The 268,815-nt window shown below is 45.2% G+C and overlaps 4 protein-coding genes across 10 annotated transcripts; 2 read left to right on the forward strand and 2 right to left on the reverse strand.

Moving 5' to 3' along the window:
* Positions 1–5,377: 5,377 nt before the first annotated feature.
* SSUH2 (ssu-2 homolog) lies at positions 5,378–55,550 on the forward strand. 5 transcript variants are annotated; one of them, XM_061551881.1, is made up of 13 exons: positions 5,378–5,468; positions 18,622–18,674; positions 29,330–29,443; positions 32,147–32,222; positions 37,938–38,067; positions 39,600–39,660; positions 40,348–40,472; positions 43,734–43,796; positions 45,439–45,521; positions 47,709–47,801; positions 48,880–48,985; positions 50,295–50,399; positions 52,226–55,550. In XM_061551881.1, the coding sequence occupies exons 1-13, from the start codon at positions 5,443–5,445 to the stop codon at positions 52,367–52,369; spliced, it is 1,179 nt and encodes a 392-aa protein (XP_061407865.1). In that variant the 5' UTR covers positions 5,378–5,442; the 3' UTR covers positions 52,370–55,550. The 5 variants fall into 5 exon arrangements, with proteins under 5 accessions (XP_061407865.1, XP_061407866.1, XP_061407869.1 ...); XM_061551882.1 differs by lacking the exon at positions 5,378–5,468 and adding an exon at positions 14,364–14,565; XM_061551885.1 differs by lacking the exons at positions 5,378–5,468; positions 18,622–18,674 and adding an exon at positions 22,164–22,260.
* A 26,001-nt stretch (positions 55,551–81,551) lies between these two features.
* Positions 81,552–119,912, reverse strand: LMCD1 (LIM and cysteine rich domains 1). The gene is made up of 7 exons (XM_061551892.1): positions 119,664–119,912; positions 116,714–116,796; positions 112,773–113,049; positions 110,065–110,310; positions 105,158–105,244; positions 88,665–88,880; positions 81,552–87,060 (listed from the first exon to the last, which is right to left on the reverse strand). Exons 1-7 carry the CDS (start codon positions 119,688–119,690, stop codon positions 86,878–86,880), a joined length of 1,119 nt encoding a protein of 372 aa, XP_061407876.1. The 5' UTR covers positions 119,691–119,912; the 3' UTR covers positions 81,552–86,877.
* Positions 119,913–132,526: 12,614 nt separating this feature from the next.
* On the forward strand, positions 132,527–213,473 carry LOC133342620 (microphthalmia-associated transcription factor-like). 3 transcript variants are annotated; one of them, XM_061551886.1, is made up of 8 exons: positions 132,527–132,685; positions 165,130–165,409; positions 195,212–195,307; positions 198,599–198,725; positions 201,065–201,121; positions 202,685–202,760; positions 207,760–207,907; positions 210,108–213,473. In XM_061551886.1, exons 1-8 carry the CDS (start codon positions 132,657–132,659, stop codon positions 210,567–210,569), a joined length of 1,275 nt encoding a protein of 424 aa, XP_061407870.1. In that variant the 5' UTR covers positions 132,527–132,656; the 3' UTR covers positions 210,570–213,473. The 3 variants fall into 3 exon arrangements, with proteins under 3 accessions (XP_061407870.1, XP_061407871.1, XP_061407872.1); XM_061551887.1 differs by lacking the exons at positions 132,527–132,685; positions 165,130–165,409 and adding exons at positions 178,264–178,385; positions 184,967–185,200 and having other exon boundaries at positions 207,742–207,907; XM_061551888.1 differs by lacking the exons at positions 132,527–132,685; positions 165,130–165,409 and adding exons at positions 178,264–178,385; positions 184,967–185,200.
* A 3,980-nt stretch (positions 213,474–217,453) lies between these two features.
* Positions 217,454–257,133, reverse strand: LOC133342621 (semaphorin-3G-like). The gene is given in 21 exon segments (XM_061551890.1): positions 217,454–217,717; positions 218,877–219,223; positions 220,287–220,426; positions 221,635–221,711; positions 223,850–223,927; positions 225,283–225,395; positions 225,397–225,441; positions 227,486–227,527; positions 227,669–227,760; positions 228,686–228,917; positions 230,572–230,673; positions 230,675–230,717; positions 231,162–231,231; positions 231,834–231,948; positions 232,622–232,764; positions 234,700–234,822; positions 238,261–238,354; positions 242,039–242,158; positions 246,135–246,197; positions 249,702–249,865; positions 256,895–257,133. Coding segments are annotated over 21 exon segments (2,508 nt in total). The 5' UTR covers positions 257,016–257,133; the 3' UTR covers positions 217,454–217,533.
* Between the last annotated feature and the right edge of the window lie 11,682 nt (positions 257,134–268,815).

The following is a 268,815-nucleotide window of genomic DNA, read 5'->3' on the forward strand; positions in this document are numbered from 1 at the left end:
TGGGTATTGATAGCTTGGACATGGAGCAAACTTGTGTTGCTTCCTCTTTGCTATAATTTTCTCGGTATTTAGAACGAGAGCGAACCCAATTTCATACGCTTCTTTGTGAAAATAGAAAACAAGTATAACCCGTAAAAAAAAGTTTTTCACTATAAAGCCTTTATATGCGTGGCGGCTAGAGTCCTCTCGTCCTCTGGCTTGAGATGGCTGGCACCTATGGGTCAGATGATTGCATGGCAGCATTAAGAAATTGGTAATTAAATATAATATTTTTGTCCTAAAAAGTGTAACATTTTCGAATTTTTTTTCACGAACATTAATTGTCACGCACAACGAGTCTGTGTGGAAAATGTCAGCTCGATTGGATCACGGGAAGTAGGTTAAAAAACGACCGAAAGATTTGAACGGTCCTAATCAATCAAGCAAGTGAACTTAATATAAAGGATTTAAAAAATAACGCATTCGACGCGTAGTAAAATGTCAGAGCAGCCGTCTCCTATTGTCCAATGCTCTGAACTTCACAAACGATTAGTGTCCATCTCTAATCAGGTTTAGTTTCGGGAGATTCCTGGCCAGGCTCAGACTGTGGGACAGTGAGCTCACAAGCTCTCCCATCGCTTTCGATTTTCACGACCCTGCCGGCTCGTGCCTCCGCACGGTGGACTTCGGTTCACGAGGGCCGTGGTTCCGAAACGTCGCTAGACGACGCTATCTTCTGAGCCCGCGCGTGTGACTGCAAGTCATGTTGAACACACACACACATTGTCTTAAAGGTTCACTTTACTGTGGTGTAACCGGGTCCATATCGAAAACGAGCATGTATTGTCCAATGGGTTTTTACCTGTGCCAAAATAAAACCTAATGACATATCCAGCCCAAGCCGACTGCATTTTCTCAACAGTCAATATGTTTCGATTTAAAGCTTTCGTGACTGCAGGGATTCATCTTATTGGTTCTTTCGGTAAAGTCACATAGAAGGTGAAGAACAGGGCTGTCTTTCCGACAGCCCTGTTCTTCACCTGAGGATGGCTGCTTGCGTTGTGGCCGAAACGTCGTGAGAATTGTATTTTATTGTTTTATTTTTATTATTTCCCTTCTACGTGACTTTACCGAAAGAACCAAGAAGAAGTCAATTTGTTATCTCCAACTTGCGTATCAGTTATCCTTATTTTATGACCACCACAACTATGATTGTATTTACAAACACTATAAACACACTAACCATTTGCTGCCACATATGGATACGGGGACATTTTCGCTGCGGCAGTTATTCAACATTCCCAGGCAATCACCTCCCCCTGGTGAAAAGCTTGCGTATTGAACACTGCAGACTTTGCACCCGGCATCATTGGTAAAGAGAGCAGAAAGGAATACTTGGATAGTTACGAGTGGTCATAAAGTTTTAAGAAAGAAGACGACCAAGTTAGGCAATGACTTTTTACTGCACTGCAGTTGTGTGTTCGTAGCTTTGTAAAAAAATAATCTGCAAGGCTAAAAAAGATTAACTTAATGGCAAAAAATATATTTTTCACGTTACATTGTGCACGACTGCTTTTGAAAAATCACAATTTAAACTGTAACTTACGCAACAGGGTAATGCAGTTTAACACGTAGGCTTGTACTTATATGCACTTATATACTGTACAATATTTACCTAGAGACCTCAGGAGCTACAATAGTTTGAGGAAGTAAATACTGTAAATGCCAACTCGTGTTTGCCAATATCAGGTGACAAGCGCAGGTGATTGATTCATGTATCCTAACTTCTGCCATCACATGCCAGTCATTAAATAAATCCATTAATGTATCGAAACCTCTGCCAACATATGCCAGTCGTTCAATAAATCCATTTATGTATCGTAACCTTTTCCATCACATGCCAGTCATTCAATGAATCCACTTTCAATTAAAAAAAAAACTGTCCCCCTTACAGATGCAATGTATCGTTACAATCCGTGATTACAATTCATGTACCAATTATATTTGTATCATTGCGGTGAATGGTAGCGTCTCTATTGGCTGAATGAGTGACCAGAACAATTAACAAACATTTGTTTTATTACGTGTACCTGTACAGTAACGTATATATTATCTCGACCACCCTGGAGACAGAGCGATTATGTAGGTTCGGGCAGGAGCGAGATGGATTGCAGGAGCGATAATGATTAACTCAGAGTAATGTTCCTTTAAGGACAGTCAGTTAACCCGTTGTTTTTGATTCCCATAGCTGGAATTTAGTTATTTATATTTAGTGCAGAACCAACTCTAATAAGGTGTTCTTTTTTGCAATCATCACAGCAGTGACCCGCCGAGAACCATCAACTAAATACAGTTGAGAATGCAGTTTAAAATCACAGGTGAGAAATGTGAAATTTGTACCCAGGATCTCAACTGGTAATGTGAAATTTGTACCCAGGATCTCAACTGGTAATGTGAAATTTGTACCCAGGATCTCAACTGACAATGTGAGGTTTTTTTGTACCCAGGATATCAGCGGGCAATGTGAAATTTGTACCCAGGATCACAACTGGTAATGTGAAATTTGTACCCAGGATCTCAACTGGTAATGTGAAATTTGTACCCAGGATCTCAACTGGTAATGTGAAATTTGTACCCAGGATCACAACTGGTAATGTGAAATTTGTACCCAGGATCACAACTGGTAATGTGAAATTTGTACCCAGGATCTCAACTGGTAATGTGAAATTTGTACCCAGGATCACAACTGGTAATGTGAAATTTGTACCCAGGATCTCAACTGGTAATGTGAAATTTGTACCCAGGATCTCAACTGGTAATGTGAAATTTGTACCCAGGATCTCAACTGACAATGTGAGGTTTTTTTGAACCCAGGATATCAGCGGGCAATGTGAAATTTGTACCCAGGATCTCAACTGGTAATGTGAAATTTGTACCCAGGATCACAACTGGTAATGTGAAATTTGTACCCAGGATCACAACTGGTAATGTGAAATTTGTACCCAGGATCTCAACTGGTAATGTGAAATTTGTACCCAGGATCTCAACTGGTAATGTGAAATTTGTACCCAGGATCACAACTGGTAATGTGAAATTTGTACCCAGGATCTCAACTGGTAATGTGAAATTTGTACCCAGGATCACAACTGGTAATGTGAAATTTGTACCCAGGATCTCAACTGGCAATGTGAAATTTGTACCCAGGATCACAACTGGTAATGTGAAATTTGTACCCAGGATCACAACTGGTAATGTGAAATTTGTACCCAGGATCTCAACTGGTAATGTGGGATTTGTACCCTGGGTCTCAACTGGTAATGTGAAATTTGTACCCAGGATCACAACTGGTAATGTGAAATTTGTACCCAGGATCTCAACTGGTAATGTGAAATTTGTACCCAGGATCACAACTGGTAATGTGAAATTTGTACCCAGGATCACAACTGGTAATGTGAAATGTGTACCCAGGATCTCAACTGGTAATGTGGGATTTGTACCCAGGATCACAACTGGTAATGTGAAATTTATACCCAGGATCACAACTGGTAATGTGAAATTTGTACCCAGGATCTCAACTGGTAATGTGAAATTTGTACCCAGGATCTCAACTGGTAATGTGAAATTTGTACCCAGGATCACAACTGGTAATGTGAAATTTGTACCCAGGATCTCAACTGGTAATGCGAAATTTGTACCCAGGATCTCAACTGGTAATGTGAAATTTGTACCCAGGATCACAACTGGTAATGTGGGATTTGTACCCAGGATCTCAACTGGTAATGTGAAATTTGTACCCAGGATCACAACTGGTAATGTGAAATTTGTACCCAGGATCTCAACTGGTAATGTGGGATTTGTACCCAGGATCTCAACTGGTAATGTGAAATTTGTACCCAGGATCTCAACTGGTAATGTGAAATTTGTACCCAGGATCTCAACTGACAATGTGAGGTTTTTTTGTACCCAGGATATCAGCGGGCAATGTGAAATTTGTACCCAGGATCTCAACTGGTAATGTGAAATTTGTACCCAGGATCACAACTGGTAATGTGAAATTTGTACCCAGGATCACAACTGGTAATGTGAAATTTGTACCCAGGATCTCAACTGGTAATGTGAAATTTGTACCCAGGATCTCAACTGGTAATGTGAAATTTGTACCCAGGATCACAACTGGTAATGTGAAATTTGTACCCAGGATCTCAACTGGTAATGTGAAATTTGTACCCAGGATCACAACTGGTAATGTGAAATTTGTACCCAGGATCTCAACTGGCAATGTGAAATTTGTACCCAGGATCACAACTGGTAATGTGAAATTTGTACCCAGGATCACAACTGGTAATGTGAAATTTGTACCCAGGATCTCAACTGGTAATGTGGGATTTGTACCCTGGGTCTCAACTGGTAATGTGAAATTTGTACCCAGGATCACAACTGGTAATGTGAAATTTGTACCCAGGATCTCAACTGGTAATGTGAAATTTGTACCCAGGATCACAACTGGTAATGTGAAATTTGTACCCAGGATCACAACTGGTAATGTGAAATGTGTACCCAGGATCTCAACTGGTAATGTGGGATTTGTACCCAGGATCACAACTGGTAATGTGAAATTTGTACCCAGGATCACAACTGGTAATGTGAAATTTGTACCCAGGATCTCAACTGGTAATGTGAAATTTGTACCCAGGATCTCAACTGGTAATGTGAAATTTGTACCCAGGATCACAACTGGTAATGTGGGATTTGTACCCAGGATCTCAACTGGTAATGTGACATTTGTACCCAGGATCACAACTGGTAATGTGAAATTTGTACCCTGGATCTCAACTGGTAATGTGAAATTTGTACCCAGGATCTCAACTGGTAATGTGACATTTGTACCCAGGATCACAACTGGTAATGTGAAATTTGTACCCTGGATCTCAACTGGTAATGTGAAATTTGTACCCAGGATCACAACTGGTAATGTGAAATTTGTACCCTGGATCTCAACTGGTAATGTGGGATTTGTACCCAGGATCTCAGCGGGCAATTTGGGATATGTACCCAGGATCTAAGCGGGAATGTAGGATTTGTACCCAGGCTCTCAGCAGGCAATGTGAAATTTGTATCCACAGATCTCAGCGGAAATGTGGGATTTGTACCGAGGCTCTCAGCGGTGCCAAGCTCAGCACTCTGAAGTTTGGCCAGGAAATGTACTTCCGAGGTGCTTTGAGGACAAAAATGAAAGTGGCTGCAGCTGAAACGCCCCAGTCTTGTGCATCATCACTCGTACTGGGGACCCGTGAATAAACGCGAGTCCATGTTAGAGCAATTGATTGCAATGGTCATGGGCCCTCCCAGCCGTGACATCAGTGCTCTTGATGCCTGTGATTAGAGGGGCTAGCAATACAGGAAGTCGTAGGTGAACATTGCTCTCTCACTTTGACTGTTGGGGTTTCCATTGCAGAGGCAACCATGGAAAGAGAACCCTTGCTCAAGAGGTATGTCTTGGAAAGTAAATGTTGGGCATTATTGTGCTTAGCACGTAAAAAAGTGGAACTTTAAAACATATATATTAATACACGTTTCGTTTTAACGTTGAGACACTGTGTTAGTACTGTACTTGTACAGCATAAGTTTCGGTTGTTACATACATAAAAATTGAATATACATGAGAAATATATACAGCATTTGAACAGAAAAAAACATTATTACAGTTCCAATAAAGCAACTGTATCACTTGTTTATAGAAAACTAGTTAGCAGAGGTATATGCTGTTTGCTGAGAAGCGAATACTCATCCTTGAAGGATTAGCTGTATACACAACATTTCATTCGCCCTACGAACAAATAAGGCACTCAATAGTGCGTGTATAAAGTAGCAAACAGTGAGGTTTATTGTGTTGTTGTGACTTTACGGACATTCTAAAAGCCTTGCATGGCATAGCGATTTCCTCTGCGTTGTAGAGTTACATGTAGACTGTCAAAACTTCCGTAATACTTTAAAGATGCACATTTGCAGTCCGTATCGGTGTTGTGGCTATTATTGTTTATATATATTTAAAAAAACCCTAGTTATAATATTTGCATTCAGTTCGTTGTCATTGTGTATATCGGCACACATCCGATATCTTTATTACGACACACTCCGTGAGATGTGAAGTGCTCGGTTCGACTTAAAAGTCCCTTAAGAACTTTAGTCGGACGGCTGATACGAATCAAAACTCTGCGCTGTGATGATATTTGGGAGAACAAAACTCCACACAATTGGAAAAGTACACGTTTACATACTCGTCTAGGTACGACCATGAGCTTTTGCATTGTTTGGGCCACGTTTAAGCTCCCTAGCCCTTCCAGAACACCATTTATATTTCAAACAACTCAAAACGCTCACATTTATTTGTGCAGTACTGTGTTTTTAACACAGTATCGGGCACCACGGTGGCTAGGACATGTTAACTACCTCGCCAGGTATACAGGAAGTCGTGGTTTCGAACCCGACCCTGACCCCTGCTGCTGTATATTTGGAGTTTGTGTGTCTCATCATCATCATCACAATGGCTAGGAGATGTTAACTACCTCGCTTGGTATACAGGAGGTCGTAGCTTCAATCCCTACCCTGACCCCAGCTGCTGCATATTTGGAGTTTTGTGTCTCTCTCTCTCATCATCATCACGGTGGCTAGGAGATGTTAACTACCTCGCCAGGTATACAGGAGGTCGTGGTTTCGATCCCTACCCTGACCCCTGCTGCTGTATAGTTGGAGTTTGTATCTCTCATCATCATCATCACAATGGCTAGGAGATGTTAACTACCTCGCCAGGTATACAGGATGTCGTGATTTCGATCCCGACCCTGACGCCTACTGCTGTATATTTGGAGTTTGCGTGTCTCTCTCTCATCATCATCATCACGGTGGCTAGGAGATGTTAACTACCTCGCCTGGTACACAGGAGGTCGTAGCTTCGATCCCGACCCTGACGCCTGCTGCTGCATATTTGGAGTTTGCGTGTCTCTCTCTCCCCGTGGTCCCGTGGATTTTTCTCCGGGTCCTCCGGGTTTTCACCCTCCACATTTATAATCAACATCACGCGTTTCGAGTACTGTATTTGACTGCTATTAATTTGCACGTGATAAGCCACTTCGTTGAGCTATCATTTGTGGCCAGGTCTTCTGAAAAAAAGCGAAACAGCCCAGTGGGCTTTAGACTTAAAACTTTCGTGACTGCAGGAATTCATATTCTCGGTTCTTTCGGTAAAGTCACGTAGATAAAAAACAAAAATCGAAATAAAAGCAAAAAACCCACGACGTTTCGATCGCTACACAAGCGGTCTTTTTCTCTCCACCTGAAGAAGACCGCTTGTGTTGCGATCGAAACGTCGTGGGTCTTTTGCTTTAATTTTGATTTTTGTTTTATATCTACGTGACTTTACCGAAAAAACCAAGAATATGAAGCCCAGGTGGACCTTACCTGGTAAAATAAAAAGTGTTTGACCATATTTTCAAATTTATATCGTGTCATTGTTATAGATGAACGGGCGGTGGCGCTGTAGTCAACTAATGGTGCTCTTCTTACGATTCATGTGACCGGTTTCAATTCCTGTTCATGGCTTAACATTAATGTTGAGTGACATCTCAACCGGCTCAATCCTTCAGCACCCCCAACCCTTCCCCCGCCCTCCCTTCACTATCTCGCCCTGACAAACGTGGTGAAGTATGGTCAGACAACTCACATGTCTGACACTGGGTGAGGGTGACCTTCACCTAACCAACAGTGGATTGATTGACAAAAGCTGGAAATCATTAGATAGTTAATGGACACGTGCGGTGTTGCAAGACTGTAATTCTCATGACATTTTCTTGGTTCTTTCGGTAAAGTCACGTAGAAGGGAAGTAATAAAATAATAAAAATAAAACATAATAAAACAATTCTCACGACGTTTCGGCCACAACGCAAGCAGCCGTCCTCAGGTGAAAACCAGGTCCGTCGAGGCGAATTGTTTTATTATGTTTTATTTTTATTATTTTATTACTTCCCTTCTACGTGACTTTACCGAAAGAACCAAGAAGATGAATCCCTGCAGTCACGAAAGCTTTAAATCGAAAAAAAAAATCTCATGACATTATTCCATAATAAGGTATAGATTAAATATCCCCTGAGAGGCTAAGGCATACAGGAAGTTTCTGATCACGTAACGTCCTGCTGTGTTATTACACGGACTGTAGCTGCCAGCTGTGTCCATTATGTGCCCCTTTCACACTGGCGCATCCAAGTCGAGCCAGTGCAGGGTCATCACCGCGCAGGTGGTTTTCCACTGGATGTTTGCCGAGCTGAGCCAGAATCAAGTCTTGATATGCTCTGGTTAGCTCTGATTCAGAGCTAAGCAGAGTGGGGTGATTCACGCGTTAATTAGGTGTCACTTTGATCAGTAATTCTAAGAGGACACGGCTTAACCATGTCATTTATTTAATTGCGCGTGACGTCGGTTACACGGCACGGCTTCTGCAGTGGAAAAAGATGTGCCACCTGAGGTGTGCTGAGCTGACTGGGCACTGCCCCAGGATGGTTTTGTTGTACGGTGGAAAAGATATCAAACATTGCTTTTCCATGAGCCACAGGTGTGCTGAGCTGACTGGGCACGGCCCCAGGATGGCTCTGTTGTGTGGTGGAAAAGATATCAAACATTGCTTTTCCATGAGCCACAGGTGTGCTGAGCTGACTGGGCACTGCCCCAGGATGGCTCTGTTGTGTGGTGGAAAAGATATCAAACATTGCTTTTCCATGAGCCACAGAATTCGGTCCGTACCCGAATTGACTCGCTGGTGCCGCATTTCCATGTTTTTAGTTAACTCTACTTGTTTGACATTTCGTACCGTGCTGAATCACTAAGCATGATGTTCTGAATTCCTTGTCAGAATTATAGCCTTGCAGAAATATATCACCAAATAAGTCAATAATTGTTTTTCGAGTGGATGCAGGGGTCACGTGAACTACAGTCCATCCAACATATTAATACATTTCTAGAATAGATTCTTATGTTCACGATTCAATGCATGTGTCATGAGCGTGAGAATCCATTCTAAACGAATAATCGACGCATTATTACGTGGCCAGAACAAGACGGGGTTCTACGGAGCCAACACTAAACCAGCGCACCAAAGCCAACAACAGCTCCCCCCACTGTGGAAACAAGGCATTGGGGGACTGCACAATTACACGTGAATCTCTTTTAGGTTTTTTCGGTAAAGTCACGTAGGTAAAAAATAAAATTAAAAGTTAATAAAAGTAATAATGGAAAAAAAAGTAATTAATAAATCACGACGTTTCGGAGGCAACACAAGTCTCTGTCATCAGGTGGGACCGTCACAGCTAAAATTACCTCCACCTTAACTTGTATTTAAGGGCTGGTCTTTTGGAATTTTCCTCACTTGATGCAGTAATTTTAGCTGTGACAGTCCCACCTGATGACGGAGACTTGTGTTGCCTCCGAAACGTCGTGATTTATTATTTTATTTTATTTCCATTATTACTTTTAATTGTATTTTTTACCTACGTGACTTTACCGAAAAAACCTAAGAGTATGAATCCTTGCAGTCACGAAAGCTTCAAATCTAGAAGTGAATATCTTTGTTAATCTACTGCTGGATGAGAGCCTCTCCACACCGCGTAGGTTGTGAGGGTTATTTGACCATACTCTACTCTATATTGCGAGTTTGGGTTGGTGAAGGCAGCGAGCATAGACGTGGGGGCATAGAAGTGCAGTACAACAACGGATATTGCGGCACTGCCCTTTGCTTCCCATCACGTATGCTATAACACCTGTTATCAGAATGTTTAGACTGGAAGAATCCGATGAGCTATGAAGCTCTTTTCACAGATGCTCAGTAGGGGCGGATCGGAAAGTTTAAATCACAATGCAAAAAAACCGATAGGAGTGCAAAATAGATCAAAGGTAAGCAAGTTAATACATTTGGTAGATAATGTAAACGGGATGTAAATGGGATTAAAAGACGGTATTTGTTTCAGACGAGAGTGCGCTTTAGTGAAGGTACAATGCCAATGTTGCGACATAAAAGTAGAACGGAAGTAGGGGGGGGTTGCATCATTTTTGAGGCACCGTGCCAGGCACGTGATGGGAATGACTCATAAAGTAGTCAATGTTAAAACTTTAAAGGGCCACCTCAGGCCAAATAAAAAAAATGGCCAACAGCAAGAGTAGCATGAGTACATTTGCTTATGCTCCACCGCATTTTGGGAAATTAACTTGAATTTCCAAATTTGGCAAATATATGTACGATTTTTGTTAAATTGTTGCCATCAGGAAGCATGTCTTGTACCATTTATTGTAAGACTACATTTCAGTAGATGTATTACGTGAATTTTTTTAGTAATACAGTAATATACGTGTTACGTGTTATTACAATTTTTTTCATGAGAATGAAACATCGGTATAATGATGGTTACAGGTGTTGCGTTCTCAAAGACAAAGTGATGATGCAATCTGCTGTACGGAATGGTTCCAGCCATTTGCTTCCAAAAATCACGAAAACAATACCGTGCCATCTTTTATATCCTTCCTTGAAATTATTTAAAAGTACAATGTGTATTGTGATTTAGAAAACACATTCCTGCGGAGGGAGCTGGTAGGAACGTTGGGTTGCTCGGTCAATGGCCAGGGTCAACGGCGGCGTGGTGTATTCCGCAAATATGCCCGACTGTGAGGGCGGGCACAAGCCGGCGTGAGTAGGTTAAACGTAGAGTTTTATAAGGGCACCACGAGGTGACCAGCCCCTCCCCACCCAGCCCCTCCCCACCCTCCCCACCCAGCCCCTCCCTCCCCACCCAGCCCCTCCTTGCACGACGGACGGATGGACACAATAACCCCCTGTTTAACCAGGAGCTTCCTACCAGTAATAATTTAATTACTTGTTAGGAAACCGCACAGTTGACAGTATTGAATTAGGACTGTGGCAGCTGACTGGATAGCAGGGAGAAATGTTTGCAAATTTGCACAGTTGTGTTTACCCTGCATCCCAAAGGTTTACGCAAGATTATTAATTTGACCAGTTTTCAATAGAACTCAACGCACTCGTCATCAATGAGAAAACGGGCGAATTTGTGTCTTTTCGTTCACATATGAATCAAAATTAACATGTATTTATTCTAAAGTAATACAAAAATTACTACAAAAGATTTAGAAGTGAGTAGTTTTTCGAGATTTACGATTATACTGTAAATCACTTTCACGAATCAGCTCCCAAATGTAATCTCCCATCATGTTCTTATGATACTGTCCTTGGTAGAGGCGTTCAAAGTCCAGTATGTCCTGGTGGAAGCGCTCACCTTGCTCCTCCGAGTACGCTCCTACGTTCTCCTTGAATTTATCAAGATGAGCATCAAGGATATGGACTTTGAGGGACATCCTACAGCCCATTGTGCCGTAGTTCTTTACCAGAGTCTCAACCAGCTCCACATAGTTTTCGACCTTGTGATTGCCCAGAAAGCCACGAACCACTGCGACAAAGCTGTTCCAAGCCACTTTCTCCTTACTAGTGAGCTTCTTGGGGAATTCATTTCACTCCAGGATCTTCTTTATCTGTGGTCCGACGAAGACACCAGCTTTGACCTTTGTCTCAGACAGCATAGCGAAGAAGTCTTGAAGGTACTTGAAGGCTGCCGACTCCTTATCTAGAGCTCTGACAAATAGATTCATAAGGTTCAATCTTAATTTTAGGACTTTCGTGAGTGCAGGAATTATTATTTGGTTCTTTCGGTTAAGTCACGTCTAAAGATAAAATAACAAATTAAATAATAGCATATTACGACGTTTCGATTGCAACACAAGCAATCATCATCAGGTATAATGAAATTTTATGTCGCTATTTCATTATACCTGATGATGATTGCTTGTGTTGCAATCGAAACGTCGTAATATGCTATTATTTAATTTATTAATTTATCTTTAGACGTGACTTAACCGAAAGAACCAAATAATAATAAAAGATTCATAAGGCCCAATTCGATGTGCAGTGGTGACATCAGCACCTTCCGGGGTTCATCAGTGGCTCCCAATTGACGTTGTTTCTCCCCACAGAGAACTCGGTCCGCTGTGGCCAGTCCCGCCTGTGGTAGTGCGCCTTGGTGTCCCTGCTGTCTCAAAGGCAGAGATAGTAGGGAAACTTGGTAAAACCGCCTTGGAGACCCATCAGGAATGCCACCATATTGAAATCCCCGATGACCTCCCAGCCGTACTCATCATACTTCAAGGCGTCCAGCAAGGTCTTGATGCTGTTGTAATCCTATTTGAGGTGCACCGAGCGAGCCAGGGGAAGAGACGGGCACTTGTTACCATTATCGAGCAGCACGGCTTTGAGGCTCCTGGATGAGCTGTCAATGAAGAGGCACCACTCATTCTGGTTACAGGCAATTCCGATTGCCTCGAACAGACTGGTCACATTGTGGCGGAAGCAGAGCCCATCTTGACGGGTGAAGAAGCTGCAAAAAGGTTCGTGACGCTTTCTCTGATCTGTGACTTGCACACTTTCATCCAACAAATTACACTGCTTGAGCCTAGATGTCAAAAGCTCGGCATTGAATTTGGTGAGACCAATATATCTGATCAAGTCGTTGAGGTCTAAAGGTTGGGGTAGTATGGGTTTCTCTCCTCATTTTCACCTGAAATTGTCATTTGGATCTATGACGTCTTCCTCGCTCTCTGACTTGCTGCTCTCTTCTAAAGACGGCTGCTCTCTCTCCAGAAGAGTGGTTACAGGGAGCTCATGGCAGTGTGGCAACGGGGCGATGGATGAAGGAAGGTCCGGATACGTGATGGCAGGTGCATTCTTGCCAGTCCGACGTTTGGTCGGGTCCACCATGCAGAAGTAGCAGTTGCTTGAGTGGTCAGTGGGTTCCCGCAAAATTCTTGGGATAGCGAACTTCATGGCTCTCTTTTCCCATCTGTACCATCCTAAAAAAATACATTTATTTCACCCATGACTAATGTGTAAGAGATTCTCGCAACATTTTTCATGTATGATATTTTTTCAATAACATTGAAAATTGTAAAACATTTTAAATAAAAAAACTTTTACAATTAATAATGTTTCAACATTTTATAACATAAAATTCTGAGCAACAATTGCATATCTTACCGTCCAGAGTATTTCTGCATTGCTCGCAGGTGAAATGAGGTGCCCAGGGTTTGTATTGATCCCCGACAGGCATGCCAAAATATGCCTTGTAGGCCTCACACATCTTAGCAGATGCTTCCACAGAGTACTTTTTCGCTCTTGTCTTGATAAATTGGCTACAGACATAGAAAAAGCGTCTGCTGGATGCTTGCAGCCTCTTGATTCCATCTCAGAAAAATGCAGATATGTATCCACTTAGGCAGCTGGAACTAAACTGAACTGGTGGGCTTAAGGCCCCTGTATTTATACTTCTATTTATATCACTGGAAAGTTTTAGAATGTTCTAGAAGTTACTCCAAGTTTACTCAGCACTCAATCTATATGGAATGTTTTGGAAAATAGGTAAATTTCAAAATATCACTGTCCTGGTCACAAAAGCAAAGTTTGTGGGGAATAATAGCAATTTTCTGTACGTTTGAGGCATAAGCAATTAGGAATTAACACTTACTACCCAGGTACAAAAAAATAAAAATAAATTGTTACAGTGTTATTTGAAGCACCTTCAAAAATTCAGTCGGGTCTTCCGCCATCCAACGTGATTTGAACCGTTGGAACCAACGTTGGCCCATCATCATTGACACTAAAACGTTGACGCAACATTTCATGTTCTTTTGGGGAGTGGTTTTAGTACACCAGATGCCCCCCCCCCCGCCAATGTGTGCAGATAGTCCATTCCTATTAACCCATACAGTTTCCCCATATTATAGTGCAGGGGAATTGAGTTTGCAGGTCCATATGGCGTACAGCTGTTTCAATGCGGGCAAAAAAATAATTTATGTTTGTTTGTGTTTCTCCCTTGTAATGGGACTTTGAGGATGAACCTTGGGATTAATAAATATTGACCAATATGGTCTGAATTGTTTGTAATAAGGTAGGCACTGATAAGGGGTTGACATGTATGAGATACTCTTGAACCTCTTGCATGTAGGGTGTGTAGGCATATATGCTGACAAAATCAATGCATTTTTTTGGTGGGAGAGGGGGTCAACAATTTTTGGAAACCTGTTGAATCGACTTTTTACCCCTACATCTGGATGGGGGGGGGGTTCACTTTCTATAACTTTTTGATTCAGGCCTTCTGAAAGGTTCTTATAATGTGGTTGACTGGACACGAGTCACTTGGGAGATGGGGTTACACAACAGAGCCACTCCCCACACCACTCAAATGTCACCACCCCCTCCCACGCATGCCTGGCTTGCAAGCTCTCTTTAAACGAGCATGGGATGGTGCCTTGAGATCGCATTCCTGCACGTGAGCCTCGAGTCGAGAAGCAAAACGTGCTTAGGCTGCTGTCTGTTGTCGCTAGCTTGTTAAAGACTTAAGGTCGCTTTTTAGTTGCTCCGAATATTTTGCTGCTGCTGCTGCTTTGTCCGATCAGAGCAACATGGAGCACGACAAATTAGTTGGGTACGTTTTGCATGCTTTTTTAAGACGCTGTCACGGGTTCGTTGTTCTTTTTGAGCAAGTGAGATTAACATAGAAGGTGGTCGTACAATCTAGTGTCGGGGGGCACGCGTGCATTTTACCAAGTCTTTGTGTTTTAACGTAACGCCGTGTCTTTAACACGTGTTGTTTTTCATCTCTGTTCCCTGGAGAGGATGTGTAACAGCGTGCATTAGGTCATACACTGTACTTGATCATGGTCCTGTACTGCTTGTTGGTGCTGAATACATTGCCAAATACATTAGACAGCTGTGCGCACATACACGATTGTATACTCTAATTGCGCTCTCGAGGTGTGTTTTGTTATTTACTATATATATGACATGTGCTTTTAAGTCATAGCCTGTGAATAAGGCAGCACTTGGGATTGCAAATGCAAGTGTGAACTGGTTTGAGCCGGACATTTGGGAGTGAGGTCAGGGAGGGCCAGTGGGCGGCACTCCATCATTGAGACCGAGGGCTTAGACAATTGATACACAGGAACGCCCTGATTTGAATTCACATATTACGCTTAACGCCCCATCTTTTAAAGCAAAACATTACAACATCTGTTCCACAGAGACCCTTTAATGAATGTCAATACCCCCAGCTTTAAAACGGTTCCCAACATCTCACGATTGGCCACAGTGAAATGTTTTTGTGCTTGGGCCACAGATGTTTTTAGTTAGGCAAGGCATTTTAGTGTACTGTATTGTACCGTATTTGCTGCAGTAGACAGTGTAGCAGTCCTTACGCATGTTCGTCTGTGTCTAACGCCCCCAAAGTTCTATGTTTCCTACCTTGACGAAACTTACATTGACCAAGTTGGTGAGGTTTGGTCAACCATTCCCCCATGTCCAAAATTGTGTGCAGTGGTGTTCATCCAAAAGTGGATTAATGGACTGAAATATTGATAATACACGTGTTGTGTTGCAAGACTGAAACACCAATACAGTTTCTGTGTAAACATTTAGACACTATCGTAGATGTTTCCTAGTTGGCTCTGGCACAGGGGAAGTTTTCGGTCATAGGTTCTGTGCTCTGTTGAGTTACGCCCTGAACATGAAAAACAACATTCTTAGCTGTACATGAAAAGGCATGAATGCATATTTTAAATACAGAACATGTGGATTTTGCAGGGGTTTGGGGGAAATAAACATTACCTTAACAAGTTTCAGCTATTACCAAAAAAATCCTTTTCCAGCAGATAGGATTAATTTATTTTATTTGTATTACTGTTTCATGCTGGATGTAACAATTGAGTATATCTCTTATCCACACATTTTGTGGATAAGCAGAGGTCAGAGACATGCATCCTTTTACATTATCCGTAGGTTTTGAATCGGGCATGTTTCCCAGCATGCACTTTGGGAAATCACATTATTACTCTTATTATCTGCAAGCTTTTGTTATCTCCCCAACCCCCCCAGATAAATGGAGTTCATCCACAAATTCACCCTAATGAGCCGTGACTCTCCATATTTGCGGTCACGGATAAGTGGAGTAAATTCCTGGAAAGCCTCGTTGACAATAGAATCCAGGATGTCTCAAAACACGTTCCTTCGGAGTGGGCAGGTAGGAACTTGGTTGGACAGCGCATTCGTGCACGACAGACAAATAAACACGACAGACAAATAATCCCTGGTGGGCAGTGTGGAACATATTGTTCCTACCTGTATAAAATAAAACTTGACTTGAGGTAGCCAGGCAGCCAGCCAGGTAGCCAGCCCTCTTAACTATCGGCACCTCCCCCTTGCTTAGGCACCTCCCCTTACCCCCCCTCCCTTAGGCCTCTCCCCTGACCCCCCCTCCCCTGACCCCCCTTCCCTCAGGCCCCTCCGCTGGCCACCCCCCCATATCCTTAGGCCCTCCCCTGACCCACTTCCCTTAGGCCCCTCCCTTCTCCGTACCCGGCAGTAGGTCTCCACCAATCAACGAGCTGTTTATATTATATATATTGATGCACGACAGACAGACAAATAATCCCTGGTAGGCAGTGTGGAACATATTGTTCCTACCTGTGTAGTGTTGTACAGACGGACTCTTCAACGTCTTTTGTAGCACACACTTTTATTCGTCTTATGAACACAGTCCCTATGCACTGAGGGGTATACAGTCCCCTCACCCGTTACACTCAGAACGTACAAGCCTCCGCGCCCTACAGGCTACTTAATATCCCGCTCTTTCAATGTCCTCTGACTGGACCTAGGGGAGGTCTCCCCGACCACTGATTACTCTGAACCCTAGCCCTTATAAGGGCTTGAGGGCTTGGTCCAGGGTCCTAGGCTTCTTCCGCCGTCTTGGGTCTTCGTGTAGTCGAACTCTCCCAGAGCTCTGAGCGCTCTGGCTTTATACTTGTTCGTGGCCGGGTTGTCCAATCCCCGGCCACCTTGTGGAACCCTGTGATTGGTCGTTCCCAATCTGCTTTTCGATCCCAATTCACCCTATCTGACCCTGACCGTTTGGTCGAGCGGGAAAACCTTGCTCTCACAGCTTGTGAGACCCTGACCGTTAGTTTGAGCGGGAAAACCTTGTTAACGATTTGCTCTCCCAGTTTGTGAACATCGAGTAGTTAACTCTACTACACCTGTATAAGAGCAGTTCTACTCTGTATGTACACACATTGCATACATATTAACGCAAGAACATATAAATCACCAGACATAAGGTACCTTCAGGATTTTCACGTTTGCCTGTTATTCTGAGATACAAATAAGTAAAACTTTCACATCTAGAATCCTTATGATAAAACCAATGCCCCAAATTCAGAAAGCCTGGCACAGTCATGAAAAACCACGATAGTTGGTGGATAAAAAGCAACAATCTCCAATGCACGTATATATGTGAATCGGCTTGGTAATTGCAAAATTGTACATACATTATTAACTGGTCCAAAGTCTAGCACTTTTGGCATGGATAGATTTTACAACGCACGGCTGATGTAGCAGAGTAAACACACTACTTGTTTTCGACATGCCTTGCTTGCGCTGTATATCCTTTCCAAGGGCAGTGCATCTCAAATAAGTGTGGCAGGTCCATAGGCCCATCTGGCGCCATGTGTAACATACATTACAAAAAGTTGTTCAATTTAGCTCTCATTGGAGACATGAAATGTTGGATCATCTCGGGTGTTAAGTGTTTAAGAATGAATGTGCAGTATCAACTTAATAATTCACTGTATTTAGATCTTGTAATTTTTGCCTATTCCTGGTGTATTGCATAAACACACATTTACATCATAAATTAGTGCTATGTAATACGTAATATCTTATATAATCTGGGATAATGCCACAAAGGTATGCCAGGTCTGTGGATGGAGAAATGTGAATCGTGTTTGGGAAATTCCAATGCAGGAGTGAGCTTGTGTGGTATGGATTGCACATACGTTCTTGTGAAACATCCAAAGCTGTCCACCTTTATGGTAAATTAAGTGTTTGCTCTAGAACCCGTTTTATCCTAACCTGGCAAAATGTGCTGGTGTGTGTCATGTAGGTTGTAGATGAGGGTTGCGCAATTGTTGTATTGACCACCAAATATCTGTGGTAATTCCATTAAACTCACAGTTGTAAATCCAGTTAACTGTATGCATATTACATTATTGCTGTTATGTAGGCGTACAATTTCACAATCCACATTTTCAGGTCGTCCTACTTTACAACATTGGCTTAAGAGTATATACTGCATAAAATAGTCCCTCTTAGAAGGTAATTTTACAAAGTCACTTAAACAATGACTCTTCATTCAATGCACAGTTCTAAGTACTGCACTGCTGTAAATCGGCACCAGACATAAGTGATCTTTACAAAGAAGGTGAGAGAATTACATGATGGAACGTTACCAATTCGAATGGAAAAGCACATTTTATTTGCGTGATCTAACCACAAAAAACCTTTGTTATGGATATTTGTCGTGAAAGCCTACGTGTTAAACTGAAAAGCATAGACTGGGATGTTGAAATGTCGATCAGTTGTCAGTTGGTATGCAACAGATTAGCAAGTCTTCAATCTCAGCTGTTTATTTTTGGGCTGTGTCTTTTTTTAGGCAAGGCTACAACTATGGGGCTCCATCCATGGCTGCCTATCCACCAACATTTGGTAAGAGGTTTTATGTGAATGTCTTCATGCAAATGTAAAAAAATAATGATACAGTGTGTAAATTTTAACTCCTAATCCTCGATTGTTCGGTGTTCTTATCAAGTGCTTGTGGATACCTGAGTTTGATTCCTGGTTAACATCAGTGGCGAGAGGTAACAACTGTATTTGTTTCGATTTAAAGCTTTCGTGACTGCAGGGATTCATCTTCTTGGTTCTTTCGGTAAAGTCACGTAGAAGGGAAATAATAAAATAATAAAAATTACATACAAATAATAAAATAAGTAACATTATGTTTTATTTTTATTATTTTATTATTTCCCTTCTACGTGACTTTACCGAAAGAACCAAGAAAACTTGTATTTGTCTTGGATTCCCCTCTTTCTTCACCACCCATGCTGACCAGCATGGTGAAGAATGGTCAAGTAACTCCAAAGACCGACAGTGTGGGAAGGTCTTCATCTAGCGGCGGATTGCATAGACTTTTAAGTCAAGTTACAATTCCAGTCAATTGCGTGCATAATCTTCTTGGTTCTTTCGGTAAAGTCACGTAGAAGGGAAATAATAAAATAATACAAATAAATAATAATAAAATAAAATTCTCAAGACGTTTCGGCCACAACACAATTCTGTCTTTCAGACAGCTCTGTCTTCACCTGAGGACGGCTGCTTGTGTTGTGGCCGAAACGTCGTGAGAATTTTATTTTATTATGTTTACTTTTTTATTTTTTTATTTCCCTTCTACGTGACTTTGCCGAAAGAACCAAGAAGATGAATCCCTGCAGTCACGAAAGCTTTAAATCGAAATGCGTGCATAATATTTATCCATCAATATTAATGTGTTCAAAGAGATGTATCAGAGTGACATGCTTAAATAGAACCTCCAAGAATAATCACAAAAAAGGTAAGTAAGATTATACACTATTGTGCAAAAAATGTAACATGGCATACAACATGCTTGACATATTAAGGAGCAAGAGCGATTTATGTGCAATTGTGATAACGCAAAAAAGTTGTCGAATATTTCATAAGCATAGTGAGACATTGTATTCTCATGTACTGTAGTTTGTGTCATGGTTCCAAGTTGGTTGCTGATGATGCATATATTAAAATATGTTTGTATTGACCATTTACCCTTGGCTCATGGTTCTCAATCTTTTTGGCATGGCAGCCCCCCAACGCCACACGTGTTTCATGTCTTGTACTCGTGGATTTTGTCACCCTAACGTGCAGTTGACATTCCCAACACACATGAGACATCTCTCCTGCACAGTATCCATTCCGTAGCCTTTTATACCCTTCCTATGAAAAACCGCGGGGGTGAGCACGACCCCTATGGATTGAGCGAACTGCTGCCCCCTAGGCTTGACAAAAGAAAGTGGTACGGACACAGAGACACAGTTCCTTACCCTTGTCACCAGGGAGTGGGCCACCTGCCTTTCCAGTGTACCATTGGAAAATTGAGTCAAAGTGAAAGAGGCCACTTTTGGGGCCATCCATTTAGTACGTACGCATGGAGGGGGGAGGGGGGTTAACCCAAACGCGTACGCTTGCGTATGGAATGGTCCACTGACAAGGGTTTTGATAGATTTTTGCGTACCTACTAAATGGATGGCTCCTTACTGGGCAACATTGTGCCTCGAAGGGGAAAAAAAAACGCAAGCATGACATTACACGGCAGCTAAGCAGGATTGATCTTGGATAGTGGATACGTAAAAATGGGGAGTTGTTGGTATGCTGCTACATTGCGACGTTAGCAAAAACTATTAATGTAGTGTGCCTTACTTCCAACGGCTATGCTCGGCCACGTTTAAACCACCCCGATCGATGTGAAGTATGGTCAAAACAAACCCATGACCAATTGGACATGGGGGAGGCCTTCATATGGTAGTGGATTGACAAAGGGGATTTAAAAATCTTTTTTTACATGAGCCACTGCTGCTCAGCCATTTCTGTCTGCATGACAGACATGACTGAACAGTGAGTGGATCTGTGTAGCTCGGTTTAACAGTGAAATACATGGTACAGTACAATGTCCATGAAATACTATTTCACAACGCCAAACATTTTTTTCATGAATTCAAAGAAGGGTTTAAAATATAGCCTGTGACCAAATCATTCAGAATGTGCTCATTTTCGTCAGACCTCGGATACTAAGCTGGGTTGATTCTGGATAGTGCCGAATAAGTGACTTTAATGCACTAACAAGATAAGAAAAATAATACGTTTCACCCTTATTTTTCATCCTTTGATACTGGCAAAAAGATCCCATGATATAGCTGCTCACCCCATACAATAGATGCTACGTGCATTGTCTTTGTGCTGTTCGCCTTTTGGAGTTGTTCTCTGCTCTGACACTGGTGGTGAGACTAGGCCATGAAGAAGGCTGTCTCTGGTGTAGGCCAAACATTTTCAAAGACAATGCTCATCTATTGTCAGAGCATTCTTGATTTGAAGCTTTCGTGACTGCAGGGTAAAGTCACGTGGGTAGAAATAATAATAGATCACGACCGAAACGTCATGATCTAATATTATTTCAGCCTACGTGACTTTACCGAAAGAACCAAAGAGTATTGTCAGAGCATTTTTGTTTGCATGTTCACCACAAGTATATGTGGTTAATGCAGACTTCATTCCTTTGCGAAAGGTATCTATTTTGGGTTTGAACACCTTAACACCTGTTTTCTTGCCAGAAAGAGTGATACTTATTCTTATTTTTAATACTTTTATACTGGCGAAAAGATCCCACGGTTTGAAACAAGCTCTTTCTGTCATAAGCTGCTGCTACCTGGTGGGCAAAGAGGGTTTGGCGCAGCAATGTGCATTGTTGAATTGTACTTCTATGCCCTCACATCAACCTGTACTGGATCAGTGTGGTGAGCAGCAAGTATGGTCAAATAAACACATTCCTGCGGAGGGAGCTGGTAGGAACGTTGGGTTGCTCGGTCAATGGCCAGGGTCAACGGCGGCGTGGTGTATTCCGCAAATATGCCCGACTGCGAGGGCGGGCACAAGCCGGCGTGAGTAGGTTAAACGTTGAGTTTTATAAGGGCACCACGGGGTGACCAGCCCCTCCCCACCCAGCCCCACCCCCCACCCAGCCCCACCCTCCCCACCCAGCCCCTCCCCACCCACCCCGACCCAGCCCCTCCCTCCCCACCCAGCCCCTCCCCACCCAGCCCCTCCCCACCCTTCCCACCCAGCCCCTCCCCACGATCCCCACCCAGCCCCTCCCCACCCTCCCCACCCAGCCCCTCGCTCCCACCCAGCCCCCACCCTCCCCTCCCCACCCAGCCCCTCCCCACCCTCCCCACCCAGCCCCTCGCTCCCACCCAGCCCCCACCCTCCCCTCCCCACCCAGCCCCACCCTCCCTCCCCACCCTTCCCACCCAGCCCCTCCCCACCCTCCCCACCCATCCCCTCCCTGCACGACGGACGGACGGACACACTAATCCCTGTGGGCTGGTGTAGCCAGGAGGTTCCTACCAGTACAACCACCTGCACTGCCCGAGGAAGCCCTCATCCAGCAGTGGATTGGCAGAGGGCTGCTGTACGCGTGCTGCAATGCAACAAAGTTGATTAATTTCAGGTTTTTTTTCCACCACCGTGGCTGTATATCTCCATCAAGCCGCCTGTGTGTTTCACAAGGGGATTCCGTAATGAGCACGTAATGTGTTCTCGAGATATGACTTAATCTGTGAAGGAAACGCGACGTTGACTGGATTTCATCACCATCATCACCATCATCGTCGTCGTCGATATTGCGTCAAACTCCCCGAGTGCAGACCGCACCGATTTAAACCGCAGTTGCGTGCACCCCCCCATTGCAAGTAGTTTATGTAGATTTTTAAAAGAAATAAAGAAAGCAACACATTGCGCTCTGGTAACATTTGCTTGTAAAGAGAAACGCCAAATTATCGGGGCTTGTGTTAAAACAACAACAACAACGACAACAGCGGGAAAACGAGAAGGCGTGGGTGATGACCACCGGCTCACGTTAAAACTTTAAGTTCCTCATTCCACACACACACACATTTATATAAAAACATTTAGAAGTTAACATCGCGAAAGGAAGTGGCTTTGGGCTTCTGCTCTAAGAGAGTAAAGAGCCCCGGGCCCGGCGAGAAATGAAGTGGGGGGCTGGTGGTGCTGCTGGTATTGGGGGACCTCTGGTGGTGACTTTGTGGCTGTTGTTGAGCAGATAACGAAACCCCCCAAAAAAGCACCTTCCAACACGGAAGGCAAATTCAACAATTGCAATTGTTTTAGTGTTCCCTCGAGGAAGAGAGGAGTTCGGCTGTACGTTGTTAGGGTTGGTGGTGGTTGTTGTTGTTTCAAGTATTACTGTTCAAGGACGTCTTCACGGCCGTCTTCGGGAAAGAGAAATAAACTTAACGAAACATGGAGAACCCGGCGTTCATGGGTGAGAAAGTTGATGTTGCTGCTTGCTTTATGCTCCACGCTGGTTATTTTATTGTACAATTGACTAAGTGATTTGAAAACGTGGCCGCCGCTTGCACTAAAACAGTGTAATTGTTTGACAGGGTACTTTAACGTGTGTGTGTGTGCGTATAATGTTGTAGAATAACAACGATGCTTTTACAAGTTGCTACATTGCTTTGTCTTGCTATTAGAATTCAATGCGGAACGCACTGTAACCGTGTACGTTGGCGGTGTTTGTTTTAAACTTACTGGGCAATTTTATAACGGTTTCTATTTGGTGTCTGAACGTCTTAACAACCCGTTTTATTTCATAATATTAATGGTATTGAACGCGTATTGTGGCCTTACAATTTAATTAAATGTTATTCATTTTGTTGCGTTACTCTCATAAGTGCACGTACTTTGACGTATTCATAGGCAGCGATTCGTATATATACTGTATTGCTGTTCTCTCGTTACAGTATAAGTTATATTGTTTATCTTTTTATTCTGCATGTTTGTGCATGTTAAAGAACCATAGGATGCCATTAAGTAAATAGCGAGTATTGCAGGTTTCCGATGGGTGAGCCGTTTTAAAGATAGACGCTAAATGTACAAGTTTGTTATTTCGTTTTCGAAGGCTAAACACACTTCACATGTTTAATTACTCAGACAGACCAGCATAGGCCTCTAAAACGACTTTATTTTCATAAACGTCATGCAATCACCGCCAATGATGTTGCAATAACAATGCTACGATTAACAAATGGCCAATTAATAAAGTATTCACTTGCATGTTGGCTGCTATACTACGCAGGATAATGTAAGTCGTGTGCAGTTCAGTGGAAGAGCCGAGCCAAAGTAGAAAAGCTGTCAAACCCATACGGTTCACCCTGTATTCTTGTATAGGGGAATTTTACTTTCAGGTCTGTACGACGTACAGCCGTTTCAATAGGGGCAAAACAAGATTTTGTGTGTGTGTATATTTGTGTTTCTCCCATGTGATGTTATAAGGGCACGGGGTGACCAATGAGGTCTGAATTTGTCTGTAATAAGGTAGGGCACTGATAAGGCTTTGACAGGTATGTGAGTGTGTGCGTCCACATATCAAGCAAGCAGCAGCAGCATGCAAGATCACAGACGAGTAGTATGATGAGTAGCATCATTGACACCGGTGATCAAACTTAATACAAAAATCTGTTTTTGTATAGTATTTTATTTTTTGTATATTTGTTTGTGATTCTCCCTTGTGATGGGACTTTGTAGGGTGAACGGTGAGATTTATAGGGGCACGGGGTGACCAATAAGGTCTGAATTTGTCTGTAGTAAGGCAGGCACTGATAAGGCTTTGACAGGTATGTGAGTATCTTAATTTGGAGCTTTCGTGACTGCAGGAATTACTCTTTGGTTCTTTCGGTAAAGTCACGTATAAAGATAAAATGTATTATTAATTTATTATTTTATCTTTATACGTGACTTTACCGAAAGAACCAAAGAGGTATGTGAGTGTGTGCGTTCACATATCAAGCAAGCAACAGCAGCATGCAAGATCACAGACGAGTAGTATGATGAGTAGCATTATTGACACCAGTTATCAAACTTAATACAAAAAACAGTTTTGTATAGTATTTTATTTTTTGTATATTTGTTTGTGATTCTCCCTTGTGATGGGACTTTGTAGGATGAACGGTGATATTTATAGGGGCACGGGGTGACCAATAAGGTCTGAATTTGTCTGTAAGTAAGGTAGAGCACTGATAAGGCTTTGACAGGTATGTGAGTGTGTGCGTCCACATATCAAGCAAGCAACAGCAGCATGCAAGAGCACAGACGAGTAGTATGATGAGTAGCATCATTGACACCGGTTATCAAACTTAATACAAAAAACAGTTTTTGTATAGTATTTCATTTTTTGTATATTTGTTTGTGATTCTCCCTTCTGATGGGACTTTGTAGGATGAACGGTGAGATTTATAGGGGCACGGGGTGACCAATAAGGTCTGAATTTGTCGGTAGTAAGGCAGGCACTGATAAGGCTTTGACAGGTATGTGAGTATCTTAATTTGGAGCATTCGTGACTGCAGGAATTACTCTTTGGTTCTTTCGGTAAAGTCACGTATAAAGATAAAATGTATTATTAATTTATTATTTTATCTTTATATACGTGACTTTACCGAAAGAACCAAAGAGGTATGTGAGTGTGTGCGTTCACATATCAAGCAAGCAACAACAGCATGCAAGATCACAGACGAGTAGTATGATGAGTAGCATCATTGACACCGGTTATCAAACTTAATACAAAAAACTGTTTTTGTATAGTATTTTATTTTTTGTATATTTGTTTGTGATTCTCCCTTCTGATGGGACTTTGTAGGATGAACGGTGAGATTTATAGGACAACGGGGTGACCAATAATGTATGAATTTGTCTGTAATAAGGTAGGCAATGATAATGGTTTGACAGGTATGAGATAGTCTCATCTCCCACTGACAGTCACAGCCCATGTCGGGTTAACTCCACGTCTCTGGCGAGGGCAACGCCTATTGAGGCATGCATTGAGTTCATACAACCTGATCGCCATGCTGATTTCATTCATCGCTTGTGTGACTTCTTTGTATTTCTAGAGCACACACCAACCAACCCGCGCGCTTAGCTCTTAATATGCCATTTACACTCACAACTGATTTCTAGGCCCCATCTATGTTCTTCCTTGTCTACGCTGACTAATAATGAACTTGTTTATATTAAATAATTGTCGTGAAAACCCCGTGGATCAGTCCACCGATGCTTGATGGTGGCCTCCCCCATGCCTTTTCGTCATGCGGGTTGTTTGGCTATATTCTTAGGTTTTTTCGGTAAAGTCACGTAGGTAAAAAACATAAAAAAGTAAAATAAAATATTAATAAAAAGTATGCGGACCTTGCCCCACCACCTTTTCCAACCATTATATAAACGGATTGGTAGCTCCTGCAATCTCTCATTTACTTGATACAGCTTTCGTGGCTGTGACGGTACCACCTGAAGACGGAAGCTTGTGTTGCCTCCGAAACGTCGTGATTTTTATTTTATTTAACTTTTACGTGACTTTACCGAAAAAACCTAAGAATATGAATCCTTGCAGTCACGAAAGCTTCAAATCTAGAATTGTTTGGCCATACTTTACCATGCCGGTCAGTGTGGGCTGGTAAGGGAGGGCAATGCCCGTTCATATATTTCTCACCACCGCTGTTAACCCATGGCCAGGAATTGAACTCGGATCGCCAGGGTCACAAGTGCAATGCGCTAACCTTTGTGCCACCACTCCACCCGATAGTGTCAACATGGGCTTGTAAATAATCAGTTGTGAAACTCCCAATGGAGAGAGTAAACATCAAGTTTGACGTGTTAGGAGAAAGCAGAGAAAGATGAGTTTTTTTAGGGGTGCAGCGATTGTAACCCAGATCTTGGATACATTTTTGTTATTTATACCCCTGGTTCTGTTCGTATGTTTCACTCTCTCCTTTGTACTTTGTCTCTCATGTTTTCCCCGTGTGTTTCTACACGTTTGTTCGATCCATCGGCCTAAATGTACATTAATTTTAAAACATCAATTCTTACACGTGTTATTTGATGCACGTATGATGAGCATTAAGACAATGTAAATCGTTTGATGAATCGATGCATCTTTTACACCCCCTATATACACACACACTTCTTCCCAGAAGCACACGTGATATATACGCGAGAAGCTGTTGACATTATGATAGTGGCCGTAACAAATCTGCTCACAGTGGCTGTTTAACGATCACATTGTAAAGAACAGTACAGTACTGAAACAGTGGCCACAATGGGTTATACAGTACAGCTGAAAAGTGCATCCTCTCCTATTAAATCTGGGAGACTTGCCCGGCTGAGAGAGTTTCCGCCCACAAGTTCCTCTTCTGAATGTCTGCCTCTCTTATTTTCAAATCCTGCAAGAGTTTTGCTTCATAAACATATAACTGAATACAATTATTAGCATTGTTGTGGAGAATACGAATAACAGAAAGGTATATATTTGTTTCCACATACAAATTAAAGCGTTTTATACACATTCCAAACGCCCCACAGGCTTCTGGGAGTGCTTGAATAGCATTTAGATAAAAAATTAGGACGGGTTTTGACACAATGTATCATCAGCAGTCAGGCTCCCTTGAGTTATTACTGGTGAACTGGCCATATGTTATAGGCAGGGACCCTTTCTTTAAATATATCGGTCCTGGTTTGATGTAAAGTTATATCCGAGAAAACTCAAAATAATCATGAGGTTTTTTGTGGAGAATCTTAACAGATAAGCAGACTATTTGTCTCCTTCGCATATATCTGTCTCTCCATATAGGTTACTTGACCAAGTTTTGCAGAAATAGTACGAGGCAAATTCAAGGCCTACATAAGCAGCACAGTTTTATCCTATCCTGGTAAACGATGTGAAATTCCTTGCTTTGAGCACCTATGTTATAGCACGGCCTATATTATGAGTGTGTAATCTATCCAGCAAAGCCTTGAGGATAAATACTTTTTTTCAGGAAGGTCCTGCATTGGCATATTTGGCACCGTCTATTAAATGGAGTGTTTGAATTTGGGAGGTATCCAGTATATCCAGAGAAAACATTTGTCGACTAAGGGGTAACACGCAAATGCCTGCAAAAATGGATGCGCCAACCCCACTTGTTTATCCAGAAAAGCCTCACTGATTCTCAATATTTTTTCAGGACAATCCTTTTTCATTAGTGGGCAACGTTGTTACAGTATTTGAGTAAGTTTCAGGTATTTTTTTTTCATCATTGGGATGTTTGGCCAATAACAGTTATATTGTACTTTTTTTTATTTATGGGAGGGAATTGGAGAATCCAGTGGAAGCTCATGCAGAACAGGGAAGTACACACTCTGCACACAAAGGTTCCCGAGTGGGGAATCGAACCCATGTCCTTCTTGCTCTGAGGCACAAATGTTACCACTATTGAACCAATGTAATCATATAGTGGTAACCTCCCATCTGAGTATGGGTTCTGTTTATCCACCGACTCTTGCCTTCAAAACCCTGGATATTATAACGATGTTCCATCATGCCCTGCTAGAGCCCAATGAGACATTAACTCTCCAGTAGGTATGCAATAACCGTAATTCATCACAGTGGAGATCTCCTGCTGGCCGAACGTTGGGAAAGGCTAGTGTATTGTGCGTGAAGTTACTCGATTGACCTTTGGGAGCGAGCATTGGAACGTGCGTTGAACAGCTGCCGCCATGGAAGCAACGCTGTAGTCGACAGGAAACAAGTGTGGTGTTCGATAGCACTTCCCCGACTTTGTTCCTGACTGCGCAGTTCGAATGTTGTACGCTCGTGGAAACTTTATTTTGAGCCAGAATGTGTAAAGCTGAATACTGGAGTGACATTTATAACTGTGTGCATGTGCAGATATGTACACAATTCTGGATTTATTTTAAGCATACACCCTGTTGATCCTGTGCAATGTTTAACACTTTAGATCACTTTGGCTTCTTGTAGATTAATGACATCTTACTTTGGAAACCATTCATCAGTGGGCACAAGCTGATAACTGATTAACCCATGTGATGATAAGTTGGCAGACAATTATAAAGATTACATTGATATATACGTTCATACATGGTTGCTAGATACTTAACATTATAATGTAATATTTGTTTCATATCCATGTTGAAGCTGTCCAATGTTAGAAGCACTAAAATGTCCCCTGCATTTATTCCCGCTTCTGTATGACACACCACTTTATGGTAAAGTGGTGAATAAAACCAAACAAATAATGTTTGCACTTGGACTGCCCTTGCATCAATCCACTGCTGGACGAGGGCCTCCCTACACCATGCTGGTCTGGTGGTTGTTCGATCATACTTCACCATCCTGGTCAGTGCTAGTTGGTGAAGGCGGTGAGCATTGAACATGGAAGCATAGACGTGCTAACAATGGCATTTTCTGCACTGTCCTCTGCTGTTTACAAGTGTTGTTTACATATAATTTATCTGTTAGTTGTCGACACACACTGGCCTGCATTATTCCTGGATCTGATGAGATTTCTATCATTTGTAAATGGGTAGGACATCGGTTCTTAACTTTCTCGCTAGCTTAAATTGCTCAGCCGAGAGATTTTAGTTTCTGGCACCGAGCACTGCAGCAGTTGCTGCTAGCTGTGAAGTCGGGTGACTCTTTGCTTTTGTTGTTGTATCGGATCGTATCGCAGGCTCGCAAGACCCGATGACAGGAGGAGAAGCGGGAGCTCTTCCATCCATGCCTTCGGCGCCGTCGGCACCCCCGCCAAACATGCCCGGCTACGAGGGGACACCCATGGGCCCTGGTGAGTCACCGCCTCTGCTCCCCTTCAGAACCACACGGCGGCGCATGGAGCTGTTGTATGGCTTCCTCGACATGTCCGTGATGGGGCTTTCCAAACTCTGGTATTCGCCACTCCCATCCACAGAATGTTCCACAAGAAAGGTAGATATGTCTATGACAACTTTAGCAGTGCTATACTCTTAGGTTTTTTTCGATAAAGTCACGTAGGTAAAAAATAAAATTAATAAAAGTAAAATAAAAATCACGACGTTTCGGAGGCAACACAAGCTTCCGTCTTCAGGTGGAACCATCACAGCAGGATTGCTGTATCAAGTACTTGATACAGCAAGCGTGCTGTGACGGTTCAGCTATCGTGCTGTGACGGTTCCACCTGAAGACGGAAGCTTGTGTTGCCTCCGAAACGTCGTGATTTTTATTTTACTTTTATTAATATTAATTTTATTTTTTACCTACGTGACTTTACCGAAAAAACCTAAGAGTATGAATCCTTGCAGTCACGAAAGCTTCAAATCTAGAATTTAGCAGTGCTATTTGTTGCTGGTCGCTTGAGTGTAACGGCATTTCCGAGTATTCTAAAATAGCGGTGTGGTCATTGTTGCAATATTCATAGAAGCGCTCGGGTGGCCTGTGCACATCAGATTCGCATGGTTGGCTACGTACGATGCAAAAGAAGCTCAACATACACATATAGCTATAAACATATCTTCATGTTTTCCTCGTATGTCGATCCCAACAGAAATATTTTCAGTCTTCTTGAGTAATGTTATCATTTCCTGTAATTCATTTCTATTGGTTTGCTATCATGAAAATGTTATCAGCAAATGTGAAATAGTTAATATTTTCTCGTTTTACATTTCACTCGTTGAAATTGGCCATTGAAATGTTGTATACGGTATCATCTTAACTATATGTTTAGGTATATTTAAAAATTAATTTTGACATTATATATGCTGTAAAACAATTCAGCGAGCATGTTTAATAAATATTTATGAATATATTAACGTAAACAATCTGGCCTGGCCATGGCGAGCACCAGTGGTGAGTGATATCTAAACTTTTCTTGAACACCCCTCCCAATCCTGACTCCTGCTTCACCAGCGTGCACTAACCAGCATGGCGAAGTACAGTATGGCCAGTTCGCAATGCGGGCTAACTTCCTGAAGTGCTTGTGAATATCAAATTTCACGGATAACGATATTGGCCTACGAAAACCTATCTTTGGAATAAGTTGCCTTAAATAAATACGTAAATAGGCTATTAAATACATTAACATCATAATAACACAAACATTACAATACATTTAAAAAGGGCAGTAAATTACATAACAAATGTGTTTGATTCAAATATATTTCTCTTCCACGTGGAAATTTTCCATTGTAAACCATAAAAACATGTACTTCATGTAATGACTCAATTGCCATTTCGATGGGAGAGATTGGTGAATGTGAAAAGTTGTACTGTGGTGGGTTTGTGACGACCGGCGTTTGCAAGGCTTGTTCACTTGTGAGAAAGTGCAGACGCAGCCATTTGTATAACCCATATGGCAGAGCTTGTGCCACGGTGAAACGGCTATATGTGTACATCCACAATGTTTTTATTTTTCCTTTCACGAAACTTTTAGCACCTTGATGGACTGTTTGCATGTCACGAAACCCAGTTTTTTGGATAAAGCCAACTGCTTTGGCCTATGACCAAATAACTCAGAGTGTGCGTCTGATCTCATCACGTCTCAGAAGCTAAGCATAATTGAGCCTGGATAGTGATTGTCTGTGTGACTACTATGTATTAAACAGGTGTTATAGGCTGTGGGGGCGGGCGGGGGGTGACAATGTGGTGTGCAGAAGAGAGAAGTGCAGCAAAATCCATGGTTGTATGCTGCCATATCTACGTTCCATGCCTTCACCAACCCCCACTTCCCTGCATAGTGTAGTTATGGTCTAGCAACCCCCATGACCCACACAGTGCAGGGATGACAAAAGACTTGTACATGCTTCTAGATTTGAAGCTTTCGTGACTGCAAGGATTCATACTCTTAGGTTTTTTCGGTAAAGTCACGTAGGTAAAAAAGAATAAAAAACAATAAAGTTAAAATAATAATAAATGAAAATATATCAATTAAATCACGACGTTTCGGAGGCAACACAAGCTTCCTTCATCAGGTGTAAAAAGGCACAGAAAAATAACTGTTCTCTCTACAGTTATTTTCTCACTACAGTTATTTTGCTGTGCCTTTTTACACCGGATGAAGGAAGCTTGTGTTGCCTCCGAAACGTCGTGATTTAAATGAGTTATCTTTCATTTATTATTATTTTATCATTATATATATTTTTTGTACATGCTTATGTACAAATCCTGTACACATGCATGGCTTTTGCCTGGCTATCAAACAATGCATCACCTGCTTGCAGATGCGCTTCAGCGGGTGTCTGGAACGCCCTTCTTTACGATATTAGGAAGCAGCTGGAGCTATGCACTTTTAAGTTCTAGATTTAAAACTTTTCATTAGAACTACTTTTTGTGTTTAGTATGTTGTCATTCCAACGCACCTCCGATTAACACTGTTGGCTACGTACGGTACGATAGAAGTTCAACGTGCGTGACCTGCTTTGACTGAACTCCACAGGTAAGTGTTGTTACCCGGTCACCCGGTCCAATGAAGGAACACAACTGAGAATGGTGTTATTATTGTCTTGTTTTCTCCTAGACCACAATGTGCCACCACCTGATGGGATGTTGCCACAGCCGGGTCCACGGCCCAATGGCCCTCCGCAGACCTACAGGTATTTAAGTTCCCAGAGGACAACGCACACTACCGCACCGCGGGTCAAAACACTTTGTGTTCCTACTTCTTCCCTTGCACCTCTTGACTTTGGAATTCCCTCCTATCAGGTTTTTTTTTAAGTTCTCAAAACCTTGCTGAGCTCAAAAAACATTACCTCCCCCCCTCGCTTTAAACCCAGATGTGTAGTGTTTGGGACTGAGGTCCACGGCTTTTCTATACCCATCCCCACTCTCACGTCTCCGTACCGGGCTCCTGTTGAAATATAATAAAGAAACAGCAGTAATGTTTGTTGCTTTGGACCTGTGCTTAGCAACGGTGATTAAAAAAAACGCACAGATGGAATGGCAATGTATTTTGGCAGCTTATGAAGGCTGTTCATTGCTTGTTTTCATTTATCTATATGCTCTAAAAAAGGGCTTCTCCTTGAAATGTTAATATATTGTATGACAATAAGTGTGGACACAACAGCTGATTGGCCTATCTCTCCCCTCAAATATCACTCTACTCCCCTTAATTTGCTCTCTGATCCTGCAACCAAACCTTCCTATTAAAACACTGAAGTCGGCCTTCACTCGCTTGGATGTCGCTCCTTCTCTGCCGTTGCCCTCACTGTCTGGAATTCTCTCCTGCTGTCATATATGCAACGAACTTCCTGCCCCAGTTCAAGTTCATGCTCAAGCCTTTCTCTTTTTTTACCTTAACCCATTGCTGACTGTCTCTTCTCTACGAATTCTGTTCAATCACACCTTGTCATGAAGTATATTATCTATATACCCCCCTTTTCAGAGGGTTCGCTAAAGCACACGTTCAACTTTTGTCCAGCTTCTTGAACATTTAAAATCTCAACGTGGCAACGTTCCTTCAAACATCAAGCTACAAGTGGGAAAGGCTGCCATTCACATATGGGTCCACGCAGACACAGATGCACGTGCAAGACATGAGACCTGTCGGCAGCATCATCTACATGCAAGAAGGACAATGCCGACAACAGCAGCATTTTAAAATCCAGTTGCCTTTAGGCACAATGTAAATCCAAATTGTATTTATTTAATGCTTCACAGGCTTCAGCTGTGGCAAGGCAATCAAGGTTGGTTATCATAAATTTGTAGCTACTCATTATCGTGATTGGCTTAAGTAGGCATAGAACCTACCAAGGGGAGGAGGGGGGGGGGGGAACAAGGTGGACACATACGTACACAGCCCAATTTACACAGTCCAGCACAATAATCAGCAATATTGCAAATGCTGAGATCGAGATACCTGTCAAATTCCCCATCCTCCTTGTGCCCAATCACGAGTCCATTCGTTTTTGCTTCTGGCCCCCTTACACTGGAGCAAGCTGCCCCGACACGTCAAACAATCAGCTTCACTGACCATTTTTCGTTCTTCCCTTAAAACTGACAAATTTTCCCTCCGTTACCCAAACTCCTCTTCCCCCTCCATCATTAACACCACCATCCCCTTTCCCAACTTCCCTACACATTCATCACACTCACTCACTCACTCATCAACCACTCATTGTCTCTTCCATCATTGTTTATTTCATGAAAAACATCTTCATGTACGACCATCCTTCTCATTAACACATCTCATCATACTTTTGCTGTACAAATATCAAATTATTTATTCAGCGCCTTGGTCAAGGCACTTTATAAATTAAGACAAGATCTGTATGACATTTGCGAGGCCCAGGTGGAGAGGAGTGTGATGAAGTCCATGATGTATACTTGTGTGTGGAGGAATCAGTGGGGAGCAGTAGTGCAACGGTCCGCGCTGCGCTACAAACCCGGCCAACCGAGTTCAATTCCCGCTCACGGCCAACGCCAGTGACGATTATCTGAACTGGTCCTGAACCTCCCCTAGGTCGATTCAGCCTCAAATGAGTACCTGGTGCGGTGTGTAAACATCACCGCCGAGGAGACAAAGGCATGGTCCTGACCAACCACCCCTAGTGTGACGTACTGGCCTTCATAGGTGCTCGCTAACAGCACTTGCCCAAACAGATAAACGGGGTGATCTTTGTCTTTGGACCAGTGGCGCAATGGTTAGCTCATTACGATATGCACCTGTCGACCTGAGTATATTTGCTTGCCACGTGATATCTGAACTGGTGCAGGGCCTCCTGTAGGGTTGGCTTATCTGTTAATGAGTGCTTTGTACAGCTCTGGGGAGACAAAGGCAACTGGGCATTGTTACTAAGCCACATCTCCCCCACATTCGGGCCTTCCTTAGCAGTTGCTCATGCTTGCAAATAGCAAAAGATTCGGCTGTCTACAAGGCTATACAGGGGATATTTGTCTTTGCACACTTTGTGTGTGTTGATGGGCAGCACATGGTTTAAACGAACTATGTAATTTTTAGTAATAAGGCAGTGTATGTAAATAAGAATGGTGGTGCCCTATTTTAAGGCTATAATTCCTGAGCGTAGTGCTGCTCCATCATATGCCATTCATTTTCAAAGTGCATAAGTGCCAAGATGTCTTTATGGCAACAAATATATTCATGAGCAGCACAATTGCCATTCTAGCTCTCTGCAGCCAGAGGGCACTGGATCTCCACACATAAGTAAAAAGTGTCCAATTTTACTATTTGAATTCATGCCACACATCTCAAGAAGCTGCACAAAACCGAGTGCATGGTCACAGGCAAGCACTAGATAATCTGGATTATTTAGTACTTGAAGATTTTGTTGTATATATTCGTTTTATAAATTCAAATTGTATATAATTAGCATACAATCGTGTACATAATTGCCAAACTTATCTCAGCTAGTGAAAGTGGTCCAGATCAACCTATTAAAATATTTAGTTCATAATTACCATGCATTAGGAACATTCAGTGGCATCTTATGGAGCATACTTAATGTATACATGGTGTAAAATGATCTTGCGATCTCCATGCAGTCATTTAGACCAGTAGTCTTTGCAACATGTAAACTAAACGCAGCAAAGGCACCTAAGTTGGGAATTAAACCTAAGGCTTCTAGATTTGAAGCTTTCGTGACTGCAAGGATTCATATTCTTGGGTTTTTTTGGTAAAGTCACGTAGGTAAAAAATAAAAATTAATAAAAGTAAAATAAAAATAAAATAAAAATCACGACGTTTCGGAGGCAACACAAGCTTCCGTCTTCAGGTGGAACCGTCACAGCACGCTTGCTGTATAAGGCCTTATCGCCGTGAGGCACGAGTGGTTCCACTGTGACACCCTGCCAGCCAAGGCTTCATGTTATAACAACATACTCTGTGTTTAGAATGCATGGTAGGACACACCTGTTCAGTCTAGCACTTTGGATGTGAGTGTTGGTGGATCGCACAAAGATGCGCAACTTCCAAACTCTGACCAAGAGATGGCAGTGTAGAGCTTCACTGTTGCAGTACGCACGGTTTTATCCATATATTCCAGTTTCCTCCCAGAAGCCAAACAATCGTGTGGAATGCGGGATCCTCCTGAAAAAGTATTTTGTCGATCAGTGAATAAATAAAGGGCATTTATGTATTATTTAATGACTCATTGTCTATTATTTATGAACGACAATCCAGTTTGCCAATTAACTCATGAACAAAAAAAACTTAACTTTAAAATCTAGCCAAGTGGCATCTGGAAGAAGAGGAAGACCTCCACTAAAACATCTTCCAGGAGAAGCAATAAAAAGTTTCCTTTGTGCACAATAATTTTATGCAAGACGAAGTGGGAAAACAAATTAGAGGAAGTTAACCTCTGAAGGAAGGACAATTCTGGAAGTATCTATATATATAAAATCGTAGATGTCTGTCTGTCCGTCTGTGTGTGTGTGTGTGGATTTCGGACCATACGCACTTTCATTGGACGGCGGTTACCCCTGGCAACGGCTAGCGACGCCTTCGCCGCTTTCATTGGACCTGGCAACGGCTAGCGACGCCTTCGCCAAGGGCTGCAGTTTCATTGGACGGCGGTTGCCCCTGCCAACGGCTAGCCACGCCTTCGCCACTTTCATAGGCTCCGTAAATAATTAAATAATAGCCATTACACAGTATTGTTGGAGCGCTGAGGGGGGGGGGGGGGGGAAGGCACGCCACCCGTACCCTGCCTCTGCCGGCTGGACAATTTTGGCTAGGCCGCAGGCTCTGCACGCTACTAGGCCTCCACACCCACCACGCCACTCTGAGGTAAATTCATCAAAGTTTTTCCTACTCTTCACTCCACCCCCACCACAATGTGTGCAATTAATATTACTTTTAAACCCAACGCGCCAACAATCGATTACTTAAATGTTCACTGTACAAATAGTCATTAAGCTGGGTCAGCGTACTGCCAGTCTATCATGTAGACTGTAGCCTGCTTATTAATCTCGGTGAGCGTACTGCCACTCTATCATGTACACTCTAGCCTGCTTATGAAGCTGACTGCGTGTACTGCCAGTCTGTAATGTGGACTGTAGCCTGGTTATTAGAATCGATTCTTTATATGTTCTTTGTACAAATAGTCATTAAGCTGTTTGAGCGACCCCAGTTCGATTCCAACTCACGCCCACCACTGCTGACGATTATTTGAAACGGACCTGGCCCTCCCCTAGGTCCACTCAGCCTCAAACGCGTAACTGCTGTCGTGTGTGAACATCGTCACTGGGGAGACAAAGGCGGCCGGGCATCGTGGATCCAAGTCCCGGGCGAAGCCGGGTCATGTGTATGTGTGTATGTGTTTATGTGTATGTCTGTGTGTCTGTATGTATGTGTATGTGTTTGTGTGTGTGTGTGCATGTATGTGGGTTTTTTTCTATGTCTTTATGTGTATGTCTGCGTGTCTGTATGTATGTATGTACGTGTGTGCATGTGTTTGTGTGTATGTATGTGTGTGTCTATGTATGTGTGTGTATGTGTTTCTGTGTATGTATGTGTGTGTATGTATGTGTGTTATGTGTCTGTCTGTGTGTCTGCATGTTTGTGTGTGTGTATTGTGTATGTGTTTGTATGTGTTTGTGTGTTTACGCTCGCATTACACAAATGTGTTGCAGGTCTAAGGAGTTCCTTGCGCAGCATTGCCGCTTTATTATTTCAGTCGTTTACTGCCGTACGCACCCTGAAAGTCGTGTGTGTCTGCAGCAAGCGCGTGTATGTGTACCTATGGACGCGCGCGCGTGTGTTGTGTAGGGGGAACGTTAGTGTAGTGCTTAGCGTGCTGCCTGTGTCTGTGTGTGTGTGTCTGTGTGTGTGTCTGTGTGTGTGTCTGTGTGTGTGCGTGTGTGGTGTGTGGGGAGCGGTAGTGTAGTGGTTAGCGTGCTGTCTGTGTGTGTGTGTCTCTGTCTGTGTGTGTCTGTGTGTGTGTCTGTGCGTGTGGGGTGTGTGAGGAACGGTGGGTGTAGTGCTTAACGCTACGCTGCGCTACCAACCCGGCGAACCCAGTTCCATTCCCGCTCACGGCCACCACCGGTGACGATTATTTGAACCTCCCCTAGGTCGACTCTGCCTCAAACGAGTAACTGCTGTAGCGTATTAACATCGCCACTGGGGAGACAAAGGCGGCCGGCCGTGGTGGATACAAGTCCCGGGCGAAGCCGGGTAGTACAGCTAGTCTTTAATACAGGAAGGGTGGGTGACAGAGGGGAAGAGTGGGACAGGTGACAGAGATAAGAGGGGTCGAGAAGAGGGAAGAGAAGTGGGAGGGGTGGCTGCCCTCTGAATCACAGTTTTTCTGCTCGTGATTGATATCCATTAATCAATGTTTGTCACCACACAGCATCCCGGCCATCAGCGAGGAGGAGGCAAAGGAGGCGCTGATGCAGTTTGTCTCTTCGAAGTGCTGCTACAGCAAGGAGCCTGTGAATGGCATGGTCTTCACCGAGCTCCTCCCATACAACACCTACCGGGTGAGCGCGCCTTCATCGCTAGCAGTCCTAAATAACGTTCAGGTCTTCCTTAACGAGTGGCAGCGCATTTGCCGCTTGTCACAGAGGTTCGCAGTTCCAAGGTCGACGATTATGCGGGAGTATTAACGGGTGGACGTTAAAGAAGCCATTGACGTTCTTCGAAAAAAGAGTTGGCCCGTGTGTGCCGGCGTCATGGTCCAACTTTGCCAAATTTGAAAAACTACCGACAAATTACTTAAATTGGGAAAACCACATATCAACATCACCCCTTCCTGGCAGACTATACCCATTTGCAAGCTGGTGCTGCACACACCAAATGCTCCATAAGGAGAGCTGCCACTGGGGTCCCCTTGGCTTCATGGCTGTCGGGCGATGGGACAGTTGAGAACACGTTCCTTCGGAGTGGGCAGGTAGGAACTTGGTTGGACGGCGCATTCGTGCGATCCGTGTCACGCGGCGCAAGCTGCGTGGGGCAGCGCGTCACGTGGTGCTGAGCCCGCCCGAAGCACTCTATGAAATACAAATCGAGGGCGTGGCTATGCACGACAGACAGACAGACAAATAATCCCTGGTGGGCAGTGTGGAACTGTTGTTCCTTCCTGTATAATATCTGATCTGAGGCACTTTGAGATTCTGAAGCATTTGAGCAAACGGCCCATAAATAAAAAAAACATCCTTACAATCTCGCATGTCTCTGTTCCTCCTGCATGCACTGATTGATGAACTGAATGTATATGTACAGCCTTTTTGTTAATACTCTGCTGCTAGTCAGGGCAGGTCAGTGAAGGTGGGGAGCATTGACGTACAGTACAACAATGGATTTTACTATACCGCCCTGTGCTGCCCACTGCGTAACCACGCAAGACCTATGACGACCTGTCTGTGCATGGTGGTCGCCCATCCAAGCACTAGCCAAGCTCGGCCGTGCTTAGCTTCTGAGTTCTCATCACACTTGGAGTAAATGCAATTTTTTTTGAGTGAAAATGTGCTAATATCTCCATTACCAGTGATGGTGCAAATCGCCAAGGCGCGATGTGTTTCGGCTGTTCCGTCAAGATGCAAATTCCCCCCCAAAATGTACGCTCATTCTTACCGAGTGGTTCATCATCTTTGGCCATAATCAATCCCACTTCTGGATGAAGGCTGCCTCCCCAAGCGGGTTGCCATCACTCACGATCTTGCGATGCAACAATCCACTGAGCACTTGCCGGTCTCATCGATTAATCTCTGACGATGGATGCACCTTTTGGGTGCATTCTCTCCTTTGGTTGTCACCTGGTAGTTATTCTTGCCCACCTGCTCAAGCCCGCTCAATTTTTCTAAAAAGTTGGTCGGTTAAGTGACTGAAAGAAACTTTTTAAAGCACCCATATGGCCATCGGCCCATCGCGATGTAGATTTTAGCGTTCTCAAACACCAAAGCAGCTTTTAAAAGTATCATAGCTGCTGGAAATCTCAATGGGTTTACACGACTCAGATGCGGTTCATGAACAACTATCTATATATCTTGTTGGTGTTATTTTATTTGCGTAGTATCATCTGGAGACTTTCACCGAAGAGCGGACCACAGCCTGGGAACACGAGCCGTTCAGCGGTACCGTAACTCACTTTTATCGTTTAGTAAAAAAATTCATGAAGCATAAAAAAAATGCATTTGGATATATTTTTCTATATACGTCTCTCAGCATGCTAAATTTATTTTTTCTTAATATGTCATCCTAAGGCTTACCAGAGTTGTGTTTTATATCCAATCTGTGCTTTTACTTACACCCTATAAAGTTGGAAAATGTCAGAGATGCACTCGCCAAACTTTTCAGACATTGTCATACATCTGTTAGCTTATTTTTTTGTTTACGCATCCTTCAGATGTTTCACGTTGGCTTTGTGCTAAAGGAAGATAAACCAAATAATTAATATACTTTTATTTCGTAGCTACAAAATAGGGATATGGTGATGTCACTGCCTTCCAATGTCAATGCAATGCATCGCACCTACGATTATCACGGTTGACTACGTACGGTGCGGAATAAATTCATCGTACATACATCACGAGAGCGCTATATTGGCACACTGGACCATAGTGCGCCGTTAATAACGAAACTTCAAACTTGTGTCAGCTTGTCCGGAACACACAGCTTTGCTATTGTGTCAACAAAAAGAAGAGCTTTGTGTTGATTTACACTGTCTCTTTCACTGTGATATTAAAAGGCTAATATGAAGTGTTTGTAATATATGACATTTCAGTTTTAGTCGTTGTAATTAACATTTTGATGGCATACAGGGAACCCGTCGGAAGCTGTCCATTATGAACCAGCCCCTCTGCCGTGGGACATCTTGGTCAATACCCCGAGCATGTTCACTCCGGACAAGAAAAAAGTGCCTGTTCCCAACACATCTTCTATTCGGGTTGGTGGATTTCAAACGTATTATTAGCCGATCAGTTGATGTCTGAATGAGCAGCATGGGTAAAGTATTTCGCATGGTGTGGGAAGGAGCTTAATTTACGAGTAGATTGACAAACGGCTGTAAACGATGATCAAGACGGACCAATTGAGACGAATAGTATAAATGAGACAAAACAATACTTAATGCTCGAATTGAGCCACAACCCCAAGTCGTGACAATTCATAGAACCACGCTGGAAGGGTGACTTTTGTGTGCTTAGCACATGACACTGCTTGTCACACTAGTTGACACTGTAAATTATCACGTGGAGTAAGCGCTGCATTACTTTGATTGCGGGTGGCACATTTTGTTCCTCAGGAACGGAGACGAAATAGTTTTTGCTTTGCAAATCGCCAGTGTAACACTTGTCACAATACGGCCGCTCGTTTACCAGCTTAACCTGTGAGCACAAGGGATGGGAGGATATGGAAACACACATTGTCGTTTTTGTTTATTTCTCTATATTTTCGCTAAGCGGAATGGAGGGTGGGGGGGGGGCAGGCAGGGGATGAGATACCCTTGGATTGTGCCCCCTCCGCCGCCGCAAGCCACAAGTGCTACGTCTCATTCGAAACAGGCTTTCTTGCAGAAAAGTGACTGATTTTCGGCCAAATGATTAGGATTCCTGTTCAATTTCAACCGTAGCGCTAAATACAGCTGTGGGTGGCATGCAGAATAATACGGGGGCAGCAGCTTTGCGAAAACGTTACAAGATTTACTATTTGTTACATCACCACTGATTTGTGAACCCCCCCCAAACACAAAACATATGGTGGCTTGACTGTGTAAGGAGAGATAGGATTATAATGCATTATAAGATATTGCATTTAATCTGCGTAGTGGATAGCTCGCGAGTGTGAACACTTCTACCTGAATTTATAACTTAAATAAGATGCCATGGAATGAGATTAAGATGCAGATATTTTTCTTATAAATAAAAGAGTTTTATTTTAAACTCGCATAATAATATATTACCAGATATATCGCTGGGTATCTGAATCTATAAAATACATTATCTACTACCACAGGAATGTGGCATTTCACTCTTGGTTTATATTATCAGATAAACAGTGGAACACTTTAACAAGCCTATAAGATGTAGGAAATAATTCCAGCATACCTACTATAATCACCCAGGAATGTCTGTCCTTAACGCTCGGGACGTCACTCCACATTGACCAGCCCCCCTCATTAATATTCATGAGCAGGTGACGTCCTCCAAATGGACACACCCCCATTATTTATTATCTACTATAATGAGCCAAGAATGTCTGTGTGCAACGCTCGTGACGTAACTCCACATCGAACAGACCCCCTCATTAATAATCATGATAAGGTTACATCCTCCAAATGGACCCCCCCCCTCATTCATAATAATTAGCGGCTGACGTCATTCCACATGGGGGGTCGAGGCGCCCCCTCCTGGGCGTCAACTTACAACCCTCACTACAAAGGCAGAACCCTCACGTCATGCGATCTCCGTCACGCTATTAAGACATCAAAGTAAAAAGGACGTCATGATGAACAAGAGATTATAACCTTAAAATGGCATAGGTCTGCAACTATACATTACGACATATAATGATGAGAGAAGCCACTTCCATGAGCTATCATGCGTGGCCAGGTCACCTCTGAGAAAGAGCTAATAAACTCAGTGGGCTTTACCTGATAAATAAAATAGATTTATATTTTATGGTCCATCTTCATAGCACTTATATTTATATTGGTTCATTCCATTGTTTAATTTAAGTATAAAGACATGTAAATGCATATGCTATACATTTAGGCCACAATGTTATTGATAAATGTGAGTTCTATGTTGCGTCTGCTTGTGCACCATTGCCAGAATGCAGAATCACCAAATCGTGCGTTTGCTTATGATTTAAGATAGGCCAATTTGTTCTTGAAAACATTCAGCAGTGAATTCCTCTTAACTTATTTGTTTCATATATTGTACGGCATTCCTGCCCGTCAGCCCTGCGAAGGCAATTTAAGTTTGTCATTGGTGAACTCAGTTTTAAACACACACGTGTCCAGTTCTTTTTTTTGCCTCAAACTCTACATAATGAGGATTTTCCTGAGTTCCTAGTCAGCAGTTTTTTTTTTTTATCACGTCAGTGTTAAGAGCTGTTATTTAAATAGGCACCCAGCGTGTTTCAAATTCCTTTTACTCCCCTCTCAGTTCTCTTTGTGAAGTAGATGTGTGCCTCTAACATTTTTAAAAATGTATATCTTGCAAAACTCTGGAATGATTAAAATACATATTGTTTGGTTCTTTCGGTAAAGTCACGTGTCTAAAGTCACGTATCTACGTGACTTTACCGAAAGACCCAAAGAACATGAATTCCTGCAAGTTACGAAAGCTTTAAGTCAAGATTAAAATGCATTCATGCCAGATGCAGTATATATCCATATACATCTAAAAGGTTTTTGCGCTTGTGCTGCATAGCGCTCTGATGCATTTTGGATCTTACCGCACACTGTTCAACACGATGTCCAACGTTTTGCTTCACATGCCGGGAGCTGCTTCAGAAAACTGAAGGAAGCAGCTCACATTCTCCGTTGATTCTATAAAGTTTCTTGCTGCTGCCGTTTCATATAATAAATTAATAAATACATTGACTACCATAGCCCTACACAATAAATAAACATTAGATGGCCTACATCATATTATATAAACTATTTTTTTATTTTACCAGAAACGACCTGGCCACAAATGATAGCCCAACGAAGTGGCTTATTACGTGGAAATTTATAGGAGCCAAATACTCTTCTCGCATGTTTCTAAACGTGGAGGGAAATCCGGAGGATCCGGAGACAAATCCACGCTACCACGGGGAGAACACGCAAACTCCAAATTATACAGGCATCAGGGTCAGGATCGAACCCACAACCTCCTGAATACCAGGCGAGGTAGTTAACATCTTGCCACTGTGGCGCCCTCTGTACTGGCAGCAGCAGCTAGTAACTTCATGTAATCAAGAGAGCATGTGAGGTGCTTCATACAGTCGGACATCGTGCCGAACAGCACGCGGTACAACCGAAAAACACATCGGAGGTGCTACACCATCTCACAGTTTCCTTTGGATAACGCCACCAGCTACCATCGCGCCACTCGACTAAACGTTTGAGGAAACGCTTTGGGAATGCGCACATCAATCGACTTTGTTTTTGTGTTTTGGTTGTAGCATCGCTGACTCGCTTTGTTTTCTTCCGTTGCAGCCTTGCAACGACTGCCTTGGCATGGCACGCAAGCCGTGCTCAAAGTGTACAGCCCTTGGAAGAGTAAGTTGCATGCTCGGTCTTAAGCTTCTCATCTGTCCCAATTTGTTAGCATTTCTTGGTTTGGCCACAAATCTATGAAAAAAAATGTGCGGAAATCGCATTTTTAAGTTGTGATGCCCATCAGGCAGTATGTGTGAACGCAATTTGAAGTTGCACGAAGAAAAGTATTTGAACAAATATGGTGTGTTTGGATTTCATAATAGTGATGGAATACGTTGCTTCCGTTTACAAAAAAAAAAACATCTAGAAAAATATGTGAACAGTCATTGCATTGAGACGCTTGTGTGTGTGTATATATATCTAGTTCTATTTACATTCCCCATTAATTGGCTACGATTATTATTTTCAAATGGATGTGAGCGAAGTGTGATTTACACTAACTATAAATTTTGCAATTTTCTCTCTGGAATTTGTAGAAGGGCATTTACTCCGGCATTCCTTAACGTTAATTATTTTCTCAGTATTTTTGTTAACATTTGACTTATAGTTTAGCGTGAAGGAACAAAGCACATTTTTTATAAAGCATACATTAGAGTTTTACTTTGGAGTTTACGCTTAAAATCATTACTCCAGTCTTTGTACATTGGCACGACAGGCATTTCGAAGCATACGTCGAATGTGACTATCTCTTCACTAACGATACGTGCATCGTATAACGTTTGTGAGAATCGGTGTTTTCCAATTCATATGCTTTATAGAGCGGGTTCAGCTGACCGCTGCAGCTACGGGAGGCCGTTAAACTCGGCAGTGTTAACAAAAAAAATTAACCCGTAAAAACAAAGTTTTTCACTATAAATCCTTTACATGCGTGGCAGCTAGAGTTCTCTCGTCCTCTGGCTTGAGATGGCTACCACCTATGGGTCAGATGATTGCCTGGCAGCATTAAGCAATTGGTAATTAAATCTAATTTTTTTTTACCTAAAAAGTGTAACATTTTGCAAAAAAATTTTCACGAAAATTTATTGTCACGCACAACGAGTCTGTGTGGAAAATGTCAGCTCGATTGGATCACTGGAAGTGGGTTAAAAAACGATCGAAAGATTTGCACGGTCGTAAGCGCGCAAGCAAGTAAGCAAGCAAACTTAATATAAAGGATTTAAATAAATAAAAACCCACCGAAAGATTTGTACGGTCGTAAGCGCGCAAGCAAGCAAGCGAACTTAACATAAAGGATTTAAAAAGAGTCGAATCGTGACCCTGCAATGTGACAGTCATCAAATAACCAGGGAGGAGGAAGGTCGAGGCACAAATTATTAAACTCTGCAGAGACATCAATTAGATTCGTTTCCTTTGCCACCATTTAGATTCGGTTTGCCTGCACATATTTGCTAATTAAATATTGACATGAGCCAAAAGCAAATGTTTGCTCACAAACAGGACCTGTTTTAAATACTGATTAATCTAAATTCTAACAATACCATCCAAAATCTTTTTTAGAAATAAAAATTAACCTTGTGGCAGTTTTAATGGTTTGTGTATTACACTTGTGTTTTATTTTATGTTGCCATTGGGAATTATATAACATCGCCTAAAACAAAATTAGTTCCAACACTTTTTTTGGGTGCCTTTAAGGTCTCATTTTTCCCCTCTCCCTAAGTCCTCAGCACATGTGGTTGAAATAAACAAAATGTGTTCTCTTAAGGTGACTTGCTGGCATTGCAACGGGAGTGGGCGCAGAATGGGAGATGAGATGTGCACCCATTGCAGTGGGCAGGGCTTAACAAGGTGAGACTTGCCCGCAACTTCTTTGTGTACGCCTTGCTGAATTGCAACTTAGCTTGAGTCGATGTCCACAGTATTTGCTTCGGTTGATTCACAATGGATTGCTTTAAAGTCCTCTCCATATACGGAGCTCCCTGCGGCACATGGCAGCAGTGAACGATAACTGAACTGTGCTGATGAGTCCTATTGAGGACAAAACCTGATCTACGGTTGTATCTGTTGCATTGCTGCCTGTTGGCATGGTCTCTTTTCTGAACTCTGTGAGTTGGTGGTCTAAATGACAAAATAATGGGAATGTATTCAGTTCTTCTGAGCCGATGGTCTGGATAAGGCTAAGAGACCTTTGTACGTGCAATGCACGCTTATTGTGTGTCGTTCAATCTATTTGATGCCTCCATCGGATTTTTTTAGTTCACCAGTTTACTGCTATGCTGTTCGTGGTCCAGCCGCTGTTCCGTTAATCGCATGCTGGCCTTTAAATGTAGTGGGCAGATCTGCCATGAGATGTGCGGATTTGTTTACTGCTGGTGTGGCTTTGGAGAGGTCACTACTTTGTGTTACCATATCTATATGCTTTTCTTGTCCACTTCGCTATTTCCTCGGAGTGCAGTTCACAAACAAAGATACTCAAAGGTGAATTGGCCAAACGTCACCTTTACAAATAGGACATAACTGCAAAGAGTCTTGAGACTGTGTGCCTGCCGTGTTTAAATGAATAATAATACCGATAGGGGTTAGTACACTGCGCTATGATCCCAGATACCTCATTTTAATTAATTGCCACGGCTAACATCAATGCTGAGTAATATATGAACTGGTCCTGGGCCCCCTCCTTCACCAACCTGCACTGACCACCGTGGTGAAGCATCGTCCAATAACCCCAGTGACTAACAGGATGTTGGCAAGGCTTCATCCAGCAGTTGATAAAGGGCAGTAGAATAATGATGACTAAATGTAATGTTTAGGTAGAACCCAAATCTTTGTTGTAAGCCCAATGTAAAATTTGTTCATGATTTATACAATCTGATTTCCCATCAAAGTTTTTTTGTTGGCAGAGGGCTTTACTTTGTGCGTGTGTTTTTTTTCTATTTTATGGGCTGAATGTGCTTCAGATGTAATCGGTGCCAGCAAAGGGGAATTTGTTTGATCATCCTCTTGCCATAGACTTTTTTTGCAGCTAGAGGCCAGGTTAAAAGATAAATGGAAACTCATGGCTTAAAAAATGAAAACGCTTTGGGTTTTTGCAACGCGTTAATTTACAGCAGGTGGCTTGACAAGATTTAAAACATTCTGTGTGCAGATGCTGCACAAAATTCATTTGATGTACGGCCAATCTATAAACCACTGTTGCCACGGACCTCAAATATATTGCAGCACTGCCTTTTTTCTGTATTTACATTCTGTGATTCTCCCACTGTGGTTGCATTGTCAGGGGAAAAATGAGTGAATAGTACATTTGACACTTTCTGCAGACAACGTCTTGAGCATCTGTGATTAAAAATTCAGGTGGCTTCCATGGACATGTGAATCTAGAATGGACAATGGATGTAATTGTACAGGACTTTTGTCAGTCCACTGCTGGATGAAGCCATGCGGTCGTGGGAGTTAGTTCATAATACGTAACGTTGGTCAGTGTTTGTTGGTGAAGTTGGGGAGTAGAGATGTACCAACATAGTACAACAGTAGTATCTGCTGAACTATCTGCTGCTGCCCACAACAACCATGGATGAGTGACTACCATAATTAAAAACAGGTGTTGTAGGCTGTTGCGGGACAGTGATATAGGACAATAAATGCATTTCTATAGCGCTTAAATACTGGGCTCTCTCAAGGGTGGAGTGGCCCATTCTATACATTTTCCTAATCCGTTATTTCTGGGTAAAGCTCATGATGCTATTCATCTTAGTTTTATATTCTAAAGTTATTTTAAAAAATCACTATGAAAAAATTCAAACCATTGAAACCAGAGAAAGTAGCAAGCCAATTCTGGAGAGCACATTTTCAAGTAACAGGACACAAAGATCCAGAGTTAAGGACAACGATAACGGAAAAAACAACAGTCCCATGCATAACTCACACTGTCTACATAGAGACAGAAGCCCATGACTATAAAATCAAGGAAAAGCCAGATGATGATGATACGATGACGACCACGTTGAGATTGACGACAGTGATGATTATGGTCCACAGGTGCATGACTTGCAGCGGAAGTGGCCAGTGCTCCTGCCACACCTGCGTAGGGAAGGGCCAGCTCAAGTTCTTCATCTCGCTCACTGTCAAGTGGTAAGACCGCTAAACTCAACTCAACCTCTCATGTGTAACCCTCGGGCAGTTTCAAGGACTGGCCGAGAAACCGTTGGAACTAAATTAACAACATTGCATTCCTAGGCCTTGGCAGTGAAGGAGCGTGCAGAGAAGGCAGTGAGACCTCTTGCCAAGTAGTCGATGCAGTATGTTTAGTGTTTTTAACCACAATCGGACATCGGCCTGAGCGGGTCACTTCGTTGAAGCCAGATGATGCTGCTGTTTAAGTGATGGAACGATTAATCAATTGATGTCGATTCTTAAGCTCATAATACGTGCGTCAAATCGTGCAAGAATCCACTTTTTTTAGATGTGTGTATGTTGTGTGTAATAGGTTGATGTTGACGCTATAGCCAGTTGTAGGTGCTACCATTTACCGGAACATCAAATATGATTGTTCTTGAATCAGACCGTGACCCTGCATCGGAATAACTCGTTAAATAGCTAAGGAGGTGAGTCCTTAACCCCCTACAGCTTTGTATAAATGTCAATCTGATTATCATTTGAGCACCACTATTGCTGCTGGCGGGTAAACTTATTTTGTAAACCAAATAATGAAGTGTTCTACTTGCAGAAGTTAAATTCCAGGAAGGTAAAGCAGCATCTGCTTGACCTGTCGATTGGTGCCAGATGCCTGCTCAGCTTAGGTCAAGCAGAAAATAATAGTGAAGTGGTTTTGTCTCGGCATTGGCACCGCATATTTCCGCTCGACAACCAATTATTTTTGTTTGCACTCCAACGCTGCTGATTTATTGTTACCTACCATTAATTTAATTGCAAAGGAATGTTTTCAGTGGAGGGAAAAAAAACAATTCAATACCTGTAATTATTTAAATGTAAACATTATACATTGCATTTTTGTTCGTATGAAAATACAAGGACTGCTCTTGTGTTTTTTTTTTAAGTTTCTATTCTTTTAAATATATATTGCTAAGGAACACAAACCTGCTTTTGTGTAGTTTGTTTAGATTGGCTTTGGAGTTCAGTCATTTTCTGCGATGAATGGATTTGTGTTTTAATATCACCCCACTTCTCCCCTCCTGTTTGGCGTGAACAGGAAAAATGAGCTTTATGAATACGTGGCCGATGAGCAGACTGGGTTTCCAACAAAACTCTTCAAGGAAGCCAATGGGCAGCAACTCTTTGTGGACGAACAGCCGTTGGTGAGAGTCACTCCGCTCTGTTGCCACGTTTCCACAGCCACTGGGAACCAAGCTGTTAGCAGCCCAGTTCTGTGTCAGAGGAGCAGCACCAAGGCCCATGTCGCATTCTCCAGATTCCCTGAGCCACTAGGCTCCGCAAAAAGTGGTGTAGCACGGTTGGCATTGACTGTGGTGCAAGGATTGAAATGCCCACCATCTCAAATTCTTTTCTCCTTTTCTTAGCCCGTGTTTTACACCTCTCCTGCCCGTGCGACTCAAAGCAGTTAACTGCATGTGCGCTGAATAGCTACACCACTGTCTGTGGTGTAGCCCCATACCTTCCTCCCGTTTTCCCAACCCTCATTGGTGGGAAGTGCGTGTGGGGTCAGGAAGTGATAATTATTTTTACTTACCTAGAAAGTCCCCAATCGGTCTCAAGACGATTTTTTCAGAAGGGTCATCCTTTGGGATGTTTGGTGAATACCATTGATGCGTGATTGGTATGCGTGACTAAATCAGAGTGCTCGGAGAAAGTAAATGCGTACTAGCGGGTAACACTCATCATCACTGCTATCTTTTGGCCACCTCGCAGTCCTACACAAACCAGGCTCAACCATGCTTAGTTTTCAAAGTTCAAACAGAATTGGGCACATCTAGGGTGACTTGGTCAGATAGGTGATTTGATTGTAGACATTGAGTTGGTTTAGACTACTTCGAGAAGACAAGTTTGTCTAGGGAGCTGGTTATGAGACCCAAGCTAGCACAATTCCCAGTAGTCCTAGAAATAAATATAAATACAAATGCAGCGCATGTCACACCGTTTGCACCTTCACGGCCTGTTAATGGACAGACATAGATGCACCACAGCAAGACCTAGGCCCTGGCATTTCATAAAGCACTGCTGTATAACTACTGAGTGTCTCTTTATTCCTTGGTCATTACTCTCTAACCCTGTAACGCAGTCCATTCACCACTCTCGGCAGGGTTTTCCACCCATCGCTCAGAGCAGATGCACAAAGTTTCTTGTCACAAAGCACTATTTACATTTTGCCACATCAGTAGGCGTTCCCGACTGTCAACTGTGAGCACTTCCCATTTTCAGGCGTGAGAAATGATGCGTCTGTTTCAAGCTTTGAGTGTGTAGCTTGTGTCCCACGTATTAAATACCCTTATCTTCATGACTGCACAGGTGCGGATTGAAATGCCCTCGGAAATGAGAGCCAATCGAGGAATCGCAGCATAAACGCTGGATATCAAAACACGCGTAACCGTATATGTTGTTTTCACGAGCACACAATGTAATGTGGGCACGTTTGTGTTTTTTCGACAGCTGTGGCCCTTGATAGGATTCCCAGACCCTGGGATAACGCAGGCCTCGCAGAATGCCATTGCCGAGATGCAGACCAAGTTCCGCACCTGCCGCATCATCCGCCAGGTACCGCACTCCCCAACGACTGCGCTCGGGATTCCAGTTCTGTCGGGGGGGGGTGGGTGTTCAGAGTTGGTGGGGCTGGAGGTGGATGTGCAGCTTTGTCACACGACACGAAGGCCGTCACTCGGCTGAGCCCGAGTGACGATTCTCAGCCCATTGCTAGATGAGGGTTGATATTCTTAGGTTTTTTCGGTAAAGTCACGTAGATAAAAAATACAAATTTATATTTTTATTTTACTTTTTATTAATTTTAAATTCACGTATTAATTTTAAAGTCACGTAGATAAAAAAATTTAATTAATATTTTTATTTTACTTTTTATTAATTTAAATTTTTTACGTACGTGACTTTACCGAAAAAACTTAAGAATATGAATCCTTGCAGTCACGAAAGCTTCAAATATAGATGAGGGTCGCCTTACCGCTGACATGTCGGTCCTGGGGGGTTAATTATGCTCTTCATGACGTTGAAGAAGACAATTGATGGATCCGTTTGTGTTCATTTTGCCTGCAAACAAATCGCCCGGAATACACCCATCAGATCTTGGCAGCTAAGCAAGGGTTGAGCATCGGCTGGATGGGCGACCGCCATGCATATATATATAAAAAAACAGAAACAGTACGTATGATATTGCCACTTATATGTGCACATTTATAGGTTTTTTTTTCCTGTGACAGAGGAAAGCAACAAGTTATAGATTACCACCACAACCCGAGGAAAAAGTCATTGACAAAGACCACTCGTGTTGACCTGCTGAAAAAAATATACTGGACAATGTTATTTTTACGTTTACAAAATCTGCTGCACCTAAATTTTTTAACTCCCTAACGTTGCAAGACAGCTGCGTCGGGTTAATGGATTAAAAATAGCTGCCTGCGTTACGCGCAGGAACCACGTGTGACTTCTCGGCCATCGCTCACCAGAGGAGACCCACAGAACCACAGGAACTTTACAGCTGTGAGCAATCGGCCGCTGGTGGTTGCATGCGGGGGGGGGGGGGGGGGGGGGGAGCGATGGCCAATGCATGTAATTCGATTCAGTTTTGCGCCCGTAGCACTGAGTTGTTGTTTTTTTTGGAATCTGCGCATTTCAAAAATCAGCAGCAAGAAAAAGCCTCGGAGAAAACGCTGGCGCGGCCAATTTAAGCCTCCGAGACCCCGCATGCCGTAGCGATTTCTCTTTACCATGGGCACAGTGGGACCAGTCGGCAGAGCTCACAGATTCCAATGAATGCTTGGCCACAGTAAGGCTATTTGGCAAATGTCTACAGTGCAGCAGTTTTGCATGAGTGGAAGTTATTTTTGTTTACCATGGGGGCCGCGGGTTGGGAATCTGGCCAGGTGTGGCTTACAACCAAGAAGGGCTTGAGTTAAAATATTAGTCGTGGTTCCACTCGACCCATCCGTCCTTCAGGTTGGACTAAATATGTGCCACTTTTGTGGGAAGCCTGTAGTGGTTGTCGAGAACAATTTCCTTCAATCATTACCAAGCGGTTTAATTGTATACATCGTGACAGCAATGGCTCAATGCTCCAGCATGGTCGAAGGAGATGGCGATGGCTTGTGGAGGTCTTTCTGGTTGAAAATTATGGCACTGAGATTTTACCTTTTTAGAGGACTGGTTTGCTCCTGTATACTGAATTTTCACCATGCCTGTGAATGCCTGTGTCTGTTAAGGCTATACCACCATCGTGTTTTTGCATTGTTTCTTGTTGTAACGTTCTTACCCCGTGCCCCTACTGAACATCTGTGAAAAGAGCTTTATAGCTCATCGGATTCCTCCTACAGTATAAATACATTTTCTGATTCTGATTGTCTTTGTTCTGGCAGCGACACAGGGTGGACCTCATCCCACTGACGAAGGTCGTGTACGACTGGAAGGGGGTCAGCTACGACTACTTTGTGTATGGCACTGAGAAGAAGGTGTACGCACCAAACTACCCTGCCAAGTGCTGCTGTTGTGCCATCCTTTAATTCACACGGTAGCCAAGTGGCCATTGCGTATAGTTTGTTATCCTTCGTTTAACACGTTCACTTTCGTGACCAATATGCATGATAGAGATTGTTTTGGGTTAGATCGCGTAAATGTATAAATGGGTCGTTAAAACCCGCCACCACCCGACACAGCCAACTAGTAAGGGTTGTCACGTAAACAGAACGTGGCCAATTCGTCACTAGTACAGCACACCGGTGTGTTGGAGAGCCAATTGTAAATGTTGTGGCTTGGCCACGTTCTGTTTACGTGACAACCCTTACTAGTTGGCTGTGTCGGGTGGTGGTGGGTTTTAACGACACATTTATATATTTACACGACCTAACCCAAACGCAAACCTCTATTTTGTTGTCCTTCCCCCGTGCACCTTCTGAATCATAATCACTTGGAGAGGGATGGGAAGTCGTTACGTGTATACTGAATATAAAGGAACTGGTGGAAAGGTGGTAAATGCGCCATTATATATGTGAAAAATATCCACCTTTACTAGCATCGATTTACAATAATATAGAGCAAGTAAATACAAACTTACTGGAATGTCTTGCATATCTAATATAAATTTCACATAGTATCACTAACTACACTGCCCTCTAAATTGTGTTTATGTTTGGTAAAAGTTTCCTGATCACATTTTATTCTGTTAACCTACTTAGACTGGTTGTGAAGGAAGTCGTCGATCACATGTTAATGTGAACTTCCAAAGGAGTTACTCTAAAATTCCAGGGGCAGGGCTTGAGCTGTCTTGTTCTGCAAAAAGTTCACCACTGAATTTAACAAATCCTCCCATGAGCTGGATGATCCACTTCTAAAACTGTATAACTGACCTCTTAATAGAGTTTTTTTTTTGGGTTAGATCGCGTAAATATAAATGTGTTGTTAAACCCGCCACCACCCGACACAACCAACTCGTACGGTTTGTTACATAAACAAAACATGCCGATTAGTTACTCGTTCAGCACACCGGTATTTTGTAGATTAAACCCACAACATTTACAATTCCAGTACGACGTTTGGCCGGTAATTGCAACTAGCATTATCAGGTGACAGCCATAATTGTGGACAAATCCTGTTTCGGTCTTAAGTAGGAGGGGATAAATGTGATGTTAACACTTGGTGACGAAGAATCACAGCCTCTCAGCAGCAGTAGCTGGTGCTGCCAGGCAGCTTGGACTTCTAGTGTATGCGGGTTTAGCTTTGCATCCTCTCATCGATTGGATGCGCTTCTGCGGCCGTCTGGAACACTTCCTTCCAATATTAGGAAACCACTGGAGCTCTGCACTGTAAATATAAATTGAAAACTAATTTCTTCAGAACTGCTTTCTGTGTTTAGTTCGTTGTCCTTCCCCCCCGCACCTCCGATTAGCACGGTTGGCTACATATGGTGCAAAAGAAGTTCAACATACATACATAAAATAGATTCTCATGCTCACTATACGTGTATGGAATCGTGCTTTTCGGTCGACTTGTCAATCGTTATGCTCCGTGATCGATCACAACCACTAGAGGTGCTACAATGCACTGTAACGTAAACATAATATATTATGAATTCATCATACCAAAAGGATGGGAGGGGAATGATACTTTACACCCATTGTACATTAATGTTAACTTACGAATGATGACCGAATACAGTTATCTCGTAAGCATATAAAGATTAATTATCATCACTCATCGTGTGTAATTCACAACAGGTTCTGCACCCAAGGCAGATGCATCTGAAGTTGTGAAGTTGATTTTGTAGAAATACATGACAAATGTCAACATTTTTCACCACATTTCCACGCCATCTAAACCGGTGTCTCAGGAGATATGCCCCCTTGCATTTTGTTGCCAGAGGTGGTCTTGCGCAATTATTCTGCCACTTGCGGAGGGACCCATCACCCCACTGTGTGTTCAGTGTATGCTGCTGAATTCTCTGTTGGTTGCTCTCAATGTTGACGCTGTGGGGTGCACTTGCCAACGCCAAAGTACAACTGGCAAGTGGCAGCCAGTTCAACCTGTTGTGTCGTGTTCTCTGATAGTAAAGTTTTTCAGGCCACGCGTTTTCACGCAAGCGCTCATTTCTTTTTTTAGTATGGTACAGACTGGAGGGTATTGGCAGTGTGAGCAATGGCCCTCATCACGGCCAGCCTTGCATCGCGAGGCACGCGTCTGTTTTAACCTCTCTGGTTTGTAAAAACGCTTTCAATTTCGCAAGGTCGTCTTTGACCTCACAACCCACAGTCGCGTCCTGTAAGAGGGACGCGGTCATATTCAGCCACCCCATGGAATGAAAATATTTGTTATACCTGACCATAAATTTCATACATATGTTTTATACTACGGAGGTTTTCACGGTTGTGCTGTGTTGCCGCCGGATGTGTATTCGGGTTGTACCTTGTGTTTTTAAGCGTGTCCGACATTTCGCTCCATGTGCAAGGGAGCTTATTCCAGAATTCGGTTCCAGCAGATGGAGTAAAACATTGGACATTTGGCCATGAAACACAGAGTACAAACCAAAAACACTTTGGACAGCTATTGACCATCATAATCTGAATTGTTAACCCAGGAAAGCCTCACTACAAGGTTCATTCGGGTCTTGGATTTATTTGTTCGACCAATTACTCATATATGTTTTAAATGAATGGAAGACTTAGATGCACCTTGTGCAGATCTTAGAATATACTCAAACTCTGCAAGTTAACATCGGAAGAGTCAGTTGTGTATTCTAATAATGCCAATGATTTGCCCAGCAAGGTGTCCTTGAGTCTGAAAACTTTTTTTTCAGGAGGGGCCTGCACTGGGATGTTTGTCATTGCCATTTATAAGCGTTTTTTTAATAAGTGTGGAAGGAATCCTGAGGATTCTGCAACACTCAAGAGATGTGCGCAATTATCCATTGGTGTATCGCTGTCTTCCGTCCACCTTGCAGCCTCGAATGATCAGAAAATAGAGTTTGCACATGGAGTCAACAATTGAAGGCCAGATATGCCATTTATGCCTTTTTTGTTACCTGAAACGTGTGATAGCTTTTTTAGCGTCACCCACGAAGCCATTGCTATTGTGTAACACGTGTAATCTCAACACGGTATTAATCTGTTTAACACGTAGGTTTCGCGACCAATGTTATTCATAATCAACGTTTTTGGGTTTAGATTGCGTTATTTATAAATGTGTCGTAACCCTCCACCACCCGACACGGCCAATCAGTAAAAAAGTGTCACGTTGACAAAAGACAAATAGTTCACTGCTTTAGCCCACCGGTGTGTAAATGTTGTGGCTTCAACACACCGGTGGGCTAAAGCAGTGAACTATTTGTCTTTTGTCAACGTGACACTTTTTTACTGATTGGCCGTGTCGGGTGGTGGAGGGTTACGACACATTTATAAATAACGCGATCTAAACCCAAAAACGTTGATTATGAACGGTGTTAAACTGTATACAAACAAATCTCTGTGTGTTATGACTTGACATGTGATGATCTGATATTTGTCACACAGGTGTTAACGTGCCTAAGGATTTTAAGTGCATAGTGATCAGTTAATTCGTCTCAGCTATGAGATATACAAGTTTTGAAATAATACAGTACAACGGCAAATATCCGCCCGGAACAATTGCAACATTTCTGCTCTGTGTAACTGACATGTTATCGATGTTCACCAAGAATGTGATCTTAATATGCAGTAAAGCAATTTCCCCACGGTTAAAGCTGTTTGTTTCGTGAGTTTGTCAAGTAACCCATTTGTGCATGGTATAACTGTAACATTCTGTACACGGTCACATATCCGTCTATACCTCAGTCCACAGCGAGACTGATATGCGACGCATTGGCGTAGCAATAAGAGATATTGTACATACGTGTACAGTTAGGCCACTTAACTGCTGTTGGAGTACAGTTTCTCAGAAGATCAAGGCGACATGCGTGCAGTTAGAGTTCATGCAGTGTTGTATCATGCCTGGGATCGTTTTCATCGTCAGGAGCCAATGCGCTGTAATATCGTTTTATTGGGACTCAGATGACGTTCATCAAATACAATTTACGCTAGTGGAACTGAGATCCATATGTTTTTAATCTTCAAGACTCCACTTCTAAATTCAGCTCCATTTCACTTTATCTTGGTATATTAAAATTACAGTTCATTGTAATACTAGCTTGACTGTTGGCAATAATGCAATTTAGGTTTGAAGTTTAAACACAATGAATGTATTACCTGTGCATACTATTAAAGGATTATTAATTCAGGTTTTCTCTGCACCTCCGATTAGCATGGTTGGCTACGTACGGCGCGAAAGAAGTTCAACGTACATTTATGTGGTAGATGTGTTCCAAAAAATGGCGCACAAAACGAAAGCGCATGAAGACCGCTGCCTGCCGAGTAGCGCGTCCAATAACGCCCCAAGTCCAGCCGCATAGCGGTGAATTCAACCCGCATAGAGCAAAGTGTGAGTAGAAATATGTTTGGCGTATATACATATTCGCACAAACCGAACCCGTATAAAGTGAGGGAAACCTGTAGTTTGTTTTACTTGCCCATTATTTTGTGTTAAAATAACGTTGGTAAAATGGTATAAGCCAAGATTTTAAGTTTGAATGTTTATGGAACGTACATTATTTTATAAACTTGGATGTGGCTATTTATACATCTGTAGTCACGTAAATGGAGTCACTACGGTTTTTTAGTGCCAGCTAATATCACAAGAGTGTACGGCTTGAGCCTATCTCTGGCACCAGAGTGGGTATGGCATGGAAGCGGGCCCTAAGGGGCATGGTTCTGGTGAGGTCTGAGAGAAGGCAAGTAAGGACGTGACAGTCTGGGTGAACCCGAGTGGGCGCGTAACCGGGACAGGGCAGCGAGAGGGCCCAAAAGGGGGCTCAAGGGACACGTGATGCTTAGTCCAGAACCGTGCCTTCTTTTAGCCCCGCCCCCCCTCCCGATACGTTCCATTCATTGGCTACCACATTCTGATAATCTCCCCCCCCCCTCATCTTGTATTTAAGGGCTTGCATCTTGAGTCCCTGCCTCACTTGATGCAGCAAATCTGGCTGTGATGGTCCCACCTGAGACTTGTGTTGCCTCCGAAACGTCGTGATTTTTATTTCATTTTTTATAAATTTTAATTTCATTTTTTACCTACGTGACTTTACCGAAAGAACTAAGAGTATGAATCCTTGCAGTCACGAAAGCTTCAAATCTAGAACCTTCTGGCCGAAGGCGGAGTGATGCCACGCTCGGGAGCATAAAAGGGAAGTCCCGAGAGCGATCGCGGCTGTCTGTTGGAATGGAACCCGTCGGTGGCTACGTCTCTTCGATCTTCGGTCTTTGGTCTTTACACTCGGCATCGTGGGTCAGGCAGTGTGTTACTGACCGACCCGGTTATCTATTTACCCCGTTGTGGTTTAGTTAACCGAGTGGTACGTTTATGCAGTCACTCTGTTGGGGCGTTTTAATAAACGTGTGGCCTTTAAGTTCTAATGTGTTTCTCCGTGAAATACACTACACATCAATAAGTGCCGAATAAATACAAGGGACCATTTGCCTTTTCATCTTAGAATCTTATGAACATAGACTTGTATTTGGTAAAGCACTTTGACGTAGATGTTTCTGCATTTCAAGCGCAGCAATGTTCAATAAGCTCGTGATTCTGCAGAGCTTACAATTCCACGCAGGAGCGATCTAGATCGTCACATATAGCAACACAATTCACCAGGCACCTTCATAATTAAATCAAATTTTCCGCCAAAAATTGTGATTTTTGATTAAATACATTTTTGGGTTAAATAGCATAAGTAAAATGTGTGTTATATAAAGTCTGCGTGTTAAAGTTAAGCTCGATTGATATATATATTTTTAAATCTTGGAGATTAACATTAAGATATATGTTTTACGATGTAAAACGTGTTGAAAACTACATCGTCCAAGATCCTGGAGTGCTTGGATATACTTAATTCATAAAATACATTATATAAAAAAATATCTCATGCAATGTTTTATGAGTGCTCAATCTCAGCTCACGTATAACTTGGTCTCGTTATTGTGCGAATGCCTCGCATTACCGAAGGCGCACAATGATGTTTAGTGACCGCAGGAGTTACTTTCCTCCATCGGAACCAGGAGCCACATTTTGTCGAGTCCAGGCAAACAAAAGGCAGCGGATAGCTTCGACTGAGCGACCAAATTGTTTGTGGCCAGTCACCAAAGCTCTAAAACTGTCAGGGGTTGATTTCTGTTCTTGTTAAAATTTAACCTTTTGTATAGTTGAATAAATTGTGTCATAAAACATAATTTTAGTATTGGTTTTATGCCTTCAATTTTTGTGCTCTTTCTCACAGAGCCTTGCATTCGTTATGGCTTCAATTTGATATTTCAAATATGTTTATGTTTTTTTATTATAGATTAACCTACTGCATTTACATAATGTGATTTGGAGATGTAATCGGGACTAACAAAGTACTTTATGTACGCATTTTGAACTTCGTTTGCACCGTACGTAGCCAACCGTGATATTCGGAGGTGCGGGGGACTGACAACAAACAACGCAAAAAGCAGTTCTAAATAAATGACTTTTAAATCTATATTTAAAAGTGCATGGCTCCAGTGCCTTCCTAACATCGGAAGGAAGAGCGTTCTGGAATGCCACCGAAGCGCGCATCTGAAAGCGCGTGATGCGGTGACCGTCTTTGTTCGATGGCTTGCCAAACAATTGACCTTTGGTGCGATATTGTTGACCGACTGATTGTTGGAAAATACCTTGAAAGTCGAGTTGTCGATTACTAACAATGCTTGATCTGGAATCAGGAAGGAAGTGATATTCGGTGGACTTGAATGCAGTGCCCATGATGGACTCTTTATCTTGGTCTTATAATAAGTGCACGGTCAATATGAGTACCTGTGGGTTGCTGCTGCTGTGTGTGATGTTTAGCAATGGACTTGCTATCCCTGAGGTCATCAGCTCTCACCACGTGGCAGTTGATATAATGGGCATGGTTCCTAAATCGCCCACCGCTGTCCACCCAGCAGTACAAATGGGTCCACCACAGTTAGTCGTCAGGCCTGGTAAGGTGGTGTAAAGCAAGGCCGTAGCCATGGAGTCAACATTGGGGGAGACCAAATCTTCCAGGGGGTCTGGGGGTCCCCCACCTAGAAAAACATTTAAATTTGAAAACGAATTTCTTGCCTAAAATATAAAAAAATTCACTAACACATAGAATGGACTTTTAATGTATTTTTTTACAATAATGTCTAAAAGTGTACTGTATTACATTGCTCTGTTTTTTTCTTTTTTGTCTTTTCTTGTTTCATTGTATGTAATGGCAGAGATTAGGGATTAATAAAGTACAACCATAACCACAATCATATAAACATAAATCTATTTTATAGCAATATATTGGGGGGACATTTTGAGCATATTTGAATATTGGGGGGGGGGGGATGTGTGTGTCCCCCCCCCCAATATATATTATAATTATGGCCTTGGTGTAAAGTGTGGGGGCTTTCCACCTCTTCCAAGAGGCGTAGCCAGCGTGGAAGAGTAGGCCAAAACACCCTCGAGAAGGACGCTCGACCTCCCTGTAGTCGAGTCCCACCAGCATTGGTGCGATTGAGAAAATGTAGGGCTACGACTTTACATTTTTACTTTTAAATAATTAACATTTATTTGTAAGGTGACTTCCACTCATGTCTCAAGGCGCCGTTGCTCAATAAAAGCATCTACTTCTGTTTCACGTTGCAACACCAAATAAAATAATGTTTGTCTACCACCATATTGGCCAACGATACAAATATGAACTGTCAGTACTTTGGAAAAAACAAGGAAACTGGTAAAGCTAAATATATTTGTTTAATATACCTGACATCTGATGAGGCCAAGAAGGTCAGAACCGCTCCAGAGTGTGTGTGTATTCAACTCATGAAATATTTCAAAGGACTTTACTGGAAAAGTATGCTCAAAACTGAAAAGTGTCAACCGAGTGGCTTAAACGAAGTTTATTGCAAAGGGAACCTGAAGAAAGAATTTGGTCTGTGCTTACAATAATGTTTTATCCCGTTTGTGTGAACAGAAAGATTATTTTGAATGATGGGGCATGGAAATTCTGCGTAAGATTGTACCATGTTCCCCAAGGTACAGAATGAATTTGTGCCGAGGTGTTTTGAAGACAACTAGGAAAACAGTTGACTTGCATAACCCCAAAAGTGCGTGCATTCACATTTTTAGTATAATCACATTTACAATGAGGTTTGCAAAAATCCGATCGCACAAACTTAATATTCGGTAAATGTCGTCATCGTCTCGGTCACAGATTGTCTAAATAAAAGAAAGCTTAACGGCAGTATGTATACCAATTATGGGTGACAATTTAATATCCCAATAACAGAACACTCTTGCTGTCCCCCGCATGAATTGTGTCTACTGTCTATTGTATATATTAATTGCAAAATGCTTTGGCAGCACCCTCCATGGGCAAAAGGCGTATTTTTTTGCGTCTCCCCTCCGGCAAGGGAAGCAGACACTGGATAAACATTTAACCACGCCAAAGTATGTGCTTGCACAGGCATGCCACATGCTCCCAGCACACTCTCAGCCTCAACAGAAAGCAAACTGTTCGAGGGGTTCATTTTATACGAGCCATGGTATGTTGCACCAGGCTACAAAATTGTAACTTACGAAAGTCACAAAAATATATATATTTTTTTCTACTTTTAATTCCCCCGTGATCATTTGTTCGCAGTTGTGGCGATGCATGCGGCGCTTAAATTTGGCAATTTCTGGCAGGCGCTTGAGCACGAACGGTTCCAAATTGTCACCCTTTGGATTGTGCAACACATACAATGATGATTTTAAATGTGGGTTTTTCTTTCCGTTGATGTGATTGTTTCTTGTTTCATTGATTCGTTGACTTGAAGCGATCATTACACATCAATAACTGTGAAAAGTAAGCAAAACTTTCATAATGAAACAACTAAGAAGACTTTTGATTTAAAGCTTTCGTGACTGCACGGATTCATATTCTCTGTTCTTTCGGTAAAGTCACATAGAAGGGAAATAGTAAAATAATAAAAATATAAAACAATAGAGTTCTCACGACGTTTCGACTGCAATCCACACCTGATGATGATTGCTTGTGTTGCAGTCGAAACGTCGTGAGAATTTGATTGTTTTATATTTTTATTATTTTATTATTTCCCTTCTACGTGACTTTACCGAAAGAACCAAGAATATAACGAAGACGACGTTGCGTACGCGTGGGTTACGTGGTCCTTTCCCACATGCGTCTGTCCTAGGAAATATTTTATCGGCCACGTCGAGAAATTCGTCATCGTGGAGGTTGGCCCCTGCACCACCAAGCTATCTGTGGGCCGCGATGAGACCATGGGGCTCGGATAGCGGCTCTGCCTGGAACTGGGAGTGCACGCCTCGGCCGGCAGAGTCAGCTCACCGAGTCGAGACCTTTTAGCGCTGGTTTGTATGTATGTGGGTGTAAAAAAAAAAAGACAGCAAAATATTGCAGAAAAAGCACCGTACACCAACACTGTGTGCAAAAAAAAAATCCCCAGTGGGATGCAAGTCAAACAACAAATACAAAAAATACATACATACAAAGACAAAGATCCTACGGGGGATCTTTGTATGTATTTTATTTGCTGTTTGACTTGCATCCCACTGGGATTTTTGCACACAGTGTTGGTGTACGGTGCTTTTTCTGCAATATTTTGCTGTCTTTTCTTGAATTTTCTGTTTGCACATAGTCACTATAAGATGTATTCTTGTTCATGTTTTTGTTTTTTGTTTGTTGCGGTTGCACACGATTAAAGAGCCGAATGGCTCACAGGGCTATGCCTAATAAATGAACTTGAACTTGATTTTGAACTTCATTTGTACCGAACGTAGCCAACCGTGCTAATCGGAGGTTTGTATCTCCCAAGTTTAAGGTAACCCTTTGTACAACTTAGCCGATTGTCAACGGATACCTCCTTAAAAGCAACACAACTCTATACTAAAGTTTCAATTGCATGAAAACAAAAATCTTAAGCCAGTGTTATTGACGAATGTGAGTTTTATTGTCATTGTGCTTGAATGAAGCAAGTTATTGTGCCTATTTTTGATGGATGAATGCAAAGACGGACAGAGCTAAGTTGGGAAGTATTAAGTTGCTCTGACCCGTTGCTATATGGCATGATTCTCAAGAGCTTTTAACAGCCTCGTAGTTAATACGTGTTAAAACACCTGCAGGTTTGTATTTTTTGTGCAGTCTACAAGTCAGAAAGTTTTAATTCCTGCGTGTACAAATGAGTTGAAAGGAAAAATAAACAGCCATTATTAATTAGTACGTTACATTATTTTTGAAACTGGTATGCCAGACCAGTTTGTGCCTAGGTACCTAATTTTTTGTGTGGATAAGGAGGTTATTGAAGTGCCTACAGAAGTAGTTCTTGTGACTTTTTTTCTACTGGGGGCCAATTTATATCTCTGAATGACAATTAAAGTTGTTTCTGATGACTCGTACAATTGTAATGCAATTCAGAGGAATATTTTTTTTCTTTTACAAAAAATATGATTGATTTCAGATGTGGGTTGGGTTACGTTTGGCAAATGTTTTCTTAGTTAAAGGATGCTATTGTCTTCAATAGATCGTGGCAATAATTGATTTAATCTTTTTGGGAACACAGTATAAATGGTCCTAAAATATGCATGCCTGATCGTTCAAAATAATCTAGTTGCTTAATAGAAAATTAACACAAGAGCAAATATTGTGTCATACGTCTCCCTTTTTTACGATTACTTACAAAAACACAAAGTTAACTGTTTAACGAGGACCTCTTTTGCATTCCTTTAACTAAATATTATTTCGTGCCAATGTACACATTACAGTACCGAGGCTGGATATTGAATCTGATATTGCACACGTAGAAATGTGCAAGTTCTTTCCATGCTGGCGCTAGTGAAATGATTTCTACAGCGAGTGAACATCACTTGTTTAATAATATAAAAATGTTGCACCGCAGTCAGATAATGTTTGTAAATCGTATGCAAATGCCTCATGATAATAACACATATCGTATGCTTTTGGCTGTGTTGGCTGCTCAATTGTGTCGGCCTATCGAACAGCAGAAGAGTAACAATGCAAATTCGCATTTTATTTCAGGATGTGTGCATGCAGTATATTTTTACATTGAACAATGCTGCATTATTTTCATGTCTAATTGCAAAGCGTGGTCACTCGCAGTGCTCTTCAGCCTCCATGGAGCTGAAAACCATGAGTATCGGCGCGTTAAACGCTTTGTGTGCGTGATAGTTTAATTCGTTTGGCTGGGTCAGGTGGTGGTGGTGGACCTTACAAAGTGTAATTTGGCCGGATCATTACTTTGTCTATCCCAAAACATCGACCATGAATTTATTGTACCCCTTATATCATTGGGCCATCAAGTGTAGTTCATGCCAATATATGACGAGCAAAGACACATGCCTGTTTTAAAAAAAGGAGTGGGAGTGTGTAATGATATTGGGATGATTGTTATTACTACTGCACAATGGTGGTATAGTACTTTTTTTAAATCGCGGGTGCGGAGTTGAAGCTTTTTCTTGTTTTGTTACTGTGCTGCTAAAGCACATGCTGAAGAATGGTTTACACAGGTGTAAATGTAACCCAATAACTTTTCAAATGCTTATTTTAGTGTAAGTCAAATAGGGATGAAGACATAAACAAATCCACGACAGTTTGTTTTGAAATATTACAATTTAGTATGGAAATATTTTTACAAGGGGAAAAACTCTGCTGATTAATGACATAGAGTAGAATTACAAGGACAAAGACTCGGGTTTTAGTAGGGGTGTAAACCATGCATCGATTCATCAGTCAATATCGATCCTTGAGCTATAGATACATGCATTGAATCATGTGTGCAAGCATTTACGTGTGTTTTTAAATCCTTTATATTAAGTTCGCTTGCTTGCTTGCTTGCGCGCTTACGACCGTGCACATCTTTCGGTCGTTTTTTAACCCACTTCCCGTGATCCAATCGAGCTGACATTTTGCACACAGACTCGTTGTGCGTGACAATTTATTTTCGTGAAAATTTTTTCCAAAATTTTCCACTTTTTAGGAAAAAAAATTTTCATATTTAATTTAAAATACAAATGTGATAAAAATGAAACTCTTACTCAAGAAAAACAGAAATGAATAATAAAATAAAACCGATGCCACGCATATAAAGGATTTATAGTGAAAAACTTACGGATTAATTTTTTATTATCTGTGTATATGTCGTTTGTATAATGGGTTACTGAGAGCCCATATCTAGCCACTAGAGGCCGCTACGTTAACCACGGCGTTCAATGACCCGACATTTAATGCCGTGGACCATTGGGGTCGGTTGGGCAGGGCCATGAGAAGCGGTTTACAGAACTGTTGCGACTTCCATGGCTTAGAATACCCGAGTTTTTACCTTCAGAGAAAAATACGGCGCTCATGCATGTCGGTGCGCGCAAAGCTTTTTTTTACTTTGACTGGTCCACAGTTCCATCACATTTGGGGAACCTCTGCCCTGCATAGAGTATATTGTGACAGTTCATTCGATATATATTGTATGTTGCAGTGTTTCTTCTCTACTTTTCACTTTCGTCGATAAGACGTCGTCATACTCGTAGTTCTTTCGGTAAAGTCACGTAGGTAAAAAATTAAATTAAAATTTATAAAAATAAAATAATAAAATCACGACGTTTCGGAGGCAACACAAGTCTCCGTCATCAGGTGGGACCGTCACAGCCAGATTTGCTGCATCAAGTGAGGCAGGGATTCAAGATGCAAGCTCTTAAATACAACCTGGGGGGGGGGAGGAGCTTATCAGAATGTGGTAGCCAATGAATGGAACGTATCGGGAGGGGGGTGGGCGGGGCTAAAGAGGGCACGAGGTGCTCGTGGGCGTCGTCGACGTGGACGTGTCGTCAGTGTGAGGGCCGCCACACCCGCTGACGAGGCAGTGTGTTCACTGTTTGTTGTCGAAGGCCCCACGCCAGGGGCCACACTAAAGGCCACCGAGGGCCGCCAGTGTGGGCCTTGCGATGAAGAACGCTGCATGTTGTGACGCTTCATTGAATTGCAAACGGAGGGGGGGGGGGAGGTTGTTAGTGCGGTAATGTTAGCGTACTTGACTGTGACTGATACCAGCAATCTCCTAAGCACTTTAGCGCCCATCAATCATCTATAATTTGCGCAACCCCCAGAAGCACGTTCGCTCCTTTGCGTATTTGATGCAATTGAAAATACACCCCATGTCGCTCTCTTATGCCGATGAGATGGCAAGCAAGTGTCTGAATTTTGATGGACATCTCTTTATTGGTCTCGGTGGAAACGCGGCCGAAGTTGCGTTAAGTCGAATGAGGGAATAGTGCGAACACGGCCATCGCACCCCGCCTCTGAGATGCAACAGAATGCACACTTGTGAGTGGATAAAAGGAAGAAAAAAAACCCCCCAAAAAAACACCACTATTTGGTAAGAGAGAAAAAAAAGATTTGTGGGAAACAAAATCAGACACATTTGGAATGTGGAAAGCACGTTCTTGGCGACTTGTGTAAAGTGTAGCACTTCAAAGCCCCAAGGCCTCAGGCTCGTTGTTGGACTTCATTATGAATAAATGCTCCTCGTGCTTTTGAGTTTAGGCATCCAAACACAAACTCTGACCCTCATTTGAATTGAGTGGAAACAATTACAGATTGGCCACTTCTTTAAATAGTTCAAGGCTTGGCTTAAACTTGGAGCTGGAAGCAAAATTAAAAGCTGTGCTTACTGGTTAGGCACGGAATTTAAGTGCTGATGATTTAAGAGAGAGCTAAAATTAGCATTGTGCCTGGGATTAGGATATGCCTGGTTAATGTGTATTTCTAAAAGATTGGCTTAGACATGAGGTTAGGCTTATACTTTTGACTTGACTGTAAACTAATAGACTTAATAGTATAGTGATAAATTAGGTTAAGCACTCAGGAGGGGTTTGACTAGTGCAAAACTTAAATCCTGTGTTAATCCACTACTACTTGAAGGTCCCCCACACCTTAGTGACCATACTTCACCACACTGGTCAGTGTAGGTTGGTAACAGTAATGGTGTTGGGTAGGACCTTACTGGACAAGTGTGCCACCAAACGAGTTTCATGAGAGGACCGGCCACCCTCAGAACGAGTCGTGATGTCACGAGCTGTTTCAAGAGCACACGGCAACGTGCTCTGTGTGTACTCAACAATCTTTCCGGCCGTTTAAGCACTTTAATAAACCACCAGTTCCTGAAGAACTGCATTGTGGGACATCTTGTCTTAATCTTCTTGGTTCTTTCAGTAAACTCACGTAGAAGGGAAATAATAAAGTAATACAAATAAAACAATAATATTATGTTTAATGTTTATTATTTTATTATTATTATTATATTATTATGTTTAATTTTTATTATTATATTATTTCCCTTCTACGTGACTTTACCGAAAGAACCAAGAAGATCAATCCCTGCAGTCACGAAAGCTTTAAATCGAAAAATCTTGTCTTAAGTCACCATCAATACATTGAGCAATTTGACTAAGTAAGAGGCAGTAGTGAGACGGCGACAACTGTAGTCTGGTTTCATTATGATCAACACTCGTCACTACAGTCCAGCGCAGCAATGCTCACTGCTGCCAAGTCTGCCCCTGGGAACGTCGTGTGTAGATGTCTCATTTCTACACTGCGTAAATGGCGAGAAACATCAACCTGTTGTGATGGGTTCTATCTTTATTTACAGATGCAAATTGATGTCACGGGTTCAACGCAGAATCAAGTTGAGTGGCCATTAATGCCCCTCAACCCTCCCGCTTCGCCCGAGTTTAAAACGAGGGGTTTTCCCTTGCAACAGGCCAACCTGCAGTTCCTTTCCACTGGAAAGATTGTTTCCAATGAATTGTAAAGTCTGCCAGTGGCTTATAATGCAACGTTTAAACGAACGTGTGGAGGGTTTGCATAATAAAATGCATCGCGAGCACATGGCACCTGCCGAGCAGCAGTACTCTAGAACGGGGTGAAGCAATCGAGTGCGGTGAGAGTTGCGAAAGTGTGTCGTGAACAAGGCGACCCAAGTCTCTTATCTTAACGTAATCTATATATATCTAGCGCCATAACCAGAGACGCTTTACAGAGAATTAAGGACGGTACCAAATGCGTGTGATGAGGTGAATAGAATAGACGGGGGAGGAAGCAACGGGAGCGAATCTGATGATGATGCGTGAATTCCGCGACAGCGAAATTGATGAGAGTAAAATGATGAATGGATTGAATGGATGGGGAATGAGTGATAGCCATATAATGAGAATACAAAGAGGGAACAGTTTGGGTCCTGCCCACGGCTAACATCAGTGTACGAGTGATGACCAACGTGGTGAAGTATGGTCAAGCGATCCTCATGACCGAGGTGGCGTGGGGGAGGCCTTCATGCGGAAATCCATTGACAGAGGATCTGTAAACTAATCAAACTAACGTAATGTGTCCTCTTGGTTCTTTCGGTAAAGTCACGTAGAAGGGAAATAATAAAATAATAAAAATAAAACATAATAAAAGAATTTTCTTCCAACCCAGCTTATATACATGCTCCAAGCACGTGTGCTGTTTCATTCAGACGCTGTCGCCTCGACAGACCTGGTTTTCACCTGAGGACGGCTGCTTGCGTTGTGGCCGAAACGTCGTGAGAATTGTTTTATTATGTTTTATATTTATTATTTTATTACTTCCCTTCTACGTGACTTTACCGAAAGAACCAAGAAGATGAATCCCTGCAGTCACGAAAGCTTTAAATCGAGACGTTTATTATGTTTTATTTTTGTTATTTTATTATTTCCCTTCTACGTGACTTTACCGAAAGAACCAAGAAGATGAATCCCTGCAGTCACGAAAGCTTTAAATCGAAATTTAACGTAATGTGGTTAGATCGAGGTTGTGGCATGGAGTGACGGATGAGGCAGCAGTTGCTAAAATTGTTATTTGAGTTGCAGAGTCATGAATATCAGGGCTAAAAAGATGCCTTTAGGTAATGATCCGTGTCGTATGCATGGGAAATGCACACTTGCAGCTCGTTATTATTCCACTGCTGGATGAAGACCGCCCCATGCCGTACGGGGTTGTGGGGAGTTGTTCTTGTTTTGTTTAGCATGCTCGAACCACGCCGGTCAATGTGAGTCAGTGAAGACGGGCAGCATGGAAGTCAGTGGAAGCACAGAATTGACACTTCAACAATATGTTTCTGCACGTGCCATCTGCTTGCAGTTTCTCAGCCTATAGCACCTGTTGTGCACGGTAGGGTCAACCATGCCAAGCACTGTTCACGCTCAACCACGGCTTTGCTTCGGAGGCTGATTCCGTGTGATTTGATCTTAGGCACGACAAGCATCCTGCCCTCCCATCCTCCCCCCATTATATTCTCAGTTAATGATATTGTTTGTGCTTTCCCCACTTTAATAAGAAAAAAAAAACAGTTTCGTGCGTGTTGTGGCAGGTGCCAATGAGTGCTGCGTGTGGTTCGAATTACTTTGCGTTATATAACGTCCGAGACACACTCTGTGCTGGTGGTTTTCCTGTAAACAGGGAGGGGAGAGGGGCGCTATTAACGAATACGTGTGTAATGACGACTTGACACGCTTGTCTTGAGATGGTTGAGATGGTTTCATCTTCTTGGTTCTTTCGGTAAAGTCACGTAGAAGGGAAGTTATTACTTATTACTTCCCTTCCACGTGACTTTACCGAAAGAACCAAGATGATGAATCCCTGTAGTCACGAAAGCTTTAAATCGAAATTTGAGATGGTTTCTTTATTGTAGAGAGACACGTTCACTCGAACAAGCACCCCACTGCAACGGCCCCGAGTCTCCCGCGTATCTAACGAACCATCTCGTTGACTCTGGACGCTCGCTCCACCGGCAGACTCTACCATCCTCTTACGTCACCTGGCCACGCTCCTATTCTCGATCATTTCCGTAGCCACCAGTCCCTTCGTATTGCAAGCTGACACCCCTGTCATTACCTCCAGTAGCCACTAGTCCATTCGCACCGCAGGTTGACTCCCCTGTCGTTACCTCCCGTGGCCACTAGTCCATTCGCACAGTAGGCTGACTCCCCTGTCATTACCTCCCGTGGCCACCAGTCCATTCACACCGCAGGCTGACTCCCCTGTCATTACCTCCCGTGGCCACCAGTCCACTCGCACCACAGGCTGACTCCCCTGTCATTACCTCCCGTTGCCACCAGTCCATTCGCACCGCAGGCTGACTCCCCTGTCATTACCTCCCGTGGCCACCAGTCCATTCGCACCGCAGGCTGACTCCCCTGTCATTACCTCCCGTGGCCACCAGTCCATTCGCACCGCAGGCTGACTCCCTTGTCATTACCTCCGGTGGCCACCAGTCCATTCGCACCGCAGGCTGACTCCCCTGTCATTAACTCCCGTGGCCACCAGTCCACTCGCACCGCAGGCTGACTCCCCTGTCATTAACTCCCGTGGCCACCAGTCCATTCGCACCGCAGGCTGACTCCCCTGTCATTAACTCCCGTGGCCACCAGTCCACTCGCACCGCAGGCTGACTCCCCTGTCATTACCTCCCGTGGCCACTAGTCCATTCGCACCGCAGGCTGACTCCCCTGTCATTACCTCCCGTGGCCACTAGTCCATTCGCACCGCAGGCTGACTCCCCTGTCATTACTTCCCGTGACCACCAGTCCATTCGCACCGCAGGCTGACTCCCCTGTCATTACCTCCCGTGGCCACCAGTCCATTCGCACCGCAGGCTGACTCCCTTGTCATTACCTCCGGTGGCCACCAGTCCATTCGCACCGCAGGCTGACTCCCCTGTCATTACCTCCCGTGGCCACCAGTCCACTCGCACCGCAGGCTGACTCCCCTGTCATTACCTCCCGTGGCCACTAGTCCATTCGCACCGCAGGCTGACTCCCCTGTCATTACCTCCCGTGGCCACTAGTCCATTCGCACCGCAGGCTGACTCCCCTGTCATTACCTCCCGTGGCCACCAGTCCATTCGTAATGCAGGCTGACTCCCCTGTCATTACCTCCCGTGGCCACCAGTCCATTCGCACCACAGGCTGACTCCTCTGACATTATCTCCCGTGGCCATTAGTCCAGTCACACCGCAGGTTGACTCTACTGTCATTACACATGGACGAATGCACAAACATTAAGGGCCCTTCCTCAATCTTAATTCTCATGCCAGATGGGATGCTAAATGACTGGACATCTGATAAAAAAAGAGCTTCATAGCTCATCGGATTCCTCCAGTCTAAATTAAGATTCTGAGTCACAACAAACACCTGCTCGGGTTGGAGCGGTTCTTCTTGTTAATATTTCAAAATGTGAGGGGGTACGTCCATGTCGGGCAAATAGATGGGTATCACGGACAAAATAAGGCTCTGGGATGATGGCCATCGTTTTGAGGTGTTGTCTTTGTGGTTAAAAAGAACACTCATTGTAAGCAATGCATGTATGTGTGTGTGTGAACTTATTTCACACCGTACGTAGCCAACCGTTGGAGGTGCAGTAGAATTTGAAACTTAATTGGTTCCGGATTGTTAAGTGATTTACAGCAGGTGACTCGGCCAGAGAGCGAGTGGCTCAGAAACGGAAGGGGGATTGGTTGAATTAGGGGGGGGGGTGGGGCCGGAGAATCGGTTCCGACGTCGTGATGATCACATTGAACGTTATCCAGTCATCATTTCCCACAATACAGTTCGTGGACGGAACAGATCCTATATTCTTGGTTCTTTCGGTAAAGTCACGTAGAAGGGAAATAATAAAATAATACAAATATAAAACTAAAATTTGGAACAGATCCTCTTATCCTATATTCTTGGTTCTTTCGGTAAAGTCACGTAGAAGGGAAATAATACAATAATACAAATATAAAACTAAAATTTGGAACAGATCCTCTTATCCTATATTCTTGGTTCTTTCGGTAAAGTCACGTAGAAGGGAAATAATAAAATAATACAAATATAAAACTAAAATTTGGAACAGATCCTCTTATCCGCGCCGATATATTACGTGCAATAAACAAGGGTGATTCGGGATGAATTTTGCCGAAGCTTTCTGATCACTCCTCGTGTCCACGCTTTCGTGTGGAGTAATCGGAACACGTGAGATGCTTGCACGAGACCACCCCTGTTGCCGTTATATTTGTCAGTTGAAGTCTACACTAAAATAGGAATAATATCGGGAGAACTTGCTGGAAACTGTCCAGGGTGCTCAAGCACGCATGCTGGGTTGCAGTTAGTGGCTGTGGTGACCAATTTAGGTGACTCATCATCATCATCGTCGTCGTCATCATTGTCATCAGCGTCAATGTTCGTCCTGCTTTTAGGACAAATTGGCACTTCCAGGTGACTCGACTTATCCACTGGTAATGCGAGTAGATACCAGGAAGATCCATTATGGATTTGGGAACGTCGATCACAGGAATAGCGGGACATAGGAGGGCAGATAAATGTTTCCTACATTTAAATAGGGCCATAATGCATAGACTTCCATTGGACATGGGTTTATCTGTTTGAATGTCTTTTTGTAGTTATAAAATAACACGATTTCCCTTTGGGATTTGTATCACGTTTCGTTAAGTGCCTTTGTCTTAGTGACACACAAATTTTACTTCAATCAATCATCCGAGATCTTTATTTTAACTGCGACCAAAGCACACGCCACAGTTGTGGCTCTGTAAGATGTCACAATCACCTCCAAGGTTTGCCTTGGTGGGACAATACTGGCAGTTGGCCACTTCGAGACCTAGGGTCCAAGTAAAGCCAACACGCTCGAGCCATAGAATTGCACAATTGCAATCACTCGTTTGGGCTCGCTGACCAGTAGTGCCGCTACCCTTGTGACGTCTGAAGCACAGGAAAACATTTTTTTTTAGCACATCGCTGACCAGTGATTTCTGTCGGTCATAAGCAGTGAAGGTGTGTTTCAGAACGTGTGATACAATTGTGGACTTTTTTAGAGCAAATATCAATAGAAATCATCTTCTTGGTTCTTTCGGTAAAGTCACGTAGAATGGAAATAATGTTTTATTATTTCCATTCTACGTGACTTTACCGAAAGAACCAAGAAGATGAATCCCTGCAGTCACGAAAGCTTTAAATCGAAATAGAAATCATGTACATTGTTTTTAATTTCTCAATGTTCGAAACAAGACGCTCTCTACAATAGCAGTTTTTCGGGTAAGATTGCGTAAATATAAATGTGTCGTTAAACCCGCCATCACCCGACACATCCATTTAGTAAAGGTTTGTCACTTAAACAAAACATGCCAATTAGTTCCTCGTTCAGCACATCGGTGTGTTGGAGAGTAAACACACAACAACATGCAATTCGAGTGTGACGTTTGGCCGGTAATTGCAACCAGCTTCATCAGGCGACAGCCAGAACTGTGGACAAATCCTGTTTCGGTCTTAAGTAGAGGGGATAAAAGTGATGTCACTTGTGAGCTAATCAGGTGCGAAGGCCAGAGGGCCAGGGGGTTAACGAATGCATTATAAATGACAATCGATATCCGTTACCGGTTGGGTTATTATATGGATATTGGTCGCAAAAACCTGCGTGTTCAGGAAACGTATCTATGCTAGTTGAGGTTGATACACGAATTTGTGAAGCTGGCAAACCCGCTGGGCGAGCGAGGTGGCCAGCAGATGGCAGCACAGCGGGTAGATTGAATTGTCAGTGTGTGCGTCTATTCGTTTGTGTGCAAACTCTCTCTGAGCGCCCCACCTGCATCCGACATGCCACAACCATTCGTTCGTGGAATTGGCTAAACATCACAATGTAGCAGGGCCCTCCTGACAAAGGGTCTAAACAATGGGCAGTGTTTGAAATACTGTACTTGCAATCCATTCGCTAAGAGATTTCACATTGTGCTACAGTACATGGACTGCATTGGCAGTGGAATAAAAACAGCCTGAAAATATGTTTTGCCGTATTGCCATTCACATTCACCGTTGTACAGCTTAAACTGGTGCAGACATTATTTAAATGAACGGCATTGGGAAGGCAGGTCATGTTAATCTGTAGCTGGAGACGATACAGTTGCTCTCTGCATGCTGTGTGTTTGTGTGTTGTGGCTTGCGGCAAGCATGTATAGTGTTACAATCCCAGCAACCTAGGTTCCATTCCTGGCCATGCACATCACAGTTTGGTAATTGGTAACAACTGGCGCTTGTTGTTGAGTCAACAAACGCCAGCGCTAAGGAGACAGATCCCTCATTTCCACAATCCACCCAAGGGCCCACGCTGGCCATGAGCTGGCAATGGACTGGCCTGCACAGCCCCGTGTACCCACATAAAAAATATAAAAAGATGTTTGTTTTTGTAATACTGCATTAGCAGTGGTGCCCAAGCACAAATAACAACGATTGTGCACGGTCGTCAATTAAAATGTACTAAAGAGGAAAACGTGCACACAGTAATAGGTAACGTTTTGTTAGCCCTATTATATATTTTTCTTTGAAGGCCACAGTGTTATTGGCAAATGTGTTTGAATGTTATAAATATTGAGTAACGTTTTAGGCAATGGCCCTCGGGAAGGGCCAACCAAACGTTACCTATTACTGTGTGTGTATGTTTACTCTTTCGTACATTTTAATGGACCAATGCCCCTTCTTCAAGACGCATAAATCAAGAGGGACCATTGCTCAAGAATCAATGTCCGCTGTGAGCTCTGCATCACGATGTGGACCTAACAGGAGAGGGATGTAATCATACCTGTCAACCCACACGATTTACCCCGTATTCTTGTACAGGGTAATTGAGTTTGCAGCAGAGGTCGCAACCGGGTACCCGATACCCGTACCCTACCCGATACCCGGCTACCCGTATCCGGCCGGGTATGGGTACGGGTACCCGTTTGCGACCCTGGTGCGACCGGGTAGGCCGTGAGTCTTGTCTTGTCTCTTCTCAAAATTCAAGTTCCTAGAATCAACCCACCCGCGCCTGCAACATGGCTTCATCCCAGAGGTCGCAATCAGGTACCCGATACCCGTACCCTACCCGTACCCGGCCGGGTACGGGTAGGGTACGGGTTCGGCCGGGTACGGGTACCCGTTTGCGACCCTGGTGCGGCCGGGTACGGGTACGGGTAAGGAATCAAAACCCGTTTGCGACCTTTGGTTTGCAGATCCATACGGCGTACAGCCATTTCAATACGGGAACAATTTTTTTTAAATCTATTTGTTTGTGTTTCTTATGTTTTATTTTTATTATTTATTATTTTATTATTTCCATTCTACGTGACTTTACCGAAAGAGCCAAGAAGATGAATCTTGGTTCTTTCGGTAGCCGTCCTCAGGTGAAGAGGACGGCTGCTTGCGTTGTAGCCGAAACGTCGTGAGAATTATTTTATTATGTTTTATTTTTATTATTTATTATTTCCCTTCTACGTGACTTCACCGAAAGAACCAAGAAGCTTTCAAGATCCCACGATATTGGGCACATACCACGTGATTTGGTCATAGCCAGATGGATTTTATGAAGTTGAAAATGTATGGGCTGCCCTTTTTGACCGATGTGCCAGTCAAGTAGAGAGATGTAGGCCTTTTGAGCCGTCTGCATTTGCCACAGCAGATTCTAAACCTCCTCCTGCATTCCTCCCGACCCTGCCTGGGAAATGCCCACAAATTCTTTCATAATTGCATGCAGGCCAGACAGGGAAGGATAAATCTTAGATCTTTGATTGAGACTGCAGAAAGCAATCTGTTCTGTGTAAATTATGCGCTATGTTCTCCCTAATTTCCCTGCTATAATCTAACACATGGAGCGTATTAATACTGTACACGTGATATATTAATTATGATATATGCTACTGCACAGCATTCATAGTTTGTAGGCATATTTATTAAAGATCCGGCTAATGGTTTGAAACACATTGAATTGGATATGTATTTGATCAATTGCAAGGTATGCAGCATAATCGGTGGTATGCATTAAAGAAACGTGATTCTATTTTGATAAGGGCTAATGCGTTTAAATTTAATAGACCCTTGATATGATTGATTAATTATGGAAGGGCTGCAACAGGCCATGTGTGAGGACTAAGCAAACTAAGCAAATGTTTAGGGCCCCAATCGGCTAAAGGGGTCCCGAATTCATGAAAATATACATTTGGGCTAACCAAATATCAGCTCAAATTAAAATCCTATTGAACATACTTAGACATCTCTCTCCCCTCATATCATGACACCTCCATCTCTTGTCTACGTTATATCTCGTCTGTCGTCTCACAACGAGCCAGCACCACCACTGGATTACAATGATATTTGCATTGGTTGAGGAAGCCTTTTGGGAGGTTTATAGCTGCTTGAACCGAGCTATGAATGCTCTGATCCGTGCATTGTCTTTGTGCTGTTCGCCTTTGGCGTTGTTCTCTGCTTTGACACTGGTGGTGATACTCGGCCATGAAGAAGGCTGTCTCTGGTGTAGGCCAATCAGTTTCAAAGACAATGCTATCTATTGTCAAAGCATGTTTGTTTGCATGTTCACCACAAGTATGTGTGGTTAATGCAGACTTAATGCCTTGCAAAATGTATCTACTTGGTCTTTGAACATCTTAACTCCTGTTTTATTGCCAGAAAAGCGTAAAACCTATTCTTATTTTTCATCATTTGGGGAGGGTTTCACAGTGTTCCTTGCTTTCCCCTGTGGGCTTCTGAGATGAATTGTTGTTTAATTTTCACGCTGCTTAAAACGCCATAGTAGGTTGATGTAGTGCGGTTGGAAAACATCTCCGTCCTGAAAATGTTCAAGTGACGCTTTGGTATTCACTTTAACATTGTTTCCAATCATAAGTTGTATTTTTCAATCGCCGTTGCATTCAGGGCCTGTGAATCAAATTGCCCAACTTGCGCCGGATCTCATCAGATCTTGGGAAGCTCAACAGGGTTGAGCCTGGATAGTGGACGGGTGATCACCACCATGCAATTTAGATTTACATTTCGATTTAAAGCTTTCGTGGCTGCAGGGATTCATCTTCTTGGTTCTTTCGGTAAAGTCACGTAGAAGGGAAAAAAAATAATTATTTTATTATGGTTTATTTTTATTATTTTATTCTTTCCCTTAATTATTTTATTATGTTTATTATGTTGTTTATTATGTTTTATTTTTATTACTTTATTATTTCCCTTATACGTCACTTTAGAGAAAGAACCAAGAAGACACCACCATGCAGTTTTTCAAAAGGCTGCCGTGGCTACGTGATGTGCAGTGCAGAAAAAAGTGCAATGTTTGTCTGTACTCCTATGCTTCCACATCTATGTTCTCAACTTTCATGTACTCCACACTGACCAGCGTGGTGAGGTATGGACAAATAACCCCACAATGCATTGACTGGGGGAGGTAGGACGCCTCATCCAGCAGTGGACTGTCAAAAATGGACTCAACATGTCCACGCGTATGGTATAAAGGAGTTATATTTCAACGGACACAACATTTCGAAACGAAATAACGATAAAAGAGGTACATTTTTTGTTTGATTCAAGCGTGTGGGTTTCATTACGGATATATATTGTATTATGACAGTGTTCTCTATGGGAACGAATGCCAACCTCGGGCACAGAGAGAGTAAGTAGCCAGAGGGCGGCCCGCATATGTTTTGAATCCGTAATTCAGGTGACCCTTTTTTTTAGGGGGGGGGGGCACTGTTGCGAAAAAAAAATACATTGGTCCGGTTACAAAACAATACGTCTGCAAGCGTTCAAAGTCGGCGTGCCTTATTACCAGTGACACATACAAAAGGATACTTGGACAATTCGTTCTGAACCTTTTTTCCCCCGTGTCTTTATTGGCGCCACAAGCAAAAGCCGCCACCGCCGCCGCGCCCTCCGAGGTTCTGCGCAGGATCACATTTAATCGCGAGCTTTAAAACGCGCAGCGGATTGCTGACGCCCCTTCAAATGAAACGCGTTGCTTCCTAGGCCGCTGGCAGTGCTCTCGGGTGAAGGCCGCGATATTCTCGTAAAAACCAGAACCTACCGATACATCGGGAAATAAACCCAGCGCCACCCCTTCTGGATCACAGCAGCAGCAGCAGCCTCACACCACGGGCACAAATACAAATGAAGGTGAGAGACGGACGCAAGTCTGGACTTTGGCCGACGTCAAAAAATAAACATCTCATACAGGCACTCTTAGTTCTTTCGGTAAAATTAATAAGAATAAAAAAAATATTAATTTTATTAATTTTAATTTCATTTTTTTATTTTCGTGACTTTACCGAAAGAACTAAGAGTATGATTCCTTGCAGTCACGAAAGCTTCAAATCTAGAATCTCATACAGGGCCCGACCATCGAACCTCCCGGTTTCAACCTTCCACGCCGCCAATGGTCGACCGTGAACCGGGTCAGCACCGGGCCGTGTAGCTGATGGGGGCCACCTTATGCCACAAACGGCGCATCGATGATTCGGCGTGCTGCGAGTGCGGCCAAAAATCCCAAACCATCGACCAGGGGCGGTTTCTTCATTAGGGCGATTGGGCGACGCACCACCAATGTCATTCAACCACAGAGTTACGCTCGCCGTTACTGTGCCTCTGGATATAGTCCAATCAGCGTCATGTCACGTTCTGTGGAGTACCGCCTCTTTTTGGGCGATTTCACTCCGGCTGAGAATCGCCCCGAGTGGCCCCATAGACTTACATTCAAAGATGTTTTTTTTCGAACGGCGGGCGCTCCAATGCATTCTCTATGGCTTCCGGGAGGGCTCGCCCTAACGTGCTTACGTCATCATACGTAAGCACGTTTCATCCAACAATATAATTTGTCGCCACCTAGTGGAATCTTTAATAAAATAAACTTGAGTGGATTGTATTAATAGTGAGTATAGAAACAAACAAGATGTATTGTAAGAGTCACTTTATTTTTCATTAATATTAAAGAAGTGAAGTTGCCTTTACATGCTTAAGCTGTTAATTTATCCATTGCATGGGTGGACCTTATCCTTATCAATCATCCAGCCATTTGCCCCCCCTGAGAGATTTTGCAGGAGCCGCCACTGCCATCGACCGCATCCTGTTCACTCCTTTGGAGGAGGAATTGACGAGACCTACTCTGCTTCTGAACCAGACAATTGAGCGGAAAACAAATCTAACATTACATCTTTAATCTGCTATTAAACCGTGCAAAAGAGGAAGGCCCTAATCCCACGCAGGCAAATATAACATTCTGGAAGGGCCCTTTGTGCTTTGTTGTATATCACGTGCAAAGAGTATCGGTGTGTGTGTTTCACACTTGCGGTCGCCGATGCGTTTGTAGGTCGGACTAGGTGCTGTTCGGCACGATATCCGACGTTTTTCTCCACCTGCTGGGAGCTTCTCCAGGAGCTGAACTCTTTGGAAACTCCAAAATGTGGAGAGAAAAAAAAATCCTTTCTGTTCAACGGAGCGTATATTATTTACATATATACGGTGTCTATATATGTATTGTCCGTTGTTAAAGCATTGTCCTTTTCATTTGACACCAAATTTAACTGTAGGCTTGAATGTTGTGGTTATGTGAAAGTTAAAAGTTAAACTGTTTGCCAAAACAAATCGGTAATCTTTACCACCACCACCATATAGCAGGACACCACATGACAAGCGAATTAAAATATTCGCTGACCATTAAAGTGTAATCCATCACAAAATAATAAAAAGTCGACAGCAGGTGAAACTGTGTGGTTGACTGACAACAAATTGCTCACTTACTTATGAAGTCGTTTTTTTTTTACTGAAAACCTCGAGTGATCTTCTACAGAACTTAATAGAAGCGTTATAAAGAATCGCAGCCGAGACGTTGACAATCTCCTGGGACTCCCTGGCACCTCGCTGCGATGAGCGTCAGGGATGCAGGTCACGGCACACAGGTGGGAGGGTGGTGTATGGTGGGGAGCGGTGGTGCAGCGGTTAGCGCGCTGCACTATGAACCCGGCGATCTGAACCGGTCCTGGGCCTCCCCTAGGTCGACTCAGCCTCAAATGAGTACCTGGTGCGGTGTGTAAACATTGCCACGAGGGAGACAAAGGCGGTCGGGCGTGGTGCTGGGCACCCACCCCCTCGCGTGCCTGGTTGGCCTTCATAGGTGCTCGCTAACAGCACTTGCCCCAACAGTTTGTTAAGGCTACACGGGGGATCTTTGCCTTATTTATAGCTTTACCAAACGTCTAAATACGGCACTTTCTCATACTCTTTCCCATAGTTAATAGCTTTACGTACACTCCGTTTATCAAAAGCTTTTCCCCACAGCAGTTCAACTGCAGTTTCACAGAGCCAAAAATCGAATAATTGCTTGAAGAGACAGAAAGCAGCGCTTTCACACTGCCTTCGTTGAGCATAGTAAACCCCGCAGAATGCTACCGTACGTGTGTGGCATCGACTGTGACACGCTCAATCCACACACACAAATTGAGAAAATAAAAAAAATGTCTCGCTGGCAGCAAATGCCCCATTAGTCTTTTGGAGCCTATATACAATACTCACCTTTACAAAACCGAAGCAGTGTGCACTTTTGAGTCGATTGGCCGATCGCCAAGAGACCGGGCGGTTTGAATGGCGAATGCATGAACCCCTTGTATTCTCTCTCGGTATCCCCCATACACAGCCTCGCGACTACGCCAATAGCAAACAGTGCCGGAGTGTTTATCCCCTTGACTCGAGGTGAGGCCCCTCTCGTTGTGCCCCCTTTGCCCCTGCCTTGCCTTTGGAATCGCACCAGCCCTCTCCCCAATGAGGGAACGCGACCTTCCCAGAGATTTCACGCGTGGAAAGACGCATTGCTGGGTAGCGTGGGGGGGGGGGGTGTTTGCAGCAGAGTCGCGGGGTTAAGCGGATGGTGGGTAGGGTGAGCTGGGGTGAGGCAGGCGTTCAAGAAGGCCTGATAAGAAACAACAATAGCAGCCTTTTGCTGTGGCTGCTTAAAACCCAGGACAAACGGTGTCGATGTGACAGCGGTTTCACTGTGCCCGTGTTGAGTTGGTGTCCCGCAAATTCTCGAAGCTCTTCCGACAACTCCACATGCCACGGTGCTAAAACGATGAACACATTCCTGGATCCAGTCACCGCTTGCGTTCATACTGCCGAGATGACGAGTCAAAGGTCCATTGAAAGCCGAGACACAGGATGGTCGCAGAACTGCTGACTGTCGGAATTCCAAATGTAAAATCGTGCATGCTGCAATGTACAGGGTGGTCTAGGTGTCTTGCGACAACCAATGAATTGACCCCTACATTTTTTGCTTTGCATATTCATTTCTGTGTTAAATATACCTTACTTTAAAAAAAATAGATATTATGGTTTCGAGCTTTAAATTGATCTTCTTGGTTCTTTCGGTAAAGTCACGTAGAAGCGAAATAATACGAATAAAACATAATACAATATATTTAAGCTGGGTTAGAGGAGGAGAGCGCCTTGACACATGAGTTTACATATTAACAGAGGAATGTAGCATATTTATGGAAATTTTATTGCCATAAATATGCTCTCCTCCGTGACTACAAGGATTCATATTCTTTGGTGCAGTTTACTGATAGACAGCCAGTTTAGATTTATCTTCTTAAACATATCCATATTACCAGTCTGTTACCCCCAGCTCCACGCACCACCATCAACATCACCACACGTTGCTTATCATGTTTAGCTTCTTTTTTCACACGCTGGTGGCCTGCTTTGAATTTTACCCGCCCAGCAGCATAACAAAAGGCGGCTTAATCCTAGCTTGCTAATCTACTTCTGCCATTTACATTACAAAGGCTCAGTTCCAGCAGCAGTACTGACCATCTCACAACTCCTCCTCTCCCGCGGCCCATCCTGGCTCCTCCCCCCTTAACCAGTATATAAGGTCGTGGCTCTTGGGACTTCTCTTCACTTGATACAGCAATTTTGCTGTGACGGTTTCACCTGAAGACGGAAGCTTGTGTTGCCTCCGAAACGTCGTGATTTAATTTATGTGTTTTATTTTTTAACCTACGTGGCTTTACCGAAAAAACCAAAGAGTATTTACCGAAAGAACCAAAGAGAATGGATTCCTGCAGTCACGAAAGCTTCAAATCAAGACTGGCCTCTTGCTGTTTGGCAGCAGAGTGAAGGGAGTGCATCGCCCCTTTCAGTTGCTGCCGAGGGCACAGCGCGCCGCGCACAAACGGGTCGGACTCAATCGTGTGTAAATCACGAGCCCTTTATTGAATTGCAATCGGTAACTGCAGGGAGTAAAGCAAGCAAAGTGATCGCGATGAGCTTCGACGGGTACGCGTGCGACGTCGGTTGAACCGCTTTCGCGGCGTACGTAGGGAAGGACAACGAAACGAAACACAAAAAAGCAGTTGCAAAGATACGACAGGAGGTGCGCAGCGTGTCGCTGGCAGGAGTGCAACGATCACCGGGACTCACTTCAGGAATAGTTCTCGCATTGCGATCTTCCATCCAGCGGTGGATTAATCGTGTTTGATGATGTTGGCCGATGAACGTCACCTTTACAACGACGTTGTACAACGGCACGTCGTGTTGACGCCGAATGAAAATCCGTAGACGGTACGCAGTTACAAAAATGGCAGGGCATGCTTTTTATTATGCGTCTAGTTAATTTCGTGCGCTGCCACCGCAGGTGTAAGTTTATCCAGTATTGCGCGTGTGATGATGGTTATGATGTGGCCCGGTCTGTAGCCCTGGTGTGGTCCTCCAGGGTGCATGGATCCTCCAGGAGCCAACGGAGCAAAGAGCCGGAAGATCAAATGCATCTGAGGACGTATCCAGATTTCTGACACGTACCTTAAAAAAATATGCTTTAGTAATTCAACGAGTAAAATAATTCTAAATACAGACGAAAAATGAAAACTAGCTCCCCCCACCCCCTCTACCCCCAGTCTAAAAATCGGGGAAATATAAACCTCGTGCTAAATTACGACTGTTATATATTCAGGAAGCCAGAGTTTTCTTTGCACCCTTTGTTTATGTTTGATGAGTATAATAGAGGAAAAGCTGCACGCTAGAAGCCACGTGTCGTATGCAACGACTTGTTGTGGAAGGAAGTCGGCAGCTAAGGCTGTGGAAATGAATGTTTATGAGAAGATGTTGAGTTTTTCACCGTGTGGATATTTCATTGTCTCTGATATGAGACATTAATGCAAATTCGAATTTATCAACCATCTCACTAATACTGTACTTAGCTTTATGAATGTAGAAAAACACATTCAGCTCACATTCATAAATATTACTACGAGTGTATAACTGCATATGGACTTTTTAAACTAAACAGTTTAATAGTTTTCCAAATACCTTACATTTTTTTTTTACATTTCATTTAAAAACTCGAGAACTCAGAAACAATTTGATGACTCATTCCTTTAGGAATTTCACGGCATCCATAGGTGCCTCAGAGTACTCACTAGTCAGTATTAACACAGATTATCCTACAGCAATTAATTTTGAAGGCATAAGCAACGTTAAAATGACATTAATTATACCAAAGAAAGCAAATATATGGTTTTTGGCCAAAGAGCCACACTTGCATTTTTGTTACTTAAGCCCTGGCAGTGATTAACATACAATACTCACTCATTCATTGTCTATCTTGGCATGCACACTACAGCACCGGTGCCCGTTACACTTTACGTTACGTGACCCCCTTGACAACCCATGTTACGTAACATATGGTCATAGAACATACGTGCGATGGTGTTCACTCACTCGGTAATTGCTGGCTTTTGACATCGTGAAGGCGGTTTTTTTCATCTTGTTACCTCCCACTTTCCTGCCAGTTTCATAAACATACTCTAACTCTCGATTTAAAGCTTTCGTGACTGCAGGGATTCATCTTCTTGGTTCTTTCGGTAAAGTCACGTAGAATGGAAATAATAAAATAATATAAAAATATAAATAAAACATAATAAAATATTATATTATTGTATTATGTTTTATTTTTATTATTTTATTAGTTTCCATTCTACGTTAATTTACCAAAAGAACCAAGATACTCTAACTCCTTGCTGTCACACTGGACACAATCTGGCCATTTTCCCCAATTACATCATTGCCTGAGCCCCCTTACATTTGAAGCACGAAACACTTTGTTGAGGCTAACTGGGAGCGAATTTTCTAAAGAAGGGGATGTAGTCAACGTCGTGCGGAGTGGCATCATAAGCCTAGGGGGTTTCCTCTGAGGACTCTAAGACATTAAGGGGCCATCAATTGAGTACGTAGCATGGAGGGGGGAGGGGGGGTTAACCCAAATGCGTACGCGTGCGTATGGGGGGTCTACTGACAATGTACGTTCGCATCGGAAACGGGGGTGGGGTTGAAGCCTCGATAATAATTTGTCGACATTGGCCTTCAAATGAGCCACAGTTCAGTTTCTTCAGCTGTCAGATAAGTACTAACGGGAGAGGAAGGTCTGTGGGAGAGGTGTCACTTGTATGCCACCGTGCCCCTGACTGCAGCTGTTACGCAGCTCAGCAGCGAGTCTGACATCGTCTGGCGGCCTGCCCCATGGGTCACACATCCTGCAATCTGGCCTCGCTGCAGACTGCCGCTGGCTCAAGATTTTAGCTGCCGCCGGCCAGTGTACAACGACACCAGCGCAATTCACACGACTGAGTCTTCTGACAGTGAGAACAATCAAAAGCTGTACGATGATGATGACGACGTCAGCGACGCTGTGGATCTTGAGACGGCGGCCCAGCAGACCGCAGCTAACGCTGCTGTGCTGCAGCCTGACACTGCGCGTGTTGACGAAACCCCTACAATGCGTCACCTGTCCGACTGGGTTCAGTCGGCGTTAGAACCTAGCGGACACGAGACAAACCTTTTTAAACGTACGCAACTTAATTCTTTAATGCAGCCGGCGGTGGACTATGTTTGCTTAAACACGTTCATATTATTAATCCTTGATCGTTTCTGCGTGGATTAAATATCGGCCGTTCTATAGGATTCGGGGTGGGAGGGGGGTGCGTCAAGCGTACGTACGCAGGTGGGGGGGGGGGGGGTGTAAAAAGTACGCGTGCGTACAGGGAGGAGGGGAGGGGTCAAGTTTTGACAGATTTTTGCGTGCGCACTAAATGGATGGCCCCTAAGAAGCAACGTTCGGATCAGAACGTCTCGCCTGCTCCCGCTGTCGCCTGCCGGAGGAGCCGCATCGCATCTGGCGATATAAGCACCGGCGCCTTTGCGCCCACGAATGATTTGATTGATCGAAGTTGGTACGGCAGAACGGACACGAGATGAATGAATCGGCAGCAGCGATAACGGAATGAGAGAAGGCGAGAAACGTCTCGGCGGTGGCTGTGATCGAGACACTCCCTGCTAACATGATCTGACCCGGACATTAAACCCCTGCCACGGTCGCCGTGGGGGAAACTCACACTTTCCCAGGGCAGTCACGTAGCCCCGGAACAAAGATGAGCCCCGAGAACGTTAACCATCAAGGACCAATCGCTGCTACCCGCACACGCCGACGATCCGAATGCAAGTTCGCCACATTTCACAAGGGCGGATTCAAATAGTTTGCCGTAGTTTTTTTTTTAGATTAAGTCCAAAGGTCAGATTCACATCCTGAGCGAACAACTCAAACCCATGGCTCCGTTGACTTGCCACAAGTTTGGGAACACACACACGCACGCACATCGGCACGTTTTACAAACCCCCGACGACCAGCGCGGTGAAAGGTGTATAGTTATTGCAACGGTGATCACGTTCAGGCTAAAGTGGAATCTGTTGTGAACGGGACATGTTGTCGTCATGTAAGTGCTTCACAAACTACGCATCTCATGAACGCGGGCCAATGGCGATCCCTGTTTGGAGGGGTGAAACCGTTTTACATCGGTACACCATCAATCCCCATCCCGTGCAGCTGCGATCCATCTCACTCCCCCGTGCGCCTGATTTCATCTCCCTACACGCACTGCACACGCAACATGAAGGCACGCAACGTAGAAACGAACCACGCTGCATGATAAATACTGCTTTTCAGATGTTACCAAAATAGCCCCCAGCCACGGCACAGATTGATTAGTTGTGTTGCAGAGATTTTTTTCTTTGCTGTTGCTTTATATCAGCGGCTGTGGCTTGAAGTGAAACCAGCAGCTTGGTTTCTGTAGCTGGTTTCTGACGCTATAGTCCAAGACAATAGATTATAATGCTCTCTCTCTCATGCTGGTGACACATGTAAGTCTTGCACAGTGGTTTGAGAGAGTAGATTATAATGTTGGTCTTGCATACTGCATTCAGACCGGACATAAGCGTGTTGTTCTCGTATACTAATCCTATGTGTAGATCAGGCACACTATTTAGATTTAAAGCTTTCGTGACTGCATGGATTCATATTCTTGGTTCTTTCGGTAAAGTCACGTAGAAGGGAAATAATAAAATAATAATTTTTTTACATAATAAGATAAAATTCTCACGACGTTTCGGCCACAATGCAAGCAGCCGTCCTCAGGAGAAAACAGGGCTGTCGGGAAGACAGCGTCCTAATAAACACTGCTAAGCTTCACCTGAGGATGGCTGCTTGCGTTGTGGCCGAAACGTCGTGATAATTGTATCTTATAATGTGTTATTTTTATTATTTTATTATTTCCCTTCTACGTGACCTTACCTAAAGAACCAAGAATAGGTACACTATTTTTTGGGTCTTTCGATAAAGTCAAGTAGATAGGTTCAAAGAAAATAACAACCTATCTACGTGGCTTTACCGAAAGACCAAAAGAATATGAATTCCTGCAGTAAGTTGGTCTCACATGTAGGTAGGTGTTGTACTCCAGTCTCAGACAGTAGAATTTAGTGTTCGACTTGAAAGCTGGACTCTAATTTTGGTCATATACGCTGGTCTGGGACTAGATTATAACCGCCGGTCTCGTATGCTGATCAAGTAAGGTGATCTCAACGGCTTGGATTAAACTATTATCTCTTTTCCTGACCTCTTTTAATCTCGAGCAAGAGATTCCAATTCTGCTCTTGTACGCTGGCCTCATACGCTCGGCATGAATGGCGATCGTGCACACCGTTCTTGTCTTGCTATCTTGGACGTATCTTGGTCTCGTACACTGCTCTCGTAGGCTGCGTTTCACTGCTCATTCGTCATGCCGGTATCATAATCTCAACTCGGGTGTTAGGGTTCAATGCCGGTCATATAACACTGGCCATGCACGCTGTTATTTCATTTCAAGCATATGCAACTCATCATATACTTGGATCTCAGACAGTAGACTATAATGTTCGTCTTGTAAGCTGGTATCATATGTTGGTCCTACACGCTGCACTGGGACGATAGATTACAATATGACGCTTGCCATATTCTGGTCTTTAACACTGCTCTTTGTCGGCTGGGTATTCACCGCTGGTGTCATAAGCTGGTGTCTAGCCGCCGGGTCACAACGACGGTCGCGCGCGTACGCGCGTACGCACTAACGTGTGTTAACGTATGTTAGTTACGCGCGTACGCACTAACGTATGTTAACGTATGTTAGTTACGCGCGTACGTTCCAGACGCCGCCGCATGGACTCAGACACCGAGCCGGGGCCCGGTAGCGGCGCTGCCCTTGCACCGGCGGCACAGGAGCCGCCCCCCCCCGTCGTCAACGCTGCACGGCTCCTCGGGCAGCGTGGCGTCGCAAGCGGCGCAGCTGAAGTGCTTCCTGTGCCAGGCTCTCCCGCCGAGGCGCACGCAGTCCTGGGAGAAGATGAGCTGCGGGAAAGGAGGAGGATCAAGCGGGGGGCGGGGGGGGGCAACGGCGGAGTTGAACGCGAGCGGCGTGGGCGGCCTGGGCGGCCGGACTCACACACACACACAAGAAACTTGGCACCAATTCTCCGCGGGACTTTTGCCAAGGAAGAAGCTACTGTGCCGCTACTTTACTTGTTCTTGGAAGCAATTGGTGACGCTTCAACTCTTCAGAGATAATGTTTGTTGAACGTCTTTTGCACCGTACATAGCCAACAGTGCTAATCGGAGTTGCGGTGGGAAGGACAAAGGACAATAAACTAAACACAAAAAGCAGTTCTGAAGGAATTCGTTTTCAATCCAGATTTAAAAGCGCATAGCTCCTAATATCGCTCCAATGACTGCAGAAACGCATGAGAAAGTCCGCGATGCAGTGACTGTCTTAGTTTGATGGTTAGCTAAAAGCTCCCGCGAGGATGACCAGAGTTTGCGTGATGGTTTACGCTCCTTGATGAAATCACCGAGGCAATTGTCCACTGTAATTTTGCTTATAAAATAACGATGCCTGGTGTGATTTATGGTGTATGGGATGTTCATCAAGTTACTTTACACATTTGCTAATCCTAATGTGACGTGCCTTACATACATCGTAAATAAGATCGCGCTATATTTTAATGTGCATGAAGTTGAAACACTATATTACAGTTTCATGAACAACCTAATTCAACATGTTTAAGTGCATTGAGAGAGTATTGAAAATCAGGAGTGTGAAGGTTATTCGGGGAGTCCTCTTAATAAGTGAAATTTAGGCTGTTATCAATCGTGGAGGTATCTCTAGGGATCGAGGTTTATTGAAATTCTAGTAGTCTCATGTGTCTGCTCACAGCTGCACTATAACCACATAGCTACAAGTACAGCTGCCTACTTTTCACAAAATTCCCACATCTGGGCACATGATATTGAATACACTGAGCAGTAATAATGCCTGACATTTTCCACATTTGGTGAGTGCAGTTTGCCTGTACAACTAAACCATCTCGCCCCTGAAAGCACAATGCACCTCTGAGTGATGCGGATGGATGGGTGGCGCACTACACTACGAATCTTGGAGCTTGAGTTGGGAGGCTGGAAGGGGGGGAGTGGGAGGCTGTTAGAGGGGGGGGGGGTGGGAGGTGGGTAGGGGGGGGTGGGAGGTGGGTAGGGGGGGTGGGAGGTGGGTAGGGGGGTGGGAGGTGGGTAGGGGGGGTGGGAGGTGGGTAGGGGGGGGGGGTGGGAGGTGGGTAGGGGGGGTGGGAGGTGGGTAGGGGGGGGTGGGAGGTGGGTAGGGGGGGGTGGGAGGCTGGTAGGGGGGGGTGGGAGGTGGGTAGGGGGGGGTGGGAGGTGGGTAGGGGGGGGGGTGGGAGGTGGGTAGGGGGGGTGGGAGGCTGGTAGGGGAGGTGGGTAGGGGGGGGTGGGAGGCTGGTAGGGGAGGTGGGTGGGGGGGGTGGGAGGCTGGTAGGGGAGGTGGGTAGGGGGGGGTGGGAGGTGGGTAGGGGGGGTGGGAGGCTGGTAGGGGGGGGGTGGGAGGTGGGTAGGGGGGGGGCAGGGAGGGAAGCAGGAGTGGACCCCCCCCCCCCTTGCACCCCTACCTCGTCGCACGCCGGGCACCGTGGGAAGAGCGCCTCCCCGTAGTGGCGGCCACAGAGCGGGCGGTCCCCGTGCGGGAAGTAGATCAGGTCGACGAGCAGCTCGGAGCAGTCGCTGCAGGAGAAGCAGGCGGGGTGCCAGGCCAGGGGGTCGGCCCCGAGCCGAGCCAGCACCGCCGGCTCCTCCACGCCCACGCTCAGGCCACACGTGGGACACAGCTACACAAAAGACAAAGATTCCCCATGTGGCCTTTACTGAATGTTGGGGCAAGTGCTGTTGGCGAGCAGCACCTATGAAGGCCGGCACAACACACGAGGAAAGGGTGAAAAACACCACCCCCGAGCGCCTTTGTTTATCCCCAGTGGCGATGCTTTTAACACGCCGCACCGGGTACTCGTTCGAGGCTGAGTCGACCTAGAGGAGGCCCAGGACCGGTTCAGATAATCGTCACTGGTGTTGGTGGCCGTGAGCGGGAATCGAACTCGGGTCGCTGGGTTCGTAGCGCAGCGCGCTAACAACTACGCTACCGCTCCCCAGAGCTACCGGGGCACACACAGGCACAGAGAGGTTTTCATTATGAATAATATCACTAGCGAAACGTCATAATCAAATTGTAAATGTGGCTTTACTGTCCAACGTACCGGTGTGCTAAAGTAATGACACATTTATATTTACGCGATATAACCCATAAAACCTTTATTATGAATTTCGCGAAATGCACGAGTTACAATTGCCGCTATGGAATCCATTCGTCCGAGAAGGCAATGTTCACTGTCGTTTCTCCTCTGTGGAAAAATATCCCAGGAATAGTAACCGTTTTGAAAAGTACCAGTGGACAGGGTGGTCCCAGACGTCGTGTGACCCCCAATTAATTGACCCCCTGACATTTGTTTTCCTTTGCGTATTAATTTCTGTTTTAAATAAACCTTATTTTAAAAAAATATATTAAGTTTTAGAGAATTAAATGGTGGTCACAAGACAGCTGGACCATCCTGTCCATGCTTAGTGTTCCGTGACATACCGTCTAACACCGGCAAATTTCGACCACCAAAACCCACGACAATGACGAAACCCTGTCTCTGTTGAGTGTTCAAGTTTGCGCTGGACAGCTCTCCGTTGTGCTATCGGCTTGCGCCGCGTGTTTTCGGCACGATGTGCAACACGTAGCGCCCCTTGTGCTGGGATCTTCTTCACGAAGTGAAGACTTGGCCGGTAAGAAGCTCCTGAGTACGTGGAGCAAAATTGGGGATATGCCCCCCAAAAAAACCGCATTCGAGAGCGACACAGATCCCTCGTGTAGCCTACAGGGTCTGTTTGGAGCGGGTGCTGTTGGCGAGTAGCACAAGGAGGTTTGCGTTGCCAGCTACATGCCCGAGCCACAGTTGTCTACCCAGTACCGTACTGACGGGTACACCCCACACCAAAGACAAAGAAAACCTGTATAGCCTTAACAGACTGTTGGGGCAAGTGCTGTTAGCGAGCACCTATGAAGGCCGGCACGGCAAACGAGGTGGTGGGTGGCCAGCACCACGCCCGGCCACCTTTGTCTCCCTAGTGGCGATGTTTATGCACCATGCCAGGTACTCACTTGAGACTGAGTCGGCCTAGCAGAGGCCCAGGACCGGCTCAGATAATTGTCACCGGTGTTGGCCGTGAGCGGCAATCGAACTCAGGTCGCCGGGTTCGTAGCGCAGCGTAGCGCCAACCGCGACACAACCGCTCCCTAGGTACTCATGCACGTGCACACGTGTCTTGCCCCCTCCGCATAGTCACATCTTTTTAATTGTCACATTTTTATTGCTGTGCACCTTGGTAGTGGTGCTCGACTATAAGTTAGCATTTTGGAGGCAATGGCTGGTGGATTACGTCAAGGTCTGTGAGACTCCCAGGCCTGCTAAACAGTGAGGTGGCCAGGAGATAGCGATACAGTACAGCAAGTGGGATCATGACCCTTTCTGCGCAGGCCTTTTCAGTGCACACTACTATTGAGCGTGTAAGCTTTTGTCAAAGGACAGTACTTCATTTTCATTCCACGTGCAAAACAATCATTAAAAAAGCATCGGACAAACGTCACTCCTGCGAGACAGGAATTTGAGATAAAATGAGCCATGGCTGATAAAAAAACAACTCAACATACTCGTCAACACCACCACCACCACCACCAAAAATAGTGGGCCTTACCTGGTAAACTAATAACAGTTTTTGTTTTGTTTTATATGTGACGATTCAGGCAATGGACATTCAATATTGACGAGTGTGTTGACTTGTTTGTTAGTTGTGCCCAACTGCTAAGGCAGAATCAACCAAATGCTTTGCTGGTAAGGTACATGCCAATTTGCGTCAAATATGGAAATTCCCCATTACTATGACAGGGGCGAGTGTTTACACAAGATAATCTGGGATTTTTGGCCTTTGCGGTCCATAGTTGTGAGATCGTCGCAGGCGTATGAAAAAGAAGGCTTAAAATAATCCGCACAAGCAGTGGCCGGGAATCAACTTTGGCAAAGGCAATTGTGGATGTAATGAGCTGGGGGCAAAAAGACGCGATCTCCATCCAGACCGTGTCTTCTTAAACTCATAAATAGCCGCAGTAATGGCGGGATCGTGCGTTTTTATTCAACTGCTCATAAAAATGCAACTCTTAGAAAAAAAAACCATGGTTTTGCTGTCCTCCCACATTCAACTCCTGGATCCGTGTGGGTTTGCCGGTTAGCCCAACAAACGTAAACTGTTAAAGATGTATACCATGGTGGCTGATTGGAGCTCGCAGCTTCTCTGGGTCTTTTCTGATAAATGCGTAGGTGGTTTGAGCATACACGCACGTCGCGAACTTTAATGAACGAACGCACACATTTGCACGTGTGCCCCATACGAGAGGAAATCTCGCAGTTTTGCAGCTGGTTGATATTAAAGAGCAAGAGACTCACTGCAGCCGTTTATAAATGTTCACTCCAGTAAATCTCACATCTTATCTATATAACGGATGATTCATGTCTTTGTTTTCTCGTTTAACAAGGGAGGAGGATGTCTTTAAGAAGCATCAGATAAATACAGAGAACACTTCGTTTCGGGGGAAATGGCAGATTAGAACTGACACTGGTTTAATGTTTCCAGGAGGTGATCAGTGGAATGGGTTTGAGGAAAACCTCTCACCATCATCACCACCACCACCAATGAAACTTGCACAGGGAGTCGGACCTCAGATTCCCTCCGCTTGATTTCATACACGCCGCCTTCGCTTGACGGCTCTATGCCGCGCACCAAATGTCCATGAACGACTGGGCTCGGGACATTTCGCCCGCGCGCAACGCGGGGCCGTTTGGCCGTAATAATCGGAGTGGAAGGAATTCCACTGGCTCTTCTGCTGACCTCGAGCCGATTGGAACCCTCAGTCCCGGAAGTATTTGCTCCGATGCGCACGTGCCGAAACGCGACAAGCTAACCCCCCACTAATCGTGGAATGAATGCATTCGGTGCGCGATGACACGAACATTGGCTGTGCGTGGCACAGTGGCACGGGGAGTTTGGGGGGTTGACTCAGCCCGCTGTTGTCCTTCTGGGATGGATAAGATGTGCAGCACTTCATTGGATGCAAGGGCTTCATCTCCTCGTCGAATATATCCCGTAAGGGCTCAGCGTAGGATATCTGCGGCTGAGATTAAGCCCTGGTCGAATGTCACGGCAGTGATTGGGTGAAGCGCAACCATGGCATTCATGAATTGATTAAAACTGATTGATAAGTTCACGATACAGGCACAGAATGGCGTGTGTAAGAATTAAAGATGTTCAATTTGTATATATGTTGTACGTATAATGGTCTCACGTAATCCCTGCAGCCACTAGTGGCCGTTACAATCACCGTAATGTAAAAAAACTTGAATCTTGAGTTGAATCGCGACTCCCGAATCATGACGATTAATTGGATTGTCAGGAGGGAATAAATACTTGTTCGATTAAAATACCTGTCATAGGAATGTTGAATGTCCACCACTGGCTTAGGAATATAAATTTCAGTTAAGTGCATGTTTAAATGGGAAAAAAAACATTTTTGTTGACTAAATTATATCCAACTGTGGCATTTTCGGTAGTGTCTGTAAATGTATGTTACATTCACTGTGTATGCACCTGTGCTAACACAGACAAGGGGTCTCGCCCACTCACAAATTACGTAATTTATAAACTGGTGTCTGTATACTCAACATTTGGTACTTAATCATGTGAACCAATATTAACAGGCTGCACTGGGCATTCGAAAATAATTTTCTCAAACGAGTATATGGATATGGTTTTATGATAAGAACTTCAGCTTGTAATGCGTCACAGTATTTACTCGCTCTCGAAAAGAGGAACCGCAGATATTCAGGAAGGAAACCGTGTGGTGAGCAGACGCGACCAACAATTGGCCAAGCTCTGCAATCCTCTATATATTAAGGTGTCATCGGCCAATTCATGTTTACATGTGGGAGAGAAATGCCGCACCGAGAGAAAACCCACAAGTGCGAGGGCGAAACACTCGATCCCACACAGACAAAACAGATGAAGTCCACATTTTGTTCTGTACCTCTTTCTCCCAACGAGCCAGGGTTTATACGTGTTGTCTTACACGTGAATATAGTCATTTTTTAAAAGAGTATTCTACCTTATGCTCAATAAAAAATATCTGCTTTGGCGTGGAACATCTTGTGGAGTTCTCTGGGTAAGGAGACATGAAATGGTCAGCCACAAAAAAGAAAAACGGCTTCTCTTACATCCAATAAAACAGCGGTAGTTCCCATTTTATCTGACGGCCGCACATTACATTCGAGTGGCTAACGGAGTGTGGCTTCTTCTCTGACAAAGTGCTTTTTCGTCTCTGGTTTTAAAGAGCGCTTGGCACGTGCGCTCATGTTCACAAGGGAGCAATACCCAATTGCCAAACAATCCCCCACACCCCACGCCGCCGCCGCCGCTCCCCCTCTCACGCGTCCGTTTGGGTTTTCTCCTCTCGTCATCTCTTGGAATGTCGCGACACGTACATGCAGGCAGGCATCTCCCGGCACAACGTAAAACCCAAATGGATTGCCTTTTCACATGCGTGCGTGCGTGTACGTACGTACGTATGTGTGTTAAACTTGTTTTGCATCACCATGGGACCTTTTTGCCAGGATCAAAGTATGAAAAATAAGAATAGGTTTTACACTTTCTAGAAATGAAACAGGCGTCAAGGTGTTCAAACCAAACAGAAACCTTTTTGCAAGGGACCAAGGCTGCATTAACCACACGTACTCGTGGCGGACAAGCAAACATGCCAACACTCCAAAACCTCGATTTAAAGCTTTCGTCAGTGCAGGGATTCATCTTCTTGGTTATTTTGGTAAAGTCACGTAGAATGGAAATAATAAAATAATAAAAATAAAACATAATAAAATAATTCTCACGACGTTTCGGCCACAACGCGAGCAGCCGTCCTCAGGTGGACGGCTGCGAGTAGACAGAGTCTGAATGACGCTGTCTACTCGACATTCAGACTCTGTCTACTCGACAGACCTGCTCTCCACCTGAGGACGGCTGCTTGCGTTGTGGCCGAAACGTCGTGAGAATTATTTTATTATGTTTTATTTTTATTATTTTATTATTTCCATTCTACGTGACTTTACCGAAAGAACCAAGAAGATGACTCCAAAAACTATTCTTATTCTTCACAATTCTTTCGCCACGGCAGGTAGGCGACCGTGCTCATTGGAGGTGCGGAGTGAAGAAAGATCGCTGGTGTATACGGTCGCGGTGAAAGGTAACGGTGCGGCCCCCTGCAAATGTTCTTACTCTCCTCTCTGCTTGTGGATGTGATTTTTATTTTGGTGCCGTTTCTTGAATTTTTATTTTATTTTTATTGGTTGTAATAGTAGTAGGATTTTCATTTGCTTGGTGTGTGTGTGTTGGGAGTTCTTTTGCACCGTACTGTATACATGGGAGTTGGTCCTTGTACATAATTAATGTACAGCGTTGTGGGATGCTGTTGTCATGAATGACGCTATAGACAATGAAAACATTATTATAGGGAACTCTATAGAAGACCCCTCTGCTACAGGGTATTTGGCCTACTCTTCAACGCTCGCCAGTCGGCTTCGAAGGTCTGGGAGCACCCGTGCTTTGACCTACCTCACGTGACCTGCCAATCAACAAACAGCGGCGTGTCCGTTCGCACTTCTGGACGGACATGCGAGGGTAATAAAGAAATTCGTCGATTGTTCCGAACTGCCGCGCCACGAGATCGAATGACCCTTGGATTGCAAGTCCAGTGCGCTGACCGTTACACCACAGCAGCGGTCCTGATGCTGACGCATCGACATTCAACTTCATCGTTCTTTTTAAATCCTTTATATTAAGTTCGCTTGCTTGCTTGCTTACGACCGTGCAAATATTTCGGTCGTTTTTTAACCCACTTCCCGTGATCCAATCGAGCTGACATTTTCCACACAGACTCGTTGTGCGTGACAATTAATGTTCGTGAAATTTTTGTTGCCAAAATTTTACACTTTTTAGGACAAAAATATTATTTTTAATTACCAATTGCTTAATGGTGCCATGCAATCATCTGACCCATAGGTGGCAGCCATCTCAAGCCAGAGGACGAGAGGACTCTAGCCGCCACGCATATAAAGGATTTATAGTGAAAAACTTTGTTTTTACGGGTTATACTTGTTCCGAGATCATGTTCAGCGATGAGAGCACGCATCCAGTGCGAAAGGCTGAACCACGAACACACAGTTCCAACTTCTTTGGAGTTTCACAACATTTCTAAATAGATATGTTTAAACACGAGACGTATTGCAGAGTGTGATGTAAATGAAAGTGACACCGAGGTAGGTTTCACAGCATTGCGTAAACTCCTGTTATTTGAACCTGGGTCTCATGGCCAGCGTCTCAGAGCAACAGAGTGTTGACAGAGGCTCAGATCCATCTCAGTGACCTGGCACTTGGTGATCCAGTGCTGAATTTCCACCCCCCCAATCACCCTCGTGTTGCTCAACGTGTTTACAGAGCACGCAGCGTGGAGTCAAGAAACTCAGGGTATTCTGGACAAGTTCCCAGCAGACTGAGGCAACACCGCAACTCCCAAGAGCTATCTGGTAGATGATTTTGGGACACATGTTTTGGTTGATGTAAAATAACAAAAAGTGCAATAACAATTTAAGGACAAAGCACATGCTCATAAACTATGGGTTTGTAAATGGCATTTGATTAAGTGTCTTGTTGAACATCTCCAATGCGAGCAATGTGTGTTCAAGAAGTCCTCTGCAAATATGAATTTGATGAGACGGTATATGTTTTTAATTTCTGCTATGGGTTTCATTTTGTGGGGGAAGGGTCATATTTGGAGTGGTGGTGCTGTGGTTAGCACACTGCAATATGAACCCGGCGGCCTGCATTTGATTCATGACCAAGACCAGCACTAATGGTGAGTAATATCTGAACTGGCCGTGGGCCCTCAAGTCCACCAATCTGCAATGACCTCCATAGTGACGTATTACGACTGCACAGGCTTTTGTGTTTGTGCTATGAGATGTTAACCACCTTGCCTGGTATACAGGAGGTCGTGGGTTCGATTCTAACCCTGACACCTGTAAATTTGGAGTTTGCATGTCTCCCCGTGGTTGTGTGGATTTTTCTCGGTCCTCCGGTTTTTCCCTCCACATTGAGAAACATGCGTTTAGAGTATTTGGCTGCTATAAATTTCCACACGATAAGCCGCTTCTTTGAGCTATCATTTATGGCCAGGTCGCTTCTAAAAAATAGCTACATAGCTCGCCTGGTAAAATAAAAAATAGTTGAGTACAGCTCTCCAATATCCAACGTCTCGCTTCTAAGAGATATTGGGCAGCAAGTATCACGACAACCAAGCGAGACGTCGCAGAGCTGTGGTGAACTATTGATCGTCGAACAAAGTCGTCATCAAAACAAACTCCCAAAACCGACACGCCTTGGAGACATCTTTATCCAGCAGTGGATCGACATAGGGCTCTACATAATCATCTCTATTGCCCATTCCCATGCCTCCTCTCGCCCCATCCACTCCTTCCCGTCCCTCCCCTATCATTTCGTGACCCTTAAGCACTCTTCTATCGCTGTCACTCATACCTCAATCACTGTACACCCCCTGTCAACGGCATCATTCTATGCTGCCATCGTTTTGCAAGCCACATCATCAAGCGCCTTGAGTCAAAGCGCTCTATGAAAATAAAGTAGGTTATATTGAAGTAATGCGGAAACTGAAACAGCAGATTTTTTTCAATGTTAGAAATTACTCGTGGGTTTTTTCGGGTAAAGTCACGTAGGTAAAAAATAAAAATTAATGTACTTGATACAGCGAGCGTGCTGTGACGGTTCCACCTGAAAACGGAAGCTTGTGTTGCCTCCGAAACGTCGTGATTTTTCATTTTATTTAACTTTACTGAATTTTAATTTTTTACCTACGTGACTTTACCGAAAAAACCCAAGAATATGAATCCTTGCAGTCACGAAAGCTTCAAATCTAGAGTTAGAAATTACGTTGAAACAAATATATAACAACGATACTAATTATCAAAAAAACAGCTCACAGCTCGTGTTACCGTTAGCACGCCACCTCGAATTAATCCGACACAGTCTCGCAAGCACCTGTGTGGGCAACTGCTTCCTCTGCGCCAAATCTCGAGCAAGAAGGAAGCGTTGAACTCACACGCAGCATTCCTCGCCACAGCTCTGTGCACCTGCAGTTGCCACTACAACAACACGACAGAGAGCCGGCGATGCCCTCCGTGATATTCCCCCCCGCCCCACCACCTCAGTGTTGATTGACGACTCACAGTTTAACATAGGGGACCGTTAAGGCTCCTTGAAATAAAAATAGTGAACTTAATGCGAGGCTGTTTGAAACTATTTTACCAGGTAAGGCCCATTGAGCTATATAGCTGTCCGCAAATGATAGCTCAACTAATTGGCACATCACGTGGAAATGTCATGCAGCCAAGGACTCTAAACGCATGTTTATGCATATGGAGGGAAAAACCGGAGGACCTGGAAAAAAATTCACCCGGACCACGGGGAGAAGACGCAAACTCCAAGTATACAAGCACCAGAGTCGGGATCGAACCCACGACCTCTTGTATATCAGGCGAGGGAGTTAACATCTCGCCACCGCGGCACCCCGAATAAATCAGAGTTGTCATGCGCAGAATTTGCCGTCCGCCAAGGCAACACTGCCTGCCCTGTTGAGGACAGCTCTAATTACGTGCATTCCACCTCTGATTTATGCAGCAGCCTTGCATTAAGTTGGGCTGAAAGAAACCATTTACTATTGTAATTTCACGTAAGTGGCCTTAATTGGAAAATGTGCAGTTTCATTTTGGGTGTGGGGGGAGAGTGGGTTCATCAAGGAGCCCATAAGGTCAACCAAACAAACACGCTAGATTTTTCTAAACGTCAGTCCCGCTGGAATGTGTTTGCAGCCTGCGTACATTTTTATTTAAACCGCCATGAACATATCACTTGAAAAGACATGCATTTTAAGAAGCTAATTCCCACAATTTTCTTCCATACGTATTGATGCACTTGAACGACTGCCAATCACTTACACATTATTATCACCCGCTCATTCTGTGTTTACACAAAGACGGTACAATTATTTTATATTCTTGCGTATAGCAGGAATATGTTCAGAAGCGAAATGCCAATGTTGAGGTCTGCTCGCCACGAGAGGGCTTCAGGAGGGAGTTCGTGTAGTTTTGCTGCTACTCCCAATTCGAGAAGCGCAGACTGCAGTGATTCACGATATGGCCTAAAGTGCGGATTACATGGCCACATTCACGCTGTGACTTGTCTTTAATATGCCATTCATGAAGGAGATGTGCGCATCGGCCTGTTGATGTTCTGATGCGGTTGATGGTTACACCGCCAGTTCTAGATTTGAAGCTTTCGTGACTGCAAGGATTCATACTCTTAGGTTTTTTCGGTAAAGTCACGTAGGTAAAAAATTATAAAAACAAAATAAAATAATAAAAAATGAAAATAACTCAATTAAATCACGACGTTTCGGAGGCTAAATTTAGCTGTGACGGTCCCACCTGAAGACGGAGACTTGTGTTGCCTCCGAAAACGTCGTGATTTAATTGAGAAATTTTCATTCATTATTATTTTATTTTATTATTACACCGCCAGTGTCTTCAAGGAGGAATGTCAAGCCAGGAGGTGCGAAGTTTTGGTCTGGAATGAGCAGGTGTTTATTCTGGATGTCTGCGTTGTTCCACTCTGTCCACAAGCGTTCTTCCAGATCTGGGTGAGATTCTAGGAAGGTGATACAACGCGTAAAATCACTTACAGTTTGCATGTCTCTGCGTGGATATTTGGTGGCAGAATGTGCGTCAGAACAAGCAGCTAGGGGATCGGTGTCGGTTTCAATGTTTCTTGTTACGATGTGCATCGCATTATTTAATCGTGCAGTTTTGTTTCATAATCTCCCGGACCAGGCTGGAGCGCCATTTACTCGGTGAGAGGGTGGCATTTGGCAGCGCATCTGCTAAGGCGCCCCCAAGTCGTTCCTGCATGTTTCTGTAGCAAGAGCGATTCTTGATTTTGTCTTTTTACAGATCTGTTTCATGTGGGGTGTGAAGGTCAGCCTTCTGTCCGCGATGAACCCCTAGATATCTTAGATTTGAGTCATAGCGCACTGGGCTATCACAGCAGGACACATCAAGGGTGCCATCTGCTGCATGATTGTTCAGGTGGGAAGCGCTTGTGGTGATTTTGGAAGGATTTGGTCAGGAGTCTGCGGCAACGGTAATCCACCTCCAATAACGTGAGATCAGCTGTTAGAGTATTGGCAATGTATGCGAGGTTTGTGCCGTGTGCAGAACGGGCTATGTCATCTCCATATATGAACTTTCGAGGTGATGTGCATGGCAGGTCGCTCACACAAATGTTAAATAGTGACGGTGCTAGTACCGAGCCTTGAGAGAGACCATTGTTCATAATTCTTGAGCGGCTGTGTTTATCAGTGAGGTTTGCCCTGAAAGCACGGTTGCTGAGCATTGCGTTGATTAGGTTTACAGTAGAACGGCATCGGAAGACTTTGGCTGCCCGCGGCTACAGGCCACGATGCCAAACGGTGCCATAGGCAGCGGAGAAGTCATTCGTTGCTGTGCCGGATTTCTGTTGACATTGGAAACCAGCTTCTGTGAGGGTGGTGAAGGCAATGATCTGTTCGCAGCAGCTACGGCCAGTTCAAAATCCGGTATGTTTGGGAGGTGGATCATGGGGAGGAAAAGTCTAGGCGAGCATGGCACGTTCCATCAGGGTCAAATAATAATAATTTACTTATTTATCCAGAAAAGCCACGCTAAAGTCACATTACTCATTTTAAGGAGAGTCTCGGATTGGGTTTTTATTTTAAAAGTTTGCAGCCAATTCATGGCGCTGTGCTTATATAAGTGGGTGTAAACTGGAGAGAACACGCACACGTGAGGGAGCAACGCTGTATCCCCGTAGAGATGGAAACAGTGGCCACGAGTTCACTGGCCGTGCTGCCTTCTCTCGGCGAACCAAAGTGCACGTGGCGCCTCGACGGCCACAGGAAGGGAGTTTCACAACGCTCGTGCGATGATCCACCGACCAAAGCGTGCTGCGCCACACAAAACCATCCACCAAGGACAGTGGTGGATCATTTTCAGGCTTAAAGTTAAATTTGGTACTTCAGCCTAACGACTCACAAGGGTGGAGGGACCAACGCACAATCATCCAGTGTCAGGAACACGGTTTTGTCGCGAGACAATGGGTGACCACTGCTGGTGATGACAATCGCTGATATGGCTTCTATTGTCCAGCAGGATAGGAAACTGCCTTTTCAGCTAGCAGCTTGGAATGTTGATAGGGGGGGGGCTCAGTGAAAATGTGAAAAGTAAATTCCATATTGGGTAATGGATGTGATGATTTATCGTTGCTCAAACTTTCGCCAATCTCCATATATATGAAAGGCAAAGTTGTGATTATGTGTGTCTGTTCAAACTGTTTAGCGTACTTCCCGACATGCAACAAACTGCAAATTTGCCATGTGGGTACTTTCCAGACTGTACACCATGCAAAAATTATACAAATACACTTTTGTTATTTTTTGGGGGGGGGGAGCTCAATAATGCATATATTTTTTGCACGGCAAGTGAGCTGTGACGTCACATCTGTCACGTGACCCGCGCACGTGGAAGCGAAACGCATTGTAGTGTCGCGGTTAGCGCGCTGCGCTACGAACCCGGCGACCCGAGTTCGATTCCCGTTCACGGCCACCACCGGTGACGATTATTTGAACCGCTCCTGGGCCTCCCCTAGGTCGACTCAGCCTCAAACGAGTAACTCATGTGGTGTGTGAACATCGCCACTGGGGAGACAAAGGCGGCCGGGCGTCGTGAATCCAAGTCCCTGGCGAAGCCGGGTAGTAAAGCTAGTAAATAATTAAAAAAGTGTTATTCTCATGGTAATGCTCATAAGTTTGAGGAATGCATCGTCAAGTATGGGGCCACATTGGCACGCTCGGTTTTGTTGATTATGATGCCCTACACTCACTGTACTTTCCCTACCGGGCATCACTGCCCATGCGGATACGCGGCTGCTCTCGTATGTCACTGCAACCAGCTGGACGGTGCAGAAGTGTGACACGTGGCTTGTGACCAAGAAGGTTGTGAGTCGAGCATTCATTGAGCCCTTTATCCCTAGGTCATCAATAAATTGAACACCGCTTTGTGAGGAATTCAACAGGCATTGTCCTCTTAACGCAACAATCCTTGCTCCCGTCATAGAAATGTGGAATTCCCATCACCGCTATAGGACGGTAAACAAGAGATGAGCACACCCCTCCCCCCCAACCTTATATGTACGATTGTTGAACTTATTTCGCGCTGAATGTAGCAAACGGTGCTAATCGAAGGTGTGGAAAAGTTGCAATTGAAATTACCCTAAAGTACGGGACTTCTATACCCACACGCTCAGAAACTTCCCTGTGAGCTCAGTTGATGGAGAAGAAAAACATTACACACATTCCTGCGCAGGGAGCTGGTAGGAACGTTGGGTTGCTCGGTCAATGGCCAGGGTCAACGGCGGCGTGGTGTATTCCGCAAAAATGCCCGACTGTGAGGGCGGGCACAAGCCGGCGTGAGTAGGTTAAACGTTGAGTTTTATAAGGGCACCACGGGGTGACCAGCCCCTCCTCACCCAGCCCCACCCCTCCCACCCCCCACCCAGCCCCACCCTCCCCACCTAGCCCCTCCCCACCCAGCCCCTCCCTCCCCACCCAGCCCCTCCCTGCACGACGGACGGACGGACACAATAATCCCCTGTGGGCTGGTGTAACCAGGAGGTTCCTACCAGCATAACACGGTCAAACAATAATAGAGCGGCGGACTACAGAGAGGTGACCTTCATGGAGATGTAATGTCTGTACGCCGCATAAAGTCGTGTTCTTCTTTGAACGCGAACTGGCGGCATCAAACGCACCTGCGGAACTTCGCACGGGCGTGTAGCCAGACGTGCGAGTACGCTCTCTCCGGATTGTTGTGGAATTTGACCTCTCCGCTGAGCAGACACGGAAACCCTCCACGGGGCTCGGGGCATAATCAGGGGATGATTAATTCCAGGAATGTGTGCTAAGTCTTTTTTTAGCTTTTCTCCCATTCCTTATAAAAAAAACCCAGAAAATACCTTCGGCCCGTTTCTAAATATAACGTGACGGGTGACGCAATGACGCCCTCCCCCCCTCCACCCCCTCTAAGCCGCGAGGGTGAAATATTTCAAAAGACTGGGTTTTATTTTTTTATCATCGCGTGAAATACGCACCCCTTGGAAACGACTTGAAGTAAATATGTACGGGGGGAAAGGAATGTCTGTCGTGTGCGTGTTTGTCGACAAGGCGGTGTCCGGGAGAGCTCCTTTAGGAGGTGGCAGGTCAAACCACAGAGCCCTGTTGTTGGTAGCACTAGAGACCTCACCGCCCTCCTCCCTATCCATCCATAGATCTCCAATCAGTGCGATCGGGCAGAACACCAAGTCTTTGTGCCCATTCCACAGTTCCAGCTAGCTGCACCTTCAAGAGCGGCTTCGTTTGAGAGTGTCCCCCAGACGCTTGATATCATCCGCAAAAAATCTTTAACCTTGTGAGAGGGAACACAAATATTTGGTGGTGCGCGCAAGCACAAATAACAAGCGCAAACTCGTCACATTTATCAATAGCACTATGTGGCCTTAAAAGGAAGAATAAAAACACATCGTAGGTGACGTTTCTGGCAATGGCCCTTCTTCATGGCGCGTAATTAGAGGCAAAGAGAGATCGTGTGGATACGAGTTGGGGACTGCACTATAAACACCACGGGGCCTGAAAAGACATTAAATTAATCAGTATATCAGAATATTTATTTATACTGGAGGAATCCGATGAGCGATGAAGCTCTTTTTTCACAGATGTCCAGTAGGGGCACAGGGTAAGAACGTTACAACAAGAAACAAAACAAAAACATGATAGTCGTGCAAAGTACAAGAAGGGTAAACATATGACCCAAAACACAAACAAACAAAACGAAACCATCCCCATCCTACCAGGCAAAGCCCACTGAGGTATTCAATTGTTTTTCAGAAGCGACCTGGCCGCAAATGATAGCTCAACAAAGCTGGCCCCATCATTTGGACATTTATAGCACCGAAGTAATCTAAATAATCTCGATGTATGTTTCTAAAAAAAATGTTTCCAAACTCTCCAGCTTCGTCTGGCACTTTAGTCAGCGGGTCTTGCATTTCCTGTGGACACTCCAACCACCTCCCTGTCTTCCGCGTCCACCACCCCCGGGGCCTTCTCCACTGTGTGGAGTGAGCGGGCCTCACTTTTGTGAGCGAGCCACATTGTGTTTTCCTTGCACATTCTTCGAGTCTGCTGCTTTCGTCTGTGACTTTTCCTGTTTTTGTTTAAATGGGTGTCGGCGGCGGTGCCTGCGTGAACGCACTTGAGTTGCGTGGATGAACGCGCGACTGTTCCTGAGCGACCGTGAGTGTGTTTATTTGTGTGAGTGTGTGTGTTGGATTTGGGGGGAGCGGTGGCGCAGCGGTTAGCACGCTGTGCTACCAATCCAGCGAGCCGAGTTCGATTCCCGCTCACGGTCGATACCAGCGACGATTATCTGAACCGGTCCTGGGCCTCCCCTAGGTCGACTCAGCCTCAACTGAGTGCCTGGGGAGACAAAAGGGGGCCGGGCGCGGTGTTGGCCACCTACCCCTCGTGTGCCGTACCGGCCTTCATAGGTGCTCGCTAACAGCACAAGGCTATACGGGGAATCTTTGTCTTTTTAAATGCTACATAGATAAAAGTATTGGAAACTTTGGTAGTGATTTATATGTGTCCTTTCTTCAGAAAATGTGTCTCTTAAACATTTTCAGAATAAACATAATGTGTTTAATGCTTAAAATACATACAAACTATTCGAATATTTTTTTTCATGAGTGAAAAAGTTTTGGAAAGTATGTTTAACAAAAGTGATTTACTCTGCGAATATGATCTCATTTGAGTGATATGGGTACGTAAATATATCACCCGATGGGTTAATAAATAAATAATACTAATATATTCACAATAATGGTGTACAGCTATTTTTTTCATCCACTACTGGATTAAGGCCTTCCAATGCTGTTTTGGTCACGTGAGTTGTTTGACCATACTTCACTATGCTGGTTGCTGTGGGTTCATGAAGGCTTACGACGGAAGGCGAGTCGGACTGATGGAGATATCACTCACCACTAGTGTCAACCATGGCTTGGACTCAGACTGAGTTTGCTTGGCTTCATAGAGCAGTACACAAACCACTGCATCACTTGCATCAGTCCATAAGTGAGTTAAAACTTCTATCAAATCACATTTCATATCAAACCACATTTGTGTCCAGAGCAATTTGAATGTTCCGTCATCACCAATTCCACAGGGACTGTTAAACACATGACTCAGTGCTGCCACTCGTCTCTTATGGATTGTGGAATGTGATCAACATATTTTTTAAAACCTATACAAGGCACTCTTCCTTCCATTCTGTTCCGACTCGCTTAAAATGTCCGTGCAGTTGTTAACTCTCGGAGATTGAGTGCCTACGAACTGTTTTAAGCGTTTTAGATGGCGAATACAATTGGCTTTGCCTACTCTAGTAATCGTGGGGTGTGCACGCTCATGATTAATATTGACAATGCTCATTGATTCCCTTACCTATCAATATACAATGATTGGGAAAAACTAGTGTGTTTTGCGGCAAACTATTCATAGCTTCCATAGCCCAGTGAATTTTTGTTCAGCCTGCCGATAATCCAATTGTCGGCAAATCCCTTTTAATTAATCCTGGATGGATTCCACTGATAAGGTTCATCCCCCTTGAAACGACGGCTGGATTTACGGCATAAACTGCGGGGGCTATGACGAGAACAACAGCAACAGCGATCAAAGCACAACCTCTTCTTATGAACTCACAAATTCTTTGGGAGATGATTCCTCTTGGTCAGTGCTGTTCTTATCGCCTTGTTTCCCCTCGTCTCTGGTCGCGTCCTTGTCTTGTGCCTGCAAAGTGAGGAATAGTGCCAAATAAATCACGCGGCGTATGAACGTGCATTGCCATATTCAGGGCTGATCTCCCACATATTAAGGACATAATAATAATACGAGTCTTGCACGTAGGGGAACAAAGCCAGATATAACAAGTGGACAAGCCAGTCAAGACATAGAGCCTCCGTGTGTTGAGGGAGATTTTAGGGTACAAAGAAGTTGTGCACAAGCACATGTTAGGTGCGTGATGATTACACCCACTGGAAACAAAGCAGACACACTCGAATCCCTTGTTAATGTACGTATGTTGAACCTAGTTCACACCGTACGGACGTAGCCAAACGTGGTAATTGGAGGTACCAGCGGGGGGGAGGGGGAGAACAAACTAAACACAAAAAGCAGTTATCAAGAAGTGAGGAACGCAAGTGGGCGGCGAGACGCATCGCGAGAAGGAACGATGGGTTATGGGATGAGGCTTGTGCAAAAGATGACAGCCAAAGGAGAGAAACATGTCCAAAGGGGACGACCAGTGTGGAGATGGAGCGACGAAATTTATTCATCGTACGCAGGACCGAATTGTGACGTCTGGAGGACAGTGAGGGATGGCATCAACGTGCAGAGGCCTACTTCCATCCAGCAGTAGATAAAGAATGAGTGCTGATGATGATGATGATGTTGATAATGAGGGGTTGTATGTGTAGACCGCATGCCAGAGGTCGCAACCGGGTACCCGATACCCGTACCCTACCCGATACCCGGCTACCCGTACCCGGCCGGGTACGGGTACCCGTTTGCGACCCTGGTGTGGCCGGGTACGGGTACGGGTAGGCCGTGAGTCACTGGTGAGTAACTGTTTGTCACTCATTTCCCAACGTCTTGTCTCTTCTCACAATTCAAGTTCCTAGAATCAACCCACCCGCGCCTGCAACATGGCTTCATCCCAGAGGTCGCAATCGGGTACCTGTACCCGTACCCTACCCGATACCCGGCCGGGTACGGGTAGCCGGGTATCGGGTAGGGTATGGGTACGGGTACCCGTTTGCGACCCTGGTGCGGCCGGGTACGGGTAAGGAATCAAAACCCGTTTGCGACCTCTGCCGCATGCCTAATTTTTCCCCCGGTTCAGTTTCCCTTTCTCTCTGAGCAACGCATTGGCCAAAACAAGCACGGCTTCTGAATCATTGAAGTTGTCTGTATCATTTTGACCATATATAGGCTGATCCTCTTTATTAAATTCTCACGGGGGGGAAGCGACACGGCCGGAAGCCTTGGCTTGTGGAAGGCGCAGTACGACCCAAGAAAAGTAGGCACTCCCACGGGAAGAATATCGAGCAAGTTCTGTTCAGTTCCCTGCTGAGGATTCTTAGATTGTTGTTGTTGTTGGATTTTCGCTCCACGCGCCGGGGGATTCTTCTGCAACTCAATTCGCTTTCCCAAGAAGGTCACACAGCATGCGGAGCGAAACGTCAGAAGTCGTGTCCGCCGGACGACGCATGGTGCTACCCGAACACGCAACGGAGGGCAGCTACACAGCAGCACAAGCGGGAATACCCCACACAGAAGTTCCATTCAGTGTCAACGTGTAGCAGCGGTTTTGCCATACTTCGTGGTGTTCATAAATGTATCACCATCATCATCCAGTGTTAAAGAATTATAATTGGGACAGCGGTTTCAGCTGGCTCGATCCAACCAAAGACAAAGATCCCCCGTGTAGCGATAACAGATTGTTGGGGCAAGTGCTGTTCATTGGCACACAAGGGGTGGCCAGCACCACACCCGGCCGCCTTTGTCTCCCCAGTGGCCATGCTTACACACACCACACCAGGCGCTCCTTTGAGGCTGAGTCAACCTAAGGGAGGCCCAGAATCGGGTTAGATAATCATCACCGGTGTTTGCTGTGAGTGGGAATCGAACCCGGGTCGTTGGGTTCGTAGCGAAGCGCGCTACCCGCTACACTATCGCTACACACGCACACACACACGTGCTAGGTAGGAGACGGATGCTATCGTACGCGACTCGTCCCTCTACGCCTGCATGTGTCCACCAAGGTGTTGATGACGTGGCACCTCTTTGAGATTCGAGTCTTAGGTGTTCACCTGGTGAAGATCGCTCAAGACTATTCAGGAAAAAAACACAATAATTGTGTTGCCCACCGTATCAAGTACGCAGGTCAATCTGTTGCCTATTTTCTCCGGGTCGTCCGGTTTTTCCCTCCATATTTAGAATCAACGTGCGTTTAGAGTATTTGGCTGCTATACATTTCCACGTGATAAGCCACTTCGTTGAGCTATTATCTGTGGACAGGTCGCTTCTGAACAAGAGCTACATAGCTCATTGGGCCTTACCTGCTAAAATATTTTTTTATTTTTAATAGTTTCATATTATTATTACGAATTCATCATTATTACAAATGTTTCCCCGGTAAAGAGCCTCACTAAGTCTCAAGACTCTTTTAATGCCTAATTCAAATTCTTTAAAAATGAATAATATCTGAATGGATAACCTGTATTGTGTCATACTGTAAACCAATTCATGAACACTACATATGCATATTACCAATAACGCAAACAGTTAAATAGACAAATGGGATGGGCTAGTATTAATCGGATTGCTGTTAAGCTCTGATGTTTTTTAAGATGCTTAACCTGAACCCTAAGACTATAAATTCAGAGTTTTGAGTTTAGCTCATGTATTGTTTGGGTACAAACAAATCACTCTGAATGCACCGAAGTTGACCCTGGATAGTGCTTGGATGGGTTCCTACCACGCATAAAATAGGCTGCTGTCTGTCTCCTGCAGGGCAGTGCAGCGAAATCCATTGTTGCACTGTACTTGTATGCTCCCACCTTCGCCAACCCACGCTGACCAGTGTGGTGAAGTATGGCAACAAAACAATCACCGGGACTGCGGTGTGGCCCTCATCCAGCAATTAATTGATATACACATCGGCACAAACTGGAATAAAAGTACATTTCACACAAATGCACATAGGGGACCTAAGGCCGCCGAGTTTTTTTTCCTTCCATAATGACGTTCACGCTGATGCTGCAGTTTAGAAAGGGCTGTTTGTTCGTGCAGAGACGAACATCTGGTCATACAAGTAAAGCATTTCTGTGGGAAGCACACATTACGTCAAAGGCTTAATTGTAGCTCGTGTTTTCATACGATAAAACGCACAGGAAAGAGTTCAGTGTGTCACGGAGACACATGGACAGACAGACGCACATGGAAAGGTTGCCTCCTTGGACAGAATGAAGCGAGGACGCACACATGCGCTGCACGCTCAACCGTCAAATCTGAGACTTTGTACGTTAAGGGTCCCACGGCCTGATGTGGATGCCCTGGGACGCGTTGGTGCTGCCCTGGCTGCCCCCGGCTGCCCCCGGCTGCCCCCGGCTCTCTCTGGGGCCCATTATCATCATTGGTGTTGAGCCCCACGCTCCAACACTCCTCCCCCCCGGCCCCTCTTGTAAAGCATCTTGAGATGGGATTGGGTTTCGGTAGTTAAAGGTGCAGCCCTGCAATTACATGTTCATGCCACTGTTGGTAGAAGGGCCTCCACTAGAGGGACCCCAAGAAGGTGTTTGTCCCACTGGCCAAAGGTCTGTGGTGTAGGATTTATACTGTTAGGTAGATAGAGTCAAGAAACCTGCCCCATTGTTTCAATTGCCATGCTGATAGGTCGAGCCGGCAACCTGGTGGTGAGATGTTAACTCCCTCGCCTGGTATGCAGGCGGTTGTGGGTTAGATCCTGACCCTGACGCCTGCTGCTGTATATTTGGAGTGTGCATGTCCTCACCGTGGTTGCGCCGATTTTTTTTCGGGTCCTTCGGTTTTTCACTCGACGTTTAGAAACATGCGTTTTGAGTATTTGGCCGCTACGAAGTTGCACGCGATAAGCCACTTCGTTGAGCTATCATTTGTGGCCAGGTCGCTTCTGAAAAAGAGCTACATAGCTCAGTGGGCCTAACTTTGTAAAATAAGAATAAATTGTATTTCTTTATTTAACTTTACCTCTGAATTGCAAGTCCAGTGTGCTAACCATTACAACACAGGCAACATTCGCCAATTGCATTTAGATGCTGTACAAATTGAAATTGTCGCCGTTGTTAAATACAGCTTCCTATCCCCTGCAAGAGAAGACGGTCCCAAGCAGGACCAGGTCTGGGACCACACAAGTTCACCTCCTAAGCGGTGAATATCACTGTCATCGTAGCCTCCCACACAAAAAACAGAGACAAAGATCCCCCATATCGCCGGAACAGACTGTTGGGGCAAGTGCTGTAAGCGAGCACCAATAAGGGCTGGCACGGCACACAAGGGGGTGGGTGGCCAATACCACGTCGGGCCCTTTTTGTCTTCCCAGTGGTAATGTTACCACACCGGGTACTCATTTGAGGCTGAGTCGACCTAGGGGAGGAGGCCCATGACCAGTTCAGATAATCGTCACCGGTGTTGGCCGTGAGCGGGAATCGAGCTCGGTTCGCCAGATTCATAGCGCAGCGCGCTAACCGCTACACTACCGCTCCTCCCACACACAACACTTCTACTGACCATACGCCGCATCCTAAAGGAAGCTGGTGCAGGGGTTACAGGGTCGCTCGGCAAACAGTCCTTCCCGCTTTGCATGTACGTGCGTACCTACGTTGAATGTACGTACGTACGTTGAGTGCGCGTACGTCGAATGCACGTACGTGCGTTTAATGCACGTACGTGCGTTGAACGTCTTTCGCAGCGTACGTAGCCAACCGTGCAAGTCGGAGGTGCGCGGGCGGCGGCGGAGGGGGTGAAAGACAACACAAGCCTCACACAACGTGCGATCCCCCCCACCGCACCTGCTGCAGTTGCGCGATGAAGTCCTTGGGCCGGCACACGGTGCCGACCGCCAGCGTCTCGGCCGCGCACCGCCGAGCGAACTCGGCCGCGGCGCGGACCTCGGCGGGCGAGAGGTCGTGGCAGAGCGACGGGTCGCGGTCGTGGGGCGGCAGCTGGCGGCACAGCTGCCTCTGGCGGTAGCGCTCACCCTCGGTGCCCGCCACCGGCTGCTTGTCGTCTGGCAATGCACTCATGAAGCCCACCGCCTGCACAGAGATGGAGGATTCCCAACCCCACCCCACTAAAGCGTTAACCTAAGTATGTATTACATACCGTAAAAAAAACAACTAAATAATCAAATGTATTTACCTTACCTGTCAACCCATGCAGTTTAATCTTATTAAAGTACAGGGAAATTGAGTTTTCAGGTCCATACGGCGAACAGCCGTTTAGATACGGGCAAAACATTTGTCTATTTGTTTGTGTTTCTCCCTTGTGATGGGACTTTGTAGGATGAACGCTGAGATTTATGAGGGCACGGGGTGACCAATAAGGTCTGAATTGATCTGTAATAAGGTAGGCACCGATAAGGTGTTGACATGTATGATTTACCTATGTAACATTTACAAATGTATTCGACTCAAGGTCAATTAATCAAACATAAATCACTTGCCACACTTATTTCTTTCAACACGTTTTTTTCCTTCCGAGCTTCAAGCCGTGGCAAAGTCACGAATTATGTCGTCGTATATTAATTCTGATGGGTGCGCTACCGTCATCACTAATATGTTACTTCAACATGGTAAGGAGGCCTACAAAATAAGAGGCCTCTGGATGAATCCGGCCCTGGTTGAGATAAGCGCTGATCGTGAGCACCGACTCGATTCAATTTTAACTTCATTTCATGTAGTCCCTTACGTAGCCCAACCCCCCATGATCATCTTTTTGAGGTAGCTGTCCCGGGGCATTTAAATTCCCGGTTTTTATCAGTTGCATAATAATAATAATACACTGCTCAACATGTACGTGTGGTTCTACCCTCTTCCCGTATTGTGAAGCGTTCTTATTCTCCCCATGATGTAGAATTTCTAAGGTGAACTAAAGAGACAACATGAAGGATTTGGGCCAATGTCTTTTAAAGACCAGAATAAGCACACCTGGGGTTGCTGTGGTCAGTATCACACCCAGCTGCCTCTGCATCCCCAGCGCTGATGTTTACATACCGCACCAGGCAATTCATTAAGGTTTAGTTGACCTAGGAGAGGCCCAGGACCGGTTCAGATATCAACTTGCCACTAATGTTAGCTGTGGCTGGGGATTGAACTCGGAATCGCTGGATCCATAGTTGAGTTTGCTAACCACTGCGCCTCCACTCCCCAACGTGCTCGTGCACAAAACACGTAAACATGCACACATGCAGAGGGAGGTCGACTGTCGTGGAAGGATGCCTAAATACTATTGAAAACATAACCGGTGGAAAAAAATGCCAAAAAACACGCTTCTAAAAATAAAAAATAAATGCCATTCGAGTTGCCTTTTGGCACAAGGAATGTTACATCGCAGAAACCGCAAAAAATTGCAACAGCTTGGGGAGGCATTCATCCAGCTGTGGATTAATCTTGGCTGATGATGATGGTGATGAAAATACACTTCTTCAATGGGGCACTCACTGCCTTGATGTGGTGAAAAAACACATGGAGAGCCTTGAATACTTGAGTAACTACATCTAAATAGTGGTACCTAACACATTCAGATACCTGTTGAGTGATGAGACAAAATGTGTTCCTTCTAGATTTGAAGCTTTCGTGCCTGCAAGGATTAATATTCTTAGGTTTTTTCGTCAATCGTGCTGTGACGGTTCCACCTGAAGACGGAAGCTTGTGTTGCCTCCGAAACGTCGTGATTTTTATTTTATATTTATTTTACTTTTACTAATTTAAATTTAAATTTTTACCTACGTGACTTTACCGAAAAAACCTAAAAAAAATGTGTTCCCTTCACCAATGTAAATTGCCCAGTGTGATGAATTATAGTCAAGTAACTTCCATGACTACAACACATAAACTAGTCTCCATTATCCAGCAGCTCTGGCTCCACCAGCCATGGTATCAGCTGGAAAATTCAAGAGCAGGGCGTACCGAGAACTATATAATAGCCAGCCTTAATTCTTTCATTTGAATGTTTTACGAGTCCCTCAAACTGCCCCCAACCATCTCCTCATCCCATCAATTCCATTACCCCATAAATATTCATTTGGACTTCAGCCATGGAGAGCTCCAGCTCATCGTAAGCCCTGATAATAATAACATACAACAAAAAGGGGTGGCAGCCTTAAACGTGAAGAATATTTATTTACTCTTGAGGAAATCCGTCGAGCTGTAAAGCTCTGATAATTGGTTTTTAACCCTTTTATCTGGCAACAAAACTGACACCTTTTTTTACAAGGAGTCATGTTTGCATTGACCACAATACCTGCGGTCGGAATGCAAACAAAAAACACAACTCTGATAACATATGCACTGTCCTTGAAATTGATTGGTCCACACCCGAGACAGCTTTTCTTAGAGCCTAGTCTCACATGGTGTTGGACCAGATGACACCAAAAGGCGTCATGCACAGATGCTATTTTGCGTCCACCATGCCCAGCTCAGCCCAACAAGCCGGACCGAGACCACAGCACGGCCACCACCACCCGCCACCCCGCACCACCCGCCGGACGATCACTGACCAGCGCCTGGCTCACTCCGGGTGGAACCCACTCGTACGCCAGGCTCTCGAAGGTGGGGTCCTTGCGCGAGGTGAGCGGCCGCGTGATGATCATGCGGTGGCGCTTGTAGACGTAGCGAATGGCCCCCTCGGTGCCCCCCACGGCGTCCGCCTTCCTCCTGGCCGCCATGTGCGCGTGACGCGAGCCGGCGAGCAGCCAGCCGAGCCGCTGGTCCTCGGCGACGTCGCTGTCCACTCTGTGCTCCTCGGGGCCGCACCAACAGCGGGCGCACGCCTTTCTGTACCGCGCGCACGCACGCGGGCAAAGACAGCGAAGCCGCCGTGTTAGCCCATACGGGTTTGACTCTCCAACAGAGTTTTTTTTAACCCTAATAGAGTTTTTTTAAACCCTAATACAGTTTTTTTTAACCCTATTAGAGTTTTTTTTTACCCTAATAGAGTTTTTTTAACCCTACTAGAGTTTTTTTTTAATCCTAAGAGTTTTTTTTAACCTAATAGAGTTTTTTTTTATCCTAATAGAGGTTTTTTTTTGGGGGGGGGGGTTAGATCGCGAGATCGAGGGTTTGCCCTCCGACGCGCCGGTGTGCTGTTTGCTAGGAACGAATCGGCACGTTTTGGTTGACGTGACGAACCTTTACTCGTTGGCTGCGTCCGGTGATGGCGGGTTTAACGACACATTTATATTGAAGCAATCCAACCCCCAAAAAAACTATTATTATGGGTAATATTGATAGCGAAAGCTTGTTGGGCGACCAGCTGTGACGGCCATCACGGTACACAAGGGGGGACCGTGTTGCCAGCAACCACGCACGGCCGCATTTGTCTTCCTGGTGTCGATGTTTGCATGCTCCACCTAGGTACCCATTTATGGCTGAATTAACCTGGGTGAGACCCAGCACCGGTGTCAGATCATCGCCTCTGATGTAAGCCGTGGATTTGCCGCGGGATTCAAACTCGTGTCTGCTGGGTTCACGGCGCAATTCACTGTTCACTGATCAACCGGGTGAAGTATGGTGAAATAACCCCCACGATCGACAAGGCGTGGGGAGGCCCTCATCCACCAGTGGATTTATAAAAAAAATGTCTGTCCATGTGCAGTACATGACAGGGACAGTGATGGTTGGTGGTGCCAGCATTGGGTTGAGGATGACTTTTGTCATCAGGGGAGGCTCATTCGTTACATGTCTGGTTTATAATTAGGCAGCGGCGTGAATGGCGGTGCTGAATAGTTGTGTCATCTTGAAAGCTGCCTTCCTTTGGTAGCCAAGACGTGGACCAATCGAGATTTTACTGCACGCTCTGCTAGGCTGGTATGGAAGAGGTCTTACTGGAATAAGGACAATCATATGCCGTGTGAAATTAATTTCCGGCACAAAATCCCAGGCTGTTTTAGTTGAAATGAAGCGCTGGACTTAAGAGTCTATTTAAAATTTCCCAGCGTCACCGGAAGGTTGTCATAGTTTTTTTATAACTGTCCAACAACACGGGCGTTGTGCGGACGACGTGACTAACCTCACGATTCACTTGTGGAACAAGTTTGCCTGCTGACGTAAGTTGTCTGCGCATTGGACCACACTAAAAAAAAATGGTAATGCGTCATGCAGCTACATTCACAACATAGTTTTAGATGGAATAAACAAGCAATTCCACTTTCTAAGTTTGGAAATTGTTATTGTAGCATTATATTTATAGCCCTCAAATACTAACACAGTACACCAAATGAATTTTTACATTTAATGTCGTAGTCTAAAATACCATTCAGCCATGGATCAATCCACTACTGGGTGAAGGCCTCTCCAAGACGTCGCCTTCACTCACCATGCGGCAATGACACAACGCCGGCAATGACACAACACCGGCAATGCCGCATTGCCGAGCGAGACGTCCTCTCTATAGTCCCAGAGTGGAAAGTGCAATTCATGCGCTGCAGTTTAATTAAAATTACTTTGACCATTTTGTTATTATTATTGCACGCTTTCATTTAACTCACTCTGTCTGTTGTTGTCGTTGCCGTATCCTCAAATCGTGTAACTCAATTTTAACCCACTTCCCAATATGGTATCGACTGCAAACTTGGTATAGCTATGTCATACTGATGACAATACTATATCCTATCATAAAAAATAAAAACATAATTTTTAAACATAATTTTTTATATGTTATGATTCGGCTTGGGTCTAATTGTCCAAACTCAAAATCACCACTGCCCCTTACGCTATGGCAAGCTTTGCGGCCACTTCCTGGAGTCCTGCCATTATGAGTAGGGTGCATTTCATTAAAGCGTGTTTTAAAAAATTATTTTTAAATATGACTTATTATTGCATTGCTACCAAAAAACATTCTCCAAATAATTTGATCTTCTCTTTAGTGGAGGTCGCAAAGCCGTCGTGCCAAACACATCATCCCAATATATTTTCAAAAGGGACTCGATTTTAATGCAGACGTAACATCTGGCCTTATTATCTTCCTGAAGAGGAAACCGTACAGTGCTTTTGTATTTATACAATCTTTACCCCCGCTTTGATAAAAATCTAATTATTTAACATCCTTCCTGGATTAAGTAAAATAAGACCACCTGGCACTCGTCCAACTTCAAATTGGAAATAAAGAGAAATGTGTTTTCAGCAGAAAAGCTTTAGAAACATCCACAGATGTTTGTTGACACAATGCTATGGCCCTTTAAATAAGCACAGGCTGGACATCTACGTATAAAGAGTCTACTATTCGTAGGCACAATCACACATCGGTGCGGTGAATATGATTGTCAACGTGTGCTATCGCTTTCGTTTGTAGAAACGGGTTGAACAATGAGGAAATGCAACCATGGGCACCTACTGCATCTGCCGTCACGTAGAACTGAATTTAAATCGCATTGCAATAATGCCATTTTTGTTACAAAAAAAATTGACATTTAATTTTACAAACCGCAAATGATTGCAGATGCAATGCGTTTGTGTGCTCCTTGTATAAAATTGTGTTTAGCCTCTGTGCAAAGTGGAAAATATGCAGGCGAAACCGCACGTCATTTCAAATGCAATTCACTAATGATGGGATATTACCGACTGAGCCGCTCTATTGAGCTATCACTTACTGAGCTGCTATTGCCTACTGAGCTGTGTTTACCTGTTGAGCTGTTTCATTTAGCTCTGCTCTACCATTCAGCTTCCAGTGCCTATTGAGCTCATATTGCCAATTGAGCTGTTATTGCTTATTGATTCTAGATTTGAAGTTTTCGTGACTGCAAAGATTCATACTCTTTGTTTTTTTCGGTAAAGTCACGTGGGTAATTTTTTAAATAAATAAATTAAATCACGACGTTTCGGGCGCAACACGAGCGTCCTTGTCCCCACCTGACTTTACCGAAAAACCCAAAGAGTATATTGCCTATTGAGCTGCTATTGCCTAGTGAGCTGCTATTGCCTATTGAGCTGCTATTGCCTATTGAGCTGCTATTGCCTATTGAGCTGCTATTGCCTATTGAGCTGCTATTGCCTATTGAGCTGCTATTGCCTATTGAGCTGCTATTGCCTATTGAGCTGCTATTGCCTATTGAGCTGCTATTGCCTATTGAGCTGATATTGCCTATTGAGCTGCTATTGCCTATTGAGCTGCTATTGCCTATTGAGCTGCTATTGCCTATTGAGCTGCTATTGCCTATTGAGCTGCTATTGCCTATTGAGCTGCTATTGCCTATTGAGCTGCTATTGCCTATTGAGCTGCTATTGCCTATTGAGCTGCTATTGCCTATTGAGCTGCTATTACCTATTGAGCTGCTATTGCCTATTGAGCTGCTATTGCCTATTGAGCTGCTATTACCTATTGAGCTACTATTGCCTATTGAGCTGCTATTGCCTATTGAGCTGCTATTGCCTATTGAGCTGCTATTGCCTATTGAGCTGCTATTGTCTATTGAGCTGCTATTGCCTATTGAGCTGCAATCACCTCCAAGCGTGGAGCTCAAAGCCCGAGCAGTTCTCCTGACACTTCATGCACGGCTGGTGAGCAGGCCCTCCAGACAGGGTCATCTGTAACAACAGAGTTTCAACATCATCACCATCATCACCATCATCACCATCATCACCATCATCACCGTCATCACCATCATCACCGTCTCCAATAATGACGACAACGAGCAACCCTGTATCAAACCACCGCTGGATTAGGACCTCCCCAGGCCGTGCAGGTCACGGAGGGTTACTTCACCATACTTCACCACGCTGCTCAGTGCAAGTTGGTGAATGGGTGAAGGCAGTGGGGGGGGGGGGAGGTTGTCAGGGCTGGTTCAGGTTTTGCCACTGATGCTAGCCATGGCTGGGGATCGAACTCGGGTGGCTGAGTTCAGAGCACATGGCACTAATGACCGTACAACCGTTACCACCGCCGCTATATTCAAATGGTTCAATCAAAGGACGGAGTCTATGTTGCCAGACCGGATATTGGTACCGCCTAAGGGAGCATTTATATGGCTAACCCAACTCATTTAAAATGGTTATCGCACAATTCACTGTTGTGGGCCACATCAAGAAGGGGCCGTCCATAAATGACGTCACGCGATTTTGGACGACATTTGACCCCCCCCCCCCCTTCGTCACACGGCGTCATAAAAAGTCAGACCCCCCTCAAATATGACGTCACAAAGGTCTGCCCCCCCCCAAAAAAAAAAAACATGCTTCAAATTGCTTTAAACTATTGTCATTGTAGTGCGTATTTAATGTGGCGCTGCACTCTGATGCTGTAGGAGAAAACATTTATTAAAAAGTCTATTTAATTAAGTAGAACGTGTTGTCCATATTTATTGACAGTTGCATTTTGATGTGACGTCACATTTCTCAACCCCCCCCCCCCCTCATCACACATCGTCACAAATGTCTGACCCTCCCCCCCTAGGTGCGTGACGTCATTTATGGACGGCCCCAAATTAGAGCCACTAAAGTTACGCCACCTCAGGCGATACCAATAAGTGGAATATCTGGTCTGGGTTAATGGCCTCACCTTCATTGGTTCATTAACGACAATTAGTCGGTGAGCAAGACGAGACATTGGTACCACTTAAGGTGGTAGAGCTTTTGAAGCAAAAATTTGTAAAACAAAATCCATTCAACATTTTGCAGCCCTTTGTCAACCTACTGCTGGATTAAAAGCTCTCGCGTGTCGTGGTGGCTCTTCGACTGGTCAGCGAAGGTCGGGTAAAAGGAGATGCCCAGAACCGATTCAAGCAATCCCCCGTGACTGATTGATGTTAGCCGTAGTTGGGGAAACAAACTCAGGTGTCAAAGCAAAATGCGCTAACTGCTGCACCACCACTCCACCCTCAATGTCGTTTTCTGTGGCCATCAAAAGTAAAATACTGTCCAGCAATATGATAATAGCTACTATAATCACCCAGGAATGTCCTTAACGCTCGTGACGTCACTCCACGTCGACCATCCCCCGTCATTAATATTCATGGACAGGTGACGTCTTCCAAATGGACACCCCCCCACCCCTCATTCATCATCATAAGCGGGTGACGTCACTCCACATGGGGGGGGGGGGGCTCCTCCCCCCTACTCGGCGTCAACTCACAACCCTCACTACAAAGGCAGAACCCTCACGTCACGTGATCTCCGTCACGCTGTTGAGACATCAAAGTAAAAAGGACGTCACGATGATCAACGGATTATAACCTTAAAATGAAATAGGTCTGTGTCACCGCGTCCTAACAAATTGCACACGAATTGATGCAATGAATATCACGTCTCAGTCTGCTTTTCGTTTGCACGTTTCAGATTTACTACAATACGCCCGTCCTTGGACAGGCACAAGGCCAGTATGTAATGGTCAACCCATCAAAATGTCATCATGGGCCATAGACCTTACAATAAACATCAAGATAAATAAATACGTCACTATCCAAGTGGAGTGGTAACAACACGTGAGATGATTGGACTCAACGGAGAGATAACATAGTTCATTATTCACGTTGTCCGTTACTTTTTGGACAATGATCTCTTATTTTTATTGTTACATCCCAAAGCCAATTTAACTATCTCCAAAGCGACGAACGCCATTAGCACTGCCAACATAGAGTCAACATCGCTGTCAACATGATCACCATCATCAACATCATCATTACAATTATAGGGGGTTTGTACTGTTGAAATAAAACACGCGCTGTCATTTGACCATCACATGCATGTAAACCAGTGAGCATAGCATGGCATTTATGCTGTTATGAATGCAAATATGTAACAGTATTACTACTGTGCGTTACAGGAAGCAGTATTACACTGTGTAACAACAACACATTTGTCCCTGGGTAGTAAGTGTTATTTTCTAATTGCTTATGCCTCAACAGTACAGAAAATGACTATTATTCACCACAAACTTTGCTTTTGTGACCAGGACAGTGATATTTTGAAATGTACCCATTTTCAATGAGAAAACGTGTGCATCTGTGTCATTCCTTCACGTAAAGTCCTGGTCACAAAAGCAACGTTTGTGGAGAATAATAGTCATTTTCTATACTTTTTAGGCATAAGCAATTAAAAAATAACACTTACTACCCATGTACAAAAATCGTGTTACATAGTGTAACTACTACGCTTTACGATCTCGGTCGGCAGTGCTGTTAAATATGACTCGGACCAAACTACAGCAAGGCAACACAGCACATAATGTGTGTACAATGCAAGTAACCTGCTTCAAAACACGTACTGCTGTAAATGAGAGTCAAAACTTTGGTGAACACACATCGTATGAAATGTAAATTACAAACCAACCGTCATGTAAGGCATTACAAACACATGGTAACTTACAACAGCATTAACATAGTCTCACTTAGCATCATCACTCGTTAAAACAACACGGATCTTGTTCCTTCTTAATACACAGATGTCATTAGCACTCATACCTTGTGCATTTGAGACTCTAACTCCATTGGAACGTGAATACAAACGGTAGCTGATGAATGAATTCAACAGAAGCTGTGGCACAGCTCGTGAAAAATCAGAGTCTCTTCACTGACAGGTCACACTACTTGACACAAGGGACAGAGGCACAGAGCTGAGATGGATTGTTGGAACTCTTGTTAGGCGAGTATAGACTGAGCCACACTTCTGCTGCTGCTGCCGCTGCTTGCGAGGTTGCTGCAGGAATGAGATGTCAGTTCTGGCCCCCCACTCCTCACCCCCTTGTGCTGCCTCTGTTCTCAGAGCGAATGGGCTGCCCAGCGCTAACTGTGGGAGTGGTTTCCCGTTTGCAAGAGGGGCAGCCCATTGCGAGATTTGGGCCACGTTCAACAACGAGCGAACGAATGGATGTGAGTCAGTGCCGGATGATCCTTTGTAGTAAAAGTAGCTACACATAATTTAAAGCTTTTGTGACTACAGGGATTCATCTTCTTTGTTCTTTCAGTAAAGTCACGTAGAATGGAAATAATAAAATAATAAAAAGAAAACATAATAAGATCATTCTCACGACGTTTTGGCCACAAAGCAAGCCAAGCCTGGTGGTGTTCATTCAGACGCTGTCTTTCTGACAGACCTGTTCTTCACCTGAAGACGGCTGCTTGCGTTGTGGCCGAAACGTCGTGAGAATTATCTTATTATGTTTTATTTTTATTATTTTATTATTCCCATTCTGCGTGACTTTACCGAAAGAACCAAGAAGATAGCTACACATGCTACGGGCCCCGCACTTTCAAGGGCCCCGCGCTAAATGCTTTCAAGCTATCAATTCCGGTTCAGCGATTCTGCACTTGCTCTATTACTATAGTACTATACCGCCTTCAACTTTTATGAACGACTGGGTGTTTAAGGTTAGCGATTTGTCGTATTATCTGGCTGTATAGCATATGGAAAAAAACAATTACTTTACAATAAACGTAATTTTTGTAAAATATTTACGTGTTTTATTTATTTATTTATGGCTCCTTTATAACAACATATGCTACAGGCCCCGCACTAGCTTAATCCGGCACTGATTTGAGTCATGAAATATTTCACTCGGTTCGTGTTGGGAGTTGGAATGTGGGTATTACGTTTTCTGTGTGTGTATTTATTTACAATGTTATGTAGCCCTTAAATGATTCATTTATAATGATGCATTCCACTCATTCCCAATCCACCAATGAATGAAGGCCAATCAATGCCATGTCGACTATGGGTTTTTTTTCTTCACGTTCCATACTGCACCCCTGATGTTAGCCGTGGCAGGGCTTCAAACTCAGGTGGACAGTCCTCAGTTTGTTTCTGCACATCAAGATACAATATCATTTAGTCCTTCAACCTGAGTTTAACCAAAGACACCTTTGAGTGAGGCTTGCTTAAATTGCCCATTGTGATGGAAAATTATTGATATCTATATTAGCCGTGACATTATCTCATGGATTATATTTAATTATACGGCTTAGCAAGCAACGTTTAAAAATGTTTACTGTTTTTTTTACCAAGTAAAGTGAACTGAGCTATTACCTCTTTTTCACAATATAGCTCATCTAAGTGGCTTATATGATCACATGTAAGAATTTTAAGTAGCTGAATAATCTCGGCGCATGTTTCTAAATATGCAGAGCAAAACCGGAGGAACCTGGAGAAAAATTCATACAACCACCACGGAGAGAGAGAGAGAGATCACGCGAACTCTAAATATACAACAGGCGTCGTCAGGGTCGGGATCGAACTCATGCCCTCCTTCGTACAAGGCAATGATGATAACTCATCGCTACACGTACGTTCTTGGGCATGTAATCTGTGTGTGCGAGTGCGTGCGCTGTGGATGGAGCGGTATTGGAGCGATTAACGCGCTGCGCTACGAACCCGGCGAACCGAGTTCGATTCCCGCTCACCGCTAATACCAGTGGCGATGATCTCAACCGGTCCTGGGCCTCCCCGAGGTTGACTCAGCCTCAAATGAATACCTGGTGCTGTGTGTAGTAAACATCGCCCACCCCCTCGTGTGCTGTGTTGGCCTTCATAGGAGCTCGCTAACAAGCACTTGCCCCAACAGTCTGTTAAGGCTATACGTGTGAACTTTTCTTTGTATTTGCTGTGGCCCATAGCTGAATTGTGGATATGTTTAAAACAATACACGTGCAGCCCCAAGTGATTCTATTGTCGGATAAAGGGCTCTCCAAATCATGCGGGGTCGTTTGGGAGAGTTTTTTCCCCCACCATACTTCACCACGTTGGCCAGTGCAGCTTAATGCAAGTGAGGAGCATAGCAGTAGGATCATAAAATAACTGCGCAGGACAATGGATGTTTCCACAATCCCCTCTACTGCACACAACGTAGCCGCCAACCGAGAGCGGTCCGGGCTCGAAACTGCTTAGCTTGCGAGATCTGACGAGATTGATAAATTATATGAAACAACGTTAACATACTACAACTCACAAGGAATAATAGATCGGCGAGTTAGTGATGACAAATCAGCTGTGTAGAATATTTAAATGCCAATATTTAGGAAAGCATCGCTGAGTCTCAAGACTCTTTTAGGACAGTTTTGCATAAGGAATGTTGTCCAATTCCGTTTTTAGTGCTTGATGTGTTGGATGCAATTATAAAACACATTAGAATACAGAGAAACCCCATACGAGTGACACTCAGTACTACAACATCACCTGGCCACCCATCCACGCCGCCCCTACTAATACCTGACAATCCTCGGTTGCCACCCGTTAAAGTAATAACGAGAAAAAAGCTCAACAGTCTTCAATGACACTGCCTTAAAAAAAAACTTTAATTGGTGACGTTACAGGCAATGGCTCATTAATAGGCTATAGAAATTAGAGTTGGGGCCTGCCCTTAACACTATGGGGTCTGATGAGAATGAAAACAACTTTTTTTCCGAAAAGACCAGCTTTTACATACTGTATGCCTGTAAATAATGATCTGATAGCTATTAAAAAACAAACCCCTTAACAATCAAACAGTATTACAACTAAATACATGCATTTGTAATAATAGTAAAATCATAGAATATTGGTGTCACGTCATATTGCATTGTGGGTAGGTTTGTTCCACCTGGAAAAGCATTACAGGGCCCGGTTACCATTTCAAGTTAAATAACTTATATAAATGTGTCCTTATAAGGAACGAAACAGGTGGACTTCTCCACAAACCTGGCTGTCGCCTGATGAAGCTAGTTATAATTACTGGCGAAACGTCGTGCTCAGGTTGTAAATGTTGTGGCTTGGCTCTCCAATAACACCGGTGTGCTGTACTAGTATACTACACTATACACTACAATACACTCCACTATACACTACACTATATACTACACTATACTACTATACACTACACTATACAGTCCACTCCACACTAGTGCTGTACTAGTGACGAATTGGCCACGTTCTGTTGACGTGACAACCCTTACTAGTTGGCTGTGTCAGGTGGTGGTGGGTTTAATTACACATTCATATATTTACACGATATAACCCAAAAAACCCTATTATGGATCATATCGGCCGCGAAAGCCCTACTACGTGTTATATAAACACGTTGTCTCGTAATAACTCTCTTCAGACGCCTCAGTAATTTTTGCTAGAGCAGTCAACACCTGATGACGGTTGCTTGTGTTGCTTCCGAAACGTCGTGATTTAATTTGATTTGTTTTCATTTTAATTTATTTTATATTTTTTACCTACGTGACTTAACCGAAAAAACCAAAGAGTATGGAGGAATTTAACTGCCCAAAGTTTTTTTTACAGAAGAGGAGCCTGAGAAAGAAAATTTGGGGTACAATTCTGAAACCAAAATCAATAAAATAAAACGAAAAACGCATATAATAGCCAGGCTCGTATTCTTACTTGTTACACCGGAACACATTTAGGCTGATTGAGTTGATTGCCGACCGCAGGAGAGCCTCGATAATTTTTCAGTTGTCCTACAAAAGGAACTTTGTTGTCTTCAAATGAAACAAAGCTTTAATAGGAGCCATTGCTGCATTCTCAATGCTGCAATGTATTCCTGCTCTATTAGATGCAGTATTTTACAAATACGTCGCCTTGCATGTAGGTAAGTTTAACTTCTATCCCACCGTACGTAGCCGACCGTGCGAGTGGGAGGTGCGATTTGCAAGTGGACAATCCACCTCACGACATGTTCTAAGTGTACTCAAAGCTTTCGTGACTGCAGGAATTCATATTCTTTGGGTATTTCGGTAAAGTCACGTAGATAGGTTCAAAGATATAAAAAATAAAGTAAACAAAAAACTACAACGTTTCGATCACAACACAAGCGATCGTCATCCTGATGACTTTATTTTTATATCTTTGAAAATATCTACGTGACTTTACCGAAAGACCCAAAACACATTCCTGCAGAGGGAGCTGGTAGTAACGTTGGGTTGCTCGGTCAACGGCCTGCAGGGTCAACGGCGGCGTGGTCTATTCCGCAAATATGCCCGACTGTGAGGGCGGGTACAAGCCGGCGTGAGTAGGTTAAACGTTGAGTTTTATAAGGGCACCACGGGGTGACCAGCCCCTCCCCACCCAGCCTCTCCCCACCCTCCCCTCCCTCTCCACCCAGCCCCTCCCCACCCTCCCCACCCAGCCCCTCCCCACCCTCCCCACCCAGCCCCTCCCTGCACGACGGACGGACGGACACAATAATCCCCTGTGGGCTGGTGTAACCAGGAGGTTCCTACCAGTATAATATGTAATGCTGTACTTTGAATTGTCTGCTGGCTGTGTAGGAGGTTCACCACTGCCCCCCGGTGTTGATGAGTGGTACTGACAAGCACTGAACTTTAGCACGCCGCAGAGGAGAACAATGATGTAGACTACACTCGATAGATGATAGACGAGAGCAGGAGTCGGAAGCATTTAAAAGAAGAAGAAGAGCCATTATTTTGTTTTTTGTCTTTGACAAAAATAGTTCGAGAGCGGCATCACACACCGCATCACACACACACACCGCATCACACACACCCGCATCACAGACACACACCGCATCACACACACCGCATCGCACACACGCATCACACACACGCACGCCGCATCACACACACGCCGCATCACACACACACCGCATCACACACACACGCCGTATCACACACACACCGCATCGCACGCATCACACACAGAGCTACTTGTACACAAACACAGCAGGTATACAGATAATTACAAGTTCAGACTTAATAAACAAAGTAGGTGATTGAATTGCATTGATTTAAATCCCCTCCCCTCCCCTTAGTTGTACATTTTGTTGCCACCAAGACATTCCACAGTGACCCATTCCCCTGCCATATTTAACAAAATATCGTTTCGTGAGATTGTTTGAGATTTACGTTTTTAATTTTTATTTATTTAAAACGCGCTGCCCGCAAGGGGGCGCCAGGGGCGTGGGGGAGAAGCCAAAAAGCCACCTCCTTGCACTTCCGAAGGCACAGCTTTGCCGAACCCTGAACGAGACAATGCTTTCAAGAAGGCAATAACAACAACAACAGCAGCAGCAGTCAGCAGGGTTTAATCTCATCCGGGAGAGTCCGTAGCGCTGTTCCGAGAATTGTTTTGCCATCTTTCCCCTAATTTTTACAAAATCTGTTCTTAGGATTATAGTAATATTGAGAATAATAATATAATATTATAGATATCCGAGGTTTTTTTCTCTCTCTCTCTACTCTAGTGGTAGATTTAGTGCCTCATGCCGATAGTCCGGACTCAAAAAATCCAGCCAAACTACACGTTCTGGAAAAAATCGAGTGAGAAATTAAGCAGTGGCAGGAAGTACATTAAAAACTAATCATACGTATTCCGAGAATAGGTTTCCCCCCCACCCTTTTTTTCTGGCAACAAATAAACCTTTTACAACGAGTCATGTCTGCATTAACCACAATACTTGTGGCCAGAATGCAAACAGAAAACATACTCTGATAATATATGCATTGTCTTTGAAACTGAGTGGTCCACACCAGAGACAGCTTTCTTTTGAGCCTCGTCTCAAACGGTGTTAGACCATAGGACGCCAAAAGGCGTACATACGTATTCCGTGTAGCCACGTAGATAACACATTCCTGCGGAGGGAGCTGGTAGGAACGTTGGGTTGTTCGGTTAATGGCCAGGGTCAACGGCGGCGTGGTGTATTCCGCAAATATGCCCGACTGTAAGGGTGGGCACAAGCCGGCGTGAGTAGGTTAAACTTTGAGTTTTATAAGGGCACCACGGGGTGACCAGCCCCTACCCACCCAGCCCCACCCTTCCCACCCCCCACCCAGCCCAACCCTCTCCACCCAGCCCCTCCCCACCCTCCCCACCCAGCCCCTCCCCACCCACCCTCCCTCCCCACCCTCCCCTCCCCACCCAGCCCCTCCCTCCCACCCCTCTCCACCCAGCCCCACCCTCCCATTTTTTGGATGCACGACGGACGGACACAATAATCCCCTGTGGGCTGGTGTAACCAGGAGGTTCCTACCAGTATAACTATATACATATTGCGAGCAAGCCTCTATGACTTCTGGATCAGTGTTTTGTCAGCAGAATTTGTTTAACTAGGCAAATTCCAGACCGGTTTTAACTGCATGAAGGGTGTGGGACTAAGGCCACAGGCGTGGTCTGGACTGCGCCTTGTATCTCGCCCCCTGAGTTCGAATCCTCCTCCCCAAGGCGAACGGACATCAGTGATTGAATGGTATCTAAACCTGTCGTCGTTACCTCCCCACCCACCCCCGCTTCACCAACTCGTACTGACCAGCAAGGTGAAGTATGGTCAAACAAACCCCCAAAACCACCACGGATTGGGGAGGCCTTCGTCCAGCAGTGGATTTGATTAAAGGGCTCAATATTGTTTATGTTATTATTACAATTGTATAATTAATTTGGTGGATTCCCATGAATTGGAACAAAGGTTTAGTAAAAGTAGATTTTAATGAATGTATTGGAAATATGCCAAGGATACATTGTTGCTATGTGGGCTAAAGTGCCTGGTTGGTATGTCAAGATTAGATCTCAACGTTTTACATTAGCTTTGAGCGCTATATTGTTTTACTAAGCTTTTATTACCACCCATTGTGTGGGTTATTGACTGGAGTACACAATGTTTTACAGCTATAGAAACCTGATTATTAAGTCCTTATTAGAAAAGATAACATTTTGGGAATTGCACCACCACATTGTTGTTTTTCAAAGTCTCATTAAAACTGTGGGGTGAATGGATGCGACGGTGAGCCAACACGTGGTTCTTTACAAGATCAAGCCTTTACATCTGACATAAATCGTAGTGGAACGGCACATCCCTTTTCGGCTGGCTTCAAATCATAAAAACCCACCGGCGTTCTCATGGCACTAAAAGTCTGACCTTGTGCGCGCCCCAGTCTCTGTGTCGTCTTATTGTGCCGAGTGCGTGTGAACCTGGGGTGTATTTCAGGCGGTGGCGTTAAAAAGCGCCCTTTGTGGCTCATGTCTTCTCTCCTCTCCACTTTAAATAACTCGCCAATATTTGCCAAGGCATCACTTCCCCCCATCCCCCCGCAGTGTTTCTCTCGCACTGTATACGTCTTGCATGTCTCCTTGTTGCTTTCCATTAGACTTGTCATGCTCCTGCTGCTGGTGCACCAACCGGCTTTTGCTATGTCATGATAACCTTCATTCGTAGTAGATGGTGTGTAAGCGCCCAGGCTGAACATATTTCTTCATCATCAATAATTGCGCATCCTTCCAACAGACACGGCGCTTAATTTCCGGCAGAATAGTCCGTCCAGAAAGCCGTTCCGGGAATTAGCACTTTGGTATGACACATCCATCTCGCATTGTTTTGTCTTCATTGTATAACAATAATAGAGAATTGCAATATTGTGGATAGGCGGTATTTGTACTATTGTGATAGTCCTGCCTTACACTCATCATCTCTTCTCCAAGCCGGCTTAGCCTTTATTGATAAATCAAGCACTCGACGGATATATAGTAAAGTCATATTTTCAGAAATTGCCTTCTTTCAAAGGGCGAATATGAAGCGTGGGTGATTGTTACAGTGTGTAATTGGGGACTTTGATGTCCTATTCACGCGACTGCTGAAAACACTGACGACTGGTCAACCCAATTTGTGCTCATTGGCTAAGTGGCCCACACCCTTACCGTGTCTTCATCATCATCAGCCACGATCTATCCACTGTTTAACAAAGGCCTCTCCAAATCTCGACTTAAAGCTTTCGTGACTGTTTTTATTATATTTTTTTCTATCTACGTGACTTTACCGAAAGAACCAAAGAAAATGACCTCCCCAAATCAGCTATGTACAGGGTGGTCCAGATGTCTTGTGGCCGCCTATGAATTGACCCCTAACAGAAAAAAAATGTTTATTCATTCCTGTTTTCACACCAATTGGTATACAATTTGTATTTATTTTATTTTAGAGCATTAAATTGAGGTCACACGACATCCGGACCACGATGTACATGTATCGAAAATAATCCTAGATTTGAAGCTTTTGTGACTGCAAGGATTCATACTCTTAGGTTTTTTCGGTAATGTCACGTAGGGAAAAAAATAAGTAATAAAAATAATAGAAATAAAATGAAATATTTTATATTTTATAAAATATAAAATATTTTATTTCTATTATTATCTCTATTTTTTTTAGTTTTTTAAAATTATTTTCTCTTTTTTTATTTATTTTTACCTACGTGACTTTACCGCAAAAAAAAACCTAAGAGTATAGAAAATAAGTTAGGCAACCAGAGCTCTTAACTTCTGTGTACAGTCCATCTTTCCAGTGGTACGGTCATCAGATCCATCTCATGATCCTTTCCCCCCAACACATTTAAAAGTCGACGCACGAAGCAGTGCGACGTGGGAAAGGCAACAAAACTGTCGTGTGGTGTGATGTTCAAAGGCCTGCGTGAGACGCTCACCCTACCACTGCGGCCTTAGAGGCATGGGGCGTCAATCTCTACTGGGTGGCGAGTTCAATCAGCAGGACGCAACGATAAGGATACAGCTTTGCAACCGCTTGCTCACACCGCGGCTGCCACTCCAGGGAGCCAAGTCCGTGGGCCCTTGGCCTCCTCTTCCATGCCGGCCACGCAATCTAAGGACACGCGAGACTACTCACACTTTACCCCACCACATGCGATTTCTAAATCGACTAATTTGCGGTGTACCCATTCATACAGCCACACCGGGAGATCAAACTGGAAACGTCTGGATTGCAAGTCCGGTGTGCTAACCATTACACTTGCATCCCAAGATAAGCACGGTAACTTTCCATTTTCACTGCTTGTGAGATGGCAATCTGAATAGGGAAGTTCCCAGACTCATCTAACAGGTTCTTTCTATCCAACACATGGCCGAATTGGTACCCCATTCTTTATTTTTTTAAACCTGCCACATGCTGGTACTTGTCAGGTCACTGCAGAGCCGAGAAATTACATAATTAATCGAGCCGTAACCTGCTGTGTCATGCATACTTCCCTTTTTTTGTGCGTAGCTGCTGTGCAATACGCGTACGGACTGGGGTACTGTATTTGCAAAAGGAATTTTTTTCTGAGATGTTGCAGTTGCATTTAATGCAGTTCTCGTGTTTGGAGGGATCTCCTGTTGTGGCAGTTGAAAAAAAAAATGAACACGCTTCTTCAATGCCTCTGTCCACCACGACGTATAAATGGGTTCACCACAATTAGTCGATGGGCAGTGCCAACGCGGGCTGGTAATGTGTGGACACTCTGAACTAAACTAAACAATGGGCTTGTTTTTGTTTACCAGGTCAGGTCCACTGAGCTGCTATGTGTCTCTTTTTCAGAAGCGACCTGCCCATCACAAGTGGTAGCTCAGCGAAGTGGCTTTATCATTCGATTTAAAGCTTTCGTGACTGCAGGGATTCATCTTCTTGGTTATTTCGGTAAAGTCACGTAGAATGGAAATAATAAAATAATAAAAATGAAACTTAATAAAATAATTCTCACGACGGCTGCTTGCGTTGTGGCCGAAACGTCGTGAGAATTATTTTATTATGTTTTATTTTTATTATTTTATTTTTTCCATTCTACGTGACTTTACCGAAAGAACCAAGAAGATGGCTTTATCATGTTGACACAATGTATAGCGGACAAATACTCTAAACGCATGGTTCTAAATGTGGCCTACTCGTTGAAGAGTAGACCAAATACCCTCTGTGGGAAGGCCCTTCCACCAAGTGTGGAGAGAAACACAAATGGCAGGGCTGAACTTTAAACACTTTACCTTAGTGTTCGTAAATATCCTATGCATATCGAGATGCTGCAATATGCATGTTTATGATTCGATGCAAAACCTCTGCATATTGAGCGAGATTCAAGGCTAGGGGTACGTTTTTTTTTACCACAAGATGGGTGAGGAATAATACAAGTTGTAGTTTTTGTGATCGAATAAAAAAACCCGACTGAAGTGTCAGGTCAGGTCCAATGTGTTCTTAGTCTATGGTTGTAAATATGAATATATATTTTTTGTATCAAAATGACAATGGGGTATCATGTACAGAAGTTGTGAATTTGTGGCATCATTATTGCCAATGCACGATCGTGAATTACCACTTGAAGTATTTCCACCCGATTAATCCAAACCGTGTCGCGTAGTCTGTCCTGCCAACCCACAACCGTCCAGTGAAGTGCTTACTCACTACCTTGAGTATTTAAGCATCGACTTTAAAATGCGTACACTCTGCTTCACTTAGAATCGTCCTCAGCCTTACTCTTGACAAGCCTCGTGTGCATAGATAAGGGAGCATATTCTCAGGTTTGTTCGGTAAAGTCACGTAGGTAAAAAATTTAAATTAATAAAAGTAAAATAAAACAAAATAAAAAATCACGACGTTTCGGAAGCAACACAAGCCTCCGTCTTCAGGTGGAACCGTCACAGCCACGACAGCTGTATCAAGTAAAAAAAAAAGCTTCAAATCTAGAATGAGATAAAGGAGCAGTTCTGCAGTTAACTTACTCATGTCACTGCTAATTGGATATCCGATTAGCACATTTGGCTACGTACGGTGTGAAAGAAGTTCAACATACATACTGCTGGTAATATGATTTTCTATGGCCTTCCCATTTTCGCTGGCCAAATACATCTTGGAGGAGGCGGGAGTGCCCACACTTTACCTCACCACATGTAACCAGCTGATTGACCAAATGTGGGGGACCCATTTACACTGCTGGATGAACAGCGGCTGGGAGGGATTTAGGATGTGTTCACTATTTCAACTTCCGTGCCCGGAGTTTGAACCCGATGGCTGCTGGACTACAAGTAAAGTGTGCTAACCATTACACCACGCTTATGAACGCCTTATATGTATAGCTTTATGAGAGTGTTTTGGAATGTGATTAACTCGCCTTTGGAGCTAAAATAATTTTTCAACTTTACAGTTTGGACAGGGAAGCAAGTCATTTGTTGTTGTTCTCGTTTGGCTGAACCGCGACACAGAATGATTATTCACTCAGTTTCCACTGCCCGTGCGAGACTTGAAAAAGTTTTTATTGGGGTACAATGTACATCTTGCTCTGCTGTGGCGTCTGGAACGCTCTTCCTTCCGATATTAGGAAGCCACTGGAGCTGGGCGCTTTTAAATCTTCATCTAGATTGACAACTCATTTCTTTAGAACTGCTTTTTGTGTTCAGTTTGTTAATCTTCTCCTGCTCCTCCGATTATCTCTGTTGGCTGCATACAGTGCGAAAGAAGTTCAACATACATACATTCCTTTGGGAGATACATTTCTAGACATAGACTACTGCGCATGAAATGATTTAGCAACTATGATGCAAAATAAAAAAAAATCCAATTATGAAATCACTGTTCTATCCTGATTTTCAGGAACAATACTAACACTGGCAGTTTGCAATTGCCCCAAGTGTTTAGCCTACTGTATGAATAATTCACAACCCTCTGTTAATCAATTGCTGGTTGAAGGCCTCCACCGCACATTGTCGATCATGGTGAGTTTGTTTGACCTTTGTTAGACATGCTGGTCGGTGTGGAATGAGGTGTGTCCGGGAACCAGTTCAGATGCCACTGATGGTGTCCGGGAACTTCATAGTACAGGGTGGTCGCGATGTCTTGTGACCCCCGTTCAATCCTCTAAAACGTAATGTTGTATACCAATGGGTGTGAAAACTGAAATTAATAAGCAAAGGGAAAAAAAGGTCAGGGGTCAATTAATGGGGGTCACAATACATCTGGACCAACCTGTACCAGTGCGCTAATCAATGCAGCACTATTGCGCCTCATTCAGATTATGCTGGAGTAAAACATTGTTAGAAAAACAATCCCAACATTAATGGATGTATGGTGCTGATTTGGCGTATACGTTTGATATAATTCATAAAAAAATATAATGCGCCTTTGAATGTGAAACTCTTATTAAAAGAAAAAAAAATGTCAAGCAACGCACTTTATTAATATCGATCAAACGAGTGTCTGAATTTGAGCATCTAAAGTTTAGAATGTATAGCCATTTGCAAATTTAAGAAAAAAAAGTCAACCTAATACATCACTCTTCATTTTCTGGTGCAAGGGAACGTTTTGCGGAAGTGGTCAAAGTATTCAGAAGAAGAAAAAAAAAACCCGCTCAGAAATAAAGGAGCGAGAACAGGAAAAAGGAACCACAACACAAAACACGTATCTTGCAAAGCACGAAGCCACGGCAACATCCTCCTCCCTGTGAGAGAATAGGGAGGCAGCAGCAGCAGCAGCGCCGTGTTAACACGCACGGACCTCGTACGCATCGAGGAGGAGGAGGAGGGGTGGGGGTGGCCAGCGATCCAGCCAGCTCATGATTACGCCAGAAGGGTGCATTTCCGCACGCACGCACGCCTGCCAAACGTGTCAGCGGAGAGGGCTCTCGGAGGGCAGCTGTATTCTGCCCGTGTTCTCCGAGTGACAATTCCCTTCGCCCCCGGGCTCGAACCCAGCCACCACTGCCGGCACTGCCCCTGCTGCCGTGGGCATGAAGGATATCGCTTTGACGCTGAAAAGGTGAGTCCAACGAAACGCCTTTGAAATGCTGAGGTTTTTTTTATATTATTCGATAATTGTCCTGTCGTTTGTCTCTTTAAGTTTGGCTGCATCAACAACGGGGGGCTTTAATTGTATTAGTTTTGTTTAATATGTTTATTATTTTATTATTTCCCTTCTACGTGACTTTACCGAAAGAACCAAGAACATGAACGGGGGGCTTCGCTAAGACGTTTGGTGAATGTTGAGTGAGTGGCACCGCCGATGACAAAGCACTCGACAACGGCCGTGCGGCGAATGAAAGCCTTTGATTGTGATTCTCGCAAAGACGCGCAATCAGTTGAGCTTGATCTTTCGAACGGCGCTGTGGTCCAATATTAGAAAGTTTACCCGGGTTACTGCTCAACATCGATGTTTTCCCTCAGGATCGCGAGGACGTAGGCGACACCGAAGCTTACACAATTGTGGTTTGTAATTGCTTCTTGATACTGTAATCTTGATTTGAATCTTGATTTGAAGCTTTCGTGACTGCAGGAATCCATACTCTGTGGTTCTTTCGGTGCTGGGATGATGACAATGGAAAGTGTGTACTATACACACAATGCATCTTCAAATTACAGTGGTTTCGTCTATTATTATGAGATGACATGACAAAACGACAAGCTGCAGGGCAAAAATTAGCGTGCGAATGTTTTGCTCTGGTAAATCGTGGGTTCAATTTTACTGGCACATAAATGTCGTCCACTGCCGTGCTTTACGTTCCTCTTTTAAAGACGTCAGCATTTGATCATTTTTACCGATGTTATTGTAACGCAATGCAATGCCGTTGTGAGTTCAGGCAGTATCACCGTGCCACTTGATTTGTTTTCTCTCTAAAAAGAGTCAAGGTCTGTATCTGCCCGTACAGCCCTTTGTCAATCCACTGCTGGATGAGGGCCTCCCCACAACCCATGTGGATCATTATATATATATTTTTTATCATACTTCACCACGCCGGTCAGTGTGTGTTGGTGAAGGCCGAGAGCATAGTCATTGGAGCTCGGTAGAGTACAACAATGCATTTTGTTGCACTCCGCTCACAATGGTAGCACCGCAGCAGCCTATAGCACCTGATTCATCTATGGCGGTCCTCCATCCGAGTGGTCTGCGTGCTCTTTTTCTGAGATGTGATGAGATTGGAAACATTCCGAATGATTAACTCATCGGCATATATTAACAACAACAACAAACCCTCAACATTCAACGATAACATTGTGGCATTAAAATCAAAACACGTTCCTTCGGAGTGGGCAGGTAAGGCACTTGGTTGGACAGCGCATTCGTGCACGACAGAAAGTTCGCGGTCACGTGACGCACTTCAACCAATCCGGGAGCGTACTACATGTGTGGGAGGGGCTATGCACGACAGACAACTAATCCCTGGTGGGCAGTGTGGAACTTGATGTTCCTACCTGTATAAGTATATTATAGGCGACGTTTTAGACAATGGCCCTTCTTCATGTGCGATGAAGAGCGAGCGTTGTGGTTTATTTTTCGTTGTAAGGCAGAGTTATCGACGTATGTGTTGGGGTTTGTTCATTGTGGTGGTGCACCACCGCCAATGCAGCACTATCACCACACAATGGGCATATACACGGCACAAAACCACTAGCCTGTACATAGTATCCATATGCAAACCGCATCTCAAACGGCTGTATTGTGTCACATACGTACACCACATTTAATATTGCAGTCACTACAATCTACTTTCAATCTAGGAACGATTTTTCCAAGCTTGCTAAAGCACTCGCACAATTGTATGGACGCGGTTGGCTTTCCATTGTGTGGTGCTGAGTGCATCGTAAACACGGGGTTTGTGTCATGCAAGCAAATGCTGCACAGTTCATACACCACCACGTGGGGATTTTAATATCAGAATGCAAATGCCGCATGCACCTCCTTCATACGTGTTGCAACATATGATTACAGTTCTTTAAATCAGCTCGTGTACAAGTGCGAGGTGGATTTTACATCACAGGATCACGGGAGATGGCAAATGCTTGGAGAAGCTTTTATTCAGCAGTGGATTGATCATGGCTGATGATGATGATCATGATGATGATGGATACGTAGCCTGTATAAGTTTTATGGGTTCCCAAGATACCGTTTACTCTACCGTATTTGGTAGTTATGCTTATAAAGTGGTCAGAGAGTAAAGTAACAACATGATAACAACAAGATGAGCTTTAATAATTATCCACACACTTGTGGATAAGAAATAGAGATGGGCAGGCAGGGAGTGTACGGTGAATTCGTTTATTTGTATCCTTCATAAGTTCGTGAGTGTCCAGTGGCACAAGAGGGATATTCCTTTTCAATGGTCAGCATAGTCACGTGTGACTACACAAAATAAACCTGAAATTTGGGTCTGAATTAAATCTGGTTAAATTCCAGTGCTGAGAATATGAAATATCTGCATGACCGTCACGCGAGGCGGGGTGGTTGGGAAAGTGTAGCCTCCTGATGTGTGGACAAGTGGCAACTTGAAGGGATCTCAGAAGTAGTTTTGCGGTATCTATTCCATGGGCTGTTATCTAATATGAGCCCTCTCTAGAAATGTGCTGCTAAGACATGGCTCTCTAGGCGGCTCGGCATTTGGCTGACCAGTAAGTTTTGTGTGAACGATTAAGTGCCAGCTGACGGTCACTTGAATGTATGTACATTGAACTTCTTTCGTGCCGTACATATGCAACCGTGGTGTGGGGGAAGGATAAACGAAACACAAAAAAAGTTCTAAAGAAATTAGCTTTGACTCTAGATGCAAAATCGAATAGCGCCGGTGGCTTCTTAATATCGGAAGGAAGAGCGTTCCAGACGGCCGAAGAAAGCGCTCGATGGGGTGACCGTCATCGTTCGATTGCGAGCCGAAAGCCGCTGCGAGGATGACCGGAGTTCGTGTGATGAATTCAACACCACATTGGGTGACTCGAGTGAGCTGCCCACGAGCTGGAAGCCGTCGTGAAGAGGGGGCAGCAGCAGGGGGTGGCGGGCGGGTGGGTGGTGCCAAAGTGTTTGGCAGAACTCATCACAACGATCCGTTTAGCAGACGCTCTGCTGTGTGCTGGCTGAGACAGCTGTTGTGTACGGCCAAGTTGGCTGGAAATGCTGGGTGCTGTAATGGGGACGGCATGTCCCGGTAGTGTCAGGTCTACCGATATGAAGGTTACATGGTGGTGGTTGTTGGACGGAGGTTATTCCAATACACGCAGTGTTAGGAGTTCCAATTCAAATTGCAGCTTTTAGACGGGACTTATATGTGACGGCCAGTCTTCCTCTAGTCGCTGTTCAATGTTGTTGGCCCAAAACCTGTACGAATATCCAATTACATTATGGATTCACCGAAAAAAACAAAGAATACATTATGGATTGTATACAAATTTTAATAGCTGCAACATTGGAGAAGGCACATGCACAGACCTTGGTCATTTCACTTCACGATGAGGACCTCCCCACTCTGGGCAGGTTTCAATGGTTATGTGGCCATACTTCTCCATGCTAATCAGTGAAGGTTGATAATGCCAGAGGGCATGAATGTAGGAGTATGGTACGACAATAGACGTTTCGCCACTGCCCTATGCTGCCCACCGCATAGGCCCTTGGGTGAGCCATACATCAACAGTGCCCAAATATTACCACAACGCAGTGGCGCGTGGCACTAATGGCAAATGCAACAGGGGTGATGGGGGGGGGGGCAACCCCCTCCTCCCCACCCTGAGACCCATAACATTAATATTTATTGACCAAAAAAAATAGATTAAATGTATGGTTTTTTAAGCGTCTGTGTAAGGCCGTATTTAACATCTTGATGTTCCGGGACTGGCCCGCCCACTCTGCGTGGTATGTAATGTGGTCAAGCCGTGTTTGAGGCTGGAGTGATCACCGCCGGTCGATTTATGATCGTGCTCCAGGGTCCAAAAAAGGGGTCACCCAGAACCGGCCCTAGACCTTTGGGGGCCCTAAGCAAAATTTGGTTGGAGGCCCCTTTGATGTATGATTTTTTTTTCACCCACGAGCTAGCAGTGACTCTAGGGGGCCCTCTGCTGGCCACGGGGCCCTTTGCAATTGCAAGGGTCGCTAAGTGGCTGGGCCGGCTCTGGGGTCACCCAACGTGATGCCTCCGCGCCAGGCGGGTGGTGTGGACTACAAGGGAGATCTTCTTGGTTCTTTCGGTAAAGTCACGTAGGATTGAAATAATAAAATAATAAAAATAAAACATAATAAAATAATTCTCACGACGTTTTGGCCACAACGCAAGTAGCCGTCCTCAGGTGGAGAACAGGTCTGTCGAGGAGACAGTGACTTTACCGAAAGAACCAAGAAGATGAATCCCTGCAGTCACGAAAGCTTTAAATCGAAACACAAGGGAGATGTTTTCTCCTATCGAGCAAGCAGCTTTGAGCTCGTGCAGATCCCCCCCCCCCCCCCCCCCGAGGTAAAAAATTGAGCTCGACAGAGAGAAGTTGCTTTGCATCAAACCGGCCTCCCACAGCAGCATTATCTCCAATCAGAAGGAAAGTCGGTTTCATAATGACTACTGACAGACGCACCCCTTCCTTCTGCCACTCTCTTCCCGTTCTTAGAAGTTGGTGAAGTCAAAATGCGAGCCAGGACGCTGAAGGGCTCCATACAAATTGCAGCCTAGTGTCAGCAATTACAAAGACGCACCGTGGATTTAAAAACATCCCATGAGAGGACTCATTGGAAAACACTCTAATGGGGCCCTGTGTGTGCTCTCCATGTATTTGTGTGTAAAGGTGTGTTGCGAAGATGACACACGAGTATCAGTATAACTGTTTGTGTACATGTGCACGTGTGTGTAGTGGGGAGCGGTTAGCACGCTGTGCTATGAACCCGGCGACCCGGGTTCGATTTCTGCTCACGGCCAACACCAGTGACGATTATCTGGACCGGTACTGGGCCTCTCCTAGGTCCACTCAGCCTCAAAATAGTATATGGTGCGTCACTGGGGAGACAAAGGCGTGGTGCTGGCCACCCACCCGCTCGTGTACCGTTACGGCCTTCAAAGGTGCTCGCTAACAGCACTTGCCCCTGCAGTCTGTTAAGGCTATACGGGGGATCTTTGTCTTGTGTGTAGTGGGGAGCGGTAGTGTAGCGGTTAGCGCGCTGCGCTACGAACCTGGCGATTCGTGTTTGATTTCCGCTCATGGCCAACACCGGTGACGAATATCGGAACCATACATAGGGCTCCCCTAGGTTGAGTCAGCCTTAAAAGAGTACCTGGTGCGGTGTTTAAGCATCAGCACTGGGGAGACAAAGGTGGTGCTGGTTACCCATCCCCTCATGTGCTATGCCGGCCATAATCGGTGCTCGCTAACAGCACTTGCCTCAACAGCCTGGTTAAGGCTATACGGGGGATCTTTATCTTTGTGGGTGTGGGTATGTTCCCGTTTACTTTGTGAATTTTTACTGTAGTATTGTATTTATATATGTATATGAAATTGAAGTAGTACAACGTGACAGTGTTGTACATGGCTCATCTTAAAACCCCTTGATGCAGAAACGTTTTTATGACTCGGTAACCGCGGTGGTATCTTTATTTTTTCAAACACTTTTCCCTCTGGCTTTCTGTGATGAGTTTTCCAGGGTTGTGCCCTTGTTATTGTCCGAAACGATGTCTGAAGCTTCACTCCACGTGTGCTGCGAGCTTCTTGAGGACGTGAAGAGCACTAGAAAATACCAAATCGGTTGAATCTAATATCTCCAACGCGGAACTGAAAGGCTGAAGAAGCTCCCAGTGCCGTGCGGCGAAATGTCGGACATCATATCGAACGGCACGTGATGCAACCAGAAAGGACACCAGGGCAACCACGAAACCCTGAGTTTCTCGGCAGGAATCACAGGCTGTGAAAGCCAATAGGAAGACGATTACAACAGAGCCACGGCACTCTTCAGAGCTGATCTAGACAGTCCATTATCAACTGTGCAACACTTGCAGTCCAGCAGATTACAAAAAAGAGGTGGCACTGTGTGCGTGACTGCTTCGGTGCCACGATCTGTGACCACCTTTTTTGAGACCGGGACTTTATTTTAACACACGTCACGTTTCCATTGTCACTGCACGGCTGCACAAAGCGTAGATAGAAATGTGTCTGGTGAATTAAAGGAACCCAAGTGTGACTTGCATATTTGGTCATTGAATTACCCAAAAGCAGTGGCACACACGGTCACCAAAACCAGAGGTACCTCTTCTCCGTTGTTGTTTAGCTGGACAACGTGCGTTGGCATTTTCCTTATTTTTTCACCGTCGCAGGCTGTTTACCAACAGCCACATCCTGCAGCCACGGCAGACAATTAGTCCAGAGTGCCCATTCAGCTTGAAAGACAGTTTTTTGCTGCCACAGGGCTATGCGCTGTTGGCGCCAGCTGAGCCCTCACTTTGGACGTTGGGCCGCAGTTGCCAACGCATTGTTCGCTTTGTCAACCGTGACAGCTACGGGAAGGTGCCCCGACCGTGGTTACAATTAAGACTCCCATCGAATGAATCCCTGCGATGTCCTATGCGATGTACCATGGAATTACTGAAGAGAATTGAGAAAGTTTCGATTTCAAGCTTTCGTGACTGCAGGGATTCATATTCTTGGTTCTTTCGGTAAAGTCACGGAGAAGGGAAATAATAAAATAATAAAATAAAACATTTTTTGTCAAGGCGCTCTCCTCCTCTCACCCAGCTTAAAATACGCTGCCAAGCGTAGCAGTGTTCATTAGGATGCTGTCTTTCCGGCAGCTCTGTTTCTTCACCTGAGGACGGCTGCTTGCGTTGTGGCCGAAACGTCGTGAGAATTGTATTTTATTATTTGTAATTTTTATTATTTCATTATTTCTCTTCTACGTGACTTTACCGAAAGAACCAAGAATAAGAATTAAGAAAGGTCAAGAAGCAGCCCTGCAATTGCTTGCTCACGGCACTGCAGGCGGAAGGGCCTTCACTAGAGGGGGGGGGGGGGGGGGGGTTCAAGAAAAACCCATCTTGGGGGGTATTTTGCCCGCTCTTCCACGATGACCAGAAAAGGTGAGAGTGCCCAAGCTTCACCCCACCACACGCAAGCCTGTCACTCAAATCAGTGTGTATGTTGAACTTCTTTCGCACCGTACGTAGGCAACCGTGCTATTTTGAGGTGCAGGGAAGGACAACAAACTTCGGGAGGCCTTCATCCATGAGTGGATTGACAATGGGTTTTAATTCGCAAGAGATAGTTGGGGTTCGGTTACATAATGGTCTTGGCAAATGTGTGTCGTGATGACCCTCCACTGCCCGACATAGACAAACAAATTAAATGCTCACGTGTACAAAGCATTTAACAGGCCAGGTATTATATCAGTGCACTCTCCGGTAAGCTTAAGGGGCCGTCCATAAATGACGTCACGCACCTAGGGGGTGGGGGGGGGGGTCAGACATTTGTGACGATGTGTGACGAGGGGGGGATGTTTGAGAAATGTGGCGTCACATCAAAATGCGCAACTTTAAATAAATATAGACAACACGTTCTACTTAATTAAATAGACTTTTTAATAAATGTTTTCTCCTACAACATCAGAGTGCAGCGGCACATTAAACACGCACTACAATGACAATAGTTTAAAGCGATTTGAAGCATGTTTTATTTTAGGGGGGGGGGCAGAGCTTTGTGACGTCATATTTGAAGGGGGAGTCTAACTTTTTGTGACGCCGTGTGACGAGGGGAGGGGGGTCAAAAATCGTCCAAAATCGTGTGACGTAATTTATGGACGGCCCCAAAGTACAATTCTCCAAACATATTTCGCTATTAGATACAACATGTCGCTTGAAACTGCGTCAAGCCTCTTCAGGACACGGTCCGGAAAGCCAGCTCTAAATCCAGGAAGTCAGAATAATGGTACCGTGAGAATAACCGTGGGTCTTAAGTTAACTCAGTAAACCTCCACACTGTAAAATATGTAATGTTGTCTGCGTTTGCTTTGGAACAAGGAAGTTTCAGGGGATCCCTCGGTGCTTCACACAAGATCTGCCAACGCAGTCAAAGCCCCCGCTGGTTGCCACTGTCAAATGGTGATTGCTTATCTGGGTCTGAGAACCCCACGGTTGACCGAGACTAACAACTTTTTTTTACCTCCCAGTCCATTTTTAGCTTGGCTCTGAGTGCTCGTCTGGCACGATGTGAATATCAGAGGTGCAAATTTAGCAAAGCAAATGACTACGTCGGACAAACAACATCTGATGCTCAGGGCATTGCTGCTGATGCATCCCAGCGTCAATCGAAAGCGTACAAGTAGAATTAAATACAGGGGTGTCAACATATTTTAAGTCGTTAGTTTATTTTCAGTTAGACCGTCTAGGTATGACGTTACTCAGTTATGACTATAACCCTCCAGCACCCGACAGAGCCAATCAAATGAAGCTCTCACGTGGCCAAATATGTTGATTGATTTGGTTTTTCAGCCAAACGGAAAGATTGAAAGACTAACTGTGCAAACCCTGGAGCGAATGGAGGGCTGAGTTGACTTCCAACCTGGATTTTGAACCTCACAACCTTACAATTGCAAGCGACATACTGCCACTCATCCAGATACATGATCCAGTTAAATTTTCTTTTAAAAAAAACATATGCACCTAATCATACTAATTTACAGACTTTGTCAATCTACTGCTGGATGAAGACCTCTTCGCCCATGGGAAGATTTGATTACACTTCACTATGCTGGTCAGCGTGGGTGGATGGAGTTTCTGGGTACAGGACCAATTCACTTATCACTCGCCAAGGCCAGGAATCAACCCAGGTCATGGGGTCCATAGCTCAGCGTGTGAACCGCTATGCTGCCGCTGCCCAATATCTACACAGTAGAGAAGTGAGATATGCGGACAGAGGCTTTGAAAGTACGTTTATCGTTGTCATCAGTGCTGTACCATCTTGTACAACTGAAGTATTCTGCAACAATAGTCAAGAATGCCAAACAATGTTTGCGATCAGCCATCTGTTGAACCCTGATAACAAGCATACTCACTGGCAGAATGTTGGCCAGTATTAACCCAACATTGGCTCAATGCAATATATTAACTCAGAAAGCACATTTTTGGAAGGCACCTTTTATGCTTATTCAAGCATGCTGAGGTGGCTGGATGGATTATGTGTGCTTTTAATGTTTGTATTGTAATGCAGCCTAATGGCTCAGCACCAGAGTGAGCATCTTGCAATCAAATCCTGGTTGACTCAGCCCACCATCATCATCCCTCTGAGAAGGGATTATTCACTTCACCACTGTTGACTTCTCCACCATAGGCTCTCCTATCCATGGGGCAGCCTATGGATAGGACAGCCCTCTGTCAATCCCCTTTGTGTGTAGACTCACTCCTGCCATAGGAAGGTGGAATTCCCACCACTGGCTCAGTGCTCCTAAACGGGAGATGGGGGCAGTAAACTGCTGACGCTTCGACTTTGAAATAGATGAAGATTATGATTCTGGGTGTATGAATTCGAGCTCTAAGGCCACAACGGCCTTGATTCTGGATTCCTTTCCGAGTTCACCCACCCGCGATTAAACCGACGTTTCAAATACGCATCGCGAGTGCATGGTTTTGAAGCAATTATTTCTTCGTATTACTGTGGGGGTACGTTATATTCAGTCGATGGTAATGAATAAAAAAAATCATCGCCAGTCTTTTGTCGATCCAATGCCGAATGGGGGTCTCCTCATGACACATCAGTCACGGGGGTTGTTTGGGCATACTTCACCATGCTGAACAGTGTGGGCCAGGTGAAAAAGGGGGGCCAGGAGTAGGCTTGCTACCTCTCCCGGTGCGACGCGGACAGTCTGACAATCGACATTTGTGCCCGGGTGGCAGGAATTGACTAGTTCCAGAGATCTGCTACCGTTATTGTTGTCCAACTTTCTGTACAGTACGCCTGCACAGTTTCGATAGGCCCAGGTCGACTTGGCAGATATGCCCGGGTGATTATCGTCTGTGGAAAAGGGTGGCAACTCTGTCCACCACACACAGAAGGGCCTCAGTGTCCCGTGCTGCCCAACTCACGGTGCGCTTTCATCATGTCCAGGGTACGCGCAGGGAAATAATGACCGGGCAGTGCCTCTGCCTCGTCTCCGTGTTCCACCCCTCCCCCCGCCTTCTCTAGCAGCGCGTGTCGTGCCGGGGAATGCATCTCAGGTTGAGTCGACCTGGCCAAGGACGAGTGTTGAATTGGGCCCAGGCCAGTGGGTTACGGTGCCTGCCAGCAGCAGATACATTTTCCAGGAAACATCGATGATGTTATTCTTGAACACCTCTTGGCCTCACTCTCGACATCTGTGCACTTAACAAAAAAAAATGACAGCCCTTTGTCAATATAACTGCTGGATGAAGTCTTCTCGATGCTGTGTCGGTCATGGGTGTTTGCTTGATCGTACTTCGCCGTGGAGGTCGGTTGGTGAAGTGGGAGCTAGGACTGGCCCGGCTTTCACTCGCCAATGGCAACCGTTGCCGTAAATCGAACTCAGGTCACCAGCTTCGCAGCCACTGCGCCACCGCTCCACCCCTTCTCGTAACGTGATCGACTTCGTCAGGAAAGTCTCGCTGAGTCTCGAGGGACCTACGTCGAAAGTTTGGCCAGTTTCATTGTCTATTGTGTATTTTACATCTGGGATGACATTGGAATCTGTGAAGAACTCCATACTTCCCCACGCTGGGCATTGTGGGTTGCTGCACCAAGCATGAGTGGTTACTGCCCTGCATTGTGAACCCACTGCTTAATATATAGTAATTCTGGAGCTCGGCCCAGAAATGTAAACCCTGCTTGTGACAATGGCAAGCAGCCAGGGTCCCCCCCCCCCCCTCCCTAAGGATGGAACGGCTATTTTGCCTCCGGGATTGTTTTTGTAATGTCATCAAAACGTTGATATCAACACCATGTTTACTAAGCCTCCGCCGGGCAGAGGCGGATGCCCCATTCGCTCGCATGCCAATGGGGCTTGGGGATGACGCCGCGGGGTTTGCACGGCGAGGACAGCGAGCGCGAGCGTCCACGTGCCGCTAGTGCCCGGCACCTCGACCGCTCCCTCGCACGCGTCTGTGAATGGAAACCACCCTGTGTGTGTTTTTATATATATCTAGCACTTAGAGCAGTTTGTATGACACGGTCCAGAACTTCTACCATGTGGATTAATTGGCCACAGGTAAACGGGTTGTCTCCGTTTAAAATGAATGAGTGGGGAACGCGTTGAACTTTGATACGCAGCGTGCAGCAGCTTATATTCTACGAGTTAGAAAGAAGTGATTAGGTCTTGCTGACCTAGCCCTGCGTTTTCACAGTATCGCTTATTTATATTTGGGCTTTAAATAGTTTTTTTTTAACGACAACGCAAGAATGTAAATTTCCCAAGATTCATAAGTTGGCTGTAAGTTTGTCAGTTGATAAAGAACAGTTCCAAATATAAGTTTTATGAGTATCATATCAAAATACTCGGAATATAAAATTTAATACTAGGGGTGTATGACATTATTTTGTGAGATTTTATAAACATTTGAAATTCCATATCCATTGTTTGTAAATTCTAAGAAGAATATGCGAAATGTCGTTAGAAATACTGAAATGTATTTTAAAATATTTTTATGAATGAGTTTTCATAACTTATTATGCATCAAGTTAACACAAAAAGTCAAAAAGGTTCCACTCAAATGAATGTGGGAATCATTCCTGTTTCAACCCTGATCCAGTTGTGGAAATTCCACATTCCCATGGCGGGTGGGAGTCACTACACAGGACGACCACTCCGAACTTCCCCCAATGTGGTACTTACTTTATCTATCCTGGAAGGCAACAATGGCTAAGTCAGCCCCTGAATGGGATTGGAACTCACATCCTTCCAATTGTGAGTCAAGTGCCCTAAGCGCTGTGCCACCCCCATCATCATCAGCCATGATCTAGGAACAATTGGACAAAGGCCTTTTCAAACCATTGCCCATCTCTCATGGTCTTGCGACGCTTCAATCCACGTGGCATCTGCACTGTCTCATCCGGTCATCAATAATACAATTTCAGCCCTTTGTCACAATCCACGGATGAAGGTCACTCCGTGCCTTCTCAGTCGTGGGGTTTGTTTGACCATATTTCACCATAGTAATAGGGTTTTACCCTTTTAACTGGTACAAAATCTGACACCTTTATACAAGGCATCATGTTTGCAATAACCTCAACACAAGAAGTCAAAATGCAAACAAAAAGAAACAACTCTGATGATGATAATGATATGCACTGTCCTTGAAGTTGATTGGTCCACACCCTAGGTAGCTTTCTTTATAGCCTAGTCTCCATTGGTGTTGGACCAGATGACGCTAAAAGGTCCAACACCAATGGAGACTAGGCTCTAAAGAAAGCTGTCTCGGGTGTGGACCAATCAACTTCAAGGACAGTGCATATCATTATCATCATCAGAGTTGTTTCTTTTTGTTTGCATTTTGACTTCTTGTGTTGAGGTTATTGCAAACATGATGCCTTGTATAAAGGTGTCAGATTTTGTACCAGTTAAAAGGGTAAAAACCTACTACTATATTTTGCCACTGGTAAAGGAGGTCTCATAGCATATTTCACCATGCTGGGCAGTGCTCGCTGGTGAAGTGGGCCACTGATCTCACTCGACACTGGTGTTAGCCGTGGGTAGGAATGGAACTCAGGTCATATCACAGTGTGTGTTAACAAATGCACCACCACTCCGTCAATGTGACGATTAATTTCTTTACGTGATTTTCTAATGCTATGTTTAATGAAAATTGTAGGATGTCCCTCAAGCGTTAAATAACAACGTTGTTTTGTTCTTTTGTACTTTGCGCTCAAATCTTTGCAATCGAATGACTTTCAAGGTCATTGTAAAACAAGTTCCCTGTTGTCTGTTTACCACCTTTTGACATTTTTTCGTCACTTGTCTGCAGTGTCTTGCATTCTCAGTGTGTTCTGTCTGAAGCCAAACTGTTTGGTAAATATTAGCGTGAGCTGATAAAGCCGGGAATGTTAGGCGTCTAGTGAAATATTAGGGACTGTGTTGTAGCCATGCAGATGCGCAAATAATAATTTAAAAAAAGACTCACCATGTTTACCGTGAACGCTGCCTTGTAAAACAGCAGTTTGGGAATGTGCCGCAAGGGTAAACAAAGTTTTTAATCACTGGAAATTTCCAGCTGTGATCTATGAAATCAGAGACACGGACACTGTTTGTGTTGTCGCTGATCCACTCGGCATCAGGAACCGGCAACACCAACAGATGCAGTAGCAGCAGCAGACAGCCTCGTGCGGTAAGTGACACATTGTGTTGTGATCGTGCTGCTGCTGCTGTGCTTGCAGTGGTGCAAAATTAAGGAAAAAAACTCGACACATTTGTCAAAAACACTGTGACATTAAAATAAAAACGAATACAAAAGGTTACTTTTTAGCATAGGCAGAGTTTGACTTTTATATTTGGGAGGGGGGCAGTTGCAGAGGTTTGCGTCGTCCCGAGGAATCGCGGGTGCTATGTGGGTAAGGTTGTGCTATGGAGAAGGGCAATTGTCGCAAACGTCGTCTCTATAACATCATCTCTCTTAGGGTATTGTTATTGATTAATGTGCTGGGAGTTTTCCTGTTGTTGTTAAGAATGCAGTACACACGAGGGAGAAAACGAGATGTTAATTTCAGTTCCTGAAGAAGTCCCCCCCCCCCCCGCCCCACGTGGAGCGAAACGTCGGACATTGTGCCAAACAGTACACGGTACAAAGACAAAGATACCCCGTATAGCCTTCATAGACCGTAGGAGCCAGTGCTGTTAGCGAGCACCTATGAAGGCCGGCACACGACTAGGTGGATGGCCAGCGCCATTGCCGGTCGCCTTTATCTGCCTAGCGGTGATCTTTAAACACCTCACTAGGTACTCATTTGAGGCTGAGTCGACCTGGGGGAAGCCCAGGAACGGCTCGAACAATCGTCACTTTTGTAGGCCGTGAGCGGGAATCGAACTCGGGTGGCCGGCAGTGGCGGCTCCTGCAAAATCTCTCAGGGGGGGCAAATGTCTGGATGATTGATAAGGATAAGGTCCACCCATGCAATGGATAAATTAACAGCTTAAGCATGTAAAGGCAACTTCACTTCTTTAATATTAATGAAAAATAAAGTGACTCTTACAATACGTCTTGTTTGTTTCTATACTCACTATTAAAACAAACCACTCAAGTTTATTTTATTAAAGATTCCACTCGGTGGCGATAAATTATATTGTTGGATGAAACGTGCTTACGTATGATGACGTAACCACGTATGATGACGTAAGCACGTTAGGGCGAGCCCTCCCGGAAGTCATAGAGAATGCATTGCAGCACCCCCCGGTCGAAAAAAAACATCTTTCAATGTAAGTCTATGGGGCCACTCAGGGCGATGCTCAGCCGGAGTGAAATCGCCCAAAAAGAGGCGGTACTCCACAGAACGTGACATGACGCTGATTGGACTATATCCAGAGGCTGACAGTGACGGCTAGCGTGACTCTGTGGTTCAATGACATTGGTGGTGCGTCGCCCAATCGCCCTAATGAAGAAACCGCCCCTGGTGGCCGGGCTCGTAGCGCTGCGGCTCCCCGGTACACGGTGCAGTACAGCCCTAAGACAACGTCTAAGAGCCGTTCATCGTGGTCACCTAAACACCTACCCAGTAGGACTGGCCAAGCAAATGGAACAAAATCTGCAAAGTGTGTCGGGAAGCGTGAGTGCATGCATGCTCGCAATTACCACAAGAGGCAGAAAGAGGAAGGCTTGAGAGGACAGCCACCAGAGAGATGGAGCAATGAACATCAGCTTTATGGATTTGAAGCTTTCGTGACTGCAAGAATTCATACTTGATTCAAAAATAACATTTAAATTAATAAAAGTAATAATAGAAATAAAATAATAAATCATTCATTCTTTTATAAAAGAATAAATCATTTTTATTAATTTAATAAAAACTGAAAGTTAGAGGACCATTCTATTCTCGCATATGGCTGTGTGCTCAGAAGCTAAATGTCAATGTCGACATTTGCTAGCCACGATGAGAGAGCTTCAGGAGAGAGTTCGTGTGGTGTTGCTATTCCTGTGTCGAAGGATGGCAGACGGCAATGGTTTACTGTATGGTCTGCTTGGGTTTCATGGCCACAATCGCACTGTGGATTGTGTCTTTAACTTTTCTTTTCATGAAGGAGATGTGCGTTATCATATTTTTACTGGCAAATGAGGTCCCCATAGTGTAGATGCTTGCCCCGAGCTCTCATACTCTGATGGTGCATTGTCCTTGAGTTGTGCGCATTTTGGCGTCATCTGGTCCAACCCATATGAGACTAGGCTCGAAGGAAAGCTGTCTCTGGTGTGGACCAATCAACTTCAAGGACAGTGCACATTATCAGAGTTATGTTCTTTTGTTTGTATTATGACTGCAGGTATTGCGATCTATGCAAAACATGACTCCTTTCAAAAAAGGTGTCAGTTTTGTTGCTAGATAGAAGGGTAAAGAACCAATTATCGGAGATGTGCGTGTTGGCCTGTTGATGTTCTGATGCCACTGATGGTTCCAGCGGTGTCTTCGAGGAATGTCAAAGCAAGGGAGGGGCGACGTTTGGACTCTATAAAGGACTGCGATGGTGATTCTGCACAAACCAAAACAATCTAAACTAATCACCTCCTTCATAAATTTTTCAGTTGTGAATAATGGCCAATGACGAAAAATATGTTCGCCCAATAACATGTTTTGCCCAACTGTCACCTTCACGAGCGTTCACTTCCATCAGATTCCAAAGAACACAGGATGAGATGTTACTATCCTTTGTGCAAGCACTTCCAAGAGTTCATGAACAGTGAGCCTGGTGAAATTTGGGGAGCGCATCGTCAGTAGTGACCCTTTGGTTTCTAGGGTGTTTCGGCCTTTCATACTATACACCCTCCCCAAAGGCGGCCAGCGACAGGGTGATCAATCCTAGGCTTGCGTCCCATTCCCAATTAGTCATAGGAGTTGCCTTGTTGTTGGTAGCCAACATCCCATGGGACTATGCATGGCAGGGGCGTCCTCCTCCCTGAGTCAAGGGCCAGGAGGTATGCAGTCATTGTTGACTGCATACCTCCTGGCCCTCTCACTTTGGGGCCCAGCTGGGGTCTTTCCTCTTCTTCCAGAGCCACTGACTGCTGCCTTCTGCCGCCTCCGATACAGCTTTGATTGCCGAACGCTGGCTCTGGCTCTTCATTCCCAGGTCTCTAAGCAGTCTGGTTGTAGATGTTGCCACAAAACCTCTGCAGCCCACCTCCACTGGTCGGACTTCTGTGTTCCAGCCATGATGCCGTGCTTCGGCAGCTAGATCGGCATAGCGCAGATGTTTTCGCTCATAAGCCTCATCTACTGAGTCCTCCCAGGGTACTGTGAGCTCAATGATGAAGACCTTCTTGAGCGAACGGGACCAGAGCACCATGTCAGGTCTTAGGGTGGTGGTTGCGATCTCCGGAGGAAACACAAGTTGCCGGCCAATGTCAGCTAGCATTTTCCAGTCGTGGGCCAAGCGCAGCTGGTCTCGCTCTATTGGTGTAGAGCCGCTCTTCGGTGGTTTAGCCCCTTCGCGGACAAAGGTCGTCCATAAGGGGTGTGATGCTGCTGGGGGTGGTAGGGAGTTGGTGGCAGCTCGCTTGTCCTCCAGGGCGGACGCAAGGTTTTTAAGGACTTGGTTGTGACGCCAAGTGTAGCGTCCTTGGGTGAGGCTTGTTTTACACCCTGTAAGAATGTGCCTGAGGTTGGCTGGCATGGAACAGAGGGCACAGTCCGGATCTTCACCATACCATTGGTGAAGATTAACTGGTGTTGGAAGGATGTCATATGTTGCTCTGATGGAAAAGCTCAACCGCCTCGCTTCCATGGCCCACAGATCCTTCCAGCTGATCTTCCTCTTCTCCACACTGTCCCATCGAGTCCACTGTCCTTGTTTGGCAAGAGAGACTGCCTTGGCCCACCTTGCAGCCTCCTCCTGATGGCGTACTTCCTGCACTACCATCTTCCGCCGCTCTGGTGCAGTGGCCTTACTCCAAGCAGCACGGCTAGTTAGCCCAAGGCCTCCTCTCCCTTGCTGAACATGACCCACAATGTCAGCATGTCTGAGGGCTGCTGTTGCCTCCTGGACTGCTTTTCCTGGCCTCCATTTGCGCCCAGTTGCCAAGGTCGGCGCGTTGTTGCTCACCACTGGGTCTCGAGATTCATTCAGTGTCATCTGGAGCCTGGTTTTTGCACACTTGAATTCCTCGGTTAGACTGGTGAGGGGCAGCTTGAGGACACCATCTCCATAGAGGCCTATGGTGGTAAGGCATCGTGGAACTCCGAGCCACTTCTTTAAGTAGCTCGTGGCTCCTCTTTCCATCTTCTCCACTGTTGAGATTGGAACCTCATACACTGCTAGGGGCCACAACACCCGGGGTAGGAGACCAAACTGCAGACACCAGGCCTTTAACTTTCCAGGTAGCTGGGTGTTGTCGATGGACTGTAGGCTACTACTGATGTCTTTGCGCAGCTGTTGCACCTGGTCTTTGTCCTTCAGGCTTGCATCATACCACCTTCCAAGGCTTTTTACCGGCTGCTCAGACACTGTTGGGATTTGGTCATCTCCGATGAAGAATTTCAGGTCACAGAGTACTCCCTTCACAATCGAGATGCTGCGTGACTTGGATGGTTTAATCTTCATACGGGCCCAGCTGATGTTCTCCTCGAGTTTTCTGAGCAGTATCCTGATGCATGGGACAGTGGTGGTCAATGTTGTAATGTCGTCCATGTAGGCTCTGAGTGGAGGGAGGCGAAAACCAGAGTCGACTCGCTGTCCACCAGCAACCCATTTTGAGGATCTGATGATAACCTCCATTGCCATTATGAATGCCAATGGAGAAATGGTACATCCCGCCATTATACCTACATTCAGGCATTGCCATGAGGTGGTGAAATCTGAGGTGGTGAAGCAGAACTGCAGATCCTGAAAGTACGACTTCACCAGGGTTGTGATGGTGTCCGGTATGTAGAAAAATCTGAAGGCAGACCACAGGAGTTCATGGAGCACAGAGTCAAATGCATTGGCGAGGTCGAGGAAGACTACATGGAGGTCCCTTTTCTCCACCTTGGCCATTTGGATCTGGTGCCAGATCATGCTGGAATGTTCCAAGCAGCCAGAGAACCCTGATATTCCTGCCTTCTGTACAGATGTATCGACGTACGCATTCCTTTGCAGGTACTCGGCCATCCTCTGGGCAATGATCCTAAAGAAGATTTTACCCTCGACATTCAGTAAGGAGATTGGGCGGAATTGGCTGATGTTCACTGCATCCTTCTCCTTAGGGATCAGGACCCCGCCTGCCCTACGCCACACTTTGGGTATTACTTTAGCAAACAAAACATTTATGCGCATGTGTCCATTACGTGAACCACAGAGGCAATCACCAAAGGGTCAAAGTGTCTCCGCTGTAGATTTGAAGTTTTCGTGACTGCAATGATTCATACTCTTTGGTGTTTTCGGTCAAGTCACGTAGGTGAAAACAAAATAAAATAAAAATAAGAAAACAACTAAATTAAATCACGACGTTTTGGAAGCAACACAAGCATCCGTCATCAGGTGTGACCGCTCCAGCAAAATCATACGCAGCAGACGAACTCGGCGAGCAGAGAGTTTTTCTTCCTTGAACAAAAAAAAAGAGAGAAAAACACACCGCTCAACAAAAATGTGTCCCCATCGCTGCAGCTCCACTTCGCCTGCCTGAGCGACAGCTGCAAGAGATGTTTTTTAAAAATATTTTATTTAGCACGAATCGTGTCGAGATCTTCCCGTTGTCTTTTGTTGCAATTGCGCGATCGGCGTCGTCGCGTGAGGAGGCGATAAACCCTTTTACGGAGCCGCCTTTGTTGGCTGCTGGAATTAAGAGGAACTTTGACGTGCAACTTTAACGAATTGACGGACGACGATGCCGTTCTCACACATGCGATCAATATTGTGTGTTGCGAGAGGAGAGAATTGGTTTTAGTCAGCAAGTTAATTCGTGGTTCCACCCCCAAAAACTATTGAAAGGTTTTTTTTTGCTTGGCGTGTGCACATCTGTATGTGTTCAAATGTATTTTCACAAAAAATGTGTTGCGGTTAGCGCACACATTACGAACCTGGGCGACCGAGTTCGATTCTCACTCGTGGCCAACACCAGTGACGATTATTTGAACCGGTCTTGGGTCTCCCCTAGGTCGACTCAGCCTCAAATGACTACCCGGTGAAAAGTTGTAAGCATGGCCACTAGGAGGAAAAAGGCGGTCGGACGTATCGCTAACAGCCCTTGCCCCAACAGCCTGTTAAGGTTACACGGGGGATCTTTGGCTTTGTTTCAACAAAAGCCTCCTTACCTGTACCTCCACTTAATGTATATGTGGGAAGGTTTTATTTTTACACCGCACAAATAAGCCACGTGCTATCAATCTGTTGGCCTTGCAAAAAATTGTGTGTCTGGAATGATGGCATTGAAGGGGTTAATCCTGTGGGCCACATTTAAATCCCTTAAAATCCACCAGTGGCTCTACGTGGTGCCTTAAGTCAAGACGAATCCCATGCTATCTGGGCCATCCTTGATTGCCGAAAACCCCTGCCGTGCTATATAGTATCCTATTGTCAATTATGTATGACGAATTCACAGTTAAAAGTGCATATCCTTTGTTAGTATATTTGATAAAGTCCCATGAGAACGATATGGGCAGTTCCACAATTTCTGACGCATAATTCACGCTTCGTAGCTTTGGGTAATCGTTGCACGAATTCGCCGTTGTTTTACTTGGACGTAGTGTCTCCAACCATTTAGGACTGTCATCCGTATATAAGCGAAAATGATTTGTCCACCTTTTTTTGTTAATGGGAGAAATTTTTGTAAAATACCAAGGTGTCAGACTTACATAGACAAACTGACTATTCATCCACACTGGGATGGTGCTGATTGTGCAGTCAGGTTGCTTCAAACCTATTGTCTCGTTAAGGGCCGTCCATAAATGACGTCACGCACCTGCGGGGGGGGGGGGGTCAGACATTTGTGACGATGTGTGACGAGGGGGGGGAGGGGGGGTTTGAGAAATGTGACGTCACATCAAAATGCGCAACTTTAAATAAATATAGACAACACGTTCTACTTAATTAAATAGACTTTTTAATAAATGTGTTCTCCTACAACATCAGAGTGCAGCGCCACATTAAATACGCACTACAATGACAATAGTTTAAAGCGATTTGAAGCATGTTTTATGGGGGTTTTGTTGGGGGGGGGGCAGAGCTTTGTGACGTCATATTTGAGGAGATGTCTGACTTTTTGTGACCCAGTGTGACGAAGAGGGGGGGGGGGGGCAAAAATCGTCCAAAATCGCGTGACGTCATTTATGGACGGCCCATTACTTCAATCATCCGGATTTTGAAAAACTGTACGCGAATCACATTCAAAATGATATCCCGTCTATTTTTACGAGGATGACTTCAACGTTTTGACTGTGGGGTTGATTGATTTGCGAAAGTGCCCACACGTGAAGTACTTTCGATGTGCGGATGTTGTGTCATGTTGAGTAATACGAGTTTCGTGGCAGGGGCTGAGATGTCCATCAACACAGGACACGGTCTGACGGGCCCTTTACGGCAGGGTAGTCCACTTGCAAATGTATATCGCCCTCTGCTGAACACGAGCGTGACATGTTTCAGTCACATTGGTCAATCCACAGTCTTGTCATGATTTGGGACTGTGAGATGCCTGAGGAATCAATTTCTTCCTTAGCCTAACTTTACTGACTCGGTCATATTGTTCGTCACTTTTTCTGCCTCGTTTGGTACAGATGTGTGCACTCCGTTAGTCTACATAGAAACAACGTATCATTGGCATGCACTTTCATTTGCACAAATATTAGCGTTTGGACTGAGCCGTGGTACAGTCGTTGGCGCATGGTGCTCTGAACCCAGTAACCCCATTTCGATTCCGTTCAACGCCTAATGTCAGTGACGAGCGATAAGTGAGCTGGTCTTGGGGCCCACCCAGAACCGGCCCTAGACCTTTGGGGGCCCTAAGCAAAATTTGGTTGGAGGCCCCTTTGATGTATGATTTTTTTCACCCACTAGCTAGCAGTGACTCTAGGGGGCCCTCTGCTGGCCACGGGGCCCTTTGCAATTGCAAGGGTCGCTTAGTGGCTGAGCCGGCTCTGGGCCCACCCATCAACACACACTGGGCAGTGTGGTGAAATATGGTCAAACAGCCCCCACTAACACGGCAGGGAGAGGACTTCATCCCTTAGTGAAATGATAAAGGGCTGTGCACGAATGTAATATTTTTTTAATATTCGGTAATCGATTTCCTCATGCGATGATTTGATGTGTGTGCATTGGTCTTAGCAGTTGATTCTAATCAGTGAATTGTTGCATTGTGCGTGTGTAATGGACCCCATAGGAGACCGTGTTTGAAAGCATACTGTGGGCATGTATACATGGTGGGGTGACCATTAATGCTGAACAGGTTGCAATGTGCTGCTGCTGCTTAGGATTAATTAAATACATTCGTTGTACCTCGTTTGTATAGCGATCCATTTACAGATTCCCCACTCAAATAATATGGATATATTATAGGGAGGATAATATAGCATTGTTACCAAAGTCGCTACGCGTCTTCCACTAATCTTAGTGCAAGCGTTGCATATTTTAACAACACTCTTGACAGACTTTGTCCAACATAGCGCTTTGCAATATGCATGGGTTGAGAAGAAAGTAAGAGGGCCATTAGAAATCAGTAGAGTATCTGTACATGGATCGCCCTGTGTAGTTATGAAATTTGACACTGATCTGTAAAATGCAGTGGCAGGTTTGAGACTCTACTCAAAAGAAACGTGGACTTCCTAATGATATGTTTGAAAAATACCATGTTGATGTTTTCTAAGTCTATCACGTGTCAACTCAATACTCAGAGCTGAATTGTCATTCACTCGTTTTTGGTAAGCGAATTGACTAAATACAAAGCGATGATTTGGTAAACCCCCGTGTGGGTGCATAGCCCATCGACGCCAACGCAAGTCCCTTTCCCCCTAGATTTGAAGCTTTCGTGACTGCAAGGATTCATACTCTTAGTTCTTTCGGTGAAGTCACGTAGGTAAAAAATGAAATAAAAATTAATAAAAATAAAACAATAAAAATCACGACGTTTCAGAGGCAACACAAGTCTCTGTCATCAGGTGGGACCGTCACAGCCAGATTTGCTGCAGCAAATCTTCATTGTGACTTTACCTAAAGAACTAAGAGTATGAATCCCGTTTCCCCGTCTGCGATCGCGCTGTCACCGTCCTAGAATCTCACCCAGATCTGGAAGGACGCTGGCGGGCGAACAGAGTGGAACGACAAAAACGTCCAGAATAAACCACCTGCTCATTCCAGACCCCAGACATCGCCGCACCTCCTGGCTTTGACATTCCTCCTCAAAGGCACCGGTGTAACCATCGACCGCGTAAGAACATCAACACGGCAATGCGCACATCTCCCTTCGTGGGTGGAACATTAAAGGCGAGCCACAGGTGCTACGATTGTGGCCAGGCAACCCAAACTACAGACTGCATTGTAGACCGCTGCAGTCTGCACTCCGTCAATGGAGGCGAAATGGAAAAAAACTAAATGAACGTTGGCAGTTAGCTCCTGAAACATGCTTCCACGCGCAAGAATAGAACGACGCATCAATGCTGGTGGTCCCTTTGACGTTTCACTTCATTAGTTCGGTGGTGGGCACGTGAGTGGACAGCATTAGAGGCTTGCATTCCTGCCTTTGATCGAGAGTCTAGGATTATCGGCACTTGTTTTAAAAAAAGAGAGATGTACCATCCTTTACCAACGTCTTACACGACATTTTATTATTTATTAAGTATTAAAACCCCACGTGTATATGCCTTGGTCTCGTTATGTATTCTAAACGCATTGTAGCTGATTCTAGATTTGAAGCTTTCGTGACTGCAAGGATCCATACTCTTTGGTTTTTTCGGTAAAGTCACGTAGGTTAAAAAAGAAAACAAATAAATTAAATCACGACGTTTCGAAGGCAACACAAGCCTCCGTCTTCAGGAGGCACCGTGCAGTGATTTTTGCTGTGATGGTGGCTTGTGTTGCCTTCGAAACGTCGTGATTTAATGTTTTCTCTTTTCACCTACGTGACCTTACCGAAAAAAACAAAGAGCATTGTAGCTGGTTTCGTGGAAATCATAGATGCATCTTTGGAGTGTCTGTGTCACTTGTAAAATATCGCATCCCTTTACTCGGGTAATTTGATGTATACTGTTGCATCATTTGTGTTTATCCGTAGTAATTTTGGTGTCGTAATAATATTCAGCACCCACGATTTATCCACTGCTGGATGAGGGCCTCCCAACATCATAGCCCTCCCTCGTGGTCCCGTTGTGCCACGATGGCTGCTATAAATGTCCACGTGATGAGCCACTTCGTTGGGCGATAATTTGTGGCCAGGTCGCTTCTGAAAAAGAGCTACATAGCTCAGTGGGCCTTACCTGGTGAAATAAAACACAGTTTAGTTTAGATCCAGCTCGCCGCTGCACGGGAGCTCAGCTCATCGCTCCATCTCTGCGGTGGTCGCCCTCTGGAATGCGTTGACCATTATCACTGCCAGTGACGTGTCCTGCACTCCTAGCCCACTGGCTTTTGTGAGCACTCTATCTATGTATGTTGATCTTCTTTCACACCGCACGTAGCCAACCGTGATAATAATCGGAGGTGCGGGGGGAAGGACAACCAACTCAAACACAAAACAATCAGTTCTAAACAAATGAGTTTTCAATCGAGATTAAAAAGTTCATAGCTTCAGTGGCGTCCTAATATCAGAAGGAAGAACGTTCCAGACGGCCGTAGAAGCGCATCTGAAAGCGTGTGGTCACATTGACCGTCACTCTATACGGTCTGACGGTATAGAGTGATGGTTGCTCTATATCGCGTACAGTGCCAGTCTTCCTTTAGCCAGTGGCTTAGGTATACATAATCTGTCCATGTTTATTCTAATTGTGCCCCTCCAGAATGTTTATATATATTTGATTGTTCACTGAAAGCGTACCATGTCTTTTTGTTTCGCTCATATTTATCTTCAGCCCACGTTCTTCAATCGTTTACCACATACGTACTATGAATTAGACTAGAAACGAGACCAAATTAATGGTAGCTATAGTACGGTAATTTCCGGTTTTGGTAGACATTGAACAGGCGTTCGATTCAGTTTAAATGGATGCCGTCTTCGAGACTTCCTTAAACCAGGGCCTCGAATGTACGTATTAAAACAGTCAAAACTGCTTACAAATAAATCAATCAATGTTTTTTTGTTACGTGGAAAGTCCCATCTCGCAACAGTCACCCAGCTGGTTTGCAAGTGGGATCTGCGGTGCATCGTGAGCACAGAACAAAGAATAACAACAACGCGAGTCATACGGAGGAGCGTGAGAGGAAAAAATTAACCCGTAAAAACAAAGTTTTTCACTATAAATCCTTTATATGCGTGGCGGCTAGAGTTCTCTCGTCATCTGGCTTGAGATGGCTGCCACCTATGGGTCAGATGATTGCCTGCCAATATTAAGCAATTGGTAATTAAATATTTAATTTGTTTTCCCTAAACAGTGTAAAAATTTTGGAAAAAAAAATTCACGAACATTAATTATCTCGCACAACGAGTCTGTGTGCAAAATGTCAGCTCGATTGGATCACGGGAAGTGGGTTAAAAAACGACCGAAAGATTTTCACGGTCCTAAGCAAGCACGCAAGCAAGCAAGCAAGAAAGTGAACTTAATATAAAGGATAAAAAAACAACGGAACACGTTACACGTCAGAGGTGCGGCCAAAAAGAAGAGTGCTTAAAGGACAACAATTAGGGGCCGTCCATAAATGACGTCACGCACCTAGGGGGGTGGGGGCGGTCAGACATTTGTGACGATGTGTGACGATGGGGGGGGGGGGGGGTGAGAAATGTGACGTCACATCAAAATCTGCAAAACCGTTTTAAACTATTGTCATTGTAGTGCGTATTTAATATGGCGCTGCACTCTGATGTTGGAGAAAACGTTTATTAAAAAGTCTATTTAATTAAATAGAACGTGTTGTCTATATTTATTTAAAGTTTCGCATATTGATGTGACGTCACATTTCTCAAACCCCCCCCATCGTCACACATCGTCACAAATGTCTGACCCCCCCCCCAGGTGCGTGACGTCATTTATGGACGGCCCCTTATAGGATGAACGTTGAAATGTATAAGGGGCACGGGGTGACTAATACGGTCTGAATTGGTCTGTAATGAGGTAGGCAGTGAATAGGGGTTGGCGCGTATGCTCACGACAAATACCACTTCACACATTCCTCGGAAAATATCGCTCCCATTTGTTCTTCTGTTACAGCAAGATAATGACGGGCAGTTCCTCCACTGTCTCTTTACTCCGCGCTTGCCGTACATTCTCTTTTCAACGGAACATTTCTGCCGCTTGCAACAACAACAACACCAACAAAGGGTGAACAACACACAAAGGGAGTTCCGTTGGAATATACGAAATCTGCACTTTCAGTGCACAGTTTTGAACGCCGAAAGCACTTCCGGCGGCGTTTGTCTGAAATTTAAAATGAACCGACTTCACTCAACACGTATGTGAACAAACCATACCTGTCAACCCCTTATCAGTGCCCTACCTTATTACAGACCAATTCACACACCTTATTGGTCACCCCGTGGTGCCCTTATAAATATCAGCGTGCATCCTACAAAGTCCCATCACAAGGGAGAAACACAAACAAATAGACACTTTTGTTGTTGCCCGTATCGACACGGATGTGCGCCGTGTGGACCTGAAAACTCAATTTCCCCGCACAAGAATACGGGCGAAACCGTATGGGTTGACAGGTATGACAACACACTGCCTTAAAATACAAAAAAAACATCTAATTGGCCGGGCGATGGTGCAGGCAGTGACTCCTCTTCATAGCACATTCATCATGGCCAGGGACCGCATGCGGTTCTTCACGGGCTTATTCGTAGCTTAACGTGTGTGTCTGTATGTGTGGATGTATGTGTGTGTCTGTATGTGTGGATGTATGTGTGTGTCTATATGTGTGGATGTATGTGCCTGTGCGTGTACGTGGGGAGCGGTAGTGTAGTGGTTCGCGGACTGCGCTACGAACCCGGCCACCCGAGTTCGATTCCCGCTCACGGCAAACACCGGTGACGATTATTTGAACCGGTCCTTGGCCTCCCCTAGGTCGACTCAGCCTCAAATGAGTACCTGGTGTGGTGTGTAAACATCGCCACTGGGGAGACAAAGGCGGTCGGGCGTGGTGCTGGCCACCCACCCCCTCGTGTACCGTTCCAGCCTTCATCGGTGCTCGCTAACAGCACTTGCTCCAGCAGTCTGTTAAGGCTATACGGGGATCTTTATCTTTATGTGTGTATTTATTCACATGCATTGGCGGCTCTTGAAAAATTCACAAGAAATGTGTCTCTTCGTGTTATTTTTCCTGACCCCCTTCCCTGACCTTGACACTCCGCCGAGAACCTGCCTCTCTCGAAGATGAGCTGCGTTCAGCATCCACGTCTCTTTTCGCCCGCCAGTGTCTCTTCCTGCAATGTTTACGTGCTATCAAGAAGGGCCATTGCCCGAAACGTCACCCCATTATGTAATATTGCATCTCGGCAAGCTCGTGCCGGTTGTGCGTGAGTGTCTTGCGGGCGCTCGGTTAGCATCACTAACTCTGAAAACTGTCAAGTTCCTTTAACCAGTAAACTTCCTCACGAATATACAGAAACGTTACACAGCCCATCGCTCGCAAGTGTCTGATTGTGTCACCTTCCGCTGGTTCTAAATGCTGCTGACGGCTCTCGTCACGTGCACGTTTTGCGTTGGATTTGCATTGTTCTACTGTGAGATAATACCCCGGCTCATGTTTTGCATTAATTATTGAGTGTATTGCACACCACCGTAACATTTGTAAGTGTACGAATAATTGACATGCCCTTTGTCAATCCACTGGAGGATGAATGGCTCCCGACGTTGCGTCGATCATTGTGGTTATTCGACCACGCTTCACCATGCCGATCAGTGTGGGTTGGTGAAGGGGTTGCCGAGGACCGGTTCTGGCATCGCAGCCGTTGCTGATGTTAAGCGTGGCCAGGAATTGAACTCAGGTCGCCTAGTTGGTAACGGTGTGCGCTAACCACTGTGCCACCACTCCACTCCATATTTGTATTGGGTTACCCGTAAAGAAGCGTGCTGAAATGCCGAAGATTCGTAACTGTTATCGTTGGAGCTGCTGGTAGGCAATGGTTAGCACCCTGGACTTGTGATCCAGAGGTCGCCGGTTCGATTCCACCTCCCGGCGCGCCAGTTGAAACAATGGGGCAAGTTTCTCAAAAGCGGCGCGAATGGGTTTTCCGACAGTTAGGCGATTGGCAGGGTGGCGCGTGGTGGGGTAAAGTGTGGGTACGGCCAATCCCTTCCAACACGTCTGGTCAACGTGGAAGCGTTCGCACCTCGGACTAGCACGGGTGGCTGCGTACGGCGTGAAAGCAGGTTCAACGTGCGAGCGAGCGTTGACCCGGTGCTCTCCAGAGTTCGCACGAGGGCTTAAAATGACTTTTACACTTACTTTAACATTTTATCTACAAAATTACACCTTGCCATACTTACAACATGTTACCCTATTTGTATTTTTGTATTTTAAGATTGTATATTACGGCTAGTTTACATTTTATGTTGTATATTTATTCAAAACTTTACATACTTTAGCCCCTTAGTATTAGTTAGACTTTGCAATTTTAGTATAGTTAGACTGTATACCACTTAATTAAGTTTTTAAGATTCCTACATGTTGAATGTATGCACCTTCCTGCCATAGTAAATTCCTTGTCTGTGCAAACTTTTCTGATTCTGATTCTGAGAGCGGCGGAACGACCTCCGCCAGCAAGCGGTGCGAGCAGGCGGTGACGAGAGGCTGCTCCTCGACCTGTGTTGTTGCTGCTTTCTCAACCCAGGCACTTCTTGCAAATGAGACTCATCCTGGTGCCGATTGAGTTCTCACCTGGTTAAATAATTAAGCTTATAATAATTATAAATAAGCTTGACTTGATAGGGGAGACAAAGACGGCTGGGACGTGGTGCCAGCCACCGACTCCCCCCCTCGTTGCGCCATGCCGGCCTTAATAGGTGCTCACAAACAGCACTTGCCCCAACAGTTTAGTAAGGCTACACTTGGGGGGGGGATCTTTGTATGTGTACCTCTAAACATTTCACCTAACGAGCATCTGGCTATGTACGGTGCGAAGGAAGTTGAACATTCATACATCACACTTAAGCATTTCCGTGAACCGCTGTGAAACGCTGACACGGCAAACTAGAATGGATGCGCCATTATATGCGCGTGTGTTAATCCACACTTCACTTTTCACAGTTCTGTATTGGTAACAATATCCAGCCTCGTTCTACCCCTGGTTTCATAAATAACACATGCCCTTTGCCACAACTCGGTAAAATCCGTTATCAGTTTAACACGTAGGCTTTCGCGACCAATATCATACATAATAGAGGGTTTTTTTGGTGGGGGTTAGATCGCGTAAATATATGTGTGGTGGCGGGTTTTAACGACACATTTATATATTTACGCGATCTAACCCGGGTCACCAGGTTCATAGCGCAGCGCGCTAACCACTACACCACCGCTCCCCCCCGGCTGCACAACCCTCGCCTGTTGACATCACTTGACACCACTTATCTGCTATCTTGCCTGCACGCCCAGGATTTGACTCTTCTCCCAATCGGGTTCCCATCACCCACTGACCCTTTAGCTCATTTGACTCTCTGCTGATGACCTCTTATGCAATGGGGGTCATGGGGGTTATCTGACTATACTTCACCACGCTGGTCCGCGCGGGTTGCCGGTGTAGGCGGAGCGTAGAATTGGTAGCGTAGAAGTACTGTACACTGCTACAATGGATTTTGGTGCACTGCCGCTGCCGCTTGCTGCCCCCAGAATAGCCTGGGCAGTCTTTCACACCTGTTGTGCATGGTGTTTGCCCATCCAAGTTCTATCCTGGCTTCACCCGGCTTAGCTTAGCTTCCGAAATCTGACAAAATCGGACACATTTCCTGGCGGTTTCAAGTTCATTTTCAAGTTCAAGTTCATTTATTAGGTATCGCCCTGTGAGCCATTCGGCTCTTGAATCGGGTGCAAACCGCAACAAACAAAAAACAAAAACATGAACAAGAAAACATCTTCAAGTGAATATGTGAATATGTTTGGTCACAGGCTTTGGATTGTACATACGTCAAAGTTAGCTATTAAAATAGACAACCCTAAGGGGTTTGTGGCAAGTTTTCTTGACGATTGCCGGTATTACCCACGACGTAATGGTGCACTCCTCTCCAACACAGACCCGGGAACGGGCTCATCGCATCGCGTTCAACGCCGCTCGACGCACGGCAAATCTGCTGATGGGTACAATCCGCGACGCGTGTTTTGCAACGACCCAGCAGATGTTGTCTGCGATGCCTTCCATTTTTCTCCGAGTCGAGATTTCAGCTTCCTGCACACGGTCGTTATCCCCGCCCCCCCCCCGTGGCCAGCCCTTCCCCGCACATCAGCACCCAAGCGTGCGTCTTCCCTTGAGCAGGCGAAATGAGTCGACGCCCCGCTGTAGCTTGGCGGCTTATAACGATGGGGGGCGGGGGGGGGAGGCACTGGGGTTCTGAGTTGGACTCCATGGTGCCGGGGAGGCCGTCGTGGCTGATTCTTGTCCGTGCCAATGCTGCACTGGCAGGGGTTCGAACACGATGCCTGGGATTGTTTCTGGCTGTAAGTGAATGTTTGTGTTTTTTTGCTGACGCGTGCATCGCACTCGTGTGAATTGTAAGACGATGGGTGAATTCATATTTGACCGTGGTTGTTTGAATTGCATGGGGGAGTAACTCGGGCCGGCTGTGGTGTTGGCCAATTCGTGGCCCTTGAGGAGCCAATTTTATTTTGGGAGCCTCTCCCCTGTAGATTCATAAACTCCGAGTGAGATGACAGAAGAGCTGTAGACAAGAGATGAAGATGCGGTGAGATGAGAGCGGACATTTCCCGATGAGCCATGGATGTAGTGAAATGAGAGAGATGATGGATGTAGACTAGGAGCAAAGATGCATTGAGATGAGAGAAGAGAGAAACAGACGAGATAGAGATGAGAGAAATTCATTCACTTTCATGAGCTGCTTAATCTCCTAATTAGTTTTAATGAATTTAGGCTGAGCCCCTTGTGCTGCCTCGTGCCCGAAGCGTTTGTTTCGTTTGGTTACGCCTCGCGCTCCTGCTATCTTAGACCGGTTGCTTGTTCATCTCGTGTTTCCTTCAGCAGCTGAGCATTAATTCATCTGCCTACAAGCTCGGATGTGAGCTTTTTTCGGTAACTGCCAGTCGGTGTTAAGAAAATATCTGTGGACTTTCACAGTTAAACTGCCTTCATTCGTACTCTTTGGTTATTTTGGTAAAGTCACGTAGGTAGAAAATAATAGATCACGACGTTTCGATCGCAACACAAGCGACCGTCATCAGGCGAGACAATCACAGCAGGGAAACTGCAGAAGCAGGATAATGTCTTAATTTTGTCATGTCATTATGGAGAATATTCTGTTGATGAACTCCTTTGTTATTCTTTCATTTTATATTACAGCCATGTCATTAATTTAGTGGTCACGGTGTTTTGTATTGCACATCTACAGTGCTTATTCGTGGTGGATGCGAGTCATTGTGTGGGATTTTATGAACGTTTCTGTTAAGTTGTGATGGATTATGACGTGCGTTGTTTGAGCGTGATCAACATTCATGAATTTAATTCCTCGTTCATTCTGGTTGTTGAAGTGACACGTGTTGACTAATGGCACGAGGCTACTTCGCATTAGCGTTTCGTGCATTTCCATAAAATCCATGTACCCGTGTTTCACCATTCACCACTCGCGATAACTCTAGGTTAGTTTGGAGCAGTGTGCATAGAGGGTTATGGCATTGCATAGCCCACAGTAGCAATACAGTCGTAATCAGCTGTGGGTGGGGAATTATAAGATAGGAGGCTGCTTTGGGAATGTGCTGACCAACTCCATGACATTGCCGAGGCTATGAAGGGAGGCCATTGTGTGGGAAGATGGTTTGCCGTGTAGTAATTAGTTTGGCCGTTATGTTCGGACACTGTGGTCTATTATTGTGTTGTTTTAGCCGTATAGTCGTGGGATCACTTTTTAATCTGATCACAGCCGTGATCGTTCTGCTCTGTAGGAGATTCTAAATTCTGAGTAGACCGGGACCTTTACCTGTAGAAGGCAATTATACAGAAATGTCCATCTCCTTATACTCTCAGTGCCAAACCAAATCGTGTTTTTATTTTCACCTGACCTACTCGTTAAAATGTGTAATATTAAATGAGCTACTGTAGCAAAGATTAAGTGCCGCATGAATAGCAATTTAATAACACATGCCAACACGGAATTTGGAAACCATTCTAAAGCAGAATGCTCATGAAAAAGAGGAGTGAGTCCCAATGAGAATTCCTGGGTAAATAAATGGCACATTTTTTAAAGGATTCTAGCTGTCAGTACCATGATTTTGTGGAATTTAGTGCAGACTGGCACAGTGTTGTGAGACTTTCATCCAGCTATTCATTGACAAAATTATTTAAAATATTGTTAGATTTATAACAACTTCGGGATAGAGTGGCGGTTGTAATATAGAGTGTACTGAGATACGAGCCCAGTTACCTGAGTTTGAATCCCGGACAATGCTAACAACAGCGGCAAACGATATTCTGAATCGATTCTGCCCACTCACCACTTCACCAGCACGCATGTGCAAAGGTGCCCCTCGTACCAGCTACGGATTGACAAACCCGGCACGCGAAACAACGCACTCGCAGTTCGGCAAAGCTCACAGGATTGCAATCGTGGACAATAGCATCGTATAACGTGCGTCTCCCCGTGTGTCCGTCTGTTGGCGCGCGTGTGTGTGCACGTATGTGTGTGTGGATTACTGTGCAGAGCGGTAACACAATGGTTAGGGAACTCCACTACGAAACCAGCGACCCGAGTTCGATTCCTGCTCACGACCATTAACATCGCCACTTGGGAGACAAAGGTGGCTTGGGCGTGGTGTTGGCCACCCCACCCCCTCGTGTGCCGTGCCGACCTTCACAGGTGCTACCCGCTAACAGCACTTGCCCCAACAGCCTGTTAAATGCTACACGGTGGATTCCAAGAACACAGGATGAGATGTTACTATCCTTTGTGCAAGCACTTCCAAGAGTTCATGAACAGTGAGCCTGGTGAAATTTGGGGAGCGCATCGTCAGTAGTGAATCTTTCTCTTTTGTCTTCTCGCGATGCACACGAATGACAACGACAGCAACGGTGTCGGCGGCGTCGGCGTCGACTCGGAGCTGAAGCCGCGAGCGAGGGAACCCGACGTCGGGGTGACCCCAGCGGCAATGGCAGCGCCCCGGGTGCTCCTGCATGCGCCCAGGGAGGTGCTGCTGTGCCGTGCGCGAGAACGGAGGCCGCCGCTCGCGTCGCCGGGGAAGCCCGCCCGTGCCTCGCCTCGCCTCGAGTTCAGCCTTCAGCTGTCCGCCACCACCATGCCCTCCTCCGCCTCCTCCTCTACGCTGTGCCACGCGCAAGGGAAAAAGGCAAGGCACCACCTCTCCCCCCACCCCACGTGGCGTGCAGGCTCACATGCACAGAGGGCTGCTTTGCTGGCCGTACGTGCGGGGGATGATGCTGCCAACGCATTTGATTGTGTGTGTGTGTGTTGTTGTTGTTGCTGCTGGCATAGTATAGGGCACAGGTGGTGCATCGGCCAGTTATCTCAGTCAGTCGACCCATTGCACCTGGGTGTGTCCCGTGACCTCCTGCCAGTGGGCGTTCGACACTTCGCGTGGCCTTAAAGTGGACATGGCCTGGCACAAGCCCCGTTGTGATGTCACCGCCACTTGGAGGCGAATGGCGGTTGTTGGTGTTGTTGTTTTGTACACACAGTTGCTGAGCACAGGCCCAAAGGCTCAAAATGTTAAGCGGACAGCAACCGGCACAGACAGCGAGTGTGTGACAATTGAGCAATTGTGGAGAGAGTGGAGGAGTTCCCATACCTGGGCAGTGTGCTCATGACCAGCTCCGCTTTGGCAGTGGAGATCTCATGTTTAATCTGTCGAGCAGCATTTTCTTTTCATCGGCTGCGTAGTGCTGCGTGGAAGTTGCCTGGTCTTTTGCACCACACAAAGTTCCGGGTCCTCTTAACCTATCTTCTCAATGCATGGGAGACGACACTGAGCTTCATAAATAATGGCTTGAAACATCAAGTTGACCTGCCCACGATCCACCCTAGGTTAACCCGGCTGAATTGTGTGAGGAGCTTACAGATCCTTGGCAGGTCCTGACACAGTACCATCAGTCAGCTCCTCTGGCAGGCGGGCTTGTGTTGGCCGGGTTATGTTGTCCGCATGGCCAGCCACCGCATGCCCAAGGAGTTTCTGTTTGGCTGGATAGAGGGGGCTAAATGGGGGCAGCTTGAACTAGAGATTAGATGGACTGATGCAGTACAAAAGGATGTGGAGCTTATTGGACTTGCCAATGACTGGCACCAGCAGTGTTTAGAGCAGCCTCTGTGGAGAATCCAGAATCCTTGTAAAGGATGCTATTGGGCAGTTGGAGGCAGTCACCCTCCAAATACATTGGTCTCACTGTGTCTCGCCTTTCTGGCCACGATCTTGCTGAGGCCACAGGAGCTGTTACCATTGAATTCAGTGTTAACAATCGGTAGCACACTCTCCGTTGAGTTCCTTCTACCATGCGTTGTGTTTCCTCAACTCTGCGCTGTGCGTCCTCGACTCTGGGTTGTGTTTACTCTACTTGAAGAAAATGAAGATCTCTTTCAGAGTTCAAACAAGCTGGCGAGCGCGGTCGAAGAAAGAAGCCTGTGCTGTGCTATAATAAAAGCCTGTCTCGTCGCCGCATTCGCACAGTCGGAGTGCTGAGCCTCGCGCTCTCCCTGAAACATATATTCTTGCTTCTAATAGAACAGTGTTCTTCACTAATTTTCAGAGAGGGGGGCCACTTTCGCCGTCACTGTGAGGGCCGCCTCTCCCACCTACAAGGGGTGGTGTTTGTCACGTGTTGTGTATTGTCGGGCGGCGCACGTCAGGGGGCCGCACTAAAGGCCACCAGGGGCCGCCAGTGGTCCGCGGGCCTTGCAATGAAGAAAAACACTGTCATAGAGAGAGGCGGCGTCGTCTGTTGAAATGAAGGCTGCTGATCGTGAGGTTGGCTCAATGGAAGCAATTTGCACGAGCGATTTCAAAACACCTTTGAGAAGCGTGGACTACGAGTGGTAAATTGCAATCGTTTTCATTTCTACGTGGTCACCGTATAGCAATACAAAGCACTAGGAAAAAAATACTGCAGTACAATTCATTCCTGACCGTGGCTAAACATCAGTGGCGAGTGATATCTAAACTGGTCCTGAGCACCTCTTCACAACCCGCACTGAGCAGCGTGGTGAAGTATGGTCACATGACCCACGTGACCGAGATGGTTGTGGGGGAGGCTTTCAGGGGATGAACAAAATGGCTGTAAATTATCCATGAAGGCCTCGCTTCGTTTCAAGACCCTGTCTACGGAGTCCTGCATAAGGATGTATTCACAATATAATTTTCAGTGTTGTACACTTGAGAGGGAACAGTAGTGTCTGCATCAAACCCACAAAATACAACAGCATGACACTTCATATCAACACAACGAAACATCCAGGAACCTTCGATTTAAAGCTTTCGTGACTGCAGGGATTCATCTTCTTGGTTCTTTCGGTAAAGTCACGTAGAAGGGAAATAATAAAATAATATAAATAAAACATAATAAAATAATTCTCACGACGTTTCGGCCACAATGCAAGCAGCCATCCTCAGGTGAAGAACAGGTGGCTGACAATGACGACGTCACCGGTTGAGTCATTGCGTGAAGAACAGGTTTGTCGGAAAGACGATGTCTTTCCGACAGACCTGTTCTTCACCTGAGGACGGCTGCTTGCGTTGTGGCCGAAACGTCGTGAGAATTATTTTATTATGTTTTATTTATATTATTTTATTATTTCCCTTCTACGTGACTTTACCAAAAGAACCAAGAAGATGATTCAGGAACCTGCTTGCTGTGCTGCCATCTCCTGGACACCTTGCAGCCCAGCAGGTTTGGTGGTATCACATCATCATCAACATCGCAACTCCTGAAATGGTCCACCAGCTATGGATTTCATACGCCCGATATCAGCTCGGCTGGCTTGAGCTTGCATAGTGCTTGGATGGGTAACCACCACGCAGAAAAGAGAGGTGCAGTCGGAGTCGTGGGCAGGAGAGGGCAGTGCAGCAGAATCCGTAGTTTTTTTTCTGCACTCCCCTTCGCAAAACCCATACCGGCCAGCGTGCTGAAGTATGAACAAATATTCCTCGCAGCCCGCAAGGCTCTCATACAGCAGTGAATTGACAAAGCTGGGCCGTGCATACCACCACACACAGAAAAACGTTTGAAGCTCACTCTGCCTGCCTCGATTGATATGAAGCCATGGGGGCACTTGGGGGGGGGAGATTGGGGGGCAGAAACAAATTTGCCACGCCAACGTGGGCATGAGAGACGCACGGTCAGAGGAGCCAGGCTCAAGTTAACAGCGATCGTGCAGCAGAAACGCCTCGTCCTAAGGGCGTGAGAATTTTGCCCGGGAGAAACGAGGCATCTCATTCAGCGTGGCATTCCTAGAGGCCCGTCAAAAAAATAAAACATTGCCGCGAATATGGGCAAGCGCTGCCTGGCAGGTTTAGTCCAGAGGGTTTTCACCAGCCATTCCTTCTCACGTCATCATCGTCAGCTAATTAGATGTCCACCGCTGGATGAAGGCCTCAAGGAGGACACTGTTTGTCTCACCTCTCACCGAGCATCCGATTGGTGTGGGCGACCCTATACGGGTAGTGTGGCGGCCCTCACGTACATGTTTTTTTTTCTACTCGACATTATCTATATCGAGCTGAAAACAAACTCCGTGATTCACTGTCCTCACAAGACATCTGAATTTGGCTCTTGGCCAAGCAGGGCCAGGGGCGGGGCTAATGATGCACGTGACGTGAGATTGTGCAACAGCTCAAACCAAACGTCACCGGTTGAGTCATTGCGTGTGTCAGTGGCACGGCTCAGCTTCTGCAGTGGAAAAACAACCAGGCGCCGACTGAGCCCTGTCTTGTCAAGGCCCCAGCGCGGCTTGGTTGTACAGTGGAAAAGAGGTATTAGGCAGAGTACTATAAACTATAATATAGATACAATTTTGTATTCTATTAGGTAATGACCACTGAGCTATATATATTTTTTTCAGAAGCGACCTGGCCACACATGATAGCTCAGCAAAGTTCCTTATCATCACGTGGGGATGTATAGCAGCCAAATACTCTAAACGCACGTTGATTCTAAATGTGGAGGGGAAAACCGAAAATTGCACGTGACGATGGAGAGAAACGCGCAAAATCCAAATATACAGCAGGGGTCAGGGTCGAGATCGAACCCAGGAAATCCTGTGTACTAGGCGAGGTAGTTAACATCTCGCCACCGTGACGCAGTAAAACGCTTCTAAAGAGCTTGCGTTGTGAATTCACAAATGTCTCGACGCATAAGCAGCGAAGCACGCACGCGAGTTGAAAGGTCAGAAACCCAGGGGCGCATGTTTAGCCACAAGGTGCCCGCCGTTTGTGGAATTCGTTCGCTGGGTGTGCGCACGCGGTGGTGGTGGTAGTCCGGCACCGCATCCCCGGTCGTCGATGTAATTATCCAGCTGGTCCCTTGACCTCACTAAAAGAATTACAGAATAGCAGAGGGGATCAGAGCAGAGCGGGGTGGCTCTCTGCCCAGCGCTACTCTCGTAATGCGACCAAGAATGTCGGTAATTAGCCCTGTAGCTTTCGTTGTTTTAGCCGCCTTTTCTTACAATTCGTTGACTTCAGATAAAGCCTCCAAGTTCATTATCCGCTCGCTTGGCATGGACGGCAGAGAATGTGCGGACAAAGTGTGGGTCTGTGGATGCACTCTGGGTTATGCAAAGGCGCTCCTGCGTATCAAGGAGAGTGTCCGATTGTTGTGTGGAGGGTGGAGACGGTCTTGGGCAGTCGTGGCACGGCTGATTCGGTCATGCTGGGTTACAGCTGGCTACCCCAAGTAAGTTATTTTGCTTATTTTTTTTATTTGTTTCTAAATATTGTGAACGCGTTACCAGTATGAATGGCGTGCTTGGCGAGCAAGAGCGATCGTCGTTGTTTTCGATAACTTTCGAAAAGTGCTTTGTTTTTCAAAATTACTGTCATTTCAACGATGTCAAAATTTCGTCTAGGAGCCATTGACAGGTCACATAAAATGTACCTCGTTGTGTAATTGTTTTCCTCAGTTTGTAATTCAAATCAATACTTATGAAGTGTAATTAATTTAACTTACAATGTTTTATGCAATGGGTCTACATAATGTATGCGCTTTGCAGCAGTTTGTAATTTTAAAATGCTGCTGTGCATTAAAAAAAAAGTGTAACGTGAAAACAAATATGCAGTTATTTTCATAGTTTAGTGATATAACTGAGTTCTGGTATTAAAAATAAGAAGGCTGTCTCTGATGTAGCCCAATCAGTTTTACATACAATGCATATATAATTATCAGAGCATGTTTGCTTGCATGTTCACCACAAGAACGTGTGGTTAACTCAGACTTGATTCCTTGCAAAAGGTTTCTATTTGATGTTTGAACATCTTAACGCCTGATAATTTGCCAAAAAGGGTCAAAACTATTCTTATTTTTTCCAAAATTTTTATCCTGGCAAAAAAGGTCCCGTTTTGTTACTAATTTCTCTAGGTTTATTGTTTATTTGAGTGAATGATATTGTATCACAGTACTTCATATCGGTGATTATTATCAATTAATGTGTCATTCTAGGAGATGTAATTCTGTTTTATCAGACCACGACATGAATGCCTTTATTCGTATTAACAATGATAATCTACGGACGTTTCAATTGCAAGTGAATAATATGTTAACGTTTCAATTGTTAATGAAAGTAAAACAATTATGTGAATGTAAAGTATTGTTTTTGGCCACAATGTTAACAAATATATAGAACCTAAAACTCATTTTAAACATCTCAAGATTTAACTGCATTTTTTTTTGCCGGCTTGCATCACAATGCATGGACAGGAACTGTCAATGGTTCATAATTCGTCTGTTTTGGGTTAGATCGTGTAGCTTTGGTGTTAATTTTTTTCTCTCCAAACTTTAACCCTTCACCACCCAACAGTCAATCAAATCAAGTTGCTTTGTGGACAAATTTGCCGATTTCTCTTCAACGTTCCTCCGGTTTTGCTGATGAATCAAATCGGTTGACATGTTTGCCCACGTGCTAACTTAATTTCGATTGTCTCTTTCCGGTAGTGGAAAGTCATACAGTATACCATCGTTATTCACGAACTTGCCATTCGCGATTTTGGCTATCGCATCTGCAACTCTACATGACTTCAAGAGAGACAGAAAGAAAGTGATGACATAAAGTGATGCGAGAAAGTGATGAGATTATTATATATTTATTCAAGGTAATTCACTCAAAACAGAAGTTTTCGTAGTCTAATATCATTATCCGCGAAATTTGCTATTCTGGAGCAACTCCGGCACGTATCCCTCGCGAATAACGAGGGAACATTGTGGATAAAATAAAACCATGACGTTATACCAGCACGATGATCTTACCCCGAAGGAAACTAATTATGAATAATAATATTGGTCGCGAAAGCTACGTACAAAAGACGCCTCAATATTTGATTGTTAAACTTTGCAGTTTTCTGTTCATCCGTGACGGACTTTTGAAATATCCGTCGCTGAAATGGACATTTCTGTTGAAGCATTATGTTTTAGTAACAACAACAACAACACCAAAAACCACCGGCGCTTGAACGAGCAACAAAGCGTGGGAACGTAACACTCTGAAGACAAACGACGACGCAGCGTGATCCGTGGGACACGGCGCGGGCGAGGAAACTGTCGCTTACGTTCTCAGAGAAGTGAGGCGAAGGGACACGGAGTTGAGAACATCTCTCCGGGTGATCCCATCGAAAGTGAACGCTCTCTGATATTTAAAAACTTTCATCTTTGTGATCATACTAAGCCCTGCGGTGGAGAGATGAGGGTAAAAAAATAAAATAAATTAAATAAATTAAATGTATTTTCATTAAAATACATTAATTTAATTTAGATTTGATTAATTTTCATTAAAATAAATTAATTTCTTTTAATTTAAATAAATTAAATATATTTAAATATCGCTGTAAAGCTTTCGTGACTGCAGGGATTCATCTTCTTGGTTCTTTCGGTAAAGTCACGTAGAAGGGAAATAATAAAATGATAAAAATAAAACATAATAAAATACATTTCTCACGAGATTTAAAAAGATTTAATTTATGAAATTTTTTTACCTATGTGACTTTACTGGAAAAAACCAAAGAGTATGAATCCCTGCAGTCACGAAAACTTCAAATCTAGAAAAAGATGAGGGTTTTTTGTTGTTGTTTGGGTACCGGTGTGCAGCTACGTCTTGTTAAAGTGCTGCCAGCACCAAGTCACTTGGGCTTGAGCCAAGTGACCTCCGAGCAGGGTAGTGTCATGCTGCGTGCAGCCAGCGAATCCGAGCAATCGATGCCCATTGTGGTCCATTGCCTCGGAGCCACTGGTGAGCCACCATCAACGCAATACGGATTTATTTTAGCGGCGTGTCGGTGATCACGTTGAGACAGTTAGTCGGCTAGCGGGTCGCGTATGGTGGTGCGAAGCGTGGGTGCGCACACCGAGTACCCTCTTGGAGTTCGCTCGAGCGGAGGTCCATCCGCCAGCAGTGTTTCATAAATTCTCTCCACCACCACCACCGCCGCCACCGCCGCGTCTGTCCACCCAGCGGAGGAAATGGGTCCACCACAATTAATTCTAGATTTTAAGCTTTCGTGACTGCAAGGATTAATTTTTTTCGGTAAAGTCGCGTAGGTAAAAATTAAAATAAAATAAATGAAAACAACTAAATTAAATCACGACGTTTCAGGCACAACACAAGCGTCCTTCTTCAGGTGGGGACGAGGAATTATATAGCCCACACACTCACCATGCCCCCCTCCCTCCATCCCCCGCGACTATATAATTCCTCGTCACAGCCTCTTAGACACACTTAAGCGGTTGTGCTTTCGCTACGTTGTCCCCACCTGAAGAAGGACGCTTGCGTTGCGGCCAAAACGTCGTGATTTAATTTTGTTGTTTTCATTTAATTTTTTACCTACGTGACTTTACCGAAAAAATAACAAAAGAGTATCCACCACCATTAGTCGATCGGCAGGTGGGAGTGGAGCGTGTGGTGCGGTAAAAGTGCGGACGCTCAAGCATCTCGAGAAATGTTTGGCCGGTGTTGGAGGTGTGGACCAAGATATCTCCTACAGGGGCCCTCGACTGTTCCCTCCTCGTCCAGAAGTCGATTTACAAAGACACGTGCAAGTACATTGTTTGATAACAGTTTTCCAGAATGCCTCCTTTCCTCACACACAAAGATGAAGATCCCCGTTAGAATCTTGATTTGAAGTTTTCATGACTGCAGGGATCCATACTCTTTGGTTCTTTCGGTAAAGTCACGTAGGTATAACATAAAATATACCTACGTGACTTAACCGAAAGAACCAAAGATAAAGATCCCCGTTAGAGTCTTAACAGACTTTTTGGGGCAAGTGCTTTTTTGCAAGCGCTCATGAAGGCCGGCACGTTACACGTGGGGGATTGGTGGTCAGCACCACGGCCGACCGCCTTTGTCTCCCCAGTGGCGTTTTTTTACAAACCATGCCAGGTACTGAATTTGAGGCTGAGTCGACCTAGGGAAAGCCCACGACCATTTCAGATAATCGTTACTGGTGTTGGCCATGAGCAGGAATTAAACTCGGATCACCGGGTTCGTAGCACAGCGCACCAACCGTTTGAGCCGCCGCTCCTCATGCATGCCCATAAAGACAAATATCCCCCGTATAGCCTGAACAGACTGTTGGTGCAAGTGCTGTTAGCGAGCACCTATGAAGGCCGGCACTGCACACGAGGGGCTGGGTGGCCAGCACCACGCCCGGCCGGCTTTGTCTCCCCAATGGCGATGTTTACACAACGCACCAGGTACTCATTTGAGGCTGAGTCGACCTAGAGGAGGCCCACGCCCGGTTCAGATATTCATCACCGGTGTTGGCCGTGAGCGGGAATCGAACTCGGGTCGCGGGGTTTCGTAGCGGCAGCTCGCTAACTGCGACACTAGCGCTCCCCGCACACACACGCACACGCACAGAGACACACACACAGACACAAACACACGCACGCAGAGTTTGAGATTGCAAGTGCTCTTCGATGCGTCTGCCGGAGCACAATCGTGGCTCCACGACGGACAAAGAGCCCCCACGTGGTTTACACACATTCCAGCTCGCAGTGACGCACTTGGTTATTGAAAGGCGATTTATATATCACAAATTGTATTTGCGCGGCACAAGATCGGAATATCGTTAAGATGTGACACGCGGACGAGGGGCAAAGAAAGAAGAACAAACATCTGAGAAGGGCTCAAAGAAGCGTGAAGAAGAACATTCTTGGAATTGCACCGATAGACAATAAGAGGAGCACATTGATCAGAGAAGCTATGTTAGTTTGAGACATCGCAGTGACTCCCAATGAAAGTGCAGTGGGCTTAGGCCGAGACTAACAAGTGACTGGCAGCCAAAGGTGGGAAAATACGCTGAGCGAGGATGTCCACTGCAGAGGTGGAGCTATGAAGTCCGCTCATGTGCAGTAGCTAGATGGATGTATCCCTCTATTTAAGACCTGAAACAGCAGGATTTATCCACAATTCTGGCTGTCTCCTGATGATGCTGGTTGTAATTACCAGCGAAACGTCGTACTCGAATTGTAAATGTTGTGGGTTTACTCTCCAACACACCGGTGTGCTGGACAAGTAACTAATTGGCACGTTTTGTTTACGTGACAAACCTTACTAATTGTCTGTGCCAGGTGGTGGCGGATTTAACGACGCATTTATATTTACGCAATACAACCCAAAAAACCCTCTATTTTGGATAGATGGATAGCGTCTAACACTGTGAGAGATGGTGATGTTGTCCTCAACCAGCAGTGGATACATCTCGGCTGACGATGTGGTGCATTCGAGAGGGTCACTTTGGGTCACGAGGATGTGCCCTGTTTAATTAAATGCCCTTCAAAAATGCGAGGAATATCACGAACGATGCTTTGAATATCTAGTTGTAGTGCGTCGAACTCATTCACATTATTGTTCCTTCGTATCCTCAAAGTGTTCCCGTTTTGCCCCTTCGTTACGGGCGTGAACCTAGCGAGCGATCGCCAAACAAGGCCGTAATTGTGAATGTGCCCCCCCCCCCCCCCGTCGACATTTTTACGGGGGTAAATGAATTTCTCACGTGTGATAGCTTTCCCAACATTGCCAGAGTGTCGTTGGTCGCTGGCCTGCGTCATATGAGAGATGCGCAACGGGCACATCGAAGCATTCATGCTTCAATACATCTGCGTCATTGGAGGAATGCTCTGGAAGAGATACAACCTAACACAAGCGGGCTGTTGTTCGCCTGCATTTGGGGCAGTGGCGTGCCCCAAGCGATAGCGCGCGTTCGCTGCTCGTCGCTGTGTAGTTCGCGGTTCGAATCCAGCGGCCGCCCCGGTTATTACCTCGGTGTGTAACAAACGTAGCCGTCTGCTCCACAGGGCACGTGAGAGGTCATGTGACGTCACCTGCAAGGGCAGCCCATTATGCGCGGGCGCCATTGCTCCAGATTTGCCAAATATGGAGAAATTACCTGCAAATTCATAAATTGGGATACATACGATCGCCTCTAACTGCAAACATTTGGCAGGGCCCTCCTGAAAAAAGACGTGTGAGACTCAGTGAGGCTTTCCTGGATAAACAGGTGTAATAATATTAATACGTAAATTATCGTGACGTTCACTATTTGAAGCTGTCTCTGATATTTTCGTTTTACTAAGCACCACGTTGGTTCATCATTCACGTCATTTTAAATTGCTGATCATCATCATCAACAGCCGTGATCTATCAGCTGCTGAATGGAGACCTCCACTGCATCGTCGCAATCCGTCACGTTATCGTAAATGCCTTGATCCATTTCTCACTGCTGCCCTTGAGCCCTGAACTCAACACTCCATCACCATGGCAGTAATTTTATTGGGAGCTTTGCCTCTATATGTTTGTCACCATTCTCGTCGACTGCTCTTCATCCCTTCTGGTGGCGAGATGTTAACTACCTTGCCCCTTTATACAAGAGGTCGTGCATTCGATCCCAACCCTGATGCCTGGATATTTGCAGTTTGCATGTTCTCCCCGTGCTCGCGTGGAGTTTTGTCCGGATCCTCCGGCGTTTCCCTTCCACGTTTAGAATCAACATGCGTTTAGAGTATTTGGCTGCTTTAAATGACCACATACATGATAAGCCACTTCATTGAGCTATCATTTGTGACCAGGTCGCTTCTGAAAAAGAGCTACATAGCTCAGTGGGCCTTAGCTGGTGAATTAACAATAGTTGAGTTTCTTGTGCTATGTGCTACTCAAGCCCACTCTATAGCAATGATGATTATTGCTTGTGTTGCTATCGAAACGTCGTATGCTATTATTTAATTTATTATTTTATCTTTATACGTGACTTTACCGAAAGAACCAAAGAGTAATTCCTGCAGTCACGAAAGCTCCAAATTAAGATTGAATCCCATACATGTATCTCTACATGCCTCTGCACACACATGATTCTTCCATTGTTTTAGGTTTGCTGTCCATATTCTCGATTGACACATGGCAGCTGGTAGGATGCGCTAATTGGCAACGTTCTTGTTCAGGGTTCGTCTGTGTGCTGCTTCTCATTATCAAGTTCAGCATTCCGGAATATACTCATTGATTCAGATACATCTTCGTGAATTTTCTTCATAACGTAGTTTTTATTAATATTGTGACTCTCAAATTAATACTTTAATTTGTTGGTTAAACGTCAATTTCATTTTTGCTCCAGTTTACAGGGAGTTCAGCCCTTTTTGCCTTTTTTGTGGCGTTGTTAAATAATGATTTTCTAAAGTTGAATTGCATTGGCTGTTGCAATAACTACATTGTGAGTACAATTGAGATGGTTGACACTTTTTTTTCCATTTAATGTTCATGCCTTAAAGTTTCCATTCTGCGTTTCTGACGAAAAAAATGTGTTATGTCACTGTAAATTGCCTTGGTGAGAATCTCGTCTCTGTCCGATTCCTCTTCTCAATTGTGTTCTCTGCTCGCTTCATGCAAACTCAATGCATTTTGCACGCTCTTTGTAAATGGCTTTTGTAATTTCTCTCTATATATATTTCCATTACACCCTTTGTGTGTGAGAGCTTGGAAGATTGGATCAGTTATTAACTGAATCGAATACCATTTTCTTGTTGTTCGTCATTAATGCGTACAAATATTTACGATGTTTTTAACATATAATAAATGCTATGGGGATGGATCATGCATATAGGTGGTCATTTAAGCTAAATCATATTTATTTAGCACACATCTGTAGCTCAACCACTTGTACAATATTTTTTACAATACTTGAATATATGTGTATTATATATATTTCTGTATTATATATACTTGTATGTTTACATTATAAATATATTTATACTTGTTTCCAATATACCGAACATAGCAAAATTATATATTCGTAGTGTGATTATATGGTGTGGCGGATGGAGTGAGAATGGATTTCTGTGTAATTTTATTAAATGAGTCCACGCCACGCTCGTATAAAGTATTTTTGCCCACAAATTTTGTTTATTTCGCTAAAGGGTTATCAATATGTTACGTGAGTGAATTCGTTATACTTAAAACTAAGCTTTGTTAAAATGTAACAAAAAATATGGAATGAAAAGAAAACCATTCTTGTCCATTTCAACGATTCCAATCATCAAATGTACGTACTTAATTCTAGATTTGAAGCTTTCGTGACTGCAAGGATTCATACTCTTAGTTCTTTGGGTAAAGTCACGTAGGTAAAAAATGAAATTAAATTAATAAAAATAAAATAATAAAATCACGACGTTTCGGAGACTTGTGTTGCCTCCGAAACGTCGTGATTTTATTATTTTATTTTTATTAATTTAATTTCATTTTTTACCTACGTGACTTTACCGAAAGAACTAAGAGTATGTACGTACTTATTTAACTTTCAATTTTAAACAAATACTTCCATTGATGGCAATCTTTCATAACACTTTCTTTTGCAGTGGGCATCATCAGCTGTTAATTCATCGTCATGCGTGTCCAAGAGGCAAGCATTGACTGGCGCGCCATATGCACCAATCGCCTCTCCGCTTTTTTGCGCGCTTATAACCACGCGGACACCCTGGCATTGTCCCCTCGTGTTGCGTGAGACAGCACACGCATTTGCCAATATTCCCGTGGCCCATTTGCGCTCGACATTTCACGGGTCCTCTTAATTTACAGGGATGTGGAACAGAATGCCCGAATTAATGGAGTACACCTCTTACCACGTGAGTACGACTTCCACGTGGGCCCTTCAGCCTCGCGTTTGAACCCTTAACGTGCATACGTTACAAATAATTCTGAATTCTTTGTCGAAATGTCATGCCCTCGTGTGTTTGTTCGGTGATGCTTTCACGGACATAAAACGCTTAGTTTGTCATACTTTCTATTTATATTCGACGAGCTATGCCTGAGCCACAGGTTCATTTGAGATTGAGCAATTCTCGTGATTGCATTTCTGAAATCAAGTGCCTGCAAGTCTTTATCAACGTCCGGTCACGAAAGCCTGGAGCTTATCATCAATAAATTACTGTTTAGGGAATGACATGCAGGTTTTCATAGCTTCACGTTGTATTTTGGAGATCTCACATATCGGAGGCTATATGAATGCACTGGTAAACTAAACACATTCGACCTCACACCATTTCAGTGCAGGTTTCCCTTGCTTTGTGCGGGTTCGGTTTGTGCGATTTCGCGTGCACGCCAAAGTTCACCACGTGTGCCGTTTGAACCCACTCATAGGCGGCAAAGCGGCAGGCAGCTGCCTCGTGCGGTTTCGATTTGTGCGCCCTCTTTCTGGAAAGCATCTACCGCACAAAGCGTCGGAAAACCTGGACGTTTTATTTAAAGTGCGTTCCTGAATTTAAATATTCACTTTTCGATTTAAAGCTTTCGTGACTGCAGGGATTCACCTTCTTGGTTCTTTCGGTAAAGTCACGTAGAAGGGAAATAATAAAATAATAAAAATAAAACATAATAGAATAATTCTCACGACGTTTCGGCCACAACGCAAGCAGCCGTCCTCAAGTGAAGACCAGGTCTGTCGGAAAAACAGCGTCTGACAGACCTGTTCTTCACCTGAGGACGGCTGCTTGCGTTGTCGCCGAAACGTCGTGAGAATTATTTTATTATGTTTTATTTTTATTATTTTATTTCCCTTCTACGTGACTTTACCGAAAGAATCAAGAAGTTAAATATTCACGTTGTGTAGATATATATACTTAAAAATGTTACACGAGTAAGAACATTTGCATTTGTAATATTGATACAGTAATTGTCACATTACTTTTTACGTAATGTTTTATTTAATTTGAACAGAAAGCATTGTAAAAGTATGTTTTGAATGTTTTGTATATTCTTATTTATTTACAATCGCTATCTCGTGAAAAGTGACAATTTTTTAACAAAAGACATCTATGTTACATGTAAGTTAAGCTAGTTATTTGGTGATATTGCAGTGGTAATGGTACAGAAGCACAACATAAAACAATACACATATAAAAAATCATCTAAAAACATATAAAAACGTATAACTTAAAAAAACATATTAAACATATGACCTACAAAACATATAAAAAATTAACACTTTCGTCAATAACACTGAAGCCTTAAAATGAAAAATATATAGTAATTGCAGATAAATCAAGTACTCTTTGTTTTTTTAGGTAAAGGTACGCAGGTAAAAAATAAAATAAAACAACTAAATTAAATCACGACGTTTCGGAGACAACACAAGCTTCCGTCTTCAGGTGTAACTGTTACAGCCAAAGAGTATGAATCCTTGCAGTCACGAAAGCCTCAAATCTAGGATAAATCAAGTGTTTATCAATTATTTACATACTATGAAGAAAGACCATTGCCCGAACATCACCGATTATATATTTTAATGTGTATATATTTTGAACATATTTTTAATATTTATTTTTTTATTTTAATACAGTTGAGATTTAATCATTTTACCCCGTAGTTATTGTGCAAAAAAAAAATTTAATTGTCGTGTAAATTTATTCCATCAACTCCGTATTCATGACCTAACAGAATAAAAAAAACAACGAAACTTGGAAACATTATGACGACATAAAAACGAATTCCTTTAAAAGTGTTATTTGTTAAACAGCACTGTGATTTTTATATAAACTAGCAGCACTACCCGCGCAAATATCTTTCCCATACTGTGCACTCCTATCACATGTTTTATTGTTTGTTGTTGTAACGTTCTAACCGGCTCCTACTGGACATTAAATAAGTATAACCCGTAAAAACAAAGTTTTTCACTATAAATCCTTTATATGCGTGGCGGCTAGAGTCCTCTCGTCCTCTGGCTTGAGATGGCTGCCACCTATGGGTCAGATGATTGTCTTCCAGTATTAAGCAATTGGTAATTAAATATTTAATTTGTTTTCCCAAAACAGTGTAAAATTTAGGAAAAAAATTTTCACGAACATTAATTGTCTCGCACAACGAGTCTGTGTGCAAAATGTCAGCTCGATTGGATCACGGGAAGTGGGTTAAAAACGACCGAAAGGTTTACACGGTCGTAAGCAAGCAAGCAAGCACGCAAGCAAGCAAGCGAACTTAATATAAAGGATTTAAAAAAGAGCTTTATAGCTTATTCGATTTAAAGCTTTCGTGACTGCATGGATTCATTTTCTTGGTTCTTTCGGTAAAGTCACGTAGAAGGGAAGTAATAAAATAATAAAAATAAAACATAATAAAATAATTCTCACCAGAATTATTTTATTATTATAATTCTCACCAGAATTATTTCATCATGTTTTATTTTTATTATTTTATTACTTCCCTTCTACGTGACTTTACCGAAAGAACCAAGAAGATGAGCATTATAGCTCATCGTATTCCTCCAGCATAACTCAATAGTTTGATTCTGAGTGGGTGGAGGGTTGGTGGTGGAGGGGCAGACGTGCGTCAGCACGAAGCTTTGCGCGGTGACGTCATCACGTAGATGCGCGCGGCACGTCATCACGCACATGTGCGCGGTGACGTCACCATCGCACGAATCTCCACCCGCGCGCCAGCCAGCAAAACTTTTTGACATATATTCGACTGTACTATGATCTCTATACAATTCGCTTATAATATATACCTTATTATGTAAATATCAAGTGTAACTCGTGTATTCGTAGATAAATAGGTATAATAATGTTAAATATATGTTTAATGCATTTTCGTTATTTTTGTGTTAGCATTCTTTTTACAAACTCGTTCATTATTGATTTCGGGCCTTGTAAGCCCGAAATGGTTGCGTTACATGCAAAGGAACCGTTCTTAATATTTTAAATCAGAAATGAGTCTTGATTTCCACGTGCATAATAATGCTTATTCTTAGCTTAAAAATGATCCTTATACTTGGACCGCATTCATGAGTTCTTTACAAATGACTTGATTGTTTATGACAAGCACACACCAACTTTTTTCAAAAATAAAACTACTACTTGTGTTAAAATTGCTTGCTTTAAGTAACAGTATAGCAGTTGGTACAATAATGGAAAAGGTGGCAGAGCGTATCTCTGAAGTTGTTTTTGTAGAATCGATGCACTGAGAGTTTGCGGCAATATTTATTACAAAAAAATTAACTTCGGATTTCGCTTCAGCGTTCAAAATCAATATTTGTTTGGCCATCTAAAGGCAACCGAGATGTAAGCGTAACTTCCACAGCTGTTCTAAATGTTCCCCTACTGTATTTGATTGGTCGTGTCAATGCGATTTATTTTCAGTGAAAATAACTTCCCGTAGTATTGTTTAACAAAAACAAAATCTTACGAACTGCATAAAGTAAATGCCTGCGTAGTTTTATTTCACATTTCATCAAGGGTTCTGGGACGGTCTCGTATGGACCCATGTTTTGTTAATATACTCATTTATTTTACGCACAAAAAGCAAACTACGTATTCCTAGTTTAACAGGTAGGCTTTCGCGACCAATATCATGGGTTAGATCGCGTAAATATATAAATGTGTTGTCAAAAGCGTGGCCACCACATCTGCGCCTCTATATAAGGAACGAAACAGGTGGACTTCTCCACAAATCTGGCCGTCGCCTGATGAAGCTGGTTGTAATTACTGACGAAACGTCGTACTCAGATTGTAAATGTTGTGGCTTGACTCTCCAACACACCGGTGTGCTGTACTACTGACGAATTGGCACGTTCTATTTACGTGACAACCCTTACTAGTTGGCTGTGTCGGATGGTGGCGGGTTTTAACGACATTTATATATTTACGCGATCTAACCCAAAGAACCTCTATTACGTATTCCTAACGTATCTATTTTTCCACTTGAAAATTTAAAAAAGTATTTATTGGCTCATCCATCAGCCAAACAGAATTCTGGGAGTGCATAATTTCAGCAGCATTGATTCAAGACGAGCAACGTCTCGACCGCTTTCAACATACAGTGTCTCATCAGCAGAGTCAGGCTTTCTTGAATCAGTGCTGATGAACTGTCAGTTGTTGTAGGCAAGGACCCTCTGTTTAAAATATTGGTCCTGGTTTTGACGGAAAATTAAATGATACGTAAGGGGCCGTCCATAAATGACGTAACGCACCTGGGGGGGGGGGGGAGTCAGACATTTGTGACGATGTGTGACGAGGGGAGGGGGGGGGGTTAGAAATGTGACGTCACCTCAAAATGCGCAACTTTAAATAAATATAGCCAACACGTTCTACTTAATTAAATATACTTTTTTATACATGTTTTCTCCTACAACATCAGAGTGCAGCGCCACATTAAATACGCACTACAATGACAATAGTTTAAAGCGATTTGAAGCATGTTTTATTTTAGGGGGGGGGGCAGAGCTTTGTGACGTCATATTTGAGGGGGGGGGGGTCTGACTTTTTGTGACGCCGTGTGACGAGGGGGGGGGGTCAAAAATCGTCAAAAATCGCGTGACGTCATTTATGGACGGCCCATAACTCAAAATCATGATTAGCGTCGTCGTGGAAAATATAAATAATAAAACAAACAAGCAGACAATAAGTCCCCTTCACATATCCGCACATCCGATGACCATGGTTGCTGACGTCCGGTGCAAAATAAGTTAAACATACATACATCTCCAAATACAAAAACATTTACGTGTTATTTTTTTCAGTGTTATTTTACGTGAATTAGAAAAAACAAAAAACAACACGTGATCAACATCTGTACTGTCAAATTAATAAAATCCTTCATATGTTGCCATTCATTTGGTAATATTTCCAATTGTCATGTTGGCATTATGCCAAGTACATTCGCAGCGAACATTGCGTACTACCTCGCGTCGCAGAACTGCCCCAGAACAATCGCATTGTTGCATCACATCTCGTGGCATCGTCGCAACTTGAGCAGACATCTTGGCTACCCTGTCGTACGCCCTGCAAATCGCTTTCGTTGCACACAAGGAGTGCTGCCACTGTGGGGGTCTCCTAGGTGTCTGGATATCGGCAACATTTGAATAATATAAAAAATCACGGGATTAATTATTATAAAAAAAAGAACATGAATTACAGCTTCTTGGTTCTTTCGGTAAAGTCACGTAGAAGGGAAATAATAAAATAATAAAAATAAAACATAATAAAATAATTCTCACGACGTTTCGGCCACAACGCAAGCAGCCGTCCGCGTGACGCAGTGTGTGTTGAAAGAGACTAATAACACTGGTCAACAAAAAAAAACACATTTTTTCTTGCCTGGACTTTTGCAGCTGTTTTAGACTAATTTCAGGGTGCTGATTCCAATTCTAGATTTGAAGCTTTCGTGACTGCAAGGATTCATATTCTTAGGTTTTCTTCGGTAAAGTCACGTAGGTAAAAAATTAAAATTAAAATTAATGAAAGTAATTTTAATTTTTTACCTACGTGACTTTACCGAAAAAACCTAACAATATGCTGATACCAAATCTGATCTCAGATTTGCTCTATCACATCTCATTTTTATGCTATCGGCATACCCCATTTTCATTGATTTTACCCGAAATTAACTCTGTCACTTATGATTGCAAGTTGTTGCGAGCCAGTGACTGCTTTAGTGTTAAAATATGGTGCTGTATTTTTAGGATAGTGTGTTTATAATATCATTTTATGTAGATATCCACATTTATTTAATATTTTTCTTCTGCAGTTATTAAAAATGCAATATTTGATATCTCAAAAACATGATGTGATAGACAAAAACTGATGCCAGATTTGGAATCAGCACCCCAAAATTACCTGAAGTGTCTTGACCAGTGTAATAAGACCCCCCCTCCCTCCTCCTCCTCTTCTCCTTTAAGACTCTTTGAAAGACGAATTCGTGCACGATTCATTTACGTTGGCTCGTCGTTAATCAACGCTGAAAACGACGTCAACTGCAGTGTTCAGCCGCTGCCGCGAGCTGGCAACAGGAGGCGGGCACCCCCAACAGTGACGCAACGCAGCGTGCAGGCCACGTGCAGCGTGGGCGGGAAACCTGGACGTTAAATTGAACGGGGTTCCGCGTGCGTCGCACCAGAACACATTTGAAATAAATGCGCGGCATCTAGGCACGTTCCGGAAACTAACGAGGCAGGTTCCAATGAGGTGGGGGTTTCTCCCCCCCCCCCCCCGCAATCAACAGGCCCTCGGTGCGTTTTGCGATGCGATTGAATAGAACCACTTCACTCGTCGCGGGTTCGCCCCCACCAACCCCCGCCTTCGACGGCAATCTGACTTTCGCTTGGTCCTCACCCGCCTCGAACGTCAAATTGCGCTCCCCCTCGTTCACCGCACTGAACCCCGACCTTCGCTCCCACCCCCCCCCCACCCCCCCCACCGGTGTGTTCATATACCAGGCACCGTCGCACATGGACGCCTCGGCCAAGTACCACATGCCTCCGGGGCAGAGGCCGTCAGTCAAGAGGTTCCTCTCGGTGGGCCCTGGGGGCGGCCACAGGCCCCTGGGCAACGGGGCCTCGGGGTTGCCTAGCGGGGAGCTGGGGCACGCGCTGCCCGGGGACCCCCCCCCTACGCACGGTGCAGCGCACCCCGTGGCCATGCTCAACCTGCAGCTCAACCCCGAGCGAGAGGTATCGGGCGCCGGCAGACGCTCTGCGGCGGGCAGGGGGGGTTGCGGTCGCTCTCTCGACACCCCATTAAACTTCTCTCCTTTCGCGCCCCGGGCCTGTGCCATTCCATGCTATGCCACCGAGTTGCGCGCTGGGCAGCGACGAGCCCCTGCCGCACGCGTGCGGTGTTCGCGGTTACGCCGTCCGGGACCCTGCCCGTCGTGTTTTCGACGTCGTGCCGTTTGGCATGGGCCATCCTAACATTTCTCGGTCCACGTGCCGGGAGCTTCGTCGCTTCCTGAAGTTCTTGAAAGACGCTCTCAACCCCGTGGAGGGGAAATCACGTCGAACGACACGTGGCACAACCCGATTGCACATGGGACATCTGTAAAGCGCAACCGCCACAATAGCCTACACAGAGGTGGTCCTTGCCCACCAAATGACTCGGTGGCACGACGTAGTTAGCACTGGCCCTGGTGCTCGCAATGATATGGTAGCCCGGCTCCTGTGTGCTTGTGGCCAATTTTACCCCCTGTACAGTTGCACAGCCTGCACACTCGAAAGTTTTAGGACTCAAATGATTTTGTGATCTGACCGCTCGGGCTAGCCCGGGCGAACAGCGCTGGTGCACAGGTTGTTACGGAGCACGACTGGCCAGCTCCTCTTGTCTGGTTTGATTTGCCCACTATTTTTGACATTTTGACCATTTTCCACCGCGGAATGCTCCGCTACATATTTGGAGATCCAGTGTGGACGTGAAGCGGTCTGGTGGCGCACAGTTAGATCGTGTGGTTGGCTACACGAAGGTTTTTCGTTCAATCCATGGCCGATTGTCGACTTGGCCACTCATCCATTCCGTGGTTAATCAAAATGAGGACTGCTTTGTGAGGAAGTCAATTGTGGTTGTCCGAAGGATAGACTGACCCTGATATTGGAATGTGGATATTTCACGACTGGCTCAGGGCTGTATACAGAACATAATTCCTGCCATCTCCTTGTTTGAGCACTAAGCCACTTTTGTTTACTTTTGACAGCTTACATCACACAACTCTTGTGTGTATTCATAAGGCTGCCAACCATCTGTGAAAAAGAGCTTCATAGCTCATCGGATTCCTCCGGTCTAAGTAAAGATTCTGATTCTCATTGTGATTGTGAAGATACAAGTAAATAATGCAATATACGAAGATCCGTCTGACCATGTAAATGCAACAAGTTTAGTGCATCTATCAGTTTGACTCCTGGAGAAATGTTTTCCAGCGGCATTTATTTAAGCGGGGAAACGCTGGACTGATTTCAGCTCTCACAGTCACATCAGCAAGGTGTGGCCCAGTTATAATATACCACGGGGTTACCTGATGTTATGGCTAAGAACGCCTTTCAGTAGAACTTTGTTTCAGCAACCTCTGGACTGGTTCGGACCTGAGTGCCACAATGGAAGCATGTTTATTTATTTATATGTGCAGACAGACTTTTGCGTGTTTGCTTATTTGCACATTGTCATTCATTTTTTAAACCAGCACATCGTAAATTCTGACCGTTTTGCTGCCTCGTGTTGAAATTGGCCTCGAAGCTTAGTGGACGGCGCTTGTCATTAATGCCTCTTAATAAAATAGCATTTGTTTTATAGGGCTGGCTCTGCTAGGAAGACCCAGGAGGTCGAAACCACTGCAGTGTGTGTGTGTGTGTGTTTAAAACAAACACTGCTGTTGAATATTTATCAGGTGGGCCCCATAAACAAATGCACTCAAATGTGGTTTCATTTTACGTGATGGGATACACTTTTGTCTGTTGATATTTTGCACGTGCGTGCAAACGTTATTTAATCCTGCGAGAGCCCTTTGAGAAGTCAAGTCTTCCCTGCGACGGAACTTTGGAGAAACACAATCGGAAAATGTGGTGCAAGTGTACGCAATTTTAGAATGTTTTAATACTTATGATCCTCTTTTATGAAAAGCATAATTTAAACAGGTGCACAGCTCATAACTGTGTAATGGATAAGAACTAAATTAATCTGCAGTTAGGAATATAAGAATGCCCCTTTTTAAGTTGAACTTGTGTTTGCTATATGATTCATGAATGAAGGACAGGAATAGTTCAACAAAGTTACAGAATGGGATGTTAATCTTACTGACTATTAATTTGCTTTTAGTACGGTGACCATGTGGTTCAGGAGTCAAGGTTCAGATCACTGAGCTGGCACTAGTAAAATCTTGGGCTCGAATCTGAGTTAATGGTCTCATTATTAAACGTGGGTTTTCACTTATGTTGGTTCATCTCCAGCTCTGAGATTTAAAAAAACTACAGTGGTTTGAATGCCATAACATTAGTGCATCTCTATGCAATCATGGTATGTTGAAAGCGCATTGATTTGGAGGTTGCTGGAAGAAATCTCACAGGTTGTTCTGTAATATCAACTTCAGTGGGCTATTCTCTATCACAGATTAATGCACTGATCTGTGAGAGTTCCCAATTCGTACTTTGTATCATGACATGACAGTGTAACACCTATAGCAGAACTACATTTAACTACAAGTGAGAAGTGTTTTAACAAAAAATGTGTAGTGGCTTTTAGCGAGTGAAATGGCAGTTGAATGGATTCCATGCACCTCATCCATAAGTGGAGTGCATAAGTAAGAATTTTTTTTTTTTTTTATTATATGTGTGAGACACGTTTGTTAACTTCTTAAATCAGTGCTCTTCTTTCGTCACAGCTCATTGCAGCGGCCGCGTGGGGCGTAGAGGCGTGCAGGCCGCATGTGATCGCTGTGCTCAGGGGCGTTGACCCACGACCCCTGTCGTTTGGCATGATAGAGTGACAGTGTGCCCAGATACTTTTTCCCGTTCAATTTAATGCACCCTGACCACCGTAACAATGTCACGACCACCAACCCGCCCGTTCTTTGCAAAGCTTTCAATTTGTTACTTTTTTTGGGTGTGATACGTGCATCGTGACACTTCGTTGTAGACGAATGAATGATTGAGAGTGGCCTACAGAAGTGAAAACTAAATTATAACAAAATAAAAAGTGCACAGGTTATGATTAAACAAGATAGCATGCATTACGTATGCAACGGGCAGCATGAGAAAATAGTATGCAATTGGTTGTAATTAATCTTGATTTGAAGCTTTCGTGGCTGCAGGAATCCATACTCTTTGGTTCTTTCGGTAAAGTCACGTGGGTATAAAATAAATCACGACGTTTCGGGCGCAACACAAGCGTCCGTCATCAGGTGGGAAAGCGTGATCGTAATTCTCCAACCTTTCCTTACAACGGCTATGCAATTTGAATATTCGCTCAATATAACCCCTTTTCCCAGGAACAGCCAATCACACTGGTCTACACTGTGGCCTTCCACTACTCATCATTGTTGTGCTTTGCTCGGGTGTGGACTGCAAAGACCATATACAATCCTGTTTTTTTCGAGGGTTGGTTGAACCCGGTTGGGGTTAGTGCCTCGGTGTACAGGTGAGCAGCACGCTAGACTTGTGAGCCAGAGGTAGTCAGTTCAATCACCCAACACGACAGTGGAGACAATGATGCAAGTCCCCCCCCCCCTCACCATCGAGTAGTATACATGCGCACGCCACAGTTAGTCGATCTAGAGGCCACGTGTGGTGGCCAGCATGGAAGAGCAGGCCAAGGGCCCTCTGGAGGGGGCTCTCTAGAGCTCGCTCAGGTGAACAATTTCATGTTTGCAGCTTTGGCAAAGTACTAATAATTATAATTTATAATGTGCATTCCATCATAGGATCCCAATGTGCAATGCATGAAAAGTAGGAAACAAAAACAGACCCAGGGCAACCGACCATACTAAAGAGGGAAGGCCACTTTAAAGAGATGGGGCTTTCAAAGCAGACTCGAATGTATCTACCGACTCCCATTTACCTGATTTCAAGTGGCAATGCGTTCCATAGATTTGGTGCCACGCGAACAAAATATAAATCTAGCAGAGCCCCTTCCCGACCAGCAGTGGCATGAGCAAGTCATTTCAGGGCTGCACCTTGAGCAGATACAAATCCTTTGTTAGAATGATGTCGATGATCAACGTAAGATTATTATTCGCGTGGCGAGGTATCTGATACGATGTTCAGACTGTGACAACAGAACTGGCGCTGGGGCTTTGCCCACCACTTGCTCGAAGCGGCTGCTTCCTCGACGAAGCATAAGGCCATCCCTTGTTGAGATCGCTTCCCACGTGATGTTGACTTGCGTTGGAGTTCACTTGAAAGTTACTTACACCCATGGAAACAACACGGCGGGTATTATTTGAGCTCTCACCAGCTGCGATGTTGTTTCAAAGGTCATTTTATTGTCAGAAATACACACAGGGCAAATCTGTATTTTGTCCTCGCCAGTGTGGACATTTCACACAGGGGCTGTCTGCAGAGGGGCTGAGAGAATGGACCAGGGGCCGTGTCCTGCGCCTACCCTAGGTCGACTCAGCCTCAAAATGAATACCTAGTGTGATGTGTAAACATTAGCACTGGGGAGACAAAGGCGGCCGAACGTGGTTCTGACCACCCACCGATTCGCACACCGTCTTGGTCTTAATAGGTGCTCGCGAATATCACTTGCCCCAACAGTCTGTTAGGGCTGTAGGGAGGGGGGGGGTGTTTAGGTATTACACAGGCATACCAATGTCATTATTCTGTCAAAGCTGCCACATCGCATTGTTCTTCATATCTCCAAATGGCTGGGAATGCCTCATTAACGTCTCCTCTGATACGCTGCACTCTTATAAAGAACCAACGTCAAGTTTAGATCGACAAGGTAAAAACCTCCAGCCGTAAATTATAGCATTAATGCTGTTGTTTAATGCAGTTTTTTTAATAAACATACCATTCAACTGAAAAGTATACATTTATTTTGGTAGGAAGATCATTGTTGCACTGAAATTCGTATGTATCTTGAATGTGAATTTCTCTTAAACATATTGTGTGTTTGAGATTTATAAAATAACGTCCCCTGTATGGTGTAACAGTTGCCAGCAGGTATCCCATACAAAACAGGTCTCGAATATTGCATTGCCTCTCATCGCCACCTTGAAAACTCAGTTTTAAAGTGGCAGGTTTTTTTATACCATAAAAAATGATTTTTGCAACTTCGATTCTGAGATTATGCTTGTTAATCATGGATATTCATGGGCTATTTTAGGCTGGTCTGGCTGATTCAAAATGTCCTTGCGAGCAGCAGAGTGACTAACCTGGAACAGCCGAACAGTCACAAAATGAGAGGTTACTGATCTTATTCACGTCTCGTTCATAACTCCCTTCTGTCCCAATTTCAACGAGAATCGACGCGTAAACACGACTTGACATAAAGCGACAATTATACCAATCGTATGTGAGAGTTCTGCCAATGAAGGATTAATACATTACTGTATTTAAATGGTGACTTCGTAGTTCTTCTGATGATGGCATTATTTACCAGTCCAATGCATTGATTTGTTGCTTGGCTATTTGTGAACAGGAATTGGCGGGTGTGGGAAATGCAAATTTCTCTTCACAGAGGGTTATTCTATATCACACGTGTTTGCTATTGACAAGGCTGGGACCATCACACATTGTCACCATCAGCCATGGTCAATCCACTGCCGGATGAAGTCATCCCCAACCTGCCGCGCTCTCTCAGGCGTGAGAGCTCTTTCACCCCGCGTGTTATCCGGTGAGCCGCGGGCCCCAGCGTTACAGAGTTGCAAGGCTCAGCCCTCTGACGTCGGTGGCAAACAACCCGTTTTGCCATAGTACGCTTTGAAACCCAAAAATACGACCGAACGAATACGAATAAATAAGAGGCCAACTGCAAATGTGGTCATTTTTTCAGTTATCATCATCGTTTGCATCATCATCGCCCTCAGTGACTGCACATGAGCTGATCTTTTCGTCCATGGCTGTGGTAGTTGTCCTTCTTTGCTTGGCTGACATCCTGTTGTCAGTCTCATTCATGAACCATGATCCATTCTGGTGATGCGTTCCACCCGCGCTGAATTACTGCATGGTAATGCCTATAACTTGTTATTGTTTTCCCGGCCCACGTGTTCCTCTTTCTCTTTCTGTGCAAGTCCAGGCATGCATCTCTCCGCGTTTCGTTCGTGTACTGCTCATATTTATTTTAGCGCCCACGTTTCTGATACGTGTGTCACGGAAAATGCACTGATTGAAAAAGTTCTTCATCAAGCACGTTGATTATCAAATTTAGTAGAACAAAAATCCTCCTAGGGGGAGGAGTGGTGCAGTAGTTTCACGAACGTCACTAATAACCTGGGCACCTCAGTTGGATTTCCAGCCACAGCCAACATCAGTGACAAATGGTATCTGAACTGCCTCTTTCACCAACCTATCCTTGACCAGTGGGGTGAGGTATGGTCAAACAATTCCCGTGGCTGACACGGCATGGAGAGGACTTCGACCAGCAGTGGATTCGACATATATTTCCAGTAATCTGTCTGAAATATCACGCAATGCCATCCAGTGTAACTGGATATTCACAATTGTCACCATCAGCCATGGTTCATCCACTGCTGGATGAAGGCATCCCCAACCTACCGGCCCCTCTCATGATCTTGCGATGTAACAATCCACCCAGCGCCTGTACACGGACTGATGTAAGTGCATCCAAACTCCTGGACACTTTTAAAAAGGCACACTAGCATTTATCTCTTTTTTTAGTGTATAAAAATTGCACATTTTTTTTATCCCGAAATTGAGGTGGGAAAAAAAAAGACTCATTCAGCGTAAAAGTGCATTCTTTGCACAAAATATATAAGTAAGCACACTGTCATGTGAGAGTTTTAGGTCACCAAGTCGCGTAGCCATTAACATGCCAGTTTCTGTGCACGTGGAAAAAGAATCTGGAGTTAAGAAAGGGCACTTTCTTGAAACAATGCTTTGGTCGTCCTATTGACATTCTATCATGTGATGCCCTCCATGACCAAGGTTTATAAATACGGTCCAGGGATCGGCAGTCCCCACTGGGCAATGGAATTGCAAAACCACCGTTTAGTCCGGCACAATTTAACTCCGTTTTTGTGGGTTGGTGATTTAACTTTGCAGAAGGTGCATTTTATATTACGCTTCGAATAATAATCTGGTGATATACAAACTCCACGTATTACTACAAATAGAAATAGTAAAAAAAACATTCAACACACAGTGCGTGTACTTGTACGGCACCGAAAGTCAATCCAGTGCCGGTTGAGGGCCCCCATATGCAGTACAGATCATCGGAGTAATTTGACTATACGTTACCACAGTGGTCAGCGTGGGTTGTGAAGAGGGAAGCAATAGAGTGATGTCCAATAAAATAATAAAAGTTGATTACATTACCGTCCTTTGCCATTCCACTGCTGGATCACTGCCTTCCTATGCTGTGTAGGCCATGGGGTTGTTTGACTGTCGATCACCATTGTGGTAAATGCAGATTGGTGAAGGGTGCTTGCAGGACCAATTGCGTCTTGGTAAAATGGAATTCAGAATCGCTGTGGCTTTTCTTTTGTTAATGTTGAATTCGTTTTTTTGGCAACAATTTGCTCTGTTGTTACTGCAAAGGGCCTTCTTCCAACGTTTTTGTTTGTTTTTATATATGTGTCGTTGTCTTTACGTTAAAGTCATGCGTGTTTCTCTATGACGGTTTTGCTACTCAAAGTCTTCCTGTTGATGGCATGTGACTGAAGAACTGTGAGCGGAAAAAAAAAATTTGGCCACAGAATTCTGCATTTTGTTTCCTGTTATTATTATTTTGATATCACGGGGCAGACTTGCATTGCTATCATGTGACAGTGATAAGTTCAGGGTCTTTAGTTCAACCTCATTTTTCCATACAGATGACAAATCACCTTTCTTTACTCACCCGAATGCCTATGAACAGATCATCATAATATCCCCTGATCTTGTCAAAAGTCAGAAACAAAGCAGGGTCGTTGAGTTTGTATAGTCCCTGCAGGCTTGGCTCCAGGAGAATGAGACCAAGGCCAATCCAGACGAATTTAGATTGATGATGCAGTTGCTTGGACAGTCTTCAGTGTAGCACAACTCCTCGCAAGAACTGCCCAAGGCAGAGCCTCTTCGGCGTAGGATAGTCCATCTCACTGTAAACCCTCGAATAGAGGAATATAGAAACAAAACGGATGAGAGACTGAGCAGAAATTCAAGGTGGCCAGCAGATGGGCATATAGCAATTGATTCTTGAACATATCTGGGTGGAGATTTTGAGTGTTATCCCCTTGCGTTTGTGGGCTTCCTCTCACTTCACTAGCGCAGGACTGGACAATTGCCTTCTCACTCCACTCCTGGGACAAGGGCCTCCACTTGAGGTAGCTCTATAGCCTATTCTTCCACACGAGACAGTCATCTGGAGAGGACTCACATTTTACCCCACGGCACTTGATCTGTGAATCAACTAACTGTGGTGTACCAATTTTTACAGTTTAGTGGACAGGGGGTGGTGGGGAAGGGGGACATTTGATAAAGTTGCCCACTGTTTCAACTAAAATGACGCTTTTGAAAGAGTATTGAGACTTAATCGCGTTTTCCTGGATTTAAAACGGAATGAATGTTTGCGTGTTTGTGCCCAGCAGGATGAACCGATGCGCACATGACTGAGCGAACCCATTTGTTTTTCACCTAAAACTAGTTTTAGCGGCAGTATTGTAGCCACACGTTACACACAATTCATTATTTAGATCCTGTTATTAAATGTTAACTCCCTCACTTGGTGTGCAGGAGGTCGTGGGTTTGATCCCGACCCTGACACCCAGAGCCGGCCCAGCCACTAAGCGACCCTTGCAATTGCAAAGGGCCCCGTGGCCAGCAGAGGGCCCCCTAGAGTCACTGCTAGCTAGTGGGTGAAAAAAATCATACATCAAAGGGGCCTCCAACCAAATTTTGCTTAGGGCCCCCAAAGGTCTAGGGCCGGTTCTGCTGACACCTGTATATTTGGAGTTTGTGTGTCTCTCTCCCCATGGTCGCGTGGATTCTGCTCCGGGTCTTCCGGTTTTTCCCTCCACATTTAGAAACATGCGTTTAGATTATTTGGCTGCTATGAAGCTAAACTGTTTTTTTTTTTACCAAGGGAGGCCGCTGAGTTATATAGCTCTTTACATTTCTACATGATAAGCCACTTCGTTGAGCTATAATGTGTGGCCAGGTTGCTTCTGAAAAAGGGCTTAATTGCTCAGTGGGCCTGACCCGGTCAGATAAAAAAAATGTGTTTAGTTTAGTTTTCATTTTCTTTCGATAGGTTGCACAATGTATCTTATTAATATTGTAATTAATCACTATATTGTGGATATTTGCAAAATATAGACCTGTATAAGATGGCATTGGGCGTGGAGCGGTGGCGCAGTGGTTAGCACACTGTGCTATGAACACTATGACCTGTGGTCGATTCTAGGCCTGACCTGACATCAGCGGTGAGTGGTTTCTGAACCCCATTTCTGGATCCACCTCCCTATACCAACCTAAACTGACCAGCGTGGTGAAGTATGGTCAAACAACTCCCACGACTAACACAGCAGTTTATTGACAAATAATTTAAAAGTGATCAATTGTTTTCATATCCTGTGGATTATAATACACGTATTTTTCCCCATATATGTTAAAGCAATGGTCGGGGGTACATCTTATAATCTGGTGTGTGGTTGCGTGTGTATAAGACCAGATTTGTGTAAATTGTAGAATACGGTATTGTAATGAAACTACGATGTTGACGTTACCACTTTTTTCAAGGTGTGCGAGAATTACCTGTGCTTTGTCGCACACTGCCGCTAACCCTTTTTTTTACCATCAAGTCTGCCAAGATCAGGGTGGCAGCCTTCCCCTAACACCCTGGTGCAGCGGGCCTCTTCGCAAGAGCCCTTAAATTGAATTCCCGCGCGTTAAAGCCCCGTCTCGCAAACCCGGCCTCCCACGACCAAGCGGCCGGGGGGGGGGGGGGGGGGAGTGCATGGAACTGGCATCGCCGCGCCGCGCAAAAGAAGAGCGCATCGTTGGGATTAACCGGCGACCATGGTTCTCTCGATGATTGTCTGGCAGATGGACGATGTCATCGACGACATCATAAGCCTGGAGAGCAGCATGAAGGACGACATGATCAACGGCTTCCTGGACCCGACGACGCTCTCCCACCCGGTGGGTAGGACGCGCCACCGTCGCTTCGCTTTGCCACCGCGAGGGCGGTTTTTTGTTTGCCGTCATCGTCGTCGTTGTTGTGCTCATGAAGGGCAGCAGCCCTGCCATCGCTCGCTCGTGCAACTGCTGGCGGGATGGCCTCCGCTAGAGGGAAGTTCTGGAAAGCCTCTCTAAAACGACGGTATATGTTGTGCCTACTCTTACACGCTATCCTGCCTGGCCTGCCGATGGATTACATTACACCTGCGATGAGCACGGTTGGCTACGTATTGTGCGAAATAAGTTCAACATGTTTATTTACACGTGGTTTTTTTCTACTTTAAAATGTGGTTGTACCCATTTATACTGCTGGGCAGACTGAAGTCCTACTGGACATCTGTGAAAAAGCGCTTCGTAGGTCATCGGATTCCTCCAGTCTAAGTAAATATTTCGATTTCAAGCTTTCGTGACTGCAGGGATTCATCTTCTTGGTTCTTTCGGCTGCTTGCGTTGTGGCCGAAACGTCGTGAGAATTGTATTTTATTATGTTTAATTTTTATTATTTTATTATTTCCCATCGAAGTAAATATTTTGATTCTGAAGTGGTGGGGGTGGAATTTAAGAAAATTGTCCATCTCGTTAATGTCCCGAGTAGGAGAATGAACTAGCCACCTCTGTAATGCAAGTTCAGTCTGCCAAACCATTATACTATGGACAGAACACTGGTGTCGAAGGTAAACATTAAAGGTCGTGCATGTGTACATGATCATGTTCCGAACACGAAGCGAGCCTAGGTTTGTTGGAAAGTTAATTAGCATTAACATTTTATTACTAATCCTTTGTGTACGTGACACCCCTTAACAATCACACTCTCTTGTGTGGGGCCTGGACAAGATTTCAATGTACTGTGTCTCACTTCCATACAATTGTCTCATTGATGCGTTTTTTTAATGAGCACGTTATATCAATGTATTTGTACCTACGTAGGGTGAGATTGCATTATGTTCACCAAAATAGTGCTCTTGTTCATATTTCACTGTTCCAACTGCTGCTGACACTTGTAAAAAGAATAAACCCCGTGACCCAGCAGAGGATTGTCAAAAAAGCCGTAAATGCAAAGTACTGCAGCCACATTTACCACGAACAAGTGTGCAAATACTCCGTGCAACCAATTTATTGCTGCTATTTTGCCAGCACTCCCTTGAAAATGAGATCCAAAAGCTCAATGGATGTGTCCTGACCATATTAAGAAAAAGAAAAATTGCAATAATCATCGACATCTGCCATATGCCAGTTACCACCTTGTGACAGATTTGTTGTGACTTCAGATTAACTCGCAATATTAATATGATGGCTTATCGCTTGCGTTATAAGTGACACATCTTGCCCAAAAGTGAACTTTTTTTTAAAGATCACTGCATCTCTTATAAAATGTAAATGTTTGTCTATGTGAAACAACATATGCGTAGAACAGTGGGATGAGTAGTGCAGTGGATAGAGTGTGCGATTCACAATCAGAATGTTGTAAGATCAGGGATTGCCTCGTTATCCATCTGATTTCAATCAAACACATTCCTGCGGAGGGAGCTGGTAGTAACGTTGGGTTGCTCGGTCAATGGCCAGGGTCAACGGCAGGCGTGGTGTATTCCGCAAATATGCCCGATTGTGAGGGCGGGCACAAGCCGGCGTGAGTAGGTTAAACGTTGAGTTTTATAAGGGCACCACGGGGTGACCAGCCCCTCCCCTCCCACCCCCCACCTAGCCCCACCCTCCCCACCCAGCCCCTCCCCACCCTCCCCACCCAGCCCCTCTCCACCCTCCCCACCCTCCCCACCCAGCCCCTCCCCACCCTCCCCTTCCCACCCAGCCCCACCCTCCCCACCCAGCCCCTCCCTACCCTCCCCTCCCCACCCAGCCCCTCCCTGCACGACGGACGGACGGACACAATAATCCCTTGTGAGCTGGTGCAACCAGGAGGTTCCTACCAGTACAAACGTGCCGTGTTTTCATGAAGTCGACAGTGGATTCCTATGGATAAACTCCCCATTCACCATCGGAATATGGATTTCACAAATGGCTCATAGCTGTGAACATGAGAATAACACTGCCCAAATGTTAGTTGAGCAGATTTTTTTACGTAGTATTTTTTAAGTATTGCTGTGAAATGATGAACCTTCAAAGTCGGTTTTAAAAATCTACTGGAGTGTTATTCAATCGCTCAAAACGATGACCATGTAAGTTCTATAAGCGTGTCTTTAAAAAAATTTGTCTGTTAAGTCAACGCAGGCTGCGTCCCAGAATAGCTGGCATCATGTCACAAGTAAGCTTTATAAGTGGCACTTTTCCGATAATTAAGGTCACCACAAGATGAAATGCTGGAAGAGCTCAATGCACTCTCTAAACTGAGCTCTTCTTACCCATGTGTGCGAAATAAGTTCAATTGCCCTGAAAGAACACACGGGCACAGAGAAGATGAACACCAAATAAGAAGTGGTACGACCCATAGTTGATGCTGTAAAGTTTACGCTGCTCAATAATGATTGTCAGTACAATGAACACATAATTCATTGTTTTCTGAAAAACACGCTCAGCTTATAAGAGTATATTCCTAAAAAATGAAATATATATTTTTTCCAAAAGAGTCTCAAGCCATTTTTTTCTCGGAGGGTCCTGCATCGCGACGTTAGGCAAATTCCCGAATGATCGTTTTGCAACCAGAGCGGTTGAAGGAAACCCACCGATATGAGGGGACGGTATAACATTCAATAATCTCTCCAAGAGACTTGCCGTACTGCCACATGCTAGCTGCTTTCGTAGCTCTGTAGATCGAAAGTCTGATTCGTGCTCCGAAGGCCATGTGGTATTTCCATCCACATTTGTTTTAAAACTAAACTATACTATTTATTTTTAATTTTTTATCAGGCAAGGCCCACTGAGCTATATAGCTTTTTTTCAGAAGTGACCTGGCCACAAATGATAGCTCAAATAAGTGGCTTTTCACGTGGAAATGTATTGCAGCCAAATACTCTAAACGCACATTGCTTCTAAATATGGAAGGAAAAACCGGAGGACAAGGAGAAAATTCCACACGATCACGGGGAGAGAGAAAGAGAGAACACGCAAATTACAAATATACAGCAGGCATCAAGGGTCGGAATCGAACTCATGACCTCCTGTATACCAGGCAGCGAGGTAGTTAACATCTCGCCACCGCGTTTGCTGGGCCTTCTCTGGCATGGGCACCAGCTGCTCGTCCCTGCGTGTTGATCACGAGCGCAAGCAAAGCTCCGCTGTGGCGTGTGCGGTGTGCAGGTGGGCTTGTCCGGCGGACTGCTGGAGGGGTATGCGGGGCCGGGCATGGTGGTGCCGGGCGTGAACATGCCCAATGGCTCGTGCCACGGGGGCTTGCCCGCCATGAAGAGGGAGCACGCGGGGAGGGGTGAGTGTCTCCACGTGTACGGGGGGGGGGGGGGTGTGTCGTTCTCTCGGTGTTCATTTCGCCGCGTTTGTCCGACCTCTTCGATGGTAAGTGAGGACAATTTTCTTTCCAGGTCAGGCCGAATTAGCTATATAGTACTCTTTTCCAGAAGCGACCTGGTCGCTTATAGCCGCCAAACACTCTAAAAGCGTGTTTCTAAACGTGGAGGGAAAGACCAGAGGACCCTGAGAAAATTTTACGCGACCATGGGGAGAACATGCAAACTCCAAATATACAAGCGTCATGGTCGGGGTCGAAACTACGACCTTTTGTACACCAGGTGACTAATCGCCACTGTGCCTTCCACGGTGGAGCCTGTGGAAGGCACGGGTGAAGCATCCTGTCGCCGTGATAACCCTGCACCTGCATATATGGTTCAGTAAGGCGTAGGGATGATTAGAGTCTCATCTGTCCATCTCTCAAAGCAGTTGACGCATTCTGTTGCAATTTAAAGGCAGCCGAAAGACACGGACATTGTCCCTAATAACACAACGATATATACCATAATATTAATTTACAGTCCTCGTGTTAATCTTCTGCTGGGTGAAGGCCACCCCACTCCGTGTTGGTGGTGGGAGTTTCTGGGCCCTACTTGAACCTTACTTGAAACAGCAATCGTGCTGTGACGGTTCCACCTGAATACGGAAGCTTGTGTTGCCTCCGAAACGTCGTGATTTTTTATTTTTATTTTACTTTAATTAATTTAATTTTTTTACCTACGTGACTTTACCGAAAAAACCTAAGAACTTGAACCACAGTGGTCGATCCGAGTGGGAGAAGGGGTGCCAGGACTCTTTTTTTTTCGCACATCCCTCGCCGGTGGCGTCGGCCACGGCTGAGACTCAAACTCGGGTTTTGCCGGCTTCAGCTGAAGACCGCAGTTGCTCCTACGACTGCGCCACCCTTCCACCACCTCTTGTTAGAATATTAATACAAGCGTAACGTCGACGAACGTTGGCCCCTGCACCATTAATCCTCACCGCCAATATTGTGACGTTCCCTTTCACTCTTCACCCACCGCACGCTTGTATAAGATGAATCGTACGGGGTGCCCGGGCCTAGGAATTGGCAGAGGTGACTGAAACTCGAGACAGAGACATACAGGGGGGGGTTTGTTTCTCCGGTGGATGTTAATGGTGAGAATGTTCAGTCCTCCTCGTAAGGAAAATCACTGTCCGTCGTCCGAGCTGAGGCTGGGACACGCGAACCCCAGAAAAGTGGTCTGGATGGTGTAAGAAGCGAGTTTTTTTTGTTTAGGGCAGATAGCCAAGCATGTGACGTGCATTAGCGTGGCTGGGGGCAGAGCTTTCGCAAACAAAGATCGCTCAGTGTGGCCTGTGGGGTGGTATGTGATAACAAGTGCTAAGAAGCACTGTTTGCATGCATTGGACCCCCGTTACAGCCTCCAGCCTGTGTACTTTGAATGTGGAAATGCAAATTGTTAGTGAACAAGCGCTGAGGCTATTCGCATTTGAAGTACCCATCGTTTGCACAGCAGTGTTGTTTACGAATTTCGGTGTGATGCTTTTGAACACCAGGGATACGTGTGTATGTGAAGTTTGGCTTGCACTGGCTGTAAACGTTATATTACTACGCTGTACATAATCGTCTTCATCAGCCATGATCAATCCACCGCTGGATGAAGGCCTCCCAAAGGCGTGGACTTTTTTCAGGACCTTGGGATGTGATCATTCACATAGGAACTAATCCATCTCCTCATTGGATTCCCTCTTGGACATTTATCTATAAAAATTAGTGTAATACGACTATACTCTGCGCGTGTAGAGTATATAAACAAGTGAACGGACGTTCAATTCAGCATTTATCCAATATGTGTGGTCGCCTCTCTGTTGACAGCCACTCCACTCTCTAAGCCTCAACGTATCTATGTTGAACTTCTTCCGTGCAGGTATGTACCAATTCATGTTGATCGGAGGGAAGAACAATAAACTTAAATGCAACAAGCAGCTCTCAAGATATGAGTTTTCAATCTAGATTTAAAAGTGCGTAACTTCAGCGGCTAACTAATATCGGAAGGAAGAGCGTTCCAGACGGCCGCAGAAGCGCGTCTGAAAGCGCGCGATGCGGTGACCGTCTTTGTTCCATGGCTCGCGAAAAGCCGCTGCGTCATCCCTTCTAGCGACACGTCCAGCACAGATCCACTTACTATGCTTAACGGTCACTTTTAAAATTAAAGCGTCACATGTGGACAAACAATGAATAAATACATTTCTGAAACCCTGGCGAGTATTATTTGTGCCACGCGGCGTGTTTAACTTTGTCGTGGTGGTGTGTTACAGATCCTGATGTCCGGGCCCTCGCTAAAGAACGTCAGAAGAAGGATAACCACAACCTAAGTGAGTTTCATGGACAAACAAAAAGCAGCGGACAGAATTGCACACAATGAAATGCCCGTAATTATCTAGATGACCAAACTTCAGTTCGCCCATTTCAACTCATCCTCATTAAAAAATGCGTTGAGCGTATTTGGCTGCTATGTCCAAATGATGAGCCACTTCGTTGAGCTATCACTTGCGGCCAGGTCGCTTCTGAAATAGAGCTGTAGATCTCAGTGGGCCTTAGCTGGTAAAATACAAATTGTAAAACAAAAAGTGTAATTTAATCAGACAAGGGGGTGGAGCAGTGGCGCAAGGTTGTTAGTGCACTGTGCTGTGAACTCGGTGACTTGCGTTTGACTCCCATCCAGTGGTGAACGATATCTTAACCTGTCTTGGGCATCCCTCTTAGTCAGCAAGCATTGATCAGTGGAGTGAAGATGATCAAACGACCCCAATGACCAACAATTGTTACCACGGCAAGCACCTTTGTGCTTACCGTTGTAATAATGTACTGTTATTTACAAAGCTCACAAAGAAAACGTGAGAAAAGCTGAGAAGCGTGGAAAGAAAGTTCGAGGGTTGCATGCTGGGAATTTTAATTCAGAGACAAAAAAAGAGGAACAGATTCACCAGAGAACAAAAGGCTTCTGATTTGCTTTTGTTCCCAGCATAGGATGGTGGCTACCGCAAGGGATGATGGCCAATGTGAGACACTGGTGACAGAACTGGCAACTAAGGGTCACGTGAATTGTAAAAACCGCATGACTGCTCGGGATGGTGGCGGCACGTGGAGGTCGTGGAGGCAAACGCCTGCAATCCATCACTTGGTTTGGCGAGAGTTGATGGTACACCGTACAATTGTTGGGAAACTCTCTTCCTGTGGGCGTCCAGTGGGTGCCATACGCTGGCTCGACAGGAGAAGGCAGAACAGCAAAAAAGTGGGCTTCACCTATTCCGTCTTTGTGGAATATAATGTTGCCCCATCACGCATGTGGGTTCTGTCTGGGTGCTCCAGTTTCCTCCCACATGTAAAACACTCATTCATTGTCCGAAAACACCTTTATACATAGAGGACCGCAGAGCTTGGGAGTAATTTGGCATCGGCTCACCACGTGGCTGCCTTTTCCGCTTTGTGGTTCCTCATGCCTCTGAGTTGTTCTCTCTTTTCAAAAGTCAGCAAATTCTACGCGGCGCATTAAAGTTGGAAATTATTATTATACACTAGTGAATTGACTATGACTGATCATTTTTTATGATCATTATTATTATGAGGCTCCTAAATAATTTCTTGTCACAAGTTATGAATGTGCAAATAGGGTGTTCCGTAACAGTGGCATCGCATGATTGGCATCGGCTCTGGTGCAAGGAATTCAATTGGGGGGAGGGGAAGGGGGGGTCTGTCCAATTTCCTCCCACGTCTCGATCCCGTGATGCCTGGGCCTCTCTAGCCCCTTGGGCCCTGGCGTGCCGTCGCACCGCCCTGCACACTCGCTAGCTATGCCACTCCCGCAATGTCATGCCGTGCGCGTTTTACCTTTCGTAGTGACGCTCACCTTGGCGATGCTTTTCTTTCACGAACAGTTGAGCGCAGAAGACGGTTCAACATCAATGATCGCATTAAGGAGCTTGGAACGTTAATCCCCAAGTCCAACGACCCGTAAGCATTTATTCTTGATTCTCTTTCCGCACAGCACTCGTTTTTTTTCTTCCGCCACAGAGGTTGCGTTTCATAATAATAAGAATAATGAGAAAAATTATTAAAATGTTTTATATGTCCGTATTGCAACACATTCATCTTTGAGGTGTGATCATGTTTCAATGTAGGCACATATAAAGTAGACACATACAAAGTAGACACATATACAAAGTAGACACATACAAAGTAGACACATATACAAAGTAGACACATACAAAGTAGGCACATACAAAGTAGGCACATATATAAAGTAGACACATACAAAGTAGGCACATACAAAGTAGGCATATATAAAGTAGACACATGTACAAAGTAGACACATATACAAAGTAGACACATACAAAGTAGGCACATACAAAGTAGGCATATATAAAGTAGGCACACATACAAAGTAGGAACACATATAAACTAGGCACATATAAAGTTCATCTTCTTGGTTCTTTCGGTAAAGTCACGTAGAAGGGAAGTAATAAAATAATAAAAATAAAACATAATAAAACAATTCTCACGACGTTTCGGCTACAACGCAAGCAGCCGTCTTCAGGTGAAGAATGAGACAATGCCAAGCTAGGAGCTTATATATAAGCTGCGTTGGAGGTGGAGGAAAGAGCGCCTTAACAAAAGAATGTGCATGTGAAGAGGAATTTAGCATATTCATGGAAAATGCGTAGGAGGTGGGCGGGGGGGTTTCAAAGTCATATTATGCCCATGCATTATGCAGGATCAACAGCACCAAGGGGGGGGGGGTGCAGGGATTAGCAGTAACAAAGGAAAGGAATGTTAATGATATGTAGCTGCAGTTACTCAACCACCACGTAGAAAAGTAAAGTATAAACTACATAAAAAACTAAAGTATAAATAGCATAGCACCATCAGTATACTTACTATACTCTACACTAAGCTGAGTTACTAACAGCAAGTAATACATTACAATTCTACGTCGTAAAAATTATATAATATGCTTCCATCTAAACTTTATTCTATTGCATCAACGAGCATATACCGTACTATATACTGCCAACATTAAATTATATACTGTATTGCTGTAAACCAACCTATATCTTATACATTTAATATAACACTATGTATTATTCTACCCACCCTAATGTGTGTCGAAATGGTTTATTACGTCCTTCCAATGATTGCTAAGCCAGAATCCATCTTCTCGGTTAAAATTGTCTCTGTGTTTGTATATGTGGATCGCCTCATGAACGAATCTCTCATGATAGCCAGATGGCTTGCAGAGAACCTCTGTCTTGGAGAAGTCAATGTCATGTGAGCCCACTGAATTGTAACAGTGATCTGCCACGGCTGAGGTGTTTGTCCTACCGTGTTTCAGGTCTGCCTTATGTTCACGGATGCGGTCCGAGACATGTCGTTTGGTTTCTCCAATGTAACTGCTACCACAGAGGCAACTTAGTTTGTAGACGCCAGGGTACTGTATGTCTGGAACCACATCTTTTACAGACGGGACCAGATCACGGATTTTATGTACTGTGTTGAATCGGACCTGGATCTTGTGTTTAATCAGGATTTTGGAGATCTTTTTTGTGACCCCAGCAATGTAGGGTAAGGTGATGGTCTTGAAAGGCTCCTCAACAGGATCCTTCTTGATGGTTGGAGTGATGGCTTTGCGGATTGTGTAGTCGGAGTAACCATTAGCCTTAAGAGCTTGGCGTACGTGTTTGAGTTCACTGGAAATGTGTTCATGGTCGGAGATGCATTGGGCTCTATGATATAGAGTCTTGATGAGGGAATTCTTCTGGGATGGATGGTGGTGGGAATCCGGTTTTAGATAAGCATCCGTGTGGGTGGCTTTCCTGTAGACAGAGTGGCTCATTGAACCATCAGGTCTCCTTTTGATTAGGACATCCAAAAAGGGTAGCTTGCCATCATTTTCGACTTCCATGGTGAATCTGATGGCTGGGTGTATGGAATTGATGTGGTCGAGAAATTGGTCTAGAGCAGGCCGGCCATGTGGCCAGATGACAAAAGTGTCGTCTACGTACCTCTTCCATAAGGTCGGGCGTAGAGTGGCAGTCTGGATGGCGTCCGTCTCAAATTTCTCCATGAAGATGTTGGCTACAACCGGAGATAGGGGGGAGCCCATTGGGGTGCCCTCAATTTGCTTGTAGAAGGTTCCATTCCAGGTGAAGTATGTATTGGTTAAGCAGTGTCTCACCAGGGGGGGTACCCCAGCATTCAGTCCTTGATGAACCAAGTCTTCAATGATTGCGATGGTGTCAGGCACAGGCACCTTGGTGAACAAGGAAACCACATCAAAACTGACAAGCAGGTCGTCTGGGGACAGGGCAATCCCCTTGATTGTCGATACCAGGTCAGTAGAGTTTAGTACTGCAGAGGTGGTTTTTCCAGTGAAAGGCCGTAGGATTTCGGACAAAAAACGAGCCAGTTTGTAAGTGGGGGAGTTGATAGTAGAGACAATGGGACGAAGAGGTGTATCTTCTTTATGTATCTTTGGCAAGCCATACAATCTTGGTGGCCTGGCTGCAGAAGGTTTCAACGAGAACTGTTTGGTCTGATCAATTAATGCGGTTGAAGCAGAAATGATGTTGTTGGTTTTGGAGACGAGGCTGTTAGTGGGGTCTCTTTTTATTTTTGTATAGCTGCCATCGTTGAGTAGTTCTTGAATTTTGTTGTTGTATTCTATTTTGTCCATGATGACAGTGGCATTGCCTTTGTCGGCTGAGAGGATGACAATGTCATCCCTCTTTTTTAATTGAGCTAATTCAAAACGCTCATCTTTGCTAATGTTGCTAGCTGGCATCTTAGCGTTTTTGAGGGTTACAGAGATTTCAGATCTTGCTACGTCTGCAGCGATGTGACTCAAGCCCTTGAGAGCTACATCTACTCGAGCAATTATATCATTAACTGGTATGTGTCTAGGTGTGACTGCAAAGTTTAGTCCTTTAGCTAAAACGGATTTCAAACCTTCAGAAATAGGACTGTTACTGCGATTAATTACGACTTTGTTAACATCTAGCTTTTCAATGTGTGGGTCCGGTTTCTTACGGCTGCTTGCGTTGTAGCCGAAACGTCGTGAGAATTGTTTTATTATGTTTTATTTTTATTATTTTATTACTTCCCTTCTACGTGACTTTACCGAAAGAACCAAGAAGATGAATCCCTGCAGTCACGAAAGCTTTAAATCGAAACATATAAAGTTGGCACATAGAAGCCAGGCATGGTGGCTGGCGCACGACCATGAGCCCAACATTTTGGGTGCGGGAGTTTGTGGGTCCCAAAAAATTTGTGGAACTTCCAAACCCCCTCCACGAGCTGCAAGGTGACCCAAGTGGCAGCAGAGCAAGTTTATTGATGCCAATAGTGCGGAGTTTTTTAAAAAAATCCATATTCCCGCATGAGCGTGTGGTGGGTTTTCTCCAGCCACTGCTGTTGTGGATCCACGAGCCAAACACTCGACAGTCGCCGAGGAAAATCGGAAAAATGTTCAATTGTGGAGCCTTTTCTGCAAAGGAAAAATTGTCTTAAGACTAGATGAGGCCTGCCCTGGTGAAACAGAGGCGAGTATTGTTATCGCTATCTTATAATCCGTAATTGCAACACTTGTAAAACCTGGGTTACCCTTGGAAAACAAGCGCCGTAACTCAGAATGACTTCACGGTATACATTTTCTTTCAAAGACCTCTGTATGTTGAAGTAAAAGCAAGTCATTGTTGCCTGCATCATCGTAATACAGACTCGGTTGACCCACGCGTTGGCTCTTAATGAAAACACCGCAGTGGCGTTGTCTTTAAATGCACTTTCCGTGTACCTTCGTTTGTTTGGTTACGTGCAAATTAAAAATTGGAAAAAAGTAATTATTATTCAAACCGCTACTCTACCCGCGCAGTGCCTCGATATGTGTTAATATTTTAGTTGCATTGTACCAATCAAATTGCATTAGAGAATTGGACAGCCCTCTGCGAAGTATGCAATTCTGCACGTATTACTGTGGCTGTTGTGAGCTCACGTAATTACTTTCTCATTCATCCCCTTGTGGTATTAACTTGTATTAAATGTCTCATTAGCCTTCACGCACGCTCCCACACAAACTGCTTGCTCATGCTCATGAATGCACACGGTCGTTAAAGTGTAGTATTGTACAGAGGGAGCTGGCACCGCTGAGATCCTGGGTTTTAATATGGAAAGCCGCTCGCGATTCAACCAGATTCTTAAGGTTAACAAGCTGATGGTGTCAGTCCAGTTAATAATAACTGCACCAAAAAAAAATCCAATCACCAGAAATTTAATTCTGCACGTAACTTTGATAAGTTCCAGCTATGAGAGTTATACAATTGTTGGTTTGGCTGACATCCGCTGAACATATTTTTCTATCAGCGTGTGCGGGAAGCGTATTTGTTAGTGTGCAGAGAAGAAAGGCTCTCTTTAAGGGATCTCAGTACCAGTTCTGTGATGTCTCCTTCCATGGCCCATTATCTAACGTATGGGATGTTGCGTTACTCTGTGAGAGTTCCAAATAGATATAATCGTCCCATGACCCTAATGCCAATAGCACAATCAGAATTAACATACAATTGCAGAAGAACGCTCTCCGATGCATTTTCGGGTTGTCCCGCGTTTTGTTTGGCACGATGTCCGACGTTTCGCTGCACGTACTGGGAGCTTCCTCGGGAACCCGAAGACAAATCAAAGTGCTATGCAGCGCAACCGTGACAACCTATGCACAGGAATTCGTTCCAGCCGGGTGTATCCGGTTCGGCAACCCTAACAAGACTCCCGACCCGGCACACCACATCCGATATCCCTTAGAGAAATCGCTGCGGCTACTCGTCACATGTCCACTCCAGCTAGCTGGCTGGCAACGTGGACACATATTCAGCGAGAAAAAATAACAAAGGCCCGCCTACGCAGCGCAGAAAACAAACCTGTAAAAACAAAGCAAATAAAACAAGAGAAGTGACCTGTGCGAACGCAGGGACATGCGCTGGAACAAGGGAACCATCCTGAAGGCGTCGGTCGACTACATCCGGCGACTGCAGAAGGAGCAGCAGCGCTCGCGAGACATGGAGGCTCGCCAGCGCCGGCTCGAGCACGCCAACCGCAGCCTCGTCATGCGGGTGCAGGTGAAGCCGGCGGCCGGCGCGAGTCTCTGTGCACGCTCGTCAGAGGTGTAGCTAGGGGGGTGCAGGGGGGTACACGTGTCCCCGGGCGCCAAGGTAAAGGGGCGCCAAATTTAGGCTTACAACGTTACATTATAACTTATTGCGGCGGGCGCGGCAGCCTGAAACTACTGCACAAATCTACACCTCAACCTAAAAGTTTATATATCCCGCTACACACAGCCTACATGTCATGTAATTACATTTTGGTATGTGATTAAACGGGGGGGTGGGGGGGGGGCCAATTTTATAGTTCGTCCCCGGGCGCAAAATATCCTAGCTACGCCACTGACGCTCGTCATGCCGTACTTCTTACGCTGCTCGTCCACGCTCTCCGCCACCGCACCTCCGATTAGCACGGTTGGCTACGCGCGGTTGCGAAAGAAGTTCAAACGTGTGTGTCACGTGGTCGGGGTGAAGCTGTCGCGCTGGTGGTGAGCGCGACGACCGAAGCTATTCGCCCCGCGAGATGAGATTGGCTCGCTCCCGTGGCTTACGTTAGTTAGTGAGCGAGTGATATCTGAACCGGTCCCGTTACACGGTCCTGGGCCCTTCTCGCTTCACCAACCCGCAGTGAACAGCGCAGTGAAGTATAGTCCCATGGCCCTCACGGCCCTCATGGCAATTGGGGGAGGCTCTCATTCAGTGGTGGATTGACAAAATGGCTACTACATGCACACGTGTACACTTTAGATTGTTTTTTCTACCCAGTTACCTTTGTCATTACACTTAGAATTCGAGACAACAGAAGTATAGATCAAAGGTGAGTAAATGTGGCAACGATCTAAAAAAGAAACATCCCCTCTACGTAATGCGAGGTCGTTTTGATAAGAGCAGGGGTCAGCAAACATTTTTTTTTCCAATTTGGTAATCAACGGAATATTTCAAGAGCCGCAGTGCAAGTGGTGAATACGAGACGGTGGGTCGTGAATGCGCAACGTCACGAAGCAGTCTTTAAAGAGCCCGCATGCGGCTCTGCAGCCGCAGGTTGCTGACCCCTGGACAAGAGGGTGTTTGACCTCACCTGGGGAGCAGTGGCGGCTCGTGACATGTCCACTAGGTGGGGCTGTTGTTAGTGACCTTTGAATATATGGTGTTCTAATTAATAAAAACCTCGTCATGTCATTGCCCTACCCGTGAAAGTGATACAACTGTCTTATCTAACAACGGTAGGACTTTATAAACAATACGAAACAAAACAACAAAGCACTTTAATGCTGTTCCCATGATCCTCAATTCTACACGACACAGCCGCTTTGACACTGCCAAAAGCCTAGAGAGTGTAGGCTGACCTACATTTCCCCAGTGCCACCTCGCATTGTGACATCGTGATTACAGCCACGGGTGCCTTTCTCACCGCCCTGAATGGGTCTCAAACGACGTGGATAAAATGCGAAGCTGCGAATCGCAACGAATGAAGGGAAATCTCTCACCCGGACGGCTTCACAGCCGCCCCGAGACCTCCCCGAGGCACAAGTCAGACTGTGGTGCTGCAGTGGTTTCGAATATGAACAACTTAACATCTTCATTAGGCAATTCACGTTGAAAGAATCGTTACATTTACTGTTTTTTTACACGACAAAAAATGTATAGGAAAGTACTTTTTTATTAGAAAAATAATTTCTCCAGCTGCTTGGTGGGGCGGCGCCCCAACACCCCTAGTGGACGAACCGCGCCTGCTGGGGAACTTAAAGAAACATTTTCTGGCATCTGGCGTTGGGTAACGGGCAGTGCGTGAGATTTTCCACTTGTCACCACCAGGGGTCGCTAGGACCAATTGGTAAGACGTTAGGTAGGGGGTGAAGTCTAAAACGGTCGGCAGAAGGTGACGTTGGAACGCCAGGGCCATGCAATTTCAACTTTCCTATCATGCCGCTGATGTTAGCCATGGCCAGGATTCGAACTGAGGTTAGCAGGTTAATTGACCACTGACCACTCGACCCCCCATAAAACACACACAATCCCCTGCGCCAATTCAGATAAGCGTCGAATACCGTTTCGATTTAGCGTTCCATTAACTCTGCATTAGGGTTCAGGCCCATGCCGTTCATATTATCACGTACATCACTGAATTATTAAAACGGCCCCATCGTGCCGAAAGTGAATGTGACAGTGAATGGCTTCACTGCTGCCCTCCTCCCCGTGTGGCTCTTCTCCCGACCAGGAGCTGGAGATGCAGGCGAGGGCGCACGGCCTGCCCACACCCTCGCAGGCCACCGTGGATCTCAGCAGCTCGTCCATTAAGCAGGAGCCGGGCATCCCATCCCACAGCCTCGAATACTCGCTGCTGCCCACCGCCCCCATCCCCGCCAACTCCAGCCACGTCACCATCCTCGACCTCAACGACGGCACCCTCGGCTACTCCAATCCGCTGGAAACGGATCACCAGGACGTGTTGGGTCACCACCACTCCGAGCACCTGTCCGGTCACGGGGACCCGGCGGCTAACTTTTTGGACTATGGCAGTGGCCCGTTTGGCAACGGCTTGAGGCTGAGGGACTTTCTGCTGGACGACGGTATGTCTCCGATCGGCGAGTCGGACCCCTTACTGTCCTCCATCTCTCCATCCGCCTCCAAGTGCAGCAGCTTCAGTGACGATGACGACGACGACGGGGAGGAAATGTGATCCGTCGCCTCCGCGGGCAAAATGTCCGAAGATTTGTATCTTTTTTTGGGAAGTTTTATACGGAATAAAAAAAAAGCAAAGTAGCTCAAGTTATTCTTCAGTTTAAAGGTGCAATACGTGATGCTTAACCGTTTCCACGATGCGTGGCACACTTATGTCGGGTGCTCGGTGCAGTCCGGCGCGTGATTTTCCTTCCGCCGATCTACCAAGTTCTGCCAAACGAGAGGACCCATGTTTACAACGCTTGCATTTCAATGAAGGCGGAGTCGCTGAGAAAACCACGCGGCGGGCAGCACTGTGTGAGGCTTGCCAAACGAATGCCACTGCCGGCCCATACCCAATGTGTTGCAACAAAGACACGCACGCCAAACAGGAGATCAACACAATGTGAAGCGAGTTGCGTTGACGATGGTTAAACGGGTGCATTAAATCCACTCTGGGCCAATACCATATTTTCCCCGCTTTGACGAAACGGCTGACTTGCCCCCTACACCCTCCTTTTGTTTTAGCGGAGATATTCGCCTGCTTTCGCCCGCAAAAAAAAAAAAGGACGGAAAAGTGGCCACATCCACGAACGCCACGTTACGTTCGCCCCCTCTATAAATTTCCAATGCACGTGGCATCGCTGGAACCTTGGTCAGCCTCATCCGCACGTGCCAACGTGTAGTCTCTCAGTGGTGCATCGCAGACATCGCAGACATCGCACCTCGCCCCCCGCCCCCGGGGGGAGAGTTTTTTGACGGGTCCGTGTGCAAGTGCGTGAAGTCGTTTGCGCGAAAAAGAGGGCCTTGACACCGACGCACAAAGCCCCCGCTTCTATATCGAGCAAATCCACGGAACCCGTCACAAACCACGTGAGCCCCGAGTCGTTGTGTGACGTTAAATCTTGACGGGGGTCGGTTTTGAGTGCGTGGGTGTTCGGCGGCGCACAATGTGCAGTGTTTAGCCTGCGTGACTTATTGTACCTTTAACACTAAATAAAAGAAAACTGTTTTATTAAACAGATATGTACATACAGTATAAATATATTTTTAAGATTTTAAAAGACTGCTAAGTCTTTTTTTATATACATATATACTTTTTCAATAACTTGTACATCGGAACATGTTTTTAGAGGTTTAATCTTGCGATTGATACTGTACGTCCAAAGTCACAGGGCTGTCAAGTGAGGGTAACACCATTTTTTGTCAATCTAACCTGTCAACCGGAAGTAACTCAAATGATCTCAGAAGTACTTCTGTGGTTCCTGCTTCAGTGGGCCCTTCGTTCACTTGCGGGAGACCCCAAAGTCTGCTTCATCTCATGATGTGACACACGAAGCAGTCAGGATAAATTGGAGGAAAAAATATGAAAAATCACACACTATAAATGAGTGCAATGAGGGTTATATGATAATGATGATATTTCTAGATTTGAAGCTTTCGTGACTGCAGGATTCATACTCTTAGGTTTTTTCGGTAAAGTCACGTAGGTAAAAAAATAATACTGATACAGTAAATTTAGCTTGACGGTCCCACCTGAAGACGGAGACTTGTGTTGCCTCCGAAACGTCGTGATTTAATTTAGTTATTTTTCATTTATTATTATTTTATTTATTATTATTTTACCTACGTGACTTTACCGAAAAAACCGAATAGTATGATGATATTTATTTTGAGTTTTTGGTGAATTTGGAAAGTATGTCTGCATTGTGTGTTTTAGGATGCTAAAGTTCTGGGGGAAGGAGTTTAGTGTTAGGCCCATCGAGACTTGACAGCCCTGCGAGCTATAATGTAATTTCAACTTACATATTATGCAAACTATCATAGTCTTCGAATGGTTTTGTTAAACAAAACAAATGCAAAGGTTGTGAATGTTAAGCTGCGACTTGCTGCCATTTTATATTAAAATGAAAAATGTGCCATTATTGTAAGCACTGTGAAACACGAGTTACCAAATCCTGAACGGCAATGCAAACAGCAAATTCACTTTGGCATGAGCCTCATTTTCCCAGTGCAATCTAGAGGGGTAAATGTGCATTTACAAATTCCTTATGTTTCAAGTTAGCCTACTAAGCTCTGGAATTAAGATAGCCCTCGTCATCATTGAGCCCTCAGCCGTGCGTTGATACGGCCTAGATTCGGTGTACAATATATTGTTGGTTGGTAGTAGTGCCAGGTACATAAACATAGTCGCTGGATAATCACTGGCGTTTTAGTGTCATCCCCCCCTCTCGTCGTGGATTTTCTTTGCGCACTTTGCTTTCCTGGCAAGTGCAGAATAAAGATGATGTTGGGGAAAAAATCTCACAGAATCTCTGTGGGATATAGAATCCAGGAGGCGTAGAATCCAAGGAACCTAATTTTGACAGTAAAATGTATTATCAATAATACACACTAATCGATCATTTAAATAATGTAACTGCCCATAATAGACGGGTTTTGGGTTAGATCTGGCAAATATAAATGTGTCATAAAACCCGCCACCACCCGACACAGCCAATTAGTAAGGTTTGTCACGTAAACAAAACGTGGCCAATTCGTTACTAGTTCAGCACACCGGTGTGTTGGAGAGTAAACCTCACTACAACATTTACAATTGGAGTACTGTGACATTTCTCCGGTAATTTCAACAACCAGCCTCATCAGGCGACAGCCAGAATTGTGGAAGAATCCTCCTTTTATTCTCCGGCTTCAATAACTTGACTGTCCTTTTGTCAACAACCCACCGCTGGATGAGGGCCTCCCTACCGCTTGTCGGCGGTTGTTCTATCAACTGTCGTTGCGGTGGTCAGCGCTGGTGGTGGTTTAAGGAGGTGCCAGGACCTCGTCAGATTCACTCGCCAGTGATGTCAGCTTTTTCGATTTAAAGCTTTCGTGACTGCAGGGATTCATCTTCTTGGTTCCTTCGGTAAAGTCACGTAGAAGGGAAGTAATAAAATAATAGAAATAAAACATTAAAAAAATAATTCTCACGACGTTTCGGCCACAACGCAAGCAGCCGTCCTCAGGTGAAGAACAGGTCTGTCGGAAAGACAGACGTGTTCTTCACCTGATGACTTTCCGACAGACCTGTTCTTCACCTGAGGACGGCTGCTTGCGTTGTGGCCGAAACGTCGTGAGAATTATTTTATTATGTTTTATTTCTATTATTTTATTACTTCCCTTCTACGTGACTTTACCGAAAGAACCAAGAAGAGTGATGTCAGCCTTTGACGGGAATTTAACTCAGGTTGCCAGGTTCATAGCACAGTGCGCTATCCGCTGCTCGACAGCACAATATTTATCCGTGTGTGCATTGCATTGCATTAGCAATGTGAATTGCAAATGCAACGGCACTCCGGATTATGTAAAAAATAACCTTGCTCAGTGGACACTGTAGCTGAGGGGTTGGGTAAAATAAAAATCATGTGATCTGAAGCAGGAATCCAAACACGTATTATTTGCTTGTGGATCTCAGCCACCTCCTGTCCCTTTAGCGATAGATGATTTTGCTTTATTACGGCGTGACATGTGTGGTGTTGCATCGCGCCTCAACCCGTCCCCACCTCATGTCCCCTGCCCTCCACAACTCCTTCTCACTTTTTTTTGTCGTGTTTAGTTTGTGCTTCACCCCGCACCTTCGATTAACACGGGTGGCTACGTACGGTGCAAAAAAAGTTTCAACATAGGTACATACTTAAGCCTCTTGCCTCTAAAATCGTCGCATCGCCCGTGTACTTCCCTGTGTAAAAGCCAGACCCAGGGCCCCTTTTAAAAATGATTTTCTTGAGCCACTGCCTTTACCTGAGCGTGCATTCGTAGTCTCAAGCAGCACACGCCATAGGGATGAACTGAAGAAGAGCATTTATTGTTTTCGATGGAAAGCGATTGGTTTATAAGAGCATAAAAGGGTTCGTTCTCGTATATTAGCCTGCAGCAATCTCATGTTGTAATAAATAGCATCGAGTGCCTTCAAAATATTTCCTTCAAAGTGAATGTGTGCGTGTCTTAGTTGCAGCGTGCAGCATATATCTTACTCCTGTGATCGTTACCTTTTTTATAATACAGCAACTGATTTTGTACTTTTTATTTGAATGCAGTGTAATGGTAGGCAAATCATAGAATTATATATTGATAATACTTAATATATACACAAACTTAATATTCGTAAAGTAGCAATATATGACAGTAATTGTTGGGAGTGTGTTTTAAAGCAAAGAAACCCTTTTTTAATGGCATTGTAATATTTCTTCAGAATGTCCGACCCGGGAACTGTTTGTTACCGATGCCAGTTTTTTTTAAGCGTCCTTCAATGACCCAGTTTTTTGACAATAAATACTTTCTAATGAAAAGCACAACATCTCTCGACGCGCTTATGCTCTACTGCGGCCGCGCGCCTCCAGTCCAGGATTCAAGGCTTTTGAGACCCTACGAGGCCCAAGGTCGAGGGCCACAAGCCTGAGGTTCGAGGCTGGCAGCTGCAGGACCAAAGCTGACACCTAGGCCGGAAAGCCTTCTAGGTCAAAGGCCGCTGTTAGGGCCGGTCAAGGCGGGATCCTTTTGACTGAGGCAACTGTCAAGGCGGCTGCTTCGATGTAAAGTCCTCGGCCTGAGGTCACGCCGCTAATGCCAAGATGATGGGAGCTGAGACAAGATGTCCAAGTGCTGGCCTCAGGGACCAGGACCGGTCTTGACGAGCCAACAAGCCATGATTGCCGCCAATGCAAAATTGCAAAAGGACTGATATACACTGGGCTAAGAGCAATTATAATGCACCCTTGGTAGTTTAACCATGCCAATTCAATGCTGGATGAAGGCCTCCCCACACCGCTTATGGGGGTTGTTTGACCATACGTCAACATACATACTCGATTGAAAACTCCTTTCTTGACAATTGCTGTTTTTGTTAATTCTTTTGTCCTTAGACGCACGTCCGATTGGCACGCTTGGTTACGTACAGCGCGAAAGAAGTTCAACATACATACTTCACGCTGATCAGCGTAGGTTGATAAAGAGCTTAAAATCGTTAAAATCATTACTACCACGATGCAGTTGTGAACATTATTTCTTTATCTTATGAGCAAAAACATCTTCAAACACGTAAAGTGTAAATGTATACTGCAAACCTAAACCACAATGTGAAAATCGACTTAAAAATATAATATGTACATAAAATGGCTTAAACATTGTTCTTTGTATGGACAAGCTCGTATTATTTATGACTCACCTCTAGAATTACATGTTGTAGACATAAATCAGCCTTGACATAACTTACTCATCATTGCACGCGTAATGTACGTAAAAGAAAGATTAATTTGGCATTGTAGTGAGGTAAGCTATAACAATAATTTCAACTTGTAACACGCATAGACAGAAAGACTCAGAGGCGTGAATAACCACTTACAAGTGGGACAGGCAGCCAGGAGGTGAGCCGGTGCAAAATTCTCCCCCAAGCTCTGTGGTCCTCTGCATATTAAGGTGTTATCAGTCAACGCATGCGAGGAAACCGGAAGCACCCGGCGAAGAAAACCCCCCACGTGTATGAGGGAGGCAACGTTCTATCCCATGCAGATGGAACAGATGGAACAGGTGGAACAGATGGAGATTCGTCCCCTTGCTGTGCGGTATTCTCTAAGCAAGTCAGGGTATGGCAACCTCGACTCCCGCGGGACGGGATTTTCACGACGTTCGTGTGATCCACCCAGCCTGGCTACCGCAGTGCCCTATTACAGCCGTGTGCCACCATCGCCACTCAGACGGTAGATGCCGAATCCATTAAATGCAGACGGTAGATGCCGAAGATGAGCAACGTCACGGTTACGAGGATTGCTCGTGCAATAGCATCAACGTTTTGCAATAATGACAGCATTTCAGAAGCAGTTGAGATGACGGGAAGAAAGTATAGTTTTCCAAAGAGAACAAAATAAAATTCACACATCTAAGCACACTCGGTCAAGCTATCAAAAATGCTGTTACGTCAGATGTACATCTTTACTAAATTCAACTCCAAAGTATAGACAGTAAAACACCTCTCATTCACCACTCTTATCCACTCTTCCTAACGGATCTTATCCGCAGAGATTCGTATTATCCACAGCTCGAGTGTTTGTGTTATCGTGTATCCGCAGGTTAGAGGAGTTACCAGGAAGTGGATGTTCACAAAACGAGTCATACAGTGGCAGCCATTCATGCGGCCACTAACCTCACCATATTTATGATAATGGATTATTGATGATGACAAAGTATAAATACGATGTTAAAGATGATCATGATCATTTGCCGCTGCCACCATTATCAATTTCCGCATTTTCAGGAGCGTTTACGTTCCTGGGTAGTCGAAGACGATCTAGACCTGTCGAAAGCATCCCCAAAACACATCACTGTCGAAAAAGAGTTCCACTGCGAAGTATATTAATACTAAAAATTGGAATCCGTTTGTTTCATGCAAAACGGGGGGAGCACCGACGGCTCCACTCCAATATCCCGCCGGGCAGTGGCGTAGCTAGAATATTTTTGCAAACTATAAAATTGCCCCCCCCCCCCCCCGTTTAATCACAAACCAAAATGTAATTACGTGACATGTAGGCTGCGTGTGGCTTGATATATAAACTTTTATGTTGAGGTGTAGATTTGCGCAGTAGTTTCAGGTTGCCGCGCCCGCCGCAATAAGTTATAATGTAACGTTGTAAGCCTAAATTTCGATTCATCTTCTTGGTTCTTTCGGTAAAGTCACGTAGAAGGGAAATAATAAAATAATAAAAATTAAACATTATAATTATTTTATTATGTTTTATTTTTATTATTATTTTAATATTATTTATTATTATTTTATTATTATTATTTTACTTCCCTTCTACGTGACTTTACCGAAAGAACCAAGAAGTTGTAAACCTAATTTTGGCGCCCCTTTACCTTGGCGCCCGAGGGACACATGTACCCCCCTGCCCCCCCCTAGCTACGCCTCTGCCGCCAGGGCCCTGTGGCTGCTCGCAGCCGGCGGCTGCTCAGACGATGCTGCGCGGGATTCTGTTGCTCTTGCTGTGCACGCTGTCCTGGAGAGGCCGCCACTTGCCCAAGTGGGTCTTGTGCTTCCCGTGGCCCCACCGCTGGCACCACAGCCTCTGGCAGAATTCCTCGGCCTGGCGCGACGGTCCACCGCGGCCAAACATGGCCTGCAGGTCGCCGTACCTGCAGGCGCGGGGGTGACAGCACAGCGCAAAGCGGCGGTGAGGGGATGATCCGTGGAGAGGTATAGCGGTGGAACCGACGTCTTGACTTTGATGTCCATTTCATTTCCCACCGTGTTGATTTTCACGAAAGGATGGCAATCACCTTTCTCCAGTCGACGTTCCTGGTGCGTTGAGAAATATGACTACAGTGCCGCTTACAGCAGTCCACACAGAAAAGGCAAGGGAGGTTATTTATCGGATGAGAAACTAAAGAGTCTTGTTTCATATTTGTTACCCGCCCGGCTGGGTGTGTCTCCTGTCAGTAAGGGTATTCAGTACTGGGCAGTTGGAGGCAGTCGCCCTCCAATAATAGAGGGCGGAGGAGTGATGCTTAATAATTACTGGACTGCCGGGCGGCTAAAACGCAGCAAACAGGCATAGTGGGGAGTGCAGTTGGTGCATCTGCTAGTCAGTTCAGTCAATGAACCCATGGCACTTGGGTTTGTCCATGCCTTAGTGAAGAATGGCGGTTGTGGTTGATGTCTGTACTAGAAGTGCACTTCACAGTAATGAAGCCCCATAAATGAAGACAACTAAAAGGTCAAAGTGGATTCCCACTTGAATGAGACTGGAGTGGTGCTCACTTCAAGTTTACAGCTGTGAGCCAGTGGGCAAGATTCCACATTTCTATGGTGAGGGCAAACCTATACAAAGAAAATACACCAGCTCCACCAAAGTGGTATTGATATTATAAAACCCTGATTTACGCGAAGACACGGGATGAGAGGGGACGCAGATAAAACAGGGGGATGCCCCATTTCATTCCTTCACACCAGGCCCCAATCCGACATCGCTACGCGACTGGACACAGATGTAGATGGCAGACGTTTAGGCTTGCCATCTCGAGGTACAAAAAATAACACCATACCCTGGAAAGAATATCTCACAATACCAGATGAAGGGAGAACTACATATAATGCATTGTCTTGGGGTGTCGCATTATTACGCAAATGTAAAATACAAAGATATTTTGACGTCCCGGGAAGACTTGCAGAGCTCCCAGGTCAGCTACCCTCAACGCCCTCGGAAAACTGGGGAGAGGTGGCAACCCTACTGAGCCTGGAGAAAGGCCCGCCAACCGGCAAGTTTGCACCGAACCGACTTTGCCGTCGGCGTACCAAAGCTTGGGCACGTCGCGGCCGCCCCCGTTGTCCATCTCGTCGCACGGATCCCAGCGGCGCTGCCGGTCGTCGGTCGCGTCGTGGCCCTCGCCAGTGGCCGCGCTCGCCCTGCCCGGGGATCGCTCCTCGGCGGACCCGGCCGTCGCCGCGGCGGAGGGCCTGCCGCCGGCGAGGAGAGCTCGCCCCACCCGCTCGGCGGTGAGCACGCGAAGCTCCACGCGCAGCAGGACCCTCTGGTAGCCGAGCTCGTCCGTGCGGCAGGTGTACGAGCCGCTGTCCAGCGCGTGCAGCGTGCGGAACAGGAGGCCTTGCTCCAGCTTCAGGACCCGCTCGTCCGTCTTCACCTGTGCGGCCGGCGGTGGCGGCGCAGGAGGGACATTATCTGCAACGCCTCTTTAAGTAAGGCTGAAAGCTTCTGTCCGGAGATGGATATATAAACTTCTCAAGGGGTGAGGGAGAAGAGGGGGGGATGTCCCGGAATCTCAAGCGTTTTAACAAGGGCCCCACATTCATAATTACGTAAATACATTAAATCTATTTTCTCTGATAAGTAGAATAAAAATACCGATTTTTAATGTTTAGGTCTTAAGGGCACGAAGCGCAGGGAATGCCCCCATTGCCCCACACTGTTTCTTAGGTCCACCACTGGCTCTGTCTGAAACCGGGGGTGGAATTATAATGCTCACATATAATCCAATATGTAATTAGGTATGTTGAACATCTTTCGCACCGTACATATCAAACCATGCTAATCGGAGGTGCAGGGGAAGGACAACAAACTAAACAAAAAAAGCTGTTCTAAATAAATGAACTTACAATCTATATGATTTAAAAGTGCATAGCTCCAGTGGCTTCCTTATATCGGAAGGATGAAACGTTCCAGACGGCCACCGGAGCACATGCGGTGACCGTCTTTGTTCGATGGACAGCCAAATCCCCCCGCTGCGAGGATGACCGGAGTTCACGTGATGGTTATGAGCACAGGGGGGTGTGGAGGAGGGCGCAGTGGCAGGGAGGATGGGTGGCCCGGGGTGGGGTAGTGGGGTGTGTGGAGGAGGGCACGTGGGGCAGGGGGACATGGGGTGGTAGTGGGGGGGTGAAGGAGGGCACGTGGGACAGGGGGGCACGGGGCGGTGGTGGGGGAGGTCTGGAGGAGTCCACGCGGGGTGGGGGGCACAGGTGGGGGGGGCACGTGGGGCAGGGGGGCACGGGGTGGTAGTGGGGGGGTGGAGGAGGGCACGTGGGGCAGGGGGGCACGGGGCGGTGGTGGAGGGGGTCTGGAAGAGTCCACGCGGGGCGGGGGGCACGGGTGGGGGGGGGGCACGTGGGGCACTGGGTGGGGTGGTAGGGGGAGGTGTGACGAAGGGCACGCGTGGCGGAGGGCATCGTGGGGGCAACGTGGGGCACCTGCTCGCGCTGCTCGCTGGCGGCGTGCTGCACCAGCCACGTGATGGATGCGCGCAGGGACGGGGGGCGGCACTCGAGCAGTGAGGCGTTCCTCTCCACGCCGTACACCACCGTCTCCTCCACAGGCTCGGACAGCTCCGCTGTACGCGCGCGAGGAGGTGCGGGGTGGCGGCAGGGGCCAGCAAAGGGGTCATGGTCCCTGCCTCGCCAGTTTCCCGTACGCGGCCGATCTATGCACCCTTCCGGGTCGTCGTAATGTAAATGAATTTTAAAAATATATAATAGCGTACTCTTTGGTTCTTTCGGTAAAGTCACGTTGTTAGAAATAAAATAGAACATCACCACGTTTCGATAGCAACACAAGCAGTCGTCATCAGGCAAAGGAATCAGCTTCTAAAGGCAAATTGTTTATGAAGGTTTGGGGATGGGCTTAGCCCAAGTGTATCACAGCACCAGGAGCATAGGCGGTGCAGGAGTGCCAATGCAGCAACAATGATTTGTTTTATTTCTATCTACGTGACTTTACCGAAAGAACCAAAGAGTATGGATTCCTGCAGTCACGGTTGCGTACAATATATATTGTTTCATTTGTTTGCAACCTAAACTAATGGGAAATTTAAGTATTTTTTATTTATTTAACTGGATAAAGGCGTTTAAAGTCGGTATGTTGACCACTGTGCCAGCACAGATCCCTGGCATAGCCATACAGACTGCTGGGCAAAGCTCCGTGAGCCCCAACTAAGGCTGGCACAACAAATGAGCGGCCAGCACCATCAAGTGCTTGATGGTCACACATCTTGATAATTGTTTTTTACCCTTCTATCTGGCAACAAAACTGACACCTTTTTACAAGGAGTCATGTTTGCATAGACCGCAATACCTGCAGTCATAATACAAACAAAAGACATAACTCTGATAATGTGCACTGTCCTTGAAGTTGATTGGTCCACACCCGAGACAGCTTTCCTTAGAGCCTAGTCTCACATGGGTTGGACCAGATGACGCCAAAAGGCGCACAACTCAAAGACAATGCACCATCACAGTTTTGTTGCCAGATAGAAGGGTAAAAAAATCAATTATCATATTTTTACTGGCAAATGAGGTTCCCAGAGGTCACACATGTTGTCAGGTTCTCATTTAAGGCTGAGTCGACCTAGGCAGGCCCAAGACCAGTTTCAATATCACCACTGACTTTATCCATGGCCAGGATACTGCAGTCAAGTTGCTTTCGTTTTGGAACCCAGTGATTGCCCTCCACTCCATGAACACAACAAATTTGTGCACAAACACAGGACGCACGAACATACACGTGACTTCCCCCGTGCTAAGGCGTGTTGATGCATCGCACCTCGAGATTGCTGATCCCAGCACTGATGGGCAGCGTCTCCTTTCCTGACATCCTGCCGCCTCATCCTCCGGTTGGCCCTGAAGGCAACACGACCGAGTCCATCGGGGCACCAATGCACACCTGGGCGTCCCGTCACGCGTAATATCCCACAGCGCCATCCGTTTCTCACAGACCCCACCACCCCCCCTCCACCGTGTATTCGACGTTCTCACTCAGGCTCTATCACAATCCCACAACCGACAGACGTACGGGGCGCCTCGAGCATTGGCGTCCGCCTCTCTCGATCACCACGCGAACAAACACTCCCAAGCAGAGGTCACAATCGGGTACCCGAAACCCGTACCCTACCCGATACCCGGCTACTCGTTCCCGGCCGGTTACGAGTAGCCGTTTGCGACCCTGGTGCGGCCGGGTACGGGTACGGGTAGACCGTGAGTCACTGGTGAGTAACCGTGTGTCACTCATTTCCCAACGTCTTGTCTCTTCTCACTATTCAAGTTCCTAGAATCAACCCACCCGCGCCTGCAACATGGCTTCATCCCAGAGGTCGCAATCGGGTACCCGATACCCGTACCCTACCCGATACCCGGCTACTCGTACCTGGCCGGGTACCCGGCCGGGTACGAGTAGCCGTTTGCGACCCTGGTGCAGCCGGGTATGGGTACAGGTAAGGAATCAAAACCCATTTGCGACCTCTGCTCCCAAGCGAACGCAATCGAAACGCAAAGACGCGGTTCACCGCGCAATTGCTTCTCGGTGCTTACTCACCCAGCTCCCTGCGGCGATATTTATCGATTGCGGTTCTGCTAGTGACCCCTAGTGGTGCGAGCGTGTACATGCCGTGCATTTCTGTTCCCAAAACCTGGACCCTGGTGGACGTGAACTTCGTGAATGCATGCTCCCCATCAGTGCCGGATTAAGCTACACAAGGCGCCTTCCCCTAACCCCCTGCAGCATAACAGGAGGCATAACTTAACCCTCCCCCACGGCCCATCCTGGCTCCTGCCCCCCCCCTTAACCTGTATATAGTCTCGTGTCTCTTAGAGTTCTCCCCACTTGATACAGTAATTTTGCTGTGAAGGTGCCACCTGAAGTCGGAAGCTTGTGTTGCCTCTGAAACGTCGTGATTTAATTTATTTTTATTTTATTTTTTTACCTACGCGACTTTACCGAAAAAAACAAAGAGTACTGTAGCATATGTTATAAAGTGGCCCTAAATATTAAAAACATACATTTTAACTTGCATAGTAAAGTTATTGTATTTTTTTAATTTGCTATACAGCCAGATAATACGCCAAATCGCTAACCTTAGACACCCACTCGTTCATAAAAGTTGAAGGCAGTATAGTACTATAGTAATAGAGCTAGTGCAGAATCACTGAACCGGAATTGATAGCTTCAAAGCATTTAGCACGGGGCCCTTGAAATTGCGGGGCCCGTAGCTACATGTGTAGCTACTTTTGCTACTAGGATAATTCGGCACTGCTCCCAATGCACTGGGTTCTCTTTTCTCTCTCTCTCATTGTCATTAACAAAGATGTGAGAAGATGGTGGTGATTGTGAGTTTTAACAGGGTCAATAATATTGTCGACTTTTGGGGCAAGTTCTGATTGCGAGCAGCACCTACGAAGGCCGGCACGTCACACGAAGGAGGTGGGTGGACAACACCACGCCCGGCCGCTTTTGTCTCCCTAGTGGCGATGTAGGTTATACGGGGAGATGTTTGCCTTTGATCATGTTTTAGTATTTTGTTTCTACAAACCACATCTCTATTTTCTACAGAGAAAATGTAGGGTCGAGTGTGTGTACGTGCGTACTAGGGATGGAATAATGCGCTGATTCGTCGATTGACATTGATTCTAAAGCTCGGGATACACGCTTTCAATCGTGTGTGAGAGAATACTTTTAACGTTTATTTAATTCGCACTTGGAGTAAGTAAATGGCCTGCGTGTCACCTTGCAGCCACCACAGGCGCGACCACTCACCACAATAAGAACACACAACGAATTATGTTCCAGAATCACGGCAATTCATTGAATCACAAGTGAGCGGCGGATCATTCGACACGGACACACCAAATGTGTGCGTGATAAAAGGTAACCGCGTGTGGCTGGGCTACTGATCATGATGCACATCGGTCGACCAAGCAACAGCGGTGGTGATGATGATGACCTCGGCGGTCGTGGGGATTTCAAGGTTGTGTTAGGCAAGCACCTGGACTCCGGTGAGTTCTGTCCTGCCGTAGGAACGCCCCTCGATTTCCGGCCTGGCTGCACCCAATTGTCGACGCCACTACACAGCGCAGGTTTCAGAGCATAGTGACACACACAGAGAGCTCCTTCATCATTTATAAACAAGCGAGCGTCAACTGACCAAATTACACCGAATGCAACCGATCTCATGAGATTTCGGAAGCTTAAGCAGCGTGGAGCCTGGCCAGCGCATGGGTAGATGACCGCTATGCTCGGCATGCTGTTATACGTGGAGGGGCAATGCCATGGGCAGCAGAGGCCAGCGCACACAAATTTTTCCGGCCTTCACCTACCCGCACTGACCAGCATGGTGAGGCACGGTCATAGAGCTCCCGCAACCCGCACGGCGTGGCGAGGCCCTCGCTGAGTAATGGATTGTGACAAAGAGGCCGTACGTCTCTACGTGCGACACATGACACCGCGTCTCCCGCGGGTGCACGTTCATTTTATTCCGCGCCCTGCGGGAAAATATAGCTGAAGAACCCCCGGCTAATTAGGAACCTACCTATCGCTCGCTGTAAGCTACCATAACTCCACAAATCTGTCTGTCACCTGATGAAGCTAGTTGTAATTACTGGCGAAACGTCATACTCGAATTATAAATGTTGTGGCTTGGCTCTCCAACACACCGGTGTGTTGTACTAGTGACGAATTGGCCACGTTCTGTTTACATGACAACCCTTACTAGTTGGCTGTGTCGGGTGGTGGCGGGTTTAACGACACATTATATATTTACGCGATCTAACCCTAAAAACCTGTATTTTGTACCCTAACTTCATCACGTATTTGAAACAGATTATACGTGTATTTTGAACAAGAGCCTGGTAAAAGGCACGAACAATAATAAAGGAAGGGGACGGGTGGATACCGAAGTCAAAACTCAGTGCTCCGGGGGTTCTGAGAAGGGGAGAAGATTGGGCTCACTGCTTCCTCCCCTATCTCTTGACAAACCTCCATCGTTATCTCTACGGGACCCTTTTTCCCAGTATCAAACAAAAAATTATGAAAAGTAAGAATAGGTTTTACCTTTTAACTGCTTGACCTGAGCTATAAGTGGCCTGATGCTTGCATTGTCTTTGTGCTGTTGGCGTTGTTCTCTGCTCTGACACTGGTGTTGAGACTCGGCCATGAAGAAGGCTGTCTCTGGTGTAGGCCAATCAGTTTCAAAGACAACGTCATGTATTATCAGAGCATGTTTGTTTGCATGTTCACCACAAGTACGTGTGGTTAATGCAGACTTGATGCCTTGCAAGAGGTACCCATTCTGTAGTCGAACATCTTAACACCTCCTGCTTCACTCCACCTTTATCGTCGGCGGCTCTGTGAGAACGAGGGCGGGCGATTAACCCGCGGACCCTGCAGAGCGGACCCCGTGAGTGGAGTCCCCGGGCTTACCGTTTGCCCGGGTGCCGGTACTTGGTGCAGGAATGTCCGTCCCAAGCGCAGTAGGGGTCTCGTGCCAGGCAGCACTCGGCGCACGTGGCGCCGTACAGCTCGCACTGCTGCAGAGGACACCTGCGCCGCCGCCTCCCGCGTGCCCACGTACAGCTTGCCCTGAAATCCGCCAGCAACCAATTTGACATCGTACGTACGTGTGTGTGTGTGTTGAACCTCTTTCACTCCTCTACGTAGCCAACCGTGCTAATTGGAGGTGCGGGGGAAGGACAGCAAACTAAACAGTAAAGGTGTTTCTAAAGAAATTAGTTTTCAATCTCGATTACAAGTGCACAGCTCAGTAGCTTCCTAATATCAGAAGGGAGAGCGTTCCAGACGGCCGCATCTGAAAGCGCGCGATGCGGTCACCATCTTTGTCCGATGGCTTGCCAAATTATTGATAATTATAATAATCAATCTTGATTTGAAGCTTTCGTGACTGCAGGAATCCATACTCTTAGGTTCTTTCAGTAAAGTCACGTTATTTTATTTCTAACTACGTGACTCTACCGAAAGAACCAAAGAGTAATCATAATTTTCGTATTTTTTTTAAATAAATTTTAATTTGTAACGTGCGCAGTTTTCGTTTCACTCTCAGACAGAGAGAGAGGGGATGACTCGGATGCGTGGGATACCACAGACAAGTGAGAAGGCAGACAGAAGCTGCGCTCGCAATCACCAATGCTCTATGGCCCTATATTGGGATATTGAGTGTTTATACATGTGCGAGGAAACGGGGAGTACCCGGACGAAACCGACGTGTGTGAGAGGGGCGTAGCATTCAATGCTTGTTCAGGTGGATTTTCATCCACTAGCCGTACGGCCATACACTTTTAAAATCAGTTTCACAAACTTCCAACCCACGCCTCCAAAGTGCTGTATTACAGGCGTGCATAGCTACCAGCGCCCGGCTTGGGGAAGGAAACTTTTACATCCATAATAGCAGGGAGTCGAGCAGTGGCATAATCTTCTTGGTTCTTTCGGTAAAATCACGTAGAAGGGAAGTAATAACATAATAAAAATAAAACATAATAAAATACAATAATTCTCACGACGTTTCGGCTACAACGCAAGCAGCCGTCTTCACCTGAAGACCAAGAAGATGAATCCCTGCAGTCACGAAAGCTTTAAATCGAAATCAGTGGCATAATGGTTAGCGGAATGCACTCTGAAACCAAGATGCCCGAGTTTGATTCCTGGCCACAGCTGCCATCTGTGGTTAAGATATTTGAAGATATATGAACTGATCTTGCCACGCTCCCCCCAACCTCCTCCTCCAAAACCTCCACTCAACAACCCCTTTGACCGACACTGCATAGAGAAGTCATCTAGCAGCTGATATTTAGTAGCGAAAGCCGACTTGTTAAACGATAAACGAACAGCTGTTAAAGGCTTTCCAGTGCATTAATTCGTCGTCATCAGCCATGGTCCATCCACTGCTGGATGGAGGCCTTCCAGTCTCACGATGCTACAGTCCATCAAAGAAACGTGGATAAACGCAAGCTTGGAATTACACGCAGAGCCAGAAAGTGGAATGCGTGGATCAATCAGATATATCGTAATGACCGTTGATATAAAGCTACCGTGTGCTTGGGCAAGGCACATTGCCAGGACGAAATGTTGCCTGCTGAGCAGGACAGGTGGCAGAAAGGCAGCTAAAGGCGATAACGTTACTGAGAGCACGACCACAGTGGAGGTGGAGCAATGAAATCACGTGCGGGAGCCAGATGGATTGTGGCGTGGCACCCCAGGACTATGAAGGATGGTGACGAATGGGGGGGAGCATTCATCCAACAGTCGATAGCCAATGGCTGTTGCTGCTGCAGAGGATGATGATGATGTTAACGTGATATGATTTATTATATGTTTATGCCAAATATACTTTGTTGCCCCAAGCGGTGACTGTTCATTGAATCATGGAAGGCATTATTTTTGCACTTGGGTACAACTATTTTACGTCGAGGAGTTCCAAGAGCAATATTTTTATTGCCTAAAGTTTGAGCTCCATACCTACATAGCATATAAGAAACGCAAGCTCTGCATGTTATGGTACATTTAGATTTAAGTGGGTTAAAGCACAGCTGCAGTGAGTTTGTCTCTGTATTCGGTCTTGCCACAAATACCGAAAGCTCAAAGAGCCAATGTGAAGTCCTCCTGGGCTTACCCTTTTAACAGAGAGGTCCATGGTAAGAATTGGCGAAGGTTTCTGTGAAAACAAAACAATACATCAATGCCGTTTCAGAACAAATCTAATCATCATAAATGTTCAGGGTCCTCCTTACATACCATGCACATGACTGCATGCCACGGAGTACACAGATCAGTGATTACTACCATTACTCTTTACCTCAAATACTTGAATTTCCTCCAGAATGATTTCTTCCGGTGGAAAATCCTGGCTTGTGGATATCGATATGACTTTAAGCACTTGCCCTGTGTCTGCAGGAAACATAAAAAACGGGGGGCACTTTATCAGGCTGGAAGGTTAAGTTTTCAGGGTATTGCCTATGTCAGGGCATTGAGCCAGCTTCTCTGAGCTGGCTGCTATCCTAGTGCAGCGAGTCAAAGAAATAATTGCTTGTGAAATCTAGAAGGGCATTCGACAACTAAAGGTGAGTGGCTAACTAAGAGAGAACATAATCTACCTCTGTAGGTTACAAGTGAATGTGATTTGCGTTGGAGCAAAGCAAAGAGGCAGTTGCACCCCCTTTGGGCAAGGGAATAAGGCCACGATGAACATGGCCCACCGGGTTTTGAGACGCGGTTGAGTTGAACGCATAACCAAGGCAAATCAAGGTTATGACTGTAACAATTTGTGCCATGTCGACAGCGCTCATGGGCCACCTTTTGCTGGAATTTGGCCCAATGTAGCCATTGGTAAACTAGGCTGAGACCATCAATTCCATACACTTGAGAACCCTGGTTTGTATCACAGGCGGCTGGTTGTATTCGAACGTAGGATCTCAGCGCTTCTAGCTCAGCGCTCTGACCTCCCATGTGTTGGCTTTAAATAAAGTTTATTGACCATAAAACTTCTCCAGAGATTATAAACAGTTTATAAACAACAACGGTTAACACAGCCATGAGTGGCCGCAGCATAGGCAAAGAGAAAGATCCCCCGTATAGCCTTTAACAGACTGTTGGGGCAAGTGGCGATGTTAACACACCGTACAAGGCATTTATTTGAGGCTGAGTCGACCTAGAGGAGGCACAGGACCAGCACAGATAATCGTGGTGGCCGTGAGCGGAAATCGAACTCGGGTCGCCGGGTTCGAAGCGCGGCGCAAGCGCCAACCCGCTACACTACCGCTCCCCACAACCACCACCACCAGCAGCGGTGGGTGACCCCAGCCACGCGGGTCACCTGTGCCGAGGAAGATGGCGTCGTAGGCGGCGTCCTGCGCCTGCACGCGGTCGACGGCGATGCGGGTGAGCCGGCGGTCGGGCTGCGTGCTCACGAACACGGGGCGGCCGTGGCGAGGCCGCACGGGCTGGTCCATCAGGGGGTGGGACCGCGCAAAGTGCAGGACCTCGTCGGGCAGGCCTCGCGTGCTGTGGTAGGCCGAGCCTGGCGGGGCCGTCAGGTCGCTGAGGCACTGCGCGTAGGGGGGGGGGGGGGGAGGAGAACGGCAAAAAACGGACCCTTAGAGTGGCCAAACGTCCACGTTGAATGGACGTGGAGATTACTGTCACACGTATCAGGATTGAGTGGAGGAAGAGGGCCGTGAAGAGAGATCCACGCAAAACGCGAGTTAGAGGAATGCCAGGAAAAATAAGTTTAGCACTTTCAACCATCTGTTCGGTCCAATTTTTAGCCAAACCCTAACCCATTGTCCAGTACCGTACGCGTATGCTTTACGTTAAAAGGAGGGATAAATAACCAACATGCAGTGGTGTTACTAGGGTTGGTGTCACCCAGTGCGGTAACTCATGGTGTCACCCCTCATGGACTTCCGCCCGTACCAGATCAATACAGAATCCTTAGTAATGTTGTTTGTATTAACGTTACTCGCAAATCGTAATTCCCGTATATCACTGAATGTAATGGCAATAGTAGTGACGTAAACAACTAGCAAAATAAAAATTTCACCTTTAAATTACAATATTACTTTAAATACTACTTCATTCTCAAAAAAGTTATTCATATAGGTTCACAGATACTAATCACCACAATATTGTAGCTAAAACAGATTTTTGTTGTTATAACTAACTACCGGAGTAATTTTTTTCATAAAAAAATAATACATTTATGCTGAAACACTGCACAAAAATTGTATAGACAGTCATTTTAGTGTCACCCGGTGCATTCCGCACCCACCGCAACCCCCTAGTGACGCCTCTGCCAACATACACGTGCAGGTAACAACACATTCCTGCGGAGGGAGCTGGTAGGAACGTTGGGTAGCTCGGTCAATGGCCAGGGTCAACGGTGGCGTGGTGTATTCCACAAATATGCCCGACTGTGAGGGCGGGCACAAGCCGGTGTGAGTAGGTTAAACGTTGAGTTTTATAAGGGCACCACGGGGTGACCAGCTCCTCCCCACCCAGCCCCACCCCTCCCACCCCCCACCCAGCCCCACCCTCCCCACCCAGCCCCTCCCCACCCTCCCCACCCTCCCCACCCTCCCCACCCAGCCCCTCCCCACCCTCCCCTCCCCACCCAGCCCCACCCTCCCCACCCAGCCCCTCCCCACCCTCCCCTCCCCACCTAGCCCATCCCTCTCCACCCAGCCCTTCCCTGCACGACGGACGGACACAATAATCCCCTGTGGGCTGGTGTAACCAGAGGTTCCTACCAGTAAAAACATTCACCAGTGGGAATGAATATTTGCTCCCGCGGGTTTTTTTTATTTATATTCTGGGGAAGCAATGTTCATTTAACCCATACCCATTCTGAGACGTCTGCAAGTTGAATCTCAGAACGTGCAAGCAGGTTAGCGTTAATTTTATTGAGGTAGGCGTAGCGCCATTATGTTTTTAGACATTGCACTCACTGTAGAGAACTGTAGCAACACGACCGCACTCTATGATAGCTGGCGCTAAACTGCCACTCGCCATCCCGCATAGCCTTTTACTTCCGATGACATGTACGTCATCAGAACAGGGATAGGGTTAAATGGGTTAGATGGCAGAGCAAAAGCAAGTTTGGCAGCCTGCTAGATGTACCTGTTGCCGCGACAGAGCTGAGTAAGATTCATTATCCACGAGGTGCGTACAGGACAGGACGATCGCCGGTAACGAACGACTCACCGTGCCAGGCCGCGGGTAAGGAACCCTGCCCTGAAACGTTGCCCAGTGGTGCCTGGGCCCCTCTCGGTGAGCAAAGGCCCCCTTGAAGACGTCTCGGATCGCAGGCCATGGAGTAAGCGCACACAGCGAAGCCCTTGAAGATGTCACTGTGCGCGTGCGTGTAGACACCACGGGGAACAACTCGAGTGAATTTTCTGCTGGCAGCCTTTCACTTTAAAATATTGTCAATTGGGAAATTCGTAGCGTGCGACGCTAAATATCCTGATGTACAGATTAACGTACTGTACGTCGACTTTGTTACAATAGGTGACTGCCTATTGAGAAGTTTATTTGTCAAAGAAGGCCGTAAAAGAGATTTATAAAATTGACAAGTATTCTGACAAGTTATTCAAATATTAACGCGATATAGTTTAATATTTGTAATGTATACACACGTATACATTACAAATGTTTTAAGAATTCTATATCAGAAGATTAGGAAGCAAGTGTTCCTTATTGCGTAAAAACAAAAAAATCACGGCTCGTATTATAATCGAATGTGTCATTTAAAACAAACATCACAAGCATGCAAAGGGAACGAAGCACAGTACCTGACCGTGCTAAAAATGGCATAAACTTCGGGATTTTTTTCATCACTGGTTTGAAGTAAGAATACATCCTCTGGAAAATAAACAAATCAAACACAGACTATGAGGTTACACGTAAGGATGACACACCTGCCTTCTGAAAACATTTTTCTCAGGCTCACCCCCCACTGTGTACACTGTGACCTCCAACGATGAGTCAGTCAAAACTTTTGCCCCCCTTCTCTCTCTCTCTCTCCTCTCTCACCCCGTTGCTCTAAAGAAGTACTGCAAATGGTTATAATGGAGGGTTTTTGGATTAGATCGCGTAAATATAAATGCGTCATTAAACCTACCACCAGCCGACACAGCCACTTAGTAAGGTTTGTCATGTAAACGAAACATGCCAATTCGTTATGAGTACAGCACACTGGTGTGTTGGGAGAGTAAATCCACAACATTTACAATTTGAGTACGACGTTTCACCAGTAATTACAACCGGCATCATCAGGCGACAGCCAGAGTTGTGGAGAAATCCTCCCGTTTCGGAAACGGTCAGCCTGACATAGTTTGATCCGTGAAAAGGCGGTGTTAATGTAGGTACAGTACGATACGTCAATATTTTTCCGCTGCCGTATGTAGCCAAGCGCGCGAATTGCGCGCTTTGTGAGCTGTGATTGAATTTGGAGAGAGACTTGCCGAGCTGATCGAAGTGCGTGTCGATGCCGTCAGAGCCTGGGATGGAACACAGGAGCCGGGCCTTCGTGAAGGTGCTCCACTTGTTGACCAGCACTCTCTGCCCACCCTCATCGTTCTGCACAAACGAAAGAGCAAAAATAAAACGCCGACAACCGTGAAGCCGACATCCACGAAAACAATCGTGAGGTCCAGATCCAGGACGTTTTGCAGGGGAGTGCTACATTGGGATGTTTGTCAAAATCCCTTTTAAAGTGTCTTCATGCGTGTGGAATGAAAGTGGAGTACCTGGAGAAACCTCACACGTATGAGGGAATTACACTTAAAGTACGCGTGTAATGATAAATGAGTGAATTAATATCGACTAGGATTACAATATTTACGTTTAATTATGTGTGTAAGGATTAATGCTTTTCATTTGTAATTCATTCATCGTAAGCCCTTCCAGCCATCAGAAGCCGCTACATAATAACCACAATGTAAAAATATTTTATCAAATCATTATCCTGAATTTCGAACATTTATTCAATTGTATAGCTACACCCCCCTATCAGGCATAGCCGGTTCAGTTTAACAACAAGGTAAGAGTCAGGCCGGCCTTCCTAGCTCCTTTCGGATGGGGCACCCAGTAGTGCCGTTGTGTGTGCCACCGTAACAGCGAAATAACGCTAGGGTGGAGAGAACTTGCGTGGGGCAAGAGACATTTCCCCCCTCCCCACCACCCCAACCTAGCGAGAGTCAATAGGGACATGTGATCTGGATCGGAGGAGCAATGCGAGTGTGATCGGTACCACGCATACGCGGCCCACGCGCGAAAACCTTGCCCGGCTCCTGCCATCGGCCTCGGTCGCCCGTTCCGAGAAGAAGAAGTAGACCTTGTTGTCGAGCGGGTCGTCCGTGTCTGGGATGAGGTGTGCCGCCACAAAGCGAGGCTCTGGCAAACAAAACAAAAAAAATCACGCGTGATGTTTTTTTTTGCTGCTCAACGAATAATGCTGCTCGAGAAAGCAATGGCTTTCATATTCTCGTTAAAGACGTACGCAAATGCGCCGTGCTCCCCGGGCTGCCTGGCACAAGTTTGAAGGTTCGTTAATGAGAATAACGGCACGTAATGCCACTCGGAAAATGAATGGCTTTCATCTTCTCGTTAAAGACTTACGCAAATATGCCGTGCGTCCCGCGCTGCCTGGTTGAGTTTGAAGGTTCGTTAATGAGAACAACGGCTTTGAAAGCACGGTTGTCACGTACGGTTACGTGGAAAGCTGGTGGGGGGGGGGGGCAATGGCAAGGTTGGTGGAAATGTGAAACATGAGAGGTTGGAGCTCCAGTGTGGGTGTCCCAAGTCAAAGGTCAAAAAAACAGGAGTCTCCTTGCGAGTACGGGTATGTTTAGTTAAACCTACGTGGCGCTTGTGCAGTTATTTGGGCTGGCGAAAATGTAAAAAAACACCGTTTTTTGGCAATGGAGGAAAATACGTGATGTTCTTGTCTTTCTTAAGATTTGTTGTAACACTGTGTGCAGTTGAAGGTGGCAGCTAATGCTTTTAAGATGCCAATAGCAAAATCTACCAAGCCGACAAGCGATAAACGCAGATTGGTATGGTTTTTTTCCCGAACGTGGAAAAATACAGCTATGTAAAAATGTATGGGTTAGGTGCCCCATAATGGAAAGAGTGACTGGTGTATTAATATATATGGGAATAAGATATGAATGCGTTAACAAAGACTCAAACACGTGCCAGACAGATCACAACACACAGCCTATGTAGACATCTGCAAGAGAAGAGTTATTTGTACTTTGATTTGGGTCTCACTTTCATTACAAATATAAGGTGACACCAAAAGCCTTTCTCTACCCACTGGTAGAGGAACTGAGGAAGACTGTCCTGTGATTTAAATTTCATTTCGGGATTTCAAGTCAAGTAAAAGGTTCTTTCTTCTGAAAATGAGAAACGATGCAATCTCCATTATCGGTTCTCAGATTCAAAACGCATGTCCGAGAATATATTTTTCAATTTGCACAAATGTTTTATGGAATGCGTTGACGTGACCCCCTGTAATCACTAGTGGCTGATAAATGCACCATTGTTATAAATGCACCATTGTGTTAATTTAAAAAATAACAACTTGTTGTTAAGTCAAATCAACGGCTCCTATATTCACCACAACTTAGAAATGTATACATATTCATAAATCAAACCATGACCCTGAATTGCCACAATCAACTTGTGGCAATCAATCATCAAACTGCAAGAAGGGGGGGTTGTGGGGGGGCGGGAAAGAAAGGCCCAAGTCTACGAATCCACACGGCTTGTGAAGGCCTGGGATAAGAAATAACCCATGCTGGATAATGTTGAACTTCTTTCGCACCATACATAGCCAACCGTGCTAATCGCAGGTGCCCGGGTTAAGGGAATCAGAGGTGCGGGGTAATTCCATGAGTGTCTCAGCATGGTTTGGGTCCGGTTTATAATCGTCAGAGGAGCTCCTATATTCTTAGGTTTTTTTCGGTAAAGTCACGTAGGTAAAACATCAAAATTAATAAAAATAAAATAAAACAAAATCACGACGTTTCGGAGGCAACACAAGTCTCCGTCATCAGGTGGGACCGTCACAGCCGGATTAGCTGCATCAAGTGAGGCAATGATTCAAGATGTAATCCCTTAAAAAGGCAAGTTGAGGGGGAGGAAAGGGGGGGGGGGCTCATCAGAATGTGGTAGCCAATGAATGGAACGCATCGGAAGGGGGGAGGGGGGGGGCGGGGCCAAAAGAATGCACGTCGGCGTGGACGCTGTTGGTGTTGCACAACGCAACGGGAGGGAGAGGGGGCTCCCATGTCCACCGCTGTGCGCCCTTGCGTCATGCATCACCATTGAGAACTTGCGGGTTGGAGTGCTCCGTCCTGATCGCTCGATGCTGAGGGGTGCCCGTGCGAAAGATCGCGGCGTCTTCCTCAAAGAAGTCGGCCAGTAATCCCGTGTACAGCTGTCCGTCTGGCCATTGATGGGTTCATAGCACAGGGAGGACAAAGGGTTAGTAACACAATCACGATGATGGCAAAAGCGCCAGGTCAAATTTGGGGATTCGAATGTGGCTATGCTTGGGTCGTTTGGGTGATGTGTGCGACTCCACGCAGCGGGATTGTCGAATTATTTAAAGAGTAGGGTGCAATTGTTGTTCGCCCAGTATTGTGTGTGTGGGCACAATTTCAAGCAAAAGTCTTCAAACAATAATTGCTTTGAGGTACAGGTATTTCAAAACTATAAATTAATCCTAACGAATTCATGATGATTAATGGTCAGCTCGGTGATTAACGACTATATATTGGTTGCAGCGACAAAAGTAGATATTTTAAAATCAAATCCTTGAGTTGATTTGCTGCCGACGCTGTCAGGAACTCCTTCCCACCAATCATCTGTGCCACTGATTGTCTGCCCCCATGTAAGCCCAGGTTCAAGGCTTCCATCTGCTATTCTTCCTTTGGCTGTCTGTTCTCTCTAAAAATAAGAGTACATTATTTTGTACAGAGGAGTAGGCCAATTGCTGTCTGGAGGTGCTCTCTAGAGCCCCATTTATCTCGAAGCCCTTCAGCCATTAGTGGAGTGAGCAGGACTGCACCTGTAACTTCCACCTTATATATATGCCTCCTTCTTCTTGGTTCTTTCGGTAAGTCACGTAGAAGGGAAATAATAAAATAATAAAAATAAAACATAATTAAATAATTCTCACGACGTTTCGGCCACAACGCAAGCAGCCATCCTCAGGTGAAGAACAGGTCTGTCGGAAAGACAGCGTCTGAAATAGACAGCGTCTGAAATATTCAGACGCTGTCTTTAATTTTTATTATTTTATTATTTCCCTTCTACGTGACTTTTACCGAAAGAACCAAGAAGATGAATCCCTGCAGTCACGAAAGCTTTAAATCGAAATATGCCTCCTTGTTTTGCCTGTGACAAATGTCCCACTGTTTTGTACAGCATTTTGGCATGCAGTTGTATTTAGTCATCATATAATTATACACTATAAATGGTAATTGTAAGGGGACATAAAAAAGTGACCAAACAATCATAACAATGGACTAAACATAACAATGATTTTTTCCCTTGCTATTCCCAATGGATGTAATCAGTCCAGTTCCCATGCTGCAGCTTGGCAGTCTCAAATTAATGTGTGTATTTAACTCTTTACTGGTTATGGGTTGGTTTGCAACTCAATATCAGCTCATGAAAACAGTTTGTTCACATTTTGAAAGCACTACACCGTAAAGTATGAATTCCAAATCTGTCAGCCAATCTCTCTGCCCTCGCTCTATGCAAAAAATGGGCCATTGCCAAAAATATAGCCTACATTTTTCGGTTATAATTAAGCGCTAACGATGAATGTGGTGAGTTTTAATATTTTTTTTTAAATTGGCAAAATCTCTGAGCGTACTGCAGGACAACGGCTGCACCAATTCACACATTTCCTCTTGTCCAATTCGCGTTCGGAAACCCCCGCTGGACCAGTGGTGCAGAGCGTGGCTGACGGGGGCCCACGGTAAAGCGTATCAAACGGAGGCTCCCCCTGTCCAATTCCCCTCCCTCGTTGCAGCCCGACGCCCTTTGGCCCCGCAGAGTCATAGGCTCCGGTGCAGTTGCACCGCCTGCACGCTCGATATCTGCGCCACCCCTTGCCGATGTTTAACAGCGCACGCTAACACCGCGATGACGTATTCTCACTCAGGCCCAAAGCCAAACACCTTGCCCTTCTATGGTATTCTTTGGCGACGATGTTCACGGCCGCATTTCATCCAGTGATTCGCGTGCCCAATTCGACGAACGGCGGCACGGAGCAAATGTGTGCGGCGGACGGAGGGAAGGAGCGCTGATATATTCATGACCCGGGGGGAGGGTTCTGAGATGAATTGGGGAAACGTGGCTGCTAAAATTCACGTCGGGGCGCACGTGAAAAAAGATTATGACAAATGCGGCTTCAAATGTGGACAGCTCTTTCATGGAAGCCGTTGTTTGTGAAGGGAAATGGCTTCTGAAGGGGAATGTGCGCGGCCCCGGGGCGAATTCCCCGTTATTTGTGTTTCAACCTTAATTTAAATTCCACAAACACAGAGATAATTGCGACCGGTGCATCACACGACGCGACGATTACACGGCGACGCGCACGCTCGCTCGAGACACACATGGACATCACTTCTTCGGACAATTGTTGTTCACATGGCAGGCAATGCGATTGTACACATTCGTCATGTAAATGTATATTTTTTACATGTAAGTAGAAGCCACATTTCCACGTCGTTCTGTACATACATGTAGAAATATTAGTAGCCAGTTGCAGGTTTAGCCTGCTTTCTTTTAACTTTGGTATCACACTCCATGGGAGGCAAATTACTTGGTTAATGGTCAATGGTTCACTAATTAATTTAGAATTAAATATGTTTAACCATTTAGCATGAGACAAAGTAAGTTGGAACTCAGGCTGAGCCTCCCCCATGAGTGAAGCAATCAACGTCTGGGCTACAATTTGTTGGGACACCAAATTCTGAACAATGTCATGACTTTGGTTGCTGTTGTTATAAGCAGCATTGACTTGACTGCAATTGTTCTAGACTTCCGCTGTGTAGCCCTGACTGAACCCTATTAGAATTCACATCCGTTAGCCGCGGCCAGGGATCAAACTCAGGTCAACGGGTTCAACGGCATGGTGCACGAACCGATGCTACAGTTCCTCCCTACATGGCTATGTACGGCGCGAAAGAAGTTCAACGCGCATACATAATAAAATAAGACATTGTTTAAATGCATGCCTATACAGGCCACCATACTTCAATAGGGTTTACCGTTGGTACGGCTATTTTAGTACACACAATTGACAGGAAGGACAAGATCAATGGGCTCGCATAATGCGCATGCATAATGTACGTTGACTCATTAATCCCCCCCACACTTTGTGCAAGAAGAGCATAGAAGCGTGGTCCACCACATCTGCGCCTCTATATGAGGAACGAAACAGGTGCACTTCTCCACAAATCTGGCTGTCGCCTGATGAAGCTGGATGTAATTACTGGCGAAAACGTCGTACTCGAAATGTAAATGTTGTGGCTTGGCTCTCCAATACATCGGTGTGCTGTGCTAGTAACGAATTGGCACGTTCTGTCGACGTGACAACCCTCACTAGTTGGCTGTGTCGGGTGGTGGCGGGTTTAACAACACATTTATATATTTAAGCAATTTCATAAAAAAAAAACTCTATTTTGGTACATACATTACAGTGTTTGTAAATAATTATCACCAGGGGTGATATTACACTGGTTGTCTGGCCTATTAACTAAATCATGTTGTTGTTGTTGTTGTTGCAACAACTTGCAAAGGGAACCAACAGGCGGATTCCACAGCAGATCGCGTGATCTGTAAACGCGCTGCCGGAATTCACTTTACCAACTACTGTGAACGCAAATGGCTCCTTGGGGCCAAAGGGGCACCTTCCTTGTCCATTCTCAACGCTCTGCGGCTCCAGCTTGAATGTGTGGTCCTAAAGGTGGGAGACATAACAAGAGCACACGACCGCATTCATTCACCGTGAGTGTTTGCGCTTGTCTTTCCACTGCGTTGGCGCCTTGCAGACTCATGTCAATATGCACTGAGCTACTGCGACAGCTCTGAAAAGAATTCGTTTGTCGCCGCGTCGGTCATTTCTAGACGCGTCAGGCGCTGCAACATTTTGTGCTTGTACGTTTACGATCTTTTTTTTTCACGGAACCACAACCCTAAAGAGCATCAAGACACGAAGTGTGTGTTTTGCCTGCCGTCTGAGTCATCACACATTCTTAACTTGGCTTTCACATTCCAGTCCAACATGTTAAATAAAAAAGAGAGAGAAAATTGTATCCATTTAGGCATACAGACTCTCAGGCAAACGTTGTGATAAGAGCACCCACGTAGGGAAAGCACAACACCCAGTGCCCACCCACCAGTACAGAGACGGTTAGATATATTGTAGGAGGTACTCATTTTAGGTTGAGTTGACCGAGGGGAGGCCAAGGTCAGACCCACGTGCCCATTGCAACTAGTGGTGGACAACACAACCAGCAAAATAACCCTCGGGTAGCAAGGATCACGGGGGAAGTGTCGTATCCAATACCCCAACAGATAATAAAGCGCTTTTAGCAAACACCTATGAAGGCCGGCACAGTGCACGGAAAAGAGTGGGTGGCCAGCACCACGCCAGGCCGCCTTTGTCTCCCTCGTGGCAAAGTTTACTCTAAGTAATTATTTTGAGACTGAGTCGACCTAGGGGAGGCCCAGGATCAGTTCAGATAATGGTCACTGGGTGTTGGCCGTGAGTGGAAATCAAACTCGGGTCGCCGGGTTCGTAACGTAGCATGCTTACCGCTCCACACTCGCATGTGTGTGTCATTATTTTCAGAAAGGCTTTTAGCCTTTCTGAAAATAATTAAATGGGGGATATGGAATATAACAGTGCAATGAGTATTATCACCATATCATGGCAAAATACTGCAGTTTTACGATCTTATCTAATATATATACATAGCAAGTCATGTGTGAGTGAGTGACTGATATGCATTTTTTTGTTTCAGAAGGGCTGGAATTTGGCACAAATATATGCTTATAAGTACAGTAGATATGTGTTGTAAACCTAGTTGTATAAGATTTGATATTTTGAGATTCATGTCAATTACGACATAAGCTTTTTAAAAGAAATAATATATAGAGATTTTTCTGCACACCAACTATTGTGGGTAAACAGTTATAACGTGTTTGTTTTTTTAGCTTACACTGGTTAAAGTTTGTATATAGGACTGTGGAACACTGGCAAAACACAATAGTACGTCAAAATAAGAATAAAAAATTAGAAAATCTTAATTTTCGATTTTTAGACCCAGCAAAATTGGGGGCCTGAACAACAACTTAAAATTTTTGTACACTGGGCCCTATAAAAACTTTTGCACGTATGTCAAACCATACGCAGCCAACTGTGCTAATCAGAGGTGCGGGGGAAGGACAACATAAAACAAATATCTGAATCGGTCCTGGATGTTGAAAACGATGTTAAACCCAAATGACACTTTTTTTCAAAGCTACATTCTGCGAATACTTTTTTTGGAAGTGTGACCCCCAAAGCCAAAATAAAGCGGGTGACGCTGACTACCAAGTAACTCATCGTGTGCACTCTCCTGCAGCAGCAGCAGCAGAAGCTGCCTGCTTATGTTTATTCTTACACGGTATTTCTTTATAGCCTGTACAGACTGTTGGGGCAAGTGCTGTTAATGATCACCTATGAAGGCCGACACGGCACACGAGGGGATGGGTGGCCAGCACCACACCCGGCCACCTTTGTCTCTCCAGTGGCGATGTTTACTAACCGCACCAGGTACTCATTTAAGGCTGAGTCAACCTAGAGGGAGGCCAAGGACCGACTCAGACAATCGTCGCCGGCGTTGTGCCGTGAGCGGGAATCAAACTCGGCTCCCCGGCTTCGTAGCGCAGCGCGCCGACCGCTGCTACACGACTGCTCCCCACACACACTCACATCCACACCTCCATGCCAGAGGTCGCAAACGGGTTTTGATTCCTTACCCGTACCCGTACCCGGCCGCACCAGGGTCGCAAATGGGTACCCATACCCGTACCCGGCCGGTACGGGTACCCGTTCCCTACCCGTACCCGTACCCGAAATGAGTGACTAACGGTTACTCACCAGTGACTCACGGCCTACCCGTACCCGTACCCGGCCGCACCAGGGTCGCAAACGGCTACCCGTACCCGTACCCGGCAGGGTACGGGTAGCCGGGTATCGGGTAGGGTACGGGTATCGGGTACCCGGTTGCGACCTCTGCTCCATGCGAACATACAAAATGACCCCTCGCTGCCAGTTCTGTGGCACCGTGGTTGCCGGCCAATGGGCCACGTCACAACGTCCAAACAACCAGGAGGCACACAGAGCCGCTCGACGCAGCAGCTGCCGCGGGGCTGACGGCGTTGGCGGCAGCCAGACTGCCGCTCTTTGATTTTATCTGTCGATCGCAGGCGTTGCATTCGACCCCAAACGACCGGGGGACCCCCATCTCTCTCGCCCACCCTGGGGTTCGCCCCGCCTCCCTCGGTGTCAATGTGCTCTGACCCCACACAATTAAAACAAACCGATAAGCGGGACCTGCTACCGCCTTTGTTTTTTCACGGTGACCCACGCCGACTCGTCGACTGGGGAGTCCTGCTCGTGCGGGCTCTGTACGTCGGACGGAGGTTGGGAACGACGATTTAAAATACGTTCGATGATGCCGCAAGGCACGGGGAGATGTTCTGAGTAAGGTGAGGATCGATAATTATCAAGACTTTAAATTTGCAGAATCGTGGGTTTCCCCCCCCACCCACACTTTTTGGCAGCCCTAAATCACGCTCACCACAGCACCGATGACGAGCATTTATTCGACGTAATTTATTGCGTGTGAGCTAATATTGAGACATCATTGGTGAGTCCTGAAGATGATTGCTTGTGTGGCGATCGAAACGTCGTGATCTATTATTTTTTCTACCTACGTGACTTTACCGAAAGAACCAAAGAGTATGGATTCCTGCAGTCACGAAAGCTTCAAATCAGGATTTTTTCCACTTCTCTGTGCCTCGTGCGACATATTTCTGGCACCGATCTCTTTACGTCATCGCTGAGCCATTCTCCGTGAGGTCTTCCTCCTTCTCTGCTCAGCTGCTGCTGACGGATCTCGTATCGTACGACGATCTGGTATCGTACGACGACATCGAAGCGTGGACCCCGTGTCGCGGCGATCCAGGCTCTGTGGAGCCGTGTTGTGAAGGGGACCAGTGCCGGATTATCGTAGTAGCACAAGTAGCTACACATGCAGCTACGGGCACCGCACTTTCAAGGGCCTCGCGCTAAATGTGTTCAAGCTATCAATTCCGGTTCAGTGATTTTGCACTTGATCTATTACTATAGTACTATACTGCCTTAAATTTTTATGAACGACTGGGTGTTTAAGATTAGCGATTTGCCGTATTATCCGGCTGTATAGCGAAAAGAAAAAATACAATTACTTTACTACGCATTTTAAAAACTTTTTTTATATTTACGTGTTTTCTTTTTTTTTTTATTTAGAGCCCCTCTATAACATATGCTACAGGCCCTGCAACGAGCTTCATCCGGCACCGGAGGGGAGGGATGGAGGGAGGGAGCACTTGCCTCGGCCTTGCGGCCTACGTTGACGAGTGCGCACGACGGGTGGAAGGCCCCCGTGCCGCAAGCCAGCAGGTGCGTCTGGTTGAAGGGCTGCAGCACTCGCACAAAGTTCGAGCACTCCTCCTGAAAGAGACAAAAGGGGGGGGGGGGGTCACCGCACAACCCGCCCCGTCCCCCATGCAGCCGTAAATACTGACGGTGCGAGCAAGTCCTGACGGCGTAGCGCCTATTCGAGGCACCCCCACAAAAAAGACACGCACGCAGTGCCGGATGAAGCTAGCGCGGGGCCTGTAGCATATGTTATTAAGGGGCGCTAAATAAATAAACACATAAATATGAAAACACAATTTTTTTACTTGCATAGTAAAGTAATTGTATTTTTTCATTCGCTATACAGCCGGATAATACGACAAATCACTAACCTGAAACACCCAGTCGTTCATAAAAGTTGAAGGCGGTATAGTACCATAGTCATAGAGCTAGTGCAGAATCACTGAACCGGAATTGATAGCTCGAAAGCATTTAGCGTGGGGCCCTTGAAAGTGCGGTGCCCGTAGCATATGTAGCTACTTTTGCTACTAGGATAATCCGGCACTGCACGCACGTCAGTCCGTAAGGGTAAGTGCTCTTTGCGAGCACAAATTAATAATGAGAACACAGATGCACACGTGCATAGACACAACACAGACAAAGCACCCCGTATAGTCTGCAAATGATTTTGGGGGCGAGTGTTATAAGCGAGCACCCATGAAGGGCAGCACGGCACACGAGGGAGTGGCATGGCCAGCCTTTGTCTCCCCAGTTTTGATGCTTATATACTGGACCGAGTTCTCGTTTAAGGCTGAGTTGACCTAGGGGAGGACCAAAACCAGTTCAGATAATCACAAATATTAGCCATGGCCAGGAATTGAACACGAGAAACTGGACGATCACCCCCAGATGCATATAGAGTATATATATATACATATATGTATATCAAGAGTGCGTACTACGTTACTTAAGGGAGCTGGAGAGTTTACACCAATAAATATGTATACATTTTAAAAATTTGATAATCCAGAAGAAACCAAACCATCAGCCTTCATATTTTACATTAAGTAAAAAAAAGAGTTAGTCAAATAGGAAAATAGGGGAAAAAAATGTTTCCAGAATAAAAGTCAGCCAGTGAAAACAATCTAATTTCTTCCATCTCTGTGACTCAATGTAAATTTGTCAAGAAAACGTATTTTTATTTTTACTTAATCAAACTGCTGAGCCAGAATCAAAGTTGACTTCATATGGTCTGAATATGACTAATCAGAGCCATTCCGCTACTCTGCTTTAGGAAACATTTTAACACAGAAGACAACATCATTCTGGAACAAATCTTTGCAGGTGGCCATCGGCAAAGATGCGCGGATCTTATGAAACCGTCATGGGGCCTTTTACAGCTGTGGTTGGACAGCTGCGTTAACATCCTTTGCGGCAACAGCACGCTTAAACGCAGCATATTATTAGTAGCCTCATGAGGGCCTGAACTGTAGAACTTCAGCCTCGGAGAAAAGCGATTCCCCAACTAAACCTGCAAGCTGTAACCAAGCGTTCAGTGAGATTTTTTTTAAATCCACAGTTCTGGTAATGTATCATCGGGGGGGGGGGGCTAAGATTTTTGAGGCTTGAACTTGTTAAACTTGGGTTTTGAGGCAAATTACACGAGGCCTTGAGACCACCCAGTCCGGCCAATATGAACTTTCGGTATGTATCTTCTCTGAAAAGCCAAAGAAAACACGCTCAAAGATAGACTTTGGGAAAAGGACCACCCCCTTCTCGCGGTGCGGTGTGCGTGGCGTGCGCAAACCCCACTCGCGTGGGCAGGTTGCGCGAAATGGTTGATATTTTGTCCCAAATACGAGAGGCAGAAATGTAAACCAGCCCGTGCGATTATACTCAGAAGAAGAAAAAACACCGTGGCACACGCATTCGCCGTTTGATACGGCGGGACGCTCACGGGCTTAGCAGACTTAGCAAAGGTCTTCAAACACACATTCTCAACAACCAAAGTCGTACACCGCTAAGGGGGGGGTGGGGGGGCGACGACACAAAGCCAACCTCTGCCTAAACATAAGCCCCCTTCTGTTGATAGCGAATTCGCCAGGAATTCCCCCCCCCCCCTACGGTGTTTAGATTTGCCGCCTCACTTTGATGTTTTCTACATCCACATTTTACTGCAACGGAGCGTCGGCGACTGTGGCTGAAGCTGCGGCTGCTGCTGCTGCTTGCGGGAGCGAAGGTGACCTTGACGAATACATCTTTGGGAACATATTCTTGATTCCTTTGGTAAAGTCACGTAGAAGGGAAATAATAATATTATTTTTCGATTTAAAGCTTTCGTGACTGTAGGGATTCATCTTCTTGGTTTTTTCGGTAAAGTCACGTAGAAGGGAAATAATAAAATAATAAAAATAAAACATAATAAAATTATTCTCACGACGTTTCGGCCACAACGCAAACGCCGCTTGCGTTGTGGCCGAAACGTCGTGAGAATTATTTTATTATGTTTTATTTTATTAGTTTATTTTATTCTTTTATTATTTCCCTTCTACGTGACTTTACCGAAAGAACCAAGAAGAAGAATATTATTTAATTATTTCTCTTCTACGTGACTTTACCCTGCAGTCACGAAAGCTTTAAATCGAAATCTTTGGGAACGTTAAAGATCCCTCGTAAGTTTTTCAACAATGGTCGTCTCACGTGCGTGCAACAAATGTGTTTGTCCCACACACCAAGGGAGGGGTTTTCCTCCTAACGGGCGGTACGAAGTGTAAAATGCGGCATTTACAGTTTAAAATCAATAAATAACGAAATATCTTCCAAATTTAACCCAGCACCATGGACAATTTTCTTGCATTTGGGCTGTGTTATGTCCACTGGTGCGCCTGTGCACTGGCAAGGCACTGAAAGGTAGTAGCAGTTGTGAATTCCACAGATTTTATGCGCGCACATTTCAACTGGAACTGCAGGCCGCGCCGATTCCTGGACTCTTTTTGAGGCTCAGAAGAGCCATCTGCAAATGCCCAAAGCACCAGAGCCAGGCTTTAAAGCCAGGTAATGAATGGTCATCTCTGTTGGGCCCAAATTCACAGTGACCCCAAGAGACAACACCTGAAGCTGGCTATTTTATGAGCACATAGCAGGTCATTAGAAACCACAAAACACGTGTGTGTGTGTGTTGCCCTATTGTGTGCAAGATCTAATGAGCGTTAGGTAATCAAATCACTACCCGTGGAATGGTTCACCCTCTATCCCCCTGGTGATTTAATGAATTATTGTGACCAGGGTCATGATCCGATGTATATATCAATAAAAAAACTACATTAACGTGAAAGAGAGAATCTTTAGTGGCTGCCTGGGTTATGTTAACCAATTACATCAAGCGTATCAATTGGAAAACATAAATTCTTCAGCACGAAATTCCATGCACATATCACTGCACAGCATGGGCGTGCACATCGATGAATCAATGGCACATTCCATGAACTGCCACTATAAATATCTTGTTACTTTCCTCTTATTGACAAGTTCACAACATATAACGATCATACTATTACTATGTATACATTTTTATATTATTTTCAGCCCTTTGTTACTCTACGGATGGATGAATGCCTCCCCATTCCATGTTAGTCGTGGATTTGTTTGACCGTAGGTCACTGTGCTAGTCAGTGTAGGTTCGTTACGCTAGAAGGATGTGCGGGACCATTTCAGATTTCACCTACAACTGATCTTGGTTATGGTAGGGAGCCCAGCCAATATTGGCGGGTTCATAGTGTTACAACCACTGAGCCACCCCATATCTAAATTTAATCATCATCATTATTATTATACAGCACTCTGGATTTGCATTTCGATGTCCACTAGAACAACGGACAGCCACTTTCACTTTAACCCACGCACAAATTGCTACACTTACCGTGAACATGTGTAACCCCATACGGAGTAATTGGAGGAAGCGATATTTCTCTTGTTTTCCTGCCCAATTCACCCTCTGCCCCCTTTAATAACAACCAGCTACTGGCAATGCCGACCGTGCGTGTGTGAGTTGCCTTTCCCGGCCACTCACGTGCACGTCTTTTCCCTTCAGCTCGCAGTCTTCTCTCTGTTCGCCAGTGCAGGGCCATGAAATCTGTAACAGTTTTACGAGCGCCGACACAACAAGACTCGGTCTCAAACAATATATTTATTGTACTTTCCAAGAACGTCAACTTAAACACAAACGAGGAGTTGAAGATTGTTTTGCTTTAAAGCTGCATTGCATTATGCGGCTCTCAACAGATGTTTTAACGAGCTATCAGTGGCTATATTTAAAAGTTATATGCGGCACACATTAATGTTTGCTTTAACTTATTTTGTTAGCGCATGTGTCCCAAATGTGCCATATGCATCGAGGCATATAAAGGCTTTGAATGTTTTTTTTCCCCCTTTGAAAATGTATTGGGAAATTCATTTCAAATACGTATATGCATTCAATCTGTTACTGTTAGTGGTAAAATGTAACACAACTAATGTGCACCGCAACAGAATTACACAATTAGCAAACAATAACAATGCTCTTCTGTAATTCTGGTCAACTTTGTTACAACGATGCATTCTTTCAGGATTTTTGTTTTCTATCATCATAAGCCATGGTTAATCAACTCCCCAATCCGCCACCATTCCTCATGATCCTGCAATGTTGATAGTTAATCTATCAAGCACCTACATACGAGCTAATTTCATTGCTCCATCGACTCAGAACGTACCCTCGGACGCATTACATTTTTTGGCTGCCACTCCGTTATAATTATTGTTATTCGTGTATTTTCTTCTGTTATACAAAAAAAGAAAACAATGGCAAATGTTGTGGTGGTAAACTTGCAATGCGGCCTCTTCCCACAGTCATAGGAACAATAGCGAAGTCAAACAGGAAGTGTCCAGAACGGGACACCTTCGGGTGGCCAGGAACAGACCAACAGGACCACAGCTGCCCTCATGTGGGAAACGGGTCACAAGCCTAAATATACTGCCCAGAAATAAACTGTTTGGGGGTATTTATAACGTATGTCCAAGGCTGCCAAATCTTCTGGCTTTTTTGTTAACATTCAGAATGATTTAGAATTGCACTGATGTTTATACGCATCTAACACTACGCAAACACAGTTTCCATCCACGTGTTCATTGGATGTGCAGTGCCAAACAATAACATTTGTGCGTTGCTTTTTGCAAATCGTTGTATAAAAGATAACAAAATAAAAGTAATGTATGGTCCTTTGACACCCCCACCGTTGGATCAATGAGTCTTTCCTGCACTCTGTCAGTAAGGGGGGGGGGTCATTTTCCCATTCTCGTAAAGCGGAGTTTGCTGTGGCTGGGAATTGAACTCAGGTTGCCAAAATCATAGCACAGTACACTCAACCACTGCACCACCGCTTCACAATAATAATAATAATTTGTTAATCATGAAAAGCTTTAAATGAGTCCCAAATCTTTTGACAAAAGGTTTCTACTTTGTTAAGTTTAGCCAGTTTTAGGTTATTGCCCAGGCATGTGGGTGTCTCTCAAGTGAGGCCTTAATCTCTAACCTGATCCACTAATCCCACCTCGCCGTCGCTGGCTTACAGCAGTCTTGCGTCATTGTAACCAAACCTGCCAATCACTGGGTTCCAATTATATTTTAGCTTTTTACAAGTATGGTTTATTTGTGTAAAAACTCTCCCATAAAATCAATTACATGCCTGTAAGAAAAGCATACGCCTTGAAAACGTTAGACAATGATAATTATTTACACCTTTATAATATTTTGGTTCGTTTTACAAAATACATTCAGGATGCATTTAAAACAACATAAACAGAAGTGAATGTGATTTGTGTTCCTGGAAAGAAATATTTCAAACTACCTATAAACCCAGCGATTGTCTTTCTAGATTGGGAGTCAGGGCGAAATCTGTTTCTGAAATGAAATCCTTACATGTGCATTCCTAAAGTTGTTGCCCCAGCCGTGGTGATTGTAATAGCAGTCACCCCTACCTGCCCCCACCACTTTCAGAGGCAGATTTTCTGAGTGGCTTTGGAAGCACTCAAATTCAGGTAATTATAATGTGATTTATGTACTCAGGAAAACCTGGATATTTAGCACACGTCATTTGCCCTTGATGCTACCACACCTCGCAATCACTTCCTTCCTTCTGCCGGATCCCACAGGAGTTGCACAGTCGACAACCGACCTCCAAGGTCGCTTTGCTTCCCATTTGCTGAGGTGCGTGAGTGGAAAGACGTGGTCCTGCCATATGAACGTGGCGTTTCCACCATTTTATCAGGGTTATAGGCAGGAGATGAGTTCCACGCCGTCACGCGTTGAAACTGGAATCCACCTTGACTTTTGGGTTTTAACTTTCTCTGGGCGACTGTGGCCTCTAAGCTTTTGGCAATGTCCTGTTGCCCCTATCTTAATACTCGTAATTTATTTTTGACAGAGCGCCTATTATGCCAGAGTGCCTTAGAGTGCTGTACACGCGGCTCACATCACATTATCATTGCAAACATTTCAAAGGGCACCCCCCAGTGGCAGCTATCTCTGTGTGGCACTAGGAAACTCAGCAATTGGCCTGCAAGTGGGCATTAGTCAGCCAGCAGGGCGATGATTGCTATGTGTAAACCCAATTGAGTAATTTAACATGTTACTGAGTTGTTAATATTAGGTAAGTTAATATTACGGTTACATACGATTGCGTTTAGTTTACATAATCAAATAACTTAATCGTATCATGTGGATTGTCTTCCAGACAACTGATGAAAACTAAATTTCTTGAAATGTCACGCAATCCGTGACGTAGTTTTATCCTGATGGAGATGCACATTCACCCTCTAAAGGAGTAACAGCTAAAATTTAATGCTCTCATGGTGTGAACCTTTTATGTATGAGCCAGCACGATTTCTGTCAGGTTGTTCATCTTAACATGTGAACACACTATAATTATATTAAATCGTATTACGTTACTTGTAATGCACAATTATTAAATCACACGTTGTTGACAACGTAAGGGAAACAGAACAATGCCGACACCGTGTCGAATCACCGCTGCACCACAGTAATAATCAAAATATTTACCGACTCTTTTCAAGGAGGGTGTCACATTGAGACATTTGCCCACTACCATTAATAACGTGGAAGGAAAGCTGAGAAACCCCACACATACGAGTGGAGTGAAACTGTCATCCCCTGGCCACCTCGCAGGCCCCATAGGTGCAACTCGGTGCTGGTGGTCGTCTCTCGTGCGTTTACTACCCAGGATCAAACCTGCTCAGGGTGTCACAGTGCAGGCGGTCCCTGGGTTCGATCCCGACCCTGACACCTGTATATTTGTAGTTTGCATTTTCTCACCGTGGTCGCGTGGATTTTTTTTGGCCATCACATTTAGAAAAACACGCGTTTGGAGTATTTGTCTGCTATACATTACCACGTGACGAGCCACTTCGTTGAGTGATCATTTGTGGCCAGGTCGCTTCTGAAAACGAGCTACACAGCTCAGTGGGCCTTACCTGGTAAAATAAAATAAAAATTCGTTATCGCCAATCCTGCTCGGCGATAACCCTCCACGGGGGTGGGTGGGGATTGTTGGTAGGCGTAGCGAAGTAGCTGCGGGGCACGTGCCTCTCGGTAGTCGCTGTGCGTGCCGTCCAGCGCCAGCGAGTAGACGCGGTCTCGCGCGCCGACGAACAGCCGCTCGTGGTACTCGTCCAGCAGTGCGGTGCTCAGGTCCAGGCCGGAGGCTCCGTGTCCCCGGAACGAGGCCACGCGGCCCGACAGCCTCGCTTCTGTCACCCGAGCGGCAGCGTGAGAGCACGGTCGAGTTCTCGTCCATCGGGGTGACACGCGGCAATCATCGCCCACCCCCACCCCACCCCATCCACCACGCGAGTGCGGTCTGGTGGGCCGCGCACTGAGTCACATTGTGCCCGCACGGAGATGACCTGCTCCTGGGAGGGGTTGTCCTTCGAATGTTTGAGAAGAGATGCGATGTGAGTCGCTTGGCGCGTGTAATGCGCTCTGAGATATGCCGGCATGAAGGGTGCTGAATTTGAAAAAAAACCGAATCATTGTTCATGATTAATATTATTATTGACACTCACATGGCGGTTTTGCCTTTGGAGCTAACCTGGGCATCATTTCTCACCTCGTATTTTCTGGAACGCTGCAAGGCTGGCTTAGAGCAGGGATTGTCAGCATGAGGCGCTGCCACTAGCTTACAAGTAATGCATATACATAACCATCCGATATTATTGTTCCATGCATATTCCTATACTCCTACAAACAGGTTTGTAAAAATGATTGGATGAACAAAACGAGGTGAGATCGATGCGTTTGCGCCAAAATAATTCCCGGAATCGCGTTGCGGTCTATTTTGGTTCTAACGAGGCACCGGAGCTAAGCCTTGGTTAGACACATGGCCACTCTGCCCCCAGTGAAAGCTTAGGAAGGTTAATGGGTTTGGCGTGTTTTATGGGTGTCCATAAAGGACAAGCGGCGACAGGCTACCGAGCACGGTGGGGGGGAGCTGGTTGGCTGGTTAGGAGAAGGCTCAAGAAGACGCGGCAGAACATGCGAGTTAGCTGGGCAGCGACATCAAAGCACGACCCACAGGAGTGGAAGCAGATCACGGGATAAGAGGCACAGAGCAGGCAGCAAACGAGGTGGTGCAGCGAGAACGACAGCAGACGTGCCCCGGTTGGTGGCGAAACAACAAAAAAAACAGGCGACTGAAGAGGAATGGGTTACGTAATGTATACAAAAATATAAAGTGTATAGATCTGTTAAAATGTTTTAAAGTACTTTCCTGCTCGACGGGCGATGAGACATTGGTGATTATCTCCCCCATAATAGAGGGTTTTTTAAAGATTAGATCACGTAAATATAAATGTGTCGTTAAGCCCGCCACCGCCGCCGGACACAGCTAAATAGTAATGTTTCTCACGTCAGCAAAGCGTGCCACTCGTTTATATTGACACCATCTAACCCAGAAAAACCCTCGATTTTGGATAATATTGGTCGCAAATGCCTACTACGTGTTAAACTGGTTATCTCCCGTTCACAGCCCGGAGCTCGTGGTGAAAACTTCTCACTCCTATTGTCGGGGGCGAGTCTATCCGTGGGACAACCACTGTTGAGCTTCCCACAAAGTGGTACTAGTTTTATCGACCACAGAGGGATGGTCGTCTGAGTCATTACCCAACCAGGCTTTGAACTCTCAGTCTTCTGATTGCGAGCCGCTCGCTCTACCGCTGAGACACCTGGCCACAGAGTAAAATATGAACTAATTTTTACTGGGAGGAACCTCCTGGTTACACCAGCCCACAGGGGATTATTGTGTCCGTCCGTCGTGCAGGGAGGGGCTGGGTGGGGAGGGGAGAGTGGGTGGGGAGGGGCTGGGTGGGGAGGGTGGGGCTGGGTGGGGAGGGGCTGGTCACCCCGTGGTGCCCTTATAAAACTCAACGTTTAACCTACTCACGCCGGCTTGTGCCCGCCCTCACAGTCGGGCATATTTGCGGAATACACCACGCCGCCGTTGATCCTGGCCATTGACCGAGCAACCCAACGTTCCTACCAGCTCCCTCCGCAGGAATGTGTTTTAAATGTCGCCACGTATTTAAGGGCATCTGTCACGTGGATGAAGCCACGTATCATCAAAGTGACTTATGAAGTAGTCTCACGTCGTCTTCCGAGGCATTTTCTGACACAAGGTGCATGGTAGTGCACCGCTAGCTGCAAGAGTTCCAAATTAAGATGTCGTCTAACGCCACACTGCCAATAGCACACTACACATATCACTGTGGGGAAAACAATTGATACTGGAATCTCCATAATGATCCCAATAGTAGGAAAGTATTATTTTTATTTTAAGTATGTAATCCTAATCTACTGTATGCATACTATATCAGTAAAATCAGTGGCCAGGCGTAGTTTAATGTACAGAAAGAAGCCGTAAAATTACTGCAAGCCTTTGTGAAGAATTAACACAAACGCAATTGTAATACTGCGTTAGCGCGTTGTGCGCAAGCACACAAAAAAGCCAACACATCCATCTATAACACTACCGTAATAGAACAAATATTATTTTCTCTTTTTCATAGCTATGAAGAAAAGCCATTTCCTGGGGTTTCACCTATTACATACATACATATATATTTTCAGGGCAGTACTTGATATGTGAACATTGCCGTTTCGAAATTCATAAGAAAAAACTCTAAACGAGCGGAAAAAAGAGGCCTTTCATAAAAGCAGAAATCTCTCGTCTGGAAACACCACGACACGCTAGCAAAAGCTGTGATGGCCTGTGAAAATACCTGCCAGGATAAAACAACTGGCACACGCGTTCACTTCCACTAAGAGCAGCCAGTCGCTTTAGCGCAGAGTTGCATGCTTGGCCGCGTACAGAAAGGAAGTCATCGTGACAGCGTCGAGATGTGTGTGTGGACGCGTCCAGTCTGGCACAGAACAAACCGAGACGTGGGCTCTTGAAGGAAAAAAAACACACAATACCTCTCGATTTGAAGCTTTCGTGACTGCAAGGATTCATACTCTTAGTTCTTTCGGTAAAGTCACGTAGGTAAAAAATTAAATTAAAATTAATACAAATAAAACAATAAAAATCACGACGTTTCGGAGGCAACACAAGTCTCCGTCATCAGGTGGGACCGTCACAGCCAGATTTGCTGCATAAAGTAATGGTCCCACCTGACGACGGAGACTTGTGTTGCCTCCGAAACGTCGTGATTTTTATTGTTTTATTTTTATTAATTTTTATTTCGCTTTTTTCCTACGTGACTTTACCGAAAGAACTAAGAGTACACAATACCTCACCACGCTCAAGTCCACGATTCAAAAAGTCGGAGCGATTTTCTGCTCGAATGAGCAACGAGGCAGTGCTCACATCTCTCCTGCATATAGTCCTGAGCCAGTGGTGGACATTCCTATGCCTGGGGGCGAGTCCACTCGAAAGACAACCACCGCTGTTGTCTTCACCACACAAAATGCCAGTCGTCCTCATCGGCCCTGGAGGGACGATTGGGGGAGTCTTTATTTATTTATTGCCATGGGTGGAGAGGCAACGCGGATCCCAACCAAACTGGGCACTTTTATTAATTTAGTTTAAGTTCTTCTTGGTTCTTTCGGTAAAGTCACGTAGAAGGGAAATAATAAAATATAAAAATAAAACATAATAAAATACAATATTTTATTATGTTTTATTTTTTCATTTAATTTTTTTATTCCCCTTCTACGTGACTTTACCGAAAGAACCAAGAAGATGAATCCCTGCAGTCACGAAAGCTTTAAATCGAAATTTAGTTTCAGTTGTTTACAATTAAGTTGAAAAAAATATAAATTACTTATATGCGCTCGCGATTCCTCATGTGAGGGACAAAGCGAACACCCCCCGACCCCCCCCCCCCCCCAAATATAGAAGTCAAACTCCGCGTATGTTTTTCGTGACTTTCTTACATTTTCTGTACTTTGCACTCCTATTGGCGTTTGATGTTGTTACTTGCTGATCCTCCACGAGGAACACAGATTCTGAGTCAACCCCTAGACCAAGATTCCAACTCGTGAACTTTTAGGCTGCGAGCAGTCCGCTTGCCCTACCGCCCGCTCCGTCATTCTTGATGTAGACCATCCCCGTGTAAAAGCGTCAGTTGTGTGATAAGGATCTTGTGTTCATGGTGAACGCACATTTATAGATACAATGACGGTGAACATTTTAATAGAGAAAGCAACATTTTGATTTAAATGCTCTACACATCTTGCACCTACATCAATACAATTAGTCCATGTTTTATCACTCTCATCGGTAAGATGTGGAGGCGCCGCTTCCGCAATGTTCAATCACCCGTTGAGATGATAGTTCATGGGGCCATAACAGAGCAGCGGGGTACTTATACAAAGATCATTCTGTATTTTTCCTTCAGAAAATATTTTTCACCAACACGCACAAACAAAGGGGTGGTGAAGTTTGTGTTACGCCCTAAACGTCGTGATTTAATTTAGTTATTTTCATTTATTTTATTTTTTTACCTACGTGACTTTACCGAAAAAACCAAAGAGAATTAATCCTTGCAGTCACGAAAGCTTCAAATCTAGAATGAATTGGTGAAGTATGGTCGAACAACTCCCACGAACGTTGCGGGATGGGGGAGGCCTTCATCCAGCAGTGGATTGACAAGTAGCTGTGGATTATGCGAATTACATTTTAGACGCTTTTATTTTTTGAACACTTTTCATGATAACGATTATTTTGTTTATACTCTCTGAGGTTTGTTTCATCACTATTATGTGCAATGCGAGTTAGTGAAGAGAGGTTGCCAGGAATAGTGCAGATGTTACTCGCCACCGAAGTCATCCGTGGCCGGGAATCGAACTTATGTTGGCGGGGTCCATAGTGCAGTGCGCTGACCACTGCAGCACCACTCCACTCCACCCTTGTATTTTACTTAAAGAGACAATGAATTTGGGCTCCTCGCTGATTCTACTCATATGAAGCACCCTTTACAAAGGCATGAGATGAATCACAACTGCAATGTTACATCCTAACTCGACAGCAAAATGTGGCTCAATACTGATTACGAAAAAAAGCCAGATAAACTTCAGTTAACCTGGGACTGGTCGCAAACGGACGTGTCAACACGCTTGTAAAATAAAAGCTTCTCCCTGTTGCAGACCTTGCCAGAATACAAATAAGACAGCACTAGAAGTTGGTTTAAGAGGTGGATTCTTTACAAACCCCTTTGTCAATTGATTTCTGGATAGGACTCGTGTATGAATTTTGACTTTAAACTTTCGTGACTGCATAGATTCATATTCTTTGGTTCTTTCGGTAAAGTAGTGTATGTATGTCGTACTTCTTTCACACCGTACGTAGCCAACCGTGCTAGCTGGAGGTGAGGGGGGGGATAACAAACTAAATACAAAACGCAGTTCTACATTAATTAGTTTTCAATCCAGTGGCTTCCTAATGTCGGAATGAACAGCGGTCCAGTCGGCCGCAGACGCGTAATGTGAACGCGCGCGATGCAGTGGGTCGTCTTGATTTGATTGCTCGCCAAAAGCCACTGCGAGGACAAGCGGAGTTCGCGTGATGGTTTGTAGGACCATACTTGACTATATGAACGAAATAGTAAACCACGACAGTAATTAAATATAAAAAAAATTCCCCTAAAAAGTGTACATTTTTGGAAACATTTTTTCACGAAAATTAATTGTCACGCTCAACGAGTCTGTGTGCAAAATGTCAGCTCGATTGGATCACGGGAAGTGGATTAAAAAACGACCGAAAGATTTGCACGGTCGTAAGCACGCAAGCAAGCAAGTGAACTTAATATAAAGGATTTACAAATTAACCCGTAAAAACAAAGTTTTTCACTATAAATCCTTTATATGCATGGCATCGGTTTTGACCCGTTTTACCACTTTCAAGAACCTGGCGGCTTCAATTGAACTGCTCTATAAATAGTCTCCACTGTACAGCGTGGGGGCAGGGATTTAATGCCATGTGGTTAGTCAACATTTGCGTCATCATGAAACGGGCAGCTAGAGTCCTCTCGTTCTCTGGCTTGAGATGGCTGCCACCTATGGGTCAGATGATTGTCTGCCACCATTAAGCAATTGGTAATTAAATATTTTTTAAAAAATTCCCTAAACAGTGTAAAATTTAGGAAAAAATTTTCACGAAAATTAATTGTTACGCACAACGAGTCTGTGTGCAAAATGTCAGCTCGATTGTATCACGGGAAGTGGGTTAAAAAACGACCGAAAGATTTGCACGGTCGTAAGCAAGCAAGCAAGCACGCAAGCAAGCGAACTTAATATAAAGGATTTAAAAAAACAGGCGACTGAATAGGAATGGGTTACGTAATGTATACAAAAATATTAAGTGTATAGGTCTGTAAAAAATGTTTTAAAGTGATTTCCTTCGAAACAATAATCGCAAAGCTGCACGACCCGTCTTTGGAAACGCTCTCGATGCAGCTTGCAAATATCGACATTGGCATATCTCCTTAACTTATTGCATTGATACGCAATAAAAAAAACAATAGCACATCGGGGAAGGGTGGACCGGTTATGACCTGCCACGAACGTTAACCATGGCCGAGAAATCGAACTCAGGTTACCGGGTTCATACACAGCGGGCTAAATCCTGTGACACGCCTTCACCCCGAACGCACACTACACGTGCACGCCGAACGCATTGTTACACATGCCTAACGGCCAATGTATGCATCCTACTAGACGTGTCAATACTATGCACTCAATGTGCCCTGTGATGTCAGTGCATGTGTAAGACCTGTCCGCTCACACAATGCAAATCCATTTTGAGATGCGGTTACATTTAGACGTTACAGTACGTGTGCCATACACAGATTCACGAGCCACTGACGTGAGCCATGGGCTAGGAATCAAACTCAGCCCCCCCCCCCCCCCCGAGCTGATTTCGCAGTGTGCTGACCACTTCGCACCACTCGCTGCGCCTTGAAACTGGGGGATAATTATCAGGCGACGACGACGACGATGATGATGCTAATTATTAGTTTTACTCTGTAGGTTTTCGCGGTTTTGCTTTACAGCTCTCCTGTTTTCGGGTTGCACCCGTGGGTTGTCCGGCACGATGTCCGACTTTTCACCCCACGTTTTTGCTCCAGTTGCTGCGAGGAAGGCTCCCGGCACGCGGAACCGGAACGTCGGACATCGTGGCGGACAACACATGGTACGACCCGAAAACACATCGTAAAAAGAGACAATTTCTTGCACGAATCGGCAGCCGCTTCTTGCTCGCTGTCACCGCCGCATGCGCCTACCTTTGTAGGAGACGCGGAGTCGCAGGTTGTCTCCGCTCGTCTCACTCATCCCGAGTGACCACAGCAGCAGGTTCATCATCAGCAGGGCGCCGTGCCCTGACGGTCCACGCCATCGCCCCATGACGCTCCCACACAGGCACGCGCACTCTCTCACGCCGACTGACTCGCTCGCTCGCTCCACTCACTCCCGTCTCATTCCACAAGGCTACGGCGCCTGATTCATCCAAAAGCAGCCTCCTTCCTGGCCCACCCGCCCAAGATTGTGAAACCTTCCCCCGCCCCACCCCCCTCCATCACTCTCCCCTTCCCACGCCTGCACAGGGGATGAGAGTAAAAGGGGATAAGGGGGTGGGTGGAGCAGTGGTGGTGCCGGCCCATTGGGCGGCGGGGTGGGTGTAGGGGGCTAAAAGCAGCAATTATTTTCTCCACCCCACTCCTCCGCTCCTTTCAATTGCGTGTATAGACTCCTTGTGAGATGACAGAAGAGATCGAGACGAGGGGTGGAGTTGTGGCAGAAGGTGCAATCAGATGTGGCCAGGTCGCTTCTGAAAAATAAGCCAGTAGCTCAGTGGGCTTTAGCTGGTAAAATGAAAAAAAAATGTAGTTTATTATTTTGAGTGATTTGCTTACATTTTCTATACTTTGCACTCCCTATTGTGTTTTTTGTATTGTTTGTTGTTGTAACTTTCTGACCCGTCCCTTCTGGACATATTTGTTATAAAAATCTGTATAGCTCACCGCGTCCCTCGGTATGAATGAAGATTCTGAAATGCAGATGTATATGTGTATGTTGAACTTCTTTCACGCCGTGCATAGCCAACCGTGCTAATCGGAGGTGCCAAATCAGTCTCTAGAATGCTATGTTATATCTCATCTCAATGCATCTTCTGTCGATCTCTTAACTATACATCAGCCTCTATCACCGATTAATACTTTGCCGTATTATTTATCTTCTGAATATATATTTTCCCTCGTCTGAATGATTCTCTCTTCTTTCTTTCACAAGCTTTAATATCACCACATCTAAATTAACAGCTCTCATTTCGCTACGTCTATCTTGTCTAAATCTGCCCCATCCCCCACATCTCCGTCACGTCTGCAATCCTCTTCTCTCATCTCTACAACTTTGTTTTTCGTTTTCATCTCCAGTGATCTCTCTGTGTTTCTCATTCTCTCGCCGTACCCTATCTCCTCTCATCTCACGGCATCTCCACCTTGTCAACGTCACCCTCAGCTTAAGACATCTATCTTCCCCTTGTATGCTTCTATATTTCAATATCCCATTCCAGCAAAGAGTTCCATAGTTACGGAGCAAATATCGCAAAAGCTGCAAGCACGGTTGGCTACGTACGGTGCGAAAGAAGTTCAACATACAATAATTGTAAGTTGAACCTGAAATATATCTCTGTGTGTTGCCTACATACTCGTCAGCGCACCAGTAGCTTATACATTCAAAGGACGGAGGCTCAAACATAAGTGTCGTGTAAGGCTCCCAATGGGACTAGCACTGCCACTGGTCTGCAGACATAGTACACATACATAAATAACACATTACACATACTGACAGTGTACGCATACCAAGTGTAAATACACTCAAGATGAGTTATTATGTTAGTGCATCCTCAAACCTCTCTGCTAAAACAATGTCATTCCATCTCGAGATGCGGTTGCTTTTAGACCCGACGTAAATTCTAGCTGCATGAGAAACAACCGTTGATTGATGTACCTACAGACTGGCCTGGCCCTGCAGTGGGAAGTTACAGGTTGACATCAACAACAAAAAATACTTACATTCCGTTAAGATAAGATAACAAATCCATTAATATAACCTTTATATGCTTTCACTGGAGCGCAGTGGTCATGCGTTTAGATATTTCAAAATTAGAATTGATTTCTTTCTTAAATGAGCATTGAAGTGGTGCTCGACCTCTTGTCTATTGCCCTAAGCCGTGGTGGAAATTCTATATTCCTATGGCAGGGGCAAGTCTATTCGTCGGACAAGGAGTGGTTAGATTTGTATCAACTTGCAATCCGTCAGATTGCGAGCCGCTCGCTCGACTGCTGAACCACGTGGCCGGATTACGGAGTTTTATTAAGTTTTATAATCGACAATGTTAGCAAGACCAACGTCTAAGGGGCCGTCCATAAATGACGTCACGCACCGGGGGGGGGCGGTCAGATATTTGTGACGATGTATGATGAGGGGGGGGGGTTTGAGAAATGTGACGTTACATCAAAATGCGCAACTTTAAATAAATATAGACAACACGTTCTACTTAATTAAATAGACGTTTTAATAAATGTTTTCTCCTACAACATCAGAGTGCAGCGGCACATTAAATACGCACTACAATGACAATAGTTTAAAGCGATTTGAAGCATGTTTTATTTTGGGGGGGGGGGGGCAAAGCTTCGTGACGTCATATTTGAGGGAGGGGGTCTGACTTTTTGTGACGCCGTGTGACGAAAGGGGGGGGGGGGGGTCAAAAATCGTCCAAAATCGCGTGACGTCATTTATGGACGGCCCCTAACATCATTGAATGTCGGCGCACACGCGTGAAACGTGTGCAGTGGGGGTGAGGGGGGGTACTCAATGTGTTCCATCGAATGTTTTCCCCAGCGGTGGATACACATCGAAATTGCCCACGAAACATGTGGTGGATTAAACGCTTCACAGATTACTGTTGGGCCCGTTTCAAACGGAGTCAGACGCTTTGCTCCATAGGCAGCGGCGTTGCAAAGGAAACGAACTCTGAGCTATCCTACGACGCTAGATCAACATTAAATATACGGCGTTTATTTGTACGCATGGCTGGGAGCAAAGTGAGGAGGGTCTGTTGTGTGTGATGTGGCAACTGCAGTATGTCCATCTGGAAGAGTTTGTATAAATTAAGGGGTATATTTTCCCACACTTTAATAAGTAAAATGGGGAAAAACCCCCAACCAACAATCTACCCCTACAAACAAAACAAATACTATCAGTGTTTCCCACTGCTTACTCGCGGCCCAAGGCCGAACCACTTTTGTTTTGCATATTTCTTTTTTTTTATGCAAAGTCTAGGTGTTTATACATATATTCAGCCAATTATCAAGGCACGCAAATTGTTAACAGAGATTTTGACTTGCATGGATCATTACTACCTTCAGTCAAAGATCAGAAACTTATTTTATGAATTTATGCTTTCTTTTAATGTAATGGTTTTAATTATTATGCTGCTGTGCGATATTTTCAGCTTATTACTCTAATACGATCTTGATAACACAAAACTCCCCTTATCTGCGTTTTAATGTAGCCTAAGTCATATTTGTTCAATTAAGGCCTCATATACGAGGTTATTCCCTGGGTAAACACACGTAATATGACGAACTCACTGTCCATCATTGCTTATCCTCGAAAACAATGTGAATGGCATGAACAATTTTACACCTTTCATAAACCACTTCAGCTCCTTATCTATGAATTAAAGCGGATAACGGATATTAGGATGAATTCGCTGCATGAATATTATCCGAGAAGAAATGTAGCTCATAGGAATACGTGAAGACGTGCGGTACTGGGGGGTGATGGCTAAGCACGTGTCCTGTAATCCAGCACTGTGGAGTTCAGAGTCAGTGGATCCCGCAAATGTTGTGAAACTCCTTTCCCGTGGTTATCGAGGAGACACCATGCCCTAGCTCACCACGGGGAAGTGGTGCAGCAAAAATTGTGTACTCTACCGATGCTATCTGTATGGGTTTTCTCTGGGCGCTCCAGTTTCCTCCCACCTGTAAACACTTATTCATGAATCGGCTGATAACACTTCAATATATAGAGGACCGTAGATCTTTTAGGAGGGGGGAGGGGGGGAATTTGGTGCCGGCACATCGTGTCACTGCATTGCCGCTCGCCTGTGGTTCATCGCACCTCAGAGTCGATCTCTCTCTCTTGGAGAGCGAGCGAATACTGCACCGCGTGTTACAGTTAAAAACACATCCCTGCGGAGGGAGCTGGTAGGAACGTTGGGTTGCTCGGTCAATGGCCAGGGTCAACAGCCGCGTGGTGTATTCCGCAAATATGGCCGACTGTGAGGGCGGGCACACTCCGGCGTGAGTAGGTTAAACGTTGAGTTTTATAAGGGCACCACAGGGTGACCAGCCCCTCCCCACCCAGCCCCACCCCTCCCACCCTTCTCACCCAGCCCCTCCCCACCCAGCCCCTTCCCACCCTCCCCTCCCCACCCACCCTACCCACCCAGCCCCACCCTCCTCACCCAGCCCCTCCCTACCCTCCCCTCCCCACCCCACCGTCCCCTCCCCACCCTCCCCACCCAGCCCCTCCCTCTCCACCCAGCCCCTCCCTGCACGACGGCCACAATAATCACCTGCGGGGTGGTGTAACCAGGAGGTTCCTACCAGTATAAAATAATAACTATCATAAGTAACCAATTCCGATGACGTACGTCGTAAGTTTTTATTTCGATTCCGTTCTGATGACATATGTACGTTCAGAATAGGAAGTAAAAGGCCATGCGGGAGGGCGTGTAGCACAGTTTTTGGTGCCAGCTATCATAGAGTGCGGTTGTGCCACTACAGTTCTCTGCGGTGACTACAGTATTTTTTTAAAACAGCAGCGCTACGCCTCTAAATAAAGTTAACGCTTACCGCTTGCACGTTCCAAAATTCAGCAGTGGACGGGACCCACCCTGCAACTTGCAGACGTCTCGGAACGGAAAAGGGTTGTATATATATGTCGTGTATTGGTGCAGGGTAATGTGCCCTATCTTGTTTTTAAAAACAGAAGTTTATTCTGGACAGTCTTAGTTAACTTCACTAGGTACGTCTTCCACTACCACATGACTAATGTGCCTGTCAAACGTGCTGTCTATATATCAGATCCAATCCGTGGTTAAAAACCACATTATCAATTGCAGGTCCTTGCACGGCTTCTTATACTGTGCACAAAACTTAAAACTCAACGTATTAGTCAATAACAATTCCTTGAAAGAAAAAATATATAATACGTGACCTTTTGGCCCTCATTCATCACCTCATCATGTGTTGAGTGTTTTTTTATTTGTGCTTGTGCACCACTGTCGCCGCAGTATCAACAAATAATTGTTGATACTTTTCATTTGAACCAGTAGACAAAGAGAGCGTCAAGCACTCCTAGGAGGGCCGATATTCACACGAGTCTGGCCAGGTGGCACAGCGGGAGGGTGTGCGGAAGGTCACGAGTTCAAATCCGAGTCAGGGGACACATTGGCCGTTTCTCCCTCTGGAATAATAAAATTAATACCAGTTCATGTATAGATGTATTTTGAACGTCCTTTGCACCGTACGTAGCCAACTGTGCTAATCGGAGGTCCGGGGGAAGGACAACAAACTAAACACAAACAGCAATTCTAACGAAATTAGTTTTAGATCTAGATTTTAAATTGCATAGCTCCAGTGGCTTCCTAATATCAGAAGGAAGAGCGTTCCAGACGGCCGCAGAAGCACATCTGAAAGTGTGCGACGGAGTGACCATCTTTGTTCGATGGCTACCCAAAAGCTGCTGCGAGGATGACTGGACTTTTTGGGAAAGTGAACAGTCACTGTCCTATGGGAAGACTCGCCATCACCATAGAAATTTGGAATGTCCACCGTTGCCTCGGGGCTATAAATGGGAGATGATCGCAACCACACGCTCAGTTGAGCAGGAAGCCAGCTTGACGTTGTTGACTCCAAGACGTCTCAACGGCCAGAGTATACTTGAGACTGGAGTTCCAGGGCGTGGGGCATGGGACAGGATGTCACTTGTATCGGAACTTTGTTTCAGTTTAAATATCCCGGTTAGCTGGTGACTCAAGGGTCAGACTTTTGACTTTTAAACAACTTTTATTGCCGCCAGCAGCAAAAGCACTGGAGGCGATTTCGATATGAAATACATAGTCACCAGCAAACAAATGAAAATAAACGCTACAAATCCACGCGCTGTGACGCTAAAAGCACCGCGCACAACACGAAAGAAAAGTCACGTGGTTGTGGTGGTCATCGCGCACGCCACGGTGACGAGTGAGCGCTTCAGAAGGTGAACACGAGGGTGCCGACCACGCTGGTACAGAGGGCTTTTCCGGCTCCCCAGCGTTCGAAGAAGATCAGAGAGCTGAGTGGACACCACTGAAATGTTCGGTTCAACTCAGGCAGCCGTCTGTGATGAAACCGGGTTATTACCTGTAGTGAGTTGATGGCCTCACCTTGTTCACCAACCATTGGACGAAAAATATCGCATCAAATCTGGTTGCTCCATTCATTTTTCTAAATTCCAACTCAGAATTCAAAGTACCGTTTTGGTTGCCATCGCGACAAAGAATACTCTCTGCTGTATTGCAGCGCAGATGGTAGAGTGCTGCCCTATGCTGTGTGGTGCAGAGGTCACTTCAAGGGCTCTCACAGGTAGTTCTGCAATATCCGCTTCTGTCGGGTCGTTTTTTTTACAATACGAAGGTTTGCAACTGCGAGTGATATACAAATCGATGCATTGTCTCGGGACGTGACACCCAAAAGACAAGTAACATCCTGGCATTGGAGCTTCCAAGAGGGATGGTGTTGATGGCGAAGGAGAATTTCAACAGCTGTGGAAAAAAAGGAAAGACCGAATATTAAGCCACGAACTCTGGCCAGGTGTGTCACGCTCAGGTAGGTCTATTCCAAAGCGAAAGTGGATTTGGAGTGACGAATCGTTTTGCATGGAAATGTTTCACTTCAGCGACCCACAACACAGGGTTGTATTGTTAATATTTAATCATTAACCATGATTAACCAACCCGCTGCTGGACGAATGTCTCTTCAAGCCGTCGAAATCTCTCACAACGTTGGGATGTAAGAGCAGAGCGAGAGATGGCCACTGGCACATGAGCTGCTCTCGATGCTCCATTCCCACGGTGGACATCCCCTTGGTCACGTTCTCTCCTCTGGCCCTCACTCTGATGGCCTTAATCTAAGTTGTCTTGTGGTTGTTGTTGTTGTTTGACTTGCATCCCACTGGGATTTTTGCAAACAGTGTTCGTGTACGGTGCTTTTTCTGCAATATTTTTCTGTCTTTTCTTGGATTTTCTGTTTGCACTTAGTCACTTTAAGATGTTTACTTGTTCATGTTTTTGTTTTTTTGTTCGTTGCGGTTGCACCCGATTCAAGAGCCGAATGGCTCACAGGGCTATACCAAATAAATGAAACTTGAAACTTGAACTCAGTCCTTAGTATCCACCGTGGGCCATCATCTGTTCTAAACTATTCGGCCTCCTAACAAAACTGACACCTTTTTTACAAGGAGTCATGTTTGCATAGACCACAATACCTGCAGTCATAATGCAAACAAAAAACATAACTCTGATAATGTATGCACTGTCCTTGAAGTTAATTGGTCCACACCCGAGACAGCTTTTCTTAGAGCCTAGTCTCACATGGGTTGGACCAGATGACGCCAAAAGGCGCACAACTCAAAGACAATGCACCATCAGAGTATGAGAGCTCGGGGTAAGCATTTACACCATTGGAACCTCATTTGCCAGTAAAACATATGATAATGCAAACATGAATTATTTACACGTACCGTATTTACATATCCTCAAAGAGGGCCATTTAAACGATCACTTTGCAATTAAAAAAACAAAAACGCGTATTGTTTCTGCTTAGAAAAATTATTGTAAAACAACGTGGTGTCTTGTGAGCGGAGCGATGGGGGTTTGAATATTGAGTAGGTCCCCCCCCCCCCACATGGACGCGGGACCCGGGGTTTATTTTGGTTGAGGTTGCACCCGGCGGGTTCACGATGTGTGTGTTTGTGTTTCCCGCACGCTGCCCCCAACTCAGTGTAGGACAACAAACCAGCCGCCAGGCCAGCTGACAGATCCATCCCACACAGGACGGTCCTTCTTGCCGCCCTGGACTTTACTCAAACTGCTCCGTGGCACAAAGCCCTGCGCATTTATTTTTTTAATCCAAGCTTAAGTTTTTGTTTTAAAGGAATTGGATTCGTCAAGCGTGACACAGGAATAGAACGTGTAGAAAAAGAAGAAAACCAAGTTATTGCTACATCACGTGATGGAAGTTCAATAAAACGCAGCAATGTGTACAAAAAGCGTTCGGCTTCATTGTGTTATACAGAAACTACCAGAAGTTCCTGAAAAACGCCATCGTGGTCCTATTGTCTTAGGTCACCATCAACATCACTTTCAGCAAGATGTGACCGACTGTACACCTGCTTTGTCCTCATTAGGACTCGTCAGTGCAGTACAGTCACCAGTGCTCACCGCTGCAAAGCCTGCACGGGGTACCGTAGATGTCAGAATCAGAACATGTATTTATATTGGAGGAATCCGATGAGCTATTAAGCTCTTTTTCGCAGATGTCTAATAGGGGCAGATCAGAAAATGATAACAACAAACAATACGAAAATACAATGAGTGCAAAGTATAAGAAAAGTAAACAAATCACTAAGTATATGTATATATATCTATGTTTATTTTAATAGGTAAAGCCCACTGTTCTTTTAGCTTATTTTTCAGAAGCACAAATGATAGCCCAACGAAGTGGCTTATCACGTGAACATTTAACATCAGCGCGTGCACGTGTCTATAGACTGTGAGACGCACTATCTAGAATCCCCAATTCTACACCGTGGGGCTCATTAGCCTGTTCTTTAATGATTGTTTTTTTTGTCACTTACATATTTAATTTTTCACGTTACACAAGCGGACAAGTATGTAAGCATAGTTTAAACCCCAACGCATCCTCTCAGACGCATTCCATTCCTTGGCTACCACTCCATTATTATTATTGAACATCGTCCATCAATCTCCCTTTCTAGTGAATTGCCCTGGCCATGCCCACTTAATTTTCTTAATAGGTTGGACGACGATGTGATGCAATTGCGTATGTTCTCTAATCTTTCTGTCTCTCGTTGTAATTCCAAACGGTCATCTCTGCACGCTTCTTTGCGCGCGTTTCAGTTTTCTGTATTTTTTCCCCTTAATGACCGTGTTTATTGTACATACACACGTGGCAAAACCCGGTAATGGCCGTGTAACGTCGAGCAATTAGCTTCCTTTTTATCTTTAACCCCAAGAGTTGCTTTGAAGTAACTGAAGACAGAGCACACTCTGGCCACTTTCATCGCTCTCAAGGGGTTCAGCACATGGCAAAATTTGCCTCCTCGTGGGGAATGCGGTGAATTCATTCCGGGCTGCTCGATGCCCTTGTCAATGTCAGCACCTGCCCAGGAGAATGAGAGAAGAAGATAACGTTGAATGCACCCCTGTCACGTCTCCTCTTCAACTGTCTTCTCAGTTCGCACGCAGGTCACGTGCACGAGTTAGGTGGCACGCGTTGCATGCATCGGCGGTGGCCTGTTCTGCGGACAGATTGGTCCCCAACAAGATGGAATTTCCACCTCTACCTCTGGACCACCAACAAAGAGGATGCCCCCCGATATTACCTCCAGTTGCTCGTTTGAGCCGGACGACGCTGTGACCGAGTTATTGCGCGTATTTAATTTGTTGGCAATTTATGCCAAATGAGCGGAATGATGCTTATTTGGGGAGAAAAAAACAAAGCAAGGTCAGACTGAGGAAGGCGAAACAATATCAAACAACCATTGGAACCTCATTTGCCAGTAACAAAATATGATAATTGGTTTTTTACCCTTTTATCTGGCAACAAAACTGACACTTTTTTTTACAAGGAGTCATGTTTGCATTGACCACAATACCTGCAGTCGGAATGCAAAAAAAAAACATAACTCTGATCATGTATGCACTGCCCTTGAAATTGATTGGTCCACACCCGAGACAGCTTTTCTTAGAGCCTAGTCTCACATGGTGTTGGACCAGATGAGGCCAAAAGGCGCACCAATATCAAACAAGCGGTGGCGCAGTGCAGTGCAATGGTTTGCAAATTGCAGTGTGAGCTCGGCAACCTGAGTTCGATTCCTGAACAAGGCTACCGTCAGTGGCGAGAGAATATCGGAATCAAACCTTGGGTCCCCTTCACCAACCAGTACTGACCGATGTGGTGAAGTAAGACCAAACATCACCAGCACGGCATGGGGCAGCCTTAATTTACCAGAGGATTGACAAAGAATTGCAAATTGTTACTATTAGTCTACACCAGGGGTCGGCAACCAAAATAACAAGAAGAGCCATTTCTTTCCAATTCGGTACAAAATTCAGTATTTCAAGAGCCGCAATGCATCTGAGTACATACTGTACATACGTACATATCGTCAAGAAGCAGCCCGTAAAGAGCCGCATGCGGCTCCTGAGCCGTAGGTTGCCGACCCCTGGTCTACACCCTTGTTTCGAGATAACGCTAATCTCACTCAACCAGCATCATTTCCAGTAAAATGCTGTAATCGGCATAGGGATTTATGTTTTTTTAATAGGTCTAAACTCGGCAACTCACCCCCTGTACCGCTGCCATCCAGCAGTGGATTGAGAAAGTGTTACTATTGTTCTTAGCGGCTCACGTATCCATGGCAGGTCGTTGTTTATACAGCGGACACTACGCGTGACGTCGCAGCGTTTACACGGGCAGCCTTTTGTTTAGAAACATTTCCCACAGCTGCGGCAAATTATCTTGCCTTGTTGTTGGTCAGAATAACAATATGTATATATATAATAAATAAATAAATAACTCGCTCGTCATTTTCTTATTTACATTTGGCACGAGCAACACTAACCGCTGTATATTTTGTCACTTTAAAATGTATGCACGTGGGCTATGCTCGCAGTGCGCTTGTGCACCGTGATGCTACTGCACTCTTGCGCAAGAGCAACTTAGGTATTCATTCATACGTGGACGACATAAAGGCACATGGGTCTCTCGTGCCGCGTTTCCACGGCCATGAAAATTCAGAGCTAAGCCGTGCCGGGTGATTTTGTGGAAGTGCCTCGCCATGTATGTGTGATGTATGTATGTTGAACTTCTTTCGCACCGTACGTAGCCAAACGTGCAAATCGGAGGCGCGGGGGAAGAACAACGAACTAAACAAAAAAAAACAGTTCTCAAGAAATGAGTTTTCATTCTAGATTATTTCAAAGTCCATAGCTCCAGTGGCTTCCTAATATCAGGGGGGGGGGGGGCGTTCCAGATGGCCACGGAAGCGCATATGTTGCTACTGCACCCGTGGGCTACAGCAGCTTGGGTGTTCATTCACACGTGGTCTCTCGTGCCGTGCTTCCACGGCCATGAACATTCAGATACTAAGCCGTGCCCGGCGATTTTGTGGAACAGCCTGGCACGACTCATTTTCGTGCCAGCGTGCTGCTTGGACCCGTAGCTTCCCCTGCTCCTCCCCACCACCACGTGTTGTGATACTAAATCTGTGTACTTCGGTTCACCTAAGCAATTCGATGCAACAATACACGTTGTTTATTTCGTTAGCTGTGTTATTTGCTCGTTAAACACTCAGCGCTGGACCTTCGGAAGACCCCCAACCCGACATGGCTAGGGCTGACGGAGGAGAGGGCGCAACTCTAAAATCTCCGGGGCATTCCGACTCCTACTCCAGGGCCCTACCGAGGTGAGACCAAAGACCAGGGCACTTTGGGGGGGGGGGGGGGTGGCGCTGGGCCACCCGATCCCATCGGAGTCTTGGAAATTAATTTGGCACAACTCCCGGCAAGGTCTAAGCTCCCTCCCTCTCAGGACCATTCAATTTAAGTTCCTTCACGGCACATATCTCACTAACCAACGGAGGGCCTTAATTCTCCTGGACCATATCAACGAGACTGCCCTAAGTGCCCCCTGGGCACCATACAAACGTACATTGACGCCTTCTGAGACTGTCCCACCATCAGATGAAACAATAACCGATCTGTACAACGTGATGTCAGGCACCGAGATACCACCTGCCATTGAATCCTCCCTCCTGGCCCTTAAACCCCGAGGTATCACCAGACACC

The sequence above is a fragment of the Lethenteron reissneri genome, chromosome 15 (genome assembly GCF_015708825.2).
Source record: "Lethenteron reissneri isolate LAM-NWPU_2019-01 chromosome 15, ASM1570882v1, whole genome shotgun sequence".
Lineage (NCBI taxonomy): Eukaryota > Metazoa > Chordata > Hyperoartia > Petromyzontiformes > Petromyzontidae > Lethenteron > Lethenteron reissneri.

Bases quoted from the DNA above. Each gene is read 5' to 3' on its own strand.
- SSUH2 (XM_061551881.1), top strand. From the start codon at position 5,443: ATGGAAAGAGAACCCTTGCTCAAGAG. The intron at 39,661-40,347 runs GTACCGTAACTC...GATGGCATACAG, and splicing joins GGAACACGAGCCGTTCAGCG to GGAACCCGTCGGAAGCTGTC. The intron at 47,802-48,879 runs GTAAGACCGCTA...TGGCGTGAACAG, and splicing joins ATCTCGCTCACTGTCAAGTG to GAAAAATGAGCTTTATGAAT.
- LMCD1 (XM_061551892.1), bottom strand. From the start codon at position 119,690: ATGGAGTTAGAGTCTCAAATGCACAAG. The intron at 88,881-105,157 runs GTGAGTTCATAA...TCTTTTGTGTAG, and splicing joins AATCATCTCCCAAAGAATTT to CTGTGTCCCACGTGTGGCCT. The intron at 87,061-88,664 runs GTAGGGGTGCAA...CCTTTCCCGCAG, and splicing joins GGTGCCCGGCGTGCGACGAG to CTCATCTTCTCCCAGGACTG.
- LOC133342620 (XM_061551886.1), top strand. From the start codon at position 132,657: ATGAAGGATATCGCTTTGACGCTGAAAAG. The intron at 165,410-195,211 runs GCAAGGCACCAC...ATTGTCTGGCAG, and splicing joins GCCACGCGCAAGGGAAAAAG to ATGGACGATGTCATCGACGA. The intron at 207,908-210,107 runs GTGAAGCCGGCG...TCTCCCGACCAG, and splicing joins GCCTCGTCATGCGGGTGCAG to GAGCTGGAGATGCAGGCGAG.